General features: G+C 48.4%; 7 protein-coding genes across 24 annotated transcripts; 2 read left to right on the top strand and 5 right to left on the bottom strand.

The window, feature by feature from the left end:
- The first annotated feature begins 15,321 nt into the window (after positions 1–15,321).
- SLC6A9 (solute carrier family 6 member 9) lies at positions 15,322–32,824 on the top strand. 5 transcript variants are annotated; one of them, XM_032117722.1, is made up of 14 exons: positions 15,322–15,461; positions 17,786–17,932; positions 26,420–26,576; positions 26,734–26,865; positions 27,937–28,189; positions 28,270–28,402; positions 28,817–28,951; positions 29,031–29,134; positions 29,212–29,449; positions 29,538–29,672; positions 29,975–30,074; positions 30,314–30,414; positions 30,603–30,773; positions 30,996–32,824. In XM_032117722.1, exons 2-14 carry the CDS (start codon positions 17,903–17,905, stop codon positions 31,206–31,208), a joined length of 1,902 nt encoding a protein of 633 aa, XP_031973613.1. In that variant the 5' UTR covers positions 15,322–15,461; positions 17,786–17,902; the 3' UTR covers positions 31,209–32,824. The 5 variants fall into 5 exon arrangements, with proteins under 5 accessions (XP_031973613.1, XP_031973614.1, XP_031973615.1 ...); XM_032117723.1 differs by lacking the exon at positions 15,322–15,461 and adding an exon at positions 17,331–17,491; XM_032117724.1 differs by lacking the exon at positions 15,322–15,461 and adding an exon at positions 17,563–17,663.
- Positions 32,825–33,340: 516 nt separating this feature from the next.
- On the bottom strand, positions 33,341–39,970 carry B4GALT2 (beta-1,4-galactosyltransferase 2). The gene is made up of 7 exons (XM_032117726.1): positions 39,825–39,970; positions 37,168–37,554; positions 36,581–36,816; positions 36,316–36,506; positions 35,929–36,051; positions 34,769–34,873; positions 33,341–34,635 (listed from the first exon to the last, which is right to left on the bottom strand). Exons 2-7 carry the CDS (start codon positions 37,481–37,483, stop codon positions 34,485–34,487), a joined length of 1,122 nt encoding a protein of 373 aa, XP_031973617.1. The 5' UTR covers positions 37,484–37,554; positions 39,825–39,970; the 3' UTR covers positions 33,341–34,484.
- Positions 39,971–42,585: 2,615 nt separating this feature from the next.
- Positions 42,586–49,223, bottom strand: ATP6V0B (ATPase H+ transporting V0 subunit b). Its single transcript, XM_032118341.1, has 8 exons — positions 49,062–49,223; positions 46,011–46,059; positions 45,444–45,527; positions 44,921–44,998; positions 44,282–44,351; positions 43,884–43,935; positions 43,286–43,476; positions 42,586–42,904 (listed from the first exon to the last, which is right to left on the bottom strand). Exons 1-8 carry the CDS (start codon positions 49,126–49,128, stop codon positions 42,881–42,883), a joined length of 615 nt encoding a protein of 204 aa, XP_031974232.1. The 5' UTR covers positions 49,129–49,223; the 3' UTR covers positions 42,586–42,880.
- A 238-nt stretch (positions 49,224–49,461) lies between these two features.
- Positions 49,462–53,288, top strand: DPH2 (diphthamide biosynthesis 2). 2 transcript variants are annotated; one of them, XM_032118287.1, is made up of 6 exons: positions 49,462–49,619; positions 51,062–51,174; positions 51,295–51,515; positions 51,708–52,346; positions 52,468–52,653; positions 52,747–53,288. In XM_032118287.1, exons 1-6 carry the CDS (start codon positions 49,473–49,475, stop codon positions 52,875–52,877), a joined length of 1,437 nt encoding a protein of 478 aa, XP_031974178.1. In that variant the 5' UTR covers positions 49,462–49,472; the 3' UTR covers positions 52,878–53,288. The 2 variants fall into 2 exon arrangements, with proteins under 2 accessions (XP_031974178.1, XP_031974179.1); XM_032118288.1 differs by lacking the exon at positions 49,462–49,619 and adding an exon at positions 50,885–50,969.
- Positions 53,289–53,743: 455 nt separating this feature from the next.
- IPO13 (importin 13) lies at positions 53,744–85,790 on the bottom strand. Of its 2 annotated transcripts, none has more exons than XM_032118285.1 (20): positions 85,676–85,790; positions 74,991–75,727; positions 69,370–69,510; positions 69,060–69,201; positions 67,923–68,089; positions 67,449–67,569; positions 66,993–67,140; positions 66,661–66,842; positions 65,746–65,772; positions 64,929–65,063; positions 64,553–64,696; positions 64,075–64,155; positions 63,347–63,484; positions 63,176–63,272; positions 61,276–61,328; positions 55,205–55,271; positions 54,979–55,037; positions 54,761–54,850; positions 54,427–54,608; positions 53,744–54,308 (listed from the first exon to the last, which is right to left on the bottom strand). In XM_032118285.1, exons 1-20 carry the CDS (start codon positions 85,751–85,753, stop codon positions 54,209–54,211), a joined length of 2,889 nt encoding a protein of 962 aa, XP_031974176.1. In that variant the 5' UTR covers positions 85,754–85,790; the 3' UTR covers positions 53,744–54,208. The 2 variants fall into 2 exon arrangements, with proteins under 2 accessions (XP_031974176.1, XP_031974177.1); XM_032118286.1 differs by having other exon boundaries at positions 53,744–54,305.
- A 393-nt stretch (positions 85,791–86,183) lies between these two features.
- ARTN (artemin) lies at positions 86,184–91,340 on the bottom strand. 2 transcript variants are annotated; one of them, XM_032118290.1, is made up of 4 exons: positions 91,266–91,340; positions 88,172–88,242; positions 87,846–88,035; positions 86,184–87,476 (listed from the first exon to the last, which is right to left on the bottom strand). In XM_032118290.1, exons 1-4 carry the CDS (start codon positions 91,309–91,311, stop codon positions 87,040–87,042), a joined length of 744 nt encoding a protein of 247 aa, XP_031974181.1. In that variant the 5' UTR covers positions 91,312–91,340; the 3' UTR covers positions 86,184–87,039. The 2 variants fall into 2 exon arrangements, with proteins under 2 accessions (XP_031974181.1, XP_031974180.1); XM_032118289.1 differs by lacking the exon at positions 91,266–91,340 and having other exon boundaries at positions 88,172–88,351.
- Positions 91,341–95,365: 4,025 nt separating this feature from the next.
- ST3GAL3 (ST3 beta-galactoside alpha-2,3-sialyltransferase 3) lies at positions 95,366–285,262 on the bottom strand. Of its 11 annotated transcripts, none has more exons than XM_032118294.1 (13): positions 278,930–285,262; positions 272,954–273,098; positions 234,715–234,762; positions 232,833–232,988; positions 225,381–225,423; positions 205,754–205,846; positions 166,244–166,338; positions 153,483–153,546; positions 145,624–145,719; positions 140,998–141,184; positions 121,456–121,602; positions 112,054–112,200; positions 95,366–99,631 (listed from the first exon to the last, which is right to left on the bottom strand). In XM_032118294.1, exons 2-13 carry the CDS (start codon positions 273,066–273,068, stop codon positions 99,542–99,544), a joined length of 1,281 nt encoding a protein of 426 aa, XP_031974185.1. In that variant the 5' UTR covers positions 273,069–273,098; positions 278,930–285,262; the 3' UTR covers positions 95,366–99,541. The 11 variants fall into 11 exon arrangements, with proteins under 11 accessions (XP_031974185.1, XP_031974182.1, XP_031974184.1 ...); XM_032118291.1 differs by lacking the exon at positions 278,930–285,262 and adding an exon at positions 273,824–273,885; XM_032118293.1 differs by lacking the exon at positions 278,930–285,262 and adding an exon at positions 273,179–273,671.
- Positions 285,263–286,545: the final 1,283 nt, after the last annotated feature.

Here is a 286,545-nt window from a genome sequence, read left to right as displayed (position 1 = left end):
GGATGTATGTCCAGGCGTGTGCCTCACTCCTGGGGAGGACAGTGTAGAGGGGGGCATAGGAGCTGTGCGTGTGGGTGATGTGTGTGTATACGTGGCGTGTGCACCGCGAGGTGCGCATGATGTCAGGTGTGTGTCTGTCCACCTGTGCCACACTCAAACACGTGCAAGTGTCCACGGCAGCAACTCCCAGCACTCAGCAGTGTGCTGGGGAGCACCGCTGGCTCATTTGGTGCCAGCAGCCAGCGAGGTCTCATGCAAGCAGGTGGCTGGGGAACAGCCCTGAGCCCTTCCTGGTGCCTCTCCCCACAGCGGCGGATCCAAGCCGTGACACAGGGGCCAGGCTGTCTCTTTCCGGCTGTTTCCCAGCCTGTCAGGCCAGTCATGTTGGGTCTTGCTGCGATTTCCCGGATGGTTGCTTGGCACCTTCCTCTTCCCCATCCGGATGGACAAGTTCCTGGAGCACCAAGCTGGGGCAACACATCTCCTTGGCTCCTGCCCTGCCTTTCCACCTCCGTGCCCTGGCTTCAGAATCCCTCCCCAGTGCTGGCCAGCTCCCCGCCTGGGTGTTTTGAGGGGGGTGGTGAGGCAGCGGGGCTGCGAGCGCTGGCTGCGGGCGGGCACTGAGTCACGGCAGGGCGGGAGGCACGGGAGGCACGGGGACAAAGCTGCCGCCGCTGCCGGGCGGTCGGGGCGGCTGGACTGGCTGGGCGAGTCAGGCCCGGGCGGGCAGCGCGGGCGCCGCTCATTCGCCGCTGTGGCTGTAGGACGTGCCGGGAGGAGCAGTGCTGGTGGCCATGGGCGCCTCCCGCTGCTGGAGCCTGGGGAGAGGTTCCCGGGGCTGGGCAGGAGGGCAGGGGCTGCCCGGGGCCGGGTGTTGGGCAGGCAGAGCTGGGCTGGGATGGCTCCAGTGAGCTCGGCTGTCCCTCCCACTGGGCTGGATGGTACCGGCCATATGGGGATGCTCAGCCTTGGGGAGAGGCCAGATCTCACACGGCCCATGGAAAATCCCTTCCTTGCCCGGAGCCACGCACAGCTCCGTGCCGGGGGTAAGGATGCAGTTTCGAGCAGAGGGTGTAGCCATGGCCACAGGCAGGCTCATGGAAGCCACTTGCCATGCTGAGCCCTGCTGTGCCTTGCTGTCCCTGCAGCCTGCCCAGGGTAACTCTGGCCATGCCATCACTCCTACCCTGGCAGCAGGACAGCTCACACGCCTACTCACCCACCCCTCCTTCTGCACATGGGAAAACTGAAGCAGAGAGTGTGGTAGAAAAGACATGTTGAGTTAAGCTCCACAGAAGCTGTGGGCGCTGAGCCATCAGCCCTGCCCAACCCCACACACTGCAAGAGCATCCTTTGGGGAGAGCTGGAATGTGCAGCTCAAACACTGTGGTAATGCCAGACCCATTTCAGTGTCCCCAACAGCCAGGGGACAGCCCTGGGCACATGCCCCCCAAGCCATGCTAGGCTGCGGTTCTGTGCCCTCCTGGCCACACAGGCTCTTGGCTGGGGCAAGGGAAGTGCAGGCCCTCAGGCACTCGGACCTGTTCTATTTATTCCCACAACCTGTGATTAGCATTGCTGCCAGGGTCTGTAATTACCCACAGCTCTTCCTGGCAGGAGCACGGTCCTGGTGGGGCAATCCCCCTGCAGGGAGCCAAAGGGACCCCCAGGCAAGGAGTCCCCTGTGGTACCCTGTCAGACCCAGGGGCTGCATCCCCATTGGAGGGACAGAAGGGCTTCCTTCACCCCTGGCATTTCCAGGAGCCCCTTGGCTGTGGTGTCCCACCAGCCGCTGCACAGGGCACCAGGGGCAGGAGGCAAATGAAAGGGGGATCACTGGCTCAGCTCAAGGTATGGAGGAATGGGGCTGACCAGCCCCACTGCTGAGTCAGGGTCTCCTCCCTGGCAAGGGAGGCCAGATCGAGGAGAGATAGAGCCCCTCAGTGCCCAGAGGCTGGGCCATTGAGCTCTGCTCTCCATCCCTAATGAAGTCCCTCCCATCCCTTCCATAGACATCTGATTAATGAGCCCCGTATTTCCTGCTGGGAAGGTGCTGGGAACCTTGTCCTTTTGCGGTTGTAACCCTTCCCAACCCAGGCTCCTGCAGCATGCCCTGTATCCTCTCCTGGCTGGCAACTGGAGGGTGAGGATGCACCAGCCGTAGGGACCCAAACTTCAGGGCTATTGACAAGTCTGGGTGCCCTAACAGAGCTAGGATATGTCCAGTTTGTGTGGTCCCATCTGACCCCACAAGTATCCTGAGGAACGGCTTGGGGGAGGGGCAGGTCAGAGAGACCCAAAGAACCTTGCGGACCCCACAGGGCAGTAGGGTGGAGGTGCAGGGATGAGGCTCTGGTAAGGGCCAGGCTGCACCCTTAGTCCATATCTGGGGTGCAGCTCTGCCACCGCAGCCAGGGGCAGGGGCCTGTGTGTAAGGAAGCCAGGTGCATTGCCCCAGAAGGGATGGCAGCAGTTTACATCACTGGAAGAACCTATTCCTGAGGGTGTCAGAGCCTGGCACACCAGTGCACAGGGCTGTACATCCTTGGCACACACATACAGGGATGTGCAGATTCCCTGAAGCAGCATGTGGGCAGCACCTGCGACCCATGTCCTGGCTCCAATGCCATCAGGTCAGTGTCCAGAGCAAGGGTGCTGGACACTAAGACCCAGAGAAACCCACCACGTTCCTGTTGTCCCCCACATTGTCCCACCAGAGTCTTCACCCCATGAGTGATGCTTGCCTGGGGCCAGGACAGGTAGAGCAGGATCCCTGATCTGGCCTGTCATTTTGTCTGATTGGATCCCCTGCTGTTCCCCTTCATCAGGGTTGAATGAGAGCTGGCTAATGAGGGGAATGTGATTAGCAGGGCAGGGGGCTGGCTCTGGGCACAGGAGGTTTTCCTGGGCCAGGTAATGACAGGCTTCTGTCCCTTCTGCTCCTGCCCCCAACAGAGGCAGGAGGATGAGGATGCCCCAGGCAAAGAGTGGGTACCAAAGGGCTGAACTCAGCAAGTCCTGGCTATTCCCACTCATCTGTAGTGTCCTGCTAAGGGGATGCCTCAGCTGCCAGAGCCTGGCTGGGGACCCAGGAGTCCTGGCTCCAGTTTGACTGCCCAGCCCCAGTGTGTCACCTACAGGGACATCCCAGCACTGTCACCCCCAGGCCTGAGGATCCTGGTCCCAGCTGGGAAACTCATCCAGCCATCAGGTCCTGTCTTGGGACACCACATTTCCAGTGGCCAGGGTGTACCCAGGATGGGACAGATGCCTGGACAGCAGGCTCCAACTCACTTCAGCCCTGAGCCAGAGCACCACAGGCTGCAGAGGCACACAGGGCCAGCTGCCCCTTTCCCACGCTGGTCACCTGTGCAGGGGCCAGCATGAGGACACATCAGGCAGGACTGTTTGGGAGACACAGTGGAGCCCATGGCTGCCTGGAGCCAGGAACAGGGTCTGGTTCTTGCATGGGCTGAGCTGGTTGTTGTACTTGGAAGAGGCCAGGACAGAGCAGGGAGAGAAGTAGGACTGGCTCCCACTCCTGTGCATGCTGAGGGTGCTCTCAGGCCTTGGGGGATGGAGGGGTGGCTCCCCAGTTCAGCCAAGGTCACATAGCCAGGGCTTGGACATACTTCAGCCCTGCTGGGGTCTTGCACCCTGTGAGACTGGAAGGATGTGGGGAAACAAGGCTGGACATGGTGTGCAGAGGCAGGACCCTGCGGTGGGACCCTGGTGCAGCCAGCACATGGGGCAGGTGCCGTGCCTGCAACCTGGCAAGCAGGAGAGTGAAGAGGCAGACAGATTGCGTGCGACAGGCTGGGGATAATTCACTGCTCCTGAGGAGAGAAATCTTCCACCTGGAAAGGAATCTGCCCCCCTCCGCCCTAAGCCCAGGAGGCTGCAGGGCCCAGAGGGGTAGGGAGGGGTGTGCAGGTGAGCTGCTGCACCGTGAGCCTGCACAGGCAGGGCAGGCAGCACCCTTCACCAGGCAGGGTACCCGCAGCACTGCCATATCTGCATGGGTCCCCTCTGCCCCACAGACACGAGTCCTGACTCTCTGATGGGATGCTGGGGAGGAACTGGGGTTGGTGCCAGCTGCTCACCCACCCTGAAGCTGAACATGCACACCCACCACAGCCAGCTCTGCCCCTGTGCTGGGTGTATGTGCTAGAATGAGCTGCAGGGTGCTTCCTGATCCCACCAGCTACTGGCCACCAACAGCCTGGAACCAGCAGTTCCCATCCTGGCATAGGGGCAGGGGCATGATTCTGGTGGGGCGCTTAGAGGCCCCAGCAAGGTGCGGTATATGCACTACTTTGGCAAAAGGCTGTGCCAGGCAGAGCTGAGAGGGCTGGGAGCCAGAGCGGCTGGAGGGCTCTTGAGGAGGGTATGGCCTGCGTGCCCCAGCCCATCACTGCTGTGCTAGGGAAGCCGGCTGCGTGGCAGGCCCTGGCATGAAGCAGCGTCTTTGCTGAACACCTCTCATGTCTTAGCATCTCCCAGGAGAGGCAGCGTGTTCCTCTACGGGTGTCCTGGCCTTCAGGCTGCTGAGTACACACTGACACGTGTGTGTGTATTTGTGTGTGTGTGTGTGTGTACATGTATGTCTGAGCATGAGCATCCTGGCTGTGCACGTGACAAATCTTCAGTCAGGGCTAATTAGGTAGTGAGCTGATCAGCAAACGACCCTGAAAGCATTGACTTTCTGGGGACAGCAGAGGAGACAAATGAGGATCAGTGAAGACACAGGCTCCCCCACAGCATCCCTCTTAGCCACAAGTGAGCCACAAGCAGCCTCACACCAGGGTCTCCTCAGGGAGGATTCTCCCCACCTTCAGCCAGGTACATCCATCCCTGTTGTCCTTGTCCCTAGCTCCCCGCCTCTCTGGGAAACAGGCTGAGATGATGAGGACAACATGCCAGCAAGTATGCTGGAGCAGGCTGCTAGTATGGGTAAGGTTGGGAACCCATGAAGCTTTGGCTCCCCAGGGTGGACAGACACACCAGGGGGACACAGGGACACCCTGTTGAGCCGAGGGCACAGGTGGCCATGCAGGCACTCTACCTGCAGTGGGCAGGACTGCAGCAGTGTGAGCAGTCCTCTACACAGCACTGTCACACTCCGTGGCCAGTCCCTGTGTCGCCTCGCTGTCCTGTCCCGCACAAACATTCCCTCACTCCCGGCCATGGTAAATATTGTTGCAGGGCAAACAGTGAATCAGCCCTCTTTGTTCAAGTGCTGCTGGCAGCCCCATCTTGTTCGACTGCTGTTTAATGACCCTCCAGTTGTGTACCCTGGAGGTACTCATTAACCTTGGGCTGCAGATGGTGAGGAGGATGGATCTGAGCTAGCCAGGAATGCTTTAACAGTGCTGGGGACCAGCTCTGGGCAAATTCTGATGACCTTTTACCAGGAGCGGATGTGCCAGAGGTTTCCCCTCACACCTCTGCAAGGTGCGGCCAACCTGCTGACAGCTCAGCATGCCGGCAGGCTGAGGCTCTTATCACAACCCATGAGTTCTATTTTATTTTCTTTCCTGATTCTCCTCCCCATGCAATTGGTGGAGAAGTGGGAAGGGAAATTGAATGAGCAGTTGTGTGGGTACGAGTTGCCAGCTGGGATTAAACCTTGACACCGCCCCACGGTACAGCACAATGGGACTTGACTTGAGCAGCATCCCCTTCAAAGCATCCCTCTTCAGCTCAGTCCATGCTCCTGGCACAGCCATGGGGTGCAGAGAAGCTGCTGGCTCTTGTAGAGGGATGCTCCAGCCCCTGTGTGCAACAGGAGGGTTTCAGAGCCCTCATGATGGGAGCTGGGGGTAGGAGGGCTGTGCAGCACAGCTTGGGCAGGTTGGTGAGCACCATGGAAGTGAACAGCGGGACATCCTTAGACGTGCAGGATGCAGAACAGGGGCTGGAAATGGGTAGACCAGGAACAACTAGGAGAAACATGGGTGCTGAGCCCATGGGAGCCTTCTGCCATGGCTGAGGGGCTGCTCCTGCCACTCTGCCTGGTCCTCACCTCCCATTCATGTGCTCCTGGCTCCCACGCAACACCTTGAACTCCACCCCACACTGTAGTCTGGTTCCTTTCCCCATTTTTGTCCAGGCCTCAACCCTGATGGTGGCAGTGGCTCTTGACCCACAGTGATCCCATGGTGGTCAGTCCCCAAGGGGCAGTGCCAGCACAGCCCAGGGACACTCCACTGGAGCTAGGCCCAGGATGCCTCAGGGTCCCCAGGGCTCCAGCACTGGTGGCACAGGACCCTACAGTGGTTCCCATACCAGCGACAGCAGGTGCCAGGATGCCAACCCCAGCCCTCTGTGTCCCCACACAAACCTGTTCCCAAGGCTCCAGGAAAACAGGGCAGGTGGCAGGTGACAGCACAGGGCCTGGGGCCATCCCCACTCCCACCAGCAAACTGCAGGAGTCAGCATCTCCAGAGGAGCAAGTGCCTGCTCGATCTTTACCACTGAGGCCTGGTGGGATCAGAGTAGGGCCATGGTGTGGGGCAGGACCCTGTGCCCATGTCCCTGTAGGGCTGTGCAGGACCCAGCTGTGCTGCTGGCAGAGGGGACAGCCTGGGGAGGACCGCAGAGACTGTGCAGGGTGCCCGGCATGTTGGATCGGGGCTGCCAGGAAGGCCCCGATAAACATCTAGCCTCTGTTTATTTATGACCGAGGATATTTATACCGCAAAGTCCTTTAAATTTAGCTGGGGACACACCCAGGCACCATCCAGTGCTGACGGCTGTGGGGAGCTCCCGGTGCAGTCTGAGTTGGCACACCAACTCAGGCAGTGGGTACACCAGTGGCACCAGATGTGCCCCAGAACTGTCACCTCCCAGACTGACACCCACTGTGGGGTGCGAGGCACAGGAGCACGGCTGTGGGGACAGCAGCACTTCTCATGAAGACAGGGTGAGGCTGCACCCCAGAGGGACAGGGTTCCCAAGGATGATGGCACAGGCTCTGTGCCCACGCAGTGAGGACCGCAGTGCCACCAGGGCAGGTCCATATCTCCTCTGACAAAAACTGACACCTTCCTATCCCTGTGGTCAGTGCCACGTGAGCCTGGTTGTGGGGTCAGAAACAATCCTAGGGCTACCTCCCGAAATTACAACCCGCAGCTCAGCCGGGTGGGCTTGGAGCAGCCCGGGGCCGTGGGGCACGCTGTGCCACCCCCACTCAGCCGGCCGTGCCCCTGCGCTCCTGTCCCCCCGGCCACCGCTGCCGGGCCGTGCGGAGCGTCCCCCGCCGCCGCGGTGTCTGCCTCCCTCTGCCGGCAGCGGGACACCCGGCGCTCCCCGCTGCCGCTCCCGGCTGTCGGAGCTCCGGGGTTTGCGGTCCCTCAGCCCCGAGGCAGCACTGTCCCGCTGCCCCCTTCTCCCCCTTCCCCCAGCTTTGGGTGAAATGCAGCATTTTGCTCCCACAGTTTCTGGCTGCTCCACGTGTCGCTCTGTCCTCGCTGCTACAGCATCGCCTGGAGAGAAGAGGTTTGGCATTTCCCCTGCCCTGCAGTGAAGCACAGAGCAGTGTCCAGGCACCCACAGACCTGGCTGCCCCATGCCCCATGTGGACCCTCTGTGCAGTGCCGTGGACACTCAGCCGAGCACCCTTTAGCACTTGCAGCCCTGTGCTGCGAGGACGTGCCACCGTGCTCATCTTACCACACTCCTTGCTGGTGTACCCAGTGCCTTTAACAAGTTAATTCCTCGTCTTGGAAAGGGATTCAATGGTTTTGGACAGGCGAGGTCGAGTTTACACGAGGCAAAGGCAACGTGCATTAGGATCCCTACCCACTCAGTCTTTGTTAATTAGATCCCATCTCAAACTCTGCTGTTTCTCCAGGACAAATGCGATACCCGCCAGCCTGTGATTGCCCTTGACAGCTAAGACAGCCAGCCCTGTGTCTTTCCATAAATGTGCTGCACTTCATTCTACTCTGACACCAAGCCTTTCACCTCCAGCTTGTCCTAAAATCCCTGCCTCACAGAGCAAAAGAAGTCCTAAACAGCTGTCTCTGAGCAGTGGGAGCTTAGGGCTGGCCAGCCTGAGCAGTGCCTGCCTGCCCATCTCTCCAGTATCTCACCCCCTGCCATGGGGACCATGTACCCGGCTGGTCCTCAGGCCTGGACCATCCTTCTCAATCTTTTCCAGCTGTCCCCTCTGTCCCCTGCTTCCCTTCATGCTGCCAAGTCACATTAACAGCTGCAAAGCTGCACGGTGGAGCTTGCTGGGGTGAGCATCCCTAGGACAGGCAGCTCTGCATGGCAGAGCCTGGCCTTGCCCGGAGGCTGCCTATCCCTGTCTCCAGACATTCCAGAGCTTGTTTTCAGACTTGGAGACACTCTCAGCAGGGATATCTGGATTTTATCTGCTGTGATATCTGATTTGATCTGCTCTTCCCCGCTCCAGCTTTACGTGTGGAGCTCCTGCAAGCTCTCCACAGGGAGACATGAGCCGTTGTGGTTATAGGGGTGATGGGTGCTCGGCAGCGCCGGCACACACCAGGCGTGGGACACACCCCAGAGGGAGACAGCTCTTGCACCTTGTACCGGCAGCCTGTAGGGGACAGTACCCCTGAGGGAGCCGTAGGAGCCAGGCAGGATCGGGGACCCGCTGCTTTGCCGCCGGCTGCAGTGAGCAGCAGCTGTCCGCAGAGGGAGCGCGGCTCCTTTCCGGCCCCACTCCTCCTCCTCCTCCACCTCCTCCTTCTCCTCCTCCTCCTCTTCCTTCTGCGGGCAGCTCCCCTTCGGGCCCCGGCACCTCTGCCCCTGAGTATGAGTGCTCAGCATCTTCAGGTCCCCCGGGATCCTCTGCACAGAACGAGGCGAGCTGCGGGACAGGAGGGCAGAGAGGGGACCCTCACTGAGCGAGGTTGGGTCCCGCCTGAGCTCTGTCCATGTAGCATGGCTGCCTCCATCTCTCTGGATGTGTGCTGGGGAGATCCCCCCCAGTCGCTTAGGGGGTCCCCAGCATTCAGGTCTGGACCTGCCTGCTGGCAGCAGCCGTAGAACCGGCTCATCTTTGCTGGCACCAGGAATTCTATTTAAAATTACCTGTCCCGGGGTCCATGGGCTTCAACCATGGAGCCCTCCAGCAGCCCCCCTTGCTCTGGGACTTCCACTCCTAACGCAGTTGGTGTCCCTTTTGCACCAGAAGCTGCTGGACTGCCACGATTCCAGTGAGAAAGGCACTCAGATTCTTTAAGTGACATTTAAAATGCTATTTAATAGACGTCACACTATAAAGTGACTACTATAGATAATCTTGGATCCCCTAACATGCAGGAACCCTGAGTGGCCCGGCATTGAACAGACCTCCACACAGCACACTGTGCAGACCCTGTCGGTAGAAAGGGTTATTCCAGTTTAGTCATTTGAGCTATTATAGAATTTCCTTAGAAGAAAACAGCTATATTCAGTATTTTACAGCCAAAAGAGAAAGATTCTGATATGACAACTTCTTGCTGCTGTTTCAGATAAAGGCACAGATGTGCAAGTGACAGGTACCAGGTATGAGCTCCCTGCAGACCCCTCTGTTACAGCCTAGTTTCTAACCTGGATGAGCTTAGCTCAGAGCCAAAGGATGCCCAGAGCATAGGCGTAACAGGCTTGCTGTTACATGGGTCACTAACTCCTCCTGCCCAGGACCACAGCAGCACTCTGGCTGTAGCCTGTTGGAGCTGCAGGGGGATGGGCTGTTTCCTAGGGCTCCTGCCCGACGATGTCATTGCGTGTCCCTCCTACATGGGGATGCTTGGTTAATTTCCCCGAAGAGAATTTCAGCAGGAGTCAGAGGATGGGTGAGGAGAAATGCCATGGACTTGCCCCGAAGGGAACTGAAACCGCTGTGTCACTGAGGGTGGAGGACTGCAGGGTAAGCTGCGTGGACAGCACCTCATCCTCCTCACTGCCCTTGAGGATGCAAAGGAGGTGGCCTTGGCACCTCTCTCCAGGGACTTGCACGATGGGCAAATGTCTTATGGGGGCAAGTACTGGCTGCTGCTTTGCCAGGCTGCAGCAGCCACTGTCCCTTGTCCCTCAACCTGTTCTCTGCGGGAGTGCCACCACCCCAGGGACGCTGCCCAGCCCAGCCTCAGCAGCCAGGTGTGATTTATGCCTGGGTCCCTGCCTGCCCACCACTCCCTAGGGACGCAGCACCAGCCCCGGGCAGGGCAGCAATGCCACCCCCTTTTGCCAGGACCCAAGAGCCAGCTGGCCAGGCTGGGGAGAGGAAGGTGCCTGAGGCAAAAGGGGAACGGGATGGGGAAGGGGATGGGGGTTGGGGGATGAGAGGTTGTGCACCCTGCAGCATGTGGCTGGCTGCCAAGTTGCAACAGGAGCTGGGAGCATTTCTGCAAGCCCTGCTGAAGCTCCGGGCACCAGCTATCCCTGTCTGGGGGGCAAAGGTGGGCTTGACAAGGCCCAGGGCTGCAGCCACACACCCTCCCCAGGCAGAGTGCCCAAGGATGCACCGGGGCATGGCAGGGAGACAGGCCCTGTGGTGATGCTTGTCCCAGCCCAGAGTGCTCTGCAGCCCGTGGGTGGCAGGCTGAGCATTACAGTGATCGCTTCCAGCTGCTCCAGGTCCGTGGAGCACTGTCATGGGATAGCTCCCAGCGGCCAGGCAGCGAGGGACAAGGGACAGCTATTTCGGGCAGCCCAAGGCACCCCAGCTGTCATGCTCTCTGCAGCACAGTGCACTGGGGCAGGGACTTGGGTGCTGCCCTCCTCAGCATTACAAGATGTGGACATGCTTCCCACAAGGGTCCCAGCACCCTGTTGCCCCCCACACGTGGGGGAGAGCCACATTCCAGGGATGAGGCAGCCCAGGGCAGGGCTGACCTGGGTGATGCTGAACCCATCCAGATGGCTCCGTGCCTCCCAGACAGGTGTGACCAGGGCAGAGGAGCAACAGCCTTGGGACCTGAAGCCAAAGAATGAGCTCCCAGCAGTGAAATCCTTGTCTGTATCCAGGACTGTCCCCTCCAGCCACACATAACCATGGTGTTAAACACAAGCCCTGTGTTGTGAGCTGGGTGCTGTGTGTGCCGCCAAAGAAAGCTGCAGGGAAGGCACAATGGGGCAGTGTAGGCGCCAGGCTTCAACCCCTGTGGCTCCTGTCCCCTGGGCATCCACACCCATCTTGCTGCCCATCCAAGCCAGAGTTTCCCCCAGGCTGTCTGGATACTCCGTGAGGGAATTTTCCCAGGTCATTAGCAGGCACGCAGGCACGGGAGTGGAAAGTCCCCAGGAGCTGTGGCTGCTGGGGATGCAGCTCCCTGTGACCGGGAGCAGTGATGCCTGTGGCATTTCCTCCCGATGTCACTTGCCTGTCCTGGCACTCGCCCAGGATGTGGGCACTCAGTGGAAGCCGGGAGCTGGAGAGGGCGTGAGCTGCTGGTAAAGCCTGGGGCAGGGCTGGGGGAAGGGCAGCCCTTGGCACAGCAGGGACAGGGGTCCCAGGATGCAGAGGGGAGCCAGAGCAGGAGCATGGCACTGCCCTCACAGCTTTGCAAACATGCCAGATCTATGCTGGGGAGCAAGGCAGCTCTCACGACGTAGCTTCAAGTTGCTGGGAAATCAGGGACAATTTTGGGGACTTTCCAAGAGCTTTGATACCATCATGGGTGCTTTGGGGCAGGAGATGACATGCTGTCATAGAAGGGTTCAGCTCCCCACGAGTCAGGCAGGATGGAGATGACATGCCAGAGAGAAAAGAAAGATGGAAAAGCTGGGAGGACAAAACATGAGCTGGTGGCTCTTCTGTGCACTTCTGCTGCTCCTCTTGCAGCACCCTTCCTGATAATACAGGGCCAGCTGTGAAATCCCCAGACTGGACAGAGCCAGCCCATTCCTCCCATCCTGAAGGCAGAGGTTGTTCCCCACCAGCTCACTCCCTTTCCAGGCTCCAGTGCTCAGGTGGGAAGTTGGGGGACCAGGATGAGGGTCACTCCAGAGTGTGTGGTCTCCCAGTCTCTGCAGCTTCTCAGGCAGCCTGATGCCCTTGGGGGCTGATCTGCAGCATGGGGAGCTGTAAGCTGCCTCCAAGAAGATGGTTTAAAACAAAACTGGTTGATTTTGGTGATGTACTATCATACCAAAGCTTAACCTTCCCCTGCCTTCTCCTACCCCAGGATACACACAAGCACTGGAGCTGTCATTCCATGTGGGGTGGGTAAGGAGCCCCCAGTTGTGCATGCAGCATCCCACTGCAGGGAGACCTCAAGGCCAGGTCCAGATCCAGACCCAGCAGTCTTGGAGCTCACGGTGCTCAGGAAGTGCTTGGGACACAACCCCAGGGTCTGTCTGGGGAGGTGGAGAGCCAACCTCCATATCAGGCACACAGCAGGGACAGCATTGAATCCTGCTGTATTTGATGCATGCCTGAACTCAAGGACAGGCTCTGGACCACATCAGGGCTTCAATCACTTGGGGATTACCACAAACCCATGCTTCAGGCCTGGTGCGTGGGAAGCCTTCAGAGATCGCTGGTGTTTCAACCAGCCCATCCCTCTCGCAGGTGCTGGGAGCTGGCATTTCCTCCCCACCCTTCACCCCTCTGGATCCCTGCCCGCATTTGCTCATGGTTTCCCAGGCAACAGCACCCGTGGAGATAGGAGAGGAGAGGGTGTACTGCCTAGGCAGCGGTGCCACCCGCGTGTTGACCCATGTCCCCCACGGAGATGGCACTGACGCCAGGAGGTCGTTGCACCTGCCTGCAGAGGCGGAAGCTTCCAGCCTCCCAGATTTGAATGGCACTGGGATAAGAGTGCTGTGGCATCAGCCCCACCACCATGCGAGGATTTGGGGGACAGTGTGACACCTGCCAGCCTCCAGGAGAGATAGTGAGGAAGGAAAGAGACAAGTGCTCCAAGATGGGGAATGGGGGGGTGATTGCTACCAGATGGGGAGAGAGGGCTGAAGGGGCACAAGTACAGTCTGGAGCACCTCTCCTAAACCCCTTTGGCATTGCAGCCCCCCACCCCACAGATCACATTTGGCCTCTGCTCCTGCTGTGCCTCTGGGCACCAGGAGAGCCCAGGAAAGTCCTGATTGGTGTGGTAGGACCATGACCAAAGCCATTGGTGCACAAAGCAGCTAGGCTCCTGGGAAGGAGGTGTTTGCACCCAGGTGTAGGGTGTTAAAAGGTGTTGCAGCATCTTGGAGGTTGCAGGGGGTAAGAAGCAGTCCCTTGCTGACCCACTTGGGGTTGCAGGGCCCCTCCTCCTCTTCCCCCATGTTGAGAGCGCAGAGGAGATGCACAGAAAGTGCGAGAGATCCTAAGAAGGGTGTTTGAAAGCACGAGTTTCATCAATGGAAATCCATCCCTCGAGGATCAAGTCTGCAACTCCACAGCCAGTAGCTCCTCTCTGAAGCCCAGATCCTGGGGCAGGGGTGAGAGTTGCAGCCGAGTTCTGGCTCTGACACAAGACACTGGGTGTGGGATGCTGGATTCAGGTTCTGGGTGCCAGATTTGGGCTGCAGGGTGTAGTGTGAGGCCACATGCAGCCGGGAGCAAGGGTGCTAGTGAGCAACCTGGCTCCTTGTGCAGAGCAGCCATGTGTAGGTGCTGGGACGGTGTGGGAGGACCTGATCATCCGCCGGTTTCGCTGCTGCCTTCCCCTTCCTGCTGTGGGAGCCCTGACTCTGGCTTTACCACTCACAAAATGAAAGCAGTGTCGGTGAGTGACTGTGCTGGAGCCATCTCCCATCCTGCCCCAGCACAGTGCTGAGACTGCTGCAGTGGCGCCTGGACAGACACGCCCGGGGCACCGACCCCATCGCTGTCCCCACCTCTACCCCCTCCCTGTGGAGAATTTCCCTAACCAGGAAGCAGCCCTCAAGGACAGCAGGGATCTCTGGAGAGACAGGTAAGGGATGCTTCCCAAGCTGGTTGGAACTCTGGGAGCTCAGACCTGGGATGGTGTGCAGGGCTGTGGAGGTGGAGAGGATTCTTGATGGGATGTGGGAAGGGCTGTGCTGTTGCTGCACTTGGGGTGCTGAGCTGCACCCCTGCCATGCTCCCCAACAGCTCCTTCCTGAAGACACAGGGTGCAGTGCCAAGGCCCCAAGGTGCAGGAAGTGGAAGGGATTCAGGGAGCAGGGCAGGGTGCTGGAGAGCAGGCACCCATCCCAGCATGTGGGAAGCCCATCAGGAAGGAGAAGGGAGGGAAGGGAGGCCTCGGCGAGAGGCCAAGCAAGGGGTGGCCCCTGGCCTACTCATCATGCATTACTGGAAACATCTGGCCTGGGATGTGGGGGCGTGCACTGGCTGCACACACATGTGTGCACATGCGCATGGGTATGGGGAAACACACACATATGTATTTATGGGTACATGTTAATCAATACATGTACCCACACCTGTGTACACGCATGTTCACATGTGCTCACGTACCCATACATGGGTACATATGTGCCCATACGTGTGCAGACACGCATACATCGGCATGGAGGTTTGCACACACATGTAGATGCCCACATTCATGGATGCAAACATGTGCAACTACATGTATACACACTCCTAACTACATAGGGATAAGCGTACAGACTTGCATGCACACACGTGTGCGTACATGCGCCAGCAAGCACACTTGCTGCAGCACGCACAGGCATGGACACGCAGGTGTGTGACCCACACGTGTGCAACAGACACCCACACAACGCACACATGCACAACAGTCACAGTGACCTCACGTATCTTGGCTGGAGCCTGCGGCCATCCCGCTGCCCGGGATTGCCATGGCACTGTGCCCTGGCGGTGTGTGCACACTGCGCGTGGCGGTTCCTCTGTGTGTGAAAACGCGTGTGTGCAGGGATGCGTGTGTGCAGGGATGCATGTGCGCCCAGTGGAAGCCTCTGTGTGACCATACATCCCATATATGATCGCACGTGCCACGTGCCTGCGCAAGCCTGCATATGCCCCTCCATGTCCGCGTGCCTGTGGGCTGTATGTGGGATAACGGTGCCTATGTGTGCCAAGTATGCCATGGGCGTGCCCAAGTGTGCCAAGCGCATAGTGTGCCCGTGCATGCCCATGTGTGCAGCATGCCCGTGTGTGCCGTGTGTACCCGTGTGCCCACACGTGTGTGTGTACCATACGTAGCCCGTGTGCCCGCCGTACCTCGTGCGCTCTCGCCCTCCGCGGTGCCCGCGGTGCCCCCGGTGCGGCGAGGCGCGGGGCGGACGCGGTGCGGGTGCCGAGGCGGGGCGCTGGGGAGCACGGCGAAGCGGGGGGCGGAGCACGGCGGCGGGGGCGAGAGGCGGCGCCAGCCCCCACCGACCTCCAAACTTTCATTAACTCGGCAGCATCGGCGGCGGCGGCGGCTCTGGGCCTGGTACGGCACCGGCACCGACACTGACACCGACACCGGGCTGGGCGCCGCGGAGCGGCGACCCCGCAGGCCCACCCGGCGCGGCGGGAGGGGCCGGGAGTCGGCATGGGCACGGTAAGGAGCGCGCACCTCCGCCGGCACCGGGTGCCCGGCCCGTCCAGCAGCCGTAGCAGCACTGGGGATGGGACGGGAGAGGAGTAGGTGGGCTGCCGACGAGGGGTGACAAGGGGACGAGGACGGCGAGGGCCTCCGGAGCGGCAGGGTCGGGAACAGCGGGAGCGGCACCGGGAGCGCCCACCCGTCAGGACGATGTCGGGAGCAGAAGAGCGGGATAGCGGGATGGCGGGATGCGGGGCGGTCCCGCATCTGTTGCTCTCGCGGCGCGGCGGCGCGGTGCCGGGGGAGCGCGGGGGCGCGGCGCGCAGAGCGGGACTACCGCCACCGCAGCCGGGGAGGGCGCCGGGCACCGGGACGGCCCGGCTCGGTGACGGGCCGGGGGGGTTGGCGGTAATTTTCCACGGGCATGTGCCGGGGCGGGGCGGCGGAGCAGCCACCACGTGGCGGCTGATGTAACCGGGCCCCCCCGCCACCGTACTGCACCGGGCGGCGGCGGCGGGGGGGAGCCGGGCGGCGGGCGCGTCGCCTTTCCCTGGGCACCGAGGAACCCCGGTTGCGGCGGGCCCGGCGGATGCTGGCGGAAGAAATGGCCTCGCAGGTGGCAGCGGCATCGGGCCGCCGGGCGGGAAGGGACGGGGGCTCCATCCTTCGGTCGGGCATCTGTGGCCTTTCGCTGGGTGCCGTGGGCTGCCTCTCCCCGCCGAGGTGTGCCATCCTGTCTGGGAGTCCCTGTGAGTGCCCAGGTGTCCCCATTTCCCTGTGCCAGCCGTGCCGGCTTTAGGTACAAGCTGCGCTGCCCTCCGGTCTGTCATGGCATCCCGCAGCTCTGGGAGAGCCACCCCGTGGCACCAGTGCTTTGCATCCTCGTCCCTGCTGGGCTGTCCCAAGGGATGCTGCAGCCTCGGGCATCCTTGCATCCGTCCCGTTGCCACACCACCGCTGGCTTCGCGCTCGGTCCTTGCCAGGCTGGGAGCCAACGCCAGCGGCATCTATGTAGTCATGGAGGCTTATCAGCACCTGGCAGACCCCGAGGGGAGTGGCAGCCGTCCGGCCGCTTGGGTACTCCCCCTTCCGAGGACACGGGATGAGTTCCCAGTCTGAATTCAGGGCCGCAGGGCGGGCAGCTTTTGGCTGGCTGGCGGTAGGTGTGTGATGAGGAGGAGGTCTGGCAACTGAGCCTGCACCTCCCACCTTTGAGAGGTCCCCGTGCCATGCGAGGAGCCAGGCTTGTGACAGTGATGACATCTCAGCTCCCCTGGAAATGCAGCCACTGCTGAGCAGGGCATTGGCAGTGGGATGCAGTATCTGCGGTATCTGCTGGCAGCAGCCTGTCTGCGCTGGAGGGGCTGGGGGCTCACACCACATCCCGTGGATTCCTGCCCCTTATCTACACTGCCCATGCTCCTTCCCTCCGTCTTAAGGTCTTCTGCTGATTGCTCCAGAGTCATGGCAGCCTGGGGATAGGCCCTGGGGTGTGTGACTGCTGCTGGTGGTGATTGGGGACCCTCGGTGTGGGTCAGGGGTCCTTCTTCAGCCAGCAAGGGTACTGAGCACTGGTGTCGGATCTGCAAACACCGGTGCTTGTTGCACAGACAATCAAACTGGTGTTTTGCAAGAGCGTCTGTCCCTTCCAGCGAGGTCAGGCCTTGGTGTTCCCCTGGGGCCTCCAGCAGCCCCAGGCTGGGGCAGGGGTGAGGGCCAGGGAGGCAGATGCCTGTGCCTGTGCACTGTCCAGCAGCACCTGGCACCCGGCAGAGCCCAGCAGCTCGGCCCCCCTGCGCTGCACGTGCATGCGATGCACCGGGGCAGAAGGCAATCGTTTCCCATCTGTGTCCTGCGCGGCAGCTGAGCCCTGCACTGCCCGTGCTCAGCACCCAGTCCCAGCGCTGTTGTGTGCTGCAGCCACTTCAGCTTCATCTCTCGCTGGGGGAGAGCTCAAGGGGCCCCCGCTCCTGCCCGTGGCCCCTGACGCCCACCTGCCGGGGGGCCAGCAGCCAGCTGTCCGCAAGGTCGTCTATCCACACTGGGTAAATCTTTAACTGCTTCTTGGGAAACACCTGGGAGCCGCCGCTTGTGTGGGTGCCAGGGGGTTCAGAGACACTGGAGGGGCTGGGAGCCAGCAGGAGGAGACCCTGCCACCAGCCCACCCAGCCCCGGGCCCTGCGTCCTCCACCAGGAGTCCTGCTACGCAGTGGGAAGGTAGAGGGGAGCGGCTTGCCTGACACAGCCCCCCAGTTCCTGGAGGGAGGGGGAGGCCTGGGGCGGGGATGTGCCCACCCCACCAGTCACATCTCTCTTGGTGTCTTCTCCTCTCTGCCCAGCTTGCTCTGACGGTGGATTGAAGGACACTAGTGCTGGTGCTGCAGCCAGCGTGACAGAGAGCGGGCAGGCAAGGGACCCTGCACTGGGCAGCCGGCACCGTGCTCCAGCCTCCAGGAATGGCCGATAAGTGCAGCGAGGGGCTGCTGGTAAGTGCAGGGGTGTGGGGAGCGGGCTGGTGTGCGCCACTGCCTCGGGGGCCCAGAGAACCTGGTACAGGGAGCAGGACACTGGGGTTCCCGTTGGACTTGGTGTGCCCTGCCGAGACCGCCAGCTGGGGTTGTGGCACCATGGTGCTCTCCTAGCATGATGATTTTTGGGCTGATGCTCTCTCTCCATGAACCTGTTGCCTGTGGGGCTCTTCGGGTGTGGTGTCTCCTTGTGCCTGGTGATGCTATCACCTGTTTTCAGGCGCTCTGCCCAGCCTTATCACCCACCCCAACTCTCCAGGCAGGCGGCTCTCCAGCCTGCTGTCAGCAAAGGGTGCGGTTGTTCCTCCAAGCCAGGTGCCCCCGGAGGGGCACAGATTGTGGGTGCTTCCCCTTTGCCTTCCCCCAGTGGGCTCTCCGAGGCTGGGCTGGTAGGATGGCGCACAGGCAGAGGCAGCTTTCTCTGGGCACCAGTGAAGTGCCTGACCCTCTGTCCTCACGCACAGTGTGTTGCAGGGTGCTGTGAGCTGCCCTGCACTTGCCTGTGCCAGGGCTGGCTTTGGTGTTCCAGGCAGATGTGGGATGTGCCCACTGCATGTCTTTGTTGGAAGGCTGCAATGGCCCCATGCCTGTGGCAGCTCAGGTTCCTGTGACAGGCTGCTCTGCTGCATTGGGCAGGTGAGCTCAGGCTGGGCTTGGCTTTTTCCCTTTTTCCCAAAGGATAGGAGCTGAACGCTGAGATTGACACGGTCACCAGGCCCTCCCTTTCCCGGGGGGCTTCCTGAAATAGCTGCACACTCCAGCTGGAGGGCTGGGAGCCAGGGTTTGCCTGGGAAGCCAAGAGCCAGGGGAGCGGCATGCTCCAGCAAGTGCTTCCAGTATGCCCGCATGCATGCAGTTCCTCTGCTTGTGTGTCCCAGCATGGCCCCGCTGGCTGTGCCTGCAGCAGGGAGCCCAGCACCCATCCTGCCCCCAACAGAGAAGGGCTTGGGGCAGCTGGTAGGATAGGAAGGCAGATTTCTTCTGGAGAACCCCTGGGCCGGTAACAGGGAGGTGCTGAGGATGTATCTGGGTACAGTCAGGGGTCTGTCATGGGGACACACTTCTGTACATGGTGCTTGCCATGACTCCATGCCGTTGATGTTTTCCTGCTATGACCAGAGCAGTCAGCATCGCACCAGGGCGAGGGCCGAGCCTGACACCCACGTCAGGGAGCCAGACATTGGAGTGCCCACCCACTCCCAGTAAATCTTTAACCTGCTTCTTGGAAGTACCTGACCAGCCCACCCCAGGGCCAGGGTGTCAGCTGCAATGGGGTCTGATATGTGCTGTGTTGGCCGCCCTTGCTCTCAGGCCTCCCCTGTATGCAGGATGCAAAGATACCTCTGCACAGGGCATTGCTGCTATGGGGTCTGTGGGGAGAAGGGCAGGTCCCTGTGAGAGCATCCCTGCTCCTGAAGCATCCCCATTCCTGCATCCTGAGAGCCCCAGGAGGAGCTCCAGTGGGCCAGATTCTGATTACTGAGCTGCCTGGGTCCCTGGGAAAGGAACATAATCTCCTTGGCCTGCCTCCAGGGCCCTGCCAGTAACCTCACAGAGTTTGGTCCCTGCCTGTCCTCTCATCCCTGCCTGCAGGTGCAGCTCCCACCCCCACCACCCCCAGCCCAGCCGGGCTCTCACTGTGCAACCCCAGCCCAGCATTATGTGCAGTGCCTGGGGCTGGAGAAGTTTACAGTGCCTGCTGTGCCCCACCTGGGGAGGGACAGGGGTGATGGAGGCAGCAGCTGGGTGATGTGCGGCTGTGCCTCAGTTTCCCCACCTGTCGGCTGGGGCCTGGAGAACAAGGGTGATGTGTACTGCTTTTGCAGGATCTGTGTTTTGGGTGGCCCTGTGAAGCTCTGAATGCTCACTCCAAAACAGGAGGTGGTTGGGAGGGGTCATGCCCACCTTACTGCTCCCAAGCCCCAGAAATGCTCTGACTGCAGATACCCAATGAAGTTCAGGACAGCTCCAGGGGCTGGATCAGTCCCTGTGTGGCTGGGCTGAGGGGATCCCTGTGAGCCACAGGGGAGGGTCTGACTGCCTCTCCCTCACAGGCCTTTAAGGACATTTTGTTTTGTTGTCCTTGGGGTGCTTTGTTTAGACTCCAACACTGCCAGTGGCTCCTGACTCCCAGGGCTGCCTTGCTGGCACGGCTGGGCAGCCTTTGGCTGCAGCTTGCCAGCTCAGGTAGGTTCCTGCAGTCACCCAAGACCACCCTGACTACACAGTGGGGTGCTGCTCCCACTGCACTGCAGTGGGGGTCAGGGCTGGGGGGTCCCTGCCTGTTCCAGACACCCCCAGCGGCTCAGTGCCACCGACCAGCGGCAGGAGCTGCGGAAGTGGCTTTTGGCTGTGGGAGCCCTTCACGGAATACCAAGGGGCAGTGATGGGGGGGCTGGCGGGGGATTTTTCTGCCTGAACGCCCCGGGAGAATCATGTCTGCCCTGGTAGAATGGGGCCGGAGAAAGGCAGCCCTGTCGGGAAGCACTCAGCTAGGGGATAGTGGCACTGGGACAGGTCCTTGGGCATCATTCCTACCCCAGTCACCATGCAGCCCTGTCAGGGGGCTGGAAGACCTGTGGACCATCCCCCATGCAGCCACTGCCCCTGTCTCTCTAGTCCCAGCACTGCCAGCCAGCCAGGGTGGGGATCAGAATGCCAGGGTAGGTGAGGGTTCTATGGCAGGCCCTTTGTTTCTAGCAGTGTGTCTCCATGCAGCTGGCTGTCCCCTCTGTCTGCTCACTGGGCTGCCAGGGGAGCAGCACTTTGCTCCCACAGGGCAGGGCTGGCACAGAGTCTGGGATCCCCAGGACGGAGCGGTGGGTCCTGCTGTGCTGTGCTCAGGCTGCTCTAAGGGGCAGGGGGTGCAGCGTGCCCAGGGCAAGACGTCTGGTGGTGGCACACAGGTGGCCCAGGCAAAGTGATGCAGCTGAACTGGGGTATGGAGGGATGCCCACAAGGTGCCCACACACCTTGCGGGGTGTCTGGACACAGAGCTGCCTGGCTGCATGTAGGGCAGGACTGGGTTGGCACCGGGGTCACTTGGGGCTGGCACAGCATGGGGTGGCTCTTGGCTTGCATTTGTCTTGGGGGGCACAGTTGGGTGGTGCCATCCCATGGGTGGGACATGTCCCAAGCTACTGGGTGGCTGGTGCAGGAGGGGACAGGAACAAGCACTGGGTGCTAGCATGTGGGAGGTTGAGTGCCCACCCTGCACACGTGTGCTGTTCACGTGTGCGCCCGCAGCCGCTGCTGCCCAGACCCCAGATGGTCGCCCGAAAGCGCCGGCCCGTTCCCCCGCCCTCGGTGCACCATCATGCGTCGCTGGAGCCTTGGCCACACTCCCCAGCCGGGACGCAGGGCTGGGAGCAGCTGGGGCACCCCGAGCCTGGCTGTGGGGCTCCCTCTGCCTGGCCTCCTATGGGACACAGCACCCCGCCAGGGTCCCACCCTGTGCTGGCAAAGGGGTGAGCAGGGAGGCTGTGGGGTGCCTGGGCAGTGAAGGGGTCATGGCACAGCCCTCCTGCCAGCCAGATGGTCCCCCTCGGGCCAGTGACCTTGTAAGGGTTGCCATGGAGACCCCATGATGTCACCAATCGTATGATGTTGAGTGAAGTAGCATGGCACCAGGTGAGGATGTGCCAGCAGACGGGCTTGACCCTGTGCCCCTATCCCCAAGCAGGGCCATGCCCCGTTCCTGCAGCCCTTGAATGTCCAGGTTTGGGATTGGGCATGCAGGGCCAGTGCTGCATGGATGATGGGCATAGGGGCAGGAATACATGTGTGGGGCTTGAGATGCTGAGGCATGGAAATAGGGGCTCTGAGGGAATGTCGTCTTCTGCCATGCTCCAAGAGCAGCTCCTGGCCCCAACCAGACGGGCAGCGGTGCCTGCGGGGAGGGCCGTGCTGCCCACTGGAGCATGCAGGGCTGTGAGCAGCTGGACCCCGCTAATGAGGCCTCATTAAGTGGGACAGGGCTGAGCCCGCTGTGCAGCCTGCTCTGCCTTGCCCTGCCTACACGAGCCAGGGAGGGCACCTGGCTTGTGGGGGTACAGCTCGTGGGGAGTATTAGAGGCACAGCAGTGCCTGCGGGGTGGGCCAGGCAGGGATGGTGCCAGGGCAGGTGGCATGGTGGGGCTCCGGTGCTGCATCGGGGCAGGCAACAGGGGGCCGAGCCTGGCTGGGAGGCAAGTGGGGAGCAGTGCCAAGCGCTGGAGGCAGCGGGCGGGGGAAGGCGGGAGGGCGGGCGGCTGCTGCTGCGCCGGAGCCCGAGGTGCCAATGAAGCTGGGGACTCACGGAGCCATCCAGCCTGGGCCCCCGGATGGCAGCTGTGAGCAGCCAGGCCCCCTCGGACCCTCTCAGCAGGTCAGTGGGCAGGTGAGAGCAGGGTCTGGGGGGCAGATTGGGGGGTGGGCCAGGCTGAGTGGTGGCCATGCCAGTGCTGTCCCCCCACCACTCATGGCTCTCCAAAACCCTTTGTATTGCCTTCGGGGTGGTGGCTCTGCAGGGCTGTAGATTTGTGCCATGGCATGCTGGAGAGGTACCCCCAAGCCCCACAGCCTTTGATGTGGGGTGCTTCAGGGGAGGGAGGGCAGAGCATGGCACCAAACCCCTCCATGGCCTCGGCTGTGTTGGGAGCAAGAAGAGATTGCCTGACAGTTGTGTGTGTTTGTTATCCCTAGAATCTACTGATTTTGCAGAAGAGGTGCACAGCACCTGAGTTGCAACTCAGTGCTGCAGGGGCAGAGTATAGCAAAGATCTCCTACTCCTCCCCTCCCCTCTTCACTTTCATGGGCACCAGTGAGCAATGTCAAAGTTTGCCCCAGGCCCCCCATGGCACTCCAGGGCAGTACTGGTGCTGCTGTGGCTGGCTCGCAGAGCACACTCAGGGGCTGGACAGCCTCCTGCAATGAGGGGTGGTGAAGGCTGTGTAATACTCCTGGGAGGTCCTGGGGTTTGGGCGTGCCCCTCATCACTGCATTACCCCAGCCCTGGGACTGTCCCCAGCACCCCTGGATGGTGCTGCCGCCGCCCAGGCCATGCCAGATGCCTTTTTTCCCACAACATGCCTCTGCTACACCAGGACAGGGGCAAACATGGGGCTGGGCACCAAAGAGAGAGGGTAGGGAGAATTAGGATGTGCTGGTTAGGCTGGCAGAGCCAGGAACGTGCAGGCTGGCAGGGCACAGCAACCTCTGATGAAGGGATGACACCTGTGGATTCGTTACCTCAGGTATGAAGGACAAGGAGTGCAGGGCCTGATTATAGGGCCCCCAGCACCCAGGCTCAGTAGACGGTCAGCAAGGGCACCCAGGACATCCCCTCTCTAAGTGACCCCATCCCTCCATCCCTTGGGGCTCCCACCTCAGGCTGGGGTTCATCTGCCTCCAACATCCTGCACCCCACTTCCTTGCCCTGGAAGAGCCACTATCATGGCAAATGATGTAATTAGCATTTTTTTCCATCTTCCAGCAACCCCTGCCTAAAACAGCCATGATTTAGTTGCCATTGCCATGGCAATGAGCAGTGACATCAGGCTGATGATATCAGGGGTACTCGTACCCTGTGCTGGCATTGCAGGAGCAGCCCTGACAGCACCCCAGTAGGAGGTTGGATGGAGAAATTGGGGGTCCCTCACTGATTCAGGGGGGCTGGATAAGGTTTGTGCCCCACAGAGTGCCTCTGCTGGCCTGGTACACCCCCATGTGGGCAGTTTGAATGGGGAAAAAAGAGGAGGGGGTTCATGCTGGAGATGCCTCCTATGAGGACATCCCCTTCCAGTATCAACCCTGCCACCACCACAAGCTTCCCAACCATAAATCAGGGCTCCTTAGGGTAGTGGGGGGCATCCGGGCACCCCAGCCAAGCTGTCATTGTGTGAGGCGATGCTGCTTAGCATGAGAAAGGCTTTGGTGCCAGGCAGGGTGATGGATGATGCCTGCTTTGCTGGGCTGGGGAAGTTTTGGCCATGGTGTATGGGGGGGTTCCCTGGGGAAGGGGGAGGAAGGATGCCCTGGGCACCCCAAACCTCCCCTTCTGCGATGTTTTGGACATTCCCTTTTGGAACTTCCCTTCTGGAGACATTTGGGGTGTCTTGGCATCCTTCCTCCTTCTTGATGTTATCACCCAAGCCAGGCATCCTTTGAAGCTGCATTGGATTACATGCATGGAAAATTTGGGGCCTGGGAGCAGGACCTGGTGCCCCCAGAGACTGCACTGTTGCTGGGTGGCAGCTTTCCCTATGCATTCCAGCTCTGTCCCATTCCCACAGCAGGGAAAGGGGGGAGTTTCATCTTCCCAGATGTCTGGGTTCTCTCTATCCACTCCCTTCTTTTACTGTGTGGGGTTGGGAGGATGGTTAATGAGTGTAAAGGACAGGGTGACCTTACTAGATTTGGGGAGGGTGGGTTGTAGCGAGCTGATGAGTGAGTATGCAAGTGTTTGCGCACGTGTGCTCAGTTGTGCATGCATGGACACACATGTGGCCGCCCCCTTATTGGGGACAAGTGCACCAAAGCCCAGTGCTGCAGGAAAGGAGGAGGGAGCAGCAGAGGCCTGGCGGTTTCATTGCACTGGTGCCAGCCAGCTCACAGTTGGGGTGCTCCATGAGGCTTGGGGGTGAAGCCAGGGTCACCTGAGCAGAGCGCTGGCTTGGAACAGGGATGAGGTCCCCTTTGGGCACCACGGCTCCTGGCTGAGCCGGGGCCATGTAGTGTATCTGGTCCCCTCACCAGACCCTTTGTCAGGGAGGCTGGAGCATTGCCCCCACTCCTGCTGGCTGTGCTGCTCATTAGGAGCCTCGTTAGTGCGAGCAGCTTAATCAGAGGCTTCCCGATCGGATCTGTCTGCTCGAGTGGGCAGTGTGCCCTGGCATGGGGACACTGCCAGCGTCCTGTCCCCCGCCTTGGGGACCCCTGAGTCATGCTCTTGCACAACACCCCACAATAAGAACCTCTGCTGGGAGGGAGGTCCCCCAGCACCCAGAGCTGCTGCGAGCTTGTTTCTGATGGACCCGTGGCTTACAGGGTCAGGTGTGGCCACTCTGGCTCCCTGGCTGGGCACGGCAGCGTATTGCCCTATAGCCCTGCCCGAAGTGCCCTCTGATCCCCTGTCGCCCCTCTCGTGCAGCCCTGCTCCCCTGCAGCCCCCCCGCCGCCCGCGGCGCGTGCGGGCCCCGCTCGCAGCAGATGGCTTTGTTTGGCAGCGCGGTGCCGGAGTCGCTGGGCATCACGTCCCGGCTGTGCCGGCCCTAATCAAATGATACGGTTAGGTGCACCGCGCCTGCTGCCTGCGCCCCGCCGGCGTGAGCAGATCCAAAGTGATGGCTCCCATTTGTGGCCCGCTCACTGCCGGCGTCAGCCATTGTGGGGGCACATGGAGAGGGGGGCAGCTGGGGGAGAGGCATGAGGTGGGCATGGACACTGGGGTGTCCGTGGTAGTGAGACCAGCACTGTGGAGTTCCAACAGGCTCCTAGGGCTGCCGACACCCTGTGCTGCTCCTGTAGGAGTATGGGTGCTGTGGGGCTATGGACTGGCAACTAGCGCCCTCGCCCCATGCACCCATCCATCACCTGGCCTCAGGTGGGGAGGGGAGGGCTTGGGGCACCCCTGCACAGCAAAATGCCATCTGCCCTCAGCCCACCCTGCCAGAGCTCCACAGCGTCCATGCAGGACATCAGTAAGACCCCAGGGCTGTGCTGGGACAGAGCCAAGGGGTGATGGGTGCCATCCCTGCTGGGGTGACCGGCATTCATCTCTGTTGTTGTCCTCCTTAGTGTGAGCTCACATTGTGTGGCAGTCTGCACAAAGCGCTCTTTCTTGCCCCCTTCTGCCCCCCTGTCCCCCAGTCCCCTGCAGTGAGGGACAACTGGGCACTGGGGCTGTCCAGTCAGGGGACCCACTGCATGGGACCCCCTGTGAGCTGCCCCAGGCATGGTGCCCTTGCTTGGTGCTGAGCTGGCAGTAGGACCCTGGCTGTGTCAGGGTACTTTTTCTGGGGGGGTACCCAGCTCCCTGCCTGCTCTAGTCACTACACCTCACTTCCCACTGAGAGGGGCTTCTGCTTCAACCCAGGGGTCCCACAATTTCCCCCCAGTCGTGGGCAGTGGCCACCCAGCAGGACCTCTCTCGCTGGGCACAGGGAGGGGGGGCACGGGAACAGAGGCCCCTTTGTGCTCCAGGCGCCTGGACCTGTTTTGTATGAGTTGCAGGCTCTCCCTTCCCTGCAGCCGGGCTCTGGGCAGAGCCATTCACTGGGGGGGCAGACACTGCTGCCCTCCCCCTCCTTGGCACTGCCTGTGCGTGGCGGGCGGCAGGGACAGGCAGGGGGGCGAGATGGGGGAGGATGCTGGGGACCACCCAGCCCCGCTCGGCGGCTGTCACCCTTCCAAGGGGGCCAGCGGGGGGGTCCCCAATTGACACATCCCACGACATCTCTCTGCAGAACGGTGCCGTGCCTGGGGAGCAGGGCAAGCAGGAGAAGAGTGTCAAGCGTGGCAACTGGGGCAACCAGATCGAGTTTGTGCTGACCAGCGTGGGCTACGCCGTGGGCCTAGGCAACGTCTGGCGCTTCCCATATCTCTGCTACCGCAATGGGGGAGGTGGGTGTCAGGGGCCTGGGGGAGTGGGGTTCCTCTGGGCAGGTGTGGGGCTGTGCACCCCAGCCCTGCATGGTATTTCTTGGGGTGGTGCAGGGCATGGGAAGCACAGCTGTGCCTGGGGTTACTGCCCACTCATCCTGTGGTTCCTGCCCACCAGGTGCCTTCATGTTCCCCTACTTCATCATGCTGGTGTTCTGTGGCATCCCTCTCTTCTTCATGGAGCTCTCCTTTGGGCAGTTTGCCAGCCAGGGCTGCCTTGGCGTCTGGAGGGTCAGCCCCATGTTCAAAGGTAAGGAGCTGCCTGTCCCTACTGGCACATGCCAGCATGGGACACCTGCTGTCACAGTGCCCGGCAGCTGGTGTGACCCTCACGCACCATGGGGCACACGCACACCTCTGGAACATCACATGGCCCAGTGCAGGCACCCGTGGCTCGTGCAGCCCTGCACATGCATGCCCTGCACACGAATCATGCTCTGCGTTGCACGGGTCCCCTGCGCACTTGCCCACCCTGGCTACGCTGCCCTGCACAGCCCGCCTGGCGTCCCCTGCACACATTACACATGCCCCTGCACACGCATCACATCTCCTGCGCAAACCCCAGCCCTGTGCCAGCATCCACTGCGGGCATTACACACACCTCCCTGCATATGCCACATGTGTCCCCAGCGTGTCACTCTTGCAGAGGCTGCTCAGGTCCCCTGAACACACTGTGGCACGTCCAGCTGTGGGCATGCTTCTGCAGTTGTCTGCCTGGACCACAGGCAGCAAGTGCTCTGCTCATGTGCTTGCCCTGCCATGGCTGGACCCTGCTCCAGGTGCATCTCCTGCCTTACGGGTGTGCTCCCATGGTGCTGGCTCCCCTGGCCCACGCCTGCAGGCTGCCTGCCAGGTGACATGCCCACGATGTCATGTCTGAGTGCCAGCAGCCCATGCACACACTCTTGTGTGCTCTGCACAATGGCATGCTGAGCCTGGGGTGCACTTCCCTGTGCTCGTGTGGCCTGTCACATGCCACCAGGTAACTGCAGGCCTAAAGTCACTGTAGCCAGAAGTGACCCCCCACCCAGTTGTTCTCTTGTGCTGCAGTCCCCAAGGGTTTGCCTGCAGCCTGTGTGCATTGCCATGTGTCCCAGGGGACCCTCAGCACCACTGGGCTTGTTTGGAGGTAGAGGATCCCATGCACAGTGCTCTTCACACCCGTGCCACAGCCAGGCACTGAGCCGCAGCATGGCTGCAAGGCTGCTGACAGCACTGCATGCAGCCCACTCCTGCCATGCCACGACCCCTGGTGCTGTGTGCCGTGCCCGTGCCGTGCCGCCGCACCCTGCCGCTCACCCCTCCCCGGTGCTGTTCCCAGGCGTGGGCTACGGGATGATGGTGGTGTCCACATACATCGGGATCTACTACAACGTGGTGATCTGTATTGCCTTCTACTACTTCTTTGTGTCCATGACGCACGTGCTGCCCTGGACGTACTGCAGCAACCCCTGGAACACGCCCGACTGCGTGGGGGTGCTGGATGGGAACCTCTCCAACCGTGCCACCCTCAACTTTACCCAGCTCCTCAACACCACCCAGAAGCGCACCAGCCCCAGTGAGGAGTACTGGAGGTACCAGCGCCTGGGATCGGGGATGGGGGAGGTGGTGATGGTGGGGCTCCACTGACACTGCTGTCCCCCTCCCCGTACAGGAGGTATGTGCTGAACCTGTCGGATGACATCGGGAACCTGGGCGAGGTGCGGCTGCCCCTCCTCGGCTGCCTCGGTGTCTCCTGGGTCGTTGTCTTCCTCTGCCTCATCAAGGGCGTGAAGTCCTCGGGGAAGGTACCTGTGTGTTCCCTCTCCAGGCCCCTCCCTGTGGGTGTGGACGTGCCTTCAGGGTAGATGGCCATGTCCCCTCTAGGCATAGCCCCTCCCCTACTGGGAATGAACCTCCCGTTGTGGACATGTCCCCATCACTTCTGGGCACAGCTCCTCCTCTTTTGGCATTGTCCCTGCGCTCTGTGCATGCTCCTCCCACTCTGGGAAAGGCCACACCCCTATGACCTGGCCATGTCCCTTCTGGACACAGCTCCTCCCATGTGGCCATGGCCCCACCTCCTTGACAATAACTCCTTCTCTCGTGGTCTATCACTCCACACTCTGGACCGTAGCCCCAGCCCATAGCCACACCTTAACCACCTGCCTGTGTCCCCGCCCCTGCCCCCATCCTCACCTCACTGAGTTGCTGCCCCACAGGTGGTGTATTTCACGGCCACCTTCCCCTATGTGGTGCTCACCATCCTCTTCGTGCGCGGCATCACGCTAGAGGGGGCCCTCACTGGCATCATGTACTACCTGACACCCCAGTGGGACAAGATCCTCAATGCCAAGGTGAGCAGGGACGAAGGGTGGCGGGCAGCCAGGGCTGAGCGGGGCTGGGGGCACAGCATTGACCATCCCACTGCCACAGGTGTGGGGTGATGCGGCCTCGCAGATCTTCTACTCGCTGGGCTGTGCCTGGGGCGGGCTCATCACCATGGCCTCCTACAACAAGTTCAACAACAACTGCTACCGGTGAGTGCCCGACCACAGCCCCCCAGCCCTGCCACTGCCTCGTGCCCAGTGCTGGCCCTGACTCCTCTTCCCCACAGGGACAGCATCATCATCAGCATCACCAACTGTGCTACCAGCGTCTATGCTGGCTTCGTCATCTTCTCCATCCTGGGCTTCATGGCCAACCACCTGGGTGTGGATGTCTCCAAGGTGGCTGACCATGGACCAGGCCTGGCCTTTGTCGCCTACCCTGAAGCTCTCACCTTGCTCCCCATCTCGCCACTGTGGTCCATTCTCTTCTTCTTTATGCTCATCCTCCTGGGGCTGGGTACACAGGTAGGTCATGGTGGGGCCAGCATGTTCAGATGGGGTGGTGTGGTGGGGCCAAGGTGGTGACATGCTGCCCCCTCTGCCCCATACGCAGTTCTGCCTGCTGGAGACTCTGGTCACGGCCATTGTGGATGAGGTGGGCAATGAGTGGATCATCCGCAAAAAGACCTTCGTAACGCTGGGAGTGGCTGTGGCTGGCTTCCTGCTGGGCGTCCCACTCACCACGCAGGTAGGTGACCGTGGAACTGTCGCCATGGGGTGCCACTGCCATGGCCACTTCATCAGCCACATCCACTTTGTTGCCACCGTGATGGTAGTGACAGGCAGGGCCTGGTCTTGCCACGCCAACACTGGTGATGGTATCCGGAATTAACTGTCTCCATGCTGACTCCGCCATCAGGCAATGCCATGCCAGCGGTGGTGGCAGTATCCGAGCTGTGTGTTGCCAGCACAGTCAGCATGGCTGTGCCGCTGCCCTGCCAGCAGTGGTGGTACCACAGCGGCAGCTGTGCCAATGGGTCTGTCTTCCAGGCGGGCATCTACTGGCTCCTGCTGATGGACAACTACGCTGCCAGCTTCTCCCTGGTGGTCATTTCCTGCATCATGTGTGTGGCCATCATGTACATCTATGGTAGGTGCAGCTACCTACAGCCAATCAGACAGTAGGGCTGGCCCAGCCAGCCAATGGGGAAGGGCTCGCCCCAACAACTGGCCAATCAGCGGTGTGCTCTGTGCTCCATGGGGAAGCTGTTGCCCAATCAGGAGCTGTGGCCTGGGGAGGCTGGCGGGTCCCACCACGATGATGCTGGGGCTGGAGCCGGTCAGGGGGCTCAGGTCATCACCAGGGCTGATGGTCACTTTTCTCCCCAGGGCACCGCAACTACTTCAAGGACATTGAGATGATGCTGGGCTTTCCTCCCCCACTCTTCTTCCAGATCTGCTGGCGCTTCATCTCACCTGCCATCATATTTGTGAGTGTCGCAACCATGGGGCATTGGACCGTGGGAGGAGGGGGCAAGGAGTTCACCTGGACATGGTACTCTATGGAGAGAAGAGTGCTGGGCTGCAGGAGAGCAGGAATAGGGCAGAGTGGGGAAGCTGGGGGGGTACAGAGCAAGCTGGCTGCTCCCCATGGCTGATCCTGCCTATCCCTTCCCAGTTCATCCTGGTCTTCACAGTGATCCAGTACCGGCCCATCTCCTACAATGACTATGTCTACCCTACCTGGGCCATCAGCATCGGCTTCCTCATGGCGCTCTCTTCTGTCATCTGCATCCCCATCTACGCCATCTACAAAGTGTGCCGTTCTGAGGGGGACACACTGCTTGAGGTGGGTGGCCAGGGGCTACATCCCTTTGTCTGTGTCTCACCTGGGGCTGCCAGCAGGGCTGTCCCTCACCTCACTGGAGCTGTCAGCAGTGGCTGAGTGCAGGCAGCATGCATAGGGCACATTTCTGTGCAGCCCTGGAAGCTGCTGGCATGTCCGTGCAGACCGGGGCAGGAGAGCATGGTGGATGCTAATCTTGTCTCCATCGTCTCCCTTTCTCTCTAGCGCTTGAAAAATGCTACCAAGGCAAGCAAGGACTGGGGCCCAGCGCTGCCAGAGCACCGCAGTGGGCGCTACGCCCCGGCATTCAGCCCTTCCACGGAGTCCCACCTGGAGGTGCAGCCCCTGCAGCCAGAGAAGGGCCAGAGCGAGGCAGCGGCTGCATCCCCTGTGCAGGGCAGCAATGGCTCGGCCCACAGCCAGGACTCCAGACTGTGATCCCCCACAATCCCTGCACCCCTCTAACCCCTCTCGCACCTTCCGCTGGCGGAGCCTGGCTCCGGGCCGCACCGGACCACGGGGGCTCTCAGCACCCATCCCCGAGACCCCCCCACCTCCTCGCCGGTTAACCCCTCCCGCCCCTGCCCCCGTGGCGTTCGTTAACCCTCGTGTTTACGGTAACCTTTGTGCTCGATGCTGGGACAAGAGAGGAGGGGGCACAGCCCCGGGAGGGCGGGGAGCCAGAGGCACTTTGCAGGGGCCTTGACCTGGGGGTATGCATGGGGGGGGGGTGGGATGCTCCTGGGCTCCCAACCCCCCTCCCTAAGCCAGGCAGCCTGCCCTGCCATGGGGCACCCTCCTGACCTTCCCATTGGGAGGACATGGGGTGGGACCAGGGCTGGGCATGCCGGGACTGCCTGCAGCCTGTGTGTGCACAAGGCCATCATGGCAGGGGTTGGCACTGCAGGGACCCCCAGCCCGGGTGGGCACCCACTGTGGCTCAGAGCCTACTGGGTCTCACAGGTGTTTATGCCCGGGGCGGTGCCAGGCACCAGGCCAGTACAGGGAGATGGGGGGCAAGCATGGTGCTTGCACTGGCAGGGGGATCTGACGGCACAAGACACAAGCACTTAGAGCACACGTGTGTACATGTGTGTGTCCCTCACAGACATAGTATGGGCACACATGTGGCATACGTGGGCATGCACATATGCACGGTACGCCGGGGCTGTGCAGACAGTGAGCTGGTATGCTCCCCTCCATGCACCCCTCCACCCTGTGGCCCCACTGGGGGCTGTGGGTGCCCTTCGGGGTGGCCAGGCATCGCCTACAAAGCTGGGCACAGCCACAAGCAGTGTGGGCACAGCCCAGTGCTGCTGCCTGCCCCACAGTGGGGCAGGAGGCTGGGGAGTACTTAAGCCTGGCCAGGGGGTAACCAGACGGGGATGAGGTCCAGCTCTCCCTTGCAGCCCCAGCACTGGCAGGGGAGGACCCCACCATGGTGCTAAGGGGGAGCAGGATGGACCAGCCTCTCCCAGCTGCTGCTTAGCAAGAGGTACCAGCATAGACACGAGGGGCTGCACCAGCCCACTTGCTCTGAGCCATCTGGGGCTGCTCAGTCCCCAACCAGTATTAGTGGAACAGGATGCACTGGCAAAGGCTGGGCGGTTTTAAATCTGTCTTCCAGCTCCAGCCAAAGGGCTTGGAGCTCTTGATTTGGGGTGGATGGGATGAGACCCTTCCCACCCCGCTTGCTCCCCTCCCAGCCAGCACCCTGTGCTCCCTATGTTGCAGCCCCGAGGCTGACACAGGGACATGGCACAGCTTGGCACGGTGGCGGGAGGCAGTGGGCGGCGAGCCCCAGCAGGATGTTCCAGCTCCCCGTCCCGAGCCCCCCGTCGTGCCACGGCGAGGGGTGCAGGTTCCCGCATGGTGCCCGTGCCCTGCCCCTCGAGTCACGCCGCTACTCTTCACCTCTAATTGTTAGCAATAACGCGCGCGTCCCTGGGCAGCGCTGCCTGTGCCAGTGTCTCTGGGCAGCGCTGCCTGTGCCAGTGTCTCCTGGTGTAGAGTTCTAAAGTATCCTAGATGTTAATGAGATTTCTATTCCTGAGGCTGTGTCCCGCTGTGCCCTTCTTTGGGAACCATGTGGCAGGAGGGAGGGGGTTGAAGAGTGGGGGAGCACAATTAATGGGTGCAGCTCTTACCCCCCGATGCCAGGTATTGGCACTGAACAGCGAGGCTGGGTCCTGGGGAATTCTCCTTTGCCCTACTTGGACGTACAAAACCAGCTGGAGGTAAGGCAGAGGATGGAGGACAGGGGCTTATCCCTGCTGGGGGAGAACCTTGTCCCCAAATGGAGGGGAGGGCAGCAAATGTCCATGGGACAGTGAGGGCAGCTGGCTTTGCCCTGTGCACTTTGTCATAGCTGGGGCTGGGCACCTTGTTAGGCCCCCCTGCATTGCTGAGTGAGCTGGAGGGGCCCCCAAGAGTGGACAGGGTGAGGCAGGGGCTCTGCCTCCCAGCCAGCAGCTGGAGGTGGCAGACAGGACTTCCCCTCTATACTCCACAATCACGCTTCCTCATCAGATGGCACTTTCTCCCACCCCCTCCCAGCCCCACAAACCCTGCCAACTTTTCAAACTTTTATTAAATACAAAACCCCCGGTCTCTACGACCGAACGCTGCATTCAACGTACGCTGAAAAAAGGGTCAGACATTCAAATGTACAAAAGTCGCCGGTGCCCCCCAGCCCTGGCGAGCTGCCCCACTCCCAACCCCACTGCTCCCAGCCCCCCATGGAGCGTTGGGGGTGCTGGGGCTCCCAGTCCCACGGAGGGGCACAGGGCTCCCGCCCTGCATGGTCCCGGCCTCTCCTGCCTGCAGTCCCCCCTGCCCCTGGCCTGGAAGGGGGAAGGCAGACAAGGGGAAGATTCCCTCCCTGCTAGAGGGGGGCTGCACCAGCCCCTACCAAGAGGGGCTGGGGGTTCAAATGAGCCCTATTTCCCCCACCAAAGGGGGGAGGGCAGGTGAGGGCAGGCGCAGGCAGGGGCTGCACACACACACACAGCACCTGCCTTTGGGGAAAGGGGGATGTGATACAGCTGCCATCCCCCCAGCCCTGGGAAAACTGAGGCACAGCGAGGGGCATTTGCTAATTAGAGGTCTCTGTTTGGCAGAGCTGAGACGGGGCCCGGCTCTAAGCACCAGACTAAAGCAGAGGAAGACAGCAAGCCACGTCTGTGTGCCCAGTAGCACGGGCAGTGCCCGGCCAGGGCAGCAACCTCGCCCTGATCCTGCCTGCCTGGGGGGCCCAGGCTGCTCCCATCCCCAGCTGGGGCAGCAGTGGCTCCAGCGCTGGTAAAGGGGGAAGCCTGCACCCCACTTCTTACAGCGCTGGTGGGGACCCTCCAGCTCTCACAGAGCAGTAGGATTTCACCCTCCCCACCCAGGGTGCAGGCAGGAGCTGGCATGGACTGGGGGCTCCTTGCCAGGCCTGGGGTTGCCCCCTCCCTCTGTGCCAGGAGCCGCTTGCAGGGCAGCCGGGCTTGTCCACCAACACACCACGTATGGGGCAGGGGTCCTGCAAACACACTCGTGGGGATGGGGGAGACAGAGAAATCCTGGGGACCAAAGGGCCGGCTGGGGGGCAGCCGTCTCCGGAAGGCAGCAGAGTAGGCAGAAAACATCCCTGTCCAGTCCTGGTTCTTGAGCTGGGGCAAAACCCGCCATGCCCAGCCAGCCTGGGCACAGGGGATCCCGCTGACAGGAGCACTAGCCGCGGGCCAGGCGGGGCGGTGGCCTGCCAATCTCCACCGTGATGTTGGTGTACATGGGCTGGCGGGAGATCTCCACCAGCCGGTACTGCAGCGAGCTGATCCCATCCCGCTTCATCGTCATTTTGGTGTTCTGGATCTTGGTGAATCTGGTGGAAAGAAGAGCAAGATGAGGATGGGGGGATGTCTTGCTGTAGTGCCAGCAGTGCTGGACCTCTGTGAAGGTGAGCAGCCAAGTGATTGCCCAGCATCCCAATTGCCCCAGCCCTGTGGCTCACTCACCTCTGCGGGTTGGGCTCGTTGTGTTTGTCGCGTTCATGCTTAATCATGCGGTACCTCCCGATGCGGATGTCGGGCCTCGACACCTTCATGCCATTCAGGGAGATGCTGGGGGCCAGGAGCAGGGTGGGATCAGTGTGTGGGCACCAGGGTGGGACATTCCCCAACCCAGAGACCTCCGGGGTCAGACCCCAGGCAAAATAAACCAGTCCCTGTGCCAAACCAAGATGAGCAAAGCCAGGCCCAGCCCAGGCCAGTGTCACGACCTAGGGTGCCACATGCCCCACGGCAGTGTGCCCAAAGCGCCACCCCTGTCCAGGGACTGGCAGCTGCATTCAGCCTGTGCTGTACACAGGCAGCCATCCATGTGTAGCCATCTGTCCTTCCCTCCCTTCCTCCCTCCCTCTGTGGCCCCTGCCCTTTACATTCCCTGAATGCCGCTGCCTAGACCTTTCCTTGGAGCCCTCCCCTCAGATCAAGGGCTGCCTGAAGCTCTTCCAGAGCTCCACACACTTCTTGTCCCCCACCCCGAGCCCACCTTGTGTGGAAATCACAACCGTGCCATGTGCCCAGGGCTCCCACAAGGGTGTTTTGCTCATCTGGCCATTACAGGCTGGTTACACCCCACTGGCTGCGCACTGCTCCCCTGGGCACCACCGTGCAAGAACCCACAGGAGGTGAGGTGGCCACTGTCCAGCCCTGGCACCCAACGCATGGTGTGGGGGGATTGGGCTCTGCTCCACACGCAGCTGTACTGCTGCCTGCCGGCTGCCAGCAGGAATGACTGCGTGGCTGCTGCACGGCCACCACTGAGATGCTTCCAAGTTTTTAATCTCAGCCCTGGACAGCCCTTGTATGGAGCAGAGCCCACAGGCACACCACCCTGCGGGTGCAGCACATACCACACTGCAGGCTTCAGCCACAAGGGAGGCAGAGGGGTGTCCTGCAGCCCCCCAGCACCCTAGGAGAGGCCAGTTCCATCCATGAGGGTCATCAACACTACAGCTAGAGTGTAATTCAATCCCTCCCTGACATGTAGCATGGCCCATGCAGATTCCCCAGAAAACCGGGAACACCAGTGCTGTAAGAGTGCTATGTCAGCGCTTGGTGCTGAGCCTGGTACACCCCAACCAGTCAGTGCTAGCGAGGGGCTGGGCACCTACCGATTAAAGATGTCATCGTCCTCTCCTCCCCAGCCCCAGTACTCATTGGGAAAGCCATTGATCTTCAGGAACTGGGACTTGCTCAGCCCAGAGACGCCGCCGAAGTAGCCGGCATAGGGCAGCCTGCAGGTTGACAGCAAATGGGTCAGCCCCAGGGACAGGCAAAGATGGAGGTGAGCCCCATGGGGACCCTCAGGTACAAGCATCGACCCTTTCCTGTGTCACCCTCCTACCCAGGGTGCCCTCTCCCATCTCAGGTCCACAATTCAAGCCATCAACCTCATGCATGCCCCAGGTGACAATGAAGGGTGGCTGCCCTGATGTCATCCCAAAGAGATATTCCAGCCCTGCCTGGGCAGAAACACCCCAGCTCCCCAGGGCACCCACCTGAACCCAAACTTGTCCATGCCAACAGCAAAGTGCCGTGGCTGCTCATAGCAGCGATAGAGGTTGCGATCGTCCATGGGGATGAGGTCCACGTCGCTGAAAATGAAGCAGTCATACTCGTCGTCGTCCTTGAGTGCCTCCATGAATCCCACGTTGAGCAGCTTGGCCCGGTTGAAGGTGTCCTCACCGAACTGCAGGGCAGAGCTCAGCAATGCCTGCTCGTCCACCCCAGCCCTGCCACCCCCCTTGCCCCTGCCCCCCTCACCTGGTTGATGATGTAGATACCATAAGCCACCTTCTGCCGGCGCAGGATGGGGTGCAGGTAGTGCAGCCAGTACTTGAGGTGGTGCTCACGGTGCCGGAAGGGGATGAGGATGGCCACCTTCTGCCGGGGTAGGCAGTCTGGGGGGGTGTACTTGCCGCCTTGGCGTACATCAGGGTTCTCCCGCTGCACTCGCTCCATGCTCATGGGAGAGCTGAACTCAATGAGCAGGCGCCCAACTGTGAGAGGGAGGGCAGGGTGATGCCCACAGGACAGGACATGGTCAGGGTCATGGTCACCTGCTGCTTCTGCCCAGAGTGGTAAAGCAAACAGTGAGGGGGACCTGCAAGGGGGACTGGCACTTCCGAGGGCAGAGAGCGCCCAAAACCTTTCCTAAACAGGGGCAAAGAGACTGGGCTAACAAAACCTGAAACCAGCTGTCCTGATACAGTTCCAGGCTAGAGTTTCTCTACTACTTCATGGGGAAGCCATGCCTAGGGCCCAGGGGATAAGCCATGGCCACCCACCTCGGCCCTATGTTTGGAGCCAGAGCCCAAATTCATCCCCAATGCTCACCCAGCGTGTCTCACCTAAGCCAGGAGGTGTCTCCTGGCAGGGCAGCAAGGGCTTCTCAGTGGCGGACTGGTTGGTGCTGGGCTTGGTGCTGGGGGATGGGGCCTCAGCACCGGCTGGCCCGTAGCTGGGAGCGGTGCCGTTGGGGCGGGAGGAGTTGGAGAAGGGGTGGGCGCGCGAGGCGTTCCTGGCGTTGAAACGGCTGAAGAAGTCCAGGTGCTGCGCGTAGACATCAAAATAGAGGATCATGATGATGATGAAGTGGAGCAGGCAGAGCAGCAGCACGGCCTTGCAAATCCTTTCCAGGGTCACCCCCAAGAGCAGCCTGGTCATCTTCTGGGCACGGGCAGGTGGACATGTGCGCTTGGCGGGGCAGGGGGGCGGCTCCAGCCACGGTCCTGATCCTGCCAAGACACGTCATGCTCAGGACACCACGAGCCTGAGCCCCCAACCCAGCCCAAATGACACTGGGACAGCAGGAGCAGCACAGGCCTGGTGCAGAGGTCAAGGGCTTGCAGGCTAGTATGCCAGAGAGCACCCCGGGGGGAATGCTGCACCTGGATCCCTGCTCTGAAGGCACAACCACAAAGATACAAGAGGTCCTGAGCCCCACATAGCAAGTCCCCTCCTTGCTTTCCTAAGCCAAGACCAGAACAGGACCAATCCACTCCCCTTCCCTTTTTCCCACACAGAGAGAGGATGGGGACACCTCCAAGAGCCTCCATGGAGGTTGGGCCCTTGAAGAAGGCGACGCTCTCCAAAAACATGGCCAGCCTGGGATGTCCCAAGGGCACCACAGGTGCCCCCACCAGCCACCCCTTTCTGAGGCACCCCACTTCCCTGTTCCCCATCCTGCTCCCTCCCCACAGAACTACACCCCAGCAGCAGCACCAAAGCAGGGCGGCAGTGAGACTCATGCCGGCAGGGGCCCTCCTCGAGGCGCCCAGCAGCTGAGCAGCTGCACGGCAGACACCGAGCCAAGCCAAGCCGAGCAGGACATCCCAGCCCCCCTGAGTCAGGGTTCCCTGCCACCTCCAGCAGGGTCTGGCTTACAGGATCAGCAGTGCAGATCCTCTCCCCTCCTGCTGATGGTGAGGCCCCCTGGAACACTGGGACTGCTGGGAGTCAGGGTCCCCTTATCTCCCACATGACACCTGGAGCTGGGCCAGAGCCCTGCCAGAAAGCCAGCTGGGAGAGTCACTAGAGAGTCCCAGACAAGTCAAACCATCTGGCCCTTCCCAGCCCTCTCAGGCTGCAGCACAGCCATGCACCCCAGTTCCTGCCCTGATCCCTGCCCTGCTAGTCCCTGCTTTCAGGGAAGCTGCTAGGACATGGCAAGGCAATCACAAGGGACAGGTACTGGGGTTCACAAGGCCCTGGGGACCTTGGGACAGGCCAGAGCTGCTGCATGGTCCCTGAGGGGATGACCTTGGTGGCTGGGGATCTGTAGCACGACCCCCCAGCAGGAGTGCAGGTAGCACCCAACAGTGCTGGCAAATGGTCACTGGCAGCTGCCAGCCTTGTCCAGTGGGGGCCCCCCAGGGAGCCACAGGGCACTGAGTCGGCAGTGATGGCCACACAGGATGGGTGTGGGGATCAGAGCTGAGGTGTGAAGCAGGATCCTTCGCCCAACCCTGCTCTGGGGTGTCCTCTCCCAGTCGCATAACCGACCCTGGAGCCCACCCCAGGCAGGGAGGCACTGGAAAAGACTCTGAGCCCAATGCCCCAGCTATGTCCACCCTCTCTCTGCAGGATGCAGGGCAGTATCCCTGTGGGAAGGGGTGTCCTGGCATGTGTCAGCAGCCCAACCGCACACCCAGTTTCTTTCTAGAAAGTAGCCCTCTGAAAAAAGCTGGCTTAGCTGTTATTGCCCAAACTTTCATCCGATCACGCTGCCTTGTCACCCCGCACAGTCCTTGACATAGGGACCTGCCTGCCCCTAGCACCTGCCAGAAACCCTTCCCAAAAACCTGGGCAGCATATGGAGTGGTGGTGCCTCAACAGCCAGATGGGGAGGCAATAGGGAAAAATCAGAGCTGGTTTTAGGGGCCCTTTGGCAGAGCAGTCCACGACGCAAGTAGAGAGTGATGCTCAGCAAGAACAAAACCAAAGCACTCCATCAAACAGCGGCCACAGGACATCACGAACATGAGTGGGCATAGAAACAACTGCTAAGGAGGGGGTTAGAAATATGATGTCACCTCCCCCCACCGCAGCACCTGTGCAGGGTGTGAGGGGCCAGAAGCAACCTGGGGCTGGGGAGCTGGTCCCCAGGGTTTCACGCCGGTGCAGTGTGTGCCATGGGGCTGGTGACGCTCGTTTTGGAGGGGATGCTCAACCCCGTGGACTCAATCCTTCTTCCCATAAGACATCCCAGGGCTGGGAGAAGAAAGGCACGGTGGGAGTCGATGGCCCCGATGCCCTAAAGGTGGCCACCTCTCGGCCAAAAGTGGGGCGAGGGGCCGCATTCAGCACAACTCACACTCCCCCGCCCCCTCGTTTTTCCCAGTCCCCGACACATGCAAAAACTTATTAAAAAATGAGAAACAACCTCAAAATTAGGCTTTTTCCCGAGCCGGGGTGGTGCCGCCCATGAGCGACCGGGATCGCATCCCCCGGGTCGCATCCCGGGCCTCCCCCGCCCGGCCAGGCCTGCCCGCGCCGCTCCACTCACCGCGGCCTCGGGGCTGCCGCGCCGCCCCGGCGCCGGTCAGCGGCCCCCACCGCCGCCTCCTTCTCTTCCTCTTCCTTCTCTTCCTCCTCCAGCCCCGGCCGCCGGCCCGGGGGCTCCCATGCCCGGGGCTGCGGGGGGCCCAGCCGGCCGGGCCGCCGCACCGCCGAGAGCCGCAGGGAGACGGGGCCGCGCCCGCACGCCGGCTCCGCCCGCCGCCGCCGCACCGGGCGGGGCCGCCGCCGCCGCCACCGCCCGCCCCGGAGCCGCGGGGTGAGGAGGGCAGTCCCGCAGGCACGAGGGCCCACGGACGCGGATCTCACGGATGGAGACACACGCCGGAGTGCGTGATGCCTCCGGCTCCACCACGGGATGCTCAGCCCTTGGCCCCAGGCGCGGCACCGGGGACCCTCCAAGCACCTCCGGGACACAGGCACAGGGTGTCTCGGCCTTTCTTCTTCGTTCCCTGGCTCCCCGCTGCCGGGAGGCAGCGCTTCCACGGACCCACCTGCGGCGACTCCCACGCTCCCGGCCGTTGGTGCTCAGCGTCCGTTGTAACGTATTTGTGGCTCCTTCGCCCCCACACCACCCTTTCTATGTTTCATTGCTAGGAAATACTGGGAATCTCACTCTCATTACCACAACGGCATCACTGAAAGGTCTTGGTCTGGTCCCACCGCAAGTTGGGCCAACCCCAAGTAGTTTTTGCACTGTCTGCTGCCCTTCCCTTCCTGCCACCCCCTCAGCCCCCAGCCCCCTTCCCCAGCCAGCACGTATGCCTGTTTAGAGCAATCCCTGTCCCTGAAGCCTCTCCTCCTCCCTCCCATGCCTGGCTGCTCACCCAAGCAAGGGTTTTCACACTTCCTTCAGAAGCTCCCTTCAGCAGACAACCTTGCAGAAGAGAACCGAATGGCACCCAACCAGCCCAGCCCTGCTCCACCCCTGCAAACAAGCCCTGCTGAAAGCAGTCCAACTTCTGCCTCCAGCTCTTGGTTTGGCTCCTCAGCAGGTGGCATTTTCCTCACCAATACCTACACATGGTTACCAAAATATCTTTTAACTGCTGCTGCTGCTGCTTCTAAATGAGACAAGGTGTAAGATCCTGGAGCCCTAAGCTTTTTTTCCTCTGCTTGAGCAGCAGGTGTTTAGTCCAAGTCCTGGAACCCAAGCACACACACCTAGAACGAGCTGAGCACAGGGTGTGCTCATCCTATCACTGCTGGCTATGGTAGGTGGGCTGGGGGTCACCCTGAGAGCAGCCTTGATGGGTCTCACATCCTTATAAGGGACCTATGGGCAAATCCGGAGTCCATGCCCCTGCCAAAGCTGTGATACACACAGGCAGGATTGGGAGACTGGAAATGCACCTCATAGAGGCACATTTCTGACAGCTAGATGCATTTCTATCTGGGCAGGCCAGGGAAAGGCCCACCCCTGAAAGACAAGTGGGTGACTCCTTCAAGACAGCTGCTAACCAGGAAGATGATTAACCCATAAAGCAGCTTCTCTAACACCAGCACAGCCTCTCCAACCCCAGGCATCTCCTTCCTGAGCTTGGTGTGGGTCTGATGAGATGGGGGCCTCATACGTCTCCAGCCTGCAGGAGCAGCAGCAGGAGGGGTACAGCTCTCATGCAGGACAGGCAAAGTCTGCCCACACCTGACACCCTTTCTTCCAACCAGGCAGGGCCCGGTTTGTGTCCTGCCACTACACAGGGCACACATTGTCCCAGGGGACAGCCAGCACAGCTACAGGGGCAGTGGCTTGGTTTTCCCCCACAATTGTCACGCAGGGCTGAAATACACTGCAGTCCCAAAACTCATAGGACAATGTGGGATAGAGGCAGGAGAGCAGCAGATCTCAGAGGGGTCGTACAGAGGCAGCTATCCTAGTTCAAGGGCAAGAGTCAGCGGGCTGCAGCAGCCTCACTGCTGCCCCAGCCTGTTGCATCCACGTGGAAAGAGAGGGGCAGCTCCAGGCGTGCATCTACTGACACAGCACTGGAAGATCAGTGCTTTCTCTATGAAGGTATACTGGTAGCAGAGCAGGATGAGGGCCTTGTGCTGCATACAGCAGACAGCAGAAGCAGCAGGACCGTGCTCTTCCCTTCCCCCAAGCAGCAGATGAGCTGCAGGTCCAGCTGTCCACAGCCAGCTTCCCCACACTATTCAGCACAGCCAGGGAGAGGGAACAGAGCCAGCACAAAGTGTCCCCACCCCTGGGACCTCTGCCAGGGCCCCCTGGATAGAGGGGCACGGCAGACTGAAGAGCCCCAGCGAGCAGCCAAGTCACACCAGGGAGCTGCTGGCTGGAGGGTGTCCTTTGAAGGGGCAAAAGCTTCACTTGTCTGCCCCTCTGGTGCCCCCCAGCTGCACAATGGGGCTACGGACACCGTGTTCACCCCCACTGCACTGAACTACCTGAATGGGAGAGGCCAAAAGCAGCTTGTGTTGGGCTCACGTTGGGCTGCTAGGAGCCTGGCAGAGACAACTTGGAGCTGCCTGCTGCCTGTTCCAACAGCCTCGTACCTGCTCCAGGCAGCAAGGCACAGCTCCGTGTTCGCACAGCCCAGGCTGGGTGGCTCTTGCAGTCTGAGCAGACAACAGAATTAACCCCACACAGGCAGGACACCACCAGGCTCCTGGAGCAGGACAGGGGTTCTGCCAGAGGCACAGAGAGGAATATCTGAGCACTGGGGCAGCCCAAACCAGCACTTGCTCCCTGCAAACCTCCCTGGCATGCACAAGGCAGAGCAAGAGCTGCATCCTTGGACAAGAACCATATTTATTTCACTGACACAGAATTGCACTGATGGTCGATTCTACACACTGGGGATGGGCAGCAGCAGGGCCCCACGGGCTGGGCCAGGCTGCTGGGGGCAGAATTCACACAGAGAAATTTGTTTCTTCCGAGGGGCCGATTGATCTGCAGGACGGGGCTCTACGCAGTCAGGCTCCTGAGACGCCAGGAATCTCCCACTCCAGTCAAGTATAGAAACATTAAATAAGTATATACAGAACCTCTTGGGGTGGGCTGGAATAGACTGAGTGCAAGAGGGCTCAGCCCATTTTTACTCTAGATGTCTAGAAAGAAAGAAAGAAGACAGGTTAGACTGTGGCCCACAAACCCCAGCTCAGCACCCCAGTCCCACCCAAGCACCCCAGGACCATCCAGAAGCTGCGGACAGCTTATCAGTCCCACTGGTAAGACATGAGCATCACACAAGGTGCACCCAAGGTGACACCCTCAGTGACAGAGGGGCCATCAAAAGGGTTCACAATATTGCAAATATGCACAGTATGCTGTGGGAAGAGCTGTGCCACCCCAAACCTTGTAAGCAGCCTCCCCATCCCAGTGCAGAAGATTGTGTTGAAGCCCCGTTGTGTCTCCCTGGGGTTGAAGAGCATCCAGGGTGACAGAAACCTTGTGCTCACGTAGGCCTGGTGGCCTCAGGAAGTAGGTACCTGCAGAATAGCAACGATGACCCCGAACAACCCTATGGCACTGCCAAAGATTTCCACGATCAGGATCTTGACGAAGAGGCTGGGATTCTGGGCATCAGCCAGGGCAGCCCCGCTGCCCACGATGCCCACACAGACCCCACAGAAGAGATTGCATAAACCCACAGTCAGACCAGCTCCAAACATGGAGAAACCTGTGAGAGAGGAACATTGCAAGAGCAGGGGGTAACCCCCTTCCACCTGCATCCATGACATGCTGCAGAAGCTCTTCCTCGAGGTGACAGAAGACCTGGAGCTGCCAAGCCCCAGAACGGCCCTGTTTGGGGAGCAGGACTGCTCCAAGGTGTGCCCCAGCTCCCGCAGTGCCAGGCCAGCAAGGGACAGCAACCGGCTGCCACCCAGGGGAGGAGCAGTGCTGCTGCTGGGCAGCACAGCCCACTGGGTGCAGAAGGACCTCGAGAAGGTAAGTAAAAAGCTGCCTTTTGGCAGAAGAGTCACATGGCCTTCAGACACCAGCAGCAGGCCATGAGTAGGTCAGAGGGTGGGGGCCAGGGTGTGGCAGTGCTCACAGCAACAGCACCAGGGACCCAGCAGTTCTTACCTGCATGGTAGTTCCTGGCTCCAATCTCTTCTGGGGTGACTCCATTGAAAGGCTGAGAGAAAGCACAGGACCTGGATTAGTGACAAGTCTGTGGTCTCTGGAAAAGGTACCTGTCCCTGATACAGCACGAGGTAGCCACGTTTCAGCCAGAGCCGGTCCCTGACTCCATGACAGGCTGGCTTCATGGCATCTGCCTTGTGTGTGCTCTCCCAGCCTCTATTCATCACAGGCAAGGATCACTACACAGACCACCAGTCCAGGGGCTCCCAGAGGCACAACGGTGTTCAAAGTCCCCACAGAGCTACCACTCACACCACCGGCCCATGACCAGCTGCCCATCCCCACCATGCTCCCGAGGCTGGCACAGGGATGGCAGGGCAGCCCAGGTGCTCCCGTACCTCAGCCATGTTACTGATGACTATTGCCATGATGATCCCGTAGATGGCCACGGCCTCGCAGAAAATGATGCTGTGGGAGAAAGGCAAAGCCTGAGCACAGCATCTCAGTCAGTCTGACCAGAGTGTCCCAGGGGAAAGACCCCACCCCAAGGAGCCCCTGCCACTTCATGCCCAGCCAGGCAGACCCCTCCACAGCCATATGGGAAGCTACCCACTGCTTTCCTTTCAAACTAGGGGGAGCTGCTAAACACAAAGGCTGGATGCTGGTTGTGCTGGGGCACCTGTGTAAGCTGCAAGGATCCTGGGGGAAGCAGGCCTAGGGAGCCCTGCCCTTCACCAGCCCCTTTCTGCTCCTTGTGGAAGGGTTGTGCAAGGACAACCCTTGCCTAGGCAGGATGTGTGATCTCAGGGTGTTTGTTTTGAACACACTGGGCTCATTCACAGCGTGATATCACACAGTGACCCTTCAAAGCACCACTCTGGCTCCTTTAGGGCTCTTTGTTTTGAAAGCAAACAGCATCAGCAGCTCAGCAAGGAACAGTCTGCCAGCAGCACCCAGCTAGAGAGCAGACAGAAGCCTCTTCACAGTGCTGCCTCACTGAGGTGCAGCACGAGAACTAACCCCAGGTCTGTACTTACCTCACCAGATTCTTTGTTTTGATCCGTGGGGCTTTGACTCCACCACCAATGATGCTGGAGCCTGTGATGTAAATCCCCCTGTAGCAGACAAGGGTGGTTGGTGGAAGGTCTGGCACTCACAGAATTCTATACAGAAACCAGAATCTTTCAGCTGAGCAAAGAATCAGGCATGCAGCTGGGGGCCACTGAATACTCAGCCTAGCCACTCCTGGGGTAGGAGTGGCCCCAGACTCCACCACCTATACCAGCAGAACTGCTGGGGCTCAAGAGTCACCACTGGACAGCCTGGGCTCCGGGGGCACAGCTTCCAGAGACTTCCCTGTCTTTCCATTGCCACTGCTGCCTGTCAGCTGGTCCACCCAGACCCCCCAGTGGCCCCGCAATTCAGTCCCACTGCTGTGGTGACCCACAGCCCTACATGTACACATTGTTCTACCCCTGCTCTGCTGTGGGAAAACTGCAGTGTATACACAGCTACCAAGGTGGGACAGCAGGAGAATGCTGAAGAGCCAGTCCCACTCACCAGGCAGCTCCCACCACAGACAGGGAGATGGCCAAGCCAATGCCCAGGTTGGACCACATGTAAGGTGAGGTCTCTGTCAGAAACCTGGAGAGGAAGAAGTGTCCTGAGTTAGCACAGAGGCTGAGTCCCCATAGTCACACCACACAGCCTACCCCAAAACAGGTACCCCTCCACCGAATTATGAAGCCCAAGATGTGTTGGGCAGCCAGACAGTGGGACATGAGAACCTCTCTCTGCCAGGCAGAAACACAGGACCCTCACCTGCATTGATCGAGATCTTCCTCCCAAACCCTCACTGTGAACCAGAAGCCTGGGCTCAGAGACATGGAGGGCAGAGCAGCAATAGCTGCACCAGGATCTCGTACGGAGCCAGCCATAGGAACACATGGGCTGCATCCATCCCACCTCCCGGGGAGCAGAGGCCCTGCTCACTGTAGCTCTTGCTCTCCTGCGATGTAGTGACCACTGCTCATCACTCAAAAGCAAGTGCTACTCCTGGGAGGCACTGCCAGCACCGCCTGCCTCCTCACACAGCCCTGAGGATGCCCATGTTTACAGGGAACTCACCAAGCCACATCAAAGCGGAAGCCCAGGTCAAATATCGTGTAGCAGATCCCTGGAAAGCAAGAACAAGAACCTCCAGGGAGGCACCAGCTGGATCCAGCACTGCTGGTTCCTCCCCACCAGCAAAGCACCGAGGCAAAAGCCCAGGAGCACAGCACAGCATGAAGGAGGGTTACTAGGAACACTGGCTCAGGCATGCAGTGTGGTGCAGGGTGTCCCCTCCAAATCCTACCCTCGTGATCCCAACACTTCCACATCAGTACAGGACAAACAGCCTGGAACTGCGATACTGTCAGGCCCCATCCCAGTCTTGCCCACAAAATGACCGTGGTTGTTGTCACACCCATTTTCCCTGGCCCTGCTGAGCACTCACAGACCATGCTGAGCTACAGGGTCTCAAGGGCAATCCATAGCCATGTGCCCTAGCACAGTCTCCACAGCAGCTCTCCAATGGCTCAGCTCTGCTGGAGAGCCACAGCTCCAGGGGACCAGCTGTGAGCTTTTCCCTGCCACAGGAGGGACAAGAGGAGCAAGGCTGTGCCCTGACTGACCATCACATGCTGCTACATCACCATCCCATCAGCGTTTGTGTTGCTTCCCAGGAGCCCATCAACACCAGAAGCTCCAGCTTTCCTCCAACACGCCCTTTGCAAGGCTGTGGGTTCAAGACATGACCGCTGTCCTCAGCATTTTCCCCAGGGTAATTTCCAGATAAATTTATACTCCAACACAGGCAGGACACACCAAAGCACTGCCCTGAGAAACTCAAAAAAGCCCTTCCTTTCCAAGGATGGCTTGCCCTGCTGCACTCATCTCCAACCTGGAACCACAGCCAAGAGCCACATCCCTGCACAGCGCAGGCACATGCAGAGGTGCTTGCACCGAAACCCTGCCTAACTCTGAGCTCCTGAGTGGGAAACACGGCTGCAGACCAGAAAAGACACTTGCTCTTTGCTGGAAAAGGGAGGGTGACCCAGCCCTAAGGAACAGATAAGCACAGGCACTGTGTGCTCCATGCCAGACAGAGAGGGTGAAGGGACAGGTCTATCATATCTGACTGGAACCAGTGTCTGTGTGATGCTGACCCTGCATACGGTTGGGAAAAGAGGAAATGGGAGACTTCTGAAATGCTCAAATGCAGCAAAGAGGTCACCGCACGTGTCCCACTGCTCCCTTCTACCCCAGAGTCGCAGCCTGGAGGTAGGGGATGTTGGCAACATGCCCAGCAGAAATATGGGGGCAGGACCATGCCCCCCAGGTTGGAGAAGCCCTTCCCTGCGCACAGCCAAGACAACTCATCCCACTGGAAGGCCTCAGCACTGCCTCAGTGTAGGGAAACCCTTGTAGCAGGGATGTCCCCATCATTCTTGTGTGCTCACCCCTCCACATGCAGCTCAGGTCTCTGCACCCCACTCACCAGGAGAGCACACAAGCACTGTCAGGCAAGCCAGCGAGCCCCATAATGGCAGGTGGTAATGCTGCTCACTCTTCCTGCCACAGAACTGGGGTGGCCCCCTCCCCTGTAGCAACACACAAGAATGAGGAATGGTGCCACCACAGCCAGGGAACGCAGAGGAAAGCCACAACCCAGCCTGCACATCTGGCAACCTTCAAGGATGATCTCTAGTGCTGGGCCCAGCCAGCCTGTGACTTGTGTTTTGGCTTTGCTGCTTAGCTGTCAGAGCAGGAACCGAACCCAGCCAGCTTCAGCTGCCTCCACTCCCCAGAAGTGGTAAGGAAGAGCTACAACCAGCTCAGGGCAGATCCTCAAGGCACCTTTCATCTCAAGAGCAGGTGTAACCTTAAATTCATATGCAAAAGAAACAGGGTAAAGGACACTTTCCTGTGAGCTCTGACTTCCAGCCCTGAAGCCAGAAGGACAGAAGATAGGGCAGCAGGACTGGAGGATCAAATAAGGGCTCAGGACAAAGAGAGAAAGCACTAAGAGACACTGCTGCAACACTGCACAGAGCAAGACCACTTCTTGCTCATGTCTTCCTCAAAAAGAGATTGCAACAGGGCAGAGGAAGTTAAGAGCAACTGGGCTCAGCTCAGTGAGATTTTCCGACAGTCTCACATTCACAGTGTGTGCATCTGCACTGGTGTGAGCCACATGATTCAGAGTGCCCAGTGAGGCAGCTCTGGGCCCACACTGGGTTCACCAAGCCCTGGAAACACGAGGGAGTGAGACACCCTTCACTTCTGACTCATTCTCTCCCCTAACCCAAACACTGAATCAAAAGCCAAGGTCTCCCAGCCTCCACCTGGTTTGTGGTCACTTCACTCTGTGCTAAGAGAAAATAACCAGCAGTCCCAGAGCAAAATCTACCTGCTGGCCCAGGGGCATTCATTAAACTCATCCTCCAAAAGCCCAACGTCTTCAGCAGCAGAGCGTGGGCTGCCATGAGCTGCAACACGGCCACGCAGCAGCTCCACAATCATCCGAACTTGCACGTTCTCTCTTGCTGCCGCAGCTTGGCAAAGCAAGGCGATCTCTCCAGCCGAGAGACATCAACCACCACAGTCTGAATGACCAGGCTCCTCCTGCCTTTACCTCCCCTAATCTACCAAATCCAAGCACGACCCCTGACGGGCACCAGCACCTTTCTGCTCTTGCACGCACAGAGAAGCAAATCAACTGCTCGTGCCAGACAGGCTCAGAGCGCTGAAAGCTGCACATCCAACAGCGACTGGGAGTTACACAGCACCGCTGGGGGCTCCGAGGGAGCCGCTGCAAGCCCCGAGGAGTGATGCCCAGGCTGGAGAGCCCCACAACAGCGCTCCCGGTCGTGCCGTAGACCACAGACCAGCCCTGGGGAGCACCGCGGCAACCGGAGGCCTGACAACGCTGCACCCCTCAACCCCCGCCTTCCTTTTGCACATCAGAGCAACCCTCTCGAGAAAGGGAGCAGCCAGCACGGGCACAGGCACGAACCGCAGCCTCCCCTCGGGCCCGGAGACCCCTCCTGCCCCACGGCTCAGCTCCGCAGCGCGGCCCCGTGACCCCCCCCCGCCTCCGCGGCCCCGGGCCCTCCCTCTCCTCCCGGCGCTGACCGACGCCCAGCAGCGTGGTCCAGAAGGCGAGGCCGAGCCCCGAGTAGAGCAGGGCGAGCCCCGTCATGGCGGCGGCGGCGGCGGCGGCGGGACCGGGCAGCGCGGCAGGAGCGGATCGGCCCGGGTCACCTGACCCGCGCGCGGCACGTGACCGGAATTGCAGCGCCCGGACGGAAGTGGCGTAACGCCACCGGTGCCACCGCGCTCGCTTATTGGCTGCCTGGTTTGACGGTGGCGGGAAAACTACATATACCATAATGCACCGCGAGAACACCTCTTTCCATTGGCTGCCCTCCCCTTCTCCGCCCTCCTGTGGGCGGGACTTCTGGCGGCGGGGAGGGCAGAGCCGAGCTCCCATTGGCCAGCGCCGCGCCGCAGCCCGGAAGCGGGCGCAGGGTCCCGCGTGCCGCCATGGCCGCGGCCTTCAGCAGCGACGGGGAGGCCGCGCTGCGGCGGGAGCTGCGCGCGGCCGCGGCGGCGGCACCGCGGGGCGACCTCGACGGCTTCTACGAGATGGGCCGGGCCGCCGCCTTCGTACGGGATGGCGGGTTCCGCAAGGTGAGTGGGAGCGAGGATGGAGCCGGCCGGGGGCTGCGCGCCGCCCCCTCTCCCGGTGCCTCACAGGATTGTTAGGGTTGGAAGGGCGTCTGGAGATCATCCAGTCCAACCCGCTTGCCAAGACAGGGTCACCAGAGCAGGTTACACAGCAACGCGTCCAGACGCGTTTGCAATGCCGCCAGTGACGGAGACTCTACGACTTCTCTGGGCAGCTGTTCCAGTGCTCTGCTACCTCCAGCGTAAAGTGTTCTTCCTCACTTTGAGGTGGAACTTCTTGTGTTTTAGTTTATGGCCATTGCTCCTTCCTCTGTCCTGTTGCTGGACATCACTGAAAAGAGTCCGGCACTGTCCTGTTGGCACCCACCTTTGAGATATTTATACGCGTTAATGAGATCCTGCCCTGCTTCCAGGCAGGACAGGGTTAATTTTTGCAGTAGTCAGGAGGGGGCATGGCCAGGACCCAGAGGTTGTTCTGTACCACCTCACATCCTTTTCTGGGGACAGGGACAGGGTCCTTCCCGGGTCCCGTAGTGTGGCACGGTCAGGGATTGTCAGAGCCCTGCATTGAGCACTCGTGTGTGAGTTGTCTCTTGTACACTGTTACTAACACTGTTGCTGTTAGCGTTGGTTTTTTAATTTAATTTGCTGTTTCCAGTAAATGGTTGTGATCTTGACCTGTGATCTTTACCCTTTGTGCCTCTGATTCTCCCCTCCATCCCGCTGCAGGAGGAAAAGGAGGGGGGGCAAGCGAGTAGCAGCGTGGTTTGGAGAGGCTCAGTGGGAGTGTCATTCCTAAACCAAAACAGATCTCCTCTCAGTCTTCTCTAGACTAAACAGGCCCAGCTCCCACAGTCTCTCCTCATAAGAGAGATGCCCCAGACCCCTCATCATCTTTGTGGCCTCTGCTGGACCCTCTTCAGTAGCTCTTTGTCTTTCTTATACTGAGGAGCCCAGAACTGGAGACAGTACTCCTGATGTGCCTCACCAAGGCCAAGCAGAAGGGCAGAATCATATCTCTCAGCCTGCTGGCCACACTCTTCCTGATGCACTCCAGGATCTCATTGGCCCTCCTGGCTGTAAGGGCCCTGCCAGCTCATGGTCAACTTGTCACCCACCAGGACTCCCAGGTCCTTGTCTGCAGAACTGCTCTCTAGTAGGTCAGCCCCCAGCCTGTGCTGGTAGTTGGAGTTATTCCTCCCCAGGTGCAGTACCCTACACTTGCCCTTGTTGACCCTCATTAGGTTTCTCTCTGCTTAATTCTCCAGCCTATCAAGGTCCCTCTGAATGGCACAGCCTTCAGGTGTATCAGCTACTCCCCCCAGTTTCATATCATCAGCGAACTTGCTGAGGATACATTCTATCCATTCTATCCCCTTCTGTCCCTTCATCTCACCCTTCCCAGTGTCTCATTCCCCATCTGTCTCACCCTTTGTTCTCCCCAGGTCGCCCTGCAGTTCCCTGACGAGCTCCTGGCAGACGCAGTGGAGGTGGCAGCGCAGATGGAGGCAGCGACCGGGGTGGAGATGTACGTGTTAGGAGACACCACATACGGCAGGTCGGTGTGGGGCTGTGCAGGGTGTCCTGGGGTTCCCCTGCAGGCAGGAATGGGGCAGTGCCAGGGAGGAGGGAGAGCTCCATGCTGCAGAGCCCATCTGACACCGGGTTCTCCTCACAGCTGCTGCGTGGATGAAGTGGCTGCTGAGCACGTGGGTGCTGAGGCAGTGCTGCACTACGGCCCAGCCTGCCTCAGCCCCTGCAGAAAGCTCCCGGTGCTGCACATCTTCGGGCAGCAGCCCCTGGACGTCGGGCGCTGCACAGAGGCGTTCCGGGAGCTCTACCCTGAGCGGCAGAGCCGTGTGGTGGTGCTGAGCGATGTGGTCTATGCCCATGCGATGGGTGAGTGCTCTGGGGCAGGGAGGGGGGCACTGGGACTGCTCTGAGCTCTGGAGAGCTGCCAGCTTGAGACCAAGCAGTCATTCATTCCCCAGACTTTGGCAGATTTGATTTCTGTCTTCTCCCCTGATCTATTGCACCTTCTCCACGTCAGGACTGTGGCCAAGTTTTGTTCTCACTCCTTTCTTCCTTCAGGTGAGCTGGAGCAGCAACTGCGTCCCGAGTACCCCAATATCATCTTCTCCAGGCTGGTGTGTGGAGACCTTCCTGGCCCCGCAGCGCCTGGGGAGGAGCGGAAGTTTGGTCGCCAGTTCTTGGTGGAGGCTGCTGGAGGGCTGCAGGACTATGCCATGTTCTATGTGGGAGCTGAGGGCCTCGCCCTCACCAGCTTCATGCTGACCTGGAACCGCTGCTCCTTCAGCTCCTTCAGCCCCATCACCGGCTGCGGCCGCCGTGAGACCCTCAATGTCAACCGGGCCCTGATGCGCCGCCTGTACCTGGTGGAGCGGGCCCGGGATGCCAGTGTGGTGGGCATCCTGGTGGGCACCCTTGGCGTGGCGGGCTACCTGACCGTGCTGCAGCACCTCCGGGAGCTGCTGTGCCGGGCTGGAAAGCGCAGCTACACACTGGCCGTGGGGAAGCCCAACCCCGCCAAGCTGGCCAACTTCCTGGAGGTGGATGTCTTCGTCCTGGTGGCCTGTGCTCAGAACTCCCTCCTGGACTCCAGTGACTTCTACCGACCTGTTGTGACCCCCTATGAGCTGGAGCTGGCCTGCAGCCCGGCCCGTGAGTGGACAGGGAACTACCTCACAGACTTCCGAGACCTGCTGCCCGGTAATAGCTAGAGACAGCTGCCCAACACCCTCCCAGGGCATATCCCACCCAGCTGCCCTGCCTGTAGGCTGCAGTTGCTCCAGGATGGATGGACCAGGCTAACATTACCATTTCCTGGCAGGTGCCTGTGCGCACGTTGAGCTCCCACCGGCTGTTCCCGCAGCGGAGGCTGTTCCCGACGTCTCGCTGATCACGGGGAAGATGCGGGCTACCCACCTCTGTGACCCCCCGACCTCCCAGCTGCCCCCCAGCACCACCCTGGCCTGCAGGGACCAGACACGGGCGCTCGCAGAGATCAGCCCTGCAGGTTTGTGTTGGTTTCATGGTGGGGCTGAGCCCTGGTGCAGGGGCAGTGCCACCTTCCTGCTCCCAGTAACAATTCCTTTCTCTCTCCCCCCAGCCTCCTTCCTGGAGTCCCGCAGCTGGCGGGGCCTGGAGCAGCAGCTGGGACAGACCCCCGTCTCCAAGGCTGTGCAGGGCCGACGAGGGATTGCCATTGCCTATGAGGATGAAGGGTGTGAGCAACCCTGATTCGGCAGTGTTGGCATCCAACCAGGAGTGGGGCCATGGGGGGGCCCAGGCATTGCCTCCCACTGGGTGCTGGACCTGCTGCCAGCTGGCCCCTTGCTGGATGCAGCCTTGGGTCCACAGTACAGCAGTGGGAGAGCAGGAGTTGCATGTGTGTTGGGGAATGCCTGTGGCACCCTGAGGCCCATGGCTAGGGCAGCAGCAGGGCCAGGAGAGACAGGCACTTGGCCCAGACCCAGTCTCCAAGGGCTTCTCCATCCAGGGCAGCTTTGTGCCTACAGGGAAAGGTTACAACTTTGCAAGAGCTGACAGTGCTGGGACTTGAGGCTTTTGTGGACTATTGCTGCTAACTAAAGCTGAAGAGGATTTGTGATTGAACTGGTTTTTAGAATAAAACACGGGCTGAGGAGCATAGATGGGTGATACCAGCTGTCCTAAAGTGAAAAATGTATCATGGTGCCCCTGTGGGGAGCAAAGCCATGTGTGTCAGCTACGACCAGCCTGAGAGAACAGAAAACCAGAACTAGGACCTTCAACAATGAAAGCACAGGCTGGGCTGGGGCACTAAGGCAAGGGCAGGGGTCTCTGAGCACAAGCAAGCCCCTCAGGTGCTCTTACGAATGGGAACGGGGTGCACTCATCCTGTGCTGCAGGAAGGACCCTGTGTTTGGCAGGGGTGGAGCCTGGCCCCTCTTATGTGAGGCAGGGCTCCATGCTGGGCAAGCAGGACACACTGTTTTTTGCCATCCCTCCCAAAGCCAGGGAGACAGTGAGGCATCCCAGCCTTGATTTAACACCCTCCACAGGGTCACTCCCCAGAGGCAAGAGGCAGGCAAAGCCTGGGCACTGCAATAATGACAGCCACAACATAGAAATATTCTTAATATAATTAGGTGCAGGGCCTCCCCCCTCCCAACCACACGTACAAACAAGCAGGGGGCAAATTCCCCCTGCCCAGCCAGCCACTGCTGCAGGCACAGGGCAGCCTCCCCGCTGCGGGGCATGGGCACCCACGGGGAAGGGCTGGAGAGGGCTGGTAGCCCGGGGGCAGAGCACCCATGCTGGGGCAGTCCTGCCCAGGCTTCCCCTGCCCCGCCACCGCCTCCTGCAGCCAGCACTCCTGTCCCCTGCGAGGAGGGAGCATGCTGGGGGAAACAAAGATGCTGACACCGAGATGCGGCCACCAAATCTAGCTGAGGAGTGTCCCGAGTGGGTTAATTCTAGGTGGAGGGTTATTCTATGAGCCGTACTGCAGCAGGGCAGGGAGGATGGGGGGCTTTTCCTTGTGGGGAAGAGCTGGTCCAGGCAAATCGTCCGTGGTCCTGGCCAGCTGCTCAGTAGTCTGCTGTGTATTCTGTACCATGCAGCCCTCGGCACAACAAGGTGAACTCCTTCACCATCTCCTTCACTCGCCGCTTGTTCACACGCTCTCTGCTAAGACAGAAGGAGGGAACAAACATGAAGCAGGAGCGCTGCACTGGGCCATGCAGGGGGGTCATTCCCACCCTGTGGGAATGTGGGGCACAGCTGCCAGGGCAAGTGGCACACAAACCTAAGGATCTGCTGGCTGAAGTTTTCTTTCTGCTCTGGAGTGACTCGGGCCGAGGGGAAGCCGTCCTGCTGCATGGCCTCCTTGATCCAGACGCTCAGGAGGCTGAAGCAGTGCTTGTTCAAGGCAAAGAGGATTTCTGCGAAGTGATCCATGAGACTGCGGGAAGCCTGGCCACCGATGCCCTGCCACAGAGCACACAACATGCTGAGCCCACGTTGTCACCCCCCTGCTCCCATCCATGCTGCTGGGCTCTCTGCCCCTTGGCTCCATAGGGATGCTGCTCAGGAATAGAGCCCAGTGCTGCCTGGGGAACCTGCAGTCCAGCGTCTCTCACCTCCAGCACTGCCTGCAGCAGCGCTTTGCCGTTCTCATGCACGACCTGTCCCACCGGGGCGATCTCTCCACAGCGGGGCAGCAGCTCCGTCTGCAACACAGAGTCCAGGCCTGCTCAGTGCCAGCACAGGCTCCACACTGCAGCACCCGTGCCCAACCTCAGCCCCACTCCGGCCTTCCCAGCTCTCAGAGAGGACTTCATGATGGCATCATACTCACAAAAAAGCCACAGGATGCTTTGACTGTTGGGGCCTCGGGAAACTTGAGAGAAAGGACACCTGCAGGCAAAAATCACTCAGATTAGCAACCAGAAAACTCCCTTGCCATCCCAAATCATCCCTGTGGTCCCCACCCCTTGGCTGTTTTGTGCCCAGCTCTACAGGAGGAGCAGGCTGGCTTCTCCTCAGAGTGATTTAGAGCACATGCCCATGCCCATGGTACTCACCACACTGAAACACTGCTTTGACATCCAGGTTGCTACACAGGAAGAGGTCTGGCTTCCTTTTCAGAGCCTGCAAGGCACACAGACAGGTAGCATGAACCCAGCACTGTAGAGGCAGCCAGGAAGCCTCCAAGGAACCCGGTGCCCCAGACAGCCTCTGCCTGGACACACACTTACCTGGGCACACCCACAGCAACCGGCAGTTTCACACAGTACAGCAGGAAACCATCACTTTACCCCTCCCCAAGAATATCATTCAAACAGCCAGGCAGTTCGCTACACCCAGGATCCACTGACCCCAGAACTGAGGATAGGTGCCGCAGTGATGTGCAAACACTCGGACACAGAGGGCTCCTGTCCCATCAGAGCAGATCAGGCAGCAGCACCGCTCCCAGGACAAGGGCAGCCATGCAGGGCTCAGCAGAGACCAGCCACCTGTGTGCTTTGCTTCTCTCCTGAAGATGCTGGCATCCCTGGGGTCACTGCAACTGGTTCAAGCAGTAGCCCCAGACTGCACCAGACGACAGTGAGATGCCAACATTTCTTGGCAGTTACTGAGCAGCAAGTCTGAGATCAAGAAAGCTTGGGTTTTTTAATGCCACACAGTGATTCCACCAGCCTCTGTGCAGCCCAGGCACTGCTGCTGGAAACACCCTGAGCTGTGGCACCTTGTGCAGTGACTTGGTCCCCCTGGTGCTGGCACTGAGCAGTTACTGGGTGGAAATGTTTCAGCTTGCACCTTCCACTCCATGGGAAGTGTTTCCAACCTGCCTCAGTGAGCCCTACTATATTAGGCAGCCAAATTAATCTCCTGACCACCATACCCACTGCTGCAGAAAAGCACTGGGAATGGCAGCCATGCCTCCTGCCCTGCTGTCACTGCAACACCAGGGACAGCAGCCATAGCACTGGAGCGGCCCAGCTGTGTGCCTGGAGCTCAGAGAGCAGCACACCAGGGCAGGCAGCCCTTGGGGTGAGCTGTGTGTGGGGCCACTGCTGCCCTCTGAGCCTTTTCCCAGGGATAAAAGCAGGGACAGCTCTCAATCAACAGCTCTCAGGACACACAGCCATCTGCCCCTGTGGTCTCTACCTGGAGCAAAACAGACTTATTTCCCTTCCCTTCTTCTCCAGGGAAAGTTCATAGCCATCTGCCCAGTGCAGATGCTGGAAAACAAGAAGCTGAGGAGCAGGTTTCAGAGTTAGCCCATCTCCTTTCTGACCTTTTCTACCACGCACTGCAAAAGAGGATTCAGTTTTGGGCACTGAAGGCATCGCTGTACCAGGTGGAGGAGGCACAATCGCAGGGACCTGCTCCCTGCTGGATACAAGCCGAGAGCTTCATGGGGCGATCAGGGGCCATGTTATACCTGTGTGTGTATATACAGGCTGTGCACCATCCCTCCTGAAGAACTGGCATCAATATCAGAAGGTGAACTGCTGGCTGGGCAATGGTTTAGCAACATACCCACTCAGTGAGGCTGCTGCTGTCCAGCTGGCCCCATACAGGACAAATGCTTGTAAGAGATGTTGTAGTTTTAGCCCTAGGAGACTACCCCTGCTGGGCCCTACTGTGAGCTCCAGAGAAGGGACCATGAGCCTTTCCCCCAGCAGCATGCTCAAGGGCAGCTGGCTCCTGTGATAACCACTCAGCTGCAAGATCCTCTATGAGGCTGGTTTTAACCCGAGTCCTGCATGCTAAAAGTGTTCCATTTGGCACCAGTCTTCCAATGGGCTCAGGTTCCCACCTACCTGCAGGGTGCTTCTCCCAGCCAAACCAGACCCGCTGCAGGCTGAGTGCCCCAAGCTCTCCTGCAGACCCACTGCAGCATCTGCTCCTCAATCCATCAGTACCATGGGGAAAATCATGCCAATATTGGGAGGGCTCCTTCCCACAGGACATCTTGCAGAGTGCAAGCCCAGTGCAGACCTGGGTACGCATGCACATGTCTAATGTAAAGAGAGATGCTTTTTATCCCCACAAGATGGGGCCCTGTGGAGCTTCTCCCATAAGAAAGCAACACCAGGTAGGTCCAGCTTCTCTTTCCCAACACCAGGTATGTCCAGCTGTTCTTTCCTAGCACCCAGAACCCTGCTCCAGCTCTAGGACCTCTTATTGCCAGCCCATCTTTCCCGTCTCCTGCCAGAGCACCTCTGCTCACATGTTCTGGGATGGGGACAAGTCTTTAAATGCTTTCAAACGTCCCCCCCACATCCTCTGCATGAGCAGCCACTACAGAGATAGGCACTCGCTCTCCAAGAGGAAATGTTGTATTCTTCTCCACAGCAGCTGGGAGACCACCAGAGAGGTCTTCAGAGCAGGCTCTTCTTCTGTGCCCATTTCTTAATAGGCAGACAGGCATGGCAGGGACGCCCTGCCATGGACAGAGGACAGTAGGGACTGCACTACCAGTTCCTGCAGCTCTCCAGAACACACAGCCGTTGTGTCCAGTACCCCCTCCTCTTCCCAGACCCCACAGCTGGGAGAGCAGAGCCTCTTGCTTTGGAAAGGACACATACGCTGGCTAGGCAGGAGCAGTGAGCCTCAGCAAGGGCATGCTGAACCCATGTCCTCCATGGGGTTCTCTGAGTCTCGCTGGAGCAGGTGTGGTGGAGAGCTCAAGGACTGCTGCATGCAGCCTGGACCAGCCAAAGAAGGGAGGGAGGTGGGGGATGAAGCTGGCTGTGCTTGGCCAGGCACTGTCTGTACCATCACAGAAGGTCAATCCTGCATCTTCTGCCCAGTGAGGCCCCGCTCACCCAGACTGCCCCAAGGATCTGTCAGTGGAAGTCACCAAAGCACTCCCAAGGTCTGTGCAAGTGAGAAGCCCTGCTGGGGCAGGGTGTGGATGAGGTAAGGCAGGCTGGAAATCCCCAAAATCCTACCTGCAACCGGGAGCATACATGATACCCACTGGTTCCCAAACTTCAGAACCTGCCTGATTTTGCCAATGCAGACCTGGGTGCAAGCCCCAGCCACCGTGCCCATGTGGTCCTGCTCCAGCTGCATGGGTGGAACTGAGCCCCACACCCTCCAGGTGGGATGCTCACCTTGGGCATTGCAGCGGTGATGCTCTGCACGGATCCCAGCATGCAGCTCAGGAAGGAGGGAGCAGCAGAGAACAAAAGGATGCTGGCACTGCTCTGTGCAGCCCTATGGCAGACTGGTTATTTTATCCTTTGCTTTGAGTAGTATTTTGTCATTTGGTTTAAGCCAGCAGGCTCCCATGATCAGCCAGCCGTCATCAAGAGTTGATAGCCAATTAACACTATGGCAAAAGGATCAGCTGCAACAACTGGGCAGTTCCATGAGCTGCAACCAAGCTCAAACAAAGATAAAGTCAGCAGGAATCCTTTGACACAGAGAGATGGTTCCCTGTGTGCTGGCAACAGAGAGCCGGTATGCAGGTATAATGAGCTTCTCCTGAGTTATCAGAAGGCAGGACAGTCCACCAAGGTAATCAACCACAAAAACAGGTGGTCAGGGAAGTGGGGAAGTCTCCACCTTGACATACTCTTGGATCCAAATTCACTGCTGCTCTGTAAGATGCATTACTTTGCCAAGGGTCTGCAGGCAGAGCAGGCTGGGTGAAAACACAGCTCTCTGAAGAGATCTGCAGTTCCCTCTGAGTTTAATCCTCCTATCTACAAATCCTCAACAGCATCACTGCAGAGTATGGTCCTCTGGAGGAGGACAGGCTGGACCTATCTCTGCCATCAGACAGCTCTCAAAGTCCTGAGAGCAAGGAATCAATTGGGGAAGCCAAGGTCAAGTCTTGATGGGTTTTAAAGCACCTCACTAGATCATCAGTCTGTGAGAAAGGTCAGGCCAAGGAAGAGGAAACCTTGAGTTCTGTGTGTGAAGAGGGATGACAGGGATGGGATCCTTTGCTCTCCATGGTGTTTCAGGAATACAAAGGCCAGGAAAACAACAGGTCTTGAGTGTGCGGTGTCAGGTTGGCATCATGATGTCAGATGTCCCACAGTGATCCAAGATGGAGAAGCCACAGAGGTAGGTAGGTGTCTCTGAGCTGCTCCTGCAGGAGTGCCTCTGAAGGATGTCTGGAGATCCACACACAGGAGATAGGGCCAGCTGCCAGCACATTGCCCCAGCATTGCCTGCAGACCCTGCCCACAAGGATAGGGTGTAGCAGATTCCCAGCACCCTGGGTGGGTGGTGTTTGGTCTCACAGTATGCCCCACCGAAGTGCAGCGTGGTTGCACTTTTCTCTCCAAGAAAGCACAAATATTCTGTGTCCAGACACAGAGGAGGACCCCAAGCCAGAGAGAAATTCAGTATTTTCCAAAGAAACAACAAGTAACCTTGGGAGAGTCTTTCAGAGTTGCCTAATGCCTTACACCCAGCAGGATCACCTCTACCTACCCTCCAAGAGCAGTGGGCTTGTTGAGTCCTTTCAAGAACTCCACGCAACAACAGCTCCCCATGTGATCTTCCAGTGCTTCCCTGCCCTCTTAGGAAGGCTTGCTACTGCCAGACCTGGATCCTTTACCATGATTTCCTCCCATTACTGATTGTCCCACTCAAGGAGAACGGAAAAGGGTTTTTTGCCTACAACTGGCACATTACCTTTTACACATTCCAAGACTCATGCAGCTCCTCAGGCTCCCATCAGCTTTTCCTCCCCACCATGCGTACAAGGTGACCATCTTCCCAGATGCTTTTCTCTGTGGTCTCTTGATATAAATCTAAAGAAATGTTGTGCCCCAAACTAGGCACAGTGTTCAAACTGAGGTCCTGCTAGCAATGAGGACACCACCAAGAACCTCACGCACAGATCCCATTTACCACCTTACCATCATGTTCAAAACCCTTCTTAAAAGGTCACAGCTTCCAAAACCAAAAGCAGAGCAGAAGTCTGATTGCCTTGATTATGTTACATCTTTCAAGATGAAAAGTAGGGAAGAAAAGGCTGCAATATGGCTTTGACACGCAATGGGTCTCAGCAGGATCTGGGCATCATGGTGAGAACTGTGAGGAGAAGACCCTGCCTGGGGGAGGTAAGGTGCAGCCCCCTTGCCCATTCCAACCCTCAAGACCCATGGGAGGATCAGAGGGGTCTGACAGGTTAGCACCTGGGTGTGCCAGGCACTCTTCTGGGGCTGTCAGCAAGGGTAGGACTGCCACAGCTCTGGGAGGAACCTGGGTGAGTGTTCCTGCACAGCCACTGGTCCAGCATGCGTGATTAGAGGTCTCACCACTACAGAAACAGAGCAGAAAGCAACTCTGCCGGGCCCCTCCTCACCACAGACCCACCCTGTGGGTAGGTGGGCAGGGAACACGTCTCTGACAGGGACACTGAGTACATCAAGGACATTGGGGCTTCTCCCTTAAGGGCCACAGGGGGCTGAGGAGCACACTGGGCAGGTGTATATACACACACAGCATAGCACTGGCCCTGCCTGCCCACTGCCAGCAGTGACACAAGTGCCAGCCCACGTGCCAGCCCGCAGCCCTTGTGCCACAACAACGCAAACTGTCCCCGTGCGCCGCCGAGCCAGCAGCTCCTGCACAGGAACTGCCACCACCCGGAGAGGCTGCTGGGGCAGGAGGCAATGTGGCACTTGCCAGATCCAGATGCCATCACAAGCACATTGCTCAGAGCCAAACCCTGGCAGCTGCCTGCTCCTGAAGGCAGGGGCTTCCTCCCACTGGCCCCTGGGCAAGGCAGCCAGCTCAGCCTCTCCCCGCTCCAGAGGACCCATCAGAGGGCAGGTAAATGGGTTGGAAAACATCCACTCAATGCTCTAATTTGTCTGTCACCCAAGGGTGACTGAAGCAGCAGCAGCACCAAGCGCCCCATGCCAGCTTCAGCACAGTGAGGGGGTGGGAGCTGGAGCTGCCCTACAGAGGAGGGCACTGCCCTGGGGATGGTGTGAACCCAGAACTAAAGGAGAATGTTTTGTTTTCAACTTCCACGGAAACAGATGGAGAAACTCGATATTCAACTAAAAGGAAAAAAAAACGTTGTCAACAGAAAGCTAAAAATAGGTTTAAATTGAATTAAAAAGAGAAAGAGAGAGAACAGAAAGTGAATGAATAAGAAACTAAAACACACCTGTGCCAGGAGTTGCATAAATGAATCAACAATATCAGGATGATCCCTGGGCCCTAAAATATAATAAAGATGTAACTTAAGAGAAAAATCATACAAACAGCAACTCAACATCATATAGTTATGTGATACAGAAAGAATTTACAAGTGAAAACAGGAGTGTAAGGGAAGAGGGGTGTGTGGGGAAGGGGATGGGCAACATGAGCAGCTTGAAGCAAGTTAAAGAAACAAAACATACAAAAAATCATGAAACTTGGAGAACCCAAGAACAGAAAGAAACTGCAAAGGAAAGGGTCTAAAGCCCCAGGGTCTCCAGCTAGCACCTGAGTGCTGCAGAGCCAAGGAGGAGATCTTCATGTCCTTGGGGAGGAAGACAAGGAGGAGCAGGGGCTAGCTGGGCACCATCTCCACAAGGAGAATTATAGCTTTTGCACTGTGGGGACTGAGCGGGTGTCTTCAGAGCACTGTTTGGTCCTGGAAGGTAACTGCAAGTGAACGACAACACCTCAGCAAATGCTTGACAGGCCTGGCTGGGCTCAGGCGTGCACATGCTTGTCACCAGCATCAGCTGCTCAGGAGACCCTGGCACAGACACCCTCCCACCCCATTCCCAGATGCTCTCCAGGATGGTGAGTCCAGGATCCTCCTGGAGGTCTCCAGCATCCTCATGGGAGAGAGCAGCTCAGTGCCCAGAGGTCTCTGTGCCAGCACCACTCACCCTACCTTGGCATCTGACTGTGCACACTCGCATCTTGGCCCTTGTAGGCTCAGGCATCCCCCCCTTCTCCTGCCACACGTGGGCTCAGCAGAAGGGGCTCACTCTGCTCAGAGCTGGCCCCCCACCCAAGGGGACAGTCCTGGGTACACACCGAGCTGAAGAGGTGCTTGCCTGAGCAAAGCTTGCATCCAAGTGTTGGCACAGCTCGGGCTCTGTCCCCTCCCCTTTCCTCCTGCAGACGTCCCTGCTGCTGCTCGGAGGCATCGCCACGTCCCCAGCACCGAGGCAAAAGGGTTCCAGCATAGACACATCCACACGCCACTGGCACAAGTGGGAACCTGATATCCAAGGAAGCCTGGCTCGCTTGTCACTGACCCCAGTGACACCTCAGCACAGTGGGATTTGTTCGGACCATGGCGTGATGATGAAGCAGGGCTCCTCATGTCTCCCCCCACCTCTCTAGAGAGCTCTGAGCCTTGACTGGGGGACAGCATCACCCTACCTGGCACCCAGCTGTGAGCAAAGGATAAGACCCTTTGGGGGCCGCCTGTGGTAATGCTGAAGGACGAGAGCCAGCAGCTCCAATGTACATTTGTCCCTGTCACAGGGCAAGTCACCAAGATGCTGAGGGGAGCCATGGTGCAAAGGAGCCTGTTCTAACTCCATTTGCTTTTTGTAGGGTGGGCAGTTAGCCAAAGAGGGGCCCCTGCCCTGCAGGAGAACTCCAGCATCCTCAGCATCACAGCAGGGACTCAGTGGCCACCAGTGACTCCGAAGAAGTGATTTCCCAGCTGTTCACACACACATTCTCCTGCTCATACGGGGGCTTGATTTCAGGCCACTACAAGCAGTGCTGGCCCCTGGAGAAGCCCTGGGATCTCCCTGTGGGCATAGCCTCCCTGCCAAGCTGGACTGCAGTTCCAGCTTGACCACTGCAGCACACAATACCCAGCCTGGCCTGTTATAACAGGACAGAGGCCCAGAGCACCCAGGGGTTTCCTGCTTCTGTTGCCTGCAGGGAAGGTACCCACCTTCCAGGGGTTGGGATGAATCCAAGAAACAGAGATGGCCCCAATTAGCTTAGCTAGGAGTGAAAACAGCCATTCCTGGTAAGACGCCTCCAGACTCCATGCATGCAAAAGCCTGACAACAGCCCCAGCGCGAAGACGGGCTAATCCTACGTACCTTGCTGGAACAGGGTCAGTGTGACTGAGGTAACGAGCAAGAAGAGGGCCTTGATGGGAGGGAAGTGGGCAGGCTCGTGGGCAAAGATGTGAACCAGCTGCCAAAGAGAGAGAAGGATTGAAGCTTCAGCTGGCCCTGCACACCCCCAGCCTCCCAAGCACAGTTCCATACCTGCCGGGTGAGTTCAATGGCAGAGACCTGGGGTATGGTGCTGTACATCTGCCCCAGCATCTCACACAGCTGAGGCACCATGGGGGCAAAATCATCCAGGAGGGTCTTCACAGACTTCTCAAATATGGCACAGACAGACTGTGGGAAAAGAGGGACTGCATGAGCAATGGGCATCAGGAGACCTCTCCCAGGGCTTAATGGATGGGTCCCAGGGGAGGAAAGAGCTGGCAGTGGGGACAGGGACCAGCCAGGCAGAGGGCTCAGACCTGCTCTGGTACTGGTGGCGTGCCCTGCAGCACAGGATGCTCCCAGTGACCAGGAAACACCCTTCCCACCATAGCAGGAAGGCTCCCCAAGGGCCAGGGAGAAATGGCTGGTGGGACAGTGCACATGGGCATTACTGAACTGAGCAAACTGGACAAACACCAGATGATACAGGTCCAGGTCAGAACGTGAGAGCTGTTCTCTTAGGGAACACAGGTTGGGTAGATCCCATCTCCCTGCTCATGGCAGGACCTCAGTTACTGGAGAGAAGCAGAGCTGATGGAGGCACAAGACAGACAAGAATGACTTGATGCTGCTGGTGACAGCAAGCAGCACTGGTCCAGATAACCCGGGAAGACATCCCTCTCACAGGCCATCACCCAGAGTCTGTCCTTTGCTGTCCCCAGCTCAGGTCAGCAAGGACAGGCAGAGCTGCAGGCAGTATACAGGTGAAGCCTGGTTACCTCCACCACCTGGGCGTCATTCAGCCACTTGCTGAGAACCTTCTGTATGAGCTGGAAGACTTGCTGCAGAACCACCACCACCTGTAAGGAACAAGAGACACTGAAGAGAAATGGCCCCCATGGCACTGGGGAGATTCAAGACTAAGCATGGCCTGGACTCAAACCTTCAGGCACCACCTCCCCTCTCCAAAGCTGGACAACTTTTTTCTGAAGCAGCCTGGCACAGCTCACAGTTGGCAGGCAGCACCCAGGCCATCCTCCAGAGCAGCACCTAGCCAAGAGGCATCGAAGAGGCAAGTCACCTCTGTCCACCTCAAGAGTGGTGGGATGAGCTGAAGGAGCAATTTTAGCTGGAATACACTAGCACTACCCTCTTGCTGGTACATGCTGCATTCTCCATTAACCCCCCTCTCCTGCAGTGAGTAGTGAGGCTTTGGCCAGGCTGTGGCAGAGAACACGGAGCTATCACCCTACTCACTGGGTTGGGTCCTTGCTGCACTGGCAGTTTTTTGACCTCGGTGCTTTCATGGTCGTCATCGTGGTGGCTGATGTCTAGGGTGGTGAAGAGGTTGGAAAGCAGGCCCAGGATGTGGATGATGGCCAGCCTGTTGGAGGGATTGGGCTGCCAGGGAAAAGAAAGCCAAAGTATGACACAGACTGCACTACTCAATCATAGTCATGTCTTTGGGATGCTGAGGAACCAGAACTGCAGCGGCAAAGTGCCAGAGAGGGGTTCCCTGCACTGCACTTTCCCTTGAGCCCATGCTTAAGAGTGCTGCTTCAGCACAGCAGCCCCAGGGCTACAGCCAGCTGGAGAAACCACTTCTGGATGGAGGCAGCACACAGGCACTCACCGTTTCGTCAGCCAGCTTTTCCAGCTGCTGGATGTAGGGGGTGATCAGGGAGTGCAGGTTCTTCAGGATCTCTTCCACTTGCAGTGCAGAAAGCAGGAAACCAAGAGCCTGCATCAGCCACATGCACTGGCTTGTCTGGGGCAGAGAAGACACAACAGGGCAGGTCACTGCCTAGCCCACAGCCCATGCTCTGACAGCTGCCAGGGTCCCAGCCGGGTGTGCTGCAGCTCCTGAGCTGCTCTATCTGAGTCCCTCTAGGTGCATCTCACTGCAGGAGAGGGGAACAGCTCCCTAACAGCTTCTGTTCCCAGGGAACAGGAGCTCTGGCTTCAGCACACCTGGCCTCTTCCCAGCACCTGCCAAGGAAAGACCAGTTGGTGTCCAGAGATCTCCATGCTGGCATCACTCACCCTACCTTGACACACCATTCTTTGCACAGCCTGTCTCAGCCACCCCGTCCTAGTCACAGGCAAGGCTGGGGCTCAGTTCCTACACTTATCTCCCTTCTTTTTCCTCTTGAAAACATGCCTGTCATCTCGGTATCCTTGGGTTTGGAGAGTCTGAGAACTGCTAGAGTTAAGCCTCCTCCTCCTCCCTCTCTAGGGGACGTACCCTCCCAGCACAACCCCCTCCTATGTGGGTGAAGTGAAGCCCAGCAGTGCAGTGAGAGGCAGCCAGCAGGTTCTCCTGGTCCTGCACACTGTGGATGCAGTGCTCAGCTCTCCTCTGGGGACAGCCTTGTGTCCTCAGCTGAGCATGACTAAGAGGGCATGGGGGGCAAGGAGAACCAGCAGAAGTGTGAGTCAGCCTCTCTTACCTTGTGAATCTGCTTCATCAACACCTCCTGTCAAAGGGAAAGGGAGAGAAAAAAAGGAGGGTGAGTGCTGCAGAAAGGCCCTTCCATTCCAGGAGGCAGGGCTGACAACAGGAGGTAGGACTGACACAGGTCAAGACAACTAACACCAGTGTGGGCACAGATAAACATCGTGTGCTCCCCACAACCTGCCACAGGCAAGGACTAAAATTCTTCTCCCCAGGCCAGCCCACTCAGCCACCCAGCAAGTGGAGCTCCTGGCTTGGATGGCATCTGCAGCGGGATGGCTCAAGGAGTCAGCCTCAGACAGGGTTTCCTTATTCCAGTGACAGTGTTCCCCAGACTCTAAAAGCAGAGATGCTTTTAAGAGCCCTTCACATCTCTGCTCCCATGCACATCCTGGCAGCTTGCCCAAGTCCAGCCCTTCTCCTAGTACCTCGGGACTCTGAGCCCCATTTGCCCCAAATCTTGAGAGCCAAGAAGAAGCATGGGACAAGCTGCCCCAGTGCTGCAGGGATCAGCTCAGTCTCCAAGGAGAGGCTTGAACACCAGGGCGCCTGGCTCCCAAGATGCCCAGCCATGGCACTAGCAGCCTGGCATGTGCACAGCTGGCAGGATGCTGCTCCCAACAGGCAAACAAAACCCCAGGGAAAGGACACACAGCCAAGTGCAACCCCAGCAGACCCATTGGTAGTCGTGTCTGTCACTGCCTGCCATTTCTGCATTCACAGCAGGACACAGGGCCTGCCACAAGGGTTTATTGGCCTGCAAATAAAACAGACAAGAAATCTCCTGCACCAAGCAAGATGCCCTGAGCTGCTTCTTTGTGTCCCCCTGCTCTGATCCTTGCAAAGGAAAGGGTGTGCACAGAGCACATCCCAGGTCACCATCACACGCCCACCTGCATCCAGCTCCTACCTGTGACACAGCGACAATGTTGGCAGCATAAGGCGGCAGGTCGTACTTGCACTCCCGGCAGATCTTTTTCAGGGTGGAGACACTGGAGATGGAGAGCTCGGGGTTGCCCAAGGCTTGGAGCACCAGTGGCAACACGTTGTTAATCATGACAGGGTGATCAGCCAGCCACTCGGACAGGGACCCTGCATACACAGACGGGATCAGACTGCAGGACTGCACCACAGGCTCTTGCTCTCTGCATTCTGCGATGCCCAGCTTGGCTTTTCAGCACTGGTATTGCTGGGCAGGTGTGCTCTCAGGAGGGCTTTCCCTCCCCAGCCCAGCCCGCTCACCAATAGTGAACATGACGGTGTCGGCAAGCTGCACGTTGCTGATGCTGATCCGGGGAATGAGGCCGATCAGTCCTGGCACCACATCGGAGTAGTTTACGTCGATGGTCTCAGCAATGGACTGGAAGCCATACAGCAAGGCCTCCGTGTGCTGCCGGGGTGGGAGAGGCACTGTCAGAGCCATGCACTGAGCCCTGATGTGCAACCCGGCCTCAGCTCCAGGCACCAGCTCAGCACCCTTGCAGTAGCTGAAGAGGCTGATCCCTGGGCAGCACTAAGGACAGGGATGCAGAAGACCTATTCTTCTCCACAGTAGACCCCAGAGAGCCTGTATGTGTGCTGGCAAGCTGCTTATGCTCCTCACCTCTGTCATGTCCCTTTGCTTTCGATGCCCCATGGCAAGGACAGGTCCCCGAGGGCTGGTAGCCATCAGCCTGGCACCCAGGTCCCCTTGCTCACCTGCCATGTGGACGGCTGCTCCGTGTTGGTCAGGAGACGTCCCAGTTTGTCATAGAGGCTGCTCAGGAGCTCAGCGCCCAGCATCTCATACACGTACATCAGCGTGTCAGAGATGTCCACCCTGCAGAGAACATGGCTGTCTCCAAATGCTGTCCCCATCCCACGCAGAGAGCTCCACGTGTGGACACATCACTTTCCCTCCTGCTGCCAAGTAAGGCACAGGCACTGCCCATACAGGCACACTGCCCCAACCAACAGAGCGATCCCATGTCCTCTTGGGCAGGGTAACTGGTGCTGTGCCAAAACACCAGCTCATTTTCACAGTACCACCATAGGCAAAACAACTCTTGATGGAAGGAATCTCCTCTGTGTCCCTCCTTGGCTCATCTTACAGCACTCAGTCTCCAGGGTGGCAGAATGCTGCCCCTGCATCCTCACCTGCCTGACAAGCAAATCCAAACCTCCCACTTGTACCTGTATATCCGAAACTGCTCCTTCTCATCCGAAGACCAAAAGCCATACTCCTCGTCGGAGGGGAACTGGGCTTTGTGCAGCAGCACGTCCACCAGCTGGAAGTAGACAGGCCTGTAGACCTGCTGGTACACTGCCTGCTTGTCTGGCTCAAAGGAGAGGATATCGTCCTGGAGGCAGGAGGAGGAATAAATACATCAGGTGTTGCAGGGAAAGGAAAACGGAGCTAATATGCCTCCTGCATAGGGGACTCAGGCACATCTCCCAGGGCTGGTGGGACCTGTCACACCTTGGAGGCTGCATTTCCAGCTCCCTGAGATCCACCTGATGCTGTGCCCTTCTGCAGTGGCAGCATTATCCGGAGGCAAGATGCCGGAAGCCCCAGAAGCTTGGCTGATCCTCGGACAGCATCGTTATAGAGGGTGGCAGTGTCCTGCCGTGTCCTATCCTCGGGAGCACACCTGCACCAGGAGCATGCGTGCCTCAGACTGCTGTGAGAGAGCTGCCTGAGCACAGCACTCTCCTGCCTGTGCCTGTAATCTCAGACCCATCTGGAGAAGCAGCAAGAGGTGGTGGGAGCCTCAGTCTGGCCTCACTCAGCAGAGGAGCTGCCGGCACGGCACTGACTGCACGCCCTGCCCTGCCCATGCTCGGCCACGCCACATTGCATTGCAGGGGATTGGAGCTGAGGGATGAACTGGAGCTAAAAATAGAGCACAGCGTGGCAGGCCTGCTCTGCAGATCCAGGGAACACTGACCCTGGGAGCAGGACCCCACACTGGGCAGCCACTAGAGCCATGCCCTTGATCCTGCCTGCTGCAGGCATGCAGCAAGGAGCTAAACAACCAGGTCTGCTGCTGGGAAGAAAAAAATTAACACAAAGTTTTAATTAGTTTTGTTAATGAGGCCCTTAAAGGATGGCTCACACTTCTAAGGAAGACTGGTGGCAGAAAAAGCCACAGGGCCAGCGTTTCCTAGGTATGTGCTCTGCCCCAGCTGCAAGTGCAGGGCAAGGAGTGGGGACATCAGAAATCCCTGGGACATATTAAATCCAGGCCAGACCCCAGTCCCCATGCACTGGTGTCTCTGGCCGTGCCTGGAGGGCAGAGCCCAGGCAGGCTGTCCACAATGGCCACTGACCTGCAGCGTGTACCAGAAGGTGAGCGTCAAAGAGCTGGTGGTTTCGTTGACGGGGTAATGTCCAGGGATGCCAGTGCAGAACATGATCATGTTGACCAGGGCCAGGAAACTCTGCCAGTGCTCCACCTGGTCCAGGAGGGCCCTGGGAAGCAGAGGGCACAGTCAGAGTGGCACCTCTGCTGTGAGCCCAACTCCTCTGCCCTGACACATGTCACTGGGTGAAGGATAGGCCCTGGACAAAGCAGCATGTGCAGAACAGCAGGCTGCTCCAAGCTCACTCCCTCTCCTGGGGACCATCCCCAGCACTCACCGGGAATGGTTCTCCCCCAAGGCCACAGCGATGCGGCAGATTCCATGCGACGTCTCCATGTCCCCGCTCTGGACCGCCTGGCGCAGCTGCTCTTGGAGCCCCAGCACGGGCGGGATGAGCTTGAGGAGGGTGTTCACATACCTGCAAGCACAGCCTGAATCAGTGCCAGGCATCACCTCCCGGGCATGGGCTGCCATGCTGTCCATCCCTCCTGATGCTACCCCAGGGCTCCTGCCCAGCTTTGCCTACTTGAAGGCCGCTTTGTGCAACGGGATGTATGCAGGAGCCCTCACTGCTTACATGAACTCTCCTTGCAGCCTGTGGCATTAGGACAAGAGCTGCAGCCCCAAGCACTGCTGCAGCAGAGCCTCTGCAAGTGAAGAGAAGTGCTGAGCCAGTGACCACCAGCTCTGTGCAAATCCCCCACTGCACCGCAGTGTGGGCCCCTGCCTCTGCCCACCCACACCTGCCAGCAGGGCTGCCAGCACCCCCAACCTGCCACTGCCCCAACCAGCTCTGAGTGAGCTGTGCCTGCGCACAGCAGCATCGATGTGGAGCAGAACAGCAGCGAGGGCAGACCTGTGAGCTCTTCCCACCATGCTCGAGCCCTCAGAGCTGCACAGAGGCAGTCCAAGCTGCCAGCGGGAAATCACGTGACTCTCCAGGTTGGGCGCATCCAGATTGTGTGCCGTGTCTGGGATGAACTGGGCAGCCACCACTGGGGACTCCCACCCAGGGAGAACGGTGGCCCCCGGCACATCCCTTGGCCCCCACCTTCCCAGGCTGCCGCAGCCCAGTGCAGCACAGCTCTCCCACATCCCATCCTGCACATCAGCCTCCCCTCAGATGCCTGTAAGGGATGGTAACCAAGGAAACAAGGAAGAGGCAGCCAAGGTGAAAGGCAGCCCAGGGCCCCCGGAGAGAGGCCGTGCTGGAGGCTGATGAGCAGCCTGCCTTTTCCCTGCCATTTCCCTGCCCGCCCAGGCGTGTTATCTGCAGCCGCAGCCTGCGCTCTCTGCCCGCCCCCTACACGCAGGTGTGGGGCTGAGGATGCCTGGAGTGGGAGGCACACATGATGCCAGCTCTCCTGTGCCTATCCTGGTGAAGAGATGTGAGTGCTGACACCAGGACAGCCACACATCCACCCCGGAGTGGCAGGGCAGCTTTTGCTATGGATTACTTAGGACAGAACAAAGCCATTGGTGCGACCAGGGCAGGGACAGAGTTGTGCTGGTGGTGGCAGCTTTCTCTGTGGGTCAGCAAGAGAAGACAGAGGAAACAAGGTGTCTACAATCCCAGTGGTCATCCCAACATTCCCTCTGTGCTGCTGGGGGTCACCCTCCCCTTTCCCTCTCCCCCAGAGAAAATCACAAAGCAAAGGGTTTACTTTTGCATCAACCATTTTCAAGCCTCTATGAGTGATGCATGTGGCAGCATGGGGGAAATGTGATGACGGAGAATTTGGAAATGTAACAGCTTTTCTCCCTGGGAACCAATGCTGCATGGAGGGAGGCCCAAGGGAGCCAGGGCAGTGCCCAAACAAAAAGGCACAGGGAACCTTGCACTGCTCCAGTGTAAGGCAAAGCCATCCTTCCTCCACAGCACTGGGCTCACATTACCCTAGGGACGTTTTTACAGCTTTATGACTTTTCTGACTTTTTCTGACAAGGATCCTGCTTCTGCTGGTTACCTTGAAATCCTCACAGTGCAGGTGCCAGGACCTGAACTGATCCTCTGGAATCCCTGCACAGCCAACAGAGATAACCACCTAGATTTGCTTCCATGCTGCAATCCCATGTTACTGAAGACTTCTAGAAAATGTTGGGTGAACTGTGTCTCCTGAGCAGCATCTTGCTCTGTGGATGCAAGGGTCCCCAGCCAGGAGGGAAATGCTTGCTCTGGATGAGTTGTTTTAACCAGTCACCCAAGACACATGGTCAAGTCAGCCAGAGCTGAACTGCCCTCTTCCATATCCAGAAGCATGGAGCTCCAGGTCACTCCACCTGGTCAGTGCTGCTTTCAGCCCAAGGGACGAGGTGATGCCACATCCCTGACCAGGTGCAGAGCTTGCCCCAGGAGGCAGACACTGCACTTGCTGGCCTTGGTGCCAGCCATCACTTCCCACCCTCCACACTACTGTCAGGCAGAAGACAAAAGCATCCTGGCTCAGGTGAGCCCCTGGATGCCCAGCTTGTTTCCAGCAGCCAAAAACTGTGAATGTTTGTGAAAGAGTATATGAACATGGCAGGCACATGGTGACTCTTGCCCCTGTAGTTCTCTGCAGTGATTTGTCTTAGCCTGCCTGAGTAAGATTTGCTATCCTGGTATTTAAGAGCTCAGCAAATTTTGCTTTCATGAGTTTGTCTGGTCCCTTCTCAAAGCCCAGTGAACTGCAGCATTTGCAGCTCCCTCTGTGGGACCAGCACCTCCTTCTGCTCTTCCCACAACCCTCCCCAAACTGCACCAGCGTGGAGGACAACCTGTAGAGGGGAGATACGGGCATATGGGACAATCTCATCCCTCCTGATCCAAAACCTGAACCACAACTTGATGAGATAATAACCCAATCCTATTAAAAAACCTGTTTCTAATGAAGCTCTTGGAAAACTCTTCAAGTGAAATTCCTCTTCAAAAATTCAGCACCAGGTGCCAAGACCAGAAAGAGATGGGCTGTACACCAGGCAATCCCAAAGGGACACCTGCAATCCTGCCAGCTCCACCACTGCAGCAACACCCAGCTGCTTTCAGAGAGGAGACTCATTGCCCAAAATCCACACTCCATAAGTCCCACCAAGAGCATACACCACATGGAGGGCCCTACCCCACTCCGACACTATCACTGCACTACAGGAGCATGGCCAATTCCACACGCCAGCTCTCCCCCTGCAGCACGTGCTGACAAGCTCTCTGACCCACTTAGCTGAGGGGATAATCCTCAAATGAGATGGCAAATACAGCCCAAGCCTCTCCTCTGCAAATGAGATGAGACAGTATCTCCATTCCTCCCCTTCTACAACTCAGGAGCTTCCCACCACCTTCAAGAGCAGAGGTGTGCTCAGGGATGCTCCAGTGCCACCTCCTAGTCCAGCCTCCAAGGTTTCTTCTCAGGAATGCCATGTCCTAACAGAGGAGCAGCATCAAGACTCCAGCAACGCCCGGCATACCCTCTTCTCTGGGTGCACAGGGCTCCCACCCACCTGGCAGGTATAGAGATCAAACACTTTGCACCTACACATCTCTGGAGCATCATCTCTAGTAACACCTCAGAGGCAGGCAGGAAACCACCCGCTGCTCCTTGTAAGCAGGGAAATGGGAGCTGCCAGCACAAGTGACTTACCCAAGAGTGAGGCAGCACCAGGGCCACGTGGTCCTTATCCAGGAGGTCACATCTGCCCTTCTCCACCTGGACACAGGTGCTGCAGCAGGAGAGCTGCCTTGCAAGGTGGTGCTCCCCTGGGAAGATGACCCACAAGCTATCTAACCCTCAAAGTCAGAAGCCAAGTTCAAGAGCCACTGAGCTTTCTGCTGGTGGCAGAAGCACACCTGCATGATCACCTCTGCAGCAACATCAGTGAAGACAGCCGGGAGGGAGCGAGGGGGGAAAGACACAGGGTCCAAAGTACTCAGAGAACCCATGGCAAAGTGCTGAGCCCCAAAATCAACCCTCTCATGGAGCAATGCCCTAATAAACTCTGGAGAGGACCATGGCAGCAGCCCATTGCCAAGAATACTCTGAGCCTGCAGCCAAGGGCCCTGCAGAAACAAAGGAGAGACCATGGAGGAAGAGAGCAGTTGAAAAGCAGCAGGGATCTCCCAGACTATCAAGATAAGAGACAGAAAGGTCAGGAGACTCCCTGGGGGCTCTGGGAAGAGCTAGATCCACTTTGGCTGAGTGACAAAGCCATAGGGGTGGGACAGCTGGCACTAGGGAAGGCAGGAGGAAGAACACAGGATACTGGACACAAGAAACAAAGGGGAGAAGTGCGCCCACCAGGGCTGGGAAGCAGCCGACACCACACGCCGCCTGGCAGGACACCCCTGAGACAATGCCACCGCTGTCCCCACACCCCGGGGCAGGAGCTGCACCAGGCTCACACACTGGGTAGCCTTTCAGGCCAGCTGCCTGCCCTGTCCTGGCCTCTCCCCGAACGCCTACAGACAGGAGGGGGCTCTGCATGGCTGATGATGTCTCTAGGAAGAAGGATGGAGAGCAAGTACTGAAGATTCTGTAAGGGAGCAGCCAGCACGGTAGGTCTGAATGAGGCCAAAAACTGCATGGCAGGGTCAGCACAGAAGCAGAGAGGAAACCCCACTGTCAGCCACACTTCTCACCACAATTCACTTTGAAAGCTCAACAGAAAACTCAGCTTTTTAATGCAATCAAAGACCAGCACTGCAGGGCCAGGCTCCTGCACACAGGTATGGAATCATGGCCAAGGGACTTCTGAGACTTAAGGGAAATGAAAAGCAGGAAGACAGTCCAACATTTCAGAACTGCAGGGTACCTTCTCACACCTTCTCACTTTCTGCCCCAGACCTGCTACAAGGGTTTGGGCTGGTCCACAGCCCTTGCCAGGCACAAGAAAAAACAGCTTGTGGTCACTTTTATAAACACTAGCAAATGAGGCAACCCCTCTGCCTATCCAGCAACACATTAAAATCCTGATGGGTCCCTTTGTGCACCAGGATTTGCAGTCCTCAGATGAAACTCCTCGTCATTGAAAAGGATACCCCCCAGGCTGCCCTAGGGCTGGGGAACATGCAGGCTGCCCCTGCCCTTAACCAAGGGGAGGACTAGGGCTCACAACTGCAGTGGCAGCATCATTCCCACCGCTGCAGAGGGCTGGAGCCTGCGCGATGTGCAGCGATGCACAGGGATTCACAGTGGCAGCAGCTCAGCCCAACCTTCAAGGAAGCCCTCCTCTTTGGAGGAAGGTTGCTAAGCAGCCAGGAGGGATGTGGCCACGGGAATGGAGATGTCCTGTCCCTTCTGCAGGCATTGGTTCCGAGAGCTGACAGCAGCTCAGGCAATGCAGCCAAGCAGACAAGCTCGGAGCCCCACAGCACAGCCCCAGCAGGACCTGCCCCAGCTCCCAGCTCAGCTGCTCCAGGGGCAGCCATAGCCACAGACAAAGGATGAGTCCTTGGCTGGCACAAGCTGTTGGAGCCAGGAGGAGGGAAAGAAATGACAGACCTGGTTTTATTATCTCTACATTGAATCAGCTCCTTGGCTGGACCAGCAGCACAAGGCAGAGGAAGGTCTCTGAACTGCTGGCAGGAGTCAGGCAGCTGCTCTCTGGTTGGCTGCTGCAGGATCTGACATGAGGAGCCAGAAGCACGCATCCTCCTCTGCTTGAGAGGCCAGGGTGGACATGGGCTGCAGCTGCCCAAGACTACATGGTCCCTACAAGTCAACCACAGCACAGAACCTTCCAGGACCAACCATGAGAAACTAACAGCCTCCAACTGCTTTTGATTCTCTCCAACTTCCAAACCCTGTCATCATTACCTTTGGAGCCAACAATAGCTAGAAAAAAGCCTGAGATTTCTCCTTCCCACCCTGTTTCCCCACTGATGTCCAGGAGCACCAGCCTGCAGCACACAGGAGACGCTGCCCTTACCTCTGCGCATCGGGCTGGGAAATGGCATTGACCACAGCCTCCACTGCTGTGTCAAAGAGCTCTGGGTCCTGCAGAGAGGTGAAAGCTGCCTGGATGAGGTTCTCGCAGTCCATCAGCGGGATCTCCAGCTGAACCCAGCTGGAGAAGCACTTCAGCACCTTCTGCTTGATGAAACCCGGGGAGTCCTGCTGCTGCAGCAGCTGCTCCAGCAAAGGGAAGACGGAGCCGCACTCCTGCGCCAGGACACTGCGTACCTGGCCCTTGCGGTACTGTGGAAGGCGGCTGGTCTGAAACTCCTCAGGCAGCACCGTCAGCAGCTCCAGCAGTGCCAGGCACCGCGCCCGCCCGTCCACGTTGGAGTCCTCGGCCTGGAACACGCGCACCATGTCGGCCACAGCGCAGGGCCAGGCCTCTGGCATCATGCTGAGCGCCAGGGAGGCCAACGCCACGCACAGCCGGGTCAGCACGATCTTGGAGCCGCTGGCAAAGCGCGTGATGTGGGTGAAGAGCTGCGACTTGAGGCTCTCATACTGGTCAGCCGGGATGTCGTTCCAGTAACGGGAGATTTTAATGTGGAGAGCGCTGGCACCAAAGTACTGGATCTCAGGCACCTTGTCCATGTGGAGAAGCAGCCAGCTGAAGTGCCATGCCTGGGGGGACACCTGTGCCTGCATCAGCCATTTCTGAGCCAAGTTCTTGTTCTCGATGTTTGGGTCATAATACAGCTGATGGAGAGCCTGGAAAAGAGAGGGAAGCACCCTAGAGCAGCTGAGGAGCACCACTGTGGCCTGTCCTGCCTTGGAAAGGCTTACCAGGAAGGCTCACTAGGATGGAGCCCTGGACAGCCAGCCCCCCTCCCCAGGGCAGCCTGTGTTAGGTGGCCTCCCTTTTCCTATTCTCAGTGAAGCAAGAGTGATCTGGCAGCAGGAGAGGACCTGCAAAGCATCCTTCCCCTCTCTCATGCTTCACTCTAGAAATGTCTTTTCCTTAGTCATTTCCCATCTTCACCTTCACTTGTGCTGGATCTGCCTGCTCCCCTGCTGATGTGCCATCACTGGGGTGGGCACAGGACCCTTCTTCCACATGAGGACTGTAAGGGACATGGCTGACCAGCACTCCTGCCTTCCACCCACACCTGCTCTCTGAAAGGTGTTGTGATCCACAGCTTGCATCTATGAGCCCATGGAATGCAGGAGCCACTGCGGATCCTTGTCTGTCAGGTTATGCAGAGTCCTGAAAGCCCACAGTCACTAAGTTCAGAGATTAATCTCTCCATGAAGCCTCTTCAAAATATTCCCAAACCCACCCAGTTACAGCTGAGCCAAGAGAGCTGGCATCCAACCCTGCCTCTGCCAGTCCAGGGCTGCTCAGTCCAGCTCTCCATATGGAGAAGGGAAACATCACTTACCTGCTTCTGCAGCTTTGTGAGATCTAGTTACTGCTTTGCATAGCTCAGATCCACATGAACAGCTTCACACAGGCTACAAGGCTTTATTTGCAGGGGAATATTATACAGATATGAAGCTCAACCTTAATTAGCTACTTATCCTGAGTGGGTACAGCCAGCAACCAGTGATGTCCTCACACAAGGAGGGGAAGAATAACTACTCCTTGCCTGAAATCCATCTTCTAGCAGTGAGGATTTCTGCCTGGCACAGCACATTTCATTTCAAATTGCTGACTGCACACGCCAGGAGCAAGGAAAATCCATGGCACCTCTCAGGCAATCAGGCACCCGTCGCACCCTACCAGCAAATCAGACGATGATTGCAGCAGGTGCAGAGGATTCTTCTGTGTCCCCACCCTGGCTCCAGGTCTCAAATAGCCTCCCCCCCGCAAAAAAAAGCTCTATGGAATTCTTGTGGTTCTTGTACCCCAGGAGAGGATTTAAACCCTATTTTTAAGCATACAGAGCTGGCAGCTTGGGGCATGGGAACAAGCTTCCCAAGCAAGAGCTTGTGCCTCCTGCAGCTTCCCAGTGGGAGACCACAGAGCAGGACAATATGGCAGGAACTTTACAGAGTCGGCATTGCTTGGGCCATAACTTGAATCGTCGCTGTTCAAGACTGTGACAGGGGAAAATGAGGACAACCTCTTTGTAAGAAAGAGGTTATGAAGTACGTCGTAGGAGACAGACTTGGCCAACATGGGCTGCAGAGGGACAGTGTCTGACCCACTAAAACACGTATCCTGACACAGAAAAGGTTAACCCTAGATAAGCAGGGCACGGGAGAGAGAAATATGTCCCAACAGAGCAAGCCAAGGGGAGACCACCAGCTCTCAGTAGCTAGCCAAATCTTTGCTCTGTTTCCAGTTATCTTGGACTTGGATGCAGGAAGCATCACTCAGCTGCTGGGGCAGAGGCAAGCACTGTCATTCCCTCCAAGCAAAGCAACAATTCACTATAGAGCAGCAGCTGCAGATGTGCTAAAAGCTCAGCCACTCCTGGGGGTAGGAACCTGGCTCCTACCCCTGCTCTTGTGCTAAGGACTGAGTCATCCTGCAGCAGGGCTGAAGCTGGAGCTCCCAGCCATTACCGGCTCAGTCTCTTACTTGCTCCCATCAGAGCTTGCTGCTTATTTTTCTTCCCAAATAAACCTCACTTGAGATTCCCAGAACGGTGACAACCCACTCTTTCCCTTCACAGCTTGCTGGGCAGTCATAAGGTGAAAAGAGCAGTGCCCTCTGCCTGTTCCCTAGCCCAGGATCCTTCCCCACCTCTTCTCAACCTCTATTTTTACACCTCCATGCACTTTCTAATGAATTTATTTCTTCTATTTTGAAGAGTGCTACCGCTTAGAAAATTGTGGGGAGAAAAAAATCCCTATGCATCACGTATTTCAAGGCACAATGTGTACACAGGAGCCCTAAGCTCTAAACCAGCACAAACTATGCAAAACACAGACCTGATCATGTGTTCAGGATGGACCTGGTCCACAGTGTTGGGTTTCTGACCCACAAGCTCTCCAACTGCTCACCTGTGCTGGCCACAGAGCTACTGCATGCCAGTCTCACAGCAGGGAGACTGCCAGGCAAAGCATGGCACTGTGCTCACTCTGGGCACACCACAGCGAGCCCCAGGAGCAATGTATGTGCAGGGCAAGCCTTGCACAGCACTGCAGGTCCATGGGACCATGGCAGGGCAGCAGAGCAGGGGTTGGCAAACACAGTCTGCCTGCTGGGAAGCAGCTGAGGGCTCATCCTCCACCTGGCTGGGGCTGTCAGTGCTGCTGGCTAAGGCCTGATGCTGCCAACAGGGTCTGCTTCAAGCCAGCAGCCTCTGGTGCTTCCATATGATCATCTGACTGAATGGAGAGGAGTGAGCAACCAGGAAGAGCCCAGCACGAGGCTGAGGTGCAAGCAGGTACCAACCCTGCACACACACACCCAGTGCACACACCTCCAGCACACACACCTCCAGCACACACACATCCAGCGCATACACATCCAGCGCACTGGATGTGTGCCCAGCGCACACACCTCCAGCACACACACATCCAGCGCATACACATCCAGCGCACTGGATGTGTGCCCAGTGCACACACACCCAGTGCACACACCTCCAGCAGACACACACCCAGTGCACACACCTCCAGCACACACACATCCAGTGCACACACACCCAGTGCACACACATCCAGTGCACACACCTCCAGCGCACACACATCCAGCGCACACACCTCCAGCGCACACACCTCCAGCGCACACACATCCAGTGCACACACATCCAGCGCACACACATCCAGTGCACACACATCCAGCACACACACATCCAGTGCACACACATCCAGTGCACACACCTCCAGCACACACACATCCAGCGCACACACATCCAGCACACCCACATCCAGCACACACACATCCAGTGCACACACATCCAGCACACCCACATCCAGCACACACACCTCCAGTGCACACACATCCAGTGCACACACCTCCAGCGCACACACATCCAGTGCACACACATCCAGTGCACACACATCCAGCACACACACATCCAGTGCACACACATCCAGCACACCCACATCCAGCACACACACATCCAGTGCACACACCTCCAGCACACACACATCCAGTGCACACAGCCCCAGCAGAGACTCCAGCACTGGCTATGCTAAAAAACCCCAGCTGCTGCATCGTAACAATGGCAAGGAGGGAGCACTATCATAGCTGCTCCCCTCAACACTTGTGCTGGGGAGATGTCACTCCCCCTGCATTAAGAGGAACAGTGAGCAATTGGATCCCAAGACCCCTTCCCAGGCAGGGCCAGCTTTCCAGATATGTGGACAGCTTTCCCGCCACCACCATCCCAGCAACTTGCCTGCATCCCTCATACTCTGCCCCGTGCGCAGTCCCCACCATCACCAGTGAGCTCTCTGGGGAGGCATCCATGCCCAGCAACACCAGCTCAGAGTTCTGCTCGTCCCACTCCTCCTCCAGGGAGTCTCGGGGGAGGTTTCCAGCAAAAGTCTCCAAGGACATGCTGGAGCCTCCACTGCTCAGCACCTCAAAGAGGGAAGTTGAGTGGAAAGATGAAAAAGTCTACCAACTACACAAAGAAATTCAGAGGATGGAAGCAAAGTTGATGCTGAAAGCTCATGCTACAAGCTGTTGGAAATCAGAAGAATATTCTTGAAAAAGACATCTGTTCACTATCTCAGCCCCCTTTTGCAAGCACCCTGCCTGGGAGGGGACCAGTTGTGGTGGCTCCTGAAAGAAACATGGCTGCTCCTGCCTGCATGCAGGGCACCAGGTGGAAAGGAAAAGCAGCACGGGCCCCAGGGCTACCAACAGCACACCCCATCCAGTACTCTACACAACATGGGAGACCCTTCCAGAGGGCCTTCAAGGCTAGACATAAATACTGGGACCATCCTAACCAAGCTCAAAGCAGCAGAAGAAACCCCTGGGAGCAGACTAGGCTCTCTTCCTGGCCTACCACACACATTGGATGAGTACCATCCTCTGCTGAGAGCATTGGGCAGGGGGGTTGCAAGACCCCATGCCCTGCAGAAGGGCACCTGAACACCCAGCGTGCTCCTCCTCAGCAAGGAGACACTGCCCTCATGCCAGATCAGGCACCAGCATTGGCTGCTGTTGGACTTTAGCACGACCATTCTGGCTAGCACCCTGAGGCCCATCAGGAAGCACTGGAGATGACAAGGGGAATTTATTAGTGCCAAGAGGGAGAAGCAGAAGGCATGAAATTGGGTAGTGACATCTAACAGGGAGGGTTTGTGCATTGCAATTGGAACGGGTGGCTGACACCAGACCTGCCTCCCCTGCAATTAGACCTGTAATGTGAGAACTGGTAAACAGACTGGCTGTCAGCTATGCCCTTTGGCCAGGGAAGGAGCCTTCTCCAACATCAGCTCTGCTTGGCTGAAAATAATTCAAGCTTATTATGATGGCTCTTCCCTGCTCTAAAAAGCTGTGACCAAAGCCTCAGTCAGGCTTTAGTCACTGGAGCAACATCAGCCCCTCAAGTAAGCTGCACTGGTGCAGGGCAGCCTGCCCAAAAGACACGGGTCAGAGATCCCATGCTGGTTCCTTTGTGAGGTGGAACAGGAGCAGTTCAAGGAGAGTTACAGCCGAGCAGAGGCACCTGATCTTAGGCTGCACTCATGTATTGCAACGGAAAAGGATCTGCTACAAGCCCAGAATCCCCAAGCACTCACCCTTCAGAGCTTCTGCAGGGAGCCCAGTGCCAGCAGACAGTCTCCCTCACTGCACTGCGTAAATACGTGAACACGGGGTGCCCTGCAGAGAGGTGTTGTGTCCATGCCATTATGGGGTGACAAGAGGAGCCTCAGACACATGGCTCTGATCCCAGAGCGGGAGTGTGCTGCCTGCTCTTCTTGAGGGCTTCATGGGGAGACAGCTGCCCTCCAAGGGCCAGTCTCCTTGAGCACACAGACCTGACAGCAGGTACAACCCTGAGTGAGGTCTGCATCACAGCTGGGGAAACAGAAAGCTGCAAAATATATTCCTGCTCTGCTCCTTGTGGTGTGCCCACAGCCACGGCATGGCGGGGGCAGCGGTGGCCAGGTCCCTCGGCAACCACCAGCCTCCTTCCAGCAGGAACCCCCGGGACGTCTCCCGCTGCAGTCTCTCGCTGTCCTTTCTACTTGAACGCACTCACACCGCCAGTGCTCCAGGCCTGCAGCAGCACAGCCATTACCCTGGCTCTGCCAAGTGAAGGGAACATCATCCCTGCCTCCCCCTGCCCGCAGCAGCTGGCCCCCCCAGCCCCAGTGGGGCAGGCTTAGCAGCCAGCACCCCGGGAAGGCGGCAGCCTGCTGAGGATAGCAAATGGATGCAAAATAAAGCCGGGTGTGTGCTGCCAGGCATGCTGCTCCTGTTCAAGGACCCACATTTTGCCAGCAGTCCAAAAGAAAAGGGTTTTTCTCCCCTCTGCTAATAAAAGATGCTGCCCCTCTGAAGCCCCTCTTTGAGCCCAGCTTGCCCACACCAAATCCTCAGCTGTCCAGAAGAGGCTGCAGCCCAGACACAGCTCAGCAGCTTTGGCACCCCTCCCACTGCTTCACTGCCATCATCCCTCTGCAGAGCACAGGGTGGTCCCCAGCAGGGACAGGCACTGTGGGACACGCGTGCACTCCCTGCGAGGGTGGGCAGGGGCCTGAACAAGCAAAGGGTGAGGAGAAGCAGAGAGAAACCCTGGGAATGCAAAGCCCAGGATGAGTGGCAAGGGTGAGCTGAAACCCCTGTACGCTATCCCTTGTTTCTACCCAACACTTCCATGATGGAGTACACAAGCAATTTGAGAGAGGAATTTCTGCTGGAGCCTAGGCATCAATGCCATCCATTCCTGCTCCATAATACACCAGAGTTGAGACGAGACTCCAGTGATAGCCCTTGTAAAGCTCAGACAAGCACTGGACAACAAGATGCTGCCTTCTCATCCCATCAGCACCACACCACAGGAAGGAGCCATGTGTTCAGCCAAGGTTCACTCTGGCTGGAATCTGCTTCTGCAAGAACACATGCTTCCCTCAATTTTGCAAGAATCTCTCCTCTTAAGACCCCCAGCTTACCCTCCCTAGTGTGGCTGCCACATCTCACACATGCAGACTGCCTCTAAGGACTAAGGGGTTGATCCACTGCCAGATAGAGGATGCCATTCCCTCACCCTCGTGAGGGTATTTGTAATTCTCTTGATCAGGTTTCTGAAGACAGGCAATAACCTTCCGAAAAAACCAGATGCACTTGATTTCTCCTCCCCATTCTCCTGGGTAGAAGGCAGCCCCAGCAGCTGCCACATCCCTGAGGCTCAGCATCTCAGAGGAGCAGTGATCAAAGCCATCCCTCTCTCATTGCGGTAGGCTCCGGATGTCAGCTCCATGACACCCCGCCTACCCATCCTGCCGGAGAGACTCTGTGCATTCATCAGGCATCTCCAGAGAGGCACACGGCAATCTGGAAGGCCCAGAGATGCCAGACCACTAATGTGCTAGGGAAAAGACGTCAGCGAATATTACAAACACCCCAGAGGATCAGAGGCAGGACAAGGGACGAAAGACCGTGGAAGGAATTAGACAAAAAAAGAGGGCGAGAGCAGGCACTTGGGAAATTCATGGAGGAACGGCACTACCTTTTTTCTTATTTCAAAAAGGGCGATACTGCTGAAGCAGATTCAGCTGCACTAAGAACACATGAGGAGGGTCTCGCATTCTTCCTCTCCAGTCCAATACTGCAGCATAAGGTGCTGATATCCCTGACCTGAGGGAAACCAAGACTGCAGGGCACAAGCCCTGTTTGTGCACTGCTCCTCTGAGACAGACACAGCAGCCCGGACTAAACATCTGCAATCCATCTTCATCATCACCCCAGCACCAGGCTGTCAGTCACCAGGGACAGCTCCTGGGCACACAAAAGCACAAACCAGATTGCACCATTTAGGCAATGAAAGGTTGAGCATTCTCACAGCCTGAAGCCCTTGGCTTTCCCAGCCTTCCCTTCCCTCTAACCCCTCCAAACACAGCAGCAGAGCCCCACTCAGCAGCAGGTGCAGGGGAAGCAGCACCAGCCCAGAGCTGCCGGACACCCAGCAGGTACACACAGCGTGGCCACGCCAGCCTGCTCTAGCTGTGCTGAAGTCAGAGCAGCATCTAGGTCAGGCTCAGAAGAAAACAAAAAGCAAACAAGCAGCCCTCAGCTAGGACGGGGGGTTGCTGACACAGTAACCGTATCAAAACAGCTCAGCCCCAGCATAGCCCCGCTCCTTCCCTGTGCTACAGGAGAGCTTGCTACAGAAAAACGGAGCAAAAAAATACAGGGAGCAACTTTCAGATGGTTCCTGAAGTGCAGCATCTGAACCTGGCACCTGTCCACAGGCTTTTAGACCTGTCAGCTGGCCCTGCCTCCAGCCTGCACCCTCCTGCCTCCCTGAAACCACTGGTCACAGCTGGAGGGATCTCTCTCTGGCATTGGTTATGCATAAACACAGCAATGATCCTCTTTAGCTACACAGACACCCAGAGCCCTACAAAACCCCACTGCACAATAAACAACAGAAGGGGTACAAAAGGATTTTCCAGGGACAGAAAACCATCAGAAGAGTGTGACAGGGGCAGTCTGGTGAGACTGCCCTAGCTACAACTGCCACACATGATGACTTCCACTGCGGGAGACCTGGAAAGGCTTCAGCCCTCACACTGCTCCTAACCCCAGCACTTATCACTAACTGACTCAGAGTGGAGTCAAACCCTGATTTTAATCAGTATTCAGTATTATTAATAGAGCTGTGCACAAAACCTGGCAGGTGGAAGAGCTCAGGCCAGCAGGAGCATCACTCATCTGCCAGCATCACCTCTGACAAAGTGGTTCTACCCACCTGCATCCCACAAAACCTGCTCCCAGCAAAGCCCATCTCTCCTTCACTTTGTACCCCACAGCCCTTCCTGGAAAAGACTGACACAGGAAGGCTCTGAGCTGCTGAATCTCTGGGGTTTTTTCTGATCCCACCCCATCCTTCTTCCCCTGTTCAGGGACTGTGCTGCTGCCCCCCACCAGCAGCTCAGAGCCCCACTGCAGTCCACAGCTGCACCTTCAGAGGACACTACTGAGATGGCAAAGCCTGCAGAGATCGGGAGAGGCCAGGCAGACTGGGGGAGGGGAGATGAAGCATCCTAGAGGGCATCTCTGCCTCCTCCCAGGCATCGGGAGACTAAATCCCAAACAGCTTGGCAAGGATGAGCTGCCTCTCGGCACAGCCGCACCTCACCCAGCCAGTGCCGAGTGCCCGCACCCTGGCACTGCCCACCCTTCGCAGGCAAGTGTGCGCCTCATTGTTGGTGCAAACAAAGGAGTGGTTTGTGTCTGACAAAAAGAAAGGAAGTCAGAGGCAAAATCATCCAGCAGCCCTGGCTGTATGCAGATTAAGCCGCAGAAGGTTGCTCGAATGTAGCATTTTCCAGACATCAGTTAATCCCCCCGGCGGTGCTCTGTCTCCCTGGAAGAGGTGGGCTGAGTCTCACCTGCAGCCACAAAGGCAACCAGCGCCCAGTGACAAACCTGACATCCCTGAGCTGACATCTCCTGTGAGGCCAGGCAACCCGCTGGGGAGGGACAGGCGTGAAAAGCTTGGGGAAATGGTTTAGTGGTGGGCTTGGCGGAGCTGAGCTAACCATTGGACACGATGATCTGAGAGGTCCTTTCCAACCTAAACGATTCCACAATTCTATGTGCCCACCAGCACGCCCATGAGTATTGCTTTGGCAGGGATCTCAGTCTATTCTTATAGAGGAAAAATGAGGACACTGGGATTCCCACTAGCTGTCTGAGGACCGAGCTACGGATGTCTGTCGAATGTCTGGCTACAGGGTAAGTGGAAGGGTGATGCACTTGCTGTTTGCCCTTCAGGGATGCATCCTCTGCTGCCCTGCCCCCATCACCTCCAAGGTGGCCACGGGAAGGTTTTCGCTCAGCTGCCCTCCTGGGTGCTCACTGAGGTGCCCTGCTTGGTCTCCATGACGAATCCCAGGTCACACATCAGTTGCTCAGGGCTCATCCCAGCAGCAGTGTGATGCCAGCAGGCCTTGGTTTGCCGTAGCCATTCCCTGGATCCCAGATTTCAGCAATCAGCCTCACTCCTGTTGCCCTGCAGATGCTTTGGAGGACTTTGAGCATCAGCAGGAGGAAAGGGGCTGGATTCCTGGTTTAGAAAGGCATCACTGGGCCATCCGCCCTCTGAAGGCTTTTCCCAACCGTAACACCCAGTAATTCCCTGCACCTGGCAAAAGTTCCTACCTTCCCTGCCTAATGGAGACACTGATAATGGCCTTCACATTGATGCATCTGGTTCAGTAGCCAGGACCAGACCCGCGGGCTCTCCCTGACCAGCGCTGCAGCTGTCGACCTAGAGGACGCCAGTCGGAGACACACACAACCCCTCCCTTCTGCTCCCATTCCTGCCACATCATTTTCCCTCCCCGGGCTGCCCCGGCGGCTCCCGCTCCAGCCCCACACCCCGGAGCCCCCGGCAGCGGCAGGGCGGGCAGGCATAAGGGACGCCGCCCGCCGCCCTCGCCGGGCCCGGCACCGCCGAGCAGGTGCCCCCCCGCTCCCCGAGCCGCATCCCTCGCAGCACCGCGGCACCATCAGCACCCCGCCGCCGAGCCCCCCGCCCCGCCACGGCCGCGGGTGGGCCGGCGGGGTTCGCTCACCTTCTCCACGTTCTCCACGGTGAAGTCGAGGCCCTGCGGCGGCGGCGGCGGCGGCGGCGCCTCCGCCCTCCGCTCCATGGCTGCGGCGGCGCTCAGGAGGCGGCGGCGGGCGGGCGACAGCGGCGGCGCACAGGCAGCCGCATCGCGGCGGGACCCGCCTCCCCGCCCCGACGGGGGCGGCGGCACCGGGGCGGCGCGGCTCGGCGCGGCGGTCGGGCCGGGAGGCGCCCGCGGGACTCTCCGAGCAGCCCCGGCGCCCCGCTCCGCTTCTCTCCGACGCCGCCTCGCCTCTCCCCGCGGCCCCGCAGGCGCGGCCGGGCAGCCCAGGACCTGCCGCAGCGCCGCGCCGCACGCCGGGAGCGGTAGTCCCGGCCCACGCGCGTCCCCTGCCGGGCACCGCGCACCGGGCAACCGGCACCGCTCCCCGCGCGCGGCCCCGCTCCGCGCCCTCCCGCTGCCACCTCAGGGGCACCCCCGTCCCCGTCCCCATCACGGGCACACGCAGGGGTTGGACGCGCAGCCCATCGCTTTATTGCTACAGGAAAAGGCGACTGTACAAAAATAGAGTTTATCCCTCAAATTTTACAAATAATAGAAAAAGGGTGCAGGGGGCACAGGGTGCTGCCCAGGGCTTCACTGCAGCGCTGGGGTTAAATTACACCCGGCCCCCGGGGGCCCAAAGTCATAAATAGGAGCTGCCGCTCGAGAACAATAAATAAATAATTTAGAGTAATAAATAGTTTAGTGCCACAGCACCACGGAGCAGCGAGGGGAGCCTGCCACCACCCTGGGAACCAGGCAGGGGTGGGGGTCCCAGTGGGTGCCTAGACCCAGCACCCTGCAGAATACTAGGGGCTGCTGCTGGTCCGGGTGCAGGCCCCCCACTCCACACTGGTGCAGATTGGCCCCACTGCAGCCCTGCCTTCAGGGACACCCCTTCCCTGCACCACTGACCCCAGGGTGCCCAAGGGAACAGGGAAGTTTTGCCCCCTCTGAAGCTCGGGTGATGCTTGGCCCCTAGAGCACAGGTGCAGGAGTGCTGCTGATGGATGCTGGGCTGGCAGACCCCTGCGAGTGGTGGGGATGGTCCATTCTCTCTGCAGCTCCTCTCCCAGGGCTGAGCCGGGGCACCTGGGCAGGACCCCATGTAGCCAGTGGCACCAGCTGCTTGGCACTGAGCAGGTGGGGGCTTGGCCACCCACACCCCAGTCATGACTCTATCTCACCTCTGTTCTTTGTGGCCACATATGAACAGGGGCGCCAGCCTCTGCCAGACTCTTTTTCTGAGCAACAGTGCCACTGCATGTGGCAAGCTGGAGTGTGTTGGCATGTGTAGAACTGGGGCCAAGCCAGCGGCCCCCTCCTCAACCAATACAGCTGCACTCAGCTGCTGAGAGCTTCTCCACTGTTTGCCATGTGTTCTCCACATCCATGAAGGAGACAGCCTCATAGCGGGTGGGTCGGCAGCAGGGGTGGCTGAGGACCCGCTCCTGTGGCCTCGGGGCGATGAGCTGCTGCCGCAGCAGGCTGCCCAGCGTCAGGTCATAGTTGCTGCGTGCCCGGTGGCAGGACCCGCTGCAGTACTTGAAGAGCACGATCTCATCTGAGTTGAAGCCCAGGCCCAGGTCACGCACCTTCACCATCAGGTTGCGGATGTGGCAGTTGCGCCCACGGGTGCCCCGTGAGGATTTCCACACCGTCTTCTTGGCTTTGCTGGCCCCCGGCGGCGAGCGCTCAGCACGCAGCAGCAGGTCCTCCGCCAGCTCTGCGGTGCCTGGGCCACCTGTTGTCGCGTTGTCCCCTGCACGTGGAGGAGATGGTGCTGTCAGGACCCACCCTGCACCCATCGCCCTCCTGCTGAGCCTGCCTGTCTCTGTAGCTGTGACCTACAGATCCCTCCTGATCACTCACTATGGCAATGGCTGGTGCCTGAGAGGGCATGTGGGTGTGTGGGAAGATTCTTCCAGCCAAGAATCTTCTCATCTCTAGGGCTCTGCCACATGCCCAGCATGAAGCACAGGGCCCCATGTGTTGAGATCCCCTCAGCCCAGCCCCAAAGAGCAGCCACAGCCCCACACAGGCTGGGGCTCCCCACAGCAACTCCCAACCTGCCCATGCCCCACACAAGGGACTACCATGCCCAGGCTCGGGGTCCTGTTCCAACACTCACCGTACAGCTGGCTCCAGCCAGCGGTGAGTGGTGCCTCCACACCATCCTCCACAGACAGGCTGGCAGTGGCCATGCTCCGTGGTGTGGGGGCTGCGTCCAGCGTCTCATTGCAGTGTGGTGTTCGCAGGGTGCCTGTGGCCAGCCCAGCCAGCAGTGACAGGATGGCAAAGAATCCCCACAGTGTCCCCTCCTGCAACAAATCACAACAGATCAGGGTCAGCCCCAACCAGGGTCCGCACACCAGGGATGAGGCTCCATGAGCTGGGGATGAGTGGGGATGGGGTCATGTAGTCCTGGCCGTTGCAGCCGGACAGACCTGGGCTCACCTTGGGCTGCGGGTGCGTGGCAGGTCCTGCAGGCCTTGGCTCTGGTGGCCCCTGTTGCTGGTCCATGCTAGCTGCAAGTGCAGAGGTTGGGGTCAGTTCCCACACAGGGTGGGTATAGATCTGACTGGCTGAGAGATGGCACATGCCTCCCCTGCCCTGGGCAAGCATGTCACCCCTTCCCTCACCCCCCAGAACCTCACAACAACTCCTGAACCCCTTGCATGGACCACCCCACCCCTCTCTTCTGGCATAGCCAGGCATCCTCACCACACCGCACATCCCTTCCAAGAGATAGGGCAGCTGGGGCAACCCAGCCTTTGTACAGCACCTCTCCTCAGGGGCAATGCAGCCATCTCCTTGTGCGAACGGCCTGGGATGCCAGGCTGGTCTGTGAGGCAGCAGCTGGGGCTGGGAGTGCTGTGCGGGGGGGGCCTTTCCCATGGCCCTTCCCTGGGAATGTTTTTCTTGCTCACAGCGGGAGCCTGACCTTGGAAACTCCAAATCCATTAGCACAGGGTCCTTGGGTGCAGCCACCCCTTGGCCTCGTGCTGGCTCCCCAGCCTGCTGCGTGCGCCAAGCTGGGACACGCAACCCCAGAGCAGCCTGGATGAGTGGGACTGCAAGGGGCAGGATGGTCAGGTAGGTCCTGTGGGGGCATGGCAGGGTGTGGAGCACCATGCTGGGCTTACTGTAGTCATTCACCCCAACACCACTGCTTGGCATCTACTGCCCTGACACACAGAGAGGAACTGAGTCCCTGCTGTGCATGGTCCCAGCGAAGCAGCAAGCACGGTCTCAGGGGAGTGATATCGCCCAGGAGGTACTGGGGCAACTCCTGCCTGCAGCCACATGTTTGCCTCCTTCCCAAACTCCCCCCAGGAGTGCCCAGTATCCAAAGCTAGGATAGCCTGGCTTTGAAGGGCTTTAGAAGTGGCTCCAAAAGGGGTGGTACCCTCCTTGGCCTCCCAGTCTCTCAGGATTGGACTGTCCCCTTGGAGCTTATTGGCATTCTGCATTCAGGGGTTCCCCCATCCCCTCTATGACTTTGACTTTGCCCAGCGTGTCCCAGTTGTTTCCATGGCAAAGCTGGGACGGGACATGCTGAGGAGAGCACTCCTGACCGAAAAAAAGTGAAAGCACATGCCTGAGCACCGCTGGGACAAGAAGAAAATATAATTTCCTCCAGTCCCTCTAGCATCTCAGGGAATGGTCCCCAAGTCCCAGTTGTTGAATCTGCTGCCACCCTGCACTGGCCACACTGTGACACGGGGCCGTAGTGGGCGCTGCCAGGCCCATGTGCCCCCTCTAGGGGCCGTGCACCAGGCGGGATGTGCCCCCGGTGCCGGCAGGGCTCGCACCGGCCCCCCCGGCCGCGCCAGCCGCCACAGCCTGGCCAAGCACAGCCCACGCTGCCCTTCGCTCCCGTGGCGGACCGTGGCCCCACGCCAGCCGCTGCCCCCAGGTCATGGTTTTCCCAGGCCGGCACCGCCGGAGGGGCCAGGCGAGGGTCCCTGCGCCCTGCTGGGAGGGGACGGACTCCCCGGTCCTCGCTCCCGCCGCCGGCCGCTCCGCCACGGCCCCTCGGCTCCAGCATCCCGGCGGGACGGGATGGGAAGGGGAAGGGGGACGGGATGGGAAGGGGACGGGACGGGACGGGACGGGACGGGACGGGACGGGACGGGACGGATCAGCCGGTGCAATTCAGGCTTCTCCCGTCCGGCGGCAGCACGGCCCCGGACTGTGCAGTGGGAGCGCTGCCGGCGGGGCGCCGAACGAGGGCAGCCTCCCTTCGCCACCGGGAGCCCCAGAGCCGAGGCACGGACGAGCACTACCAGTGCCTCCTCATACTCGGGGCCCCGTCCACGGGCGCAGCTCCTCGAGCGCGCAGGACCGCAGCCCACGCTGGCCCCGCAGCCCCGCTCGGCATCTGCTTTCGTCCAGCGCGGGCAGGGCTGAACCAAGCACCTGGGCACCCCACGGGGATGCCAGACCTGCACACCCCGCAGCAGACCCCCATGTCCCGTACGGGGGAATCTGACTGAGATCTGCCCCAGCCACGGCTGCCAGAGCCCTGCCGGGCGATTCATAGACACAAGAGGGTTTTTTTCCCAGGGTGGGAACCGAGCCCATCCGTGTGAGGACCTGCCTGGACCCCCGCCACATGTGTCCCCCGCCCAGGGCTGAGTAACAGCAGTTGCTGGTGCAATCCCTGAGCGAGCCACCTCACACTCATTCGTGCAGGGCCCGGCGAGAGCCCCGCTGCCTGCGCTGTGCATGGGGCGCTGGGAGTGGATGTCCCGTGGCTGCACCAGGCCCCCGGGGAGGCAGCAGACACTCGCGAAGTGCATCCACGCGGGGCCAGAGCGTGCCCCAGGCCCGCGGTGAGTGTCTCAGCTCTCGGAGTAGCCATGCCAGCTCTGCAGCCGCGGATCCCACCTGGAAGCGCGGGGGGGATGCCCAGAGACACTTCGGGCACCTGCGGGCACCGGCGAAGGCCCTGCATCCCTCCGCGCTGACCCTGGCAGAAGAAGTGATGGGGGTCAGAAATCAACCCCACGTGCGATGCGGAGCGGACACCCACCCCGCAAAGCCTTGGAAGACCGGGGTCGGACACGTGGGGCACACGGCAGAGACCAAACTCAGCCCCAACTCAGGGACAGCAGAGCCGGGGGGCACAGGGTACCCCCGCCCCGTGCCTCTCGCCTGCCCACCGCCCAGGGCGGACACCTGTCCGACGTGCCCAACGGGCCGGGCGGGAGCCCAGGGAAGAGGCGGGAGAGTCCGTCCCCGTGCCCCCCGGGCGCCCGCAGCGGGGTGCCGCCTATCCCCGCCCGGGCAGGGAACCCCGGCCCCGCCGCGGCCCCCAGCGCTTCCCGCCGCTGGGTCGGGCTCGGCACCCCGGGAGCCGCCCGGGGGGGACTTGCCCGGGGGCGGCCCGAGGCCCCTCACCACCCCGCGAGTATTGCCGGGGGGTGGGCGGCGAAGCGGGTTCCCCTCGTCCCCCCCGCAGTCCCGGTACGAGCCCTCGCCGAGGCCCGGGGCCGCCGGCAGGCTGGGGCGGGCGCTGTCGCCCGCCACCCCGGCCCGCACTCACCGTGCCTGCGGCGGGGACCATCCCCCGGGCCGCCGCTGCCCCGCATCGCCTCCGCTCCCCGCCGCCCCCCGCCGCCCGCCGCCGCTGCGCCGGGGCGGGGCGCTGGCGGGGGCCGGCGCTGCCCCGCCGGCACCGACTCCCGCCGCTGCTCCCGGTGCCGCTCCCGCTGCGTCTCGGGGTGCGCTGCCGGCGGCGGCAGGCGGACGCGCAGTGCGGGGCAGCGGTGGCTCCATCCCGCTCCCGTCGTCGCTGCCGGTGTCAAATTCCAGCCACCGTCACCTGACCGGCGGGGCGGGCACCGGCACCGACACCGGGTCCCCGATTCGCACTGGCATCAGGATACCAACCGGCACACCGATCCGCACGTAGTGGCACCGGGACTCCCACCCGCACGGGCGCCTGGACCGCACCGGGATCAGGAGGGCACCGGAATCCCGCCAGCAGCAGGAGCCGCAGCCCAACCCGCTCCAGCACCGGCTCTCGCCGTGATCCGCACCGCCTCCGAGCTCCTGCGGAAACTCGCACCCCTCCGGGAACGGCATCGGGACCCCCGGAGGCACCCGACCCCCTCTACCGCCACCTGCCCGTCGGCCGACCCTCGGGCAGGCGGACCCGCAGCCCGGACGGACGGACGGACGCCCCGTGAGCGGGATTCCCTGCCCCGACAGCCCGATCACAGCGCTACCAGGATGGACACACGGACACCCTCGGAAAAGGGTTCAGCCCTTCCCGGAGCGCTCCGGGAGCAGAGCCCCACGGGGACCCCACGCCCCGCGTCGGAGGGCAGAGCCCCGCCGGGGACCCCTTGCACACGTGGGGATCCGGCGGGGATGGGTTGTCGGGCAGGGTCGGGGCCATCCCGGCAGCTCCCGCCCGCGGCGGGGCCGGCCGGAGTCCCAAGCACCCCGAGCTGACTCGAGGTGTGCCTGGAGCTCGTGTCCGGCCGCGCCGGAGGAGGTGTCCGGCCTCCCGCCCGCCCGCGCCCCGCGCCCCAGTGCTCCCCGACTGGGCTGCCCGCCACCGGGCTCCTTACCTCTGCCGTCGCCCTGCCTCCCTCCGCCGGGGCCGCCGCTGGCCCCGGGGACATGGGGGCCGGCTGGCGAGTCGAGCCGAGCCCGTGCGAGTCCTTACGTCACTGCCCGGGGCCCTCCGCGTCCATCCCGGGGCTCTCGAGTGCTCCTTGCGAACGTGCCAAATCCCGGGGCCGCCTCCGCTCGGCCCCGCTTCACACGTGCTCCCCTGGCCGGAGCTGATCGCCGGGACGCGCCTGGGGCCAGGCAAGCGCCCCGGGTCCGGCCCTCATGGCTGCGGGGTCCGAGGGCGCCCGGGCGGGCTGCGCGCCCCGCGGTGCCTCCGGCCGTGTCACCTGCCCCGGCGGCGCTCCGCCGCCTCGGCGCAACTCCCCGGGCTTATGCAACTCCCCGGCTGGAGCGGGGCCAGCGGCTCGGTCGCCGCCGGCTGTACCACGGCTGCACGCCGGTTCCCAGTTCGCCCCGACCCCGGGCCACCCGCGTGGCTTTAACCTCCTCCACGCCGCCTGGCAGCCCGGGCCCCGCGGTTCCGCGGAAGGGACGGATGGCCGCGCCTGCAGCCACCTGCGGAGCCGCCGCCTCGCCTGCTCCCATCTCCCCGGATTATCCAGCGCAGGGGTGACAACTCCCTCCCGCGTCCTCCTGCGACATCACCTGCCAGGGAGTGTGCGGACACAGGCGGCGCCCACTAAGCCGTCCCTGCCACCGCGAGCAGGGACAGTGGAGGTGGCACGAGGCCCGGAGCTGCTTCTTCCCCTGCCCTGGAGCGTCACCGCGTGGCTCCAGCTCCCCCCCTTTCACCCCCACTCCTGTCCTGGCACAAGCATTTTGGCCTAGTCTGTGGCTATGGGTGGCTCCCTGACTGCTGGTGGGACTCCGCGAGAGCACGGGCTCTGCTGTGGGACTGCGCTGCTCCACGGCCGTGGCCTGAGGCTGCTCCCATCTGAGATGTTCTCATGGGCATCAGAGGTGATGCCCTTGGGTGCCTTGGCCCAGCAGGGCTTGGAGGCCCTGGAGCATCCCTGGGGTAGAGAAACAGCTTGGGACAAGTGACAGGGAACAGGATCCTCTGTTTTGCAGGACTGCAGACTAGTGCAGCTGCTTGCCTGGAAAATTTCAATGTGAGCAGCATGTCCTGTTCCAGGTTACCAGGCTGTCCCCATGCAGCTGGGACTGGCCACAGCGCTACCCATGCTAGGGAAGCTGCCCAGGAAGAGAGGGCTGCCACTGAACGGAAGGGCTGCCTCCCCCACTGATAACCCCTCAGGCCTTGGAGACAGCCTCGGCTGCTGGCTCAGCAGAGGGGTTACCCCATCTCCTCCTACCTTCCCTACAGGCTGGGCTGGTCCTCATGTCCCCAGGACACAGCCAGGAAGTTCTGAGGATGTGATGCTGGTGGTGTGCAGGGGGCTATGTGGGGCATGGTACAGGGTATCCCAGGGACCCCATACAGGTGAGCCCACAGTGTCCCTGGTCCTGTGAAAGGGGTGCTTGTGCCAAGCCTGGCCTCTGTCCTCTTCCAGGTGTGCCCCCTTGGAGACTGCTACCCCAGACACCTGGAGGCTCTGGCTCTCTCCTCTGCCCTTTCTTCTCAAGCTGGGAGACATAAGCCTGCTGCTGCTGTCAGCCCCACTAATGTCCTACCAGCAGCACCTCATCCCTGTCCCCCCACAGTCATGGTGGCAGGGGATGGCATGTCCCAGCTCTGTGCCTCAATCCCAGCACTGCTCTCCCCTCTCAGGCTCCCGTGAGTATTGGCTCTGCCCTGGGGAGTTCTAAGCATGGGCCAGGCTGCACAGGGTACTGGGGCGCAGGGCAGGGTTCCAGCCCCACCAGTTTCCAGACAGATGGGTGACCTGCTCCCTGACTGCTGCCAGCACCACCTGGTTTGGGACCTTCCAGGGCACTGCCCATGTCAGCCTGTGCTCCTGCCCCCCTGGGGCTGGGGTGCCCCCAAGCACCTTGTCTGGTTTGGAATAAGCCCTGCAGAGCCAGGGCCTGCTGTGACACCTGTCCCTGCAAGCGCCACCCTTGCATGTGGCAGGATGGGGGTGATGCAGACCAGCCAGATGGCAGGACTGAGCATGCCATGACTGCTGTCTGAGGCCATGGCTGGGTGTGACAAAACATGTGGGAGAGAGCTGTGATGCAGGCATCCCATCTCAGCAGTGACATGGCTCTTTCAGGGGTATCTCTGAACAAGTCTCCTTGTCTCAGCTGACCTGAACGACCTTGTGTTCAAGGTCCTGGCCCAGCCCGATGGTAGTGGTGGCCCTGCTCTTTAAGTGCTGTGAAGAGAGGAGGGACGGAATGCGGATTTGAGCAGCTCCAGCATCTCCTTGGAACCTGCAACCATGCATCAGGGAGGGCTGGGCAGTTGCTTCTCTGGTGCCCCACTGGTGCTAGCAACAACCCACCCCTTGTTGTTTAGGAGCTGGGAGGTCTGGCAGACCAGTCACACATCTTGTAACCTTCCCATTCCTCCAAGCGATAGAAACTGTCCCCAACGCATCCTGTGGCTCCAGGAGCCTGGCGGCATCACCAGGGTATGCCTAAGGGGTTACACTCCTCCTGCTGGGACTTGGCAGGCGTCAGAGCTGGTCACAGCCTTGGTCTCTGGCTTCCAAAACCATTTCCTTTTCCAGGACACTGCAGTGAGAAGGTCACTTGGCTGGACATCTGCCTTTGTCAGGACCACACCCAGCCCAGTTGCTGCTGTGACCCTTGGCAGGAAGTCATCCTGTTGGCAGGGAGTCCCCAGGAGAGCAGTCAGAGCCACAGGCAGTCTGTCACAGGCTGGACAAGGTCTGATGCATGTGCCTTCCAACATGAAATGAACCCAACCCACAATCCCCTCTCCCACCCCTCAAGTCACCTGCAAGGAGGAGCACAGCCCTCTCCTGTCCCCAGTACCAGGCCAGTGGCATTGGCCAGCTGCAGCTCCCAACAGCTGGATTACTGTCCTGGAGGAGTCAGCCCTGAAACCAGGCAGGGGACAGCCCAACCAGGGGAATCCCTCTGCCTCCCATAAAAAACGCCCAAGGCAGTAGAAGAAAGAGGCCAGCCAAGCTTGTTTGATAGCTTTATTGCTTCTGTGATATGACTGAATTGATGTGACATAAGCCGGCTTGGAGGAGCCTGCAAGACTCTTGCCCTCCCTGCCTAAAGGGGAAATTAAAAAAAAATGCAGAAACTAAAACTAATTTTAAAAATTCATTGAGTTCTTGCATCTTGGCTTGGTACAGTACTGGCGAATGCACTGGCCTCTTCGAGACCCCGTGCAGGCTGTGCAAGGAGCCAGCGCCCAGAGGGGCAGGGCAGTGGCCCCAAAGGGGCTCCTGCACCGAAGGACACGTCTCTAATACTGCGAGTGACACACGCTCGGACCGAGAGCACACCGTGCTGGTGCCCATGGAGCTTGGTGTGGTGGTTGCCTCCCTGCCAAACACTCTGGAAGCCCTTGCCCATGTCCAGTTCTGCCCATACCCAGCCCAGCTGCACCCATTTGACACAGACAGCCCTGTCCTGACACCTTCCCCCACTCCCAGCAGTGCCCACACTGAGGGGTAGCAGAGCATGGCCAGGCAGGGCCTCTCCACTTCTCCCTCCAAGGAAAGGAGACACTGGAAGCCCAGAGATGCTGGGATGAGGAATGTTGGGCTGGATCCCATGGCTGCCTCATGCTACCTGGCCATGGTGCTTCCCTTTGGCATGTGTGAGCTTGAGGCCACAGGATGGCCAGGCATAATGGGGTGAGCTGGTGGTGGGAGCCCAATGCCAGTGTGGTGGGCACTGCCACAAATGCACAAGCAGCTCATGGTGTGCTCAGCACAGCAGCAGCAACTCTCTGGCAGCCCCTGTCCTCCAGAGCAGCACGTGCAGGCTGCCCTGCAGGTCTCTATACCTGCTCTCTGCACTAGCTGGAGCAAAACCCACTGTGGTCACTGGCCCCCGACCTCCCTGTGTTTCCCTGGGCTCTGTCTAGGCAGGTTCCCCACCACCCCAATGGCCTTTCTGCACCACAGCGCATCAGAGGCACCAGGCAACCCCGCTCTATATTTAGGCTGTGGAGAATTCCCCTGGGCTCTCCCTTCCGATCTGACAAGGTGAGTCACTGTGAGGGAGAGGCCAAGACTCACATCCGTCCCACTGACCCTGCTCTGACCCGCGTGCACTGCTCCGAGCTGGCAGGACTGCAGCGTTTCAAGGGCGGGAGGTGGCTGCAGGTGCACGCGGGGAGGCAGCCAAAAGAACGGCACCCAGGAGCAAAACCCAGTGCTGAGCACTGCTCCTGGAGCTGGAGCCCCATCACTCGGCCACAGGCTGCTCTGTGGTGTCAGCGAACTAGAGGAGAGCCTCGGCCCCCAAACGCTCTTTCCTTCTACATGCAGGTGGTCCTGACCCACCACAGTCACTCTGGGCCATGCACTCATTTATTCAACTTGGACACTTCTGCCTGGAGACCCTTGCCAAGGTGGAGGGAAGGGCTTGGAGTCACCTCCCTTGTCTGTAGGGTCAACTTCCCACCCTGTTCATGGCTGTGGTGGAGAGCTGGGATGACAGGGAAGGCTGAGCAGTGGCCATGCTGTGTCCTTGGAGCTGGAGCCAGTGAGTTGGAAGATAAAAGTCCCCTGTAGCTTTGTAGCGCTCAATAAACCAGCCTTAATCAAATTAATGCCATCACAAGCCTCCATGGGGGTGCTTCCCCCAGTGGGCAGGGAGGAGCCCAGCACAGACACCAAAGGCTCTTCACTCCCCTCCTCCTCCTGGACACAGCTGCCCATTCTGCCATCTCAGCTCACTGCAGCCCATGGATACAGCTCATTACCCACCCCCACCCTAGGGCTCCCGTGGCAGCTGGTTAAAGCACTGAGACACAGAGAGGGTGGGTGTCAACCCTTCCCCAGCCCAACCTCAGCCAGATCCAGACCAAGCATCCCCACTGCCAGCATGGCTGGGACTCAACAGATGATGGTCACAAGTCCAGGCCGACACCTAGGAACTGCAAAGGGAGCACTGCCTGGTGAGCGCCATGGAAATCCAGTCCCATGGACTCCTCAAGAAGGAATAACAAACTGGGAGATACTTCAAAGGTGTATCTGCCACAGCATATGCTCTAAAACCTGCTGGAGACCTCACAGAGCATCCTGACAGGAGGCATGTCCCCGGGGAAACAGGGACTGCCTGGCTGGGAGGCCAGAGCAGTGGGGATGGGACATGGGAAGGGTAAAGGGAAGGAGAGCCTTCCAGCATGTCTCCTGCAGCCCAGAAGTGGCAGGATCTTTGAGCTGCTCCCAGATGACAAGGGAAACAGCAGCCACAACAAGAAGCTGGGCAGGACTTGCCCCTGAGCAAGCTCCTTGGCTACAGGCACACCAGGCAGGAGAGGCTCCTGAGGGATGCATCCCACACCGGTGTGTAAGCAGCACTCAGTGCCATGTCCTGGGAGCTGCCTCTGCCTGCAACCTGGTCTCAAACCATTCTGTGCAGTTTGCTCCTCTACCTCATGCCTGGGTCACTGCCTGCCCCTCCTGCACACCCCCTCAAGGGTCTCAGGTCCAAAGTCACAGCCCCCTGCAAGTCAGTGGGTGCAGAGTTGGTCTAGGGGAGCCATGCGAGCCCTGCTCTGAGCATTCCTTGCCCATGCCAGAGCCATGCTCCCACTTCAGTTCAAGGCAGGCTGCAATCCTTGGGCTCTGTCAGATGCAGTGCCAGGACCATGAGCCCAACCCACATCCCTCTGGGATCCCCCTCCACTGACTCCAGCACTGGCTGGCTGTGTGCCAGTGCCTTGACACCCAGGTACTGGGACAGCACCTGTGGGTGCAGTCCAGCCTGCTCCAGGCTAGGAGAGCACAGGAGCCACTTTTCACATGTAGGCATTCATTCCCTTGGCAATCTCCCTTCTGCCCATGCTCCTCAGGTGGATGAGACCACCCTGCTGCCCTTGCACTTGGCCATGTTGCTCAGTTTATTCCACCTCCTCTGATATATGTATACAAATCAAGTGTGCAAATAGTGCATCTTGGGACCAAGAGGGCAAAGGAAGGACGTGCTCCTGAGAGCAGGAGGAGCAGCAGTGCTAGAGCAGCACAGGAGGAGCTTGGAAATGGAGAGAGCAGGGGCCAAGCAGAGGGTGAGAGTTCCCATGAGGTTCCATCATCACTGAGGTCACACGTCGCTTAAATAGGGAACATGATCGAGTCTGGAACATAAAACAAACATCTTCAGCAGTCTGCTCTCAAACTGTAAAGCTTGAGATCTCTGCTCAAGATCTGACCTCCTTCCAAAGAATAAATTACTCCCCTCCCACACAAAACCAAAGCGAGATGCTGTCCAGAAACAGTGACACCAGTCTGCACGGACTCCACGGGCGCCCTGCACAGCAGGCACAAACCAAGAGGCCTGAAAGCCTTGAGCACAATGGGGCAGGCTCCTCTGCATCGTGACAAGCAGGAAGGTGGGGAGGTCTGCTGTAGGCAGAGGAAGCCGCCGGCTCCCTGCTCCACCTCGGGGTCAGAGCAGAGGCAGAGCAAATGGCTATGAAAAACACAGCTAAGTCAGTGGCTGCTGCTGTTGCTGCCTCTGTGGAGGAAGTGAGGAAAAATGCAGAAAAACAAACCCATGCTCATCTCCATCCAGAAGCTCCAAGTGGAGAATGAGAGGCAGCCATTATTCTCCCTTCAAACTGTAGCAGCACCAATGACACCGAAGTTTTGGATGGATTTGTTTTCCTGGGGAAAGGTCTGAGGCCGGTGACAATGCAGATGGAGCGTGAAGAGGCCAGGTTTTTCACAGGGCTGTGCACAAGCAGACTTTGCCTTGTACCTTGGTATTTCTAGTATGGTTCCAGCAGAGTCTTTTAAAAAATAATACTTTGTACATTCAGGCATTGCTGCCTTGGGGCAGTATCACCTCCCATTTGGCACAAATCATTTTATTCACAAACCTTTCTTCTCTCTCCTGAGTCTTTTCTGTCTAATTCAGGATGCAGAAGATCTGTCTGTGATGCAGAGTTCAAGAACTGTCCACTCAGCCCCTTGCCCACCTCCTGCCAGCTCTAGGCCTGGAGGTGGCAGTTGTAACCCTCATGCAGACTGGCAATGCAAGAGGGTCTTCCCAGAGCACCTGGGCATCTCTGTGTGTCTTCAGTGAGGTGGGATTCTTGCAGGGGGCTGCCAGTGCCTGCTCCCAGAGCTGCAGTGTGTCTTCGTCTCCTCCCTTGGAGGCAGTGGCTGCAGCCACTCAAATCCCACTGGTTAGGTCAGTGATGACTCGGGCTTTCACCAGCTTCCTCAGAAACTCCTTCTCCCTCTGGATGTTGTGCGTCCAGGACTGGAAGAAAATGAGAGAGACAGGAGGTCACCAACTAGCCTGGCCAAGCATGCTCCTGTCCCTCATGTCTGGGAGACTCTGCCAAGGACACAGACCCTGCTGTAGATCAGAAGAGCCCTTGCACACCGTGGACCTTCTCTCATGTACAGCTGACACCGTCAGCAGGGTCAGACCCGTGTACCTGAGGAAGAAGGTTTCCCCACGGTCTGGGTGAAGTTTTTTGGCATGGTGATATTTGGACAATCCAGGTCCCTTAGGCAGATGTGCCCTCCCAAGCTACTGCACACGAGAGCCCAACAGCACAGCACTGGTGATGGTGTATGCCAGGGAACAGAGCTGGCAGCGGACACAACGGCAGGACATATACCCACCACAGACAGCTCCCTGCCAGGCCACGGCAATGCATGGGGGTGCATGCAGCTGAAAAACCCCAAGACCATCCCCACCAAAGCCTCTGTTAGCTCTATCAAGAGGAAATCACATGGTAAAGGTTACACTAATACAATGTGAAGGGTGAAATGGCCACATCTCCCAGCAGGCACTTCAGAGCAGTGGTTGCTATAGCTGGTGTCAGCCCACCCAGATGTGTTTCCTGCAGCAGGCTTGACCTGGGATTGCAGCATCTGCCATCACTCCCGTGTGCTGGGACTATTGAAGCACTTAATGAAAGGAAGAAGTGGTTTGTCACACCATGGAGCCCACGGCAGAACAGGGAAAAGCAACTTTCCCCAAAATCTCCCAACAGGACAAGAATCACAGTACATGATTTCGGCACAGTGCTCTGGTCAGCAGGTAATCTGAGCTCTAAATACAATCTGGATGATGACAAAGTCACTCTACAGGAGCTTCCCTGAGATGGCCTCAAACCAACAAAGCACCCAGCCCCACGAGCCCGCTGAGGGCATTCTGTCATAGGTATTGAAATCTAGTTTACCCACTGCAAAACTATGGGCACCTGCCTGCAAAGCTCTGGTTGTATGCATCGTGCACAAGGTGCATGTGGCTCTCCTGTCATCCTGCTTGTCCTGCCCTGTCCTGTCCAAGACAAGCAGCTCTCAGCCATGACTGCTGTGTGGCACTGACAGCCCCAGGCATGATGTGCATGCAGCGGGCTGACAAGAGGTCCAAAGCACTGAAGGTCCCTCTCTAGATCTCCAGCACATTTCGGAAATATCTTTCTTGCTGCTACTGTGCATTTACAAGCCACTTCCATCTCCTCAATGCACAGGAAAGACAACAGTTAGAGCTGCTCAGGAAACTTCAGGCAGGTGTTACCTTGTAACCTGTGTTCAAAAGAAGTCTTTGCCTTCCTCTGCTTCCAGTGACACTGTTACCTGAATGCTGCAAAGGCTACACCACTACTGGGAACAGGACCACACAAGGAGAACTGCGTTGGTGCTCTTTGGGACTCTGGAAATGCGTGAGGCCCCACCACTAAACTGAAAAGATGCTGCCCAGAAAAAACTCAGTGCTTGGCTTCAGCTAACATAAAAGCAGAAACTGAAAAGTGGCACTGGGAATAAGGCTTGCAAAGGCTTGTAAAAAGAAAAAAGCATCAGTTCCAGAAAGCAGCAGTGAGAACGATGGTGGCACGGAGAGAGCTGGAAGAACAGGGCTGAGTGTGCCTTGGAGCCAGAGAGCCAGGATCCCCCAATGTGCTGGAAACAGTCCCACATGTGGCACATCAGCTGGGGGCCCTGGGCTTGGCGCCTGCCATGCAGCAGTGTCACTTCTGCCAACACAGCCCCTCGCTAGGAAGGCTCAGCCCCGGCAGAGGCAGCCGAGCGTGCGGGTGAGCTCCTGCCCACAGGCAGCCAGCACCTGCCTGCTGACACACAGGCCACACTGGGACACCAAGTCTCAGGGCATTCCCTTGCATCTGGCTGGGCTTGTTGGTCAAACCTGCCTAGAGCATCAGGAGCCTGATACCTCACAGGGCAATCTGAGCCCTCCTCCACGCCTTTCAGCCTCATCACACAGTATGAGAAGCCAACTGGTTTCGGGCAGGACAACCTGTTTATGTTTCTTGTACAGATGAACTGGGGAGGCAGCCACTTGTAGGAAATCTCAAACCACCTGAAACATCACCTCAGGCCACGTGCAAGTGCCTTATCTGATGGCAAGAGGAAATCTGCTTTGTGAAAAGTACAAGTGGAGCAGGAATTTAAGTCCAGGAGGTAGATAATAAAACTTTGGGTGATACAATTGCAGTCTCTCACATTACAGCTAGGTCAGGCTCCAGCACTCACTGCAAAGCTGCTGGCAAGACCTACCGCCCTGTGGTTGTTCAGGATCCAGGCTGCTTTATACCCCAGGCACTGCTACTAACTCCTTGTTACAAGCAGAAAGCCACACAAAAGGCAATTCAGCCTCCCACCTGATCCATGGATCTTAGTGATGTCCGCATCAGTACTCTAATGTTTTGTGGCTAATGTAAGCCCACAGAGGAAGAGGTTCCCTGGTGAGAACAGGATTTCACCCCTCCCAAAGAGCACTGTCAGGGTGCTCAGTGTGGTGCTGCTCCCCCATCGCCCGACAGCAGCATGGGCAGGAGGGATGAGGCATGTCTTCAACACCAGCTCCAGTTACTGATTACAGGAGAGGGACTCACTCACCCCACTGACAGACAGGGTTGATCAGATGAAGGAAGCTGCATTCCAGCACTAGCAGCAGCAGTGGGGACAAGAGCCAGAGCAGTTTTCTCAAAACTGACAGGAAGGCAGGCACCTCAGTCCCATTGCTCCAACAGGAAAAGGCAACAAAATACACCCTAAACCCCAAAAGGTTTCAGGGTGTATACATCTCAAATAGCACCCTGAGTATACACCTTAAATAGCACACAATAGCAGAAAACTCCAGCTCTTTTCTTGTCAATCTGCACCTCAAAGACAGTGACGGAGCAGTTTGGAACATTCACTGCCACCTCCACCTTCCCATCCCTGCACATCATCACCACTGCTGCAACCTGGCAGACTGGCTCTGCCCTCTCCCTCCTCTGCTGCTCGCATCCAGTGCAGCTTCCACTTGTGGAAACAAACAGGCTGCTTGCCTGAGCCTATGGCTGGAGTAATGAACTTTGAGAGCTCCAACAGAAACATCCCAGGATGCTCCAGACCCCTTCTTGTTCTCTGGGGATCAGGCTAGGATTTCCTGTGCTTTGGGTCTCTCTCTGAGTAGTGGATGTTTGCTCTTTCCAATGGAGAGAGAAGCAGAGGGAGCAGAGTTACTCTGCAAGCACATGCACTGTTATGGCTGTTCGTCCCTGGGAGGTGGCAGTGGCTCTGAGTGCTTGGTCACAGTTATTAGATGAAAATTTATCATCAGTTAAAGCCACCTTTCAGGGCTATGCAAATTCAGCAGCCTCAAACCACCTATCCTTTTTATCTTGACAATTCCACAAAGAAGCACAAAACATCATCTGTCGCTTCAAGAGAAGCCAAGTAGAATATTTTAAGCCTAAGCAAATGTCTCAGAGACCAGCTCAGGAGGAAGGTAAGCTCCCTGTCTGTAATCAATTACAATCGGGGAATGCCCCAGCTTCAGACCACATTACTCTTATCAAGCATGCTGAAATTAAAATACAGGAAGGCTAAATTAGAGAGAGTGAAGTCAATGAGGAATGCATTCAAGAAAAACAGCAAGTTGTAAAAGAAGGAGTTTTCTCAATTCTATTACATCCTCTGTGTTTCTGCAAGTCGGCAGCACTTCACCCAGAAAACACAGGAACCACAGCAGAGCAAGGAGTGATACTTCACTGGCAACAGTCGGTTTCCAGTCTCCACCAGTGCTAATTTATCTTTGTCTTTAGCCTTCACTGCCTTGTCTCCAGAGCTGCTTAATTTTCGTGATCAGACTGCCCCACTCAGCTTGAACCCCCTTGGGATTCACATGCACTGAAACAAAAGGGATGGCTGGGCACCCTCATCTTGTCTTCAGGGGATTTACTCACAGCTCCTTTATGCCCAGTCATTCTTACATCAACTTTAAATTTCAAACAGCTTTTTTTGCTCCTGCTTACTCTTAATACACACACACAGAGAAACTGTATCTCTTTTCAGTCTTCATTTTACCAGGTTAAACAATCCACATCTTTCTTTTACCAAAACGGGCTGTTCATTTACACCATGAAAACTGGGAAATCTCCCAGAATTATAGTAGCTCCCTCTGTCCCTATTTACTCCAGATTTATTTCTCATGAATCAGAAAAAAAGCTCACCAGTGCCTCATGCAGAGGCAATTCCCTCCCTCTACAAGAAGTCCTTTCCTCTAGTCTTTCCAGAGCTGTATTTGTCTTTTTTTTCCCCCAGTAACAGTCTGTCAGCCTGAGTTATCCTGTGATTTATTTGTACCTATCTAAGCACTTTTCTTCTCTGCCATTGCCAAATAATGCTATCCTGGATTAGAGTAAAAATGTCTGTTATTGCCCCAAACAGCGTGACCTTCCATTCATACTCTTAGGTTCCATGCCACCCAGTTCACTCCCATTCTCAAGGTGCTCATGGCCTTCCTGGATGGTATTCTGATCCTCCCTTGTATTGACCACACCTGGTTTTGTCTCATCACAAATTCCACTTGCACACCATTGCCTCCTGTGCCAAAATCATTAAAGCAAACACTAAACATGACCTCCTGCAGAGGAACTCCCAGCTGTCCATTCAGTGCTGCTTTTTGTGTTCTCCCTTAGAGAGACTATTCATGTACAGGTGTTGCACCAAACCGTGGCTTCTGAAGCTTAACTAATAATATCTCCCACTGCACAGGGTTGCATGCTTAACTGAACTTCTGACAGATGGGGCTGCTACACCTCCTCTGTCCCAAGAATGATTTTTTAGAAAATCAAATAAAGATACTAAATTAGTTTTTGTAACCTGCCTTTGGTAAATCCATGTTGTGTTTGCTTTCAGGATTTAATTATTCTTTCATTTAAACTCTGCTCTGAAGTTCTGAATAGTACCTCTGAGGTTAGTTTAAGAGTTCTGAATTTGACAGGATTATTTTCCTTGGCTTGCTCCCATCCCCCCCCAGAAAAAGAAGGGAAAAAGAGGTATTATGCCACTACAAGCTAATCCTGTGGAACCTGATAGATTTATTGGGGACCTTCTCCTCTGGACTTGCAGCTTAATTGGCTCAAAGTGGAACAGAGACCTCTTGGGCTCTCACACCTACTGCATGAGCTTCAACAGCTTTTGCCTTTCAGTGCTGACCCAGTAATTTTCTTCTTCTGTGAACTTCTCACCGTAAGCCACCCCCCTTTCCCTCACATTCATCATATCACCCTGAGAGAGGTAATATATATATTCCTGTGGTTCCTACCTTAATCCTTCTGCTTCCTTCATCTCCCTGGGTGTCAGTCCTGGTAATTCTTTCCTTGTTTCCTTATTGTTTGTTAGTGACACTGTTCAGCATTTGCTAAATTTTCTTTGCAACATCTAATTGAACTTGACTTTTGCCAACTTCTACTTTATTTCTGTCCCTTCCAGCCATCAGGAGTGAAGTCTTCTGATGCTCTTCCTCACTCCTGTATTACTTCTAACACCACTTTTAAGCAGTTCTTTACAAAGTTATATTTATTTTTTCTGCCAGTTTCCCCCTTGCTGCAAATATGAATTGCAGATAATTACTGTACTTTCACAAAAAAGATTTCAAGTCTACAATGAGTCCGTGAGCTCTTCAGTGAACCTGCTTTTAGTAGCCCATTCTCCTAGGCTAGGCCTAAATTCAGAGAGGTCAGAGTCTGCATACATGTCCCAATTCCACTGAGCATCCCACCAGCACTGCTGAGTCTATATACAGCCCTGCTTACATCAAGCTCCCTCCTTTTGGAAGCAAAATCTGAGTTATATCATCCCTTCTGTTGCCTTTCCACTTAATTTAACCATGAAGGCACTTGATCAAATGCTCTTTCCTAAAATGTCCCTCTGCAAGGTCTTCATACATGCTAAAAACAGCTGTGAAAGGCCCACAGCTCTTCTTGTGCCCTTCCAGCTGGTGAGAAGAGCTGTGCCAGCCACTGTGTCTAGGAATACCTGGGCTCTCCCCTTGGCAGTGCTCCATGACAGTGACATTTCTGGTGGTACCCAGCACCCCACAGATTTGTGTTCAATGCTGGGGCCAGCAGCTGGGCTCTAGCACGCCTCTGTAGGTCTTTTACTCCCTTCTCCTACAGAGATCTTGTCCAAACCCTAATTTGGTTTTGTCCATTCTACAGCTGTACCTTCCTTGCTGTTATTAGTGCACAGTGATATCCTGAGGGTCACCATACTTCTGTCCTTCTGAACAAGGCAATACCTGTGCTCTGGTCAGGGCTGCCATTCCAACAATCCTTTCCAGATTTCTATTATATGGACACACAGTCCTCATGCACAGGAACAGCATGTGAGGCCTTTGCTCAGCCCCAACACTGTCAAACAGGTGGCTTTTAAACAAAGACAAAAATGTATAAACCTCATCAGTCATCACTGCCAGCCCCAAGAAAAAGCACTGCCCTTTCAGAGGTGCCCCTGCCCCAGCCCCTAACCTCCCCCTCCAAAGCTGACCTCCATTTCAGTCTGCACCACTCCTTGTACTGCAATCACAATTCATCAGCCAGGCTCCAATAGCCATGTTTTCAGTCTATAAATCACCAGGCCAGACATCTGCCCGGCTTTCAAAGGAGTTTTGTTCTTCTTGTTGGCTACCGCAAACTTTAAGGTACTTGGAGGCCTGAAGCAGCCCTTGCACCCCCTCCCAAGCAACTTGTGTTGATTTAAAATGCAAAAGGCGGCTTCACAGAGAGAGCCCAGATGATGATAAAGCACTATTGTTTGTGCCTTTATGGTTCAAGACTCCAAACTTGATGTTTGTGGATTATTCTGAGAGGTAGCTGCTGTCGGGGAGAGACAGAGACAAAGCTGTGTGTCACTGCATGCTGCAGGCCACCTCCCCTGGCCCTTGTGACAGCCCTTACACAGGCTGAATGAGAAGTGTTACAAGATGGTGTCCTCACATCGCACAAAGACCTGCTGGGGAAGGGGCCAGTGATCAGAAAGAAGCCATCAAAGGCTGCCACGACACCTCCCCCTCAGGTCAGGCAGTGAGTCACTGAGGTGCTGGGCACAGCTGTATCAAAGGAGCTGACACCTCCAGCAGCGGTGCTGGTGCTTGACCTGCTTCTCCAGCAAAAAGGAGACCTGCCAGCAGCTCCATTGTGGGACACAAATGCTGCAGACAGGATGCAGACCCTGGATGGGTAAGAGCAGCTTTTAACCATGAATTGCCCTTTTTACCAGCCATAAGTGTGTGAGGCAGTCTGCAGCCAGCTGCTGAGAAGACAGCCCAGGATGTTCCCTGTGTGGCATCTGAGGTAACTCCTTGCTCACATTCTTGCTCCTGCAAGAAATGACCAAGGGATAGAAGCTCACTTCTGGATCATGAGGCTTGGGAAGGCTGTGTACTGGGGCAGAGCACATGGAGGAGGGATGCTGGGAGCCAGTCTTGTGCTTTGTTCCCATGATTTAGCACAGCTCCCTGCTCTCTCAGTTTCATAAGCTCCTTATGGATCTGTTTTTACTATTCTAAACAGTCACTTTCCCATCCTTAAATAATTTCTATTTCACTCTATTTTAAAATTATTCCTTTTCCTCACCACCATTTCCATGTTTCCTTCACTATGTTCCCAGTGGGTTTGACACTTCTACATTAATAGAAGACAGTGACCTGTGATAAAAATACATTTTTATGGAGTGCTTGGGCAGGAAGCATTACAGGACCGGAGCAAGACATAAAAATACAATGAAGTATATGAAAATCCAGCTCCAATGGATTCATTGCCATGAAAACAGAAACAAGTGAGCAGACACCTTGGCAAAGACTCAAATTTTTGTACAGCATTCATGGAATCAGGCAAGGGACAAAAGCTGTTGCAAAGTTATTTGGAATAGGAAAAGTAGTAACTGAACAGAGATGACACACTTGGACATTCTACATTTTTTAAGCTGAAACAAAGAGATGGAATAAGAGCTGAAAAATCACCTGTGAGAGTTTATACAACAGCACTGGGTCTGTTGGGCAGTGGAGTCCCAGTAACAGATCAGAGAACAAAGCTTGTCTTGACACCACCCAGAAATCTCCTGCTGAAGTGCAGGCCAGGAGTCTGCATCCCAGCCATGATGGGGAGAAGTTGAGAGACAAGGGAAGAAGGTGCTGGACAGCAGAACTGGCCTTGAGGTATGGTTTTAATTGCACTGATCTTCCAGCTCACACCTGAAACTGAAAGCACCACCCCAGAGTGCTTCCAGCTCTCCAGAGCACACTGAGGAACAGAAAAGGGTCTCTCCACCAGCTTTGCCTGGACATACACCCTGGCCAGAGTACACTGAGCTACCCAGGAGAGAGGGTAAAGAAGATATCCAGTACTTAATTGGAGAAATTAACTCTCACGAGCATTCACAAGCACAGGAGAATCCATACATGTCTGCAGCCATACTACTGAACAGAGTCCCAAGACCATACTCTTCCCCTTGACTAGTAACAGTGACCAAGCTCCAGAGCATCTGCCTCCTTGCAGAGCCTTTTCCTCTGGGACAGGAAATGCCTGCCCAGCCCTCAGGAGCTGGAGATCCTGGAAGACTCAGTGTAGGCAGCTGCCTTCTGTGGTAGCAATTGCAGCACAATCTTGGACATTGAGAGCTTTTACTCCTGTGGGGAAAGCAAAGGCTGAGCTAAACTGTGGACTGGGTATGCCTGTTTCTCCTTTTGGAAATTCAGCTGCCAGTGCCACAGAGCAACAGGAAAAATCAGATTCATTTCCACAGAGATTTTATCACCTCAGTCTTGGCATGGGAGAGGCATCTCCGCCCAGCTGTGAGCAAGTGAGTGCATTCATTTTGCTGGCCTTTTTTATGTAATCAGAACAAATTCCTTGGAGATGAGTCACAGGGTTTCAAGGGTGTCCAGAGAGATGTCAAGCAGCCTCAAGTGTAAATCAGTGACACACCTTGCTGAGAGGACTCCTACTCACCAGCAGGCCCATTTCCCTGCAGATACCACGCAAGGGAAGGGGTTTGAGGGATGTTACTCGACGGGCTCCCACAGTCCACACACACGTGTGGCATCTCCAGACCCAGGACACTGCTGGTGTTTACATTTCCTCTGTAAAGACAGTGATGTTTTCAGGGTGGAGCTGGAGTGCTTCCCTGCAGCTGCTCTCTAGGCTTAAACACTGAAGACTTTCAGACATTCAGGCCGGAGGAGCTTGGCAGTCAATGAAGAGATTTGAACTTCAGGAACAGAGGTTCTGCCCCACCAAAGCCTGGTCAAACTGCGGGGTTTCCTGCCTGGGATGTTCGTTGTGGTGGAACAGCTGCATCCCATCGCAGTTGTTTCAGTGCTGTGATGATGCTACATTAAGCAAACCTGTTCCATTCCCCTGCCCAGGAACGGACACTCCAGCCTTCCTGGATCTGCAGGCCAGAGGACAAAGATGATACTTGCATAATTTCAAGGCATAGCCTGCTTTAGTGGCTCCTTTAGAGGCTGAAATGTAGAGGAGGACCAGGAAGAACTAGGCCTGGACACAATCCCAGAGGTCCAAAGTAACACTGAGAAAAATGGTGTGGATACTCTTGGCCCTTTGGGTGTCAGAGCAGATGGAACAGACAAAAACCTTGGTGGAGTTTGGTTCTGGGTCAGTCTTCTTTCACTAATGCCAAGGGCAAAGTCTGACACAAGGTACCAGTGCAGGCCAGCCTCCCAGTTTGCAAGCTGCATGCAGGTCTTTCATCAAGCAGATGCTTCCAGTCTGGAGTGGGGCAAATCTCTATTTCTGCATTCTTTGAGGGCAACTGCAGGAGACACAACCCAGCTATTATGCCCTTCACCTTTCAACTTCACCCTCAGATGACTAACAATTACCAGCTACCATTAATATTAATGTATTAATAATTAATATTAAATAGGAGAGAAAGAAATGTGATCCTCTCTCTGCTCTTCACATTCCACAATATCACAAACAATTTGTCATATTGGGAGGGGCAAAGGGAGGAGGAGCATTAATTATTGATTCTTGGGAACAGATGGCTTTTCTTGTACCAGGGCAGTGAAATGTAAGAGGAGCCTGTGGGTGAGGAATTGAGGATCAGATGGGCAGACACATATCAGGTAACCAGCCTTCAAGTGGAACAGGAACCCTCCTCCTAGAACCAGCTCCGCTGGGCTGCAGAGCTCCCAACAGCCCCAGCTGCAGAAACAAACCCACTGACATCTGAATTACTGAGGCTTCACCAGAACCTTTCAACGCCCCTTCACCTCTGTACAGAACATCCTGGACATGATGACTGATGGCTTCCAGACACCAGAGGCCTGGCAAATTAGGCACCAACTGCTCTCTCTAGGAGACTTTACTGGTTGCATTTCATGTGTTCATCCTCATCTAACTGTCCTGTGCCATGCAATGTCTATTCCTGAGACCACATACAATGTCCAAGAGTGACCTTCCAATGGCCTTGGATCCCATTTGGGGTGCTGGCCTCCAAAATCAGAGATCCAGCTTATGTGGACCTGTGACTTCAACCAGAGACTCTGTTATCCAACTCTTTGCCAACTTTTTCCATTGATTCATGTAAGGATTAAGAGCAAGATGACTTCATTCTTGTCAGTTCTAGTGGTGTCCTCAAGGACTGAGACACATACCAGGTTGTGAAACAAGCTTGGCAAGGACACCTGCTGTGGGTGTCCCCATGTCCAAGAGCTGACCATGGGACTGACATCCTTATGAGACAGGAGGAACAACTGGGCAAAAGTGATCCTCCATCAAAGGCAGCTGATTCACCAAAGTGAAAATAGTGGCACCAAAAGCTTTTCCTGAAACTTTCACAAAGAGTCTCTGTACTCACTGCTGGATTCAGGCATCTGCAGCCATTTTCACTCTGGTGTAGCCATCTCTTTACTGGAAGACTAAGGAACCAGCTGTACTGCCTCAGACCTGGGCCTGGGGAGCCCAGGGTCCTGTCTCTGGCAGTGATTATAACGAGATGCCCAAACTGGGCAAGCTGGTGGTGATGCCTCCTCTATTACTGCAAAAGTTATATTCCTTAGCTATTTTCCATTCAGGGATTTCACAAGCCAGACATCACCTCAATTCAATTTACTACTCTGGACATACCCCTTAAATCCTCAAATAAGCACTCATTTTCCCAGCAAGGACTGATTAAATCCATGGTTACTCCACTGAGCAAGGCAGACTCTCTTGCTACCTCCACAGACCCAGAAGGTACCTCAGGACCACAATATCCAGTCCGTTGGCATATTGGGGACCTCCTCACAGCTTTTGCCTAAACTCTGTTTGTTCTCTTAGCCTCTGCTGAGAGCTTGTTCCAAAGTCTCATCACTCTGATAATCAGACACGCTCTTCTCATTTCTCAAGCTGACTAATCACTGATTTATAATTCCTCTCAGTCTGCCTAGGGTCATGCAGCCTGCAACCTGTGAGAGTACTAAGACACGTACAGTCTTGTGATTTGGAAAAACACAACTTTGCAGCTTCCCTCCTGGTCTGGATCAATGGCAAAGTGCTTGAGGTGAAAAAATGCCAAGTGCCAGGAGACAGCTACTGCCCATGAACAATCCAACTTTTCACAGTGTGGAGCAGGATAGAGCAAGTTTCTCTACTCAGTGAATAGGGAGAAGCAATCTTAGGAAGACTCGGGCCACATCTGTGCTAGGAAAGAATGAGCTTTCCCAAAAAAGCAGCAAACCTTCCCACTATAGAAGCTTTGACCAGTGTCCAAGTTTACTCTAGTTTGGTACAGGAAATGGACAGACCTGAAGGTATCTATACTGCTGCATTATACCAATATGAGAGCTTTTGTTCCTCCAAAAATGCTGTTTGTCTCACTGTGATAGTAGTAGAAAATGTGTTTAATGTGGACCTGTCTTTACAGAGCAGTCCCACAGAGCCCTGGTGTGTTTATACCAGCGAGGTGCTGCTGAACAGTCAGCTGAGCACTCAGGTGCACAGGCTGATCCCACCTCCCCCACGCTTCCCAGGGCCTGAGGAGGGGATCATCTCGCAAAAGAAGCCTATGGATTAGAGAGCAATACAATGGATCAAAAGGCAGGAGAGGCCATATCTTTTCAATCCCAGAGCAAAACTGCTCCCTTTCACTCTTCTTGAGTTAACATTTACATGAATCCTTTCCCTGCCGCTCAAAGAAGAAATTACATTATAAACACATTCCAGAGAACGTTTCCCAGCATCAATAACCATTTTTAACATACATTGAGCTTGGGAGAATGTCTAGAATTGTACAGGCAAATGCACGGGTGGAGCTGTGTTTTGACCCACACAGGAAAGCTGTAAGTTGACATCACCATCCCAGTCAGGCTCTGGAGTCGAGGTGGCTGGCAGGCTTGGGAGGAGGATGTGCTTGGCAGGAGCTCCCTACCTCTTTGATGGCAGACATCTTGATGTTCTCATAGTAGTGCAGTGGTGCATTGGGTGAACTCATGTCATAGCCAAACCCAGCTACCGCCACCTCATCACAGTTGTGCAGCGCCATGGTTATTGCTACGCTTCCCAAGGTGGGGATGTTCTGAGAGGAGAGAAAGCAGGAATGGAAGTCATTAGCAGGTTGCCACTTTTATAATCAAAGATTTCCTCTTATTGTCTCTGCTCACAGGGGCACTGCTGCTACTAAACAGAAAATTAGGAACGTGGTATTTGGCTATATCCACACATCAGCTGCCCAGTGCCAGCTTGCAGGGTTGATAGCCTCCCAACTTGTAAAGAAATTAATGCAAATGGTCAGACTCCCCTGCCACAACTTTGCTCTCCTGAGAACAGGGCAGCAGACGAGCTGGAGGATGAATCACAGTGGATATACCAGCTTTCTGAAATTAAAACAGACGTAGAGAGCAGATTACAATGTTATGCACATTACTGGCTTCCCGCTAGGCTAAGGAAGAATACGTATCCCAAACAGGTCACCATACAGGAGCAGAAGTGAGGAACAGCACAAAATCCTTATTTTACTGATGACAAAAGCAGTTTAAGGTTATTAAACAGCTCTGGGAGACGGAGAGGAGATCAGTCAGTGTGTTCCAAGATCCCCTCCTTTGCTCAGGGGTACCCTGGCAGCAAAAGGGCACTCTGGCCTGTGGCATTCCCTCTGAACCACAGCACACCGGGAAAACAAGGAGCAGTGGGAAGCCAGTCAGAGATGGGTAGTAGCATCCGGGCGACACCCCAACTATCCTTTCCCATCTGCTGACCTGCAGTTTGCACTGAAGTCCAGCCTCAGCCCTTCCCATTTCACTGGCCCTGCCAAGGCCCTGTGACAGCGGTGCTGTACAGCAACAACTCCTCCTGTGTGTTCTGCTGGGACAGCAAAGTGTTTCCAGTGTAAAATCCTAGCTCACCGACTTTGCTAGCTCCCCTTTAGCCAGATGAATCCAGAGGCAACTTTGCCCCAGGGGCTAGGGAGAGGCTGAGAAATCCACCCACATCTTTATTTGTAGAGTATTGGAAATATCACAAATTCAGAGGACATGCTCAAACAGTCACCAAGGGTGATAGCTCTAAGCTGAGATATAGAAACCAACTGCACACTTACAGTTTTCATTTACAATGGTTTATCCTGAACTGGTGAGCAACGCTATTGCATGTTCAAAAAGATTGGGAACAATGTTTTGAGTTTCTGCTTCTCATTCAAAGGAACTGGTTTTTGTCAGCACACGGTCTTGCTCACTTCTGATTGCCTGACTGGTCTGAAGAACAAAGTTTCCAAGCAAAAAATGTCACCCGTATCCAGGCTGGGATGTGCAGATCTGGGAGCACAACTCATGTGCTATGGAGAACTCCACTACAGTGCACTGGAACCACTCTAATCTGAAAACAAACAGGCAAAACCTGCTTATGGCTAAATCAATGAGACATTAAATTCAAACATTTGCAGCACAACAGTAACAGTGCACATCTGAAATGACAAGACCTTCTTACATCCTCCTGTTCCAGCTCTAGATGTGGGGGAAAACAGCAGAGTCATTTTGTTCTCACAGCTTAATTTCATTTGATACTCACAAAAACAATATTGGCTTTATTCTAGTTACTTTAGTTAACTGTTAATTCACTAGTAGCCAAAAAATATCAAGTAGGGGTTTCAAAAAAATGGAAAAAGTTTATTAGGCAAGGATAAGAACATTGCCCCAAATTTCAAAATATCCAAGAACATCCTGTTTTCCTGGACATGGCAGTTTTAATTCCGATTCCTCAGCTTTATGTTTTGCATAGAAGATGACATTTGTACGTCGCTGGAATTGCATCAGCTGGTAACTGGACGTGCCACAAAACCCTTTCCCTCAGCAGAGCTGTAGTTACAGTGTCCAAAACACAGTGAGTAAATGGTTACATCCTTGAGACCGTGTCGTCATTGGGAACATGATGGTGTTAACACCACCCACACTTGCACCGGGCCCATTCCCACGGTACCGATCAAGGGAGACACAGGGTCTTTGCCTGGAGGGAATTTCACTGGCCAAGTTAACATTTAAGAGCTAACTTTCTAATGTGAGTCTTGCAAACCACAGAGAATTAATCACACTACCCAACCTCACGGGAGGACTGCCAAACTTTCTTTCAGGCGCAGTCTGTTTGGGGAATAACAGTAGACAGAAATTGAAAGTGAACTTTCGTTGCCAAATATCTGCCTGACTTTATTCTTTCTATAATGCATCCAGTGGTATTTATGGAAAAAATAGGAGGTAATTTTCTTATCTGCTTCTGTTCTTCAGTAGTTCCTGACAAGCCACTATCTTAGTACCACCTGCCCTGTTCTCAAAAATGATTAAAATACCAGAGACTACCTACCTTCCTAAACTCATGAGCCTTAGTAGATGTATCTGATTTGGCCCCTACAACTATCCTCTCCTCCTAGCAAAGAAGTGGCAAATAAGAGGAGACACATATCAGAGAGGAAATGGCTATAACTACTCTCTGGCTGCATCTACACAACTTCCAAGCTCTCCAGATTGTACATATAAATTCATTAGCTGCCAACCTCTAATCTGGACCTGATGGACCATATACAGCCTCGGGGGCAAACTGGGGGACAAGTCACTCCAAAAGAAGTTAGGTATCACAGACACGGCTGTGCCAAATCTGGCTTGCTATGCCCTGCACGATGCGTCAGTGCTATCTCACCACACACACCCTTGTGCCGTGCCCCAAAGACATACCAAAGCAACCACCACACCTCCTGTGTTGAGTTATGAAAATAAAACTCTCTCAAACAACTGCGCAGGCCTCTTGTTATTTGAGGCCTTTGCTAAGACAAACCCCCCAAAATTCCACCATCTTGCCTCAGGAATTATAATCTAGTGCTAGAGCAGCTCAAAGCCTGTCTTCCTGCTCATGGCCCTCTGTGGTTCTTGGGTGTTCCTGTATCACCAAGCAGTGCTGCTTTCAGCCAAACGTTTGAAGAGCTACAGCCCAACAGCAGCCAGTGCCGAGGCAGGAGCCTCTTGAGATGCCTCCCAGCTGCACAGAGACTGCCCAGTGCAGGTTAGACCATGGGGCTGCCTGGAATGGTCCAACACTGCTCCAGATGCGGCCATGATGAGTCTCTGACCTGAACTGGTGCTCACCAAGCAGTGTGAGCTGGGAATGGCAAAGCCCAGAAATCATTGGCAGCCCTCTCCCCTTGTCAATTCTCTGCCACAAGTGTTTAGCTTGGCCTTGCAAGCTCTGCATCACCTGCTGTGTATCAGTAGTTTCTGTCCCAGCTGGGACCCATGGAGGTACCAGGTTCAGCATCCCCTCTCCAGCACCTGTAAACAACTACAAGGGTAACCTCACTGGATAACATGTCCAGAACTGAAAATCCACATTTTCAAGCCTGGCCTGCTTGTCTAAGACCAAACATCTGGAAAATGTAATATCTAATATAATGCTCCCCAGAGATCAGCCCTTTGCCTGGTCCCATTTGAGAGAACACAGCAGACTGACAGATGAGCCAGGGATGACACTAAAAGGCCATGTGACAAACAGAAGCAGAAAACACAGCAGTGGTGAGCAACACGTCACCACAGCAGTGCTGGGCCTCTGGAGCCCCACCACAGCCTCTGGAGCATGGCTCCTTCCATGGGTACCTGTCCTCCATGGGTGAGGTGAGCACCTGCATGGTGGATCTTGGTGAGAAAGTATAAAGACAAGAGAGGCAAAGATTTCTGGTCTTGTGCTGTGTGAGGGACCACAGCAAGCTCTGTGCAGTGCAAACACAGCCAGTCTGCACCACCAGGTCAGGGGACCAGAAATGCCTTTAGCAGTACAGACATAGGACAGGTTCTCCTAACTGCTCCTACACTGTTCTCTGCTGCAAGCAGGAAGACAAAAGGCTTCCCCTCAAGACATTGATGTTTCATCTTCCACTGTTCCCCCTGAAGAGGCTTTAAAGACTGACTTCTATTCACATAAGAAATCAGTCAGCAGAAATGAACACTGGAACTCCTCTGAACTCTGTTGAGGCTGACCATCACCTCATGGGCTTGTGCTGGAGATCCAGTGCTGGTGACTGAACCAGGGCTGGAACTGCTCTTTGCTTGGTGCATGTGAAAAGCTCTTGCTGCTTTTCATTCCATGCCCGGGTCATTCCTGTGTCACTGCCTGCTGGACTGGAAGGAAATGACTGCTGTAAATCTGTTTTTAGAAATATTTGACTCCCTTAATATGTTTAATGAATTCCAGTTATTTATGGGATTTTACTTAGCTCAGGGTAAGACTTATTGGATTGTTCAGACTATTGCAATTGTTACCTTTTTCAATAAAAGGGTAAGAGTCACTGAAGAATAAATTCCCTACAAACAATAATGCACCTGGATATTCAAATTGGTTTGACTACTATATTAAATTATTTGAGGGAAAACCCAAACATTTGCTTACCTGAGAAAAATTCCCACCTTAGTTTTATCAGTTACAGACCTGATCACCCGAAGTTTTCAAAATAAAAGAAATACAGAACAAAACTCTAATAAGTCATCACAACATACAAAACAATCACTGTATTTCCTTTTTGTTTCTCTATGTTTGCATAGGAGCAAACCCAAACTTACCCTTTGTTTCCCTTAGCTGAAAAGCTTGGAAATATGGCATAGAAAGCAATTTAGTGCCATTCATTGTGAGAAGGCAAATGCCTGGCATTCTGGAGAGTGGTTCTTGCCACAGGAGCTTACAACACACACTGCTGCTCCCATAGCTACCTCCACCCATGGACAGAAACAGCTGCAATTCTGGGCTTCAAAAGACAAAGCAGAGCATCTCCAGTGCCCTTCCTTCAGCTCCCCTGGTTATCCCTTGCTGGGAGTGGGACAGAGCCTGCAGGATTTGCTGTCTGCAGCAGAGCAAAGGGCAAGGCCAGTGGCCAGTGGCTGGAGACGGGACAGCCCAGCTACCCAGCAGGTTCCCTTCTACCACTTCCCTGCTGAGATCCTGAACACCTAAGCCCAGTCCAAGTATTTTTGACATCTCACCTGATGCACAAGCTCTGATTCACCATTTGCCATAGAGCAGATTCCTGTGCAGTCCAGGGAGTATTTCTAAAGGATCTAAGGATTTAACAGAAGGCAAGCAAGGACATGACTTTACCCTATGCTACCTGCTCTGTGATAAGCACATACATGCTTAACCCATGCTAAAGGGGAGTTCATGGTCTACTTTTCAGTGAGAAGCAAACTCCCTTCAGTTCCTTGGCATCTCTCATGTGCAGAAGCAGGTGGCTGAGCTTGTACCAAGAGGAGGCTGGCATGCATTTACCTGCTCCCCTGCACTGGTTTGTCTGAGCATCCCTTCCCCAGCAGCTCATGGACTGAGCCCATTGCAGTGGCAATGGGTGGAAAAGTGCAGCCCATGAAGCAGATGTGCTGCCTTGCAAACCCAAAGCTTTACAGTGACACTAAGTCTCTACATTTAACTGACTGCAGCTGCAGTGGCCCCTTACTTGTCCTTCTACCTGCCTTAGAAGATGCCATCAGGGTGCAAAAAAGGGAGAACCATGTAACTGGAAAGGATTAAGTGGAAGACCACTCTGCTCCTGCCATCCCCACCTCTCTTCTGCTCCACAAAGACCCAACAGGTTCCAAGGCACAGCCTTCACACAGTCAGCCTTCATAGTCCAGTAAGAACATCCCAGGAGATAAAGTTTGCTGACACCTGGGCAACTCATGAGAGAAAAGGTCATGATGATGACACAAGGGAGTTGAAAACTGCCTAAGGTGCAAAGGGTCCCCACTGGCACCTCCATAAAGGCTGCCTGCCCACAGCAAAAACCATCTAAGAGCTACGAGAAGCCCTGGCTGGGACATGCTAACACTCCAGCATCAGAGGTTAATCCCTGAGCTGTCAGCACTATACAGAGGTGCTAATCGATGGTTGGGTGCCTGAATCAGCCTGGTAACACCTCCTGCACACGGCTCCTCCTTCACCAGGTTAGCGCTGAGGCTGGGTGAAATCCAAAGAAGGATGCTTTATCTCTTTAGTTTATAGATTCAACCATTTCCAGTACCTGAACAAACAAAAGGCTTACAGCATCAGGTTAAATCATGAACAGATCCATGGATGCACAGCACCAGCACAGAGAGAGAAACAAACACTGCAGTCTGCACTGGAGTCCTCAGACTCCTGATAATTTATGTCACCTGAAGTGTTCTCCTTTCCACCTCACACCAGGCTCAGGGCTCCCAGAGGAGCCAGAAAGCTGCTGCTCCAATGGCTCTGGGGGCTACTGACTGGACAGGATGATTCACTACGCAGCCAAAGGCACCACAGCAGTGACCATCCCTAGGGGTGTCTGTGCACCCAGCAGTGACACCTCTGAGCTGATGTTCGTGCTTGCCCCCAGTAAACTGCCTGCAGTGTAAGGGGTGATATTGCAAGCTTGAACCACCAGCTGCAATACCAGTGACATTTCGTTTCAAGCCCCAAAGACCTCTATAAACAGAACTCCCACCTGAACCAAAATCACCTCTGGCTAGTGAGAAAGCCAACCCTGCACCCACACCTTAACAGAATTCTTTAATCAGAGAGAGGATCTTTACTAGATTTTTTTTTTTTTTTTTTGGTGCTAAATCATCTTTAGGTATTAACAATTATTTTCCCCCAGACCTTGCTAGGAGCCCAAAGTTTGTTCTTTATCATCAGCTTATCCCAGGAAAAAGAAGTCCACATACAGTATGGAACAGCTCTCCCACTCTTAAGACTTCAGTAGGACTGAAGAAAACTGCTGTAAACCTTCTCTCTCCCAGAGAGAAGTCACTGTTGTGGGTGTGAGTTTTGCTCCTTGCTAGGGCTTTTGGCTAGCAGTGCCAGGAGTGCAATCAAAATGCACATCTGAGTTGTACCCCACTACTATACTCCAGGATCATCTGGCCCAAATTATATTATCAAAGCAGAGGATGTTACTACATTCAGTCTTTATTGAATCCTGGGAAAAACACTTTGAGATCAGCCCTGAACTATTTTACTAGCTCTGCTCAACCTTGCTGAAAAAGCCCACAAATTACAAAGTTAATTGGCAGCACATTGTTACCATATGTGGTGCGCAAGAGAAGCTCTGAAGTTTATTTAGGCATCAGAACCAAAGGAGAGTGGAATATTACTGCTCTTTATGAGGATTTTATGTTGGCCTTGATTACTAAGGCATCCCCAGCCTTGATCCTCCTGTGTGCAGCCTGCCCAACACAGCACAGCACACTACAGCACGGGGGCACCAGTCTGCCTCCAGCCCCATTTCCCAGGACAAACTCTGGATACACTGTTTGTTGTGCTTTTGCTCACTAGTCCTCAGCACTTTCCTTTTCCAGGTCCATATGCTTCTTTCTTGAGTAAAGTTTTGTCTCTCATCTCAAAAGTGCAAGCCCAAACCCAACCAGCCGTGCAGCTGCTAGGTCACACAGACGTGGGGCAATCCTCCTTGATGCTCCACTTGTCTGGCTGGATCTCTCATAAATCTTCAATGAGAGTTGGATTCTTGGTCTACAGGCTCTGATTTCTACTCTTCTCATTTAAACTCTGAGCAAAAAATGTAGCAAATTTCTATCACCACGGTTTTACTCAGACTCCCCCCTCTTTAATCCGGCAGAAGCAGCTTCTGTTGGAGCCTTTGCACTTACAAAGCTCTAAACTTTGCACTGGTGCAGCAGAATTCACTAAAGTGTGAAGCCCCAGCAGTTCCATAACAGCAGTCCATAGCTGATGCCTGCAGTAAAATTCTAGCCACAGGCTAGAAACAGTCTGTGTGTTTTTAAACTCTGACAGAATGCTGGTGTTAGTGTCCTTGCACAGACCGCCCAGGCTATAGCGACAGCTCAGCCCCACACAGGCACCTGCAGAGCTCCTGTTGCCCCATCTTGAGGAATAAACTACAATTCACACAGTCTAGTAGGGGTCATGGGCAAAGACTGCTTGCCTTAAAGAACCATAAACTATTTTTAAATGCTCAAACGGACTTTTGTGAAGTGAAACATCAGGATTCAATTAAGATGCCTTCATTTCCCAATCTGATGTGTGTTAAACAACCTATCAAAACCTCATAAACTTCAGTTCACAGCATTTTCATTTCCGGATTCTCTCTTCTCCTTTCAGTTTAAGTAATAACTTGTGTATTAAAATAACGTGTTTAAAAATAAAAACAAATTGGAGAAAAATAAAGTATGATGATTTTTGTCCTTTATTGGGGCAGCACTCCTGATTTTCTGGAAAACAAATCAAGACCACATTGTTCTAAGGGTAAGTTCTGGAGAAGGCAAAGAGGTGAAGTAAGTTAATTCCTAGCTGATGGGAATATTTGCAATAAGATACCTTCAGTGCACATATCAAAAATCCAGAGTTCCCAGAATCCCATGACAGTGCATTTTACAAAAGGCCCATTCCATGTGGCTGAACCTGCCTGCACACATCTTGCACTTCTCATTTTAAGAAGGAAATGTCTTATCTCCAGGCACCCACCCATCTGCCTTGCACAAAACAAATGTCTCTAATATTCCAGAAGTCTTAATGATATAATTATGACATGGAAAATGAGGCACTATTAGGTCTAGTCCAAATCCGCGCTGTGACATAGCAAATCTGCACTGGTAGCAATGGAAGGACAATGCCAGCAGCAGACCAAGCAGACCTTGTCCAGCAGAAGTGCTTCTCTCTGGGTTTGTCAGCTGTGCTAATGTAGCCAAAAATGTCACGTGTGGTCTCTATCAACAACAACATCACATGTGTACATGAGCAGTTTACCCACCCAAGTAATACTCTAATGGTTGATATATTACGTAGAGCAAATATAAATAGGTTCTGAGGACAGTGTTGCGATGTGAGATAATCCAGAAAACCCAAGTCACCACCTACTCCAACACTAACACTTCAAAAAGCTGCACTGGGGGTGAGAGATACGAGAATGACCATTAAGGTATTTTGTTAATAAATATGAGCTAAAAATGTGGTTTGCATTGTTTTCTTTTGTGAGCTTTTACGCATAAAACTTTTTGGGATAAGACCAGAATTTCTTACCAAAGGCCTCCTAAAGCAAACCTTTACTCTCTTCTACTATAAGCCTGGGATGAAACTTCACAACGGCTTTCAAGGCACTGCTGAAGTGTTGATGATCCCCCCCAAAATCCTTGGATCAGGAAGGTTCTTGCCTGGGTCTGAATGAGACTGAGAGCTGCCACCGTAACAGAGCCAAAGCCCCTCCCTTTCAATGTCCAACAGTGGAGGCCCAAAGGAAAGGTAAGAACAGTGTCAGCCTCCTCTGCTGCTTGGTGTCACATCCTTCTCTGAGGTTTTGCTTCCTTTGCTTTATACCTACCCCTCTGCCCATCAGGCCATTGTTGAAAGGCAGTCCGATGAAGCTGAAAGCTGCCTCCTGGATGAAGTAGGGATTCAGGATACGTATCTCATGAGGTTCCCTTGGGACACGGGTTGCCACTGACTTCCAAAAGCCATCAGAGGCACTCTGATAACAACAAGGAAAAAAAAAAAGAAAAAAGAAAAAAAAAAGATAAAACAACAAACGCAATGATATACCATATATAGCAGATTTCTATAATTTTATTAAAAAACAATATTATAATGCACTACTGCAGCAGCTCCCATTGTCTCTGCTCACTGCCACAGGGCAGTAGTGTAACATTGTAGGGGACCTGTGCTTCTTGGAGAGGTGACAGCAGCATGGACTGATGCACTTGAGCCAGCCTGGATAGCAACTGTGAGGCCTGGGCTTCAGCATGAATAACCTCTTCCCTGGTGCCATCTTTTCACTGTTATTTGCACTTCAGCTGGTTTGATCCATGGATTAAGCATTCCAGCACATCCTGTGATCACTCCCACCTGCCTTCAAGGGGATACACCATTGGATAGCAAATGCTTTAAGAACATTCAAAGAGATTAAAATGACTGTACAGCCCTACTTCCAGTGGTGAGCTACATGCTTCCCACTTTATCCTGGATTTGTCCTGCCCTATTAGGTTTTATGTGAGTTAAGCTGTAAGGTTATAGAAATATCATCTTGTCTTGTGAAGAATCGTGAATGCTCACAGTACAAGGGAGGAAACAACTAAGCATGTCTATTATTTTTACCCAATTCAAGTTTTCACTCTGCAAACATGGAAGAACACTGGCCTTGATATGTGCTGAGCTGCTAGACAGCCTTGCCTGGAGAGGAGTTTGTGCCACTCTGCCACATGGCTTCCCATCATTGACACCTTTCCAGGTGTCAGCAGGTATAGTACAGAGTTCCCCCAAAATAACCAGAGGATCCTGTGTTCACAAGACTTAGGGAGCAATTGTGTTCCAATGTTTCACTTCTCTTTGGGTTAATTCAGAGCAAGGCACAGGCCAGGAAGCCAGGAATTTTAATCTGCTGACCAGCAGTTTGGGCAGGATAATCTGACTGAACACCTCCTTCTTGAAGCCATCTTCCCTGAGATCTCCGTGACAAGCAACAGAGACAGTCACTACACTACATAAAAAGGACACACTCTGCAATTCATTACATACACCGGTTTTGGGTTGCTTGCAGCTTAGCAGTGACTTTACAGCTGCTCTCAAGGCACTGATGAAAATGTTGATTATCCACTGCAAAATCCTCAGGAGCTTCCCCTGCCCGGTAGTGACCACCCCTGTAATTACGGACTGGAATTCTGCCTCAGCCAATGCCTGCTGCATTTCAAACACTCCTTGTGCTGTGCTCAGCTCCTGTGAACTCTCATAACACGTGTTGCTACACACCTTACAGAGTGTTTTTTATGGAACAATCCCATGGATATCTTTAGCTGCTGAATTTCATATCCTGAAATTGAAACTTTGGCAGATGGTTCATGCTACAAAAGGCATTAACAGAGCAAACCTGTGGAGGGTGCACACCGTCATCCAAACCAACTCTCTAAGAAAGTCAAATCCCATTGCTATCCATGCCCCCTCAAAACTGCCTAAACATAACACACTTTTGACAACCAGGGCAAGCATCCCATGGGTTTAAGTTCACATTTCAACAATGGCCAAGTGCCCTTGGGAACCTCAATGGAAAAAATTCTTAATTATCACTCATGTTTTTTCATCATACACACATGTTCTTTCATCATAGTAGAATTACAAAGAATGCCTGGTGTCAAAGCAGTCTAGCACTTTCCATTATAATAAGCCATTTTCAGTCACTGAGCGATCCCAGCATTTAAAAAAACAGAAAAAACCTTTACAAATATTAATGAAGTCCAACATCCATTTGACCAAGGGATTTGAGGGATTTGGTATGCCAGCTGAGTTTTGCCTTCTTGTGAAAATTCATTAAAAATTGGATAAATATTAAACCTTTGGAATTTCCTAAGGGCACATGTAGAGTAGAGGCCTTTCAGTTTCAGGGAAGGAGACCAAAAAAAAAAAAAAGTCACAGATTCCACTTGCATTAAGCATGCTCCAGGTCTCACAGAAATTAAGATGATAAACAAAAATCTTGAACAGCTACTCATTCAATGAAACCATCTTATCATGGGCTTAAGCAGGCACACCCTGGAAAAATAGTGTGTGACCTCGAAACTAAAATAAATTTATAAGTTCAATTATTATTTCACATACAACTCTAAATATGGCATTGCCTAAATTTTGTGAACAATTCAAGCCAAAGGTCTGCAAGCTATTTGAAGTGGACAGAAGATGCCTTTTGTTTGGACTTACACTCTGTAGGAGATTCTACATAAGTTCTGGGACTTAAGTAGGTTTTACATGGCTTTTACATTACACACAAAACATTAAATAGAAAAGGAAAAGAAGAAAAGCTATAAACATTTGAGAGTTTTGCTCCTTGCTGCTGCTGGAGCTGTTCGGAGAGAAATAACCACACACACCACCACTGTCCATTTTCCCAGCAATGTGTGAACTACACCGGGACCACACCTGGGCTCCTCTCAGCTACTTCAATGCCAGTGTAAAATAAATGCGGGTGCCCATCCCTAGCTAGAAATACAAGCTTTGCTTTGCTCCCTTCTATTTAGCTGTTTCTCCTGTTGTACTTCATCACTATTTCCCTAAGCATTTCCTTCAGCTATCACACTGCTCTGAAACCGCTCTGGCTTCTCCCTTCTGTCTCATTTCTATTTGCTCTGTGTTCTTCCCTGTAACTTTTCTGGGCAGTTCCCCTGAAATTAGTTTTGAGGGACACCTGGGGTAGTCTTTCATTTTGGTGTGTTTTCCTGCTGTAGTTTCTAAAACAATTGTAGGGAGGAACAGGGACTCTCAGCAAGCAGCTCTCTCACTTCCACCTATACAGCAGGCAAAGCCCTGTGTAGTGCTAAAGAACCAAAAACTGTTTTCCTGGCTTGTAATTACCGAGATCCTCAGTCTTGTGGTTTGGCTCTCCAAGCCCCGTAGTTCTGAGCTCCATCTCGAGCGCTGTGGTTTTCTTCTGCAGCTTGTCACTGGCACGCTCCAAAGTGCAGCACCAGCCCTGCAAGCCCCAGGGGGCTGCTCCCTGACACAGCCCCCGGCAGCCGGGAGTGCAGCCCCTTCCAAGGCTCCGTGCTACCACTGGTGCCGCGCCGGGGGTGGATGCTCAGCCTGATTGGACCCAGATGTTCAGAGAGGTTTCCAAAGCAATTACTTCCCGTTGGGGAACGCTGTCCCTTTTTCTGGCTGGGAGGAGACCCATGGAGCAGCAGGCTCTAGGAGGGAGGGCATACTTTTCCTGCCAGATTTGGGAGCTCCAACTCGCAGTTGGAGGTTGGGGGCATCCTCTGTTCTCCACTGCAGTGGCTAAACCTGCAGTACCTAAGGGTGGGCTTGTCACAATGAAATAACTCCCTTCCTGATCAGCACAATGATAAACAGTCAGAAAATGAGTCTGAAAACTGCTTAGGCAATGTTCCCACAGTGCCTCATCACCTCCTTGTACAGAGGTGGAAACCAGAGGGTCCAGGCTGGAAACTGTGTATCCTTGTTTTCAGGTCCCACTGTTATTACTTGTTGGCACTACTGTGCACCTGGAGCCCCAGCCACAGATCAGTATTTACAGTGCCAAAGGCTGCCAAAAGAAGCTTATACTATATATGTGTAAAGAAACAAGCATCACAGGGAGAGAGGCAGACAGGAGAACATGACTGAAGAACAAGTCCATGAGGGCCACAGCATTTTTAAGCAATGTTGGAGTGTTTTCAAAATTGGACATCACTAAAGGCTTTAGAGGAAACTATTTTAAAAGCACAGAAGAATTTAGATAGGTCGGGGCTTTCAAGCCAATTTCTTGTACAGTTCTTATCCAGCGAGAGAGGCAAAAAGAGACACCACCTCTAGAGACACCACTCCAGGAATAAACTGGTACAGACATGACAGACCAAAGATAGCAGATTAGGGGGAAGGGATAAAAAATGGCAGGGCTCACCAAATAGCTCCAGGGACAAGACAATCCAGCTGCAATCCCTCATTCTGTCCATTTGCAGAGTACTGAAGGCTAATAGGCACAGCCGGTTGTAAACTATTTTTTGTCTCCATTCAGTTTTCCGTCTCCTGTTCTCAGATTTACCAAGGCAAATCACAACTAAAATAAAATCACGCTAAAGGCAAATCATGCTAAAATAAAATATGGAAACTCAGAGCCTTAGCCAAGAAGCACACCTCAGTGGAAAATACAAACCACGAGAAGCAGGCTGAGTCTCCCAGAATAACAACATTTCTAATATACTAAGCAAAATGAGAGGTAATGCCATTGTGTCCTGATGATACAGATGCTGCCTCTTTTGTACCTCTGTGATACTAGTGGATTTAGGACTACAGGCGGCATAGCTCATTGAGATTTCTAGCTCTGATGGCAAGGGGACAGGAAGATTGCAAAGGTCAGCTACCGGCAAATCTGGGTACGTAGTATGTTGTTGCAGAGCAACCAAATTAAGAGACTGGAGAGGCAGCCTGTGGAAAATGGAGATTACTGCTCTTTTGAACTCTGCTAACACCAGAAATGGAGAGGAAGAAGGACATGAGGCAAAAAAAATGTCAAGGGATGATGCACCAGTCATAAGACCTCACCATGCTTGTGAGCACATTGTTGACTGGAATCTCTGCCCCCACCAAGCCTGGAATGTGATTTATTCTCTACCCATCATCCACAAGCTCTCACTGTCACACAAACAAGGTACAGCAAAACCACTGCGATCCATATGCAGAGGCTTTTGAAAGGTTTCTGCTCAGGCATAGCTGGATTAGATGTGGAAGGTGTGTTTCCACTAGAAAATAACCATCTTATCAGCCAATGCTGCATTTCTCAGCGGTCAAGTAGACACGGAGGCCTAGAAAATGCTCTTCTAGAAGTGGTAATATAAACGAAGTTGCATCATTTGCACTGATTATCAAAGCAACAAGGAATTCTTAGCAACAAGAACAGAGGTGCTGAGAGCCTGCAGTCTGGGATGATGGTCAACTGCCAGACCCACTAGCCCACACTTCAAGCATATTTACCCAACTTTCTCAAAGCTATGGAGAACCCCTTACCACCCTCTGCACATGGTTCTGTGGCCAGCATTCATTCTGAATGATCCTATCTTCAGTTTCTAGAGCCTAGAAATGCTCTAGAGACTAGTTCTGCTCTTATCTGCCCCAGTGAAAAGCTCTTACTCTGCCTGAAGCAGGAGCATTCCTCAAGCCTTTCCCTCATCTTCTCTTTGTTCTGTTGTCAAAAGAAATGCAGCTCTTCAACTACTACCCAACAACACAGTACTTCTAATTTTTTCCAGTTTTGTTTCTTCTCCCCAGGCATCCTCCCACTGACCAGGTCTAAAATCAACCAGCTGTAATTTCCCAGCCCATTCCCCTGTCAGTGTGGCCCACCTGCCAACTGCCTCACAGCACCTAAAAGAACTCCTGACTGGTTATAAAGCCCACAAATTTAGTTTTTACTAATGTTTCTCAGGGTAAGACCCAAATATATTACATACCTAGCAAACAAAAAGCAGCAAAGCATGATGGAGACAAAAGCACCTCAAAACATGGCACTACCAGAGCTTTTTTTTTCCTTTTTAAAGCAAAAATATTTTCTTCTTTGTTGATAGAGCTGAGCTAATCATTCACTACTAGAGAGAAGTTTCATGAGGCTTGATAACCAGGTCGAAAACCACAAGAGAAAGGAAACTTAATTCCAAGCAGCAGCTGCAAACTTTAAACACTGTGCCAGACATGTCACCTACACAGCACCCTGGCTACACGTGAAACTGGAAGCTGTCCCATCCACAGATACCGGCTCAGAAAGCAGCAACTTCAGTGGTGAGAAAATCCACCTGGGACATGAGAGTGGCACTGGTGTGTCACACACCAGTTTGCTGTAACTCAGCAACGTGCTCATTCCCAGGGATGTCAGGAACTTTATGCCCTGTTTACCTGCAAACATATATTGTGAATAAGCAGATAGGCATATTCAAATAGGCCTACTGAATTTCCAGCTTCATTTGACCTACATAACTGAGTGCTACAGCTAACCCAAATACAGACACGTGGCCCTCCTGTGTGGCTGGTCTAACACCAGCTGCTGTCTTCTGATTCACAGGATTAAACAGCACAAGGCCAAGAGCAGCTCTAAGGAGTCACGAGAGCAAAGCTATTTTTATGACATGTTGTAAATGAAAAGGAATTCCTCTTTCAAAAAAAAAAGTATTCTCATGGTTTTATCCATGTAACTGAGAGCAAAATGTGGTTCACAGTTGTAAGATAACAAAATGCCATTAAAAAAGAGATTGTCCCGCGAATAAAACGGAACTTGGAACATGTCAGAGGAGCTGCAGAAAAACACTGAAGATCTTTCTGATGAATGCTGTTTCACAAGTCGAAGCATAAACGACGGCTCACATACGGTGTGTCAGCAGACGTGTCTTCTATGTGCAAACAGGGTGATGGATAGACTGTACTACGGACTCTTTTGTTCAAAATGTAAGCTGGATTTTGAGCCAAACTTTGAAGAAATATTCCTGTTCTGAAATGTCTTAGGAAAGATGGAAGTTTTTAGTGAAAGGAATGGATTCAGATAATTTATGTTTGCTTTGTGGTTTTTGTGAATAATAATCCTTCAATGAAAACATATCTGAAGTAGTAGAGTTTCAGAAAAATCCTAAAGAAGAATAGGTCCTACATCATCATTATATACAGGGTATTTTGTTCCCATAAGGGACCAGCTCCTTTACTTCATTATTATTTTTATAATACAGTTTATGAAATGTCACACTCATGTAACATCTATTAGAAGGATACCGGGACTGAAAGGGTGAGATCCACATGTTAGTAATTGCTGAAGTAGGACTGTCTCACAATTTCAGCTGAGGACTACTGTTGTGAACACTAACTTTCCAATCTTCCCACAAGATTTTTCTTATATCACCACGTATCTAAGTGTTTTACAAACCATACGTTCACACTTAGAGCATCTCTGCAATACTTTGTGTGTGTAACATCTCCTCAAGAGGAACCCTCAGTGTCTAACCAGCAGAACCATTCTTCCTCCTTGCATTTCCTCTCTGCTATCCACATGTTCTACAGCTCCTACAACTACTCATACAAGGCTGAATGTCTTGCATTACAGAAATTAGTCCAAATCTCAGTCTTCCCTCTCCACTAGATAGACAGCTGTGTTCTAAGCAAGCCAGAATATAATTATGTAATTAAGAATAACATCTGCACAGGAGAACTGAATTAACGTTGAAAATGCAATGTTATTTTTTTGTTTAACTTTTGGCAGCTTGATTCCCATAATCATAGAGCACTTTAAAAAGTCTTAAAGTACCAGTGTTTTAGGAGTTTCCTGCCAGTTAGAAACCTTTCCATTCTCTGCTGTCCCCAGTACCCATCACTCTTTGACCTCCAACACTTTTGCTCTTGCCATGCATCAGAGCAGGCTACTGCTCCTTCCCAGTGCCTAGGTGACTGGGAGGAGGAAAAGGGGTTCCTGAGAGTCCAGGAGATATTCCCTGCTCCCTGGCCTGCTGTCCTTGCCGCAAACTCTTTGTGGAGAAGTAACTGATGAGAAAATCCTACTTAGTTCTTACATCCCTGAAGATGTTGCATCCCAGCTAACTGTGTGGGAGGACACCTGACAGGCAGGACAGTGGAGCCACAGTAAGACTGACAGTGCCTGGCACTGACGGCATCTAACAGCCCCCATGGAACATCAGACCAAACCCTGGGATTTCACAGAACAGCAGGAGCCCCACCAGGCTGAAGAATTGGACAATCTCAGCAAAATAGGGTGGGAGACTTTTTTTTAAAAAACAAGGATACAACTCTGCATTTTCAGTAGTCGCCTCATCCTGAGACAGCTGAGTTATTTCAGCTGAACTTTCCAGCTGTGCCAAACATGTGGCACGGAAAACATCAGCTCAAAGATGCTGGTGTAATAAAACAATAAAGCATTTTCCCCATTGCTTACAACAGAAAACATGAGGCGATCCCAACTACAAGCTTAGCTACCTGCTCCACTTACAACCATATGCCTGCTCAGGAGAAAAAAAAAAAAATTGAAAAAAAGTTTTAAAAGCTGTCTTTGCAGGCTTGGGTGACAAAGCACAAGGGCATCCCAGGGCATCTGAGGACACCCATCAGCAAAGTCTTTTTTTGGGGAGCTGAACTGATTCATGAGTTTGAATACAAACAGCAACTCACTAAACAACACATATTTAGACTAAATTCTTGGCACATTGCAACCAAAAAAGCTAAAGGATCACCACAGGAAGAATTATGGCCTAAAAACCCTCATCACTTTCTGAAGTTATCTCAAAGTGAGATTCCAGGGAAATTTTTACATTGTTTTTACAGCAAGAGTACACAGAAAATCTGTCTTCTTCTAGTTTGGCATATTTGCTGAAATGAGAAGCCAAATCATTTGTATGTTCACTGAATGTTCATATACAATATATACAAATTATTCAGCCTCCTCTAAGAGGAGAAGGCAGAAAGGTCAAAATAACAAGAAACTGGGAAGATGCCAGGAAGCTCCTGCCCTACTTTGTTTTCTAGACTTGCATTAATAATTGGTGTCTTACAGAAGAAGATTTTTAAAGTAAGATTATTTAATATTCTTAAAAGATTAGAATTTAAATAAACTGTAATCCAAACAGAACATTTACATTTAAAGTTTTTTTCCAAATAGTCAGAGTGCTGATTGCCTGGGCCAGGCTCCATATTTTCTGTACTTGTCAGCTGTGGGCAAATTTCATTTAATCAAAAATGACCAGGATACAAGTGATGGTCCAGATGACAAAAACTTCCAAGTAGACCTACCAAGCTATTGTGAACCCAACAGCGTGGTCATTTTCCTCCAATTTTATGCCTCTGACTAAATAAATAAATAAAAATTAAGACACTAACAGTTTTACAAATCTGTCTTAATTAAGAAGAGAAGAAACAACCTCAGACACATGCCACAAAATCACAATAGCAAGAATAGAAATACTACAAAAAAAAAGTCAGATCTTTCCTGAATCTCTCTTGCTTGCTGCCTTCATATGGCTTGGTCTATTTTCAGTTCTGTTGTCAGGAAAAGTGTTTGCATTAAATAGCTGCAAGCATTGAGGTAGGGGTGCTGCTCAGTCAGGAGGGGAAGCAGGTCAGGGATTCACACCTCACACACAGGAGCATCCTTCTCTCCTGGAGTAAGGAGCTGCCATTCCTCTTGGGTAGAACCAGAAGCACCACACACAGCTGGAGCACCGGGGGAGAGATAAATTTAGGAAGATAAAAGCACATGGGGAGTTTAGTTACCTCAGTGTTTATTATAGCAGACTGAAGATATAGGTCAACCCCCTGTTCTGGAGCCCTCGGTGCTTCGAGGCAGAGAAAATGTTACAAATTGCTCAGACAGCTCTAACTATGCAAGTAATCCATGGAGCCTGCCAAGGAACACATGTGTTTCAGGCATAATCGTCCAATCTATTCCTTTCTGAATTAACATCTGTCATCATGACACCATTCAAAATGACTGAAGACTGGATCATATTAACAACCACACATCTTGGATAAATATTTACGGTTTAGACTTTCTCCCCCCACCTCACTTTAAATAAAAAATGCAGATAGCAAAATTCCTGGAGCTGTGAAAGGGGAGTCTCTTTTCAGCCACTGACAGAAAGCATGTGATTTTATTTACAAAACCAAATCAGTGCTTTTCCCCTCCTCTGTGAGTCTTCACACCCCACACTGGTGAGCTTTTAGCATCCTGTAGTGTTGCAGTGCTTTCCAAAGAACTCTTTTGGGGAATTTTGTTATGCTGGAGGTTGCTCACCTCAGAGACTCCACAAAGCCTTCTCCCTCTGGATAAAGAAACAGATCTGGATAATGGTGCCCCAAAAAGAGAAAAAATTGCTGTGACCTTTTCAGACAACTGGATAAAGCAAACAACTTACTTCCATGACAAGCTGTCAGGTGTATTACTGGCTTGGTACCCTGCTCCTCATAGTCAACAAACGGGTCACAGAGAGTGAGGACAGGGGGTCCCAGAGTCACAGAACAGGAGGGAGGGAAGGCAACATGAGAGTGCAGCCCTGTCCTGCGTCCTCCCAGGACACAGAATTTTCCCAGACACTGGATTAAATCTGCATTTCAGAAAAAAAGATGTCAGCAATCAGTGCTCACCTCTGCAAGTATGTCATTTGAGAATTGTAAGGACAGATTTCTAGGAAATTATGTCAGTTCAGGCTGATTTTATCTAATTGAGCTTCTAGCCACCACATTCTGCTATTTCTTCTCAGCACGGCTTGAGAGGCTGAGAGAAATCCTGCTGACATCTTTCTGGACGTCCTGCATAGCAGAGAGCAAATTCTCCTTCCAGTCCTTTACTCTCACACTGTTTGAGTGGAACTTGATCAAGATGTCCAGTCTTGATTTCAAGACATCAAGAGCAAATTCATCAAGCCTGTAGGGCAGATGTAGCAAAAATACTTATACTGATAAAAATGTGCTGCCTTTTTTGGTCGTTTGCCTAGCTTCAGATACACTTCTTCCGACAAAATTAAAAAGCCTTGTGAGAAAAAATGTTCCCTCTAGGTAGAGAGCGAGACTACAAGTAAATCCCTCCAAAATCTCATGCGTAAGCTAAATAAATTGAACGCAAATCTCTCAGACTAAGGGAGGCTTTGCAGACTTCAAATGATTCCTGTAGTTCTTTACTGAAGTGTTAACACAGAACATCTTTATTCTACTAACAGTTGCACGAATAGCTGATACCCTCTGGGTGACGTCTCAGTTTCATTGTTGGCCATGTCCTGGGACTTTTTCCATGTGCTGGATTCATGGTGTGGAGGAACATCTGCTGCACATGTGGGCCATGCAATACCCTCAGCAGGCATGGGCTGCACTGCTGGTAAAACCATGTATGGCTAGATGGGAGAGACACACACCTTGCTGCTGGAGAGGCCAGGTGGAGGTGAGGCCATGTAAGCACTGGGAAAGTTGCGGGAAATCCAAGAGCTCTGTGGTGCAAAAGGGAGCAGGACACAAATCCACAGGCAATCAGGCAATTTCGTTAGCTCTGCTGTTTATAGAATTGTGTGTTTCATTAAGATCAGCACCAGATTTGGAATTGGTTTCTTTACATTTGGCTCAGATATTCCAGTCAAGCTGGGCAACCTGAGTTTACATGCACTACGACCTCGACATGCACCTACCGGGATTTGCATAATACTGGTGTCTGAATATTGCCAGAGCCTCCCAAAGAGGGTGAGTGCAACATGAACACCCTCCTGGTGCTTTTTCAAGACACCTGCACTAGCTCTTCAGCTGGCCCTCACACTGACTTTTTGAGATGTGGAAAAACTGCAGCTCTTAATTACCCATATTTTTTGACTTCAGTTGAGAAGGAAGGAGTGATCAAATACCCAGGCAAGAGCAGCAACTGTCAGCTGGATGGCAACACACATCAGAAGAGATTAGATGGTGACAATTTTAGGAAGAAATTGTCTCAGGATAAAGGAGGATGGGGAGGCAATCCCAGAAAGGATGTCCTGCTAGGGCAATGATACAGTCTTCTCAGGGGGCAAATCCTGTTTGGGTCTCTTCATTTAAGAACGATGTACAGGAATAGAAACTAAAGAAATAAAAATCTAACTGGAGCTCTCTGGTTTTCACGTTACAGCTGGGATTACTGAGCCAGAAATGAAGATGATGCTGTCTTGGCAAATGTGGGATAAAGGTTCTTTAAGGACTGCTGATGCCTAGCATGGCTAAATGCTTCCCCTCCATTAATAAAAGTATAGGGCAAGGATGACTGGTGTTACGTAACAGCAAGCAAAGCAAGGGACAAAAAAAAAAGGACAAAACAATGCATGGTGTGGGAAAGACTAGAAGGGCAGACACACCAACAATTTTTATTTTAATTTTAAAGAGAAACTGTCTAAAATTTGAGTAATCAATGATGTCATTCCTACAAGTATAGATACTTTGCAAACTTTTGATACCTGGATTTTTTTATTCAGAAAACAGTCTGGTTATGGCTATTTTTAATTTTCTTCATCTGCCCCACAGGCTTAGGTGAATGTGATTACAGATTTGTGGGTATTAATGGCTACCCAGTCCAGGTGGACAAATTTTATTGTCCAGGACACATCCACCTGGCAATATTAAATGCTATGAAGGCACATTGCAAAGGTACCAGGACGGCCCCTGCCACCAGCTGATGCTTGACAGTGCACTTACAGACAGTGTGCATGCCTGGGTGGGAGCAGCTCTCAGCTATGTAGTGACCTGCCTAATCTCATTATGCTGTTGCATGCAGGTATGTATGAAGGGCAAGCTCCAGCCTGCACTTTCCATACCAACAACCTTCCGTTGGGAATCTGGCCAGGAAGTCTCCCCCAAGGCCCATGTTGCAAACTGGGTCATTGCCTACTGAGGTTCCTGTATGGTCCTCAACACAGTGCTACCTGAAAGCTTGTTAAAAATCACAAAATACACAACTAAACTTTCCTCCCTCTTTTGGTCAACAGGGACAACATTTTATACAGCATATCTACATATTTTCCAGTCTCTCTTCTAACCATGACTGGAAAAAGCTGGCTCACCTTCTCTCACAGAGCACCAGTGTTCATACTTCTTACATCTTCTGCAAATTGCTCTGATCTCCTAGGCCAGTCACAGGGAAGGATTTTTTTTTTTCCATATGCAAGTCTTCCACACTTCCCTTGGGCCATTCCCACCAATGCCCTGCAATGGTGAAACAGCTCCTGACCATGGCAGCACAACCCCCCAGGCAGTATGGACTAGCCTTCTACACAGCCAGAGAGATCAAACTTAAAAATCCCAAACAATGTCAAAACAATCATCACAGAAAGACAAGCTAACTTCCAGCTACTCTCTGGCAAAGGAATATGGAATATTCTCCACAGAATGCATCACACAGACTCTCCCACCTCATCTTCTCAGTCAGAGACTTGGTAGGAGCCAGAAAAGTCTGCCTCATGTTTTCACTTTCTTACAAAGCATTTCCTGTGCTTCAACATTTAGTCAGCTGCCTTGACTGAGGCACCAAACCATTCTGATGACGTGGTAAGGTACTCTCTGCTAATTCCTCCTAGAATCCCCCCACACTCTGTGAGTGGAAATGGTTTTTAAACCATGTGCTAGGACCGCAGGACAAGCACCACTGAAAAGGCTTTCTTGGCTCTTCCCCACTGCAAGCCTCATCATGTCCCCTGAGCAGGCTGGCTGCCTTACTCAGAAGCCATGCCTCCCTATATTATACTTCTGAAGGGATTAGTTATAAATAGCTATTTAGGTGAAAACTCAAATTTGTGAAAGAAATGAAACAACCCTTAAGGTGATTTCTCAATTCAAAAGCTTTTCTCATTTATGATGGAGCAGAAAGTCCAGCTTCTGTTCCCTTTCAGCTCAGTCCAAAGAGAGCAGGAGCACACAAGGCAATGCCCAGCCAGACACATCTCTAAGCAGATGGGCTGAAGCTGTGTTTCAGCACAGGATGAGGCAGCACAAATCTGTAACCAAGCTTTGCATTCATAATGCATTAAGAAAACTGGTAGAGGATTTACAGCTCCACCACACTAGAATGCTGTCCCAAGAATCATCCCACGTGTCTTTCTCACAGTCCTTTAAAACCTGAAAAGATCCACTGTACACAAGACATTTAAAGCAACAAGCCCCTTGGAGGAGAAAAGGGAAAGAAAACATTTGCAGTTCAGAAGCAAACTCTGGAGTGAATCTGCCAGTAGCACTGGCCACTCCATTTGTCACCAAAGGCAAGAGACAGCATTGGAAAAAGCAGATTCTTCCTCCCTAGTGCAGACCCAGAGAAACCACCTGCTCAAGTGCTAGTCTCAAGCTCCAAACAAGCTGAAACTACACACGTGTGAATGAAGCTTTACTTGGGATTGGACAGCAACAACAGATTCACAGCCTCACTATTTTCCTGAAGATGACAGGAAGAGCATGATGGCTCCTCAGGTTTGTTTTAGGGATGTAAACCAGCCCACAGGTAAGGCTATTTCATATCTGAGGAATCCACAGTGAACTACAGGGCTGTGACATTCACAGGCTGCCCTAGCAAACATGCAGCATGACAAGGCCATTAACTAATGGAAGAAGAGGAGCTCTAAACAAAAGCTCAGTAGACAGCACAAGTGCTGGCAACAATCCGGCCTTGGCTCCAGCACAGCAACACTCACTGATTGTGCCAGGAAGGTATCATAACACACATTTACCAGGACTAGGAGTAAGCCGTTGGGTTAATACAATAATGAAGTTCCCAAATAAAAACTTAAATAAAACCTTCCCTGCTGCAACATCCACAAGGTCTCTGCAAGCAGCAGTGACGTGCTGTGACACAGGAGCAGGGGTTATGTTGTGCCCACTGCTGGAGAATGACGGCTGTAGGGCACCGCTGCTGTGTGCAAGTTGTCAGAGACATGTCCCTGCAAGGGACAGACAACCCAGCCTGGCCTCGCTCACAGGCAGGTGCTCACTTGCTCCTATGACTTTCACTATCAAAGAGAACTTCTAGGAGCTGCAGGCGCTTTCTGCACAAGTGACTCCTCCTGGCAAAGGCTGCAGAGATTCCCACTGGAATCATCCACAGGCTCATTACTACATGAGCAGGAAGCTCGTGAGCTGCCAATTTCTAGTGGCACCTTTGGCCTCACTTGGCTGCTTTGTTGCCATGCGCTAGATGTTCAGGGATGTGAGCCCTAGCAAGCAAGAGAGCTCCCTCTAATTCACTAATGACAGGCAAGAAACCACCCTGGAACTGGCCTCAGTACCAGGCTGAGATGGCTGCTTTGCATATCTGGAGCTTGTAAATTCCTGTTTGTTTCAGGAAGCATCTACTCTCCATGCAATAGAGAAACTTTCAGCTTCTGACTCTTATTTTAAGAAGAGCGATATATATCCCTCCCCCTGCAATTCCTCTGGTACTCTGTGTATTCAGAAAAAGTTTTTGTCACTGAGAGACCCAGGCAGATGCAGAAGGGTACCAGCAGTGGGAAGCAGCAGGGTGGACCACAATATATATAGATTATGTCTCTTGGCAAAAATTGCAGTCCAGGAGAAAGTGTAACTGTTCTGAGTGACTGTCCATGAGTAATCCCCCTCTGGGGATGCACTGGCAGCAGTTGTTTCATCAGCAAAGGGGTGCCTGAAAGTGTCACAGGCTCTTGCAGCAATGATTCCAAGTCAGCACTGCCAGACCAGTCACCACAGACGCACAAAGAGCTCACATCTGTGACCCTTCTGCAACAGCCATGAGTTCATGCAACTGCAGGCTGTGGGACTCCAACCCACTTCCTTTCCACTTGTACACTGACTTACTAGGTCAGCATGGTGCAATACTCCCCTCTGCTAACCGTGTCACCTTTCTCCATCCCATACTCCTTTTAGATGCAACCAGTGCAATGACTTTCTCCTTTAGTTTATTTCAATGCTTGTCAAATGACTGAAATTACGTTACCAGTGTTTTAGTCGCTCAGATTCACTCACCCTTCCCCTTCTTAAAGGCAGGTCTACATTCTCTGGTGATACAGTACTGCTCTAACTTCCTACATGACTGCACTCTGGAGTGCCAGCTCAGCCAGAACTCTGTGATGGAGACTACCTTTGTTTTGCTGCTGACAGTGAATATTTAGCCAAAACTGTCCTTTTCCTAGACTAACATTTTCTTTCAAGTTTTTACTTGCTTCCAGATATTTCTGGTTTAGTGTGAAATAAAAAGCAGTTGAGCTTTTATTTTTCCTTACATCCATATTCCACTGCTCCTCTTTCTGGATATAGTGTCTCCCAGGGCACTAAGGCATCACACAGCTCTCCAGGAGGCTGTTGCACCAGACTGTATGTAACACGTCAAATCCCCTGCCCCACTGTTCTGCTGCTGCTTCTGCATCACACTGATTGTTTTTCCATGTAACATCTTCTGAAAATCCTCCTCTCTACAAAGCACTTATCCCTTCCTCAGTATGCAAGTGCTGCCAAAAGACTAATACAACACCAAGCAAATCCCTCTCAGCTGCAGGGAGAATAAGCTTATCTGTCCACTGACCCAGCAATAAATAGCCACTCGCCTTTTATTTACTCCTTCTCAGATTAACTGCCTTTGATTTCACTTACTCAAGAGAGGACTAAGCAAGGATCCCAGTACCTGACCCGGAATCTCTGGTCCAGCAGGTCCAAGCTGCTCCAGGTGTCTGAAGGAATTCAGAAGGTTTCATTACCCACCTGTGACTGTACCACGGACACGCGCAGTTGTCATCAACAGTCACAGACAAAGGAAACATCGGGGGCAGAGATCAGCCCTTTTCTTTTGAGGAATGTGTCGACTTCCACAGCAGTTGTGCAGCAGGGTGCTTCCATTTTCCCTTTCTCCATCCTGAGGTCAGACTCCTGACTGTAACCACTGGTTTGCAACAGGGAGGAAGTCTTGCAGAGGGACATGTCAGATAAGGAATAAGAAGCTGTGGCATACAAATCTCTCAGGTCGTGCCTCTAGATAAACCCAGGAAACTAAGAAAATCCCCTTTCTCTGGAAAAGCAGCTGAGAGAGAAACAAGATCCTAACAGAGAGCACTGGGCAGGCATTTGTCATTTTGAACTTACCACACACTGATGAAAATACTAACACTCACTACTAGAACAAACACGCCTGCGTGCTATTCCCTTAGCACTGCTAGTTTTCTCTTGAGTCATTCCTATCTAAGAGACAGCACTTTCTGCATTGGTTTCCTCTAGAAAAAGCAGCTGTGCAAGCCACCCGCTTGCAGCTAAAGCCAGTGACAGCAAGATCTCAGCCTCAAATAGAGAGAAATAAGACTAGAGAGCACAAGACAGATGTTTTCCAGTCACCTGGGCTGCATCCTAAACTACTCCACAAACTGGCTCAGCAGCCTCAACAACTAACATTGATTCCCCTTGGGAGCTTGTGTAGAACAGGTAGGGGGTCAAAGGATTGAAAAATGGACAAAAGTAGTGCCTAGCCTTAATAAGGCAAGAAAGGGAAGAGAGTTGAATTATTATTTCAATTCCCAGAAGAGCAGGATTAATTATTTGTAAGCACCTGAAAAAAAATAACAGACTGAGTAGCAACCCAGGTGGATTTGTCAAGAGCAAATCATTTTTTAAAAAAATTTTTTATACAGATGAAAAATTACTGTCAGGGAGAAGCAAGACATGAACTGGAATTCAGTAATGCTTCTGACAGATTACTTTCACAAACATGCCAAAAATGTTATTGATGATACGACTGTGATACAAGCTCGGAAGTGGCCAAAAAGCTATCGAGGAGTTCTCAGTGGGCTCACTCTAGAAATGGAAGGATGTTGATACTTTGGGGTCTGCCTAGGAACCAGCATTGTTTAGTGTTTTCATTATCAACCTGGATGATGGAGTAAAAAGTATGTTTATTAAATTGCAGAGGACATAAATCTGGAAAGAATGGCAGGTATGCTGGGAAGCTCTGCCAAAGGAACTTGGCAATCTGGAGGAGCGTTCTGGAAGAAAGGATCAGTAGGGACAAGTACACAGTGCTGCTCTTTGGCACGAGAAGCCAACAGCACAAGCACAGGGTGTGGAGTGGGGGAAGTGGCTGCTCTCCAATTCTTCCTGAGACCTGGAGTCTCCAGGAACCCGGTGATCACCTTCAGTTCCATGCCACTGTGGAAAAGGCCATTGAAACACCAGATATATAAAGAGTGAGAACTGTGAGGTTAATTAATTATCTCTTTGCTCCTCCTTTTTGCTGTAGTCTGTACATTTTTGGGCACTGCTCTTTAAGAAAAAAATGAATTAACTACAAGCATTCAAAAGAGCAACAGGAATTAAGAGATCTGGAAAACATCACCTAAAAGAACTGAAAAAACCCCAGAGTGTTTATTCTGAAGAACAGAAGGGTAAGGAGCCAATCACAAGAACACTGAAGTAATGCACAAAGCTCAAGTTCTTTCTGCTCTCTGCCAAGCTGGGCACTGAAGCACTCAGTTAAGAGAACTGCAATCACTCTCCCCAGTATAGCAAGTTTTGACAGACTATTTGCTGCATCTTTCCAAGAGCAGGGAATACCACACAAGAATCTAGTGATGATGACTTGACAGCAAGCAGCAGGTGGAAATTCAATTTGTTTTGAAGTAAATCAACCCATCCTTTGAACTTCCAGCTAAACGCTAGGAGTCCTTGCAACTGCATTCAGGTTGCAGGGCATTGACACTTCCAGGGCTTTCCCTTTCCCTGAATGAGGAACAAGAGCCTGACACAAAGCAAAGAAAATTACATTTGACTCAATTATTCATGTTACAAAAGCCCACTTGTGCTTGCCCAGAGGCTGACAGGTAACTTCATCTGTCTGGTAGCAAGAAAATAACTGCAAGTTGGTGCCAGTGTTAGACAAGAGCAAAATATGAGCCCTTAAGGCCATCTCTGTAACAAGCGTATACAATTATATTCCCAGACTGTTTCGTTCTGTAAGTGATGAGCTGCCAACCTCCTCTCTCTGTCTCTAAACACACAATATAATATGCCATCTCCTGAATGCTAATCCATTTGTCTTGTTATTTGCTGAAAAGTCATTAAGCAACATTTGAAAACTGATATATAAGATTTGTAAAACAAGAACTATACCCACTATTTATTCGGGATTTCCTGACACAGACAAACAATCCACTGAATGAGAAGTCATTCAACCTGATTCCATTCGGGGTAGGTAAATGGAGAGCAACCCTGACTATTAACAGGTCCATGGTGCTTCAGAAGGGCACTCATGCAAATGAGGGGGTAAAATGTTTACATAGGGAAAGCAGTGTATTCACCATTTCAGTGTTTTAAAATGAGACTTGATACTGTTCTGGATGACACTTTAACCAAACACAAATCATGAATCTCAGTAACTGAGCAAAATATAATGGCTCGTGCTATTCAGGAGGTCACATTAAGTCTGATTGTAGCCTTTTCAACAAGTTGTGCTGCTGTGCTGCTGCTGTCTCCTGTCTCCTCTTCCCCTCCTGTGACATCACATCCTTGTCCCCAAACTCCCATTTCTTCCCCTTACCATTGCTCTTTTCCTTCCTCTGCTCTTATATCCTAAGAGTCCATAAAATCCATGCAAAAGCTGGTCCTTTAAAATACTCTTTAAGATAACTAAAAATTAATTTAATTGTTCATAGTACACACTAACAATCTTGAATAGCAAGCCTCATCTGTGATGCAACACAGATTACAGACAGATGTCTTTGTAAAATGTATTTAATTAAAGCTGAAGTCCGTGTAGGTGAAGGAAGTCTTCACTTAAATGCAGCAGGACACACAGTGGAACTCTCCTCAGACAAAAATGTGCAAGTTTGATGGTGATATAATATTTCCCCACCATTATTAATTAGGTGACCTTCACAGTGTCAGCTGACAGTGTTCTTACCACTTTCTCCTTGTAAACAATGTATTTCAGCCACTTGAAATCCTGCCATTTGAATCCTGCCAGAACAAACAGGGAATCCTTCTCGTACTGCTCCATTTTCTGGATTGCACCTTCAGGATATGTGATCCGGAGTGTTGTCTTGCCACCCACATCTTTTTCAAAGCCTTTCACTGGAGCCGAGTTCAGCCTGCAGGGCAACCAGAGAAGACACTGTCACGGATTCCCACTTACACTCAGATTCCCACTTACACTCCTGTGTGTTGATGACACAGCAATCACCGCTGGGCAAGAGCTCCCTGTAGCAGCTGCTACAGTAGCAAATGTTAACTCTTGCAGTTCTTTATCACAAACACTTACGGAGGTTTGTACCAAGTGACAACAGCTTAATGAGAAGTTACTTAAATTCTGTCATTGAATATAATGCAAACCATTTCTGCATATCCACTCCTGTGATTTAAATAGGGTTGGAGGCTTTGGAAAAGGAAAGTGAAAAATATTGTCCTTGCAAATTTAGAGTAACAAACTAAGCATTAGTATTTTAACAGCCCATTGCTCCTGTGATGTGTTACTTGGGTTCTGCAAGACTGTGCTGAAAGAGATGATGCAGTTCCACATCAGTTTAAACAAACTGAAACTTGTCTCATTCTCCAACCCCAGTCCAGAGTTTACACTGCTCAATTTGCCTGCAGTGAGGCCACTTAGGGAAATAAGCCAACTAATAATTCTCAAAAAAATCCCAAAGAAACAATCTGCACCTGGTTTAAATCCCCAAACTGGCCCATCTGGAGGGTGAGCTGCCTTGCAATGCCAGCACAAAGGAGGAGGTTGAGCCAGGACAAGGCTCAGCACCACTGCAGTCTCACTGACTCCACGGAGTTTCTGCAGTGGAAGTGCATCCCACTCTGAAAACACTCAAGCAGTTGCACAGCTTTTCTCTTAGGGATACTGATTTCTAAGGAGATGCTATGTATTTAGCTGTGTTTTTGTTAAAATATTTCTCAGGAATAAAGTTTTTTCCCTTGGAAAAGTGAACTGCTCTGGCATGAACAGCAATGATGACTTTCATGACATTAAAGTTTTCAGAACTTCCATTCAAAACTAAAAACCCAAAGCTGAGGAACTTTCATGTAACTTGGAATACAACTCTTGCTGACATCAAACAGCAGCCTCTGATGGCACAGCATTGCTTGCTTGAATTATTGCAGCATTCTTGACTTGGTGTAGTTCAGTACACTGGAAAGTGCTTATGGACTGCAAATTTTGCCATGTAGGAATGTTAATGAGAATCTGGATTTGTCTCTTCCAGCCGGGGTAAGCATTTTACATTGGAAAACTTTTAGCAGAAGAAAAATCTCTACAAAATCTGAAATTATATTCAAAATCTAGAGGAATACATTCTTATGCATTTTTAGCAAAAAGCCTTACTTTATCACCAGGAATAAAACATTAAAGGCAAAAAACTTAAGAATCAGCACCACCACAATTTATACAGCAGATGATGTCTTTTTCCATGGTTTATAAACCCTTGCTTTGTAGCCTGACTTTGAGGTAACTAGACCTGAGTACAATGCTCCCAGCCAGCCTGGTCCCTTGCTTTTTCCTCTGTTGCTGACGGCACAGTCACACATCACTCACTTTTTCTGTGGGCAGTATTTAAACTTTAAGGTGTTGTGTCTCTTTGGGGTGGATGACCTTATATAAAGCAAAAGCATGCAGCTCTAAGGGTAACAGAATACTACCAACACTATAAATACTATGAATACTATGCAAAGAGAGCTAGTTTTACATATTTTCATTTGTTTTCTTTAGGATGAGGAGGTGTCTGCAGTTGTCTCAAATGTCACTGTGCAGCTCTTTGGCAGGGTTTTTCCCATCCCCAACTGCTGGGTTCACTGTTTTGCTGCTTACTTTGTTAACACTCCCAAAACTTGGGAACCCTACTTTGTTTCTAGACAGGACATAAATCAAACCATTTCCCCAGGTGAGATGAACTCAGGTCTCCAGCAAAGGAGAGAGTGAACTGCTGATGGAGCCACAGTGATGGAGCCAGCACCATCAAGGCCCAGGGGCAGTGCCCCGAGGGCAGCGTGGGCAATGGAGCAAGAAAAGTTCTGGCAGCCACAGCCCATGTCCACGAAGGTGCAGACTCCACACCTCAAACCCCTTCCCAGGCAGAATGCACTGGTCGTTAGAAATACAGTTAAATCTTGGAAAACCTCAGTTAGGATGTCAGGCCTCCTTGTACTGCCCATGGACAGGCAGTTTTCTCCACAGGAAGTTTCAGAGTGTTTTTCTCTCTATGTTCGCTGATTACAGATGGAGCTTAGAGACACTAACTCCTAAACTTGGCACCATGAAGATCCTTTCAGACACCACTCAAGTTTCACCATCAGGTGAATCCCTACCTGGTTCTAAACAGGAATTTCTGATACACGCTTATTTTTGCCCTGTCTGCAATCCATTCTAAGGAGGCATTTCAGAGCCTGGATGACTGACTGCTGCAAGAAGTCCTGCCAGGTAAACAGTGTGACAGCTGGGAATAACATCTGCACTGAAACCTGATAATGTCTAGTTAAAGAAAAACAGCAACTCACTCCAAGCCCTTTTAGAACTGACAAAACTGAATTGGACTACCTTCACCACAAGAACAAAATTTCTTGCTGCAATTAGCAATCCTCACGTGGTAACACATGAGGCATCAAAGAACTCCACATACTGCTGGATCACTCCTTTGTCCACAAATGTACCACATTTTTTCACTTAAAATTCACTCCCTAGGTCCCAAATATCATCCTTCAAAGGAGTTCTGCAGTGTATGAAAAAGGATGTTATAATACAAGGGACTTCCCCAGCTTCCACAGGAATAAAGCAAGCAGTTGGATACATATCCAAGCACCTGGCTTCATTTAACCTTTACAGTTGACTTCTCTCTCCTTTATCCATCCCACCAACAGCACAGGTGCTTAGCTGCCCTCTTATCCTCTCAGCTTGCAAACTGACATAGATTTACTGATGTGGAGAGAAGAAGTTGAACTTTTCATTTGGAAATTAAATAGTGGAACTTTCTGATGTAAATCTTAGTGGGTGGCTTAGTCCAGATGGATTGAAACCATCCTTTTGCTACTTTTTGAACAATCTGAGCCCAAGGAAAGGCTATAACCGCACTTTAATTCAGCTGAAATAACTACAAGTCACCTGACTATGACAAGTAGTAAGAGCTCTTTGTTAGCAATTGATAGTGGGATGAACTAGGAGAAGGCTGTAAAAATTTTGTCTTGTTCTGAACAGACATCCCCGTGTCCAGCACACTGATGGAGAAGCAGGGAACCATTCACAGGAACCAAAGACTGAAAAGGATCTTCTTGGTCTTTTTGTCCAGAGTTAGAAGATGTTTATTTCTCTCTGTATTTTCTATTCTTTCCTGACACATGGGAGAGAATAGAGACTGTGACAATTAATGCCTGTCTTAAATTCTTTTATTAATCTCTTTCTTTCTTCTACCATAGCTAAGAATTTGCTATTTGGCACCACATCTTAAAGTTGACCAAAGTTGAGAGAGATTGTATCAGATACATTTCCTTTAATATAAAATCAGTTATCTTACTAAGGAAAAAAATACCAACTTAGACTATGTTAAACCAGTTTTATAAACCTACATTGAAGGTTATCCCACTTTTATTATTTACCATCATAATATTTTGTTACTCATGACTCAAAACCCGCTGAAAAACTCTGCAGTTTTTTTTTTCAGGTCAGACTAATGGGTCTACAGTTCCCTAGAGCACATCCTCCCTCCCTCCTACACACACTCTCTCACTCTCCATTAGTACAGGTATTATGTTTGTTAATCTCCAGTCACCCAGAACACCTCCCTGACTTGACAGATTTATTACTAAGAGTTATGACTAGACCTGTGATTTCACATATCAGCACGTTTTTCAGGCATTCTGAGATGGTGATGATCCACGTCCTCTGCAAAAGCAAGAAGTCCTAACTTTGACTGCGGTCCTTTGCACTCCCACCACTCTGCTTCTGCTCCGTTATTCAACATTGTCATCTGCAGTGACACAGAGCCAAAGTACTGCCAGTTTCTAGGGCACACTTACAGGTGTTTAATCACTACTGGGTCCTCTCTCACAGAGGCTTCCTGCTTCCTAACATCCTATGCTGCACCATTCTTAGTCCTGCCCATCCTGACTGTGAGGTGTAGTTCCTGGGGAATGCTACATGTGTATGACCAATAATACTCCCCTGAGCTACGTAGGGGATATATCTGGGAGCAGATCCAACAGTGTGAGTTACTGCTTCACCACCTAAGGGCATCACAAAAGCAGCAGCTTTTAGAAAGGAGCTATGAAAGGAAGGTTCAAGTTATATCATACAAAAGACCATATTCCCAAGAAGCTGTGGAAAACAGAAAGATTGAGGAGTGCCTTTACCCTTTGATGTGATCATCATTTATAACAAACCTTTTAAAGCTCAGATCTATTTTTCCTCTCCCTGTAAGTTAATGCTTCCATACAAATGGATATTGTCACTAGTACAGGTTAAAGTTTGCCTGCACAACAAGTGAACTGATACAGAAACTGAATATGTGACAAGAAAACTGTAATGCCAAAGACTCACCTGATAACAACATCATAGTCATCAATTTTTAATCCCAGTGACTTATTTGCAAGTACTCCACCATTTCCCACAATAATACATCGCCGGCAGCTGAGACTGGAAGAAACAGAGGAGAGAGGTGATTTTTGTAACAGAACTTCAAACACGCAGAGAGTACATATTTAGTTTGCACGCATCTGAAAACTACAGGAAACCTCTGTAAATACCAAGAACTAAGAGGGAGACAGAGATACACTTGATCCCCAGCTCACCTCATCATGCCCAGGCATTACACGTGATAAACCGCTTTCAACACCTCGCACCACGTGTGGCCTAATGAGATGAGCTGTCAGGACAAGCAGCTCCTCTCCCCCACACCCCTGGTCTGATGGGCTTGAATCAAACCCATCTGTTTACTTAAACCGTCTCATTATTCATTCAGCACTGAAATAACAATAAACCAAAGGCTTAGTGAGGAAGTCTTCTCTCCAAGCAATTTTATGAGTGCAGGAAGATCTTGCCAGGTTATCTGGGGTGTGCTCACCTTGCTGAGAGCAAAATCGCTGCTGCTATCGTGAGACTTCAAGAGACAGAAAAACATTAAATTCAGAGAAAGAAAGACCCACACACGCATGCCTGTCCAGTCGGAAACATATATGGAGACACAATAGGTGAGGAAGGAAAATAACCTTAATTAACAAAGAAACAGGAAAGAGAGGGAAGAGAACAGCTTCTTGTGGAACCCCGAGTCACAAGAACTCTCTGCAGCAGATGTTAAAAAGCGATTTTGTTTTGAAGACAGAGAAAGGACTTCTTTCCAGCCATCTAATCCCAAATGCAGCTGGCTCTTCTGGCAACATGCCTCCATCTCTGGTAGTTCACTGAAGGAATACGTGTCTGCAGAGCCTTTTTCGGAAAGGGTCCAAGGCAATCAGTTGTTTGGAGCAGATTCCTGAGCTAGGCAGCCTTCCTAGTTGCAGGCACAGTCAACTGGTCGCTTCTAGGCTGTCATCTCTGTGGTAAGTCTAAAGAGCCAGCGTGAGGAAAACTCTACTTATGTGGGATCCCTTTTTTGCAGAGCAGAGCTGGAGTGAACTCAAAAGACTGAGCTAAACCACTGAAGGTCACTCTGCTGACAGAGCCATTAGCTGGAGACACGTGCAGAATTAACAGCACCAAGAAATGCTCAGGAACAGCTTCCCCTGCCCAGATAAAGTTCCACTGCAAGATCCGAGCCTTTCCAAAAGAAAAAACTTCCTCAAGCAGATGGACATACTAGCCCAGTGTCCCCAAGGGCTGAAGAAGTGTGTTTGTGATAATCAAAGCACAACAGAGAAAGACTTTTATACATGATGGCATAGCAAAAAAAAAACAACAAAAAAACAGCTCTGGCAACAAGGAGAAATCAGACACAAGAACTGGTTCAGGCAGTATATTGTGACAAAGAGGGAAGGAAGAGTCAGCCCCAAGTACACCAAAGCAAGTGACAAAGATGGTAACAGCTTTGTCAAAACCTTTAAGGAAAAGGTGCTGCAGGAGGGAGAAGGACATAGTTCGGTTCTGGCCAAGTGACATTTCAGATGGAAATACACTCTTTTGATGATTATGACAGGAAAGTTTGGCCGCCTGAACAACAGACTGCTGGGTGAAATGCTGTAATTTCTCTACTCAGCTGTCTCTCAGCTATGACTCTGAATTTTCTGTTTTGAAGAATACCATGCTGAAATCCAAATGCTGCAAGCTCCAGGCACTCCACTCTATCCTCTTACTGTTAGGATGTTGTTAGCAATTCTGAATACAGATCTTCTTGTTTCATCTTCAAACCACTTAATCGCTTTCTTCGCTTTTCTGCTAAATTAAAGCACCATCTACTGTCAGTAGTCCCTTCCACATCTGCATAAGATCCACTTGCTGACAAAGCACTGTGTATAAACATTTTCCTCTCACAGGACAGACTGGTGAGCATGAACTGCTGCACAAGAGATAAAAGAACCAGTTCCACCAGCCTAAGCTATTGCAGCAGCTTCATGGCCCAGTTCCCACACAGGACTCACAGACTGATTAAAGCCCACTCGTAGTCTTCTATTGACCATATAAACTGGAGCGAGCTCATCACATCTTGCACAGTATAGCAGCTCTTCTAGGTCTTGAGTCACTCTTGCAGTACCTCCCTGAACAATTCTCAACTTCTCTCCAGATCTCCAAAGTACTGACTCTGGAAAGATCAGCATGCGGAGCTAATGCTGCTCAAGGCAGAGTGCCTTTTACACAGAGATTTTACTTACATCATTCCAATCCTCTTCTTACAGTCATTGGTTTGCAGAATATAATCTTCATCTTGCAAACATGACTTGCATTGTTACCTCTGTGATGCCTGATTTTTGATTTGACTCCAGTGAAGGATGCAACAAAACAGCTAAGACTGACCTGGCCCTTCTACTCCTTACTTTCCCAGTCTTTGGTTTTGGCAAATTTTCTTGGTGTAATTTCACATTTACTCCAGACTGGTTTTAGCCCCTGTGAACACCTGCCAGCAGGATTACACAAGAGGTGTCACTAAAGGATTAATTATCAACTCTGACAATAACTTTTTAAAGCTGTGTAACATATCCTAGTTCTAAAAAGGATACCTCTAAGTGGTGTAGTATAGAATCAGAACATAATGGACTGAGACAAATAACTAATGTGTGCCTCTAAGAGATTACCTTTATCATTCAAGCTTCTAGTTCATCCAAAAAATACATCCTCTATAGGGCAAGATTTCATTTCCACAAATCCAAAGTAACATAACATCAGTTATGCCGCCATCCTAGCTCTGTCCTCTGCAGGATTCTCCTGCAAAACCAAACTAATCAACTTACAACCATCTCTTTATTATCTCCCATATTTCTCCAGGAATAGCACAACATTTGCTGATCTATCAAACATTTCAAGAAGGGCTAAAAAACAAACAGTAATAACAAAAATAATTCTTTAGTTAACTCTTTAAACACTCTTCAGTGCTTACTGACTTAAAAATACATACAATTGTCCTTTAATATCCTTGTAGTTACTAATAAAAAATTCACAAAGTATTTCATTGTTGCTGTAAAATGAGACATCTTTCTATCTTTACCCCCAAAAGTGAAACAAATACTTAACTGAATAGATCTGCCTTTACTCACTGTAACTGATAGGTTAATCACTTTTGCCTAGCTTCATATCTGAACCACTCTTCTACCCTCATGGTTCTGACATATTTAAATGCATTCTCCTTTTTCCTTAAGTCTGCAGATAAGATTTTTCATTAGTAACTATCTGACCCTAAGGTCTCATCTTTGATCTTCTAACAGCTTAAATTTCTTTCAAATGTACTCTGTCTACTGATGGTGCCTGAGCATGGGAAACCTGCATAGTCATTGCTGGCTCCAGGCAAGTTTCTGGGTGAAGAAACACACAGTGCAAGCAGCATCGGTTACAGCTCAATTGTTTCTCCACAAAGAAGCGTGCAAACACCTTTGTGCTTGTTTACACAGTATGTCAAAGCTCTATTTCTTTTCCAGAAGAGCTCAAGGACTGAACACATCAGACACAGCCCATGTTTCAGTTTGCTACCAGGGTGGTATGAAGGATGGTCATGGACTTTCCACAACAGATACTCCCTAAAGCCCTAAGGTGGGAGCTGCAGCCAGATGTACAGACTCTTGACACAGACACTCTAAGGTTGAGTTCATCTACACCAAAAGCAGGATTCATGCAGATTTTCTTGAACAATATAGCATTGTAAACACATGTATGTGTTGTAGCAATTCCTACTTCCCCTTCCTCTCTTATCGAAGTGCTTCAGGGATTTATGGGGGAGAAAAAGCCTTTCTTTACGCAATTTTGGAATGGAAGGCTTTGAGGAAAGATATAACAGAATAATTTAAAAATACATCTTTAGGGTAGCTGGTGCTTAAGGAGGCTTAGCATATTCTGGTTTGATCTGGCTGCTGTTACTTAAATGGGTGCTATCAACCTGAACCAGATGGACACACTCACCTCTCTTGCTCTATCAAATTCCTTCCTCACTTGTTCAGGTAATATACTGCATTAGTAAAGACTGTGATAGTTATAACTCAAACTCTCAGTTTTCTTTCATTACCACCTGGAGGCAATACAAAAAAGGTCAGTCAGGTTTTTATATTTATGTCTTTACATAGGAAATTTACATGTCATCACCACAGAGAGATAACCTGAAAATCCACTGAAGTCCAGCCAGCAGATGGGCTGTGGAATTAGAAATCAAGCCCTGATCCATTTGCAGAGTGAGGGACAGGCCACTGGAGGAGTCACTAAATCAAGCAGTGAAAATGTCATTAATGTCAGTGGGCCTGGAAAAGCCAATGGAGGTCAAGAAGTTTCAAAGATGAGGCCCACCAACACCTGTGTTAGGGAGAAAGACATGCCAGCTCTGAAGGAAGAGGTTAGTGGTTCTAGAGAAAGTTCCTGGATCTCCAATCTTTTCCAGACAAGCTCAGGGATGAGTTGTAACTACCCTCCCAAATGCCACTGCAGCTTCAGCCACTGCAGCTTCACCTACCCCCTGCCCTGGAGCAGGAGCAGGTTACTGTTCAACACAACAGTGCTGTAATAAGGAGTCATGAATAAAGCAGGGCACCAGGTACGTGGTGTTACAGGTGTGAACCACAGCCTTTGTTCACATGCCCTCCAGCTGCTGCTAGTTACAACACAATGGAGGGATTAGTTGAAGTGAGTTGGCAAAGCTGCTGTGGGATGATGAAAAGTGCATGCACACCCGGAAGGATCACGTTTGCCTCATTTCAGCACCATGTCAGTACATTGTGTCAGGAAAGGTGCATCAGGATGCCCTTTAGCACAGGGATAATCAAACAAACAAGTTAATTTCCAGGGCTTATAAGAGGCAAGTGAATGCAACCTCTCAAGGATCAGCTTTGTGAAGGAGGGCAGAAAAGGAGAAGCTTGGGTAGGAACAAGACCAAAGGCTTGGTGTAGAGATCCTCCACCATACAACTCTAATCCTCTCTTTCCTTCCTATGCTCTCATGTACTGCTCTGACCTCACCTTTCCTGCCTCTCCCACCCTTCCCCTGGGAAAGCTGCCTCCAGTGTATAGTTACACGAACACTTATTCCAGTTGGCTGGGCAGTGCTCACCCTCCCCACCCATTCCAGTCTCTGCCTCACCTGCTGCCACTTCTGCTCTGTGCCCACACTCTCAGTGGACAGGGAGCTCTGGAAATGAAGTCATTGGAATAACCTGGGTTGAGACAAAAACTCATAAACTGGATCATCTCACTGATCCACTTTAAAGTCCCTTTTCAAACAACAGCAGCAGCACAAGGAGAAGGGCAGCAGCAGCAGCAAATATGGCTTCTTAGACTGGCTTTGCCAACAGAGAAAATGTTGGTGTAATTCCTTGCTGAAAAGAGGGTGAACCTGGAGCCTTTTTCATGCTTTTAGAATCAGCCCACTAGACTTCTGAGAGCCTACAAGTGGAAGGCTTCACAAGATCTCCCAAACATGACCCCTTGTACCTCACAGACTTGAGTTGGGTCTCTTATCTAGGTCTTCCACAATAAGACATTTACTCAGTCCTTTATCATAGAACCAAGAACAGTTTGGGTTGGAAGGGATCTTTCACGGTCCCTAAAGTCAGGCCTTCTCCAGCTGCTCCAAGGTGTTGAGCAAAGGGGAGAGGTCTGGACTTTCTGCTTGATCAGTGAGCAGGAAGGGAGTAGCCAAATTCAAGGCTCTGCTCCCAGCACCCTGGGGCTGCCATGGAGAGTAACTGTTAGGATATGCTTGGAGCTTGAGACAAGATGAGGAAGGAGCTAACCTTCCTCCACCAGTCTGCTCCATCAACTTTTCAGGAATCCAAAATGGCAGATACCCATTGCTGCCAGCACTGGAATTCAGTGAGGACCACAGCTGAAGAACATTTCTGGAACCATACCCAAGTCTTCATCTGTGCCCTACTCAACAAGCTGGTGTCCCAGAGCAGCACTGTGGCAGCCTTAACACCTCCGACAGTTCCCAAGCTCTTTCTCCTAATAACTCTTCTGTTGCAATTCCATCCACCTCCTCCTTTAGGCTCTCACCTTGCAGCTTGCTATCCCAAGCTTTCTTGTCCCTTTCTCTCACACACACTTCCATTTTTATCCTTCCTAAGACCTGCTCACGTGGAAGGGGTTTGGGAGGTACTTGACTGTGAGGCACATGTACTACACAACCAACATCCACTGATACAGATTTATCACAATAATTCCCAAGGAAACAGTACTTCCCCCAGATATCTGTGTGTTTACACACCACTAAACCTTGTTACTGGAATACCACAGAAATACTACCCTGTTCCTGAGGTCTCATTTGCACTTGGTATCTCAGGGACTTTGCATACATTTCACGGGGCTTGAGTGTTAGATCTTTCCTATCTCTGCACCAAACCCATTATAAGGAGCACAAACCAAGGTGAGCAGCTCATGCTAGAGTGGTTATGTTTCAGAATCTCCTGCAAAACTACTTTTAAAAAACCTGAAACATTCTACTCCTCACAAAACAGGTGAGCAGCAAGGGTCACAATTACATTAACCTTCACTGCAAGAATCTTCCACCTGCCCTCTGTCATTAACACTAATTTCCTACGAGCAACCTTCTGAAAGAGTCTATATGTGGATTTTTCAACAGATTAAAATCTTAACTCTCCAACCAGAACTGAGATAAACCCCAGATGGATGAGACTCAGTTGTGTGCAAAATCTGTAAGAAGGTCATTTGTAAAAGGGTTTTACCTTCTGGACATAATTTCTCAAATTAATCCAAAATCTGAAGGCTAACCCTATCTGGCACTGCTGTGAGGCAAGGCAAACTTCAAAGAAACCTAAACTAGCACATCGACTGTGCAAGACTAAGAATAAACTTTCACACAGAGAGTAACTCCCAGCTACATCAGGCAAGCTCTACAATCAGCATGAGAGATGTGGAGACCTACGGAAAGGCTGGAAAAGCTTATGAAATTTGTCATGAAAAGTGGGCAGAAGGGGAGCTGGGCCAGGAAATAAAACCCATGTGTTTAGAAAGCAGGAACTGTGTTGTTAGCCTGAGTCAAATACTACTGGAAGGAAGTATTACCAGGACTTTGAAAAGAGATCATGTCTCAGTAAAAACCTCTGACAGCTTCTGAAAAATCCTACCCCTAATCCGGGAGATGGCACTAAACCAAAACTGCAGGACAAATGGAAGGAATGACAGAAAAGCAAGGACAGAAAGGACTAAAGGACTATCATTGGGAAGCTGAATGTAAACATGCCAGTGAGTTTCAGAAACAACCTCTACAAACAGGACTGAAGAATCACAGGAGCTTCTTCTAAAGGCATCAATTCAAATACCACAGGACCCAGGAGACTGCTATCCTGTTCATCCTAGCACAGGCTTGGTCAACACAACCAAACATCCCTACTTTGAGAGAGTGAGGTATTAGTGAAAAACATTGCTGAAATAAGCCAGTCCCTTCTTTCCCTCTAAAGTTTCTTTTGATCCTGTTGCTTTGTCAGAAAGGCTGGAAAAGAGCAAAGTGTTTATTGAAAACCTGCTATTAACTAATTTGAAAACGGGGCAAGAGGACACCTTGTAACAACATATGAAATAATAGATTAGGAAATAGTCAAAAGGTAAATGCTTTTTCCTACTTATGTTTGACTTAACAGAGGTCTCCAGAGTCTACAGATTTACTATAAAGAGAACTCCATTTTCAGCTCCTGATTTACTCATCCACATCCAAATGTATTGGCAATAATTTCTGGCAAAAAATGTCTAACAAAATTTATTTAGGACATATGAAAAGAATCACTTCTACTCCTTCTATTCTGAGTGTCTCATCTTACCTGTCAAGAGCTGGAGTTAGACGATAATCTTTGGTTGCTGACAGGATGGCTTTGATCAGATTATCTGGGGAGAAAGGAAGAAGATGTTAGGAACAAGTTCTCACTGCTAATGGAAATGAGAAACTATGTGATGTAAAGCTTCTGAAGCAGTTACTTGAAGGAACTGAAAGGTTCTCATTAGGAATGAACACTAAGTTGAGTATTCCTATTTTCTCTGGACAATGACCTTCACACACGCCTGCAAAGACGTGTTATGTGCCAAATTCTGGTGCAGTGTGTAATTGCCTTGCACGGAGAGTGTCACAGGGAACAAGCACTGTACATTTTATAGCAGTGATTTCATATCCACTGCCCTGGGATGGCAGCTTCACAAACACTTCAGACATGCAAAGGCCAGCATCACTGTCACTGCGTGCCTTCAGACAAGTTTTTATGCAGCTGAGTGGTGAACTGAATACAGGAAGAAAACCAGGTTAAAACGGATGCTTTTTATGCTTCAGGTTACTTTCAGTTTAGGTTCATCAGTCTGTCTTTCTTCAATTAAAGCACCACAATTGCATAAAGAAATGCCCATGGAACCACAGCCTACAGTGATACCCAGTGAATGGTGCAGCAACCAGATGGTGTAAGTTATGCAAGCATAGGCACACACACAAATTAAACACATTAAGCTGCAGAAGCACAATGATTACATATGAATAATTCTATCAGCTATGGAAATTTTTGAGTCTTCTTCCCTTCACATTTTGTCATTTGCCCCTAATTTTCCCACCTCTCTCCCCCATAAAGCTCCAAACTCCTTTACCATGACCCAGGTAAAGACCCTTCTTGGCCAGGGCCAAGAAGCAGCAATATTCTGGCTAGTCTGTATTTACAAATGTACCAGTGATTTCAGAATGTCTGTGCTGGGTCCGACAAAAAGTGCATCTGCCTCCAAATCCTGACTCTAACTGTGGTCTTAAGAAGATGCCTAAGAGGAGAACAAAACCAAAGCGAACAGATATATTTCCCTGAAATTCTCTTCTGCTATTTAACTGTTTTCATATCAGGGATGTCATATGTCAGATATAGCTTCTTTGTATCTGGTAACCTGCAATGATTTCTCTTCCATGAGCTCAGAATTCTCCTCAATCCATATGGACATTCAATCACTTCCCTTTCCTGATTTTCAATATGGCTTGTCTGAGCTTCATTTATACTGGAAAAGATTGTGAACAATTAGACCCCTTCCATCTTTGCTTGAGAGATTGCAGATACGTCTAATATCCTTAAATATATCAGTCAACTAGTTCAAAAGTTCTTAGGAAGCACCAGTCAAAATGAACAAATAAGTCTCATTTCCTTACAAAAGACTAAAAATGATACAGAAACATTACAACAAGTGATTTTTTACATCGAACATAAACAGCTTTCCTTACAGACACTAATTACTGCAATTAGCACAGTTAGGGAAGACCCTTTCAAATAAAGAGTTCTGTTCTTCTCCACTGAGGAGGTGTCCTCCTCAGGAACAGGACAAACGTGTGGGATAAACACAGGAGCTCAAGGCAGCCCATGTGCCAAAGAGCTTTGAACCTGACAACAAGCTGGCGAGACACACAAAGGTGATAAACAGAAAACTCTGACAGTTACTTTGAGACCTGGGGAAGTTTTTGACATGGCAGCACTGACAGCCCCTGCCAACCATTACAAGCTGGGGAGTGATTACTTTCAGAACATCATAGCTTGGAGTGGAGTAAGGGAATTTTTAAGGGTAAAAGCAACTTTGATAACAAAATAGTGGTGGTGCTTAATTTTCCTTCATCTGAAGAATATCTTTTGATATTCTGCATAGGCAGCAGGCTTCCCCTCTGACAGGAATGCTATTCCCCTAAATCTGCCATAACAGCAGTAGGTTGCTGTGACCTCTAATGGCACCACGCCACAGTCCTCTCCTTGGCCTGCTCCACGCACTGACTTTTGTTGGACAGTATACATTACTGACGTTGTTTTCCCACATTCTCAGAGAAGAGATCAAAGGATTGCATGTCAAGGGCTGCAACCTCCCATCTACCAAGCTTTTGTTATACCAGGTTTGCTCTACCACCCACAAGTTACACCATGCACTACTTGGAGATCATCCGATGGACTATTTTAGAAAGAACATTAAAAGAATACAGTTGAGTAATGCACTCACATAATTCTGGTTTACTCATCTTGCCAGATAATTAGCAATGCCTTCTTAGTGAATGCTCACAAATGAAATAAAACTACTTTAGGAGTGGATATGGCAGTGTTTGGAATGAAGGTGCTTCCCAAACAAAAGCAAAACAAACAACCATATAGAGCGCTCAGTACAGATTAAGAATGGACAAATAGGAGATAGCTCTTCAGCAGACCCCATGGTCCAACAATAAGTGGTATCCAAAAAGTTTGGAAGTTGCACACATCTCAGTGTTACCATTCAAAACTGCTGAATGAAGCTCAATAAAAGACAAAGTACTTCACTGTCAAATGTTCACCCACAGCAGAAACGAAAATGGCATCAAGTTCATCTGGTCTAGCCCTGGTCTGCCAGGAGCAGGAGCTACAAGCACTCACAGGAAAAGCTAATGGCTGGGACAGGGGACAGGCACTAGACCTTTCTGGGTGAGCTGGAACTCTACTACACTGTTGCTGAGGTGGGCATTTGCACTTGCACCTTGACTCTGGCACTAGGATGGAAAGAAAATACCTCCTCCAGAAGGAGTTTCTGTATTTTCTGTATTTTCCTGGGAAAAGGTTTGACGGATCAGCAGATGCTGCTGTGGCTGATCTGCAACCTTGCACAAGACCACAAAGGAATAAAGAACAATAAGGAACCACTGGCAGGATCTTTTAATATAGCTGGGGCAAGGTGGAGGGTCACTTGCAATCAGCACTGCAAAGACTACTATCACAGACATCAGTGACCTGCAGGACACAAAGCAGGGCTCACCTCCAGGCTGTGACTAAAGAAAATTGGGCACCAGAAAAGCAGGTGCATTATGTCAAGTTAATTGATGAGACATGGTCTCTTCAGGGTAAGAAACTAAAAGGGTGATGAGCACAGTCTGCCTTATACACCTCTATACTGAGTGATAATAACGGGTGCAAGTACACGTAACAAATACTGCAAAGAAAACTTCCTTCCTGGTTCAAGTAACAGGATTTGTGCACAGCCACTGACTGGAAGTCAAGCACTGAAAGAAATTTTTCAAGGACAAAAGAAAGACCAAGATGTCTAGATGAACACATCAGCAGGGCAAGCAATCTACTGCAGTTTTCTGCAGCCATAGCTTGTTTATTACATTTTTTCCTTGTCATGGAGAATTTAGATCATTGGGGAGAGTGGGAGATTATTTAACCCATTCATCTATCAACCACTGTGCATGCACTTTTACTATAAAAACAAAGCAAGAAGCCTCTACACATTTTTCTCCCATCTAGAGCAGGAGTTGACTACATTTATCTAAGAATCCTGAGTTATCTTGACATATTCTATCAACTTTGCCTTATAACACCAGAATATTCAAAAGCCAGCTCAGGACTGCATGATTTCTCTGAACCCAAGTACATCTTGACTTCAGGTTGACCCTGAAATTTTCAGACATTTGGAAAAACTAAATAGTTAGAAATTAGGCAGACAGTGACCACACAGTGAGAACCAGCCTAAGTCTCAATTCTAGTCTTTTTCTCTGTTATTTATGTGAAGGAATGGAGGAGACCTTCACTGTAAATGTCAACAACACTTAAAATTGTTGTTTCTAATGCAGAAACTTCTTGCTCGTATCACCAAAAAAAAAAAAAAAAAAAGGGAGGCCTTTCCAGTCCACAGGGCTTACTGCAGGCATCTCGTAGGGTCTACCTTCTGCCTGCCTTGAAAGTAGGCAGATTGGGATGTTCGTGCACTCTCAAGTGGCCAAGAGAAGAGGCTGTAATTTTTCAAGTTGTCTATACCAGCCACCTTCCCCAAAACCCAGCAAGTCTACAGGCCCCTAGTGCCAGCAGTGTGTGAATACCATGCCTCAGGGTCAGGGAACAGCGTGTTGCTGCAGTGCTGCGTGTTTGCCCTGGGAGCCACGGCCAATGCCCATCCCCACAGGTGGTCACCCAGGTGCCACTCCTCCAGCCAGCACTTCTGCAGGGTCCTGGGCATCAGCTCCAGCTTTTGGGAATAGACTGACTCGAGTGAGGTTGATTGACATCCCATAAAGTGTGCCAGGAGACTCTGCACATGGGTCCCTGTCCCACGGTAACAGAATGCCACGTGTGTGTCAGCTTTGTGGGGAGAGTAAACTAAACACTACCAATGCCATGGATTAAACAAGTCATAGTATTTACAAACAAGTTCTAAGCACAAGCCAGTACATACACTTTTTTTTAATACACTACCCCAAAGTTTAGCTCTGTATAAAGTTTCTCCTTCAGCACTTTTTTACTTTAAGGTCTTGCTCCATATGGGAGTTGAGGAATGACTTTTAACAGAAAAGTTTTTACATCTTTTGAGGAATGATCTTTACAGCAAGTCAAGGGAGGTGATTCTGCCCCTCTACTCAGCCCTAGTGAGGCTGCATCTGGAGTATCTGTATCCAGTTCTGGGCTCCTCAGGACAGGAGAGACATGGAGCTCCTGGAGCAGGTCCAGTGGAGGGCAACAAGGATGATGAAGGGTCTGGAGCATCTCTCTTATGAGGAAACACTGAGGGAGCTGGGCCTGTTCAGCCTTAAGAAGAGAAGACTGAAAAGGGACCTAATTAATGTCAGTATCTGAAGGGAGGTGTCAGAGGATGGACCAGGCTCTGCTCAGTGGTGATGAGCAATGGGACAAGAGGCAACAGGTAGAAACTGATGTACAGGAAGTTCCCTCCCAATATAAGGAAGAACTTCTTCACTGTGCAGGCGACCGAGCACTGGAACAGACTGTCCAGAGAGGGTGTGGGATCTCTGTCACTGGAGATATTCCAGAGCTGTCTGGATGCAATTCTGTGCAACGTGCTCTGAGATGACCCTGCTTGAGCAGGGAGGTTGGACCAGATGACCCAGTGTGGTTCCTTCCAACCTCACTCATTCTGTGATTTGCCACCCTGGTGCCCAGCACAAGGCCATGGACCCAAGTCTCACCACATGGTCTGTTCTCTCTCCCAGAAACACCATGTCCAGCTGTAGACAATCAACATTATTTGTATCTTTGTGAAGCTGGGAATCCAGATTACAACAGGTACAACAATGTGTCTGAAATTTCCTGCACCATTTCTTTTTATTATTGATCAGCTAACTTTAGGAGGCCAATGCAGGAAAAAGCAGCTATGAAGAATTCCAGCATTTAGCAGTGCATTGCAAAGACATGAACTGGCTCTCAAAAACAGCTAACTACAAACTGAGGAGTCTATCCTGAGATCAAAACTTGTGTGTAAATATGAGAGAGTGGTTTCTTGAGGTCACTAGCTGTACCAGATTTAGGTGGTTTACTGGAGATGCACTTTATTAACAACAGGACATAAAACTGCCGCTCCTCACAATATCTCCATTGATGATTTGTAATGGCATTAAGACAAGAGGCATACACTGTTGCATAGACACAACTCAAAAGAAAAAAAAAGACTGAATGTGCCTGGTATCCTCCCTAGCAATTTTAGAAGAACCTGGCATGCATTAAATGTAAGCTCCATTAAAGCCCTTAAGGCCTTTTTTTATAACAAGATATAAATAAAATACATAACATTTGGACTCTTCATTTACATCGTTGTTTTGGAGCCTTTGGGGATTTTTTTTTTCCAAGCTTTTCTTCACAACCAAGAGTTTGTTTTTTCAGAATACAAGCTTAGTTCCCAACATAATCCCAGGGCTTGGAAAGTTGGAACATTAATTTAAAAAACAATTATGCAAAAAAATGGGCAACATTTTGCAATAACCATGCATTAACAATTTTGATCTAAACTCAAGTTCAATGCACAGGAAGCAATAAAGTCTATAGAAAGAGGCAAATTCACGCCAAATAAAAACAGTCCTTGAAAGATTCACAGTGTGCTGGTTAAAGACAAGCAGAAAAATAAATACAGTTGTTGTAGAGGGCTCTACGTTTTTGATAACCCTTCACAGGTGGCCAGGCAATATCTTCAAGGCCAAAAAACTCAATAACTACTACAGCGATTCCTAATTCTTCTGATCCTTGCAGAAGCATTAATAAATGACACTTCAAAACACAACAGCCAGAGAAGACCTGCTCCTCTCTCCAGGAAGTAGAAGAGAGGAATAATATCCGTGTTTCAATTGCAATTCAAGAAGAATTGCAATTGGAATTCTGTGAAGAACTCCAATATGGAGTCATCCAATTAATTGCAAACTTAAGGTTTGTATCTCCCTGGGGCACCTTTCCCTTCCCAGTGGGTTGGGAGCAGGACTATTCTTTAGGCACACTCAACAGCAATGCATTGGTTTTGATTGAAATAAGGGACTGCACTGGAGGATTGTACTTTCATCATGAGAGCTCAAGAAAGAGAAGTGATTTAACTTCAAAATTCACAACATAACTTCCCTTTATACAGTTTCTTCAGTAATGAAAAGTTAACCATCCACCTCTTCTGAAACTTTCAGCTTTTTTTCCTCTTCAAACCTCTCATTTCATTTCTTTAGGCTATAAAATCAGCTAAATTCCCTGGGGGAACATCAACATTTTTATATCTGTATTCCCACATGATAATGGCAACTATTACCAATTTTGGTCAAATGCAAAATTCTAGCGGAAGCTAGTTCAGAAATGTGCCTCCAACTCAGGAAGAAACAACCATCTTGTTAATACCTACTCTGAACAGAACTAATGGCTATACATATATATATACATACATATAACTGATGGCTTCTGCTTTTTTGTTAGACGAGTAAGACACGAAGAACAAAAAAATGCTTGTAGCAGGAAAATCATCTGTACAACAGAGTGCCACTAACAAAATGAGGATAAAGTTGGAGAATTAAAGCAGAAAACGCCTCATTCAGACCCAGTCAAATGCAGGGAAGGTGTCTGCATGTGGTACTCCAGTCTCTACAAAGAGCTAGAAGATTAGGTTAGAAAAGACCTACTTTTCTAATGTTTTTTTTTGGAATCAGCTGCAAATTTCACTTGTCATGTCCAACCAAATATGTTTTCTCAGAGATTAAGTATTGCTCATGCCAAGAAAGTCAATGTAAAAGAAAAAGCTATGCAAAAAAGAGCATTCATGAAAAGAGAGATTTTTCTCCCAACACCACTGTGATATGCCAGCTTTTGCAGGCCTGAAAACTCAACATTTTCACTGGAGATGAATGACCTCTGCCCCATGAGACTACTGAACAACTGCTGAGCAGCACTGAACCACGGCTCTTCCCAGGAGCACTGACACAAAAGAAAACATCCAAATAAAACCAAGTGTAAGAACAGTTAATCATTGCACAATACATCCATTAGCATTGGTGGTCTAGACAAAGACTTAATTCCTTTGTCACTGAATGTGTCACCAGTTCCAGACATCCCACCAGTATCAAGCGAAAATATGAAGTCTCCTGGCCAGTAGTTCATACTACATTTGATAAAACTGTAGCATTTTAAACATGGTCTTAAGATTCTCTTATCACCATGGGGAAGAAATTGCTTCCTAGTGTCCTGATGGGAGGGAAATTCTGAGATGGTGACAACAGAATCGCTGCCTAAGAAATAACTATCACCTTCAAAGACAAACTGATTCAGGGCCAACAAAACAGCCTCTCTGCTCAAAACAGCTGAGCAGGAACAAAGGTAGAAGTGAAGACCTATAATTTCTGCAAAGCAGTGACACAATTACTAACTAAATGCATGGAAGAGATATTACATAGATCATGTCTGTTTAGTTTTTTAGTGTATGCTGTGCCATATGTTTTCACTTAAGTTAAAAAAAAAAAACTGCAGCAACTCTCCCGTCCTCATTACACAGAGATGATGCCAGATACTAGCTACTCTTTCTTATGAAAGCCTTTTATATTCTTCAAACCACATGTACTGAGAAATTCTATTAATAGTCAGGTATTTCTCCAGTCTTGTTTGTTGCCCTTCTCCAAATAACTCTTTCCTTTTGCTTTAGCTACAGAGGTAAATTCGGGGAGGAGGCCCTCTGGGATTAATAACCTTACTAACACTATAAACAATTTTTCCATTGCTTATTCATTGACAAATTTAACCCTGAGAGCAGTGCACATGCTAGAGGATCTCTGCAACTACATGGACAGTACGGGCATGTTCATACCTCCATAATTACACTGACAGAAGCACTGCTAGGAAAGGGTGCAAATCCAAAAGAAGAAATGTCAATTTAAATTAAAAAAAAAATCTCTATGTAACTCTTCTAAGAGCCTGAGATTGCTGCAGTCTCCTTGCTCTTCGATGAAAAATATTGCAACAGCAGACTTGGTGGGTGCTGGGAAAGAATTCCTGGCAAATTAGACCCTTGCAAACGGTGAAACATGGGAAGCACTCCAACATCCTAGTTAACACCAAAACAATAGCCTTGGGACACAGGAGGGTGCTCAGCAGCTGGAGCTGCCCCCCACAGGAATCCTTGACATTTGTAGCTTTCAGAGTTACAGCTTCTTGTTACAGTTTGATCTTCTTGACAATTCTGAAAGTTGACCAATTTATCGTGTTCCACGTTTTGGCTATAAACACACCAGTAAACACACTGGCAGCAGGGCATGGGCCCACAGGGTCCTACTCGAGTCCATACTATTAAAGTGTTAGCACAGTCCCAGATGTGCTCACCAGGGCCAACAAACATCCTCCTCTACAATTCTCACGCATTCACAGGCTAATACAGGCCACTGACCTTTCTTGATAGGAAGCCTGGACATAGCCACTCTATTTTTGTGGGAGGCAGGGAGTTAATCTGTTTGAACAATGAGCTCAACAGCGTTCACGACCACAGGACAACCACTTTATTTATTAATAGAGACAGAGTCATCGTTTCCAACCACTTAGAGTGGCCAACCCCGTTTCCAGACTCTGTCAAGTCCCACAGTAGGAGACAACAAGTTTGATATGGCAGACAATCTCATTTTTTAAAAGTAAGTGCAGTCAAACATGACACTGGCCTGTTTGTCAACATGGACATTCTTCCTTCAGAAAAATCTTGATCCAGATTCTGAAATATAATCTCATGGGTTCACAGCCAGCTGCAGAAGTCACTGGGCAAAACCTAGAGCCACTGTTACATGAATGGCCAAACTAGATACTGGTAGTGACCATTCATGGTGTAAAAACATAATCACACCTCTTCATACCTATTATTTTCCCTATTCTCTGCACACAGAGGAAGCCAGAATTTCCACAAGGGCTACAGACATCTGTGATGAATGCAACAATAGCTTCAACCTGCTGGATCAGTTCCAACACTCTTGACAGCTCTCAACTCTGCTTTTGTCCCAGGTTGCTGGGCATTGTGATCAAGTAATTAGGACCAATCCTTGGCCCAGATCTTTGGTGAACAGAGAGTCAACAACTACAATATATCAATATATACTAAAACGCTGCCCATTTAAGACAGGTTAAGAAAAAGGTAAAACAGCTGCTCTTAAGTTCTTCTTAATCTATTTCTAATACCTTGTTGAGGACCTTCAGAACCACCGTTCAAAGAGAGTTTGCACAAGACTTTCTACCACACGCCTCATCTCACAAAGCCCTGCTCATAAAGCAGCAGGGTTGCCACCTGCTTATTCTGTGCCTCTTTCATAGCATGCAAGTAATCACTAAGGCTGTTAACTGACAATAGCAGCAGTTTCCCATCCAACACAGGATGTGCAGTATTCCTACTGCGATAGTCCATTTCAGAGCCAGCAGCATTTGGGGGAAAGTCTAAAAACTTTCATATTCAGGACCATATTCACCTTGAGGGCTTCTACGCACAAATGCCAAGAATGGAGCACTCTGTCCATAAAACCTCCTTGCCCGGGCTAATGGCCAAATGAGAAAATAACCACTGGAGTAAAGGAGTGAGAACTCTTTCACAAAGAAGCACTGTTAAACTTTCTATGTTGTACTGAGTACTTCTAAGCATCTGGAGATAGGAGAACTGTCTTTACAATCAGATTCTCATTGAAGAAAATGAAAATCTCTGATGGACTGTGTCAAAATGATCAGCATACTGCCTTCTCCTTGATACGATAATCTTTAAAGAGCAGTAGTCCTGCCCTGAAAATTTCTGAGCCATTTCTACTCTTTTACATGTAATTTATAGATATGTGTTATTCCAAATTACTGCAGCCCAGTAGACAATGCTCCTCAAAAACTGCTTTCCCCTAAATATTGCAAGATTCATTCTTGCAATCTTGGAACTGTCCTTTCTTAGACCAGTAAACACAAAGAGATGGATAAAAAAGGACTTCATTCAGCTTTTTTTCAGAGACAAAGCAAAGCAAAACTTAGGTAAGCATAGAAACTTTAACAAGAGAAAGCAGAAATGGTGGATTAGGTTCCAAGCTGATAAGAATCCCTTGATTTCATAACTGTAGCACTTTCAAGCTACCACAGATTAGTTTCTAGAAGTTCCTTGGAACATGCAGCATTACTGAAAGTGAGCTCATCCTGTAACTGTTATTCACACACACAAAAAGAGCAAACCCAATAAAATCAAAAAAACCCAAATAAACAAAAAGCCATTTTGCACTTGGAATAGATCACAGTGACTTAAAAACAGCAGGTGATATTCACCACAGTTCTCGGCAAGGTCTTCCCATTACCATCTCAGCTGCAGTTGGTGTCTATGAACACCAACTACCTTTCCCAGTGGGATGCACGTCAGAAATCCCAGCTGACGGTGTCAGGGGGCTGCCTAACACACAGAGCAGAACTCCTGCCCCGTCTGTTTCAACACAGCCACGTCTCTCTACACTTTCTCAGCCACCCTGACTACTCCTTTTCCCATGCACATCCCAGCTTTGAGAGTCTTCATCTTGCACCAGCACGTGACTGAGCTCCATGCTGCCTGCCTGGATCATTTGTTTGGATACCATTAGATTGCCCTGACTGAAAGCCCTAATGAGGTGCTGATCCCATCATCTAATCAGTCGTCTGAGCCGAAATGCATCCCATGGGACCGCCAGAAAAGACTGATGCAAGAATTCCAAGTGATGTGTAACATGAAAGGGCGCCATTCGCATCGCTAGGACTCACAGCCTGTCAGCACGGCCATTAGAAATCCGGGGCTACACGGATTTATAATTCAACCCTCCCACACACACAACTTGTTCCAGACTGAAACTTGGCACAAAATTCAATCCCAGGAGGGTGTTAAAAAAATAACCTATTCAACGGTTTCCGTCCCATGGCTTCAGCTCACAGCCATTTAAATAATGGCAATTTCTCATTTCTCTTTTTAACTGAGGAAATCCAATATAAAACACCAGATTTACATAACATTGCAGTGGTGATACAAGCTGGCAACAAACCCAGAGAGAAGGCTGCCAGAGCTGTTCTGTCATTCTCTCTTGGTGAATTTCTCCATTTGGATTCAGTTTAACGGAATGATTTTTATTAGGACTAGCTGACATCGTGTGTAACCTGCAAATCCCACCGCCACGCTGGCCAGGCACCTCGCCCGAATTTTGTACACCTTGTGTGCTGGTTTAGAAGGGGACAAGCCCTCCTGTGGTCACAGTAGCCTCCCACCTGCACTGCCACTGTTAATTCTTTGCTGCAAACTCTGCTGGCTGGTTTAGAGGACAGTAATTAGCTTCCTATTGAGCTGCAAAAGACTGACTGGACAAGGAATGGACAAAACAAAGAAGGGAACTGATGCAAGCCAAAAGCAATTTGTCAGTAGAGCCTTTGATTTGATCAGAGATTGTTCCGACAACTACCACACCTGTTTCCAGGGAGAGACACAGAGCCAAGCCTTCTGTGGCACCAGTTCTTTCTCCACCAGGTATTTCAATTCCTACAGGACTACATGTAATCTTGAGTTTGTCAGTGGAAAAAAGAATCTTGAAAGTTGATTCAATACCACAAAAACTTCTTAAATACACAGGAACTCATAAAGTCTGCAGCAAATCACTACAGTGAGCACGAGCCTTCTGCTCCACCACCACTCAGACAGAGAGGGTGTGATAGCAAATGTGGGATAGGTAGGAGCTTGTCACCCCAAAATAAATCATCTGCTGGGTGGGCTACTGGCTCCCATCTCATCCACCAACCACCACTCCTGCTTTCCCACAGCACGCCTGAGACACAGCCCCTGCTGCCCAGCTGGGGACAGCGCATATTACAAATCATCATCAAAGCATCTGAACATACTTTTCTTATTTGTCATATGAGTCAATAAGTAGCCCAACTTCTATGAGAAGAAAATTAAGATTGGTATCAGCAGTCGAGCCCAAGGCATCTTTCCTGTTCTTTAGAGAATTACTGACTTAAAGGTACTTCAAAGCAGTTTGAACTCTCTGCTGCTGTCACCAAAGCTACTACAAGATCCTCTGGCAGCCAATGTCAAAATGCTTCTTCTAGAATGTAGTCGTTGGTCTAAATTGCCATTGTTGCACTGACTCTCCTCATGTACTAAAGCATCTTCCCTATGGCCAGCCTCTGAGGTCCACGGTCCAGCTGTAAACACCCTTCCGCATTTCTGAGAACTGGATTTACAGTAATTCTCTCAAACAGGGGAAATAAACTGAGCCCAAAGGACCACCTGAGTTTTCAAAACAGAAAAGAAAATGGGGCAAGCATCTGCAGAACCACCTTCTTCTCCAACAGCTGCAGTTTTCTCATACCTTGTCCTTTAATTCCAAAGGGGGGTACAAAGTCCCTGATACGTGCCCATTTCCTGAAGGAATCATCCAAGAACATTGGTGCCGGCTTCGAGAACCTGAGAAAACCAAAACAAGAAAGAGATTAACTCCTGAACTGGGAAAGATTAACTTCTGCAAGAACGTTGAGAGAATCCATACCTAAGTGCTGATTATACACTGCCACCTGCAAGAGAGTAATGTAGAAGATTTTTCTTTTACCCAAAGATGACTGCATTGAAACAAACCTGTCAGAATTTGTGCCACAAGGACACTCAAATCACTCAAGTCGTGAACCTAGCAATCACTTCCACTCAACAATTTAGAACTGCCCCACTACTGTTTGGCTATTAATTTAGCTACAATAAGTTGTAAATTGCAGGCAGGGTTTAGGCAGTTTCACTTCCTGCTTTGTGAGCCCAAGCCAGTTTATGTGCTGTCTGTGTGAGTGTGTGAGGAGCCTGCTTTGGCCTAACTCATGTGCACATACACAGCAGCTATCACCACACAGGCAAGAAAGAAAACAGTTCAGGAGATCATGAAGCAGCTCATAGTTTACAGAGAATGGAAATGGAAATTCAGTGCCTTCTTTAGTGCATTCATTAACATATAAATGATTCAAGAGAGGTTCCTGCCAAGTCAAACAGCTATGGTCCATCCAGAATCCCTTACAAATGAGAGACCTAGTCCTTCTTAACCATGTCATTATGGAAATACATTATCCTAATTATACCCTGAACACACAAACACAGCAGCTAGAAAAAATTTGTCTCTTCTAGAAACAATTACTACAGTGGCCAGAGAAAAGGAAACAATTAGCAAATGTAGAAATACTAACTTCCATATGGGACTACTTCTGAGTATATATATACACTAGAAAGTATATTAATACTATTAGAAATCTGTTCATTCAATCATATCAAAACAGTAGCAGGGGTGGTCTGGATCAAAATCCATCCCACCATGAAAAGGAATGTACTATGTGTTCAGAATCAGAGAGAACACCTCCACTACAGAACAAGGTACATGCTCCTGAAATAAATCCAGCTTGGCCAACCTACACATAGGAGCAAGACAGATGTAACCCAGGGGTTTAGCTCTTCCTTCAGGCTGTTTCTGTACTCAGTGTGCAACTCTTACAGCAATCAGATAACCTTTGGTCTTGACTACCTGATTTAAGATAAACTCATCTACACTATGCCACAGCCAGGTACAGAGTAACAATTTCAAGTAGCAGCACAGCGAGAGAAGGATGGAATGAAATCTAAATTATAAACCGATCAAAGTGAAGTCCTATCATAGATGCAAGGTAAATCACAGGTTGCAGGAATCTCTGGAAATGGGAAAGAGACCAAGAGAATTTAACAAAACAAGAAGACTCAAATTCACCCATGCATACTGCTTCACATCCACTCATGCAATCTTTAATAAGATCATCTATAACCATAAAAGCAAGATGTACAGATGACACGGCTGATCTAGAAGGAAAGGAATGTTTTTCCAGAGCTGAGAATACAAAGCATATATATAATTTTATCTGGGAAAAGGTGGGGGAGATATGTTAGATATATAAGAGCTTCTGAAGCTCTTAAGTAAAAAAACCCCACTGGCTTATTTAAAAACAAATAAAGAACAATACAGTATTAATTGTAACACATTTACTCTGAAAATATCCTAAAAACTTCAATAACCTGACAAATTAGTTCAATGTTTTCTCACACATCTTGGTGCACCAAAATATAATTATTATGTTTCCCTGGGGGGGTCTCCGGGGACTTATCTCCACCTCCTTCCAACAACAACAGGAATCTTTGCAGGACTGTCATGCAATGCAAGAGCTTTTATAAACTGCAGGGCTACAGCATAGATGTTCATAGCCCTTCCTTTACAGCCACCCCTTGAACTCTCAGCAGAAGCCACATCCCACGGAGTGGTCCCGTTCTCCCCATGCAGCAGCTGCAGTGAGGGATGACAGCGTTGCCTGGGGCTCACCAGCACCTTGGGGCTGCTCTATAAGGTAAGCAAGCTACTCTCGTTGCTGCTGTGACATGCAGTCTCCAGGAAAAACCTGGATGCTTCAGAAAATGCTTATATGAGCAGGTTTTATTCTCTTCTCAAGAAACAAGAGGATTCAAGAAGTACATTGTAAATAAAAACCTCTGCCAGCTCAGTTCACCTGTTCTAAAGCACTGCATGAGAAAGAACATACAGGCCATAAGGTCAGGCCTAACTCAGAAGCTGGTGTTATTCATACATGCAAGTAACTGGCCTGTTTGCAAGTGATACACCTGGAAAAGACAATTTACAGTAGTCTGATGTGGAGTAAGGAGTGCCTCTCCCTAATGCAGATTCCCGTTTACAAGGTGCCTGGTAAAACCAGGAGGGAAGTCAGATCCTCCTAGGACTCTCTGGATCCCAGGGGAGTTCTCCAAATCAGCTGAAGCTGAAGGCATGACTGATCTAATGCTCTATGCTATCCCTTCTGCATGTGGCAACCAGGGCACCAACATGATGCCAAAGGAAAGGTGAAATGGCCATTGACCTTTTTATTGTATTTGCTACAAGTAAATTTAAATTAGGGATTTTTCTAGCAAAGAACACAATAGCCTTAGACTAGTTAGTATTATTTGGTAATATTTAATACTCCTGTATACAGGGTGAGGGAAATGGACTTTTAATTCATACTTTTGCTTCATTGAAGAAGGAGGAACAGTTTTAGGAAATATTATATCCATATGGGAAAAAAGGGAACAAGTTAGAGGATATTTTGCTCCCATAAATCTTGAAAGTAATTCTGTTTTGGAAATATTAAGAAATTATGAATGCTGTAAGCTCATGCGCTTTGCCACCTCAATAAATCAGAGCAAGCCAGAACTGATGTCCAGCAGTGACAGGAAAATGCTGTCTGCCAGACTCTCCAGGAGCATGGCTGTTCTGTCTCAGCTCTGAACTGCATCTGGCGTATTCCAGGACCCTTCAGGAAACATCGGGATTTGCCTCAAACAGGCCATGGGAATGCTCTCTGCAGAGCACCTAAAATACATTCCAAGGAATGCATGGGAGTTTGTCAAACAGAAAAAGCAAACGTTTCCGAATGATGTTAAAACCCTGCACGTACTGAGCAGCTCAGTATGGGATGCTGCATTTTGCCTGTCACAGCTGCTGAAAGGCAGGTTGGCTTCAGTGGCAACCACCGCTCCAGACCCAAAACAGGCTTGTGCTCCTTTGGAAAATGGTGCAGAAAGGGACAGTTCAGATTTTTCAGATTTAAATTTTCCCCTCTACACCCCCCAAATTCCAGAACAGACATAATACAATCTCATTGCATGTGATAGCCTGAAAAGATGAGGAATTTGGCTGCTTGTGACACGCACTTATGACCTGTGTAATTTGATAGGGAAATGCCAAGCATGTACAATCTCTAGTTTGAATGGCATACCCTGCTAAAACACAAATGACATCTAAATGGACTAAATGCTTGATATGATAATTGTGAGGTACAAAACAAATCTCTCCCACTTCTCAAGTTTGAATTCCTCACACAAAGACATTAATAAAATCTCTAACAATTTGTCACCATGCACAGCGAAAGGAAGAGAGAGTTCTGCCAGAAACAGTTCTTAAACAGGAATCTATAATCACACAAAAATGTGATATATATTTGTGCCTACAGAACTCTGGCTTACGTGATGAAACATTACATTTCCAGTTTTTTCCTCCCTGACAAGAAGAGTTGTGACCCCAAAACATTTCTGAAGGCTGAACTAGCCTGTCAGAGGCTCCCCAGCCAAGTTTTCTGGCCATTCCATTTTGTCCCTGATACTGAGATCGCTTCACAGCTACTCCTCTTTGATGAGCACTGAGGTATTCAGCATAAGCAGCACTGACTTCCCAAAGCATCTTGCAGTCCCTATGCAAGGTAGCTATGGGACAAAATCACACACTGAATCTTGACTAGAATCTGCTCGCTACTCCTTATCTCCTGCTTTCCAGGCAATTAATAGATAAAGGTGTAAAAGAGAATAATCTACATCTGAGAGAAAGTAAAATAAATAAACTGATTGATGTGTCTTTGGCTTTAACAAGGAGGGACGAAGGAAAGGTCAAGTTCCTGAACGAGTAAAGGAGAAGACAGCACCACATTCCTGAGAAACCACGACACTAAGGAAAGGCAGACTGGCAGCCACTAAGCTCCACTCTGAGCTTATATTTCAGGTATTCCCTTTTTTTAAACATCCTCCTTTAAGCTGACCTGCGCTTCTGTTCATTCTTTTTAATTAAGGAGAATCAGGAGTGCTGGAAAACTGAAAGCTGGAAGAAAAAAGCCCAAACAGTGCTAGAACCTAATGCTGTGCAGAACCTGCACACTGCATTTGTAAAGGGGCAGGAACAGCTTTTTTATCTTTTTTTAAACCACATAAATAAATGACTTATTTGTTCTGGCATGACTTCTATCTTCTGTTTGCTGATGATCAAAAGCATCCATGGTTAGACAGAAGGCACAAAATCTACCAATGTTATTAATTAAATACAAACTGAAGCCTTTGAGCGCTGAGTCATTAGCCCTGACACAGGCATTTATGGAAATACAGAGAGAAAATCTAAACTAACCTTTTCCTTTTTCCCTACTGAGACCTAGATGTATGCTGTCTCCCTTGCCTCCCTTCCCTGGGGAGCAGCGTGGTGTGATAGCATAGGAATGAGGAGGTTTGTGAGGTCCCGATTTCACATTTCTTATTGACATTAATCCTCTGTCAAAAATCCAAGCAGCTCAAAGATTCCTCAAGCAGCTGAAAAATTTAAGAAACTGCATTAATAAGGATTAACCCCATCCTACAACCAGCATACTACTTTTCCTATATCAGCAAACGCACCCCCCAAAAAAAAGATGGCTGCAAGAAGAATAGCTTTAACAGCAGAGATCAGGCCAAAAATTAAGTTGACCTTAACAAACTGCAGAATTCTAAAATAAAATAACATGGTAAAGACAACTTAGCACTGAAGAAGGGTTGGTCAGAGCACCCTACCAGTGCCATTTGAGACCACCTAATTCTTTTGCAAGAGAGTGAGCCATAGATCCCCACCCACCGTCTCCCATGCTCTTTGTGCCTACAGTGAGTGGATCTGCAGTTGTACCTTTCAGGCTGCAAAGGCCTCAGCTACTTGGCCACTCCCCATACAGAGGCCACTGAATTATGCAGCAGTACAACAGTGCTCTGGAGTAAATGTCACAGCAACTCCAAAAAGATGACTTTGAACAGGCTTTAATCCATAAGCAAAGGAAGGGGCAGGTAAAATCAACTGAACCAAAACCTCACAAACCATGTAGCAGTTATTCCAGTTATCCCTGCCTCCTTCCTGGGAATAACTGCTCTGTACCTTTGAGGCACTCTGGAACATCTTCAGCCTTCTTGCCCTCTGCTCTCCATCACCTAGTAGGTTGTTTAAACTCATCAGTGCAGACATTTTCCCACTGCCTGCTCACTGCTCTATTTAGAGCTGGACCAGCTGCTCCAAGATGTATCTTAAAAGGTCTCCATCCTCTGCACTGTGGTTCATACACAAAACATTGTTACACTCTTGTAGAAAAGATAAACATCCTATCATGAATGAAAAATGTAACTATCACAGCTGTAAAACCTGTTAAATACTCTACTTTATTCAAGATCAGAAAGCATCGACTCAAGAACCATGTCCAATTCTGGGCCTCAGGCAAAAAACATGAACAAACTGAAAAAAAGGCCATAGGAAAGCTCTGAAAAAGATCTAAGGTCTAGAAAACATGATGTCTGAGGAAAGCTAGAATAAAAAAATTACTTTCTTTAGTCTAGAAAAAACTGGAAGAGGACATGATAAGCCATTAAATATTACAAGGCTGCTGCAAAAGAGAAAGACAGAATCTCTACATCCCTGGTAAAGAGAAGTAGTAACACCAGTCCTAAAAGGCAGCAAAGAAAACTTCATCGTTAAAAAAGTGTTTCTTATGCTTGGGATTATTACGCATTGAAATCTACTGTTGGACATGGGTTACAGAACTCACATCAACTACACCAGTTTCTGATTTGATTGTATTATTTTTAACAAGTTTGTATCTATTAAATACCAGTTAGCCATAGCTGTGCCGACTTTTAAGAGGGAAAATCAAATAGATGATCTTTTAAAGTTCTGCACAGGTCTATTTCATCTAAAAGCACTTTCATACTGGGCTAACATTGCTAGGAGGTGACGAAGTAGCCAAGCTACAGTCTGCTGTCGCTGGGAATCAAGAGCTGCCCTTCAGACTCCTTGCACTTCTCAAGTATTTCTCTTCATATACGGTAATCAAATTTCAGTACAAACATCACTGTAGATAAGCAGCACATGGATTTTGCAGCCTGCTGCGTGCCAAGAGTGCTTTCTGTTTGTACCCCGCACCTTTGTGATAAACAGGAAGACACGTAAAGTTTAACCTTTCTGCAGTCATTAATGTCTTGGGCTTACGGCACTAGCAAGGCACAAAATCAAAGAATAATTTAATATCAGCTCAGTCCCTCCTGCTCACTGACTGTGTTCTGACGTGCATGAAGTCCAACAAAGTGTCCCGAGCAGCTTACCTATATAATGCAATTAGTCATGGGGACTGGAAAAGTTTTGAGATAAACTAAATATTAAAGACAGAAAGAAATCCATTTGCCTGCTCTGATGAAACCCTCACACTTTCCTACTGATTCTCCAAACATTTCAGACAAAAAACACACAAAAACATGCAGACACAAAAAATAACAAGAAGCTTGGTTTAAAGGTTGGCTTCCTCTTGGAGAAAAAAAAAGCTATAAAATTCAGACCAGGCAGAAACTTTGTCCTGACCTGCCTCATGGAGCAGCTTATAAGACAACACGCAAAATTTGTCATTGTTCACAGAACTCCCTAATACCAAAACACAATTATGCCAGGGTGAAAAGCTAACTTCTCAACAACACAGGGTTCTGTTAGTTTAAAAACCAGTCTTCTAACATCATTTCAATGTCATAGCTTGTTTCTCCTGTGTTATTGTCAATGATGCAAGATTGAATTACAGCTCATTTTTCCTACAAAAAGCCAGGTGAGGGGTTCAAGAACTCTGAGGGAGCACTGAGCCAAATAGATGAGATTATGTGGTATTTGGAAACATGATGAAGGTGAGCGAAAGCAGACTGCAATTACTGCCTGAGTTTCCAAAGCCTTCTGTACAAATAAAAAACAAGAAGGAAGAGTTAGCTCCCATGGAAAATGCCAGCCAGCAACTCTGCCAGTTGGCCAAACTTTAGAACAATTATGTTCCTGTTAATATTCCACTGGATCAGGAAGAGGATTGTGCTTTCTAATGAGCACAAATTGGAGGGTAGTCATGTAGGGTAACTGCTGCTCTGTGACACTGCACTCCCAAAAGGCAGGGTATCTGGGGTATCTCTTGTTTTCTGGTGAAGATCTAACACGTTCAAGAAGACTGCAGATTATGGGCACAGTTCCCAACATGGACCTGTTGTCTTTCATCATACTAATTAACCAGTCTGTTAAACGCAGTGACTGAACATTACTTTTATAAAGCCAACTTAATGTTCTCTTTATCCTTCTTGCAGAGAGAAGTTAATCCCTGTCATTGCCACCCAGTGCTCATTCTTGCCACTACTGGCCATAAGGCTGCCAGTAGCCTTATGATGGAGCACAACAAATTGCACTTCACTGCTTCAAGAGTCTCCGATCTCATTTTCTCCTACCACATTATTTAATGTATATGCCTATCTTGAGGTCATCCTACTGTATCAGACCAATTTTCGGATTTCAAATCATTGGAGTGAACAGTAAAATTTGGAGTGGCCTTTGTACAAGTAATTATATCACTGCAGAAGGATCCTGGAACACTCCAAGTTGTGAAGAAACTGGTACATATGTAGGGAACAGGACAGTGATAAAAAGAGCCTTCCACTATCAGCTAAGCCAAAAATGCACATGTTGCTTAGCACAGCCAAGCACAGAACAGATGTGACTTCTCTGTTGATGTACAGCATAGGGGATGTGGCACAGAAGGGAAAGAGCTGTTGAAGCTAATGAACAACTAAGCACAAAATGAGTACAACTTGATCCTGATACAACCAGCTAAAGACAAAAAATAAGGTCACCAATGTTTAGAAAAATCCAGAACAGCCTTGTTCAGGAAGCTAATGAAGATAGGAAAGCACAAAACAAATTACTTGATGTGAAGCTTGGTCATTTTATGAAAGGGGTTGTATGATTTGATGTCTGCATAGAAAGAGGACTTGACTTCATAATTCATGCAGTTTCTGAATGCCTGATGTTCCTTCCCTTCTGGCCTGTTGCTCTTCTCCAGGTCAAAAATCCGCTTGGGTCAAAAGTTCCCTGCATAAGTCTTACTGGAGTGAGGATGCTGGTAGAAGAAATGTCAATGTTTCAAGCATTGTAACTGAAAAAGATGGGTTGATCTGAGTGAAAAGAGTCTTAATTTTTTCAAGGCTCATACACTTCTGGAATGACCAATGCCATTTTAGAACCTAGACAGAAAATTCCTATCAACACGATATGGAAAACATTAACTGTTATGAAATACACATTATGGCATTAACAGAAGTCTTGTGAGCTCTTCTGGTTTTCTTACATGTAGGGCAATATTCTGAAAAGTTCTACAGGACACAGTTCCTCATATCACACTCCTGGGAGAATCTCAGCCTTCACGTTAAAAAAGTCTCACAGCAAATAAAAAAATATTTTTCTAGACTTATAGTTGGAAATGAGACCTCAATAACTAATAAATGCTCAGAAATGAGAAAGAATAAAAAGAAACCATTATTTTTCAACTGCATGCATTTTCTGTCCTGACTCATTATTACTGACTATTTGCAGGTTGCAACTCTCATCAGTGCAACTCCCTACAGTGACTTTAAGGTGATCCACAGAAGCTTTCCCCAATGAAAATGCAGGCAAGGGACAAGCCTACAGACACAAACAGGAAATGAGAGGAAAACAGTAAAAGTGAGGGAAAAAAAAGAGTCTGTAGAAGCTATTGCTCCGATAGCTGCCTACAGCACACAAGACTGGCAGATAATTAAATGCAAAGAAACAAATACAAGAAGGGAATCTTCTTTGCACACCACAAACTGATGCTCAAAGACAATTATACAGATAGTCCGCTGTGATGTTTCTTACCATTTTTTGTCAGTTATTTTCAAAAGATTTTTTTTTTAAGTTATCACAATGTGGATTTCATGTGAAAAACTGCCATAGCAATGACTGTATCAAATCAATGCTGCAGCTTATTTGAGAAAACAGGAAGATATGAACTAGAAACAAGAACAAAATTTGCGGTGGAAACAAGAAGGGACTAAAAGCATAGGAGGTGATGGGCAAGCATGGGAGATGCTGGGCAAGCACAGTTCTTCCCAAACACTTTGAAATTGGACAATTGTGGTTGGAATCTTGTTCCGGTTTGGCCAAATCTAGAAGTATATCCTCTGAGGGAAGGCAGGCTATAACCACCCCTCCCCCACCAGGTTCAGGAAAAATAAATTTTCCTCGAAGGAAAGTGAAAGAGATAAAAACTATTTATTTAACAAACACACAGGAAAAGGGATAATGATGCTAAATAATAAAACCTCCCACTCTGCTGAGAGAAACCTGGGAAAATTTCAGAGTCCTTCCGTAGATCTCTCTCTCCCCCTCCTTGGAGCTGGGATGGGGTGGTGGGCCCACCTCCATGGCCAAGGCCTTGGTGGAAAGTCCTCCCAATGTATTCTGATGTTGAAACAGTCCAGCAGAAAGAAAAGGAAAAAACAGAGTCCCAGGAAAAAAAAATGTTCAACTCTCCAGAGGAAAAGGAGCTGAGAAAAAAAACTGCCGAAAACTGGCTGGAAAGAAAAGCAAACCGTGTGCTTCCCTTCCCTCTCGCTCTCCTGCTACAGCTGAAAAAAAGTCTCTGTCTCTGTGTGACCTTGAACAAGCTGCAAGCTGCTTTGAAAAAGTTTTGTTCAGCTTTTCCTTCCCCCTCTCAGGCTCAGTTTAAAGGCATAGAAAGGTACAAAAATTAATTTCTGGGCATAGGGCAGCGACATGGGATACACATCATAAAGTCACCCCAACATAAATCTACACCATGACTTGCACTATTCAGCAGATGGACATCCTAACTTAAAGAACAGTGAGAGTGGAAATGTTCTCCATTGCACGAATTCCTAAGGCCTAAACAATTTCATTTGCCATGATCCTTCTTCTAGGATGTTGTTCAAGGAACAGTTGTGTGATTTTCAAGCCTGCCAAGAAGTCAAAGCAGCATCATTCATCCAACCAGAGAATAAGCTTTTTTCCTTCTATTAGGTGAAACAGGATAATGTAGCTTTAAGTGCCGCCTCCTAGGTACAGCCACTCAAGGAGCATTTGTACAATGTACACAAAAAAAATACCATTACTATCAGAATAATTTCACTTACTGAAAAACAGTTACAGATAGATCACAAAGCTGCTATTAACGAGATCCATATCAATCCCAATGGGAAAAACTCCAGATGTGTTTCTGTTTCTCTGCTGCACAATAGACTTCACATTGTGGTGCAGGACAAAGTGGGGGCAGCCAGTTGTTATTATTTAAGATTCAGACAGAGGTTTTTTTCTTCCTTTAACCAGATGCAAAAACCTCCCAAGGATTTCACTGAAAGCCTGAACAAAAAAAAAAAAAAAGCCAAAATCCCAAGTGGAAAGAGTATTTTCAGAGGGACCTTTCCTCCTAGGTGCCAGAAGATACTTCTGTAATTGAAGATAATGTTTGATAGGGTTGACACAGACCTCATGCCCAGTTTAATGTACTTTTCTGGCTTCTCTGTCACCTTATTAATTCCAGCCTTTTGCCTAAGAGTGGTGATCTGTAAAGCAACATGCATTAAAATCTTCCAGATAATATCAACACTATTTAATATACACCTCTCCCCTTTGGTCCCACAGTTTTGAAAATAATAAAGTATTTTAACAAAGCAAGGGTAGGACACTGAGCTTGTAAAACCACTTTCTAGGTACTGTTTCCAGAGATAAGGCACAAAGACTGGACACTGAAGAGTTTCCAAGCAAGAGGCCACCTGACAAAACGAAAAGGATTTACTGACTCATAGAGCAAGTGGGTGCTGTGGAGAAAGCTGCAAACAGTGCCAGCACAGACAGCTACACCCTTTTCTCATCATCCCACACAGAAAGTGTCTGGCTTGAGTTAGAGATTAGGCAGGGAGGAAGAGACTGGAGGTGAGACTTGACTATTCTGATGAAGGAAAGAACCACAAACCATGTGAACCTCTCCTGTCCCACCTGCAAAACAGGTGTGAAAAATAAGGCCTGTCCTTCCAGCCAGCACACTCACTGGCCTCGTCCAACCAGGGTCCTCTCCTCTGCTGTGTCCCCATGTCCAAATTCATCACACATCTGGCAAGAGACCATGCAGCAACAACAGCACCCACAGCAGTAACTTCAAAGGACTCTGCCAAGAGGCTTGATGGATACCTGAAGCACAAGGTATGCTCTTAAAAGCCTGCCCCCTAAAATGCTATAAATCTCCTGGAGGAACTGATATCCTCCCTGACTCACACTAATCAAAGCAGAGACACCCTCCCAGTTCTCATTGCTCCACTTGAAGAATGGTACAACAGTCCTCCTCATTCCAGGAATGGAGTTTTTCAATGAGACAGTTCATTTCAACAAGTTCCCACAAGAAAAAACTGCAGAAAAAAGGATGCTGCTGGTTTATGCATTTGAGATTTATGTAAGTCACTGAAATAAATACTGAATATTATTAGCTACTAAAGGAAATGGTTACGGTGAAGATGAGGGGATAAAAACCTCTCACAAGTATGCCTTCCCTTTCAGTATCCTTGATAAAGAAAGCACTTCTCCTACAGCTGTGGGAAAGAAAACAAGACATAACGGCTGAAGTTAAAATTACACATCTTTGGCTGTTATCAAAGGGAGCTATAGCACATGGACAAAGTGCAGTCTGCGTGATTCCAATTCCAAACCAAAGAAATGCTGCAGGCATATTCATCATAGACATTTGTATTTGCTCCTGAATATCACAAAGAGCAATGAACATTGCTGATCCACTACTTTTGTCTCGGCAGCAACGCTCAATTGCGTCAACTGCATTCAGCCTTTGTAGAAAGCATCAATAAGTTCACTCCTACAATTGATACTCTCCCAGTGACCCCCTCAAGCAAACCAACATGAAGCAGCTCCAGCATGCAGTGCTGCCAGCTGACACAGAAACCCTGCCACACCCGGGAGTTTTCCATACCCTTAGACCGTGGGTGGAACAAAGTACAGAGAGCAACCCAGCATCTCCATGAAACCATCAGGGAGACACAAAACAATCACAGAATCATTCAGGTTGGAAAAGACCTCTAAGATCGAGTCCAACCATTAACCCAGCCCTCCCAAGGCCACCACTAAACCATGTCCCCAAGTGCCATATCTAAATGTCTTTTAGCTAGCTCCCAGGGATGGTGATGCTACTACCTCCCTGGGAAGCCTGTTCCACTGCTTGATTTTGGTGGAGAAATATTTTCAGGTATCAAATCTAAACCTCCCCTGCCACAACTTGAGGCCATTTCCTCTTATCCTCTTGCCTGCTACTTAGGAGAAGAACACCCACCGCACTGGAACATCCTTTCAGTCTCTCATCCTGTAGAGAGTGATGAGGTTCCCTCTGAGTCTTCTTTTCTCCAGGCTAAACACCCCCAGCTCCCTCAGCAGCTCCTCACAGAACTTGTGCACTAGAGCCTCCACCAGCTTGTCTCTGCCTCGGCCTGGAATTCAGTCTATTCACTGTATTTTCTCAACATCATCCTGTTTTGGTTTTTTTCTCATTCCTTTGTTTGCCCACTTATGTTTGTCTAACTACTTAGATGGCACTCCACAAACAATTGCTTTCAATTTACATCTGTCATAGAGAAGGTGTTCTGTGTTTTTTTTCCACTTCTTAAAAGTATTAAACTTTTCAGTACAGACATTTTGGAAGCAGACACACTTGGTGTGACAGGGCAAGAAATCTCTCCATTAAAATGACAAATTGCAGTCATTTTGTTCTCATTTAATCTTACTTTTAAGAAAACAATCACTTTGCTAAGAAAAACTGAAAAAAGGCATGAAAGCTCTCAGCCTGTAAAGTGAAAGCTTTGAAATGCACTGGCAAAAGAAAACAAAGACCATAATACAAATGACGAGTAATCTTAATCACCAGCTATTTCTAATATCTTTTTGTCTTAAGTACCTCTACCCTCCAATAAATCAACAAATACTTAGTCACTTTTTTGAACTTACAGAGGTACGAGAGAACAAATAACAAGAAAGCTATGGTTCAAGCCACTAAATAAATAAATAAATGCAATCAATAATAAAGTAACTCTTTTTTTTTTCCAAAGCTGTAAGAAAATCCTATAAAATGTTGTGATTGCCCTTCAAAATTTTTCCCAAATAGTTATTTTTCTAGAAACAATTTCCCCACATTAACTTAGAGTAGTTTAAAAAAAAATAAAGCCCACAACCCCATCTAATTCAGGATATTCTTAAATTTCCTTGTCTAAACAGCAAAGTTGAAGGACTACATTAGCCAAGTATCTGCTGATCTCAATGACAAGAGAAACAGCAGATCTGCATTAGCCAGCAAAATAGCAATGCTGTTGGCCAAAAGGAGAACTTCCCACAAGTATTTATGGGTGCTCTTAGGGCAAGTGTTCAGACAGACAGCTGTGGAGTGAGAAAACAGTACAGGATCATCCCACATTACTCTCTCTGCCTCTGTAATGCTCATGCTCAGCCCTCCTAAATTGCACCTTTCCACTGGACATTTTGCTTTCCTTGAGCTGCAGGCTAAGTGCACTTGGCTGTGACAGTCACAAGCAACCCAACAATAAAACCTGCAGATTCTCACATCAATGGTGTGCAAATATCACTGTCTAAACCACAGACTACAAGTGACTAAAGAAAAGATTTTCAGAGACAATCAGCACTTTGCTGAATTCAACAGCAACTGTGTAGTAACCAGTCTTCTCAACAAATCAGGTTACTCATGTTACCATACTTGTCTTGTAGCAATTATTTCTGAGTATTCCCAGTGCATGTTTTCCCACCATGGCAACTTGATACATGCACTGCAGCAATGGTTTTCATTTTAATATCTTGGCCAGTCATGGAGTGAGTCAAAGTGACAGCCCCTCTGCTGATACCAAACTTTAGAGGCAGCAAAACAGCTTCACTCCCATCAATTTTTATCAGCTAAACTTTGAAAAATGGTTAGAGGGATTAGCATCTCCCTGAAAACAGGTATTAGGAACAAAAATACAAGAGCAGCTCTAGTAGAAATAAGAATAGGCTGATATGCAGGAGTATCAACAAATTGCTTCCATACCTGCCTGGGGCCAGCACAGCTTTGGAGAATCTGTAACAGTTGAAGGGAGCTTTCATACCATCACTACTTACTTCTTTTTGATACCAAGAACATGTTGAATGTGCGCAAAGCACAAATCTCAACAAACTTTGCCTGCTCTGCTCACTGTTATCACCCACTGAAAACTGTTGTGGGTGCTTCTTGAAATGCACATGAAGAGCCTGGACTGAGGGCAGTGACCTCAAGGCACTGAGCTGTGCAAGCAACAGCCACCAACACCAACCCCAGGACGGGCACAGGGATCAGAGCGGTGCTCTCCTGGTAATTACAGTTCCTGCACCAGAACTGGTTGTCTCTGAGAGAGGGGGAAAAAAAAAGTGTTGTTTGATTTTTAGCTTGGGATTATTTTTTTAAGAATTCATCAGCTTGATTGCCCAGCAGTAAGGAAAATCCCACCTTAGGATGCGAGTGAGACTGTGCTGGGGCAGATCAGAGTTCAAAATCTCTCTTCCAAAAATGGCAATAAATGGATGTCCAAGGTAAAACAAGAACAGGGCAAAGAGATAAAATATTTCCTCCCTAGCATTCACACAGCTTTCAAACATTTTCGGCTGAGTGGATTTCCTGAGCTAGATGTGGTTTGTCTAATCAGCAACCCCCCTTTCCCTCCCAGCAATGGATCCCTCCTCCAAATGTTTGTCCAGACTCCTCTGGAATTTGTACAGACAATTTGCAGCTGTCACAAGCTCTAGCAAGGAATTGCCCAGGTATATGACCTGATGCACAAAGAACTGAATCTTTTTTGTTCTGATGCATGTAAGTAGAAACACATTATGCAGAAAGACTGTATCAATGATTTTGCCCTTCTACCTTTTTTCCCTGCAGTAAAAGCCAAAGGAAAGTTCAGTGCAGCTCAACCAGAAGACCTCCCACGAAAGATCATATCTCCTTCCAGCTGCCTCAGCAATCACATTGTCCCCTACCTCTCAATCTCTCTTTTCCCTCAAGGTCTTCCCTTATTCTGCCTTTGGGATTTGACATTACCAAGCTTTGAAGAAATTTTGTTTCATGCAGCTCTCATCTGGGAAGTACACTCCACCTCTGTACAATAGAAGCCTTTTCATCAATTTATGATGTTCCTTATGTGTTCTCATACCGTATCTCCTAAAGCTTCCAACTGGCTCCTCTGATGTCTACCTCAAGCCACTTGCTCCTACGCCAGGTGAGCACCTTCTCCTTTTTGGCCTGGCAGACCACCCAGCAACATTTAAATTGGGAAGTTCTGCAGGTGGTACTGCCTCTCATATCTTGTAAGGAGTCCAGCCTCCTCCTGTGTACACAGAGGACAGCCTTCCCTAAGATGTTTCACAGCTGTTAAGATGGCTGGGAAGTTTCAGATTTGTGGCCTATGACTAAAAAGCTCTCTCTGCACACTGTAGTTCCTGACAGGACCATTACAAATGCCAGGGAAGGACATGGACCTGCTGGAACGAGTCTAGAGGAGGGCCACGAAGATGATAAAGGGCTGGAGTGCTCAAGGGTAGGCTGGACGGGGCTTGGATCAACCTGCTCTAGTGGAAGATGTCCCTGCCCATGGCAGGGGGGAGTGGAACTAGCTGATCTTTAAGGTCCCTTCCAACCCAAACCCTTGTATGGCTCTGTGATCTGTGTAGGACTGAAGGGCCATGCACATACAGTAAGCCCTAGCTGCTTTCTGGAAACAGGGCACATGAACAGAAACCAAGGCACGCTTAAGAAATGGTCTGGGCTTCCAGCTGGTGAAAAACATGAGTCACTACATCCACAGACTGCACTGAACAAGAAACAGCAATTATGGTAGCTACCAACTGTGTCAAGAAATCTTCTCCTGCTCTTTTGAGCTGGACAATGTTCTTCAGCAGCTGCACACTAGGAGTCAAACACCAGCTTTCAAAAAGACATATTTTATAAGGAGATGAGGCCTGTCCAGACACAAATGACAAAGAGCCACACTACTCCTCTTCAGGTTTAGCTAGCGTGGGAATGAAGCTCAGACACAGGAAAACTGCCTCTGTAGCAATGTCCTACAGCTGTCAAAGAACTGGCATGTGAACAAGTCAGGCACAGGAAGAAGAGAAGTGCTACTACAACCCTGGACAACTGAGCAATTTCAGAATCTCAATCTGACAGCACAACAGTAGGTGACCATAGAGACACTCTCCCACTTTCTGCAAACTTTGACTCGGACATTCACGTGTTGTCCCCATGGACCTGCAGGAAGTACAGGAATATGTATGCTTTGATCCAGCAATAATGACTTAAAACCCAGTCTTGTGTGGGAAGTGTTGACAAATTACCTCTGGTAGACACTGAAATCACTCAATTAACTGAGATTAGATTAGCTGGTAGGTTTGGAAAAAGGCTATGAATAAGATGTGCACATGTTTTTACTCAATTAGATGACAGTAGGACATGCATTTCTTCAAACATCAAGGCTACACCGAATCAGATAAGCAATCCCACCTAAAACAGAAACCAGCAACATACTTCCCACAAATGTAAAATAAATTTGTGCTAAGCCATAGTGGAATAAACTTACCAGAGACACAGTTTCTTCCCAACCTCAATCAGCTTCAAAATCAATATGTTAAAGAGCAAGAATTCACATTCTCACTTTTTTTTTTAAATTTACTGCAGCCATAGCAGTTTTGTTACTTGTATTAATTTATGATGTTACATCTCTCTTTCAGATTCTGTGTCAGTAAAGTCTATAACATTAGATCAGTTTGAAACATGATCTATTTCCATTTAATTGAAAGCCAAGAAGGTTTAATATTTAACGCAATTTACCACTTTTCTGACATTCAGTAAATGGCACATACCTATGGTATTTCCTCTGCAAACTAAATGCATCACATTTTTGTCCATCCAAAATCTGTCCTTCCTAGACAGATACGCTATGATTTTATTTTGGAGTAGATCAGAAAGCAGATCTGAAGTGGGTTTGCAGACACACAGGTCTTCTCTACCACTACCTCTTCTCAGCAAGGAGTAAGAGGAAGAGCACAGGACCAGTGCCTGAGCACTGTGGGCTGCCGCCTACAGGACACTGTACAGAACTGGTGTGAAAGAGCTTCTGAAGGACCTGTGAAGGAGTGCACTGAAAAAACACATTTTGAGAAGAGCCAGCTTGATGGTGGTAAAGGCTGTTGACTGAAGTAACCTAAAAGACCACCAGTTTTAATTTTTCACACTTCTTCCACCCCGTCCTGTAAAGTCACATCACAGCAGCTCAGAAAACATCACCAAGAAGACATAACAAGAAAGTCATAAACACAGGATTGCACAGACAATGGGACAAGCTCTCTGGTGACTTGGACTAGAGAGTTTACTTTTTAAAACCATATTTCAAGTCACACCTCCACAGTCTGCTTGGAACCAATCTGAGAGCAGTCCTTGAAGCTTAGCAGTGAAGCAAGTAAAAACAAGACAGGGAGAACAAACCACCTGTGAAATGGAGGGGAAAAGCAGATATAAGGTATTATATGGAAAGCACAGTAAGTTGTCATAAGTGATGCAACAGGTCATAGCAAAGAAAAAATGGGCACTGCGTTGTGAGATTTGAGCCACTGCATATACAGCAAAACTTCAAACAGGTTCACACTGCATCACAGTGAATTGCAGGAGTTGTGATGGTCTATGTCATACCATGGTCACCTAGATATTTAGAGGTTTATTTTTAACACTCCGTTTAAAGAGTTTTCCTGGTAGAGCACATTTATTGTGTTGTGGTTTTTCAAGTCTAGGTTTTGGCAAGTTTAGGTAATATATTTGTTTTTTTCATTCCTGCAGCAAAAAGTCTGATTCTAACGAGAGATTGCCCATTTTGGTTAGCAGGTCAATCTTTATGTTCTTAAGCCTCTTTAAAATTCCTGGATGTATACAACTAGGATGGGGGATTTAGCACTGATTAGTTTAGTGGTGTGAGAGAGACCAGAGACACTGCTCAGAGATATTTTACTGTTCTGAAGTTAGTTCCTAAGCATATGACACTTGAAATCTGAAAAACAGGAGAGCAGCTTTACAAATTGCAACAGGGAGGAGCGCTAAAGCTTCAGTCAGATACACTCTATCCTCCAACTCCTTCCTGTCTGTACAAATGAAAACAAAATGCCTCTAACTTACAAAAAATACTTGCTATTATGGGCAGAAGCATGACGAAGAATTCACCCTCCAAGCAGTTTTAGTGACAGCTTCCGTGGTAGTTTACCTCTTGATCAATGGGGTTCTTTTTAAATGATTAGCAAGGGTGTAATTAAAGAAACCAAAGGAAGAAAGATACCTCAGAAAATGAATGAAGCCTTTATTCAAGGTTATCACCGAGATGGGGCACAGGCTGTATGACAAGCAAAGATGAGGGTCCTGCTGGGCAAGCTGAACACGAGCCAGTGTTGCACCCTTGCGGCAAAGGTGGCCAACAGCCCCCAGGATGAGGAGACCCTTCCCCTGGCTCAGCACTGCTGCAGGGCTGGGGCATTGCTGGGCTCCCCTCCACAGAGAGACACATTGGAACAAGTCCAGCGAGCTAAGATGATTAAAGGATTGAAGCATCTGCCGTGAGGGGAGGCTGAGAGAGATGGGATTGTTCAGCCTTGAGAAGTGAAGGCTCAGGGGGCTCTGATCAATGTGCATAAACACCTGACAGGGGCAGTCAAGCAGGCAGAGAGACTCTTCTCAGGGGTGCACAACACACAGGGCAATGGGAACAAAACTGAAATACAAGAAATTCCATTTGAAATAATAATACTGCTAGGATGGTCAAACATGGGAACAGGTTGTGCTGAGAGGTTGTTCAAACACAGCTAAGCATAGTCCTGAGCAACCTGTTGCAGGTGACACCGCTTTGAGTGAGGGTTTGGACTAGACCATCTCCAGAGGTCCCTGCCTACCCCAGATAGTCACTGATGCTGTGATCCTTCTCTGCATGAAGCATGGAACAATAACATTGCAAGAGCTCAATTCCTATCCAGGTCAAATCTCAGAAACAAGGGTCTGCTAAAACCCCATTTTATATGAGTGCTGTAATTCCTGCTGACCTCAATCAGCCTAATCAAGTGGTAAGATTACAAAATGAAAAAAATAGGCTTTAATTTGATTATTACTCATAGCTATTCCATTGACCTAATGCTTGGCCACGAAGAGCTCATGAAAACTGGATTAATGTATAAAAACAGAGGATCTCATCCTCTGGAAATCACAGTTTAAATTTGACATTCAACAAAACTGGAAATCTGTAGCTTTAATGTCATCCCATTGCTAATGGGCATATCTACCTGGCATAAAACACACAAGGATAATTTGATCAACCAAGGCATTTGCTGTTTAGTCAAAGCTCTCCTATGTATACAAACACCAACACCATTCCACATCTTCACAGTTTAAGTGGAGTGGTAGGACTGATAATTAAGTTAACACCAGAGCTGTGTGACACAACTGTCTGTGTTGGGAGACTCAGGACTACGGTACAGCCAGCAGTGCTGCTGCAGGCAAGGATGAAAGGACAGTAACAGAGCAGAGAGACTAAAAGAACAAGAAAGCCCAGCACGCCCAGCGAGCACGCACATTACGCCATCGCTTAAATCGTTAACTTGTGTTGTAAAGGAAACAGATAGTAAAAGTGACAATTATTTCTCCCTAATGTTTTGATTTTATTTATTTTTTTTTTTAAAGTTACTCTTCAGCAGAGTCATCTGACAAACTACAGAACCATGCAACTAATATAAACTTATACGACAAATAAGCATAAACAGGAAAGATGCTTCACCTTTTTGCTTGAGTCAAACTAATAATTCAACAATCTCTTTATTAGTCAAAGTTCCCCAACAGCCTCATGAAATGTAGCAATTAGCAGAGAGGTCAGAAATTTGAAAACTATGTGCCCAGACATGTGATCTGTTTTCATAATTTATACACATGAACCATCTTGGCCAGCACGAAGCAGAACATTTCTGAAATATGAACACACCATGGGAGCAACAGGGACTTCTGTTTGTCTGATCTGAGGCTTCTTTTCTACATAATTTCAGCATCAATCCAGCTGATCCGACAAAAGGTGTTAAGCAAGAGACCGGAGAACAGAAAGCGCAGCCAGCACTTGGGTTATGCTGGCAGCTAGATGGCAGGTTTTATTCTCCACAAGTATTATCAAAGCCTGAGTCCAAAAAGCACTTAGAGGCCAGAGCCTCCTAGGCATGAAAGAGTCTGTGAACATCCAAAGAGTGGGTAGCTCACTTAGGACTATAACAATCCCAGACAGAATCCTTCTGATGAGGCCAAGGTTCCTGACAACACAAACACCACAATTCAGTGATTTAGCAGAAACTGTCAAACCCACTACTCCTACTTCTGTAATCCACAGGGCACAGAACTGCCCTTCCTCCAGAGATTTGTCCCTCCTGCTTCCCAGCAGCCATCCTAGAGTGGGCCCTGTTATCTCCTTCTGGAAGCATCTTAGACTCCTTAGCTTTAGATTCCTTCACTATCTTTCTCTAAGCGAGGGAGGAAGAAAGCTGAACTCAATCCTTTGCCTGCTTGCAAAGTAGGCACCAAATAAATTTACTCCTAAACCATCTATAACTTGGACTATTTTCTCTTGAATAATCCTATGCCAAGAGTGACTCAGAAATTATTTTGAGATAAGTTTTATCATAACTGTTCATAACCATTGCCCCATTACACCATTTGAAGGGATGGGCAGTATGAAGAATGCCTTTCCATCACTGTGTGAAATTTTGTGCTTTAGCAGCTTTCAGTCACCAAGGTCAACATTTTCAAAATAGGCTACCCAGACTTCAGTTTTCTAAGGCAATTTAAATAAAATAAGTCTATAAAACTTTGGCCTAGATTTCAGAGGTATTGCATGCATTTGGCTCTCACAGCTCTGTAGCATATATAGCTAAAAAAAAAGAGACTAGGTTCATAAAACATGGATATAGACTAAACTTTGGAAATGTTGGTTTAAAGTCAAGGATCTGAAACCAATCACAAAAGAAACCAGAGTCAGCTTGTGAAAATATTTTCTATGCATTTTTTCTTAGCACATTTATGCCACAGCGGTATAAAGCATCATGCACACAGTAAAGATTTATTGAGTTATACCTTCATTGGGCACATTCTTGTCTTTCTTTTAAAATAAATTTTAAAAACTAACATTAATATTACACTGCTGTAGGGGATCCATGCCCACAAATGCCTCCTTTTTGAAGCATAATCGACAATGGATGTGCTTTTAATAAGCACCTTGGTGTGGAAATGTCACCAAAAGTACTAATGGACTATTAAATGTCTGCTATGAAATACACTGACTGCTTCCACAGAGCTGTGCTAATGCATATTTTCCTACATAATTCCTAGTGCTTGCAGGAGTGTGACACACACTCTGACTATTGCTCTGGTACCTCAGCTGGCTTCCTTCCTCCTGTAAGTACAATTTACAGCACTTGCAGGAGATGTGCGCTTCAGGAAAAAATGAAATCTATACTTTTCCATGGCACAGGTCCCAGCAGGCAGAGCTCTTACACTTGTGATTGAATTATTCTAGCTTCCCCTTCACTCTTCCAGATACCAAAGCATAGACATAACTACTGGGCTTTTTTCTTTTTTATTACCTTCTCACCAAGGCAAACCAAGACAGTAAATTCAGAGTTGTATCACTTAAACTCAGATGGTACAAGCACTGCAGAAAACATTGACATACCACACGCTAAATTACAAGACCTTACAAGAACTCCCATTATTAGTCTTTTCTGCTTAGTTCAAGGAGTAGAACGCTACACTGAACCGACACAAGCAAGAACAAAATCTCTTCACTTTCCCTCTGGTCAAGAGGTTTTGTCAGTTGTCTGCAAATTGAAAGGCAAGAAAGGTAAGGGCTTCTCTTCCCTCCTCATCAATGTAATTCAGAGCATCTGGAAATGAAAACTGTAAGAAGAAATAGCAAAGCCAGTAAAGGATTCAACATTTACAAATTTCCCATGAGACTGAACTGCAACTTTTATAGCCTCTATTCTATTAGTACCATGGTTGCTTTACAAGGTTTCCATCACTGTTGTGCACTTCTGTTACTCATTAATAAAACGTGGTTTTACTCCTCTGCAATGCCCAGACTTGTCCTTCAGGATGCTCACAATACATTAGACTCCACCTCCCTCTGATTAATGAACACAACTGAGAAATGCAACATAAAAACCAATGGATACTCCAACCTACCTCATAGTCAGAGACCTCACAGCACATCCACATTATGTAACACAGAGTTGTGCTGTGAGACAACCTGCCATGCACAGCCACACCAAGGTAGGAGCCTGGTCCCCAAAGCAGGAGAGCCATGTCAGAGAGAATAAAGCTACCCATGAGGCTTATGAGCTCTGGCACAAGAGCCACAGATGAGCTTCTCCTCCTTTCAAAGGCAGGTTTGTGCCCACCATTTCATGCTTAGTGTATGTATTACATAATACACTGTTCAAACTTACCAGGTTCAAACTCATAGAGTACTTTGTGGCAACATCTGGCAGACAAAGAATATGCAATTCAAATCTAGTTTCTTTTTCTTTCAGTCAGATGAGCTCTCTTCTGCCTCATCTTGTTTTTCTCCCTAGTCTCAGGTACCTGGATACAAGGATTAAATATTCTGAACATTTTACAGGAAAGTATCATCTAATAATTTATCTTTGCAATTAAATCCACTATCGGCTTGCAAACAGCTTGTGTGAGCTGTCAGAATGTTCCCAGATCTCCTTGGAAAGACAAAAAGGTTTTACAGTTAACTCTGTTAACAGTTAAGTGGTTGGCAGTAACTGTCCACACAGTCCTGCAGAGGCCAATAAGCCTGAATTTAATAGAGTGGAAAAGAGGGAGTTAGTGAAAGGAGGCAGATCTTGTCACTGAAAGTATGACAAATGAGAAGGATGAACTTAATAGCAGTTTTACAAGAGACTAAAAGGAGTGACACAAGTGTAAACAAGAGGAGAAAGCAGCATATTACTGTAATAATACTAAAAAGAGAAAGTCCCAGCTCAGGGTTCAGCTATGTGAAGAGGAGGCAGCTTGCTGGTTTTTTGTAGACCAGTTTTGGAGCAGAATCCCATGGTTATGTCTCTACATGGCTATACTATTTGGGTTACATTTAGCAATCCGATCTTGTTATTTAGCAACACAGACTTGCTGATTCATACAAGCTAACCCAGAACACAAAGTGTTTGGATTCTCTTTTCCTCTTAAAGTCTTTGTTATTTACTGCCTGCAAGATTGCACTGAAGTTCCAGCCAAACTCATTTCTGCTGTTTCCAATGTACATTCCAAATACAAAAAACATGGCATCACATCAAATGTTAAAGCACGATCATTATCATCCAGCTGCCAAACAGTTCCTACAGGTTCAGAGGCAGACAGTTACAGAAATCATGAACAGTGGCTCAGCAGAATGAGCTGACAAGTGTTTTCATACTTGTAGTATCACACTGTAGTATCACAGCATACCAGGAGACATGGTGGTCTAGAGGATAAAAAGATTTTACCACGGAAGGAAAAGGATAGATAAGGGAGTGGCTCATAACCCCCAGGTCTACCCAAAGAGCACAGTGTGCAAAACTGCAAAAGCAGGCAGAAAGACTCAGCACAGAAAGGGCAGAACAATCTTTTACCAGCAGAACAACCCAGTAGCCTCTAGGAATGTTACTCACCATGTTAATCACTGCAGAGCTGAGGATGAAAGCTGAGGTCCTATTGTGCTGTGCAGCATAAAACCGTGGACCAGCCCATGCAAAAACATCTGTCATTCATTTGGACAGATAAGGCAAAGGCAACACAAATCTCACAGGGAAAGGGAACTGCACAATGGTAGTAGTTATTTTAGCTCTGTAGTTGAGAAACAGTTTTAGGTCAGAATGACACGACACAGTGTGAAGAAAGTAAGGCAATACTACAAGGATAATTATAATGAAACACTGTAATTGAAGAAAACCTGGAAAGTTCTAAGGCAGTTTTAGGAAATAAAGCCAGGAAGGCCTTAGAATACAGATGTAAATGAGTCAGTTCAGTAATTTGGCAAATTTAAGGAAGTTCAGACTGAAAAGCTGAAAAGAATTCCACAATCCAACCACCTTCAGGATTTGTTTGAATTTCTTGTATCTATTTAGCTGTTGCAGTTCTTTAAACTCTCCTAAACCCAAGGTGACCTTTAAAAAAAACCAAAAAAAACCAGCACAACCTGAAAATTTTGCCAGCACATACAAACATATTCTAAAACACACTGTCCGGAACGAGCAGTCTTCAGAACAGGGCACCAAATAGTCTCTATAATAAGCCATGAGCAATTAGTCTGCTGGGAAACAAATTAGCTCACTTCATTGCAGCAGAGTGAAGGTGGCTGTCATGCTCCAGGGGTGATGTGAACTGTAGGGTCTTTTCCTGAGCAATGCTTACTGGAAACCCACCAGTTTATACCTGTTAGTGGGAACTGAGAGAATTTCCAGGGCCTAGGAGACAAAGCTTTGCAGTGGCTGACTACGAACCACCCAAGTACTGCTTGCGCTCCCTTAAAAGGCCCCAGAGAGCCAGAACCCTCTGGTCCACCAGCACATGCTCTCTTATTCTTCTCTGCTGCCTCTGAGTCTTCCCATTTCATCCAAAATTCCCCCCAAAAAACAGAGAAGAGAGATCTGTCTTAGGTTCCCATCAATACCTTTACCATGCTTTGGGAAGCCTACAGACAGCTGAGCTCAGCTGGGGAGCACTGTGGCTGGGATGTATGCACACTGACCATGCTTCCTGACACAGATTTACAAACTGCTGTAGAAGAATTAAAAATGCTGAGAACAACAAAGGTTACCATCTTATTTATACAAAAAAGTAAACAGAGATGTAGCCCGAGAGATAAAGGAGGGACACAATCTGTGTGACACAATCTCCATCCACACGGAAAGCAGATGGAGCCAAAAGAAGAGCTCTGAGGACAAAAACGGGAGAAGGAAGGAAGTGATTGCATTGCATGTGAGAGAAAACAGCCCAGGACTATGGCACAGAACAAACTCTGGGAGACAAGACAGAGAACAAGCATCTTCTTTCCTAGGGCTGCTATGAAACACAGCATTATGAAGTCAGAGTATTGAAGAATTGACACTTGGCTTCCACAGTCAAGACATGTCTCCAAAATCTTCTAGCAGCAGATGAAATGAAGAGATTGATGCCAGGTATATTCAGAATTTTACATTAGGCTAATTTTATGCTTTGTTTTGTAGTTATTTCCAAGCTACTGATCAAGAATTTCAACTGTGATTTGCTGGAGAAATCAGGTTGGTTTTTAAAATTTCGTTTAGTGGTCTGACATGAAGAGGGTGCACTGTAATCCACAAAAAAACCCCCAACCTAAACCCAAAATAAAATGTAGCAGACAAACCCTCTCAACACTTGCAAACTGGAGCAAGCTTGGAAACCTCTCCTGCTATGTGTCTGACTCTCTAGTCTAGCTGACATGCCAGGTCTTGGGTATTAAAAGAAACACCTCAGTAGCAGCTGAAAGTCAGTGCCACACTAAAAAATAACTTCTAGAAGTGAAAGACTCCCACAAATCTAGAAATGCCTGAAGCGTTTAACACTGATTTTCCCACTTAATGTTTTACTTCTTAGCTGCAGTGGTCACTGTGAACAAGCTGTTGAGGGCCCTTCCTCAGCCAGATGTCTGGGATACTTAGGGTTCCTCTCCCCACCAGGGAAGAGGGGCTTGTCACTGATGGCTGCTCCAAGTTCTCCAGAAACAGACAACTCAAATTATTACAGTTTACCAGCTGCAGACAACAGTGCCTGTGCATTTCTAAACAGGCCAGGCAACTTGTTAAATACAGTTAGAGCTGTCTGTGGGAACCTTTTCCTCTTCCCTCATGTACCTCTCCTCTGCCTCTTATTGGGGTTCCTGCATCTTCAGGGAACATGATTTCTTTAGAATAGCTAAAGACAGGATTATCTCAGAATAAACTGCCCTCCTGGTATCACTTTATTTGAATTACTGGATCTTCTGTTTAACGTAAGACATCATTCAAGTATTTTGAGATCTTAACTGAATAAAGACAGTTCTGTCAGTGAAAATATTTACAGTAACCTCACTAATTGAGACTGATTCCAGCTTCCTGAATCTCATTATGGTAAACTGGGCACTGCTGTGAAAGGGAAACAAAGAGGAGATGAATTAAAACAAACATGCAGAAACACAAACAACTGCTTCCAGTGATGTTAATCATTACAAAAAATCTGTCAAAAACATCTCTCTGACTGACATCTGTCACAACATCTCAGCAGTTCATCATCACACAGCCAATGTTCAGATGGAGGCAGAGTGCGCATCAGTCAGCACTGCAGATCTCACACAGCTCTAAATTTTTACATGAATTATTCTGTATCTTAGAGCACTCCAGACATGACTTATTTCACAGGATTTCTCTCCTCTTTCTCCTGGATGGCCTGGAACCATCATTGTTCCCATCTCCTCAGAGAGGGTGCAGTGTCTGGCAGTTCATTATGCAGAATGAAGTGCTGTTTCTCCTCTGTGCTTTCTGTCCAACAACCCACAAGAGATAGGAAAACACTGGAAATCAAGCCCTATTAATATAAAGAGAAAAAACCCACCCAAGCTATTAGCCCTGTTTTCTTTAATTTCCTGTCTGGACATGGTTTAGGAGTCCTGCAGCTACTGCAAATCCTAGTAATGCAGTACTGAAGAATGAAAAATCTGCTTCCCAGAGAAGAGACAGAGATCAGCATTTCAAACCCACACCCTCCATTAGCAGCAGGTGTCAGACCTGGAAAAATGAAGCAGAACATTTCCTCTTTTCCTTTTAGAAAATACCCAACAACTACTTTCGTGCTAAAAGACCTTTCTTACTGAGCACAGGTGGAATCTTTGGCTGTGCAGGACAGATCTTCCACCAGGCTACTATGGCAGAGCAAGACCAACTACTTCTTTACAGATGTGTCTACTCAGACAAGTTTCTTCACCCTTGACAGATGAGGAAACCCCTATGTGAAATGAGCAGTCACAGAGCAGAAGTAAACAAGCCTAGTGTTTACAAATTGTTCGGTATCCTGTTGTTCCATAAGTAGTTATTATTACCCAGGAGATCAGATCTGTCTTAAGGAGAAGAAATGCCTGGTACATGTGCTGACAAAATCCCCAATAAGGGGGAAAAAAAGAGAAATTTTATGGTTTTCTTATTTTAGTTTTATTTCCTTAAACCAGAACCTGTAAGCACATTTTGCTTCTTTCAAATTCCAGACATCCTTTCTCAGATGTTCCAAGAACAGCAGGAATAAGTCAGCGACAGCAGACTGAGAGTTGGCCTGTTTAACCAGAGCCTTGGGACCAGCATCTTCTTCTGCAAATGCCTAAACTCCACAGACACCACTCAAGAAACAAATCAAAAGCAAAAAAAGCTGGCCACCACTGGCTCTAAGGAGTTGCTTATTTTGCCACAGGTTACATTAAGACTGCCTGGAGCTGTATATTGTATCCACCCATGAGGTTACACTCATGATTCACAAACAAATTCTTAAAACATAAACAAAACTCCCAGAACAGATGTATGCTGTGCTACTCATCCCCAATTCACTGCCTGGTGAAGCAGCTGGTGTGGGGCTTTGAATCTCCCTGAGACCATTCCAAGTTGGTGTTTTCTATCCAAACTGGAGGCAAGACTCTCCCACCACAACAGCTGGCATCCTATGGACTTGCTCATGCCAGCCCAGGATAGCACATCACGGAGCCCAGGGATGGCTTCAGGGACAGGGAAACCCTGTGTCACAAACAGCTTTCCCTTGCTTGTCATTTTTGGGTGACTTAAAAATATTTCACTTTTCCTGAAGCGTTCAAGGGAACTGTTTGTGTTTAGAATAGCTCAACTATGGGCCAGTTTTCACTCTCAGTGTAAACTGTCTGTAACAAAAAAAAAAAGGAAACAAGATCCAAGCCCAGAAAAAAACACTTATGGTGGCTAATGGAGCATCACCTTCCATTAAAGCAGAGACTGCTAACAGAGGCAGGCCCAAAGTAAATCGGATGCACAGACCTTTTCATCTAGGAGTAAAATCATTGTGGTTTTGTGCACTGGCATAATTACATATTCTGGTTTCAGGTGTTCCAAGATCTTACAGAATGTCACACATATTTTGATCTGTTTCATTCCAAGATAAACTAAGTAATTGCTAAGCAATCTCTTTATCATACTGATATCAGCAGTGTAAACATGAACCTAGGCTGGCACAGCTGATAAACAGATCAGAAACATGCTAAAATTGGTGTGACGCAAATACCGGTTTAGAAAAGGGAAGCCATATAAACATCAAACCTTCTTTTCTCTTTTCCAAGAACTGTACAAGACATGTTACTTGAAACTTATATAATCCTGTAGTTTACATCAGTTATTTAAGCTTGAAGGAAGAGCAAATTAGCATGGCAGATGCAATGATTTTCAGAAAAATCACAATTAAACACTTCTCAAGAAAGTCAGACAGAGTTTTTCTGATTTTCAAGCTGGACACTGGAGTAAGCTGCAGCCCTGACTTGCATACAGGAAGTTCCTGTGCAAGTAAATCAAAGTGCTTCAGGAGAGAAAGGATGTGATCATTCTTAAATGTAGGGCAGATTACACAAAAAGGAAACAACTTTTACTGAAGGCATAAATCTCCGGAATTTAGCAAGACAGAAGCAGAATAAAAACCCACAGTGAGTAATACTAGCGAAATCTGCTATCCCATTGCACCGCAGTGCGTGGCAATGCTGTTGCCCTGGTTTCCAGCATTACGTGTGGTTTGGGTTGGGTGAACTTGGGAAACTACAGGAACTTCACCAAGCTACTGTGATCCCTGGCACTACTGCAACAATTACAGCATTGCTTTGATAGTACTTAGCAATTCATATATGGCTTTTATTTTGCTGCATACTTAGCTCAGAATTGTAGTAAAGGTACCAAGAAAATAGTTGCCAAAGGAGCTTTTGCTGTTCTCGCTGCAGTGGAGTCAGAATTTCTACAACATTATCTGAACAATGTTCTCAAGCGACTTCTCAAATTGCTACAAAGAGAATTTATAATCTTTTCAGTTTTTACCTTAATTTGCCTAATGTAGAGTTGGAGGGTTCCCCAGACTGTTTCTAATTTGGTCTAATAATCTTGCATAAATAATCAGGCTGCCTTTTCATCCATACTCTTAGCTAACGTACACTGGCTCAGTGACAACATTTGCATGCGCTGACACTCCTGAAATGTTTCAATAATAGAACAGAGCAAGCAGTAATAGAGGAGAGAGAAAGACAGAAGAGGAAAATAATTTGACTTGAAATCTACCCAAAGATAGGAAATGTGATGAAAGCCACCAGTAGGGAGTTCAGAAGGAACAATTATCCACCCTTGAAGGCAATTCAGAAAACTTTGAGGGAAGCTACACACTTTTCTATGGCAAGAGGAAATCACTGGTGACATACAGAGTCTCAAAAGTACCAAGGAACTACTTGGGGCTCTGGGGAGATGGTGGCCTGGACCAATAAATAAGAACCTTCACAAAGCCAAAGTCAGAGTTTTAATCAAAAGAGATAAAAACATTTTCTTATGGGAATGTGAGGAAGAGAAAAGAAGGTAAGACTTGTATATCAAAACCACAGTGATATTACAGCTTAACCTTCAAGCTCACTGATATTTTTCATTTCTTGCATTCCATGCTCACTGGTATTTTCCTTCATTCAAATGGATTTAGCTCTTCAAGCAATCTTTCTGGCAAGATTTTCCTGGAAGTCAAACATTCTTACTGGTATAGCTTTAAGAGCAGATGGGCCACAGCAACAGAGCCCAAACACACATGCACAATAAAATATGCTCATTTGGTGGCATGAATTAAGTTTATTGCTTCTATTACGATCCTACATGCTCACGCAAACATGGTTATTTATTTGTACATTTGCAAAGCTGTCCTTCTTTTTGTAGAAATTTAGAAATAATAATTTAGAAATAATTTTGGTATTCTGGAAAACAACAACAAGAAGCAAACAAAAAAACCACCCTCAAAACAAACAAACCTGTCCTGTTCCCACTCTAACACATGATGCAGTGTACTCATATTAGAGCAAGAACACATATGCTCTGCATCTTTTTCAAAGCCAGAAACGCACATGCTCAGTAAAGTCCCTGTGTCCATGTTCCAGCTTTCATTTTATAGTCTCACTTCATTCCAGAGTCATGAAAAAGACACTGAAGACATATTTTTCAGTCACAAAGCCTGCACATCACACGGATTCACATACTTCATTTTAAACTCTTGAGAGAGGTCAAACATGAGAGATTTTAGCACCAAAAATGGCTCTGATACAGAATCTACTGTCATGATCAGCACATGGGAATTGCATGTATTAATTTACACATTTGTTTAAAGGTTAAAAAGTCAATTTGGGATAAAGAGAACAACCTACATGAACTGAAGGTGAAACCATATGTCTAATCTCTACCTCCTGACCATCAGCTCCCCACGTCCCTATCCTGGTGCCCAGGCTGGCTGATCAAGTTTTTGCAGTGCCATCACCTTAGCTCTTCAATTCTCGAGCTGCGCTCCTGGCAGGGTTTGTATAATGATATGGTAATTTCACAAACTGAATCAGTGAACTGGTCTGGATTAAAAATAATCTTGCACAAAATGAGTAGATGGATGGGGGAGGAAAAACTCATGTTCAGCTATAAGGATTATTTTGCTTCCCCAGTTCATTGCACTGTGCACAGGCAGCTCTGCTCACTCAGGTAATGGAGCAGCACAAAGGGCAGCACGAACTCCTTATGCGAACAGTGGGGATGCAGACACAGAAACAGAGCCTTTTCTTTTTCTTTTTACCTCTACTGTTACACTGTGCCATATCTACTTCCACCTGACTGCAGCAGCATGCACACCATCAGAAGTGCAGCAATAAGCTGCTGCCACTGAACTTTGTTTTGAAGTACAAGCTCCAGCTGGTCAATCAGTGCATGAATTTCAGAGCTAGCAGTGAAGTTGTGTCCAGTTTCATCTGCTCCTCTATGGAATTACATTCCCAAGCACTGCTCTCTACAATAAAAAATGAATGCAGGGAATCTGCCACAGAGAAATTAAGCTGTATGACCAAACTTTAAACAAAGCTTTGGTTACCACCACTTCAGTACCAGAGGTTTGCAACACTCTGGACATGAATTATCAAATGTTGCTTCTTAATCCCAGCTTGCTCCTACAGACAAAGCAGGTGTAAGGGACTGAGGCAGTCAGGGTGTTGTGAAGGGCAATCCAATTGGCCCAGTTATAAATAGCAAAAAGAGCTCAGACTACAATCCAAGTTTGAACATTGAAAGCAAATGTCTCCTAACAGACTGTGCTGTATACTCACAAGAGACAGCCACAGCAAAAACATTTTGTGAGATAACATACTTGTCACCTTTAGGCCGAAGTATGAGAGATTTAAATCTCTCAAGTGAGTCCAAGACAATAAAACAAACATAGGAATTAGACCTGTTGTATACTCTGACCCAATTCTGTCACTCAAAATCTACATTAATAGATATTTTTTTAAATCATCCTCTTAGTAAGTGCCTTCAAATTGTATATAATACCTAGCACACTAACTGCAGAGGTGAAAAAGCTGAGAAAGTTTTTCTGGAACCAAAATATAAGGGAGAAAAAAGGCACCACTTCATAAAACTCACAAGAAAAGAAAGGTAGAGAAGCGCAAAATACTCCTCTTGCCAGCAGTGACAGTGGGACAGCAGCTGAGTGCATGGGAAGATGTGTTACTGGAAAAGCCAGAGAGATCTGCATGGGGAGGTGCTACCCAGACACCAGGAGCGATTTGAGAGGGTGCGTGTTTTGGCTTGCATGTTTGTTTAGCCTGGGATTTACAAAACACAGACTAAGGAGGTGACAGGAGGTAAGGGTGAGCAGCAGCATGGTTCAATGCCCCTGGCACAGGCCAGGCATTTAACAGCCTGGAGGCTTGGAGAAATGGAAAACCCTGACAGCTTAACTGATCAGGGCGCCAACAACTTCTCTTTTATTCCTCCTTTCCCCTCCTGTGAGTCTTGAACTCTTTTAGCCAGAGTTAACCAAGAAAATGAGGGAAACTGATGATGTTCAGCACTGCTTAGAAGAAAATACACCTGCTTCAACTTGTCCCTTTAAATTCAAACCTCAATAATGCAACAACGATATTTCCTTAGTCTTTGATGTGGGGACAGGTGAGAGGTGTGATGAAGATTCCAGGTCCAGCTTCCTCAAACACCCTTTTGGGCACTGGCACCCACAAAGTTCCTTTCAGAGCTGTGATTACAGCAGTTACTGGAACTCCAAATGTAACTGTGAGCTCTGAAACAACCTCTGTCCCCATCACAAACTATTCCTGAATGAATGCACAGGCACAGAACAAGAGACTTAAAGAAGGGACAGGGATTTGAGTACTCCCCACTCCCAGAGCAGTAGCAATCTCATTTCGAAGGAAAGCAGCAGACTTTCTCACAGCAGTGTCTGGGACACAGGCACCCTGACTTCAGTGGAAGTCTTGAGATGTGTCCACTCTTCGTTGAACACAAGCTGCTTTCACAGCTCAAATTACCAAAATTAACCACCTCAGTGTGCTTCAAAATGAGATGTACATTATACTTACATTTAGAAGACAAAAAAACCCTACTGTCAATAACTGATTCAGCATATATATATATTATATATGCTGAATATGTATATATATTAGAGAGATATATATATACATATATATTATATCTCTTAAAAAATTAAGATATACTACCCACTGCACCTGAAGAGATCCCAAGCTATGCAGCGGATGCGCCACACCAGTCAGGCAACAGTTTTTAATCCCTGTAGCAATCCTGTAGCAATGTAGTGGCACATTAATTATCCAGCCTATTTATTCATGAGCTCTCAGGAACCACATGAAGCTGCCATCCTTCTCTTTCCTCTGCTCTCTTTAAATAGTTAATCACAGAAGAAGCAGCCGTCACCTGCACTGACAGCCCCTAAGCACTGAGCTCATGCCCTGTCACTTCAGTACAAGCCCATGCTGGGCATGGCAGTAATTCATGAGGCACAGAGATAGACACGCATAAAGTCAGTTCTAAGAAAGGGTTAAAAATTCTCTTTTTAGAATGTTTTTTTTCTGAATATCTAAACAACAAAGCAGAAATGTGTGGGATGGACAGGTGCTATTGTGTGGTTGTTATAAGAAGCACAGCTTCCTGAAAGGAGATATGGAAATGAATGTGGAAATATTTAGGATCAGGGGACCACATTTTTAAATAATCCTGACTCCTACTAAAGCCCTTGCTGAAGCTCCAGTTCCACCCAAAGTCCCTATCGCCTATTTGCATATAAGAGTGGGTTTTTTTCCCTAAAGTATAAAAGCTGCAAAACCATATCTGTAAGACAGCAATAGCAAAGAAATTTTTGCCAAGCTTTGATGCGAAGGAGACAGGAGTCTACACTCTAAGAAAGGCCATCTGGTGCTGTCCCATCTATGCTCCCCCAGCCTGTGGAAATGGAGAAAGGCACAGGAGTCTATGACCTACCAAATCAAGGGGGAACTAAACATCAGAAAAAAAGACCCACAAAAAAATTACTTTAGAGAAAGCCAATGAAATTTCTATGGCTGGCATAAATCTGTGTCACGCACTCTCTGCTGATATGAAAGCTTTAAAGATTTTGAACTTTATGTACAAAGAAGCAATTCAGCATGAAATTATAAACCCAGAAGACTTTACATGACAGGAGACCATATCCTCTGAGTGAAGAGCAGGCTAGAGTATTGAAAAATAAGAGGGGAAAAAAACATGACTGTGAAGAAAATACCAATTGCTAATCAATAGAAAGTTCATACCAGGATAATCAAACAAACCAAACTGATTTTGTTTATGAAATGAGTTAAAGAGTTTTGTAATTCATATAAGGCTATTTCTTAGCACCAATTGACTAGAAGATGCTTACAGTCATATCCTTGGTGCAAAAATAGTCTTATGTATCTAAAACACAAATGATAAATTCACTCTTTTGGTCACAACACCAACAGATTTGTTGTATATTGAACTTCCCCTTTCTCCCTTATTTTGAAATACATTCAGATACTCTTTAAATCTTTGCCATGTTCCCCTACCAAACACAGATACACAAGTCTGCAGGCTGCAGACATTCCCTATTTATCGCCTCCTCTAATTTTTATTATTAGCTGCCAAATTACAAGAGCTTGTGGTTGGAAAATTGTAGCTGAGTACTGAGTAGCTGAACTGTCTCAGGCTGGCACATCAGCCACAAACTGTGGGCAGAGGTCTCTTTTCTCATTTGATAAAGAATAGGGCATAGAAAGAGCTGTACACAGGCAGCATCGTTTCCACAGCAAGGCCAGACATGCAGGAGACTGCAGGGTTACCACTGCAAATACAAGTTAGTGCCTTCTACAAAAAGGTCAAAGCATTAACTCCAGACTTGTAGGTGACCTCAGACCAACTAAAACAGTATAATTCACTGAACATAGTAGTCTAATTCACTGACCTACTGATGCCATTTTACCAAACATACTTGCCATTTTTTTTGTAGCATTCTGAAACCAGTAACCTTACTTCAGGCACTTTGAGTGATTATCTGCTGTTGGGAGATTTGCAAGAGGCAGAATTGTACTGTCCTGGAAAGTGAAAAATTAGATAACTCCTTCATTTACAGTGAGCAGCAGACGCAGCCCAGCTGGCCAGACCTTACACTGAGATGCAGGACTGAGATCATGCACCCATTTCTCTTGGTGGGGGAGCCACTGTCATGACTCAGATTACAGCACGTTTTTCTGAAGGGATGTCACTCTGCTTTTAAGGCATAATCATGAAAAATAAACCAGAAAAGAAAGGCATGGGCACCAACGTATTAGACCAGGCATCCATTTTGCCCAATACTTGACTCCAGTTAAAAGCCTAAGAAACAGAGTCAAGGTACATGCTTCCCTCAACATCCATTTAGGATGTAACTTAGAGAGCTCCATGCCTGAATACTTAAGAGTATATTTTATTTTTTTAATCTTTTGCCCACTATGGAGCCCATTCTCAAAAAAATGTAACTGGGAATAGCATGAAATAGCACTTACCTTTATTTATTTTGAACCTGGAGCACAATATTTGCATTTAATATCTCCAAATCTTATCAAACCATGTCATTCAGTATGTTATACAGGCTTGTGAATACCCTCTGCTTGCTCTACTTCACAGAGTATAACTAAGGCACAACTAAGTCCACCACACACCACAAACTGTCAGATCAGTCTTCTCCACAAACACTATGTTGTATCTATCAGAACTGAATTTGGCCAGCTGTTTTCTTGCCCCACCACTTACCACTGTGAGATCCCTCTGACATTCCTCACAGTCAGCTTTTGGTCTTACCACCTGGAAAAATATGCCAGTGCTTTATTATTCATCCTCCATTCCAGGTAGTTTATGAGCACCTGGAACAGCAGAGATCCCAGCACACTTTGTTCCAGAGGACTCCAGGAGTAACATCCCTGTACTGTCCAATCTTCTTATTTTTTCCATACAGTTTCTGCTATTTACCTAGTCACTACCTAATCACTAAGGATTACACCCAGTTTAATTTTCCAAAAATCTTTGAAACAGCAAATGTCTGGTTGTTTTTCATTTTTTGGGCTGGGGTCAGTTTGCTTGGGGTTTTTGTGTGTATGTGTGTGTGTGTGTATGTATTATGGTTTATCTAAGAAATCCACACGTATTGTATTAGTTAAATCACCTTTATCAAACGCTAATCCAGTCATTCAAACAACACAAGCAGATTTATAGGGCAGAAGTTCCTGCTGCAGAAGACAACTTGTCTCCTCTCTGTGTACAAGCACTAATTCCATTCTTTATTTTTAGGTTCTAAGAAGAGCCTGATACAGAAAGCAGGCTTGCTCTTAGCTTCCACTTTCCCAAACAACCCCCTAGACCCTTCTTGAAAAGCCCAGCACGTTGCTGCTCTTCATTCTTCCATTCTAAGGCCAATTTAAGCAATGATTATACGCAACCGTGTGTAACTCGGCAACTTCAACACCGAGTTCCTCACAAAGTGAGAACTTTTCCTAGCAATTCTTTGTGCTAGGAATTCACTCCAAAACGTCAAGCTTCTGTCACTTTCCCCCAGCCTGTCCCCTGGAAATGAAGGGTCCACAGGGGAACTGTTCTGCAGTGAATACCAATGCAAATAACTTCTCTGCTACAGCTTTACCTTCCCTTAGCTCACATGTGATATTATGACTATCTATCAGCTCATCGGGATATCTGACAGGCTTTCTGCCTTTGACAGACAAAAAGCTTTATTTTTTTTTTTAATGTCTTTACAAAGTTGTTCCTCAACATTTTTTTTGCTCTACCTCATTATGGTTTATATTTAACTTGCCAAAGTTAATGCTCTTTCCTATTCTCCTCATTTGGATACAACTTCTGCTTCAGAAAGATGACTTATTTCTAGAAGTCTTGTTTACTTTACTGTTTAAGCAAGTCGTTGTTCATTTTTGTGGCTTTTCTTCCATCTCTTATTGCCCCTCCCTTCTCACACTTTACCATTGAAACTGCACACAGTATTCTAGAAATGTTGGATTGTAAGGTTTTGTATTTTAATTTAAGTTGGTGTTTCACACAAAATTCTCAACTTATTTGGGCACATATCGACTTGAGATAGCACTTCAGAAATGGTATTTTGTTAAGATAATGTGAAGGTTTCTCTGTTTCCAAAACAGGTTTTTTTCTATCTTGAAGGTACAATCTGCATTTGTTCCTCCCAGATGTTTTATTTCATGTTGGATATATTAGCATATATTTTGTTGGACTTTGGCCATTTAAATCAGGGAATCCAGATTGTTCTCTAGAAGTAACTGACCTTTTATTTAGTACTCTACAACCTGGGATTTTTTCCAGATAGGATTATTGATGAAGGGATCAAACATTGCTAGAATGAGAACTGATTGACTGAGGACCTCATACAAACAAACAAACAAACATTTAGTCGTTCTTTACCATCAACCACATTTTTGGATTTCTCAGGGCATTGCTCTTTAATCCATCCAGTGCTTGCTCATGCTTGGTAAAGTCTGAACTCTCATTTTTACCAGTAAAAAAACACTTATGAAGAAGAGCTACAACCTCTGAGAAATATTTATTCTATTTCAACTATTTCCACTATATTTTGCCTATTTACATTTAAAATTGCACTAAGAAGTCAGGAACCTTAAAATGGGAAAACATTTATTCATTTTATTCATGCTTGAAAACAGCCAAACCAACTTTATCCAAATATTAAAAACACCCAACAAAAACACACATTTTACAGCAAAGACCAAGCCTAAAAAATGTCAGCTGTAGAGATGATGGTTTCCTAATGACACAATCAACTGAAAACAAAAGCTAGAATAAAACAAGCCATGCAGCTCAAATCTTTAAATGAACAAGCAAGAGAATTTGGCTTTAAGAGTTCAAAATATATTGAATACCTGGCTTGGTAATATTAACTTTGCATAGTTCTCTGACTACAAGGAAAGTTGCAGAAGAAAAAGAATTTTAAGTGCAGCATGGAATTTTTTTCAGAACTACTGGTCAGCCATCCTTACAGCAGTACTCAGTAAAATAATGAAATGTCCAACACAGAACTCAACTCATAAAGAAACCCAAGACACCACGGGAAAAAATGTCAACATTAGTGAAATTTTAGGGTCCATGTTAGATGAGCACCTGAACATTACCTGGTGAGATGCTGTCTTTAAAACTGTGAATATGATTTTTCAGTGTATGACCAAGACAACAACCCCTTGCTTCAGCTAGAGACACGTTTGTACCCCTTTGCACGGAATTAGTTCAATGCTGTGAACTACTGGGAGAAGGTGACTGAACAGAGATCTGTAAGCAGCTGTTGAGGGAGAGAATAAATATCACTTCAGATTCTAGGAGGCTGAAAACCTCCTTCTCAAAGCCAAAGTATTTTTAAAATTAAAATAAGATTAATAGTTTTGTAATAATGAGTTCATCCTACTCTATACTATTTACATTTCACATGTACACAAACACAGATTTAAAAGCACTCACTTTCAGTTCTAGTATTTATATTCTAACCAGAGTTCCAAAATTCTCACAGAAGATAATACTGATAATTGTTCGGTTTACACTGGTGATGGAGAACTTTAGTGTTTTGCTTTGTTTTTAAGGCTTGTCTGTAGTATCTACTGGTAACAAGGCAATGTCAGATTTATTTTTTTATTTTAAAAAAGCTTGCAGACACCATGCTTGTCAACAAAAACAAAGACAGAAGGATACCACCAGTTTGAGGCTTGGCTTGAAGGCTGTGATCACTCAACTTAACCTTTAGATGCACAGGTCATGGAAATTCCCTCCTCAAAAGAAATAAAATATCTCTTTTGGGAAAGTGCCAGTTCTGTTAAACAGTCCTCAACTTCTTTTGCCAAAGAGATCATTGCACCACAGCATCTCTTCCACGTGTACAAGAAGCTTGTACAATGGTCAAATTTTCCACTCGATGAACCAAACTGAAATCCTTGAGCCTCAACAGATTAATGTTCCTGCCAATGTATCTTCTGAACTGTCTCCCAGCAATTCTACAAACTCCAGGCACCTGAGGGATGCTCTACCCTGCTCACCCAAGAACAAAAAAACCGAAAACCAACCAACAACAAAACATCACACTTTACCATCTACTCCAGATAACCATGACCAAAGCTTCCAAAGCATTGCATCATCTGGTATTAGCAGTGAGCTCAACCACACATTTGTATCATGCACAGACAACATAATTTGTTTTATTACTCAACATCCAGAAGCCTCTACTCTTTGAGCAAAGTCCTAGTCGGACTGAAGTCAACTAAGCCACTGCCACTGACCACTCAAATAGTCCAGAATTTCAACACCGGTCTCTCTTTGAACCAATCAAGTGACAGAGTAATGACACTTTTCAAGACAAACTCTGCCCATCACCTACCTTGAAGGATGAGAAGTCATATGGGGAAGTGGGAAAAAACTCCCACAGTGATTACTTACTTTGGGAAGATGACAGTCATGAGCGCTGATGCATAGCCTGGCTTGCACACTCCCTCAGAGAAATTGGCATACTTTGATGCCAGTTCTGGAGGCCTGTGGAAAAATGAGTACAGAATCAGGACTCTTCTGGCTATGAACTAGTTTTTGCAATCATCCAAGTAATTTTTCTCCTTATCACTTTGCAGAAAACAGCTGCAGGGAGTAATAGCAAACACAGACCATTATTTATTTGTTGCACTATGGCATCGCAGAACAACAAACAAAGGAGAGAGGTGAAGAGATCTGAAATACCACTAAACCACTAGTTTTGCTGAAAGATTTTCATAGCTAGCAAGGCAAATCTCATAGCTATCAAGAAAAATATCAATATATCATTTAGACTTCAACCTTTCAAAAGCAAAAAAGACATAAACAGCACTTTGCTTTAGCTACTTTTCTAAGTTATGATCAAAGTTAAAATTATAGAAAAGTATTATTTCAAAGATTACTTAAAGATAGTTTCAGGAATTTGAAACAAAGCTCCAAGAAGTTCTGGCAGGGTATCATCAAGGGATAAGTGCTTTCAGTATTTGGAAGAGATGACATTGCTGCTACTTTGTTGAGGTATGTCTGAATTCAGCTTGACTAGTGACTCTTGGGCCAAATTTAGAATATGCAAGGTGTTTTTTTCATTCAGTTTCTGTACAGAAACAAGATCAGCAACTTAATTAAAGATATTTCAGTCTAGCACATACATTTACCATAGGTCTACTGAGTGATCTGAAAAAAAACATTTTGTTTCCCTGTTCACCACCTGCAACAGTTTTACATTTATCCATTTCATGAAAGCATTACAAAGGCTAATTCACTTGTGCTTTCAAAGTAACATTAGATATCTTAGTGTCAGCCACAATATGAGAATTGTTAATATTCCTTCAAAGAACAACATAAAAAGCATTTACAGTTCCATGCTCAACATTCAGTGGAAGCTGCAAAGACTCCATCGATAACGCTGTTCTTGCTACATCATTATCAGCAACAGGCAGGTAATGAAAGGTTTTTCCTCCAGTTTAACAGTAGGAGTCAAATGAAGGTGACAGTGCAGATCCACAGAGCAGCTCCACAAAATCAGTTCTGAAGAGCCTGTTATTATCACAACCATTTTCTTTCCCAGGCATCACCAATATCACTTAACCAGCAAACTACTGCTAACTGCAACAAATGTGGATTCAGAGAGCTTGAAAATTACATATAGGAAGGACAGTAACTCCATGCTGAACTGACAGTAACTATTCTTCTCATACTGGTCACGCATCACCTCTCAAGAGGCCAGTAGCCACTTCTGATGACGTGAACAATAGATGGACAAACAATTTTACAACTAGCTGCATACAGTACAAAACCTCCTATAGGAACTACGGGAGAATGGTCTGGTCTCTCTGTATACAGAACCCCTGTAATTCCAAATATATCGATATATACAGAACCTCTATGGTTCTTTAAGAATAAAATCTATTTCTGCTGAATAAAAATCTAAACCTTCAACAGCAGGAAGAAAAATAAACTGGAGAAGATAAATAGTCACTGGAAGTATTTAATTTCTTAAGACCTTGTAAGCTAAAAAGCACCATAAAAAGCTTAAGAACACGGATCCTATTTAATTCTGCCACAGATATCCTGCATAGCTATGGTCCAAACATGTAATATTTTACTATCAAAATTCCTTAACTATAAGATGGCAGAACAATACATTTGGCCATTTACATTGTCAATTATTTACAATAAAAGTTTAGATATCTCTAAATATATTATAAAGACATGGAGAGAAAGAGACAGGCGTAACATTATCGAGCACAACCCAAATCCATTAATTTGGATTCCATAGGTGACGATGTGATATCATAATACATTTCTCTAAATGAGAGAGATGAGAAAACATCTGAGACACGAGCATCCAAAATAATTTTCATTCTTACGCCAGTCAGGATCTCTTTATAAATAGGCACATGAAGCAAAGGCCTGTTGCTGACAAAACAGAAGGTTCTAATGGTGCTAAAGTATATCTCCTGACACAGACAAAAGGGAAAGCAGGATGTATGGATCACAGCTTGTTGGAGCATTTCAGATACAAAGAAATGTGGGAAATTTTAATTTTTATCAAGCAAACCTAAGCATTGCTAGAATTTTATTGTTTAGGCAACATACAGAAACCCCTAATACCAAAATCTTCAAAAACAAGTAGAAAGCAACTGGAATTTATCTGCAGCCACCACGGTAGTGAGTCATTGCTGGCAAACTTGTAAAACTATTTCAACAGCAGGCCTGTCTCAAATGACCTCAGTGGTCACACAAAATATCTTGTGCCACAAGCACAGGCATTTTTCTCTTTTCTGATTTAATGGCGCTTTCATTATCAAATTAAAATGTCACTCAGATGCCCATCATGGTGTTTCTGCACAAGAATAGCAGGCTGAGACCCTCCTGCATTGTGAGCCCACAGAATGCCAATCTCTGCATCCTAATGGGGGGGGAGCTGTCAGAACAAACCCACAAACCCACAAAGACACTCAGAGCTGCTAAACCCAGGCCGAGCTGTTAACATTTCTTGGATGTGATGAAGTTCATGATCCAAAGTGCCAGAGGCAGAACAGTTCTCCAAGCCAACTGTAGCTGCCATCTCGTATCATTCAACATTTGCTCATCTCCTTTCTTCGTGCCGCATTTTGAGTCAGCAAGCTACAGAAAACTAGAAAGGGGCACTCTACGTTTTAAATCCATCTAGGGACATGTTTTATTTGTTCAATCTCTTTGAAATATGCATTGCATACTGTCACTGCCAACATGCTCATAATGATAAGCCCCTAGTAGGTGTAACCCAGAGCAAATTTAGAGTAAGGCTGGATACAGCCTTGCTGTTTACCATCCTGCTACCAGATGAAGCTCTCCAAGTTAACATCCCTTTAGATATATACATTTGCTTTGTGGGTATTTTTTTCTGCAAGATCTACAAATCTTGCAGAGATCGGTCTTCCGTAAATCAGGATGCAAAACATCCTGCGTGAAGTATCCCGTCGAGAACTACACACCTTTCAAACAAAGCCAACTTTGAAAAATCACACTGTGTTAGTAGTACATGGTACTGTAATAAAAGAGCTGTACAGAACTGAAGTCTACAAATGAGCGTCTCCTTTGTATTTGATGACAATGTGCCTACCACACTGCTGCATATATTGCTGCATATATTGCTGCTTCTTTGACGATGTTTTTATGTCCAAATGGGAAAACCAAACACTATTACTTTCTTAGTGCTTTAGAAGCTAGTAAACAGCTTCATCTCTCTAGCCCCATTACTGTGCCTGAACTCCAAGGCCATCCTGATAATCCAGCCAGCCAGAACCATCATGATGCTTAGGACAGAAGGGTGCAAATCTGTACATCTTCCAGGTCCAGCTACATTATTCCAGCTCCTGATGCTCATGCTGGGCTGAGGTAGTTAAAGAGCTAGTGGAGACAGCAAAAATAATATAATTAGATGACACTGTGGACCCTTCAAATTTTGCTCAGATTTGCTGCAGGAGAAACCTAGTAAAGTAAAAAATTGCTCCAGAATAAATGAGAAAAACAAATCAGTCAGTAACTGTAAACATCTGCTGTTTTAAACAAGTGCCTGCATGAGGGTGAAGTTAAAGGGAAGTAATTGGCTTATTCCGCTGAAGAGAAAATGCACTCTTGCTTTTTTTTTCCTGACTTTTCTCTTATGAGACCAGCACACATCCTGAATTCTTAAGATTTTCTGTGCTTCTCTACACTGTTATGTGGACATCAATCTTAACAAAATTTCACAATTTGGATAAGTTAAAAATCCAGCTGCTTTCAGAGGATTTAGAAAAAGTAACAAGATTTTTCCTTCTGCTTGCATTTGGCAGATGTGTGCCTTCTTTTAATCTCAAATATGAAAACGTCACCATGGTTAATTCCTTCATCGTGTCCTGATCAGGGACATCATGTCATCCTCATAAGACTGGAATCTAAATCCTTTTTAAAAAGAAGTTAGTAATACAACTCAGTGTTTAGATTACTAAAATAATGGCCACAACTAAGCTCATATAATTGAATATTACAAAATCTGCTTGAAGAGACAGTTTTGATGCTTTCCCTTTCCCATGGAATTTAAATTGTGGATTGTAAAAATCAAAAAACTTCATCTACTTGAGATCATCTTATTTGAGAACTGATGTCTCTTGCTGCTACTCTTGCACATAAAATATATGAACTGACACATTTCTGAAACAAGGAAAAGGAGTTCTTGGCAATGAGCTCTCTGGGCTGACCCTTCTTGGGGTTTCTTTCTCTTCGGTTCAAAATAACCTGAGTGTTATGCCTACAGAGCAGCTCTACAAAGTGTATGTCATGATACATGAAGAATGAACAGGAGATAGGATGAGAACATGAAATGAAGGCATATAAAACACAGTGAGGTGTTATGGAGCAATAATGAAATAATATTAGCACATAATTTTGCGGATCACTAAATGAAAACAGTTAATGCTGAGACCCCATAGCTATACCCTGTGAGATTCAGAGCATTTTAATTTAGGTAGGACTCCCTGGGTCAGATGTATCTACCACATACAGTCATGGCTCAGTGTTGGCCAAAAGACAATTTTGTAGACTCCTGGAATAAAACTTTCAGTTCAGTTTCCCTCAAATAAGCCAAGGGATACATTTCAATCAGCATACAGTAAGAACTAGTTATGGGATTTGCTTCAAAATTGGAAGACTGCTCCAAAAAAGACACTACTGAAGACAGATGCAGAATGGCTAGGGTGTGCATTTGTATGTATTTCAACTAACATCAAAAGGACACAGACAACTGAATAGTATTTGTTTTGTACATCACTTATAGCCTAACAAATAGACAGCTTCCAGTCCTTCATATTCTTTTTCATAATATCATATAAGCTTGTAAAGCAGTGAATTCCATTTGATAGGGAAAATACCACCAGTTTACTTAAAGGCAGGGGAGGACACCTTCAGAAGGTTTGGTGATGCAGCTCCTCAGTTACTGCTACTCAGCCTGAGGAGGAGAAGTAATTTACGTTCACCTACAGAGTAGTCAATCCCATACACCAGTAACAGCAGGGGACTGAAAAAATGCATCTCCACATCTGACTTTATAAGTAGAGTCACAACCATCATGTCACTCAGGGGGAATCCCCTGGAATGGAAGACACTGCCACAGAACCCTCCCCTGGGGTACATGGCTGGAGATCCATGCTCACCAGGAGCACAGTGCGGGTTGGGAAACACCGAACAAGGATTTTAAGAAGCTCCAATTACAGCTCTTACAAGTTTGCAAACTTGGGTTTAAAGAATTACACAGCCTGATCATTTGATGTTTGCTATTTTCCATCTGAGGAAAAAGTAAACAAACAAAAGAAAGGAATGAGTAGATAGAAAGAAGACGAAAAGCAAAATGCTTACATTGAAAGAGATGGGAACTGCATCTATTGCCCTATAGCCAGCAAAATAAATGTAAATATTTTCAAATGTTACTCCAGTATGTAAGCAAATTCCCCAAGGAGGTTGTATGGCCAAATACAAGGAAAGATAGACCAAATCCCTGTTTCTAAAATGACATGATGAATGGTAAATTCTGCTTCTCTACAAAGAACTGTGGCTTCTGATGAAATTAATTTACAATGATAATCAACACGTAGTTTTATTTATTTATTTGGATTACTCAAGAACAGCAGCTGAAGAAGATTAGGTTACATTAAATTGGCCCAGGATGAAAAAGTTTGGAAGACATTCCACCAGAACCCATGACCCGCCTTCCCAGCCCTGAAGGAAGAGATGACACGAAGCCAGTTCTGCCCTTGGGAAGTGCAGGGCAGGCAGAGGGGCAGGGACAGCTCAGAGCAGTAACACTGCAATGCCACTCACCCTCTGAAATGCCATCTTTGCACAAACACACTGAAAAGGCTTCCACTCACGAAAAAATCATGAGGATCCTACTTCCTTACTAAATTCCATTCCTGGTCTTTGCAACAGTAGAAATTAGATCACTAGGCAGAAGAAGGAATTTCAGATTAGTCTCAGCAGTGCTAAATGCATAAACATCTTAAGAAATACAGCTATAAGTGATTTCTCTATCAGAAAGGAGTATCTCATTGTACCATCCCTTATAGTTCCAAGGACCAAGAACCCTGCCTGGAGCTTCTCAATTAATAACCTTTTATCAATGCCTTAAAAAGTGTCAGGATCCTTGTGGAAAAAAGAGTAAGAAGTTTTCAAGGTAGACAGCTTTTGTTTGTTTAAGTAAGTAAATAAAGAAACAAAATCCTGAGTTTAACAAAATCCAGATTTAAAGGATGAAGATAAAAAAACCCAGCCAAAGTCCATGGCACATTTTGTATGTGACCTCATGCTGCATGCTCCTCCAAGATTGAGTAATATCCCCGACCACCTGATCTCCTTTGGTTTTCGTAAAATTTCCCTTTTTTAAAAAAAAATATTCTGTTTTGGTTACATCTTACCTTCAAGACTAGTAGCCCAGAGAAAAAGCAGGATTGTGTTCAAATAGACACAGATGAGGAGCAAAGAAAACAGTCCATTCCAGAGTTTGTTTGTGTTTTTAAAGAAACGTGGAAAGGAAAAAACAACTGGATAGAATACCAATTGTTAGACTAAACAAAAAGCATGAAATACAGAAATTTTATTTTCACAGAAGGCAGCTGCTTACCAAACAAAGAAAAAAAACATGAAGATGACTGCTCCCTGAGTTTTTGATAATTTACTAATCTTTGGACAAAAAACTTATAACTTAATGATGAAGTAACTTGCTGACAATCAACACAATTCCTCAATGTATATTGCTGGACTTTTATCTATTCTAGTTTCCATAGTCCAAAATTACTGGGTTTCCATTCTCAGTGATAAGTATCAGCATTCTGGCTTTACAGACAGGAGACAAGGATAACGTAACGGAAGATAACCACGCTGTTTGGAGATGGGGCATGTTAGGACTCAGTAGTCAATAAAAACTCTCTCAGCAGTCAACTCCAATTCCTAGCTGAACTCCTTTCTCAAGAACTTTCTAAAGAATGTATAAATGAACTCTTGTTTCCCCAAAGCCAGAAATTATAGTGCTCCCTGATATTAGGCCATGTGATTCTCAAAACCTGCAAAAACTAAATGCTGTGATTCTCTATTTAAACACCTCTCAAAAACCACTGCTAGTGCAATGGCCATAAGAAGTGAGGCAATTAAAAGTCTAATAGGAAATAAAATGCTCAGCTATCACACCCATTTTTGGCCAAAGAAAGGGATGGAGGAAGACAAATTGCAATGCCATAATTTTGTTGCTGTAACCTGTAATTCTTTATCACCAACCCTCATTTGTTACATCTACAAATGGGCAATGCTTTCTTTGGACAGGGAACAGTTTTTCTACTTGCAGTGTAATAAACCCAGCAGTGTAGGTCCAGGAGAGACAAACAAGTGCTAAAGAGATGGAAATAAATAATTCAATCCAATTAGAATCCAGGAATCCTCTATTCAGACCAACAGGAATCAGTACATCTGAAAACAAAGATACTTCCCCAAAACCCACAGCTGTGAGGAAAAAAAAAAGTTCAACTAAGAATTCCTAGAGCAGCATAGACAAAATTACAGTTTTATGCCTGTGGATTTGAGTGTCAAAATCCAGTGCTTAGCAGTTCCAAATGCCAAATGAGAAAATCTCTCACACTAAGGTTTTAATCACGAAATCTTTCTTCAGAAAAATGTAGCTCATTTCATTGTAGAATGCACCAAGCTATGGATTCAGTGTTTTGCTAGGTGTGAGAGCACACTAGAGCACAGCAGAATATTATGGAAAATATCAACTGTGATTTATTATTCGCTATTTCCCATATCATTGGAACATCAAGCAAAATTATCCTGAAGACAGTAAAACAGACAAAAGGAAGCACTTTGTTATATAACAGGCAGTTAATAGGCAGATTTCTTTACATCAGTATGTATAGATGGGATCAAAAGCTATTAAGAGGTCTAAGAGCATCCCCAGTTTGGGAAGACCAAAGCTTCCTCCCCCTCGGAAGCTGTAGATCGACACTGGAGCAAGGACAGCCTCACAGTTGTGTATTTTTCTCCTTCCCTACACAATTCTATGGAGCATTTTGAGACAAGGTATTGGAGCAGGTGAGTCTTTGGTCTGGCCATTTTTATTTTCCTACAACAAAAGTTCAACCTTTTCTGTTGCAGTAGCAGATCTATTGCACAGGCAACTGGAAGACACTAAACCTTAGGGGAATAAACTCCACTTGGAAAGATCTCTCTCAGCTACTGAGAGAGATGGAAATCTAACACAAACACTTCACAACACCCTCCCTTTTCAGTTTCTTCAGTAAGGGTGATAAAGGCCACCCTTTAAACTTTTCTTTGGAAGGTCTGGACAGCCTGGGAAAAAATATCTACTTAATGCCTCTAAACAAAAGAAAAAGCCAACTTGATATGGCAAGGGTGCTTCCCCCCCCCCTCCAGGCTGGACTGAAATTCAGAGGAAAAAACCACTGGTCAGTGAATAAAGTGCTCTAGATGGTATGCAGAGGTGACCTCACAATTGGGGAATGTGGTTTAACAGTAGTTTTACAAAATGCTGTATATAGTCATGAGGTTTTGAGTTTTTCTCACTCCTCCTTCTGAAGCAGTAGTCCAAAAAAGGCTGTCTCTAGTGACCTGTATTAGAGACAGATGCCATGAATTCAAGCAGACATCAATTAATCTAGTAAGTAGCACATCGAAGCCTTAAGAAGAGGGACGCTACATATTGGCAGGAAAAATGTTTCCTCCAGAAATTTTGCTGTAAATACAGAACACAATCCTGACCTGAACGAACCCTTGCAGTTACTGTGAGTAAAAGTGCCCTCACAAAACTAACAAAAATCCAAACTGCTTTAGGGAAAATAGAGAATAGATGGAGCCTTTAACAGGAAGAACAGCTGCAGAATCACCGAGATCACAAAAGCCTTCCTGTTTACTCCATACATTGTTCAAGTGAATGCTCTTCTGCTAAGATAAATGCTTTTTTTTTTCTTCCTTTGCTTCAAAGAGCAGCTGTTTGTCTGAAAAGGCTGCCCAACCAACATTCAAACTGCCACAGGTAAGCACCATGAGTCAGAGAACTCAAAGTTTGTCTCAAAGACAAAGTCCCAATTAATAGGACTGTCCTTCTTCTTGTATCACCATAATTTAACTGAACACCAGCCCTAGATCAGGTTATTCATGGCTCTGAGAGAGAGAGCAGTGTTTTTTTCCGAATTGTTTGGTGAACAAGCTAAAGGAGAGCTCCAAGGCTGAACCATAAAATAGGTTTCCCTTTTTAACAGGACAAATCCTATCCTCTCCTCCTTGTTAATTCATCAAAATAGCAACACTTCACAAAATCACCTGAGCAAAGCTCCATGATGTTAAAACACAGCTTTGACTCCTATACAGATCAGAGTCCCTGACTCAAACAGTCCAGTGACACAACCACCTTTGGGAATTTCTGCCTTCAATGATGTAAAAAAAGGGTCACTAAAAAAGAGGATGAAAGGGGACAGGAGGAAGGCACCAAACATTTTGCAGCTGTACAGGACACAGCTCACAGTTTTGAGGTCTTCAAGGTTAACTCCTTTAAGGAACCAGGGGAAGATATTTCTAAGTAGGAATCAAAAGGTCTGAAATCAACCAGAATTATACAAACACATTCAATATGGAAATTTAAAACACTGTTTGTTGGCTTTTCAGTTTATTCTTTGATGAGCTGGAACATATTGCACGGCAGACAAGGCAGAAACAGCACATATATGATCTCAGTTTTCTGTCCTGTCCCTCCCTTTGTGGTCCTGATTCTCATTTCTTAGAGCAGGAGTGGGGCTGCAAGCTAGTGTTAGCAGTAGCATTTCTGCCTGTTTTCATTTCTGCTGTGAACAGGGAGAGAATCACATCAGCTTCTGTGTAATGTTAGAGTAAAAAGTATTTAATTAAAATTAATTTAACTGCTTGGTTTTCTCAAAAGCAAATAGAGAAAATCTCATCTCAGCCTCATAATTTAGTTCAAACATCCAAAACCTCAAAAACATCTTACAGCAACAACTGCTACATGACTCCTTCGCCAGCATGTCACATCAGACAGAGCTGACATTAACCTTCCTGCTGCAAAGTAGCCTTCATCATGTTTTGTTTATTGCAATGGGCATCACACACCATCACCTGTCCCACCAGTCCTAGTCAGGTCTGGGGTCCTTTGGAGTACTTCTCCAGTGCAGATTCCTGAAGGAAACAGCATATCCTAAATTTATCAACCTAATCAAAACTTACCTTGTCCTTCAGTCCTAGAACAACTAAAATAAAGAGGTCTTTACTCATCAAAACTTACTACCAGGTTTTCAGTCTTAAGACTGGGAATGGAACAAGTAAAATAAGATACCCCTTGGATTACATTTAACAGGGTTCCTTCAGTCTCCTTCATTCCTCTCCTCTGCTAGATAGTTCTCAAGCACAGCAACAAGGTTTCTTCCATTCTTGCAGCAAAATGAAATATTGTTTTCTTACATAACAGATGCTAATCACAGCTGTTAAAAGTATGCCTTGGTTTTATTGCCCTTCCTCAGCACGCAAGAAGACTGTATGTGTTTGTTCTACTAAACTCTTTCCTGCCTTGATGACTTACTACATATTCTTAAAATTTATGTGTGGCAATCTTAGCAGAATGAGGCAGACAGCAAAGCTTTGATGTCTCTGGTCACATTATAGCAATGCAGCAGACAAAATTAGAGGCAGACTGAGTAGACTAAGTTGTCTCTTCCCATATGCTCCATTTACAAAACCTCCTCAGAGCCAGCTTATAAACTAAGGGCTGACAACTGAGCTGTGTCTGGATACCTGTTGGGGTTTTAGTTTAGTCTTAGTTTTTTTCCTGTTAAAGGAATTTTCTCCCATATGCATGTTGCTAGGGGACAAATAGCTGTACTTAAGAAAGACAAAAAGGGGGGTGGGGCGGGCCTGGCTACTCCTTTGTCTACACCTGCGTGTGGGGTCAGTTCGCTCTCAGCGTCTGGAGAGAGAAGCTGCAAAGAAAAGAGCTGCTGGTTCCTTTTTTTCGGCCGTTTTTCTTTCTGCTGGAAACAACGCCGGGATCCCAAAAACCGCTTTTCCTGCCCTGCTGGAGGCCGGGCTGTGGCCGCCCTGCCCCGCTGCTGCTTTGAGCTTTCGCTGCGTTGTAGCCCTGCTCGCCCTGCCTGCCTGGACCTCCGGGGGGTTCCCCTTTTGGATACATCTCGTCTGCCACCCGGAATTGGTGTTCGTCCCTGCCGTTCCAGCCTGCTGTTCCTGAGAGTCCAGGATCAGCTGCCCAGGGGTTTGTGAAGCCTTTGTTCCATCCTTTCCCGGGATCCCAGGGCACCGGTGCCGCGTGCTCCCCGAGCTCGCTCCGGAGCGCCCCCTGCAGCCGCGGGGGAACCATCGCACCTGCCCTGCTCACCGGGAGCCGCCAGCGCCCCTGCCGGCTGCGAGCGGAACTGCACCCGAGGGGAAAGGGCCCGACAGCCGAGAGGGCTGGGACTGGGTTTGTGTTTGCTGTTACTGCCAGAGTTGTTGTTGTTTTGTTTGACTGGTTATATATATATATATAGAGAGAGAGAGAGAGAGTAAAGAACTGTTATTCCTATTTCCCACATCTTTGCCTAAAGGCCCTTGATTTCAAAATTATAATAACTCAGAGGGAAAGGGGTTATATCTGCCACTTCAAGGGAGGCTTCTGCCTTCCTTAGCAGACACCTGTCTTTCAGAACCAAGACAATACCATAGCAAGTGTGTTCTTCAGAGTAAGTGACAAGGTTCAGAGGCAGGCTTGATAAACAGTATAATGTTCACCTCCTGGAATACACTTGATTTCCATTCAGTCTTCTGATGGGGGTTCCATACAACATTTTCAAGAGCACACAAAGAGGAAGTAGGTTTCTCTTTGGAGGTGGAACATTACTGCAAGAAGGACCAGGCAGGCACAGAAGAGTTGATGCTTGGTGGTCACACACACACCTTCAGGATTTTCAAGAGAGAAAGCTCTTGCATCAGTTTAAGGATAAGCTCACAACAGCTTTGATTCAATGCAGGCAATAACAAATCACCTGCTTCCAATGTGTGCTGGTGCTTTGTTTTTTATGACCAAGATCAAGAATAAAATGATGAACACCAGCGTTTTAACATAAACTTCTATCAAAACCCATGATTCCACAGAACATCTAGCAGTATTTCTAATCTCTTTAACTGAAGTTTTGGGAATAATCAATGCTTAGTTAGCCCAATTCATTCAATTTTTATAAGTTATTCAGGGAGCAGGAAGGTCTTTGTAGGAGGATATTCAGTAACAAGAAGCATTACAACCTCACCAGTGCAGAAGCTGGCCAAAACTGAAGTAATTTGTCTCTGAGTTTTAGAACAGATTTCTGAAGGAAGAATATGAAGTGTGGCTTTTAATGTGCCCTTCTCTCAAGAGGACAAAGCAACACAAGGACCCCCATGCCATTTATGAGCTATTAGAGATTCCCTGAATGGGGGTCTTGCTACTAAAGCCAATTCAGCCTTCTGTGAATGCAACAACTGTAAAAGTTTTGCTCAAACAACAGCAGTAGAACAACAATAGTGGAAATTGTTACTAGTTGTAACCATATCCACTCCCGGAAAACAAATAAATAAACATTTAATTAGGTTAATTTTACTGTGGTGAAGAACTACAAGCAAAGTAAGCATTCCACCTTACACTTACAGAGGAGGAAAAAGAACTGAGATTTCCCAGTTTTGTGCAACTAGTCTGGCTGATTAGAAGAACACAAAATGTAAAAACTTAGTCCTAAAATGAGCACATCAAAAAAGAAATCAATCTCACACATAGCAGGCACCTTCATGGATATCCACATGAAGAGCAAGCCCATCTCAAAAAAAGGATTCTTTTTTTAATAAGCACAGTAACTGGAACTATAGGTATTACTTATTTTTTCTCTGTGAAAACTCATATTGGCAAATATGTGACTGTTCTCAGAATCAAAAATGGGTTGAAAAGCTTATGAGTCATTCCCTTTTGCTTTTAAAATACTTGTACTTCAACTTTCTGCCAAGGATATGGAGAACCCCTAGTGTGTGAAGATTTATTAATAATGTCTAGTAGCCCAAAAAGCCCTTTGCTACTTCTTCAGAAATTCTTTTAAGAATCTTGTCCAGACATACCAATTCTAAAGCACATAAACTTAGGTATCTACTCCTTGATATTTTGTTGTTGATATTAAGGAGAGAATTTTTTTCTATCATCCAACCAGAACAAAACTCCGCATTTACTGCACACTTCTACCTTTCTATAAATACCTTATCACTGCCTCCCCTTACATTCTTGACAGAACTATTTTTCCATGAACATTTCTTTCTTATGAAATGGAACTTTTGGGGCAAACTGTATAAATCTGCTCTAAACAATGCCCAGCCATTCATATTTCTTGCTTTACGTGCTTTTCCCACATGGTTTGGTTCATAATTACTTCCAGCTTCAGGAAACTCGCCCTTTTAGAGGCACCAAACATAAGTTTTTGACTTTGTTTGCACTTAACAAATCAAGCAATGAATCAATTCTATCTAAGCTGCCAGCGATTCTGAATGCTATGGTCTTTTATCTTCTTCTTCATCAACTGAAACTGTGTCTAACACAGAAATCCCAAAGTTACATAATAAAGACTCCCATGAGAAATCCTTACCAGAATGCCAAAAGACCAAAATTGAAAACAAACTGAAATGAACTATGAAGAGCAAAACAAAAACAGGGATGGCAGTTACATCCCACCCAAATGTGGGAGAGGTTTGATGGATGAACAACAAACAGCCAGGTAACTGAATTGCTATAAATAGCTCAGGTTAATTTTCTTAAATATTTCAAGTGCTCAATCAGTACAGAATGGAAGAGATTGGGTAGAAGGAGAAGAATTAAAAGTCTGAAATGAAAGAGAAGTAAATAACCAATTGCCAGGAAAATACCAGTATGCTAAGCCTTGAAATAATGTTTCAGAAAAAGCATCAGGGCACTCTTGCATGCGATGGCCAGAATCCTTTAATGTAGCACATGAGAGACAGTCTTGGCTATGCAGGACAGGACATCATTGGGACTTCTCACTTCTTTTCTTTTGTCCCTTGTTCAGGATTGCAGGAATACAAAAAGACAAATTGAAAAAAAAACCCAGTGCAGAAAGAAATCCCACAGCACCAGGCATGGGGAAACTCCAGCATTCCAACACGTTTACTGCTTATTTTTTCAGTGTTCAATGGCAAAGTACCACACAAAGACACAAACAGTTTCAAAGCAACCTCCCAGCCTAGAAAGAAAATGAGGGGAAGGGGCTCTGTTTCAGTTCTTCATTATTAAAGCTCTGAAGTAAAGACGTTTCAACAAACATAAGTAACCCAATCTGTGTGTTTCTCTAGCCCAAACTCCCTCCATTTTTATGGTCTTTTCAAAGTCTAGATCAAGTTTCATTTGAGTTTGCAGGGTGAAGGTTGTTATTTCTGGCTTTCCCACCCCCCCCAAGACTCAATTTCTTTGTCTTTTCTTTTTAACACAAAGTTGAAATCATCATGAATATTCACAAAAACTTTGTTGCACCTCCCAAATCTATTTTATAATAATGAAGAAATACGTAAATACACAACATCACAAGATGTCTAGCAAAATGCAAAGCCCACTGGAAAAAAATATTCCTCCTTTTAGTTAAGTCCTGCCTAAAGATTCCTAAAGTACATGATATAAAATATATACCAATATAAAATATGTACCATATAGTTAACAGAGTGTACTTGTACAATATGTTAGTATCATGTTATTGTGATCAACCATAGTGATCTTACAGCCATTTTTGTAATTGAGAGGGGCAACAATTTTTTGTTTTCCTATTTCTACCTTGAAAGAAAATTTTAAGACCCACTGTTTTGTTTAAGTGCAGAAAGATTCCATGAAACTCAAGTGTATCTTCTAACATTTGTTAAACTTTATGAGGGAGTGGTTCTTCCCCAAAGTCAAACCCTGGGAAGCTTTTCCCATCATTCATCAGCTGAGATTTTGACATCCAAGGTTTTCAACTGACTATGGCAGAAGGTGAAAAGATCTACCAAGTTCCTACGAGGAGCTTTTCTCTGGCTGTTGTTTAGAAGCATCAAATCCCCAATATAACTGAAGTTATGCTGAAGTCCCTTTGAAAGTAGATTCTGAAGGATGAGTTTGAAACAGGGGCAGAAGCAGTCATTAGCTTCCTTCTCACTGAGGAAATGGCACACCAGCAGAGCAGGAAGGAAAGCTGGCACAGAAGCAGCACTGTGCAACCGAGAAGCCCCCAAATCATTTGGATTATTACAAGAAAGGAACTTTCCATATGCTCAACACAAGTGAATCTCCACTTGTAAACTGCCAAGGCAGACTCAAAGCAATCACTTAGGTGACTAAACCAAGCATTCAAAGAGTACTAAGTGACAGAAGCATGACCATGCAACCTTCAGCTTGGCCCACTTAATAAGCATTAAATACAGTCTATAACTAATTCCACGTTCATATGCTGATCCTTCTTTGGAAATCTCATTTAATTCAATGCAAACATAGATTCTGCTCAGGGAATGATTCAGAATTTGTAGTGAATGAGACTCTTGTTTCTAAGACCTGGCTAGCCTCAAAGAACTACTACAGTATAAATATTTAATAATAACAAAAGCATGCAACTTGTTGCCAAGCACAGATGTTATAAAGTGACTGCAAATCTTGGCATTTGGTGGCACCTAGTAATCCACTGGCTGAGTCACTAATGTGATTGATAGCCTTAAGTTGTTCAGGAACTTTTGCCCCCCAAGAATTAAAATCTGTGAATTGTATCATATTTTTTGTATAAGTGCTTTTCTCTACACAACCAGCAAATGTCGGATATTATCCTTAGAGGTTTTTAAAAGGCTCCTGCTGCTTGGGAAAACTCTTTAGCAGGGAGATGCAACTGGCCTGTTTCTATATTTAGGGCATATTTTGTTTGGATATTCTAATTCTGGTAATGATGTTATGGTTGGTGCAAACATAACTAAAAGATAAACTCCTCTTGGAACAGATCTTTTTCACTAACCTGGTCCTGAGGAGACTTATGTCTTGTTTTGACTAAGGGAACAACTCATTCATAAACTGCATGGCCTACGGACATCCTCAGCTTTCCATTCACCCCGTATGTCATTAACAATCCCCACCTGGATACCATCCTGCCCTTTAAAAGCTGTTAGATTTTCAAAAGAAGAGCTATCCTAGTCACAGGCACCAAAAAGGAAGCATCTTCCATCTTAATATTCTCCTTTCCAGCAAGACTAGTCAAGACCTGTCATTTCCATGAAGAATCCATACAGTATCTTTAAAAGTGGCCATCCCCTTACAGCTGAGATTCTTGTCCGTATCAGCCTCCCTAATTACAGAAAGGCATTTATCAGACATACAGCTCCCACAGAAAACACTATTCACGTGCTTCTGACACAATTCCTTCCAAAGTGAACAAATCTGATTTCATTACCATTTCCATGAATTCAGAGAGAACAAAACCATTACATTCCTGTAACCACAGCAGACTGTACTATATCTGAACAACATGCCCTGGACATCTGCAGGGTAGAGGACATTAAAGTAGCAATGCATGAAAAAACTAAAGATGCAAAGGCAAATGGACACATTACTACTTATTTACGTCAAATGCTTTCCTTTGTATGACATTTAAAATGCAAGTCAGGGCAGTTAAGTTTTAATGCAGATCTACCTTTGTTGAAAATGTTGAGTCTTCCGGGCCATTAGTTTCAATGACATCAACTGACACAGCCAGCAACAGGTTTTGAGCAAACGAAAGATTAAGAAAAAAAATCTGAAGAAAACTAATTGTTGCCCTAAGTGCTTCAAGTCACACAAGATTCTCACATGCTGTCAATTAAGTGAACCCTATAAAGTTATGATCTATGGCAAGATTCCACCAGAACGATTATATCACAACGACAGACATAATTCAATTATTCCTGCCAATAAAGTCATCAGTGCAGAACATATTAGTGCTTTCAACTCTAAGCAATTTTTTTTAAACCAGAAAGTGTTTCTATGATGGCACCATCTTGACTGAGTCACAGACAGTATTTTTAACCACTAAGTTCCATTGAATTCAGTCTGTACTTAGAAATTTGGTACCCTGACCACAAAAGGTGAACTTGTAGAATGGTAGCAAAGTCCTCTAGACTATCAGCCATTTTTCTTTCAAAATTTATTTCATATATTTTATGGTATTTTCAGCCATTTTCTGTCTTCCTTGCTATCAAAAAAAAAAACCCAAACCAAACAAAAACAAACCAACCAACACCAAACAAACAACAAAAAAAACCAAAAAAAAACCAAAACCAACAAAAACACACACCAAAAAAAACCAAACAAAAAAAAACCACAAAAAACAAAAAACAAACAAAAAAAAAAACCAAGCCAGAATAATTTGGACCCGCAGTGAGCTCTGCAGGTCATCAGTTCTATTCTCAAAGCAGGATCAGCTTTAATTCTACAGAAGAAACAAATAAACAACAATGAAAACTAAAAAACAACCAAATAAAACCTAAAAAAGCTGCAGTTAAAAAAAAAATTATTTCACCTACATACTGTACTTACTTTCTTTTTTCCTTAAGTTAACTTACAGTACTTATTTTAAGCATGCTGATTTTGTTACAAGTCTTTCTAGAAGCTAACTTTAGGACTTTGGAAAATAAACATGCATATTTAGAGAACTATATAAATATATTTTTTAAGTAGTTAACAAAATCTTTCTTTAATCAAACTAATGAAGAGTTTTTATCATGGGGAGGTTTTAAGAAAATAAATCCGTGTTCTGGAAGCCCTCCAGCAAGTAAAAACCTCACTTCGCCTCATACTGAAGAATAAGAAAAAACAGACCATGCTTTGGAGAGCTGTAATCAAATAGGTAAGTCAGCAAAGAAAAAAGAATGGAACAGAGGCTTGAGGGGAAGGAAGACTCAATGGGATTTGCTAAAAGCAAAATGAAAAGGACACTGCATGCAGAAGGAGAAGGAAGAGCAAGACTGAAGCAGTGGTTTGGACACAGCACGAACTGGGATGCCAACTGTGTGTGGACAGTCACCAGGCGTGTTCAATAAATTGGACATTACAAAATACACAAAAATAGCCTGGAAAAAAACAATCAGTCTGGTTAAAAACGTTAAAAAATTTTTTCCCTCTCCAACACCCAGACATTCACTCAACCGTTACTTACCCACTTCACAATTTTGGATTAAATCTCTTTGCTTTGACTTCTGCATGCATAAATTGAAGGTAATGTATCATGTGAATCTCATCCCACAGTGTTGTATGGGTACACACACTATTGTCTCTAATTCACTACAATGTCCCAACACAAAAAATTCAACAAAGAAAATGGGTAACTCTGCCACCAGCATGGGTTCCAGACAGCATGCAACAAAAACTGCATAGAACACTACATTGAATGAGACCAGAAAGAAACCTTGAGTTATTCACGCAGTCAACGCTATCCTTCCTGACCACAGAAAAAGATACAGAGCCTTTGGAGGAAAGTAAACAAATAAATAATCAACATTCCTTCTTTCTCATACACATTCTACTACTTTTTGCCATATGTTACTATAACTGAGTTTATGTACCCAGCTGCTTCTGCAAAAGAAGCTCGTACCTAGAGACTTTCTCATCTTCTGCAAGCAGCAGTTCCCAGCACACCTGGGAGGATTTTATTCCATTATGGAAGCTCACAGGTTGCTCATCATCACTAAAGTGAATTGTTTCACCCGATAGGTACAATGAAATTTTCAAAACATTAAGAATGGGGTTTATATTGACATGACATATTGTGCAGGGGAGGTATTCTCAAAGCCATGAGATTGTGCCCTTTTAAGTAGAAGGCTTTTGATAGTGTTTTTTCTCGCAACACCAAAATTCCGTCAGGTTGCTGACCCCAGAAACAGGGTCGCTACTGACCCCTAGTGTTCAGCAATTCAGGCTCAATTCGACTGACTTAAGGCAAAAAGCACGAGGAGCATCTTCATCCTTCAGCTCTACATCATCCTTCTGGCACAGCAAGTGGTCCCCTTGTGCTGAGCTTCTTTCCACTCTATTTTATCAATAAAAATAGTACTATCAATTTTTGAAGAAACAAGTAGAAAGGAAATATAAACTCCTAAGCATCCCAGCAAATTGTAGATTCACATTCTTTCTGCTTTCACACCTTTAATTCATTTTTCATTTGAAAGATTAAGAGAAGGATATCTAGAGCAGACTGACAGTCATGGCTTCAAGTGGGTATTTATAGTCTCTTGATCAGTTATTAAGGAATTAATGACAGGGAACCACAATCCAAGCTGGCCTGCAAAGCCTAGTGCAAGGAAAGGAGTTGTAATTGCCAGGCTGCTGCAGGACTTGGCTGTCCCAGGTAGAAGTGTGGAGTCCAGTGTGCCAGCTGCCCAGGTGACATAAAAGTTGCTTACAACAGAAAGCTGTAACTACAGAAATTAAGAAGAATCCTACTGTTCTACTTACAATTTTGAGTCCAGGTTCAGGAGAAAGCCCAGTTTGTCATATTCTGGAAAACAAAAGCAAAGGACACAGTATCATAAAAACTGCAAGTGTCTCCTCTGCAAAAGGCACCAAAACCAAACAGCAGCAACTCCTTATAGCAGCTGTAAATACAGATTATTGTTATTTCAAGGTATTTCTAAATTAACATTTCTCAATCTCCAGGAAATACCAGAGCAAGAGAACACATAGGTAATCATTAATTTAGAAATCACTAGAATTAATCAAGCTATTCAGAGCCATAAAAAGGAAGCATTACTGAAACCACTTATGCAGTGATAAACAAAGCTTTCCTGCTTGCTGTACAAATAATTTTGCCACTAAACTGTATGACAAACATTCCTCCTAAGTTCTGATGTGTAGAGCTCTGAAATTTTTCTTCATTCCTTGTCTATTCCAACCCACAACTTCATAATCAAGCAGCTCTTCTTCAAGAGAAATTGACTCACGGTGGCAAAAATGCTTCAAGTTCAGGTGCTGTTGTTCAATAGGAAACTGCAAAGTCAGTTTATGTGACAAACAAGGGAGAGCTACAGAAACAAAGCTATCACTCAGAACATCTGTAACTCCTGTATAAAGTAAGCTTTTTATTCAGCCTCTCTGAATATGTTGTGATCTTGTAAATCAAACACTTGATACAAAAAAAGAAAGCTAGAATTCATACGAGATATACAAGAAAAAGGTGAGCTGGGTTAAGCTCAGGGGCCTCCTCACACTGAGGATCCCTGGGTCTCACTGCTATACAATAAAAAAATAAAATAATACAACAGAGAAGTAGAAGATAACCCAATCAGAGATTAAAAGAAAAATTAAAAACAAAAATGAAAAAGAAGAAAAAAATTCTCATAAGCTTTTAGAAAGAGCTCATTGGAAATACAAGATTACTTTACTCATGAGACACTCCTAGAATTTCTGGTGCAGTAGTTTACCTCAGAAGATCACAAGCTTTTCACACTCTCATTTACCGGCAGAACAGGAAAGCCTAAACACGTACCTCAGACACAATGATTGCACCAGATAGGTCAATGTAAACTGTGCCATTGGTTTCAATCCCATTAAGATTTAATTCCTGGGCTAAGGGAAGTATTCTATTTGACATCACTTAGGTAACAGAAGCTGCAGAACACGTGCACACAAGTATTGGCACATACTGTCTGTTCCCTGCCAGCACCCGAGTGCCACCCACCATCCCCATTCCACCTGTGCATCTCTCCTCCACTTTCCACATACTGACAGTTCTGTTTCCCCCATGTGCTGCTTTCCTCACAATTTGTTCCCAGTTTATTCCTCCTACAATGAATTATGTCCTGTACAACCTCACCTCCTCTGTCTGTAGGATTGTGCATAGGAAAGTATCCATTCTGGAAAAAGAAACATGCCTTCAATTTTTATTAACCCTTCTGATTCCCAAAACCAACATCTGTACTGAGCAAACAGCAACGAAGATTATTGTTTTTTTAAATCATTCTTTTTGTTAAGACCCATCTGTCATCAGTCTTATTTCATTCAAACCAACATTCCCTTCTTCCCAACAGGAGATACAAAAAGAGGAAATGCAATAAGAGATGTATCACCTCATAACTACAACAACATCCTCGACTTTCTACTAACTCAGCACTTTACAGCCAAAGCATGAGAACACAGACATGAGCTAAACTCTAAGGACAGACCTCTATTGCAACATTTCACAAGATTTACCTTCTCTTTGTCACAAGTGTTTCACCTCCCCCAGGTTTAAAGTTTTGATGTTCACTGATCATTACTGACAGAGACATAAAGTAATTTTGTGAAATTATATGTCAACTACCTTGCAACAGGAGCTTTCAAAAAAAAAAAAAAAAAAGTATTACAAAACAAAAAACCATTTCTGGTTTCAAACCAGAAGCACAGGTGAGTTCTTGATTTTCAGTAGGGTGTAACTACGGTTTCAGGCTGTAACATCAGACCAGAAGCATCTACACCCCTTCCTCTCGCTGGCAGGTACTGCCAGGCAGAGAAATGCTGCTCTCACCATGGGCCATCTCACACTCACTGGCACTTTTGGAAGTCAGCATTACTTTTAGCTTGGAAATGAATCTCTATCACATGCTGCTCCCCCAGGAAAGACACTAGGAGTCTCTAAAATTACAGATTCAAAGTTACCTTCCTTTTTAGTTAAAATCAGAGTCTTGTTACAGTCTTCCAGTGTCATTTAGCTGTATCATGATGAATACAGGGGCCAAAAGTCAGCTCACATGCTGGCTGGAAGCAGCCTGGATTCACAAAAGACAGATAAAGCCCCAAATACCTGAAGAAAGCCAAACACACAGAGCCAAGCTGCAGTAAAAAGTAATCCTTGTCCAGAGTTACATATTTATATTAAAACAAGATGAAAAACAGACCCACTGAATCAAAGTACAACTGAATGAATCTAAAACGCTGTTTGGTCAGGGTGTGAGGATTACAGGAGAGGGACCGAGATGATCACACAGCTCAAGAAAGGGGCAAACCCATTCCTACCCTTTCCTACATTGAAAATAGAGGTGTCAATAGCCTGCCTTGGCACTCACGACACCTCTCTGTGCCCTTACAGTTTGCTTTCTCCTCCCATCATCTTAGTTTGAAGCCTTACCAAGTTAACCACTTGATATACAGAAATATTTCTCCTCTTTTTCATGCTGTGAGATAAACAAGTGCTGGAACATTAGAGAAAACAGAACAAAATAGTTAGAGAGAACAAGGTAAAAAGACTCCAGTTTCTCCACCAAAAACTAGCTTGGACCAGCTGGCCATGTTAACTGTGGTTTGATGCTGGCTTCCACAAACATCATCATGATGACACTCCCCCAACACCCCAATCATTAGGGTGTCTCTGCACTGAAGGACAATGCAGAGCCACCAACAGGTACAGTCCTGGAGAACTCCCTTCACATTTAAGCATGTTGGTAGGTCTGATCCAGCCCAGGCCATGTCCAACCCACCAATTTCCAGACAAGACACATCTATGGCTGTGTGGCACAGGATCTATTTTTAAAGCAAAAAATGAGTAAAGGTAATAAAGAATTTAGTTTGCATCCACTGGAAGAACATAATGGAATAATCTGAACAAGGCTTTATGTTATCAGCCCACAAAAGACTGAAAGGCCCATGAACGATAAAAGGGCCATTATTAAAAGGGCACAAGGCAATCTAAAGATCACACTCACCTATGCTAAGGAGCTACCGATCTCAGATGACAATGTGGTACAGCAGTGCACAGAAATGAACAAACATGGGAAATGAAGTTTCATTGTGCCCCATAAGAACAAGAGGTCATCTTAGGTCAAAAACAAAATGCAGTTCTACACTTCCAGGAAGATCAGAACTGAATAAGAATCTAAGAACTGACAACAATTTCATAATAAAGCATGTAATTGGGATTACATGAACAGAAATAGAGCCAAGCATAGCAATTTCTATAAATTATGCAAATCCTGTGCCAAATTCAACGTTGGCATTAGCATGGAAATTTCTCCGAAGAATCCAACAGAAATCCAGCTACCAGGCTGCAAGTGAGAGATGCATTGTCTCATGTCTGTAAACTCCATGCAGACCACCCAGGAAGCCATAAAGCCCAGTGCACAGTATCTAGCAAGTATTCAAGTTGTCTTTTGCATCTGCAGCCAATATAGCTATATAGAAGTAAAATGGGCAAAATTTCCCCCTTATGCTTATAATCTGAAATCAACAATCCAGGAATTAACTTGGCATAGTGGTTTTATCCTTTCAAACTACCCATAACAAATTTCACTGATACTTGAGTACTAACCTTTTTAGCAGCCAGCGACTTAGAAATACAGTACAAATAACTTTGCCCGCAAAAATAGAAAATTCAACTTTTTTTTAAAGACAGGCTATATGCAGTTCTAGTTCTGTGTTTAACTGGTAATTCCAAGTACAGGAGGGAAGATAGAAGATCCAATTTCGCTATTTTATTCAAAATGTTTGTGTTTGTCAAAGAAATCAGTATGATTCTCAGGAGACAGAAGTCCTAACAGGAATGCTCAGACCACCCTGATACATTTCATCCTGTCCAGTGCAGTTTGGTCTCTGCAGAACTGAGGCTCCAATTGAGCCAAGCCTTGGTCACTATTCACATGCAAGTTCTACATCTGTGGGAAAGGCCACAGGTAAAATGACTTACTCTGCAATGAAAAAGGCCAAACACATCACGTTCACCTTGGACTAAGAAAACACATATGGACAGTTATAAAAGTTCAGCCGATGTAAAGTAATTCTGCTAGAACTCAAGAGACAAGAAAGAATTAATGAAAAAAAGTCATGTTAAATGGATCAACTGAAAAGGACAAAAGAAAGCTTTTATTCCAGGGTTAAAAAAATACCAGTCAGGATTACTGAGCAACAATCAAAGTACTGGATAAACAAAGACTTCATGTTGCATCCTTTCCTTAGGATTTTCACTTTAACCTCTTCAGTGATTGAATTTACTAATGAAAGCATTATCTTCTATTTAAACAACCAGGGAATAAAGAAGACTGCAAAGTCAAGTTCAGAAGTGGTAGAGCTGAGGCCACCCGAGCTTCTCAGCACAGTCCTGCATGGACTGCACACAGGTCTGTGTTTCAGTTTCCTCCTCACCCCCACTTATGCTTTTGCATACACATTTACCCACCTTTTTCTCCAGGCTGCCAAGTGACACCAAGGAAAACACCAAGAAAACTGGTAAGACAAAGCGCAGTCCCCGGTGCCTTTCCCTGCTCTGTACACAGAAGAAGCAGAAGTGGACCTGTAAAGCTAAGTGCTCAGCCCTTGCAGCCCAGCACCAGAAGATTACCTCACCAATCTACATCTACACATCCTAATAAAACTATAGCAACCTCCAATGGTAGAAGAGCAACTGACTGCTTTCAGCTGAATTTAGGAAAGACTCCGATAGAAAGATGAAAAATTTTCCTCCTATGATCTGCATATACCCTTTTGCTTTTCCCAGGAAGTAATCTCTTTCAAGGCAGACTACAGCCTTTGCTAAAAGTTGTTTCATTTACTGCTATGAATCCACTTGGCAAATGGAGTTAATGCTGCCCTACTGAGTCTCCCAACATACTCTTTATTCTATAAATTGTATCGTATTTCCTAATAAAAGTCAAGAACAATATTAACAAAACAGTAATCTATATTGGCTTTTAATGACTTAAAAGATGTGCTGATTTGATGCAGAGGGATGTCACATGATAGAGAAAAGTCACATTGAAATACTTTTAATTTGAGGTACTCATTAAGCCACTTCTTGACATTTGCACCTCAACTCATTCACAGCTGTATTTCCAACTGGAGGAATAGAGCATTAATAAGAAGACAGATGATGATACTGAACACGCTGGCAAAGTCACATAAGGACTATGAAACTGCTTCATGACAGTCACTGGCAAAGATTCAAGCAGCTCCCACAGTCTACACTCAGAAAAATATAGAATGAAGTAGAACTTCATTAGCCAAAAATGAAAATGGAAAAGCATTTTTGTCAAATAAAGCCCCACTAAAACCAGCCGAGAAAAAAATATATTTCCCCCTTTTTTTTTTCCCTGCCTTCCAGGAATGCAGAAATATACAGCACAGTAAGTTCGTCTCTCCTTTCCCATCATTACCACAGTGCTAAGACAGAAATGCAATTTGGGTGAAAAAACCCAATACACTAGAACAACATCGGCTCCAAACATAAACTGAAGTTGCTTTTCTCAAACCAAGAATATTTACAGTTAATTACCACTGACATGGAAATCCAGGAAATATGAGAGCTTGCAACTGTAGCCATCTGTACTATCAGAGTATCATTAAGAAATCAAATAAACATCAAGGAATCTTCTGCAAGTCACAATATTTTTCTCCTAGGAATCTATCGCTATTCTACCCATTTGATACCTCATTCAATTGCATTTCTATGCCTGGTCTCCATCCATACCACTCTCCATCCAAAACACAGGCAAGCAGTCACCAAATTCACTCTGGAGTTGTATTCAGCAGGACAGACAGGGTTATTCTCATCCTTCACAAAATGGTTATCTGAGCATCCAGCAGCTGAATGAAACAGAAAGTTTCCTTCATAGTTCTCACAGCTTCTCCCCAAATGGTTATGGACTTTGACTTAATGAATCACTAACAGCAAACTTCTAAATAAGCACAGATTTAAATTCTCAGATGATTATTCCTCTATCAGTGTGAACTCAGCATGTGGAACCATGGTCTTACATGTGGGCTTTCACAAGCACATGAACTGCAGCAGATATGCTACTCTAAACCAAAGTTTAGAAATCCAAAAGAGTTAATACATGCAAACAATTTGAGCAAGACCTAGATAACACTTGGTTGCTTGTAATGTTGGAACTATCACCTTTTAAATCTGCAGTGAGAACATCTGCTGTGAATCAGTGGTCAGTACTGCAATCAAACACGTCTAACAAGAGCATAAGCCTACAGCCCAAAGGTATTCAGTACTTTCAGCAAGCACGGTAGCATCTGGGAAAGTTGAACATTCAATGCATTCCTACCCAAGCCTTAGAGAAGAAAAATTTAGCTTGCTGTCAGACACAGGAGGTAGGAAAAAGTCTTGAACAAAAATAGCAGGGGTATAAATCTGACTTTCAAGGTCCAATGTTTGACTTGGTAGCAACAAAGTAAAACAAAGCAACTAGAGAGGAAAGAAAAAAATGAAAGGAACACTAGCTGTCTATGGCAAGTGAATGAAATCTAGGTCTCCTCAAACAGTCTGTGTCCTGATTGTTTCCCCGAGTTCAGAGCATGACACCCCTCTTTCTGAAATGGTTTCAACTGAAACACTGGCCTAGACATCACATCAAACACTTATCTCAGCTGCTCAAGCTTTATCTTTCAAGGGAATGGACAGCCATGAAGAGAATTACAAAAACATCTGGACTTGTGAAGGCTAGACCACAGCATGAATCTCACAGTTCAGCCTCACTCAAAGCACATTTGGCTTGCATGTCCTCTACCCAATAATCTCCTCTGAAGCATTACATTAAAGCTCCATACCCAGATGAACTTCTGAACACTCAGTTCAGAAAGTTTATCCAGAAAAACCTAGACAGTGTCATTAATATGAGTTGCATAAGGACAGATTTCCAGCATTCTGAAAACTAAGACTTGCATGTGGGACAAAGTTAAGGGGAAAGCCAAGATAAGGACAAACAGTCAATTCAAGTAAGATACAAAAGCTGGAACAAGACATTGTCTTTCACATGGCGTGATTAACAGGTACCAAAGAGCACTTATAAGCTGTTTAATATGCAAGTACAAGTACCAGTTTTAAGCAGCATGAAATCTTAACAGGGACACTATTATTCTCAGCTGGTTTTGACTAACAAAGAAAAAGGTATACGTAATTTTATGTTTCAAAGCATATAACTTTAGCTGAAACATCACCTACTGGGAATGGCTGGGCCTGGAGCTGCCATGGTTTCTGTGGGTTCTTTCTGGGCTCTGTCTTTTCCTGGGTCTGCAGCAAGGTGAGATGGGATGGACAGCGGAAGCACAATAGCCACAGTTTTTCTCTCTCTCCTTCCTGTTCAACAAGGAAAGCTATCCCTCAGTTGGACAAACATCACACATCTTGACATCTTATTACACACACCAGTTCAGAGCAAGGTGAAGTTTGCAGCACAGTAAGTGCAAAGTACTAAACATAAGAGCAATAAATATACAGCTTTCTCAGACATTTCTGAGCCTCCCTTCTCAAATAAAAGCGTTATCTTCACATTTCTTCAATGAAGAAATTCAGTCTCGTTGCAGTGAAAGGGTTTACAAAAGATCAAGTCTTACTGTCTCAATTCCTAACCAACCCAAACTTGAGTTGTAAAACGCAAGCAGAACAAAGACCAGTGCTTTTAAAACAAATCCAGGCAGTCTGATGGCTCACATGTGCCTGTCTGCCATCCTCCATATTAACAGAACTCCAAAAGGCACAGAGCAGTTGAACCGTTACTTCCCTATTGGTAGTAACATTTATGGTTAACTCCACAGGTACAAAATCTGTGATTATAATTCAGGGAAGGGTATCTCAAATCTATGCAACTTCCCCCCTGCGTTGGCCGACTAAAGAGACCACCACCCAATACAGGAGGCAGGCAACAACACAGTTCAGTTATGACATATTAATTAGTAACAGAGAATTAAGAGAGGGTTTCTTCCCCCCCATACAAACAACAACATATCCATTTGGCACCCTAGAGATACTCCCACATCAGATCATGCACTGAGTGTGTATCTCTTTCCAGATATAAGTTTTAGAGGAGATACAGGGAGAGTAAAAGAAGTTTGAGGTGTTTTAAACAAAGTAAGTTACTACCACTAGCTCAGGGGTTAGTAAATCAGAAATGTGTCCACGCTTTGATGTTAGTGTCAGGAAGCAGACTCTCTTTCAAACTGTGCAGGCAGAAGACAGGTGCTATGTTGGAAGGCAGCATGTTCCCCCTATCAACCTAAGAGGAAAGGCTGGCAAGCAAGATAAAATAAAAAAAATCCAAGTGAAGACTTTGTCTTCTGTGAAAGATGATAAATATCCCCATCTTTTAAGTGTTGAGGGGTTTAAAGTTAGAAGAACAATTCTTAGCCTTTCCCTTGCACTTCATATACCATTATTTCATCAAGTATTATGCTCACTATGGCGTGCCTTGGCTGCAGCTTGCACATTACACACAGCCAAATGGAGAGTTACCGATCTAGTGAAGTACCCCCAACACAAAAGAATTTTTGATTTCTGGTTCAGCTTAATTGTAGGTCATGCTTAGGTTCCAAAGGAAATTAGATTGGGAAGGATTTACCCTGGGGTTCGATAATGCTGGTCAATCTCCATCCAAAAAAAAAGGTTTCCAGCCCTGTTGGTTTAGTTACGACTCTTTCGCCTTCTCCTTCCTGGAAGCATTCCTAATGTCTCTCCCCAAATAACTCAACTGTTTGTTTAGCTGGGAGACTATCCTAGTAGCATGAAACAGTTTTTCTTCAGCTCGTGGGTGACATCATCTTAATGCCTTTCACATGAGAAGAGAAGCACAAACTGCATCATCAACACGTGTCCAGGTCATTTCCTCTCTGGGTAAGGGAACAGTCCCGCAGGTTAATCCTCGTGTCGCACTAAGGCTCTTAATACTCCCACTGCACTTAGGAAAGAACCTAGTTACCCTTTGGCTAGATGGTTGATTCCCACAGAAGTCTGACTCAGTGTCCTGCCTCCCAACATGGCTACCATGTCCAGTTAAGTAGAAGCCTTGTCATGAGGTGGGAGATAGAGAAGAAGGCAATGTTGTACCTGAGCCTATTGTATGTCCAACGGAGTCAAAGGAAAGAACCACTGAATCTGTAACACAAGAGTACAAGTTCATTTTCCCCTTTTTTTCAGCACCATTTCTTGCTGTAACATTTTTTGTTATTTTGCTTAAGCAATTCCTTAGGCTTCCTTCTTCCAGGAAGCAGAACAATTTCTTCACCAATCAGGCAAAACAACAGGCATCTAGCAAATGCAAAACAACGGAGTATGCAATAAATCACAGTGCCATTAAGAAATGAAGTAGATACAATTCATTGAAAAGAATTTCATTTTATGTCTAATAAGCTTGGTCAACTGAATCATAACATGCTTTGACTGCTGGACTAGAGAGTTATTTCTTATCAAATGTGTTACCAGTACTTTGTCCCCACTTAGGGGACAGTTATGATCAGTTTTTCCCTGACACTGTTTGCTAAGCCAAGCACTTTGTGCTCCTTGCACTTCTCACCATGTTTCCCACATCTTTACTCACAGTAGTGGCTTCCCAATTCAATGCATTTCAATTCATCAACATCCTTTCACCTTTGCACTATATGCAGCACATGCGCCAAGCATCAAGAAAATATAACCTCTCTACTTGATATTTATTTATCCATCTGGGGATCACAACAATGCTTTTATCCATGATTGCAGTGACAACTCTTGCTCACCAGTTAATGCCCAACACTTTTAGTCACTGTTTCATACGATGGGGCACCCTTTACTTCAACTGTGGTTTAAAGATCCTAGTTTTCATACATGCAACTTGACATTTGGCCATGTAGAAACCCTTACTGCCTGCTTGCACTCAGCTCATCCCATGATTCAGACCCCTGTATTAGTAATTCATTTTCCTCATCTACCACCCTTCCAGCCTAGAATCTGTTTGCAAAAATATCAGTAATGATTTGATATTCTGTTCCAAGTGGAGTTGCAATTTGGTATCATGCTCAATAATGGGGTTTCCTCCCAGCTTTATGTTTATTTGAGACAGACCAACATTTATTTTGGTAGTAAGCCTCCTAATTTGCCAATTGTTTTCATGGAAATCCTAATTGAAGGAGGAAGCCTACCAAATTCTGTTCCCCTACTAGTGGAGTAGAATTGGGCCCAGAACTTAAGAGACAAATTGCCAGTGGGCAAAACACCACAATAGGATTAATAATTTTATGGCCCTGGAAGCTTTAAACTGACACAGCAATAGCTGAACTGCCTTTCATCTTCACCTAAAGGAATAGACTGAACCCTTTGACATTTCTCTTTGTAAGGTTTCAGATGTGATCAACTCATCACACATCCTTTGCAGCACCACAAAGGCTGCCAAGGTGTAAGCTCTCAGTGCAAAGCAAAAAGCCCAAGCACAAGAAGAAAAGAGTTTAGCCTGCTTAAAAGAGTTTAAGCTGCCACTGCATCACTTGAAATTTGGGCAGGTTACAATCACAGGCACTAGCAGTTACCATGTTAGAACTGAAAATAACATGACATAGGACTGAGCCCTTGGCTTCTCTACACCTTACATTATCCTCGTGCTTATTTTCCAACTCTTAAAATTGCAATAAGAAAGTGCGGATTTTCAAAATAAACACTGTTGTTTTAATAAAGGACTATTAATTTGACTGGGTTGAAAGAATTTTGAAAAAGAAGGTCTGTGCTGTCTCAGATCCAGCATTATGGTAGTAAAACTAAAAAAATTAAAAAAGAAGATATTACTAGTCTCAAAACTTACTCCAACAAAAATAAAAATCCATCTGGACTTAACAACTGTATTTCCTCTTTTGGGAATAAAATTCAGACATCATTATATTATTCTAAATAGCAAGGAGTTTAATTCATTTTAAGTGCATTAACTTCATTTGCCATCAATTCCAAAGTATCTCTCTGTGGGGTTCTACTTTTAAAAAAACTGTTGAGATTTTTATCAACATAAAGTACTGCTTTGTAGTTAATGTCAAATTTAAATGCTGTTAATTTTCCTGAAATATATTTTGTGTTCAAACACTGCACATGAAATATTAGGACTTATCTAAGAATGGCTGAAAAGCACAGCAAGCACCAAATTAATAACATTATCACAACCCACAAAAAAAGTATAATGTTTCATTCCTTTAACTGAGAACGTTATCTTCCTCATAGAAAAAAAAACAATTTACAAGTGGAGTAAAAGCTCCCTTTTCCAATCCAGTCCTTCATGCTACTCTTAGTTTCAACACCAAATTAACTGTGAATAACCTGTATTATAGTCAGCCCCCCCTTGACCTCCACAAGTAATTTCACAAAACATGGATCTTTGTTAAAACAGTGAGTTTATTTCTGGTATTAGCACTCCAAAAGTGAAGAAACTATAAACCTGAAGAAAGCTGAGAAGATAATGTGTCATCTTTCTTCTACCCAAACAGCTACTCACATCCAGCCAATTTCAGAGCTACAGGTTATTTCTGTCAGAAGTTGATGGAGATAAGCATTTTTTGAAGCAAGGCAGATTTATTTGCAGATACACTGAGTTCTGCTTCCACAAACATAAGGAGTTCCTTTGCTTCTAGTTTCAAATCTCTTCCAGTCATCGCTCAGTTCAAAACCCTCCTGACTTTCTAGGAGACTTTTTGCTGAGACAAAGTGGCAGCTCAGTCTGTGCCCAGCGCCTTTCCCCAAGCCCTGGAGTCTGCTCTACCTTTCTAAGGCAATCTTCAAAGGCTTTATCTTTCAAAACTTTTAAAGACACAATGTAAAACATACCCACTTACATGCGCCCTTGCTTTAGGTGCCAGGAATTGTTCATGCCTGAAGGAGCAGTCCCCAACCTTTCAGATACCTACTTCCATAAACAAGCTTAAATATTTTTCCTCCTGCCTTAACTGAAGGGCAGCCTTTATGCCCAAATCATTAAATCTGACACACAGTAGCTTGCCAATATGTACAGCTTAAGGCTGCACACACACCACACTGCCAGTCTTTTACATCTGTTTTTCATGTTAACTACAATCTTTTTTTCAGTAGCAGCTTAAAAAAGAAAAGGAAAAAAAAACCAGAACAACAAGATACAGCAAAATCCAAATGTAATTCTGGATCTCATCCAATCCATCAGAAGAAGCAAAGACAGCACAAGCACTCACTCAATTTAGAAGGCACTCAGTGCCAGGAATAATGATGGCTGAGACCCCACCAGCCAGACTGCAAAGCTGCTTTGGGTCACTTTGTGTCAACTTTAACCTAACGTTGCATTGGGACCTATGCTCTGGGTCACTTTCCCCTCACTCCCACCACCTGGTTAGAGCATCACAAATTGGAACAATACATGAATCTGCTCCATCATCCCCCACAAAACAGGCAGGGCTACCTGAATGCAGTCCATCACAGCCCCTTGGGAGTGTGGACGAACGCTGTATGAGACCCTGCTCCACTGCTGTGAATCCAACAGAAGGATCCCATTTCATTCAGGAACCAGGAGCTCGAAGACAGACTCTGCAGAGACCCTCAGTACTGCTCTAGGAACAAATTTAAACTCAGTTTCAACAATGCTCCATACAGGACCCAGAGATGAATCTACCTTTGAAGGAAAACAACTGGATTTGCACAGTTCTGTTCTGTAGTAAAAAAAGAACCCACCAAAACCAAACCTTAAAAAAACCCACCTGGAAATCTGAGGTGACTACATTTATTGCTGCACTTACACCACAGTCCAGCTAAGCCATCCAGGTATATGGACTGATTGTATTTCAAGGCAAGGGAGGCCTATCAAGTGTTGCTGACCCCTTACCTTTCTCAGGGCCTGGATAACTATGCACCACACTCCCCTGTCCCCAAGACAGGCAAATTAAATTATCCATCTTGCTGCATATATTGTGCGCCTTAGCTCTGGGCATTTCTGTACACCAGACAAGTATTTTACTGCTACTCATAACAGATTGCTGTATCTTTTCCAGTACTATAGTTTCTGAACAGAAAAATAAACGAAGATTTGGATCTTCACAAATGAGTGATGATCCTGACCAACAAACTGCAGATTTGTAGGAGACAAACAAAGCCATGCTGAAAAACATCTGAAGTTTCATACTCCATGCACACCACTAGATAAACATTTAACATGTGTACTGCACTGAAGAGATGTATGGAAACAGCTCTTAAAAGCCCAATTGTGTCAACGCCTTAAAATCATGTAGGAGCAAATATATGGACTCATTTCCAATACAAAATACAATTACTTTGATTCCATCATTGAAGAAAATGCAATACACAAACCAAAAAACAAGCAGTAGCAACACATAATGAGAACAGTAAATATAATCCACATTCAAACAAGAACTGTATATAAACTGTATGTTTACGTAAGTGCTGTTTCAAAATTTCAGTTAAGATTTTTATAGTAAGTCCCTCTGAGAAGCCACTAACTCTTTATTGCTTTTTACAGCTTCTCCCTGGAAGGATTTGTAGATATTTGTCTTAACCCATTGGAAACCAAAGAAGCAGAATCAATAACTTTTCTTATCTGTGTTTTTGCTGGGGGGGGGGGGAATGTTTTGGGGTTTTTTTAAGGAAAAAAATTGCAAAACCAGACTTCAGCAATAAAGTAACTTCCCCAAGAAAAACAACATGATTGTGTGCTGCTTTGGAAGTGGTCCTGAGAAACCACAAACCGTCAGTCCCACTGGAGTTATAAGAGTTTAATAATAAAGGCTTAACACAGCCTCAATACCACATACCATTGCAGCAATACACTCCACAGGCCAAGCCAAACAGGGAATATGAGAATACATCACAACATAAGGCTGTGATTTGGCACATCCTCATTCAGACACTCAAGCTCTGAGGTCTGCATTGCTTTCTTGTATGCATAATCAATGTCTCTCATTCCACACCCCTGCTCTCCAGATACTCCGATGGATTCCTACAGAACTGCAAGCTGTATTGAATAACATTTAATGTAATTTATACCTCCAGAGCTTGATCAGAGACCAGATATCCTGCAGAGCTCCATCAGCTGAACTGGGGATGGCAACTGCAGTAATATTAACTAATAAAATTTTGATTCAGAGTCAGAATGATAAGAAAAAAATGAGGTGCTTCATTTTTATTACAGAATTAGAACAACATCCATAAGGGTCTGTCATTCATCTGTCTCCCTTTTTCTGCTGAGTACTGAAAAGTATAGGATCAAACATTCCAATAGCCATCAAAATTTATTTCCTCTTTGGGATCAATATTCTGGAACATGACATACCAGAGAAGGAACATTTAATGTGTGAAACTCTTCATAACTTGCTGACAAAGAGATCAGTAACAAAAACTATTCTTATGTTTCACCAGTCAGGAAATGAAGCTCACAAAAGCAGTGCACTCTCAAAAAACATGCTACTGTCAGGATTCATTTGGCAAGATGATCTCCTGCCCCAAAGAAAAAATATTTTGAGTAAGACCCACTCTTATCATGACTATGCAATATACTGGATAATTCTTATATCCAAAGAGCTGAAGGGAACTTAATCATTTCAGTTCTGTCTTACAGAGATCTTGCTTAGATATCTAAAGCATGAATATCCTTCCTCAGGTTCAGTAAAGCACAACTGCCTGCACTTTAAAATTACTTGACAGGGCAACCATCACTTCCTAACACATGGTTTTGCATGCTGAAGATGGATTTAGGGAAGGGCTAAGTAGTTTACTCCGTTTAATGACAAACACCATCCTACTAACTTACCAAGTATCCTACTTTTGCATTAATTTTGGGCTCCCCGTTCCCCCAGCTTGGTCTATTTTGCTTTACTAAGCTCTTTCTTCTATAGTGCCAAGGACTTTCCTACTTGACACCTTTTTCTGAGCACAGTGAGATAGCTCTGTGTTAAGGGCACTGGTCACTACAATAACATCTTTTGTACCACAGTTCAAGGATGTTCCAAGTTACTCAGATTTATCATTTAAAACTCAAGGCACCAATTAAGACATTGCCTAAGCTCCACTTCACACAGCATCAGTGAAGGTCAAAGGAAACACATATAATACCACTCTTACTGGTAATCTCAGCTCCTACACACTTACTCTGTCAAAAGCAATCAGCAGTGCTCCCATCTTTAGACACCACAAGGAGTTATGATCTCAAGTAGATTGTTTGAGCAGCATAACTCTAACATTTTCAATATCTAAGATGAGAAATTACTTATAAAGATGACACGTACAGAGCACAGGCACACTTCCTAATCACAGATGTGAGAGCTAATAGCAGCAAATAAAGGGACTGCAAGTTTTGGCAAGCAAAACACATGCAGAGATTCAGTCCAGTGCTATCTGCAGCTGATAGGAGACCCAGGTTCAAGTTTAAAACTTAGTCCCTTTATGGGAAGGGAAAAGTCACTTGGCAACAGGACACATCTTCGGCAACAGGAAACATCTGATTATAAAGAACATTTCCAATAAACTCTGGATTTAATAAATTGTCTTAAAACAAGGCTGCACTAAATTTGAATGCCCGTCCTGTGTGCCACCTGGCTATACCTATTTTGATACGGAGATGTGGGAATAGGAGGATGCTTGTTTCACATAACATACGTGTGAGCGAAGACTCACTCTTTGTCCTGGGTTGCAGTGTATTCTATCATCATCCTCAGGAGCTGTTGAAACCAGGTGGGGCAGTGTTTCCTTGCCTCCTCCCCCCAGACTATCTTTCTGTTAATTGCCCATCATTGTCCTGCCGCCTGACTCAGAGATAACTCCCTCCGGACTATCTTCTGTTAATGAGCCTAATCAACACTTTGCCTCATGACTCATTACCCCATTGTGAGATGCTCCACCCAGAGGGAGGAACCAAGCATCCCATCATGGATATAATCTGGGACTCTGACCACCAGAGACAACCCTTCCCACTGGATTTCCAGAGGACAGGAGCTACACAGCCACCGTTGGACTTTCTGAGAAAGAGCAGACTCTTTTACTACAGGATCACTGCTTCAGAGGACTGCAGCCACCATTCTACCAGACTGCTACCACCACCCTGCCTAACAGGGTGTCAGATTGAACCTTGACTCTGTCAGTTTGAACCAGTGTTTTCTTTTACTTTTTTTTCCTTTTCTTTAATTGCCATTAAATTGTTATTCTGACTTGGTGCCTCCCACTGGTTTGTTTTCAAACTAGTACACCCTCATTTGAGAACACACATCATTGGAAGATACCATAAGAATGGAAATACTTCATTCTTAACTAAACAATAATTCACTTATGCACTGTACAAATTAAAAAGTTTCTGCATTGTTGCTCTAGCCGGTATCTCTTTAAACACCACCCCCATTTATCAAAGCACACAGAACTAAACAAGACCCATAGGTTCTCTCTCCATTTCTGTGGCTGACCCAAAACACCCATTTTATTGACAGCTGACTTCACAGCCAAGCTGAACCCAGATTCCTTGGCCATCTACTCTGCCCAGACATCAGGTCCGTTTTGTGCTTCAGCCTGGAGCCAGCCAGCTTCCACACCAGGAAACTTGACACGGAGTGCTGAGGTTCAGCACAAGCTCTGCTGCAGGGAGGGCAGGCACAGCTGGCTCAGAGTGAGTCTCTGCAAACTAAACCACAGCCAACAGGGGTAATTTTGCTATAACCCATGCAGCCCTGAACAAGTCCTTTGATTAAACTGTTTCTCATCTATAAAAATAAACAATCTGATTTTTTCCAAAGACCCATGGATAAAAGGCTTGAGAACTAAGAATGGATATAGCAAAGTATTGTCACTTGTCTGGAGAATTTAATGTGGCATCAAGGTCTACTGGTTACACTGTAAACAGAAAAGTCATTCTCTATCACCTCTCAATTTCCTGTCACTTAATTGAAAATACAGCTCTCTTAGTGATACTGAACTTAAGAGATATAGTAATATTTCTTTAGGCAATTTTTATTAATTTCATGGAACCTCACCAACCTTTCTACACTTGCTGTTTTGTGCATTGCTCCTTTTTCATCAGGACGTTTGTTATGAAGTGGTAAATGAACTGAACAAGAAACAACACTCATGTTCCAAACAGATGTATTTTTAAAATGGTCTGAGCATGAAAATTTTCTTTATTCTGCAATGAATGAATGGAATGAAAAGATGTGGTGTCCTGCGCCAGCTGGCAAATGCTTCAGAAGGATATTACATTGCTATTGTCTTCAGCAGCGCCCAAATAACTGTTTGGTGGCAGGAAGGGCTGGTATGTTTTGCTCATAAGATCAGTATTTATTTGGATCGACTACATAACTTTGCAGAGCCATGACCAACATGGTGCTTCACTCTGGGCATCAGGGATGTGCAGCTCCTCTGTGTCCACCACAGCTCCCTATTCCAGGAGAAGGCCAACAACATCAGCTTCTTACCTTGCTCCTTCCAGAAGGGAGATGGACAGTTCCCAGAGACAAAGGAGAAGGGGAGATCAAGGTGCTGCAGGCATTCAATGAAAATATACTTGGCTTTGAGGAACACAACTGTAGAGAAGGTACAGAACTACCATAAAGTCACAAAAACACCCAGGCCAAACTACCAATAAAGCTGGTATCCAAGCGGTTCTTGACAATGAGAAATCCTTTCACTAATCCCAAATAGACTCTAAGTATTTTAAGGAGCTCATTATCTTCTAAGCAAAGCCTCATATTTTGGTTTCAATTATTACTGTAGGACAAAGTCAGTCATACTCCCAAATTCCATAGAGGAACACGCAATGAATTACAAAACAGTGCAATTTCTGTCTTTGAAGATAACAATCTATGTGGCAAGACATAAAATGGGTACTGGCAGTTGGGGAATTACACAGCACAGAGAAAATTAATTCTGTATTTTCATATTGCAAAAAAAGTATATATTGTTAGCTTAGATACTATAAAACACAAAGCATTTATAATTAGAAATAAATTGCTTTACTCTTGTAGCACTTTTTTCTAAATATGGAGATGGGCTTTTACCTTAACAAAACATAATTTAAGAGCTGTGTCTCAAACTTACATATACTCACACAACTGTCAGAGAACTCTGGAAGGCGGATGCACATTATTTTCTGTTTTACATAAATGAAGACATCTACATGCAATGAATCACAATCAGGACAACAACTATTTTAATAGCCTGGTCTTGGTTTTATGCCCACTGGAGCCACTCAACTACTTTTTCCTCCCTTTCCCTCACATGGAAAAACCTTTTCCTTTTCCGAGCTAGCTGTCAGGAACCCCTCCTTTCTCAAAAGCAGAAATACAAATACTTCAATCAGGAAATTCATATTCTTGAGTTTGTTTGAAAATTATCTACAACTTACAATATTTAGCCAGTGGTCAAAAGCTTCCCAAAACCTTAAAGCACACAACATCTGGCCAACTACCACAATAACTGCCAACAAAGTTGTATGTAGAGTTTTACAGTGAGATTTGTCATCTCTCCTGGCTCTGCCTGGAGCACAGACAAATCACAGGAAGGAGTAAGGTACGAGGCATGAGCATAAAACATCCCCTGAATATAAGTATTTTAGAGGCATCTTGTCTAGAAAATGACCATGCTTGAATTTCTTTTGCATTACAAGGACCTAGATCATTTATTAACATGAGAGGTGATGCTGAACAGAAAGTCTGCCGATCCGTTTTTCACTCACATGTTTTGCAGTTTGGGGCCAGGGGGAAGTTTGTGGGAATTTGTTTAACTTTTAATAGCATCGCCACAACTGATTCCAAAATTTGAAGAGATTTCTGGCCCATCAAATCCTAAAACTTATTAGGTTTCCAAAACATGCTAAAACTTCCAATCTAAAATTTTGATTTGAGAGGTCCTACACAGAATGTGATTTTATAAGCAGTGGACATACACAGAGAGATATGGAGCATAAGTTCTTCCCAAGCAGACTGGCTTGAGGAGCAGCTTGTCCTTACCTTACTGACACACTAACTGGTCTACAAATGGCATTATGTCTACACAAAAGCCTCCATGTCCTAAACACCGACACAAGCAAATCTGAAATAAAGGTGTTCCCAGAGTATCTGACTATGAAAGCACCCATACTCAGAGAAAAAAAACAAACTAAAAAAAGCCCCCAAAACAAAAACCACAGTAACTGAACAGTGCATATATTCTCATTTCCTATTATTTTCTTTTACAGAAGTGTTTGATTTGAATTTAAAAAAAAAAAAAAAAGGTTCATCAAAACATAAGAAAAATAACCCAGGGATGGACTAAATACTGTCAGTAGTGCCTCATTTCCGTGTGCAGAAATTGCAGGACAATGAAAAACTTATTGAAATAGCAGCTGCAGGAGTGGAAGTTGATCACCACACACACCACCCAGTCCCTGGACAAATACAGCTGGAGACAATCTAAAGGAAAAGTGTTCCTCCTATCACACCACATACAAAAATACAATGAATCCCTTTAAATTAGCACTTGGCAGAGAAACAAGCCAGTGAGGGGAAAAAAAACCAAAAAAAACAACCAACCAAAAAAAGCATTAGAATAATTCCAAGGCACAGAGACGGTTAAATAAGAAGAAACATTGGTTCTAGTCTAGGATCAATGGAATTAAACTGCTGAGTACTTCCCTAAAGTGTTTCACAAAGCAAGCAAGCCTTTTTAAAAAAAAAAACTCATAGTGTAGTTTCCAAGTCAGCAGCAGCTAAAAGCACAATCAAGCTGCCACTCCTCTAAGTGGGAAAAGGACAAAAAAAAAAAAAAAAAGATGCCAGTCTCACCTCCAGCTACAAGAACTTTTACTGTCCATGGATAAATTGTATCAAGAAGATCCTTGTCAGTCAGACTGAAGCTTACAGTGACACAAAGCTTGTGTGCTAAACTGCAACAGGCAGTAAATTACTGGAGAACGGCAGAGAACTACACAGCATCCAAGCCTATTGGGTGACCCTCTTTGGGAAAGCCACAAAGTCTCTTGCATCTTTGCAACAAGCAATCAAAATGCCTCTGGAAAACAAAACTAAATAAGAAAACCCACCCCAAAACCAGAAAGGAAAACCAATCCACATCAATGGACTACTTTAATGAAAATATTGAGACAAGGGATAATCTTGCTTAAGAACAGTAATCCAGCATCCAGCAGTAGCAGCATCACTGAAGCATTGATTTTTTTGTTGTTGTTGAAGATCCTGTGAAACTGCCAACTCTACTTCACCAAAAGCTGAAACTTAGAAACTGAGAGATGCCAAGAACAACTCCCTAAGTCAACTTCCACAAAGAAAATCCACTGTAATCTCAGGAAGACAAAACTTCCACAGCGCTCCACAACAGACTCCATTCCTTATTAGCATTTCCAGCCACCTGCTGAAGTGTGCTTCCAGCCAGGATTTCACAGGCTCACTGGGATTCACAAATTTTAGAGTTTCACCAGTTCTGGATTACTCCACTAGCAGAACTCCTTATAAAAGGCAACAGTCATTTTATTAACTTTATTCTAGAACAGCTGCCTCATCCAATACGACTTCATTTGACTGGCAAAAAAACCCAACAGCTTGATGTTGGCAGGTCTGGGATCAATTCAGAAATGGAAAAAGGCCTTTTCTTGGTTTGTGACAAGTCATCAATGTTGGCAACTTTTTGGCCCTAAGTTTGACTATGAAATTGCCTGCACAACTGAGCAGATGATAAGAAAAGAGAGGAGAGGATTAAGTGAAGGGAGACAGGAATGAGTAGGGCATTCTACAAATAAAGAATATTGCAGAAGCCTGAGACAGCAGCTCACAAAACACAAAGGCCTGCTGGTCACTCAGAAAAGGCAAACTGTGTTTCTAAATGGCTTAAGCTGTTGGGTTTTGAAGTCAGGGTTTGGTTGTAGGGGAAGAGATTCTTTGGTTTTATGAGGTTTTAAAACTGTAATAAAAGAGCATCTTTCCCAGGCTGGATAACCTTGACGTTCCTTTTAAACCATACTAAAACAAACATGCCCATCAATTCTCCCAAACCAAATCAAGAAATGGCAACACTAACCATGGTAGATGCTATTCAAGGTGATACACAAACCTCAGCATCTCAAGGCCAAGGACTCCATATGGAGAAACACAATCCAAAAGCAGGATTTAGGGCCAACTTCAAAATTGCACATATGGAAGAGAACTGCAACCACCTTAGGATCCTCACTGCATCCAAGCAGCTCGTTATCACCAGCCCCAGGCCCACAACACTTCAGAAAAGGAAATAAAGTTATCAGTTGAAGCAGAGCACTTTCCCACAGCTGGTTTTAATTAAGCTAATTTGGCAGTAGTGACTGACAGCAAGCAGAGCCTTCCCAAATCACTTTGCAAGCATTTTTGCCAGCATTTCACCATCTGTGATAACCAGGAATACTTGATACTAACTAGGATCTGTCTGAGGTACAGCATTTTAGAGCCGTGCATCCACTCCTTTAAAATCTTCTGGTACAGCCACTGCTTACAGGTAACTGGAGCCACTGCTTGCAGATAATGAGGTGTTGGGAGAAGATGCACAATTTGAGGAAAGGTATTGGATAAATTCCACTGAGAAAACCACTCCTGAAAAAGCAGACAGATCACTTGCCAGAATCCCGTCATACCTTGGCCATACCCATGGTACATGAAACTTATAAATGACCACATGGGTATTGAGGAGATTTTGGAGCTGTAACAAACAGAACAGCCTATATAATTTCTAGGGTAGTTGTCCAGTTTTTCTTTTGTGGATACATGCAGGATATAGGGCAGGTTTACCAGGAAGAAATGCTTTGGGTTACACCATAACCTCAGAACAATCCAGGGTATGGCCAGACTGTGCAACCTGAAGCCCCATTAAGGCAGTGGGAAGGGGTCTAGCAAGGGAGATTAATGTTAATGATAATCTTAATGACATATAACTAGAAGGAAATTTTTTTCTAAGGTAAATCTGTGACCAGCAATTGGAGTGGCAGACACTAATGGCATCAGTGCCAGCAGTGGTACACGAGACCAACATACATAAGGAACAGATGGATCAGTAAATGTAAGCTAAGAACATGCCAGAAGAAAGTATAGCCTTCTGCAGGAACACTTAGCACGTACCCAGACCTGGTCTGTCTGGTTCACTCAAGATATGAATATCTGATACAAACACTAGTTCAGATTAAAACACCGACCTGGCCAACCCCAGTAAATGCTGATTGCTGACATTAAAGCCAGGGAAGTTGCCAGGAACCAAGCCTTATGTCTCAACCAAGGCAAAGGAAACAACGAAAGTTGCAGGATCATAAGTCTGGGCTTCACAAGAGCAGAATTCAGGGACCAGCTTCAGGAAAAACCCACAGGATATGGGCCTTGGGAGAAGACTGGTGCAGGTGAGTTTGCTCATTTTGAAGAATGAACTCCACCATGCTCAAGAATCCTAGAGCCAATGTGCTGAAAATCAAGCAATGGTACCAGGAGCCCCACATGGATCAACAAGGAGTTTTGACCATACTTAAATATTAAAAGAATGCACACAAGAGGTGGGAGTGGGGACAAATGTAGAGACACTGCCCTAGTGTGCAAAGACAGACTTGGGAAAGTCAAATCCAGCCTGGAGCTGAAAACAGTCAGGGACAAGAATCGCTTCTACAAGTCACTGAGCAGTAAAAAGAAGACTAGGGAAAATGTGGGTCTCCTGCTGAGAAAAAATACGGAAAAGGCCTGAAGAAATGGGCAGGCAGATCTCATGAAGTTCAGCAAAGAAAAATGCAACGCCCCGCTCCTGGAGAGGAATAACTATGCCCTATGGGCTGGGTGCCAACCTACTGGAAAACAGCTTTGCAGAGAAGGACCTGGGAATCTGGGTGGAGCAGCTGATCCAAGCCAGCAACATGCCCTGGTCACAAAGTTGGCCAACAGCCCCCAGGGTGGGGGGACCCTTCCCCTGGCTCAGCACCAGGGGGGCACTGCTGCAGGGCTGGGGCACTGCTGCAGGGCTCCCCTTACAGAGAGACACATTGGAACAAGTCCAGAGAGCAAAGATGATTAAAGGATTGAAACATCTGCCGCAAGGGGAGGCTGAGAGAGATGGGATTGTTCAGCCTTGAGTAGTGAAGGCTCAGGAGGATCTTAGTAATGTAACCTGATGGGAAGGATTAAAGAAGGCAGAGATGGGCTCAGAGGTGAAGTGCCTAGTGAAAGGACAATAAGGCAATGGGAACAAACTGAAAAGCAGGAAATTCTGTTTAAACCTAAGAAAAAAACAACATCTCTACTATGAGGGCACCTCCTAGTTACAACTATTTTGGGACTCTGTGAAACACCGTTGTTCTAAATAAGTATTGCTCTTAGGATTTTAGTGCAAGTATTGCCCATCAGTTGAGACTGCTTCAGAACAAATTAAATGCAGAGGAATCAACTGCAAAAAAAGACAAACCTTCCAGTCTGCTGGTAACACTATGCCAGGCAAAAAGTCTTAACAATGCATTAAAAAAGTGATAATTGAATTTCTCCCGGATAGAGCACAGGGTAAATCCAATAACTACAAGGTTAGGGTTCACTTACAAAGAATTTCCTTCCGAGCATAACGAAATACATTGTTAATGGCTCCTATTTGAGTGCAGGAGTGAAAATCCAATGATCCTACAGAGGTTGTGATTATTACCCTTAATAAACTGGTTTTTACTACTGGCTTTCACAAGAGGAGTAGCCAGTTAAATTCAATGTGCAAACTGGAGTGTTCTGGCCAGGAATTGAGTTAGCTCCCAGGATCTGGGCAGTTTCTCTACAGTTGTTCAACATGCTCAACATGACTGAAGTGTCCTGCACTGACAAATTCCCCCATCAAATTTCACCCATCAGAAGATTTCAAGCAGGTGAAAATTTACATTGTGATGCTACAGAAGGCACAGAAGCTTTCCAGCACAGCCCCAAAAAGTCCATTTCCCTATGTCCCTTCCTTTGAGCCATCGCAAGGACTCCCCTGGCTGAAAGGTCAAACTGGCAAAATGCCTTTTGACTTTGGTCTTCTACTGTTTTGGACTAGGCTGGCATTGTTTGCCACACTATCAGTCAAACAGAAACAGCTGGCTGAAGATGAGCTGTAGAAATTTAAGGGTTAGGGTTGAAGCACAAAGAATGCACATTTCAAAACACAGTTATAGCCAGTTATAGCTAGTTTGGCTAGCAATGTTTCCTGTAGCCAAAGCCCAATAGCACATTAATACCTTTCTACCCACTCCTCCTCCACTGTAGCTCTACACCTATCAGATATCTCATCTTCTGCTCCCAATAGATTCCATCACTAAAAGCTACCCTGTCATCCCAGAAACATGCAGAAGAATGAAGACAGACTGGGGAAACAGTTATTGGGGCCGATTAATAATTTTTCTTTTTCAAGCCTGTCTATATAAGGTCTTCTCTCAATGAAATCACACTGTGGTACCTGTAAAATTATCCACAAGGACAAACCATGATGAGATGTAGACTCAGCACGTGAAGTGCTTCAGTGAGTTTGCTACTATACCTACTATATCTTGTACCTACAAGGGGTATCTTCTGACACCACGGCTTAGATCACTTTGCAAAGCAGAAAACTTCACTCACAAAGCAGTTCTTTTTGCCAACTTAACATCAAATAAGCCCGTATCAGAATCCCATGGAATCACAGAATGTTTTGGGTTGAAAGGCATCTTAAAAACCATCTAGTTCCAACCCCCTGCCATGGGCAGGGACACCTTCCACTAGACCAGTGCTCAAACCCCTGTCCAACCTGGCCTTGAAAACTTCCAGGAAGAAGGCAGCCACAACTTCTCTGGGCAATCTGTTTCAGTGCCTCACCACCTTCACAGCAAATAATTTCTTCCTACTATTCAGTCTAAACCTACACTCTTTCAGTTTGAAACCATTTCCATAAGCATAAGTACGTTACAGTAGAGTCAGAATTGGCAGCAACCAAACTGAAGGTGTCTCAGTTCCATCAGGATTATCAATTCCAACCCCAAATTAAAACCAACCTCAAGGCCACATAGGATACTTTGGTAGCAAAGTAAAATTTAGGAAATTTTTACACACTGTGTGGCCCAGCACATCACTGCAACTGCCCCCAGCACAGCTGTGCCATGACAACTGCTCACAGGGTGAGGGGAGGTGGTAAATTGGATCACTGAAAAAGTATGGGACAAAAGTCACCAAAAATAGTCCTTAAAAATGCTACTATGTAGTCACTTAGAGCAGATTTACCACAAAAATCAACATACTACGTAGCTGTACTCTCAGAAACTTAGATTTGGAAAGCTCAGGTCCTTTCCACAGAACTGAAATGATCCCTGGCAAAACAGTAACATTCCTTAAAAGCGAGTCTTAAATAACGGCCCACCTGTTGACATTCGCATAAAACACAACTCTGGTGAACAGCAGCCAGAGACTGAGCAAGAATGTGGTAAATAAAACACAGGAGGAGAGAGGAGGACTGCCCAACAAGAGATGGAATAATTGCAACCTTATCCTCAAACCTTTACTGGTTTTTTTTGTACTTTATCTCCAGTAGAAAAACTCTCTGGAAGTTCCAGCATAATCAGCTCCTCAATCTAGAACAAAGAAAGAACAGTCCTTCCACAACACTGAAGGACAAACAAGCTGTATCAGGATATACATCTTTGAAGCACTTTTTATGACAGCAAAACTAATGAGAAAACGTTCATACTTAATCGGAGGACTGTCCACAAAACTACTTAGTAAATCCATAAATGGATCCTATGAAGACGAGGCGGTGATCCAACAACGACTAATAACGTGTCAACAGTTCCAATGAACAACATACTAGGAGCAAAAAAAATTTCCAAGCTCGGTGTGAAAAACCTCATTTTTTATCTTGCACCAACAGTACCCTCTGCTGTTCCAAAGTTGCACTGCATAAGACGACATCCAGCCCTGACCGTCGGGAACACTCAATTCATCAAAAGCACCTACCTAGCTTTATTCATTAATTATCTCATTTCCTGTAAAGATGTTCCAAAGGTATTGGTTTCTTCCTACTACGGAGCCAGGTTCTGGGTTGATTATGATATTAATCTATTTATTGTCCCAAGACCACCTTCTGTGATTAGAAAAAGACAGTTTTAACCTTAAAAATAATTTTAAAATTAACAAAACAAAAACAAATTGAAGACTATCCTCTAAGGAAGACAAGACCAAGTCAACACCACAGTAATATTTTCTGGATCATTTCTATAAAGCCAAAAGGGGATTTTAGATTTTAAACTCAGTGTATCATTCAACAGCCACACATCAGAGAAATCCAAATATTCTACCACAACGTTTCTCAAAAAGCAACTTGTAGCGGGTTTGGTTTGTAACCAAGCAGAAACACCAATTTAGTGTAGTGGTTTGGTCTAAAATACTCAATTACTGTTTACCATCTGTGAGATAAGAATTAGGAGAAATGCAAAGCAGGCACCAAACTTGAAAGAATATAAAGAAGTTTATTAACAGACCTAAAAGAAGAAGAAAAAAATCATACCACACCTTCAGAACACTTCTCCTCCCCCCCCCTTCCTCCCTTCTCCCACTGACAATGTAAAAAGACAACCCTTGAGATGTTCTGTCTGTTTATCACTTCCATAATAACCTTGTTCAGTCCATTTAGGAAGAGGAGTCTCTCTTGTCCATGCTATGAAAACATTATCATAATGAGACAGCTGCCCGGGTTGGTTCTCTGCTCACATGTGAGTCCCTTCCCATGACTTGCAGCTTTTCCCACAACTGCTTTCGAGGGTCCACTCTTGAATTACTGGGGTATAAATTTAAGTTTGAGCCGTTCAGAAACAAAAGTTCTCTTCACCCATCTCTGGGAGCATTTCATCTCTAAGAACAGAGGCCCTTCTCCTTCCCTGGGAGCAAAGGGCCCTCCTCATCTTCATCTCTAGGACTATCTCTGGGAGCATCTCTAGGAACTGAGGTCTTCTCCTTTTCCATTTGGAGCAAAACTCCTCATCGTTTCCATCTCTCCCTGTTCAAATTTCTCATTAAACTACAGCTGCTTCAGCATCTGCCTATCTCAGCGCAGGTGCTTTTGCTCACAAGTACAAGTTGAACGCTCCACCCTCCATGCATTCATGAAATTACAACGGGATACTCTGATATATCATAGCTTTACAACAGAATTTCAGCTTTAAGCATCTCCTCTTTCTTCTCCCTCAGGTTTTCAGCTCTTCACAGCACTAAAAGGGTTAATCTCACCTCGGCCTTGCAGCTGGAATTTCGCTTATCGCTGTTGGTCACATGATCTTTTGCCGGACAGCCGTGCAGCTTCAGCTGAATCTTGGCCGCACTGGAGAGGGGGAGCCGAGCTGCTCTGGCTGCTCACAACCCTGCAGTGGGGGGGATTCCGCAGGTGGAACAGGGCCCGTCGGCTCCAGGATGGCCGTGGCCCGGCCCGGCCTGGCCCGAGCAGGGCCTGGGCCGGGCCCGCTGGCCCCCGCACAGGGCCCGCAGCCACCTGTCCCAGCACTGGAAAAACAAGACAGACCTCTGCCCAGGGTTTCCTATTCTTAAGTGTGGATCACAATTTTAAGTGTCTTAAAGAATTGTCCATATTCAAACTGGCCAGCTGATAGGTTCTGTCAAGTCACAGAGGAAGCTGTAAGCACCCCTTTGCAAGAACATCACTTCCCGGACTATGCTTGGTAACCCATGACACAACTTGAAGGCTACATCCCACCTGGCAAATGGCCTCAGGGGTAACAACACAGGAAGACTCCTGTATTTCTGATATCCTATGATAACCCACCACCCATCCCCATGCTGGAAAAAGGACCATCACACTGCAGATCAGCACAGAAAAAGCAGAAACAGAGAGGTGAAGCAGAGAGTCCTGAAGGCTTCTCCTGTGGTGAAGATTCCAGACCCATCCACGCAGGGTCACTGTGAAGCTTCAGCAAAAGCCCTGAACACAAGGAGACACCACCCTCACAGTGTCCAGCTGATGATCTTCACTGGCAGAGAAATTCAGAAACTGGGCGTGCTACTGTTCTTCTTCCTTCATGTGGAAGGCAAGGTGAGGGAGGATAAGCACAGATTGTATGAGCACTAAAGGGGAAAAAATGCCCACAAGTGTGATTTGAAGCACAGGCATCTCACCACAGGCAGCCTGAATAAACAAGCACAAGGAGGAAGAGACATACAAGAGCAAGGAATGCTCTAACTAGATTACACGGTTAAGATGACTGTGCCAGAATTGAACTGTGAATGAATACACTGAAGTATAATCCAGAACTACAGAAAAAAAAATAAATAAAATAGAACTCCTTCAGTACAGAGAAGAAACAAACTTGTACAACTTGCAATGGAAAAGAAACCTCTACTGCCTGATCTCAAAAGCTTTCAGGGCAGGGTGACACAACAGAAAATGTCTACAGAGCTTGAAACCAAAAGAAACCCAACAAAACATGTTGTTCTTAACTATATTGTCAACACGACACTTCCATACAGTTCAGTGTCTTCTTCTGAAGCAATGGGAGACAGCGATGGGAGACAACCTTTGACCAAAGGACACAACTTTGAAGCTTCAAAGATGGTTTCATGTCTTTCCATCAGAGCAGACTTAGAACCGCATTTTCATACATTTCACAGCAACATGACTTCCAAGTGTGTGGCAAGTATACAAATATTTGATCTTGGCAAGGGAGCAAAGTACTTCCGAGGGGACTCAGTGGTGTTGTAATGAGTTATAGTGAGCAGCAGGCTGATCTGAATTGGCACCACAATACTGAAACCCCAAAGTCTTTGCACTGAAAAGTATGAACTAGAGCACAACTGCAAACCACATTTTTCTATTCCACTCATAAAGACAGAGCCTCCAAAGAATTACATGATGGAGTACCACACTCCAAGAAACACACACACAAGTTATAGGATATTTAGAAGTAACAATGATCATATTTTTTTTTAAATACTACAATAGAAAGATTATAAAGCCCAAATTTGAAGAAAATAAGACTGCAAGAAGCTTATCAACTAATTTAAAATTCATAAATACATGTTGCGGGGAGAAGGAAAATTAAAACAAGAGAGGGTGAAAGTAAGAAAAGCTTGCAATTGACTGCATTGTGGCCAAAGTGATTATGAGTAGACATGAGGAAAAATTTGTCTAGAGGGAAGAACAATTAAGCACTAGGACAGATTGTCTCAGTTTCCATGATTAGATTTTATAGAGTACTTATGACATATGTTGGCATAAAATGATGTTAAAAATATTGTTTCTAAAGGCCTAGAGAAAGACCTCCTGTAGTTCTTTCCAGTGCTATTTGCTACAATTTCCCATGAAGGAAAACATTTTGAATAGCCATTATTAAAATATACAACTTCTAAAACAAGTAGTAATATTTAAGATCAGATAATCAAGAAAACACACAGTACTAGAAATCAAGTATATTAATCTACACTTTATAAAAGCATAAGACAATCAGTTTACAAATTACATATTTACTCAAGTATCGTAGAAAGTATCTAAATTTTATACAGAAGGAAAGGAAACTGCCTTGTACTTCCGGCTCGCTCCCCATTGTTTCTTAATGCCAGTGAGGTAGCTGAACTAAATGACAGAGTGCCAGGACTACAAAAATGCAAGATAACAGCACTGAGGTACCTAACATAAAAATATGAAAACAAGTTAAAAATAAATACTAATTTTTTTTTTTCAAAACTTAAATAATTCTTTTGGAACTTAGCACCATCCCTTTCTTACCTACAGACTGACTGTTCAGGACTGCTATTCTCATATCTTGCTGCTGTCTGTGCTTTAAAAAAAAAAAGAAAATTAATGTTCAACTATTTTTAGCATTAGGACAGCAATAAGGAGGCCTCTGCTTTATGGCCAAAGAAACGTTATTCTTCGATACAACCCAAGTCCTAAGAAGGTTACAATCACAACAATGTAACTTCTTTCTCAGTACAGTTGCCCAACATCCATCTAGAAATTTGAGACTTGTTCAAGCTTGCCCTTTAAGAGAAGCCAAAAAACATATGCCTTGATGGAGAAACACATGGAAGAAAAGAGAAATTAAAAATTATTAACATGGATTTGCTCCTAACTTCAAGATGAATCTTGCAATATGCAAGCATCTCCACATGTTTATAATCCTGTCAGAGCCAAACATTCAACGTGCAATTGCAGGGGATTTATACCCCACATGACTCCATGTAACTGCAGTCCCCAAACATTTTATTGGACCAGATAGACATTCCAGAGATGAGGTTTCACACTGTACAGGATGCAGGAAGGGAACCACCCAGCAATCAATGCAAAATGAAGCCTTCTGGAAATATCCATCCCACTAACTCCCACTGGGCACGGACAAAGGAAATACCACAAATAACGTTTTTTAATTAAAATGTGCTATAAAGTGTACACAGGCACACACTAGGAGGAACTTATAAAAAATACTGTAAGACAAAATATCCTAGAAGAGGAGTACACTTACGTCTCAACTCGTACTAAAAGAAAAGAAATTATGGCAGTTGTTACGGATTAGTAGCACTGGAAATCTCACCTTTCAAGGACAGTAAGTGGAGCTGCTATGAGGAAGAGACAACCACTGCTGTTGGTGCAGTCACTGCAGGCAGACAGACAACTGTGTGCAATGGCTAAAAGGACTCAAAAGGGAGATGAATCAACAACATACAACACTGTGGTTGCCACCAGCACATATCTTACTGCACAGCTAATGAAATAGCTCCAGTGTTCCTATACCACAGAGTTTTGAATCAATGAAGCAATTCATGGGAGAAATTTAAACAGCTTAGTGTGGATGCCGGACTGAAAAAATAAACTACCTCAAAAACAGTTTGGAAAACAACATCTGTGCTACACCAGGAACCGCAGAACTTGAAGAATATTGAATTGAAGAAATGTGTAGAAAGTTGATACAGGATCGAATAAGCAATACAAATGCTCAAAAGGATTAGTAAAACCAAACTCAAGTACACAAGGGAGATTTTAAGGATACTACTGCTTTTGGATGCAACACATTGCAGTGCCCAACTCCTTCTAAAACGGGCTGCGAACCAAATTTATAGTCACTTCAATAATGATCAAACCCATGTTCAACACTCCAAATATTTCCACATTTTTAGTCACAATCCAGACGTGCCTATCATTAATAGCTGGCAGCAGCACAAGTCATTAAAATGCAGCAGTGTTCACACCCAATCCAGCTATTTTCAGCAGCACTGCCTTCCCCAGAGGGAACCAATTACAACACACATGGCCCCCCTTGCAACCATCATCTTCACATGAGTCTCCAGCTTCTGATTACACAGCAGTCAGTAACAGCCATCCTCTTTCAAACAGTTCTTTGTTATCCCAAGCTTACTGAACAGCTGTGTGTCAAGCACTCAGACCCTAAATCAGTAGTATTGCACAAACAGCCACTGCCTTTCCTCAATGACCTTCTCATCTGTTGAGTTCTGAAATTTCAAGAGACAGCCATGATTAGTTTGGTAATTACTTCTCACACTGTCTTCTGGTCTTCCCTTTAAATCTACAATTATAAACCAAAAAACAAAGTGTGGGCATATGGAACACATACTCAATTCCCACTCCCTCCTGTGAGTCCTTCAGGGGAAGGAAGTGACAATGGCCATAAGTTACAGATTAGGATGTTCTGACTGGACATTAGGAAAAATGTCTCTACCAGAGCACAATGGAACAGGTTGCCCAGAGAGGGTGCCTGGTGCCTTAAATCTGTTTTTCTACTCATCACTCTGTTCTATTCTCCCTTAAAAGTGACTGCTTTTGGACTGATGCTCTTGAGAAGCAAAAGGCCTTTGAAGCAGCAACATCAATACCTAAATTGTTATTGCATATTCAATACATTCAATACTGTACATTCCATATTAATTGTCCCTTCATTGATCTTGCATTTCTTCAACAAACTCCAATATGAGCACCTCCAGTGCAACAAAAGCACAATAAAGAGGTGTCTGAAACAGAAGGTGACATACTGTTATAAACATGTATTATAGTATTGGCTTCTCGCAAAGTATTAAAGTAGATATTATATAATGTTAGAAATGCTTTTTGCTGTGTGGATGTAGTTTTCTCTCGTTTTAGCAAGAATGTTAGCAAGTGTGAGCAAGTAAGATAACCTCCAAGTGAGCAGAGGATGAGGCCCAAGGAGCTGCTAATCAACACTTTGTCCAGGGAACAAAAGGGCCCAAAGGCTGCTCTGCCCGGAGAACGGGCGGCCAGGAGGGTCCGAGAGCCGCTATCACCGCTCTGGCTGGGGGGCAAAGAGGCCCAAAGCTGCAATCAGCCCTGACTGTCTGGAGAATTAAGAGATCCACCCTACCATCGACTCTCATCTAGCGGGCCCAACCCCAAGAATCAAAAGAAAAAAAACCGCAAGGCAGAAGACTACGCATGCTCTAAAAAGGCGGAACCAAGGAGTGGCCATGCAGAACAGTTCCTGGAAAAGTTTGAATATGAATAGAGAACAGACAGTAAAAATGGTATAAAAAGGACTCACCTCGAGCATCAGGTGTGCTCTTGGCAGAGTGCCAAGGCACCCGGCCATTATCCCTTTGCTTTATTTTATGTGTCTCTTATTGTCTTTATATTAAACTCTTTAAATTCTAACAGGAGAGTGAACCTCGTTTTTCACAATACCCAAAAGTATACAGAATGATTTAACTGACATAAAACAGCAAAAAGGTTTAGAACAAGGGGTAGAGGGATACCCAAATATAAAAAAACTCCAAACCACTCCAAATGACAATGAACCCTCTGTTCTACTACATCATGCCTGGTCTCTAGTGAGGGCTATAGACAAACAAGGGATTGTGCAGACGATCAAACACCAGGGCACTTACACAATGCCTGTGAGGAGGGACTGAGGCAATGAGCTTGTTTAGCATGCAGAGGACAGCACCTGGAGGCCAAAAGGCAGCCCTCCAGCACCTGCAGGAAGCTCCTGAGAAAGTGGAGCCTGGTTCCCAAAGTGCTGCATGGTGGGATAATGAGAGGCAGTGGGCAGAAGTTGAAATGAGAGGTTTGGACTGTTGGATGTAAAGAAAAGTCTGTTCACCATGAAGACAGTGAAGCATTGGAAAAGACTGTACAGAAAGGTTGTGCAGTCCCCATTCTTGGAAGTTTTCAAAACCTGACTGGATAAAGACTTGGTCTCAGCTAACAATTGATGCTGCTTTGACCAGGAGGTTGGATTGGAAGTTTTGTTACATTCCTTCCAACTAGTGCTATCCTCTAATTTTGCAAAGTCTTGCTCTATTCTTAAAAACCCTTCAGATTTTTTAAAGGTATTTTAAACCTGAAAGAATTGGACATTAAAACTAATCCATGTAGATTTATTTTCCTCTAACTTACCATATCTGGACACATAATATAAGATGGAAAGGGTTCTTTTCCCCACTCTTTACACATTTCACATGTAGGCACACAAATGTAAGAGTGTAATGCAGTTACCTTTAGTAAAAGAGCTCTTTTTACTACTAAGCCTGCAATGATAATGGTTAAATGGAATCAGAGAGAAATACACAAATAACTCAGGTGAGAGAAGCAAAAAAAATTCTGCTTTAAACAACAGAATAGAGATGGAGATTCTGAATATTTCTAATATTTCTGTTTATGAATATGGCTAATTCTGAATATTTCCCAAGACTAATTCGCAATCTCACCCTGCTTTGCTAGAATAAATCTTTCATCTTCAAGCTGATCTCATGTCAACAGTTACCATGTGCAAATCTAAGAAGTACAAAGATTAGTTGCTTTCAAAGAAATAATGCAGTATGTGCACTTAATCTTTCAGGTGCTTACAACATAGGAAACATTTGGAAGAGCACAGCTTCAATTACAATATATTTCTTTCTGAGTAAGTTCACATAAATCTGTTTAATATTTTGAAATACTATTAATTCTCCTTCCTAATCTGGCTTTCTAAAATCTTGGTTAGTCACACATTCTTAGTCTTTCCAACTTCCGTGAAGATACTAAATTATTTTCTGAACCCAGGTAAGATCTTAAGAGTCTCATTGTAATTTCTATCCAGAGTTAAACATTCACTACCCTGTCTTCTTAATCACCTTTTTAAAAAACACATAGAATACTTTGCCATTCACTTAGGGCAATTTTATCAAACATTTCTAGAAAAATTAATTATTTCTCCATCTTCTTAACTCATTTATGTTTTAACTAGGCTTTAGGGGTGCTTTTTCACACAAGATCATTAGTCTGGGAAGCTCAATACCATGCGAAGACGGTAACAGAAGTTCTTATACAGGTTTGCAAAGTAGCCAGACAAGTTTATGTCATGAAGTCTTAACAGGCACTATTATGTGAAAAGATAACCTACCTGTCTCAGGAAACCAAAGGTCACACATTGCAGGAAGATAGGAGAATGGGATGGGAGAAACAACAGTACCTACTAACCCCACTGAGTTTTCTGAGACATCCTGCTGCTTGTGCCTCTGGGCTGATCAGGGGCAGGACTTACCTATACAGATTTTGCCATGAAACATGAGACATATACAACAGATGTGCTTCTCAACACAAACTTGTCTCCCAGCATTTTTATTTTACTTCTTTCTTTAAAGTACATGAAACTATGAGCAGTAGCTGTTTCAAAAATTATAAACGTGCCATCATCACTTGTCAGAGGACTCCAGCAAATTTTCTTCTTCAGTTCCCATATAAATTCTACCTGATGAAAAGCAATTCAAATTTTCAAATGCGTCCATAATCTCCTCCTCCGCTTCAACCTCTGCAGAAGGATCTGCAGATTTTCTGGATCTTCCAATTTTTCAGGATTAGAAGCATCCAGATTTTCTCCACAGCACCAACCCATTAGATAAGATTAAATAGTAAGAACTTTTCTTCCCTCTCCTCAGCTGGCAGAAGTTCTTTAAATAGAACAAGCTGTTTGTAAATAAATGAAGTAACAAAGTCTGACTTCCTAAGAATTTTAGATTTTTATGTATTTTCTTATCCCTGCAATAATACAAACATGATACTTGCAACCTTACATTCCTCTGTAATCTCTCCAGATTCTTTGGGCAAATACAGAATTTCATCTAAATGTAAAAGAAAAATACTCCATTGATTAGGAAAGACCTTCTGAACAGGAGTGTTAGGAGACAAAACCAGAAATTTGTCACAAGATGGGACTTAATCAGATTATGAAAATAGCTATGGGCAACAGCAGTGGACTGTTAAATATAAGTAGATATAAATAGCAAGGTTTCTCCCAATTAAGTTACTGTAAAACCAAATTACTCCATGGAAGGTTTTCTTAATGTTCACCTGGGGGATGGCAGATGGCAGTCTGTAACCGCGAAGGAAATAAGGAAGCTCTGAGTTTTCGTTTGTGGGGTTTTTCGTGCTTTATTTCCCCAGCATCTTTGCCGCGGCCGTGACGGGCGGGAGCGCCGGGGCTCTGCTGCCCCCGCGCGGTGCCCGGGCGCCTCTGCAGCCTCCCCTTCCTTCCTCGCCGGGGGGGGCTCCGCGATGTTCCAGCAAAATTCCTGAGCTAGGCACGTCGCTCTGGCCGGGATGGATTAAAAATAACATTTCCTAAAGAGCTGGAGGGAGAGGGAAGAGAAGGCCTCTGTATTTTCACACTAAATCAGTTCCCTGGACCAATTCACTACACAAACAAGTTTTTTAGAATGTCTGAACGCAAGCCAAAGGAGCAGAAACTACTTAGCCAGGAGCTCAGCAGAAACTTTCCAGCACGGCAATTCCATTTCACATTACCTACTCTGTCATGTTATTTAGTCTTTACAAAGACAGAAGTATTTAACTGGGGAAAAAAAAATAGGAGTACAGAATCAGGCAAAAAAACTTAATTCCTCACAAAAAATTCCATGCAACTTTTACTTTAAGTATGAGGCATGATGTGCCTTAAAAATATAAAAAAATTAAAATCACTGCTTATAGAAACAGACAAGTATAAAACAAGAAAAAAACCCGCTCACACAGGAAGAAGTACAAATTTTTCATGTAGCCATCTCAGACATTTTTATAAACAGGTCCTTGAAGAAAGAAACCATCCCAAGATTAGTTAACACAGAATGGGGACAAGGATAAGTAAAGCTACTTATGGGGTAATTCCATTCCTGCAAAGGTACAAACAAACACACGACTGCTGAGCAAAATATACTTACACTACTACAAAATTATGTCAAAATCAGCAATTAATACACAACGGCCAAGATGGTGTGGGGGTTTTTTCAAACCTTTTGACCACATATTTGCCTATTAATAAACACAATCAAAGTAGCCCTAAATTCCTGAAATGACATTAAAGTCTGCAGTAAAAAATTCTTATCTTAGCTCTTTTTTATGCTACAATTATAAAGTTTTCTGGAAACGAGTGAACTTCCTAATACCAACTTTTTTGCCCTTACCCTAATGGTTTTTCTCGACGCTCAATTGCCATTTCCTCAAGTCAGAGTTAATCATTAAATCATTAAGAAGGAACTCTGCATCTGCGTCAAGACTGTATCAGAAGAGTGGCAAATCCCCTACACAACGTCAGATTTCTGTAGTCCTTCATCCATCCCCCCATCCTTTTACACAGGAAGTGTAATTTGCATAGGAGAGTACAGCATGAAGAGTACTTAGCTCTAGTTTATGAGCTATTTTTAATTCATCTTGGGGGAAAAAAAGAGTTTTAGTAACTACATCCAGAAACAAGATGTTCAAAGGTCAAAAAACACCAGCCTAAAATCCCTTCAGATTATGGCACAGTTTCTAGTCATAGGACTGTTTTATAATACAATATGCTGTAATTGTAAAGCCAACCTGGTGGGAAATAAAATACACAGCAAGCAGAAGTAATATATTATTATACAGTACTGAAGCTTTAATGTTTTTCTAATGTGAATAAGGCCTCTTTTTCAATCACAGAATGGTTTGGGTTAGAAAGAACCTTACAGGATCGTCTAGTTCCAATTCCTCCACTGTGGGCAGGGGACACCTTCCACTAAACCAGGTCGCTCCATGCCCCAGCCTGGCCTTGAACACTTCCAGGGATGGGGGATCCACAACTTCTCCAGGCAACCTGTTCCAGCATCTCACCACCCTCACAGTGAAGATTTGCTTCCTCATACCTAATCTAATCTAAACCAATGCATAAACCTATCTTTCAAAAGTTTAGAAATATTCAAACTATATTTGAAGCGTTGTTAAATGTGAGACAAAATTAGAAAATTCAATCAAAATAAACACATTTTTCCACTGTAATTCAATCTGCAATCTTTACATTGCATTAACTCAGGCTTTTGCTTCTAATGAAGTACCTGACCCAAACACAAAGGCTCTGGAATCAAAGATACAGAAAATACTATTAAAATGAATCATAATGAAAAATAATAAAAGCCTTTCCATTGTTCAGATAAGGCACTTTTAAACAGAGATTATAGCAGCAGTGCTAACAGAAAAAAGCAGCATTACTAATTTCCTAGCAGTTTAATGGAGAACCGCCCATGCTCCACTTGGAACCTGATAGAATTGTGTGGGGCAAGTCTCAAAAGGCTGAAAAGTCTTTGCAAGTAAATTCACAGTAATTAGGTTCCTAATTATACCCAGAGCATTAGTGATTACTATGGTTAAAACAGCCTGAACTGTTTCGTTATTCCTCTCTTTCTGAAAGCTCAGTCATTCATTGTTTGAGCAGAAATTCTAGAAGTTTAGTCTGTGCCCGAACATATATTTTTTTAAAGTTTAAACAGAAGAACAGAGTCCTGTGCTTACGTATGGAGAGCAAAATTAAACTTTTCCACTATAAAAAAAAATACTCCCTGGTATTGAAGCAGCTAGAAAGCGTGAAGCACAGAGCCTTTGATGAGGCAAATCTGAAGGCTGAAAAGCCCCAGACCAGCATTCACAACAGTTCAGGTTGTACACTTAGTTCTGGAGGCACTTGCACAGATGCATCTGAGGCAGCTTCTGGCAGCAGTTCACAGTAGCCACATCATACCCTAATTACAGTACCTACGTCACTCCACCAGCACTGCCCATGCAAACCACTTTATTATTAATACAGGACTCTGAAATACTGCCTGTGTTTTTACAAGCATCAGCAGATGACCTCTGCCCCAAGCAAGCGATTTCAACATATTGCTGCCCTCCCGAACTACAGACGTAGAACATGTAATTATAGGACAGTGAGTCTCATTTGGCCAACTGGACTGAGATGACAAACCTTGAGCCCTTTATTCTATTCATAGCTCTGCCCTTGAGCTGCTGTGTGACATAGAAAAATTTGACTTTCCTGTGCCTCAGCTTCCTCTGCCTTCCTGAGTCAAGTCTATTCATCATCCTTCATCTTAAGAAATGTGTCTCAGTACATTTTTTTTATTAGGGTCTCTGGGCACAATTACTGTTGAGAAACAATATTAACATAGTATTTTATAGCTACTCTGAGATTGATTCATTTGTAACAGAGACAGAAAGATGCAATTGAACTTGTAATTTATTAACTTTGCAACAGTAAAGGTAAGCCTTCAGAAGTAGGAAGCCATCTGTTGGGAAAACTCAGCTTTTATTAATTTCTGTGCCATCTTGTACCACTATTTTTTTTAAAGCATACATGCACCTGTCCATAGTGGTTTGAAAGAAGATAGTCCTTGGAACATGCACACTCATTGTAGTTACAAAAGATATCAGTTAAATTTTTCTGTAGTTATTAACTGGTTTTGTTCTGTGAGTGATTAAGGGGTACACTTCCTGCACTGCTGCAGCTCTGATGACTCACACATCCAAGCACTGAGACCCACAAGGTAACAACTGTGGAAAAGTGACATGCTGCAACAGGGACTGAGTAAAGTAGGAGGAATCCTAGTGTGATATTTAAAAAGTGAAAGACAAGAAACATGTTTGTTTATAAGCACTTAAAAATGGAAATCGCTGATTTTAATGCATTCTGTTCTGGTTTTTTTGTTTGGGTTTTTTTCGTTTTTTGTGGGTTTTTTTTTTTTTTTTTGGAACTTAGCAAGAAATGCTAAATTCTGACCTTCAGAGATATACATTTCTCGAATTGTTGAGGCCTTTGGTTATGCAAAATACCAAGAACTGGTTGAGAAACATCCTGTAGTTTCTGTACCTGACTAGAATTTTGGCACTATCCCCATACACTGTTACTTCCTCAGGAAAGCATTGCATACAAGAGCAATATACTCACCTACTGCCATGAAGGAGTAACCACTTGAAATCAGCTACCTCAGGTTCAAACATCTATTCAGGATATGCATGCACAGAACAAATTAATTTTTGCCTGGATGCACAATTACATTCCTTCTGAAGTGCAGAAGAGATACATAATTCATAGAGATCTATACCTCATGACCCAAGTGTACTTGTCCTTGCAAGTCATACCCAGGTTGTTTGGCTGCTTTATTGCCTCAGCCTGACACTGTGATGTAAACCCAGACTGCAATGACAAAATATGAGATGTTATAGTGACAATATTGACAGAAGATAAAGTAGGAAAAATCTCCTCTGAAAAACATCCCTGACTGTGACAGGCACGGTCAGAATCAGTACCAAGGGCATGCTCAGATCACAGCAGCAGAAGCTGTCCAACTTGAGACAGATCACAAATTACCTCCTTTGTCCCAACATCAGTAGAACTGATGTGAAGCAGAATTGAAACAGTCACAGAAGGTACCCAAAGCCAGCCTGACTGCATCAAACGCAATGGAAAAAGTGTGATCTATTTTATCAAATGAGTGGTGGGGGGGAGCTCCCATCAAGGCTGGCAATACCTGAATCACTACATCCAGTGCTGCAATGCTGCAGGTCAGAGGTGAGTGCTTTGTGCACCAGGGGATGCACCGTAAGGAGAAGGAGAGGCAGAGAACCACTCACTAACATGGATGAGACAGGCCTCACAAGGAAGTATTGTTTCCAGCTGAACGCATTGCTAAGAAGTTCCCAGTCAGCTGAGATGAATAAATCCTTTTGCCTCTGAAAGCAATCAGCTGCAGAGCAATTGCTACCAGAGGTAAAGTGCTTTCACTGCAATGTACCTTTCCAGAATATGGAAAACTGCTGACTTTGACCTCTGGAAAACTGTATCAGAGGACACAGCTTTGGCTGCATGCAAGACACTGAACACGGTTCCTTGTGAACACTCTCCCAATTCAGCCATCCAAAGTTACAGGAACACACCCTTCCCAAAAATTTGTGGGGAGGCCACGGAGAAAATGCACGAGTTGAGCAAGTGAAGCAAGTGAAACACTAAGGTTGAGGTCAACTAAGTGAAACAAACAAAAACCACACTCTGTTTTAAACCATTGTACCCATCGGCTAATGACACAAATGGAAGGAGGGGTAAATAGAATGGGACTCAAATAGCATCAGGACAGTTGCTGTCAAGAGAAGCAAGAGCAACTTACCGTTTCAAAATGCAAACCTGAGGCCCAGCCATGTGTGGGGAGATGGAGAAGTATTCTTGCACCTTACTTTTCAATCTTGCTAAAAAGTCAGCACTGGCCCAGAACTAAAACAGTAACCCAAAACAGCCAAAATGAAGATAGTACAAGTACAGTACTGTAGCCACCCCTCCACAACATGCTTACAGTGCTATGCCCTTAATGCCCTTCACTAAAATGCTCCTTATATGTTCCTAAAACCAGAAGAGTGTTCAGGGAGTTTCCTCCTCAGGAGAAATCCCAAGCACAAGGCACATCATACTTGCTCCCTCTCTCAACAGCTCTGTCATGCAGCATTTCCCGTTGCCCCTGCAGAGTTTTGTCCTGCACTGTTAACATTATAGCAGCACTCAGAACTCCTGGAGACACAGCAGGGTCACAAAGTAACGCTGGGTATTTCACTCAATAGGCAGTAACAGATCAGAAAAAGATGAGGCACTTTCATTCCCCTGTGCTCCTTGTCTGTCCTGTGTCGTGCTGCCTTCTAAAAGACAGAGAGGCACTCATGAATTTTTTAATTTTTATTTTAACTCTCCTAAGTTCTGATTCACATTCACTGAGCAGACTGTGTCTTCTGTCCTGGTGGCACACAGGCAGCTGCCTCGGGTGAGCCGGGCAGGCAGTCCTGTGCGGTTACATCCAGCAGCCAGAGCAAGAGCAATCAGGAACACACACACACACCAGCTTCCAGCCAAGAGAGAAATGGCTGGCACTATCACAGCTGTTAAAGATACTACCACAACTGAGTGTCCTGGAGTTGCTGCAGGTTTAGCCATGCTCCTTATTCTGGCAGGCTAAGAGGGAGCACGAAGTAACTTGAGCAGTGACAATTTCTGGGCACCAAACCTATTTTTCCTGTGTTCTGCACAGATAAGAGGATTATCCACCATAGTTAGTACACTATAGCTTTAAGTTTCAAGCTGAACACAAGTGGAATACTTCAGCCCAACGTGAGAAGTCTTAGAAAAGTTATGCTACAACTCATTTTAACTTCTATTTTTACATCTTTCTTTCTAGTATTCACTGCTGCCTCAGTAAGATTCATAACTTGCTATTTTTAGCATTTCAGAAAAGCATCACTGTGATCCTCAAATCCCTAAAGCATCTGAAAACTAGCAAAGGCACCCTTAAAACTATAGCTGGATCCATGTTATGAGAACTTTCTAAACATTTGTTCTCAATTTTGGTGCAGAAAGTACAGCACTAACACATACTACAGCTGAGTAGATGAAACAAACCTTGAAGTTACTAATAACTCAAACATTACATAATCCACAATAATCCATCTCAGTGCCATACCCAGTCTCTTCCTTCAAAGCCAAAAAAAAACAAACAAAAAAAGCAACTGTTTCAGGAAGCTTAGAGTGCTGCACAATACTGTCTAAAGCAGTCTTTTCTAAAAAAGTAATGCCCACAAGGTTAGGCTCTCAGGCTTTCCAGCCTGGGAAGCAGAGGCAATAGCAATAAAGTCTACTTTAAAGAATACACACACACACATATCCCGCTAAAGTTAACGCCATAGAGGGAGAAAAATTAAAATGGTTACCATCACCATTTGCTTGCCACCCCTCACAAAAGCACTGTGAGTGCCTTGTAAAAAAATATGCTCCCTCAGCCACCTAACCATTAATTCAGCCATCCCAGCTCAACCCCCTTTCATCAGATTTATATTCCCAGTGCCAAGCTGAGCTGGCCCAGAGTTGTTATTTTTTATAGGAGCACTCCTGCATTCCCATTTTCTGGCAAAGGCAAGTAGGACAGTCACAGCAGAACACAAAACCATTACGTGACTCTCTCCACAGAGGACAAGTTTGTCTCCATGGCCTAGTTGCTCATACACCGACTAAATGTCTTTACATTGGTTCTTCATTAAACAAAGAAGAGAAGGAAGTCAGATGTCAGTGTACATAAGATCCACTCCCTTGACGCAGAACAAATGACACCCCCAGTAACCCAAGACAAAACAGCCGTACCCACCCTGGATACCACCACACACCCATGAGGCTTTAGCCACCTGAGAAACAGCATGCAAGTTCCTTGCAAGAAGATCCATTTCTTCAGAACATTGTTAGACCCTAATACAAGAATTGACTAAAGTACCATTTCACTTTGAAAGAGATAAACCAGTATTTATATTATTAATAATGGTTTGATTGCTTTTGATTAATTTAGCATTTTTGGTGTGTGACCGGTTTCCATGGAAATGCAAGCAGACTAAAAACCTGCAACCAGAAGTGAGTCAGTTTTGCCTGTTTATGTCTCCTCAGTTCCCTTGGAAACAGACATTTAAAAAAAAAAAAAAAAAAAAAAAAAAAGGAGTAAAAAGGATAAGGGTCCTGAAATACCTTTGGAAAATCTCTTCCCAAAGCTTTATCTCTCCGGCTGCCTTTCCAGAATTAGAGTTGAAAATAACATAAAGCAACAGATGACAGAATAGTGACTTTATTTTTTTAAGGAGACATCAACAGAACATACCTGGAGATGTTTCAAAAACCACATTCAAACTGACAAGCTCAAATTGTATTAACGTGGGTTTTGGCAAAAGTACTTCATGTAGAGTATATATTTCTTAAAATTAGTTCAATGCTAATGTAGGGAAAAATACAATAGAGAACAAGAAAATAGCATCACGCTGTCTTAGTCCCAAGTATATTTCAATACTTTGAGAGAGAGGGAAAAAGAAAAAGCTGCCTTGGGGGAACGAGTCCAATATTTCCATTGCCAGGATGCTTTTAAATGGAATCACTTCTTCCTTACAACACATTCATTTTGAAGTTGCAAAATCAGCTATACAGGTATCAGGTTAAGTAACACACATCAGTATTAAATTTGCTATGCATAAAAATGCATTTCTCCAAGCTGATAAAGCAAACCTAGGAGGGCCTGTCAGCAAGATTCCATCTCCCACCACACTTTTCAAAGAACAGTGCACCATCCCATGAGCTGGATCTTTTCACTGGCAGAGAACATCTTCCTTCCTCCTCAGAGCCAAACGTATCAGGGAAGGGGAAGGAATAGGAGGGGAAGTTACTAGGAAGGAGGCTGCACTGCATGTCTCAGACCTTCAAAGCCTGCTCCTATCACTACCATTACTATGCAAGAATTCTCTGACAACCAAGTGTCCAGAAACACAAAGAACAGTGGTACCATTATTTGCTCCTCTAAGTTCCTTCTGGAATTTTCAGGACAGCTAAACCTGATTACAAACTATTCATTTCCTTGTTTGTCTCCCACATCACGTTGTCAGTTCTACGTGCTCAACACACCTCCGTGCAACTTGACACTTCATCAGAGGGCTGTGGAATCCACCGTTACTTCCTGTCTGGGAAGAACGTGCGGGGACGGTGCACATCTCTTACCACTACTGTCAGAGACTGAAGCTGCATTACAAACATCAGGAAAGAGAAAAAGGAAATCTTACCTCTGTCCTAAATCCTGCTCATATACCCCCAACAGTCATCAGAACTCAAGGGCCCTCCTGCATTCGGTGTTACACTCCTTATTTTTGTACTTTGCTGCTGCTCTGAGAACTAACAATATACTGCCACTGACATGAAACAAGGCTTGGGGGAAGAGTAGCCAGTCATAATACTCACTAAAAGGATGAGAGAGGGGTAGCAATGACTGAAGGTTTCTCTTGAATGGAAGAAACAGTTGAACTTAATTCAATGTTAATTAGTTCACATTAGCCAAATTCAATCTATTCTTGTCACAGTAGAGATAAGCCTTAGAGAATTAACTAGTTCCTATTCTCCTTTGTATTTTGGCAAGGTGTAGAGTCACACAGCAAGGAGAATAATCTCACAGTACTCACTAAGGCATCACTCAAGGAGGGCAGATTTAACATTAAGTGGAGAACATTTAATGTTAAGGGAACACTAAGAGAAACATTGATGTGTATCTTTCGGTCTATTTCCAGTTTAGCCTCCTTTCTTGTAGAGGTCAGATGTACATATAAACAAAATAATTTAGCTATTCATTTACTTTAGCAGCTAAATACACAAACATCCAAATGTCAGGGAGACTATTCAAATTCATCCAATGCATGCAATTGGATATACACAGGCATCTTCTAAAACATTAAGTGAACAAACTACATAAGCAGCAAATAAGCAGATCAAGTGTTTTCCACCATACTCTACAACAAATTTGTTTGTTTCCATTATTAAACACAGGTGTCAAGTTTACTAAAACCAGTCTCTGAAGAGATTGCAAGGGTGTCAGGTGTCAGGATCAGCTTAGTTTCATGCCTCCTCTAGCACAAAGAACAGAACAAAGATGAATGTCACTGCTGAAGCTAGGGAGTCACTATTAAACAGATGAAAGACACTGGTCACAAAAAAAGCAAAAATGCTGTAATAGAAGATAACTCACACAAAATCAATAATCTTTGATTATTAAGGACCCAAAAATTAACACATCTGCCCTAGTTTTGCTTTTGGAGACATCAGCATTATCATATCAGTCTTAAGGAAGGAAATTTACAAGGTCATGCACTGTGCTGCAATTCAGGAAATAAAACCACAAGTTATCTCGCACCACCTCTCTCATGCACTTAACCTGGCAAGGCTCCCCTTCAGTAAATACAAAGTATAACTGCCCCATTATACATTGTATCATATTACACATTCTCAAGGAAGCCTAATCATAGTTAAACAAGTCAATTCAAATCCGTCATTTGTTAGCTTCCAAATGCTAATTTATAGAAGCTTAATGTTAACTCTTCATATCAAGTTTCCCAATATGGGCTTTTAAATTTCTACTTTAAATTTGCATAATTTCCTCCTGTGTTAAATTACACAATAAATAAAAAGGGTTTTGATACATACAAAACTCTGAAGACCAACTGAAAACAGGTACTATCTTTACTGTTTCAAAAGTAACATTTGCCCCTTTACACTAGACTGCTGCTTATGCTAATATTTCAAGGAACTTCATCCGATATTTAAGACACAATCTACAAAAGTGTCTAGAAGGAACAACAGTATATCCTGCATCAATTGTGACATTTGATAAAGAACAGTAAGCTAAATCTTCAAGCCAGCATCATTGCTTTGTACATGCTGAAGAAGCTTAATGCAAGCACTGCAACTTAGAACAATAAATGGACAACACATTTTACACAAAAGATTAGAAAAAGAGAGACACATACAAAACCAAAGGTCTGCTGTGTTACCACACAGTGCTCCCTATCAGAACATCCTGAGTATCCAAAAACAGACAATGCACTGAACAGAAATCACTCTAACTAGGCTGCAACTTAAGAGATCTTTCTAGGTAAAAGTGTTCCATTTATAGAGATCCACAGCATCTGCACACAGATTTGCAACACTACATTGCAACCCGAAGTTACCACAAAACTCCCCAGGGACTGACATGATGTAAAATAACAAATGGCACACAAAGCTAAAGGCACAAAATCCAAAGAGGATTGGATAAAGTTAGAACCCTCCCCAGCACCTTGGTGTATAACACACAAACACACAGCTGCTTCTTCATTTGTAACAAAGATCACACACAAGTTGTGGCATGAAGGGTTTTTTGCAGGCTTTGGGAAGTCCAACATGATTTCCTGGTGGCATGAAGGAAGTAAAGGATGGCAGATGGTATAACTTCATAACATATCATCAAGTAAGTAGCAGATGTGGCAAAACTGTTCTTTTAATCACAACTGTACCTATTTTCATGCAGGAAGGATTTTCTACACCTTGTCAACAAAAGTGGTACTTTTCAGAAAGTCATAATCAAGATTTTTAACTCCCTCTCTGAAGCACAAACCTGAAGAAAAAAAATCCCTGCTCAGAAAGACACTATGCATCTCCCTTTACAAATATAATCTTACAATACCTGTTCTAGTCCAAAGCACCTTTTCTCCTGTCAAAATCAGTGCATCAACACAAGTGTCATATCCAAGTCATCATCTGTCATCATGCAAAACTCCTTAAGAGCACATAACAGCAGATTTGGAGCATGTAGAGGTAGAAAAATGCTAAGTTTAAGAAATATTGCAGCAGAAACCTCTATCAGCATGGAGAGAAACGCAATACAGTGAAGAAGAAATTTGACCAGCAGCTTCTTGTCAGTTCTGGATCAGTGTTTCTCAGCTGCTGATCCAGGGAGCAACAGTCAGCTCTGAAACATCTGAAACAGCCTGTGAACAGCTGCAAGGAAGGCTGGCTTGTGTTTTGGGCAATGGGGTAGAGGAGGGACTTGTTTTCTTGTTTTTATATTTTCAATAAATAGTTCTTGCATGCAGGCAAAATCAACACAAACTAAAATAAGAGCAGCAACTGAGCAATCAAACCTCAGCCTAATTTCTGTCACTGCAACTGTAACCTTCTACGGCCTCACTGCACAGTACAATCCTCAGATTGTATTCAGTGTGGTCAGATGTCTCTTTGGACTTAAAAAGGTTGAGAGACATCCTTTAGATGACAGAGAGTTGGCAGTTAACAACATGGAAGATAAGTGGAAAATGAGGATTTCGGAAGGACAAAGTAAGATGATGAGATAACCAGCACATGCAGAAAGAAATCAAAATTCACCAGAGGAAAAAACCCAAACTTGTCTCCGATATTTTAAAATATACAGAAGATTCAGGAAGCAAAAGCCTCAAAATACAAACTCTTTATTTTGACAATTAGGAATCATAAACTAACAGAATATTCCAAGAACCGAATATCTAACACTAGATTTATAAAGCATGAACCTGCTCTTGTACCCAGTAATAAAAGTAAAGCCATAAAGAGCATTAGGTAGTCACAAATTCGACCCCTTAAGCATGCTAAAAGCTCTAGCATTTGAGTGGGCTTAATCACATCCCCCTAATACTACTAAATCAGAACCACCTCACCACTATTGCAACTATTTAACAGACAGTTTCGGGAGCCCAGAAACAGTTGCACCGTGCTCCTACTTACTTGAATCCTCCCATCTGAGAAGGTGCAACTTCCAGGCAGAATAGTACAGAAATCCCAGTACCAGAAAGAGGCAGAGGGCTAGCAGCAGGTTACGCATAAACACCAAGAGTCCCATCTTCACATTAAATCTGCTCTTCTACATGACCTGAGAAAGAAAAACAGGTTGAGATTGGACCCACCTTATCCAACGGGCATCCTCTCCAAAACATGCAATCCCATACCCACCCTAACTGGACACAGATGCCAAACCATGCTCTCCACAAGGTAAAACACACACGTTCCCCAAAGCACACCACTGAAACAAGAACTCCTACCCCAGACAGCTGCCTGTTCTGGCCATCACAAGGCTCAGTGCCGCTTCGGAGAGGCGGGGAGTCACCGCCACGCTGTGACAGAGCGCCAGCCCCGCTCCTGCCCACTTCAGACAAGCGAGTCCAGCACGGCCCTGGCCGCCGAGGCCTGGCGAGCACCGCGTCCTCCCGAAATGCCACCGAGCAAACCCACAGCATCGGGGGTGGCCCGCGGACAGCGGGGCCCGCGGGAGCGGCCGGGGCAGAGCCGGTCCCGGCTGGAGCCCCGAGGAGTCCCGGGCAGTCCGCGCTGCGGGGACGCGCTGCCCTAGAGGCGGTACCGGCGCCCAGGGAGAGGGGCTCGCCGGGCTCGGGCAGGACGGCAGCTCCCCGCCAGCTGACAGCTGCCAGCGGCCGGCTGGAGCTTGCGTTTGAACGGGCAGCGGCGTCGCCACCGCCGGGCTGCTCCCGCCTCGCCGCGCTCCGCTACCGGCTACGCCGCGCCGCGCCCCGCCGGGCCCCGCTCGCCGCGCCGGCCGCTGTGACCGGCCCTGCCCGGCCCACCCCCGCCCCTCCTCACCCGGCCGCCGCCGGCTCCGGGCGTTCGGCCGCCGGCTGCGCCCCCCGGGCGCGGGGCTGCGGGCGCCGCCATGCCGGGCGCGCCCAGCGGGACCCGCCGCCGCCGGGGGGCGCCGCGGCCGCCAATGGCGGGCTGGGGCGGGGCGGGGCCCGCCCGCATAGCGGCCGCCGCCGGCCAATAGGACGGCGCGGGGGCGGCGCCCCGGCCAATCGCGGGAGGCGTCCGCAGCCAATGGCGGGCGGGCGGCGGGTCCCCAGCGGAGGAGCGCTGCGGCAGGGCGGCGGTGCGCGTGCGCGGAGGGCTCCCCGCGCCCCCCAGAATCAGCGCGTGGCGGTGGCGCCGCGGGACGCGGCCCGGCCCCGCTCCCCCCTCACGGCCCCTGCCGGACATCGCTCCTTCTCCAAATACAGGCGCCGCTCCCCAGTCACGCCGTGGCACCTCCAGAGCGCTGCGGTTCCTCCAGGCATGGCACTGGGTGACCCCTGCAAGCCCTGCACCCTCTGTGAGGCTCTGCATTGTCATCCCACATCACTGCACCTTCCGCCAGCTGAGGCATCTCAGCTCCTGCCCGGCCGCTGCGCCCCTGCAGTGACACGGCATCGCCCCCCCTCCAGGCACGGCACTGAATGCTCTGCGTCTCCCTTCAAGTGCTGCACTGCCGTACCGCCGAGCACTCCTCCGATGGCCTCTCAGGGCAACGCAGCCCTAGGGTGCTTCCGTCACTGCCCCACGCAGCACCTGTGCCTGCTGCACAGTCCAGCCACTGCCTTCACACCATCCTCCGGCTTCTGCAAACCCTCACAGCATTGCACACCCAAAAAGTCCTGCCCACCTCCTGCACGGCTCTGTACCACCTCCCCGGTGTGGCACAGCCTCCACCACTGGACCACACCAGACTGCACGGACCACGCCGGGCGGCACGGACCCCACCAGCTGCCCTTCCACCGCACAGCACAGCTCACGCCACGCAGACAGTGCAACTTCCACGCACTTCCCGGTATGTTAAAGTCTCCACCTTCTCACTGCACAGCTGCCCTGTGAGCACAGCAGCACTGGGGCCAGCCTGCACCACATTCTTCCCACAGCATTGCCCTTGTTGTTGCTGGTCCCACAGCCTTCTAATGCTCCTTAGGGAGAGGGCAAGTGACAAACTCTAGTTTAAGGCCTCTCAGGGATAGAATGATAAAGGAAAGTTACTAGTCACGAGGAGGAAAATAATCTGAAAGGAAAGAAACCATAAGGAATAAACCTGCATTTTCAGTGACCAGCCCAGTGACCCTCCATGAATCACTAATAACAGAAGGGAAACAAAAGGTGATTTTAAGAGAATCTAAGTAGGATCATGTCCAGCATGGTGGCAGCTCCCACTGAGGTGAGCCCAGGTGCCGATACTGAATGGCAGACACTGACTTGAACAGCACAGAGCTGGCTGGCCACTGCCCGAGCCTGCTTCCTGGCAGCTGACAAAAGGCAGAGTGCCTGCTGGTCACAGGGAGCGCTGGTGGGAGCTCATACAGCCCCACTTTCACAGCCAGAAACCCCACTTCATGCTCTGCACGAATGAAGTCAGTGTGAGCTAGTTGCAAGTGTGGCACCCACGCAGCCAGGTTTCCAGAGCTGCCATGCTTCTCTGCAGAGACAAAAGGGAGACACATGTCACACTCATACGACATCAGGTTTTTTGGATGCCAACAACTTCTAGATATAGCACAGGAGACCAACAGACTCAAGCAAGCACCCAGGTATCATGGCACCAATATCCCCCTGAGGAGGTATGTGGAGAGGGGACACAACCACATCCATGCAGCCCTGTCCATCTGTAGGTCTGCCCTCCCAGCTGCTGCCCCACCAACCCCCAGCTCGCAGGGCTGACCTCCTTAGGATGCTCGTTGCGCTCACTCATCTGAGGCAGCTCCCTTCCCTCCAGCTTCATGGCGAGCTGGCTGCCAGGGCTGGCCTGGGCAGCCTCCTCCGATGGCGCCGGCTCTGCTGCTGGGCTCATTTCTTCCAGGAACCGCACCTACTCCTGTGCCACATCATGTCTGGCTGGAGCCCAGTTTTACTTTACATACCTTTGCTTTATGCCTGCTCCTCTCTTCCCCTCTTCATCCCTCCATCTGCATAAGCTGGGTCTCTTCTCCCTGCCTCAACCAGCCTTGTCCCTGTGACACAGAGCTGCTGCACTGCCTGCTGCCACTGCACCACATCTGCTCCAGCTGTTCCCAAGCTTCACCTAAACTGCCCCCGACCATACCGCATTTGAACCCCGCGGTGTGTAGGCACAGCAGGTGATCTGATTTCAGTGATGAGATAAGCCGGGACCTACAGCATGAAGCCAGATAGTGACAAGTCTGGGGCTCACTCCTGAGCCCGTGTTTGTCACTCAGGAAACTCTACCCCCGTTATCAGGTGTCAGTGTGCTGGAAAGAGACCAGGATGAAGTCACCTTTCTTGCCAGCCTGGAAAAAACTCAAAAGGCGAGCGCTCTGTGTCTTGGAAAATCAGGTACCAGCACCTGGCAGCTGTCTGATGGCCATGAGATGAATTAAGGCAATGATTAGTGGAGTGATTTGGTTCAAGTAGCAGGACTTTAGTCTGAACATGTTCCTACTTAGCTTACACATTTCATTCGCAGGCAGATGTCAGGCTGGATGTTGCTAGGAGATAGACAGCAGGGGAATAATTAAGTCTGATTAAATCCTATCATATTGCTGTGCTGCTTTCCAGAATGCTCTGGAGCCTTTCAAAGCCAAACTGACCAAATGATCAGGCAAATGGTCCAGCCCATCCTGCTCAACAAAACCCACTTACAGCAAACCTGCTGAGCCTGTGGCTACCCACGTGTCTGCAGAGCATTTCCTACAGCAGCACTGGCCATGATCTGGGGAAAAAAGGCTCTGGCAGAGGGTGCAGCTGGTGGCTGCATTAGCAGGTAGCACAAGACAGTTAGGGCTGGTCACTGCTTGGAGCAGACAGTGAGGGGTCCCACCCCTGTGTCCCTGCATCCGTGCTGCAGAGACACTCATGTTGGACTAAGCATGGCTTGGATATACCAGTGTGACCATAAGTAAAGCTTCCTTCTGCCCTTCTTTTGAAAGGAGCCTGCCTGGGGCATGCCAAAATTGCTCTGCAAATTTCTCTCATGTGCATGATGCTGAGCACCACAAGGCATTCCTACTGAACTGACACTTGCCTGCTTTTTTATTTCATGGTGGCTGAGCCACACACTATATGGGGGGACCTCATAAATAACAGCTACAGGTTCTTTTCCCACCAGTAAATAAAGTTATGCTGTAGGTATCTGCATCAGATGCCAAACACACACATCAGCCTCCAGGCTTCATAGAGACTTCAAATCTCATTGTGTTTCTTTACCCTATAAAAATTACCATTCTGATACTCACACTGTAATCCTTCTCCCCAAATTAAATGTCATCAAATCAGACCTGATACTAATTAATGCAATATTTTATGATTAATTAGATACCACTATATACCACGGCAAACATCTTTTTCCAGTAATGGCTAGACAGAGATCACCTCTGCTGATGCACAGGCTCGAGGAACACAATCTGGGCTGTAAGACACTTGTAGTTTGTCTTATCTCTCTGACCAAACTTGTTTCATCTCACACACTCATTATGCATTATTCTTAAATGCAGACTCTGAACGTGAACAGACTGTGGAGAACACTTTACATTTCTGGTGCTTTGGCTACTCTAAGAACAGAAATGTTAAACAGCATCAGCACCAGGTCCACACAAAACAAGTTAAACAATCTGAACTTGGCTCAAAAATTCTGCCACCCTCCAGATGTTTTCAACAGCAAAGGATCCCACTTACCACTTTGGGCGCAGGTTAACACCTGGAGCCTGCCCGATCAGCTCCCCAAGTGCTCTGCCTGACTGGAGCAGTTTCCCAGGATCTTCCTCAGATGAAGTGACCCAATGGTCCCTCCTGGCAGGTGGCTGTGCTAGTGCAAGCCCCCGGCCAACACCCTGCTCAGCAGTTCATCTCCTTGCAGTAATTCCAATACGCTAGGTTTGGTTCACTCATAGTTTCCAAGAGAGGAGGTAGGCTCGAATTGAAGACAAGCATTGAAGACTCCCACTTTTCTGGGTCTGTTTCAGAAGTCCCTCACCCTCACGTTTAGAAGAGCATCCCACCTCTCTGTGTCTGGCTTCAGCTTGCAGACATACCATTTTGTTCTGCCTTCTGCTTGATTAAAGAGCCTTTCAGAGCCTGGCATTTTCTCTTTGTGACACTATACATATGCTGCAGGCAAACCCCCTCTCATCCGTCTTTCTGAAAAGCTAAATATACTGAGTCGCTTAATTCTCTTTCTGCTAGGCTTTTCCTCCCACCCTCAAGCCGTTTTTTGTGTTCCTGCTGTATAGAGGCTCTCTGATTTTCCTGAATCCTTTTCAAGATGTAGAATCCCACAATGAGCCTCCCTAATGCTTTGACATAGGGATTTAATCTGCTTTTTCCTATTTTCTCTCTTAAAGGGCTGCATTAGTCCCTTCTACCATAGCATCAGGATAAGCATTCAGGCAAGATTGTCCCAGATCTTTTCCAGACCCCCTGCTGGCAGGTTAGAACCACCTGTATCTCAGCTGCACATCCAGGAACTGATGAATGGAGTTTGGTGGCTGGGGACATCTCCACTTCCACACACCTCCCTCACTTGCTCACTGTCCTAGAATCATGGATGTCATGGTTGCCACATTGGGGGGGAGGCTTAGGGAGCTGAGCTTGGCCTTAGGAAGGCTTGCTGAGCCCTGGTGAGCCGTCCAGAAGCAAATGTCCTGCTCCCAGTAGGTTACTGTGCCATGAAAGAGAGGAGAGCACAGAATCAAGCAGTGGCTGCTGGCATCCAGGCTGGTTTGACAGTCTTGGAAATAATTTGCAAAGCCTGTTAATATTTTTCCAAGACTGTTTAGAGTAACAGCACTCACTGTGGAATCTGTGCACTGACTAGTTACTGGGCTGCACACCATGAACACAGCCTCTTAATAGGCTAGGTGGAAGTTCCATCTTTAATTCTACTCCTTAAGAAACCAGCTAAAATAACCTCCCCCCAGCAGCCTCCCCAGTGAAGCATACCTGAGATCTGGGAGTGAAACAGGGAGTCTTGCTCAGCCCACATGCCATCACTGGATATCACAGTGCATTTCTTCATGCCAGTGCCGCAGGAACCCTGAATGAGCCCAGCTCCAGCTGTGGCCATGCTGCCTCCCCAAAGCCAGGGGTGCTGTCCTTGTCTTTCTGAGATGATTGCTGAATAAACCTGAATTTCAGAGATGGCTAGAACTGTGATGGCTATGAACCTCAATTGGTTCATCCTGAGCTCTCCAGGCTGGCATTACCCCATCCCCTTTCATGCCATAGAAATAGCTGGAAGAGTCAGGCGAGGCAAGCAGTACCATCCAGCCACTGCCTCCTCTCAAATGGGAATGGCAGGAGTGACTCCATCTCACATGCTATCACAGAGAGGAGGGAATTTGGCAAAGCAGTGGTACAAGGAGAGGCTGCAGCTCCCCAAACTAGCTACACTCATACTACAGGCCCAAGTAATTTGCAAACAACTTGATGACTTAATCACAGGCTCTCCCAAACACATGTGTTAATTTTTAATGAATGGTCAGCTGCTAGGAGGCCAGTATAATCTAAAGGGTCAAAGCAATGGGCAGAGAAATGGCAGAGACCCTCAGACTGCCACTGGGTAGGTGAAAGCACAGCTAAGGGCATCCTGAGGCTGTTACACAGGGAAACTCCTCCCTGGGCAAAAGGAAAGTTCTGGCTGTTGAGAGCAGGAGCATCTATAGAGAACACTTTGCCTTCTCCATTGCTCTCAATAATGCTGTAGGATTTTAATTAAGAGTATGTATTATAAAGAATTAATAAGACTCAAGTAGATTAACAACTACATGTATTAACAGCTACATTCTGAGATCTGTCAGTGAGCTAAGACTTAATGGGGAGACATCAACAACAGGAAGCGTACCTAGACCCCAGTGACCCCTGGTCCAGTGCCATTTAATAGGTCTTAATATCAATTGTCTAGATGACAAGATGAAGGCTTACATTTGGGGCTGATAAAACACTGAACAGGCTGCTGGCTGCTACAGCATGAGCTGAATGGCCTGGGAAAATGATCACAGCCCACAGCACAGTGGTGGGCTGTAAAGGAAGGCTCTTGGGAATGGAGAGGACAGGCTTTACCGCAGGGTGGACAATCTCCCTGAAAGCAGGGCTGGGAGGTAGAATTAAGGAAAAAAGCTGAAAAAGAGCTGTCCCCACACATGACTGCTGCTATGAGCCTGCAGCACAGCACCTTGGCTGTGAGAGCCATGAGTCAGAGGGGCACGGAGGCGATTTCCAAGCAGAGCTACAGCTCTGGCAAAGCCAACTTGATGTCTGGTCCAGCTCTCCAAACTTCAGAACAGGCACAGAAATCCTGAGGAGCAGCAACACCACCACAAAAAAAGGAGCTAAGGGCTGGAAATGTGGCAAATATGGCTGCGTAGGATGTGAGGAGCGCAAGCTACTTAACTGCCCCAGGAGTGGTCTCCTCACTGCCAGAGGGAATGGAGCACCAGTATGGGCAGAAGGAAGTGCAAGAGCCAAAGGTGAGACACTGAAGATGGGAAAAACTCAAGCCTGAAATTAAGTACAGCATGGTCACCGACGGCTGCAGGGGCAGCCATCCTCACCATGCAGCAGCTTGCAAAGTAAGTTTAGATCTCAACTAGATCTCAACAAGTTTAAGGTCTCAGCTTTAATTTTTTGACATCTGTGGCTCAGGCATGAGGAGATACTGCATGGATGTACTTTCTGTTTTGCCCTGACCTGTATGCACCCCTCCTAATCTCCTGTCCAAACAGCTACAGCAGCAAAAAAGAGGCCAGGACTGATTCCTGCACGCCAGAGAAGGCAGTGGGGAAGGTGCAGAAGGCTCTGCCTGAGGACAGTCTTGTTCACCTGCTCTTCCAGCTCATGCACATGTCTTTCTAAAAACAGGTACAACAGCCTGAGCTGGCTCTGTGGCATTACACTACCTGCAGCAGTGCTCATTTCCAGCCTGGAGCTTCAGTACTTAATTACTTGCACCGGAGCAATCCCTTGTGCACCTTCAGCTGGCCTGCTGTGGTGATGGGGCCACTGGCCATGGGCTCCTCCTTTCATTCTGGTCAACCTCAACCTTCTCTCCATTGCTGCCTGATGCCTGCAACCTCTGAACCCAAGTAATGCAGCAGCAACCTTCATACAACACAGCAACCAGCTCCGTAAGTCATACTTATCTCTCCCCTACATGCCCAAGTGAGTCGATGCCAAAACCCACAGCATAAGCACAGCAGCACAAGTGCCCGAGTTCAGGTTTACAAACCTTCCCCATTTGTGTCACTCTGATCTCTTCCCCTTGTGCCCAGAGGAAATGGTCAGCACTGCTGCCTCTGGTAAGCAACTCCCAGGGCATTGTCTGCAGAGCCACAGGCTGCACTCCTGTGTGGGTGATTTCCCCTCTCAATACCCCGTGATGCACCAAGGGACATCAACACCTCCCAGGGTGCAGGGCCATGTGCCCAGAGAGATGCTCTTGACAGCATCCCACCTCCTACTCATCTGAGACCAGGGCAAGCATGATGTTTAGTAAAGGGATCAAGGAGACGGGAAGGAGCACAAGGGCAGGGGGCAAGGAGAGGCAGGAGGAAGGGAAAGCACCAGGCACCTCAAATGTTGCCAGTCACTGGAAGGTGGTGGGAGGAGATGCTGGTGCTGCTGGTGGAGGTGCTTCACCGTTGGTCATGAGAATGGCTGCCTGGCATGGGGCACCAGGCTGGCAGGGTAGCTGCCAGCTGAGGTAGCCCTGCCGCGTCCCAGTGCCTTCCTTCCCCACTCCTGGGTGCTGAGGCTTATCTGCTTCCTCTTGGGAAAAGGAAGAAAGGAGAGGAGCCACGCAGCATGGCTTGGGCCAAAGGGGCTGTGTGGGAGGTTGCAGGGGCTGAGGGCTTAGTTTGCCCTGCCCTGACCCCTGTGCTGCAGGATGTGGCCAAGGGTTTGTACTCTGCTGCGGGACACAAACATGCTTGGTTTTGGAGATTCAGCATTTGTGGCAACCTGTGCATTCTTGAAGCCACTTTTCATAACAGGGAGTTAGAGCAGCCAGGGGGAAGTGCCTCTGGGTGCTCTGTTTGCTGGCAGGATGTGGGATAACAGCAGCCATGAAGAGGCAGCTGCCAGCCACAGACAGGGGACACAGACAGAGAGGTGCTGCTGAAACACCTCAACGCCCCCAGGTACATCACTCAAAGTCACACAAATCTATAGTGGTAGGTATGACTGAGAACAGGACTAAGGGGACATTGGATCCTTGTATAGTAAGTGGGATCCTAAACAGTGAATGTACAGAGCTGCCAGCCATGGATGACTCTGCCCCTTTCCTGGCAGTCGTGGGGAACAGCCAGGCCAGCAGGTCCTTGTTTTCAGCTGCAGCCCACCCTGCCCAGCCACAGGAAGGTAGGGACAGAGCTCAGCCTCTCCAATGAAGTCTCTCCACCCTGCTCCATGGGAGCCAACTCCCTGTGCCACAGCCAAGGGAGTATGAACTTTCTGCAGCCATCACCTGAACCACCGCTATGCTGGCGGATGCTGGCAGATCCACGGGGTCAGGCAGAAGCAGCTGCTCAGGGCTGGAACTTTCCAGGTATCAGCAGCCAGCTGAGGGACATTTGCACCTGCAGCTGAATTGGTCCTTCCAATGCAGGGACAGGGAAAGCCAAACACAGTGAGGTGTTGGTACCAGTGGCACCCTCCCTGACAGATTGGTTCCTGGTGGATGGGGTAGATTAGTGCCACTGCTTTGTGCAGCCACCCAGACAAGCCCCGTGTTGAGAGTCCAGCACCTACAACCTACCTGGGTTGGCATGTGAACCCTGGTGTGAAGCTGGGTAGAGCAGCCTGCTCCAGCCCATCCCAGTTTCCCTCCAATCCTGCCACAGACACTGTGTTGGACAGTTCTCCCCTCATCCAGCACCCAGGACACAATCATGGCTTGGCAACGGCACCTCCCAGTAGCACTGTGTCATTGTGTGTGTCCAGGGCATCAGGCACCTATTTCATGCAAGGCCTGCCCAGCAGTGCTGAGGGACCAGCTTCAGACACGCCTGGCCACAGGAGACAGCCTCATGTCCCAGACCTCCTGTCCTCCATCAGCTCATCCCAGACACCCTCAAATCACTGCTCCTTCCACTCCACCAGCTGCAGCCCCACACAGGGCTCTGATTAAAAGGGGAAGCTTTGATACCTTCTTCCACAGAACTTTCCAAGCCTCAGGCCCTGCAGAAAAGCCAAACTCCTCAGCTGAAGGGGATCCCCATTTCTGTGACAGCAGGTGACCATGTGCAAGCATGTCACTGCCCATACTTCAGTCCCACAGCTTCAGATTCCTCCCTCCTTTTCCTTTACAAGCCAGGAAATACCCTCAAGGTCAAGAGCCAGTGAGATCTGGGGAATTAATTAACCTGTTCTCTCAAAAGCAGTGAAGCTGCACGAGTTCAGAGGGAGGAGGAATGTGGTATCCTGCACCAATAGCTGCTCGCAGCAAGCCCAGAGCCAGAACACCTGGTCAGTGCTGCCTTCCCTGGGGGAACAGCCCACGCTTCTCCCATTGCACCAGGTGGCTGCAGCTGGGAGAGGCATTGCGTTGTCTGGATGTGGAGTGAGCCTGTCATCTCTTCCCTCATCAGCACAGCCAGGCCTAAAAATATCCCGGAGTGGGTTGATGGTGGTTGTGCTACAGTCTCCATTATGCAGATGGAAATGGCTGGTCCCTGCCAGAGTGCCTGGGGAAGCACCAGCTCCTCTGCCCTGCACTGGCACAGGATCTTGGGATCCTGTGCTGTGCTGCAGAAATCTCCATAGCAGAGAGGTGCCAGGGTCAGACCATGGAACAGAGCACCTCAGCCAGACACAGCATCACTGCTGGGGATGTCCTGGCCAGGGCAGACAGCTCCATAGGCATTGTCCTTCCTGGGTGCATGGGACTGAGCAGGGTGCGGAAGAGGGGAACAGAGTTTTACAGCACACTGCCATGACCCCCTAACAATGATGAAATCGGAGCTGCCCAGGCAGCATGGTAAGTCAGAAGTGCACCCAAGAAGCCGAACTGACAGCACTGTGTGTGCAAACATAGTGGCACAGGGAGCTGGAGGGCAAGCCAGCAGAGCAGCCACAGCAGGAGTGGGACAAGCCCTCAGCCCACAGGAAATGCCAGAGGAGCACAAAAGCAAGGGGCCAAATCTCCAGCTTGGCCAGGAAGAGGGCAGGCTGGCTTTGTGCCCTGCAACATACTGCCAAAGGGCAAAGCTGCGAGCTCCTCCCTTGCCATCCTTGCATGTTCCAAATCCACAGGGCCTGACAGCTGCTGACGCTGAGCCTCGGGCAATTGTTTGCCCAATAAACCTGACTGAGTGGGAAAACCAGCAGACACTGCTGGAGGAGTCAGGAGGGATGTACCAGCTCTTGTAGGAACAGCTTACAGGGTAAGATCATGAATCCAGCGCCAGAGATTCTGGCTCTGATACAGACTCCTGGCTGGCAGGCAGAGCCAGATTTCATCCTCACAAGTGTCCCCAGGATGTCACAAGCATCCTTGGCCGCAAACCTGAAGTGCTGTTTACTCACCCCCACTGCGTGGTGTGCTTTCGTCAGATCCCGGGCCAGCAGGGCAAGCCCCCTGCACAGCCAAACCTTTCCTGGAACGGTGATCCAGCATCAAGGCCACACTGACTGGGTAGCACTTCCCAGAGGGACACACTCCAAGCACAGACCTCTTGCACCTCTCCCTGCACTGGACCCTAGGCAGCTCCCACAGCCTGCAGGGAGCTGTCCCCAGGGATCACAGCCCTAAGCAATCTCACCTGCTTGTAGGGCTGGAGGACAGGTTGTGCTGGGAGATGAGTGAGACCAAAATACCATATGGTGCAGCCATAGCCAGGCATCTGTTCACTGGGAAGTGGAAAGTCTGCCTTAGCAGGTACCAGGCACATCTCCAAAAAGGTTGCACAAGGGCTCTTCTGTCCAGTGGCTTCTGGAGGAAGGATTCTCCAGGCAGGCTCCAGCATGCCTGGAGAAGGGGTGGGGATCTGCTGTGAGAGATGATGACTGTCCAGCCCCCAGGATCCACCCCCACAGCCCCAGCCCTGTACTCTCGCTGGGAATGATCTGTGCAGCCTCCAAACAGCCAGTGCACACGACTAAAGGCTGCTTCTTTGCAGTCTGCACAGATGGGCAAAGGACTGATCCAGGTCCCTCAAATCTGCCCCCACAAGATGACAAAGAATGGAGGACACAGGCAGGCAGGAGGGATCCTGGGCAGCTGTCTCAGCCAGCATGGTCCAGGGCAGCAGTGAACGAACGAGGCTCCTGGGGAAAGACCTCCCCAGCACACTGTGCCAGTGAAATGCCTCAAACAGGCAACAGTGCAGCCCTGAACAGGCGGGGCAGTGGGGCAGGAGAGACCTCACTACACTGGGCTGGGACCCCTTCAAAGGGCTCCTCTGGAGGTGGTGAGGAGCATGAAGCCCTTCTTCGTGTGCTGGCCCATCAGGTGCTGACGCGCCTGGCTCCCAGCCCAGCAGCTCGGAGTCACGCAGCTCCCATGAATGCTGTCTTTCTTCTCCCCGCTGCAAAGCCCTTGGCAGCCCCTCACCCGCTTTGACTGTGGACAGAGAAGAGCCAAGGTCTTTTTATGTCCTTTCCCCTTGCCAGGCTCTGCACAGTGCTGAGGGCCCAAGCTGGGGGTCTCCCTGCTGGTGATACCACTGCAGACCTCTGCTCCCACAGGAGTCACCCTCCAACCAGCGAGGAAGAGCAGGGTTGGCCCCAGCCCCACTCTGTGGATGGCTGAGGGTCCAAGCAGGATGCCCTGTGCTACCTCTGCATACGAAAGGGGTAACAGGAGAATATGAGCATTTACACTTCTTCCAGTCCCTGTGGACACCAGCTGTTAAATGGTGTTTGGAAACATCTATCCAGCTGGAACTGGGAAAGCCAGAGAGGAGTCAGGACAGACCCATCTCTGGCTGCCAACACAACTGCCCCCTTCATCCTACCCTGGCTCTGCTGGGCCTAGACAAGCAAAGCTGTGTTCCTGCTGCAGAGCCAAGTGGCCTGGGCAGCCATCCACCACAGGCAACCACAGTTCTAACCACACAGGCTGCTCCCCATCACCAGTTTCCTTGCTCTCCTGTATCACACCACTCCTGTTTTCCATGGCACTGTCTGCAAGTTAATTGCTCCTCTGCACCTACAGTTCATCAGCACCCACCATCCACACGAAAAGCATCCATACCCTGCACCCAGGATACTGTAATTTCTTTTTAATTGCTTGTGGCTATCAGGAATGAAGCTCCTTCTGGGAGGATAGGCCAGAAAATTAGCCCAAAAGTTGCAGAGATACTGTATTCAAAAGAAGCAGCAGCACTTGGGGAAATGAGAGTCCAAGCATATTAACTAGTATTAGCTCACATTCACAACCATCTGATCCCCATGTCTGAAGTGTCTCTGGAGGTCCATGGGTAAAAGATGCTGCCACGCCTGGCTAAATTCAGTGAGGCTATGGGATTGAGTCACTATACTTCTTGAAGTAGTTTGCTTTGGTCTACAGCATACTTGTTGGGCAGTAAAGACAGGTTTGCTCCTAACTCTACACAGAGGAC

This window comes from Corvus moneduloides, chromosome 9 (genome assembly GCF_009650955.1).
Source record: "Corvus moneduloides isolate bCorMon1 chromosome 9, bCorMon1.pri, whole genome shotgun sequence".
NCBI classification, from domain to species: Eukaryota; Metazoa; Chordata; class Aves; order Passeriformes; family Corvidae; genus Corvus; species Corvus moneduloides.
Note: the sequence above shows the minus strand (reverse complement) of the source record. Positions and strands in the feature narration are given on the sequence as shown.

Coding starts and splice junctions, on each gene's coding strand:
- IPO13 (XM_032118285.1), bottom strand. CDS start 85,753: ATGGAGCGGAGGGCGGAGGCGCCGCCGCCGCCGCCGCCGCCGCAGGGC. Junction 67,570..67,922: donor GAGCAGTTTCGGATATACAG/GTACAAGTGGGA, acceptor TGTTCTCTGCAG/GGTGGACATCTCTGACACGC. Junction 64,156..64,552: donor TGCAGCAAGGACCCAACCCA/GTGAGTAGGGTG, acceptor TGTTCCTTACAG/GTGGTGGTGGTTCTGCAGCA.
- ATP6V0B (XM_032118341.1), bottom strand. CDS start 49,128: ATGACGGGGCTCGCCCTGCTCTACTCGGGGCTCGGCCTCGCCTTCTGG. Junction 46,060..49,061: donor GACCACGCTGCTGGGCGTCG/GTCAGCGCCGGG, acceptor CTTGCTTTCCAG/GGATCTGCTACACGATATTT. Junction 44,999..45,443: donor TCTGTGGTGGGAGCTGCCTG/GTGAGTGGGACT, acceptor TGTCTGCTACAG/GGGGATTTACATCACAGGCT.
- B4GALT2 (XM_032117726.1), bottom strand. CDS start 37,483: ATGACCAGGCTGCTCTTGGGGGTGACCCTGGAAAGGATTTGCAAGGCC. Junction 36,052..36,315: donor ATGGACAAGTTTGGGTTCAG/GTGGGTGCCCTG, acceptor GTCAACCTGCAG/GCTGCCCTATGCCGGCTACT. Junction 34,874..35,928: donor GACGATGACATCTTTAATCG/GTAGGTGCCCAG, acceptor CCTGGCCCCCAG/CATCTCCCTGAATGGCATGA.
- DPH2 (XM_032118287.1), top strand. CDS start 49,473: ATGGCCGCGGCCTTCAGCAGCGACGGGGAGGCCGCGCTGCGGCGGGAG. Junction 52,347..52,467: donor CTTCCGAGACCTGCTGCCCG/GTAATAGCTAGA, acceptor ATTTCCTGGCAG/GTGCCTGTGCGCACGTTGAG. Junction 52,654..52,746: donor CGCAGAGATCAGCCCTGCAG/GTTTGTGTTGGT, acceptor CTCTCCCCCCAG/CCTCCTTCCTGGAGTCCCGC.
- ARTN (XM_032118289.1), bottom strand. CDS start 88,339: ATGCTTGCCCAGGGCAGGGGAGGCATGTGCCATCTCTCAGCCAGTCAG. Junction 88,036..88,171: donor CCACGCACCCGCAGCCCAAG/GTGAGCCCAGGT, acceptor GATTTGTTGCAG/GAGGGGACACTGTGGGGATT. Junction 87,477..87,845: donor TGGCTGGAGCCAGCTGTACG/GTGAGTGTTGGA, acceptor CTCCACGTGCAG/GGGACAACGCGACAACAGGT.
- SLC6A9 (XM_032117720.1), top strand. CDS start 22,254: ATGAAGCTGGGGACTCACGGAGCCATCCAGCCTGGGCCCCCGGATGGC. Junction 26,866..27,936: donor GGTCAGCCCCATGTTCAAAG/GTAAGGAGCTGC, acceptor TGCTGTTCCCAG/GCGTGGGCTACGGGATGATG. Junction 29,450..29,537: donor TCCTGGGGCTGGGTACACAG/GTAGGTCATGGT, acceptor CCCCATACGCAG/TTCTGCCTGCTGGAGACTCT.
- ST3GAL3 (XM_032118294.1), bottom strand. CDS start 273,068: ATGGGACTCTTGGTGTTTATGCGTAACCTGCTGCTAGCCCTCTGCCTC. Junction 232,989..234,714: donor TGGACATACAATAGGCTCAG/GTACAACATTGC, acceptor ACTGAGGGATAG/CTTTCCTTGTTGAACAGGAA. Junction 121,603..140,997: donor TTGTTTACAAGGAGAAAGTG/GTAAGAACACTG, acceptor TGTTGTTATCAG/AGTGCCTCTGATGGCTTTTG.